Consider the following 288,358-nt stretch of genomic DNA (forward strand, 5'->3'; position numbering starts at 1 on the left):
TTTTCGCATCGCCGCAGTGTACACATTCGCAGCAGAAGCATTAGCATACAACTCTGAATCATGCCCTAGTCTGCAGAATTTAAAGACTAGACTAGACAAATAGACACATGCTTAGGAAAACCATGTTTCGGTAATTGTTTTATGATCATTTTAATTACTTTGTATCTTTTTTTCCATGTGGGCTACAGAATTACTTATTAAGGGAGTATTAATTCACAATCTCATGGGTGGCACTAATTGTAAATATACTCTTGGATTACATTTAAGACAGTAGAAGCAGACTTAAGTATTTCAAATAAAAACATAAAAAATACTGTTTCTCAGCAATGACTATTAACAGTAACATAAAATAGTTTCATATAGAAATGCTACACAAACACATGCAAATAAAATCATGTCCTACTTCAAGTTATTAGATAGTAACCTAAAATTGCCACTTGCATTACAAATTAGGAACATAAAAACATATTTAAAGATTTTAATAAAGACAAATAGGATAAAAAAAACTTAGAAAAAAAATTACTTAAAAAGGGTTTTTTTTTTTTTTTTAATAATAGACTGAGCATGCAGATTTATTATACTTTATGGCTCACAACTCATTGTTTTCCTAATGGTTATTATTTATTTCTTTAAAGAATGTGGCTACTTCACCATGCATTTTCACATCACCTGCAACAGGAAATTTGCATCATGTGGAAAAACCAAGCCACTAAATGGATCATTGTTGGAATTCATATTATTATAATTATTAATCACTGTTATTATTAACAGCTTTGGCTGCCCTGTACAACAGATGGCATAATTGCAGTGCACTAGGGACTTTTCACCTTTTGTTTCTTTGTTGAGAGCTAAACAATACTCTCAAAATCGTTTTGTTGTCAAGGCTTACATAGCATTCTGGGCAATTATTAAGTTACAGCTGAAAACTGCCAATATAGGAAAAACTGAGACATCACAGGGTATATAGAACTGGGGAGTATTTAGGTTTTACGTGGTATCTACAGTGAAAATTGCTCTCAAAGCTGAACCATGATGGGGTAGGATGTCATTCCTTCTTGTTGCATGAGCTTCATTCCAAAACTCTATGTGAACAAGGTTAGTTGTCCACTATTGTCGACGAAAACTTAATCATTCTAGTGTCTCATGTAAGAGGGACTTTCGTTATGGAGGCCAGACTCCATAGGACATTATAATGGACAATTACTATCCATTGGCACACGTGTAGCTTTGTGGCCAGTTTGGTTTAATTAACCTACATTTTAGCGCTGATACTAACAGCTCATTGATCTGGTAACTGGCTTATGTGTACTCTGTACAAATTATGCACCTAAAATATATGTTATATATTTCCAGTGCAGCCTGTTCATGTGTAGTTTTACCGAGTAATTTGATTTTGAAAGTATTTTTGGTATCATAATAAAAGTGGCAATGAACACCGGGCCTTATTCAGACCCGGACGCTATCAGCAGTGCGCTCGCTATTGCCGATGGTTGCTAATCTGCGCATGCATCGCAGTGCGCGTGCGCAAACTACACAGTGCGTTCGCAGATCCCTCGCTCGCACAGCAAAGCCAGCCCAGCAGAGTGAGGGACAGGAGAGGCCGTTTGTGGGTGGTACCAGGGGCAGTCCAGTAAAAACGGGGGAGTGGAGGTGCAAACGCAGGCGTGCCTGAGTGTTTCAATGCCGTTTTAGAGGCGTGCATAATTAACAGGCAGAGTCATAGTACACGTCACCAGCCATTTTTTTACTCTATTTTCCTCGCAATGCTTGCGGTAGAAAAAAGCTACCACAAGCACTGCGTTCACATCCGATAGTGATCGACGTACCAATGTTTCCACAATCTTCCAGAAGATAATGTGGGGCAGTGGACATCTCTGCATTCTCTAAGGGGAGTCTGCATACACAAAGCGAATGCTCGTACAGGTAAGATGGGTGTGCTTATGCCTTGCATAGTGATCGCTCCCGGCCGCGTCACTTTCAAATATTTGCATATGCATTGAGCGAGCGTACGCTCATAGCGACCGGGTCTGAATCAGGCCCACCAAACCTCCCTACAAACCTGGGATGAACATAATTGAAATCCGTAACCGAAAAGGTCCTAAAATTGCTTCTCTCAGCCTTAATTTTTATTAAGTGGGCAAAAGTAAATTAATAAGGGCAGAGCCGGCCCTAGCCAATTTTGGTGCCCTAGGCAAAATTTTGACTGGTGCCCCCTGCACCAATCCAGGTCCAGATAAACACAGGCAATTTGAAAAAGAGGGGCACTCACCAGAATAAATATAAACAGCTACAGGTTTTTATTGCTCACATATCCAGTTTGTCAAACTGGATATGGTAGAGAGAGAGAGGTAGGTAGGTGTGTGTGTGTGTGTGTGTGTGTGTGTGTGGTTTTTTTTACCCCCTGGCAGTGTAACCTCTCCCCTTACCCCCCCCTAGGATCAGCCACAGGGTGGTCCTACCTGGTGGCAGAGGGTCCTCTCTCTTCACTTCTTACTTTATTCCCCCTGTTCGCAATTTACATGCTGGGCTGCTCCGGCGGCGGACATCTTTGAAAAGGGCGCAATGACTCATGGGATTTGTAGTTTCTCTCTTACTGCTAAGTCTGAGCAGTAAAAAAAACCCTACAAATCCCATGTTACTCCACTTTCTTCTCTGGCCGGTCGGGTGCATGGGCTGACAGCTGACTCGTCTCAGCTGTCCAGTGCCCACCCCTAACTGTATATGGACAGCATGGTCAGGTCCTGGCTGGTACCCGCAGCTGACCTGGCCAGGCGCTGAGCTGCCGACCGGAGCTGAGCTCCGATTGCGTCAGCGCCAGGGACGCAGCGGCAGGTGGGTGAGCAGCGGCAGGCACGGGGCAGCAGCAGAGCCATTGGATGCCCCTGGACATTCCAGTCGCCCCTAGGCATTAGCTTATTATGCCTATGCCTAGGGCCGGCTCTGAATAAGGGCTAAATTTAAGAACAGTACTTAATACCAGGTGGCATATTTTGTTTATTATCACAGTAATACTAACAAATATACTGGAAGTATTTAACAAAAAAAACGTACCTGACTGACAAGGTGCTGCAGTGGCCTACCACTGCCGGTGATGGGTGCTGGTTAATGTGCATGTGAAATGGACATCTGTGAATGTCCATTGCACTTCAACCCAGTGGGGACTCAGCAAAGCCTGTACACATGGGCCCATCCTTCTTGTCAAAGTTACATGTGTTATATATATTTTACACCATAGGGTGGAACTTAGGGGCCTTTACAAACTTTTGCTATGGGGCCTTCAAATTCTTAGTTACGCACCTGCCTGTAAGTCATTGCTGAAATGTAAAAGACTTATGCTGTTTCTCCATTGCCAGCACAATAGCTAGGCTTACCACTGTTTGATAAATGCAAAACAGGTTCCATATCCTCTTTTAGTGAGTACTAAAGGGGTTATGGTTCATTCTTAAATGGAGCCCTAATTATATTATTGGGGCACAATTATTTTATGAATATATTAGGAGAGCCCAATTAATATGGTTATATTGAGTGGACAATGTTATTCTAACATTAATGTATGATTATATTAAGGACAGTATTATTTTATATATTTATTATGAGGACAATACTAATGGGGGCAACAATGTTCTATTTATAATGGGGCAATACATATACCAGTATGTACTAATGTCATTCAATCACCAATTAGTAAAAAAAAAAAAAAACTATTATGTATGTGTTTATATACATTTAAATAAATATCAATGGTACCATGACCCAAAAAGAGTAATGCTGGTGGTACACACATGTCTTTCAATCTCCCGACGAACAACTTATCACATAGTGCATCTGTCCATGTGTACAATGTCGTTCACAGACATATCGCATTGGCCCTGCAGCACAGCCGATGCAGATATATTGTTGATATATCTGGCTGTGTGTACGAGCGACCCACCGACCTGTACACTTGCTGCAGGAACAGCTGAAACTGACATCTCAACTGGGTGGGCAAATTTAAATACCCACCCAGTTTTGATGTCAGGCCAGATATATTGAGCCGCAGATTGGTAAGTTTGTATTGGCTTACCAATCAGCCTCTCGGTAGGCAGATCCGTGGGTCGATGGACAAGTCAGCCAGGTGTGTGCCAAGCTTAACAATGATTATCTCATGGATAACAACAACAAATACACAATATTAGAAAACATAAAACAAACCCATGGTCTAAAATTCACATTGAGGGTTATTTCATACTTACCTGTCACCCAAAAGATGTGCAGGGCTTGGACAGATAAAGGCTTAATATGTCCTGATTTGACTTTACTAAATGTTAGAAGGTAGGTGTTTAGGACTGATCAAAAATGACCATAAATGTTTGTCTGAAGTCATTGCTGCTCCCACTCACACTGTGCTGAGAAGACTCTAGTGCACACATCAGATTTAATATCAGTGCCGTCACTATAAGGGTGCAGGCCACACCAAGTGACACCATCCCAGGGGGTGACACCAAATAGCATAGCTGCTCTGCTACAGTATTTTGGTGTCAGCCCCTCGGATGGCATCACAGAGCGCACATCATCCATTCCACACTCCCTGTGTCTGGAGAAGCTTGGGGCTTTCCAGAGACTCCAATTGTCATCAATCTAATATAACATGTCATATATAATATGGGTCACGTTGTTCAAAATGTTCCTAATGCCGTTTAGACATTGTACCTGAAAGGAGCTGTCTACAAAGTTTATGGAAATGTGGAGATGTGGGAAATTGAAGTCTGATAATGGTGAGAAAAATGCTCTGCAAACTCCCCTCCCCACACCCACTCAAATAGGGAATGCAAGGTTTCTGTGCCTATGAATCTCAATTAAATAATCTTACCCAACAAAACGGAATCTTGTACCTGCCAAGCAATCGACAAGGAACAAATCTGATCCGCACCAGCTACTGCTATGAGAAAATGCATAATTAGCACTGCAGATGCTTTCACTGACACAAACTAAGACCTTCCCCATAAAGGGGAATCGGTATGAAATACCGGTTCGATACCCGGCAACGGCAGGCCGACAGAAGCAGAGTTCCCGGCAGCGGAAGCCTGACAGCGCTGGAAATCCCGATCGGCCCTAAGGTAAGTATAAACTAACCTAACCTAACCCCCTAACCCTCCTTAGGGGTGCCTAACCCTAACCTCCCCCCCAAGTGTCTAACCCTAATCCCCCCTCTAAGTGCCTAACCACCCCTTTCCCCGCTGCCTAACCTTAACCTCCCCCCCAAGTGTCTAACCCTAATCCCCCCTCTAAGTGCCTAACCCCCCCTTTCCCCGCTGCCTAACCCTAAGTACCCCCTGGGGGTGCCTAACCCTAACCTACCCTCCCCCTAGCCTAACCCTCCCGGGGGGGTGCCTAACCCTAAGACCCCCCTGGGTGCCCTAAACCTAACCCTCGCGGCTGTCCGCTCGTGGCGCCCGGCATCCCTTCGATCGGGATGCTGGGCGCCTGTCTCCCGGCGTCAGGAAAATGTCAGGCGTCTAGACGCTCTGCATTTCACCCTCGCCGGGATATGACAGTCGGGAACCCGGCTGTCGGTATTAAGGCAGCCGGTTTTCCGATTGCATCCCATAAAAACAGGTGTGTTTGTGCAAATCACATATACATTGCAGGAGGTGCATGTTTAGTGCAGTCACAGACAAGGTTCTTGGTTGTCTTGTGAAAAGTACATTTTATCATATTGAATAATATTTGCATTGTAATCTCAGCCTCATCTGGCTGGGAGCTGTAATGATGAGCTTTATCAACGTGGGTGGTTCTGTTCCTTGTATCCTGAGAGATACTAAAATTATACAATCATGGAATGCCTAGTGTAGAATTTCTTCTTTTCTAAATGTGAGATGTATAAACAGGAACATTAGTTGAAAACAAGTATATAGCAGCAATCATTGTTAGTAACATAACTTTCTATTTTTGTGGATTGTCATAAGACTATTCCAGCACTCTACAGAATGCCTATTATAGACCCGGAAGCCTTTGAAAACAACTACTGTAAAAGTGCCAGCACTCCCTGTCAGCTACTGATCTCATACATAGCTCTCTGACAATCATGCACAAAGCATGAAGTGGCTCAATCAATATGTAACAACAAATGCTTGAAAGGGATGGATTATCTAGAAAAGAAACATACAAAATTCCACAGCACACTGCTGTCAGCCAGTAAAGGACTAAATAAAACTGCCTCCAATGTATTAATAGGAAAGATGCAGAAGTCCTTGTTATAAACATTTGCAACTTACACTATAAACCATCTGCCATTTAACAGCTTTTCTGCACAACAGATCCTGCATCATGAATTACCTGCTACAAAATGTTTTGCTCACAAAACCCTCACCTAATTCAGCACATGTACAGTAACTCCAAAAGTAAATTAATATCTGGAACAATAGTGCGCCAGGCACTACATGTTGGAGGGACCTTATACACGTGCTGCCAACGTGCCAGGGTTCAGTTGTTAATTAGTTGGGGAAACTAAGATTTGTTATGCTGTGCAAAGCTGCCAATGTCTTTTAGATTGATGTGGCTTTGCTATTGAATGCTTCATTATGTTAAAGATTTCATGGTGAAGTGGTTTACAAAGATCCCAGCTGTCAGGATGCTTGATGACACAAACCCTGGCTGGTGTTTGATTCGGCTCCTGACCTGCTGCCTGTCACTTCCATGTGTCTCTTCTGTTATGTGGGCATCACATTATGCACTTCTAGGTTGCATCTTTGGGTTGTGACCATTTTGCAAAATGGTGCTGTTGCTAAGCTGACAGTGATGCAATATTTTGGACAACTGCACATGAGCGATGGCTTTGCACACTGTTTCTGCACACATACAATGGAAGTGACCAGCATTCATCACACATGCGCATATGTGTTGTGTTCATGCTCGTCCAAAATACGTGACCCACACTTCTATAAAAGATAGTGACAGGTCACCAGAAAGTAACCAATTTATCAACTTTTCCTTAATCCAGTGCCCCATGTTTCTTACATTGATTATTTGTGTATGAAGTGGCTTACCTTGTTTTCCATTCCATCTGACAAGTGACAAGTCAAGAGCTTGCCCTCTGCCTACCTTCCTAATTATTCTGCTTATAGACCTGCAAGCGCCAATATGTCCTGGTTTCCAGGAGGCGCTAGTACCTGTAGTACACCAGTAAAAAAATATTGTGAAAAAATCTATTAAAATAAAAACAGAGACCATCTCTTTTACCAATTAAGGATCATCTTCTTTCTTCCTGCCTTTAATCAATGAAAAAAAAACACAAAAACATAACAATGACAAATGGTCTCTTCTTGAGGAAGTGTGATGCAAATGACAGGACATGTGGCCTCTCAGCTACTATTCCGTTGGTCAGTGTGGGATAGCCTCTCTTTATTGGCTAGGGCAGAGGTTCCCAAACGCGGTCCTCAAGGCTCCCCAACAGTTCAGGTTTTAGAGATATCCATGGTTGAGCACAGGTGGTTAAATCAAATTGACTGAGGTACTAATTAAGCCACCTGTGCTCAACTATGGACATCTCTAATACCTGAACTGTTGGGGAGCCTTGAGGACTGCGTTTGGGAACCTCTGGGCTAGGTGTAAGATTCAGACTTGCATGGTATTGCACGGCCGTAGGGAAGCGGCTGTGCAATACCGTACAACTAATATGCTAATGCACAGGAGGCGTCTGACGTAACTAGACGCCTCCTGACCGCATCACAGATCCGAGTGCTGCATCCTAAAACACTGCATCTGATCTTCTGCGAAACCATCAGCAATCTGAGTAAATGCCCGCATACATCTGTGATGGATTGGGGCAATTCCCTGATCCCTAGATGTTAGGGTTGGGGCATCGGTGAAATCCAACAAGTTGGATTTCCCTGATTTGCATCTGTAAATCGGGGACTTTTAGAATGAAGAATTTCACTGATTCCAAGACGGATCGCCGATCATTGATAGCTGCCGATCTGCATTTCTGACTGGCGGATCGGCGGTTCCAGTCGCATTGGGAAATGGCCGCCTGATGTATAGGGACCTTAAACCTGAGGTTACTTTGATTGCACCTCGCAGCCATTGGGTTTGCGTACTACTCTGAACCAGGCCCTTTGTTGAGGATAACCCCAATGAGGTACTTTGCTATAATAAGCCAGTATATCCATACAGTTTATGGCTGAAAGGCCTTGCTGGGACCAGTTTTTGTTTAAGAAAAAAAAAAAAAAGAGGACTGCATTTGTCTTATGGACATAATTTCCATATGGAATTCAGGCTATAAGCACTGAAGTTATGTGCATGTCTTAAAAATGTATATAATTTCTAAATAAAATATCTTCATTAGGAGGTATTCACATATTTATTTTGAATAACATGGTTGGATGGTATAATATGTGCAGCTGCCAATATACTAGTGAATACAGTGCACCTTACACTTGCGCGTTTGGTGCAAATGTGGTCAACTCTAAAGGAGCCCCATGATGAATAAACACTTGGGGCCAAATGTAATAGAGTGGGAGTTTAGAAAATGTGAGAGAAAACAGATACATTTTTAAACTCAGCCCATGTAATAAAGTCACAGAATATGCAAACTTTCATGTTATTCAGACTCAAAAAACTCTCAAGATTAAGCTCTCATCCAGGTGTTTCCTGTTTTGAAAATACAACTCGATCAATGTATTAGTGTGAGAGTTTTGCTGCTAAACTCTCACATTTTCTAAACTCTCACCCTATTACATTTGGCCCATGCTGTTCATTGCAGAAATGCTACTAGATTTGGCCCAGGACACACAGACAGATTTTAAAAAAATGTTTTACCCTCAGAGCAAATTGGCAATTTTACCGGCTTTGCTCTTGTTACATTTGGCCCTTGGAGTTGGGAGGCAAATGCAGCCTATTACAGGTTGAGTCTCCCATATCCAAATATTCCGAAATACGGAATAATTTTGGCATGACTGAGATAATGAAACCATTGATTTTTGATGGATCAATGTACACAAACTTTGTCTAAGGCACAAATTATTACAAATATAGTATAAAATTACCTGCAGGCTGTGTGTATAAGGTGTATATGAAACATAAATGAATTTCATGTATGTACACGAACTTTGCTTGAGCCACAAAATTATTGAAAATATAGTATACAATTACCTGCAGGCTGTGTGTATAAGGTGTATATAACACATAAATACATTCTGTGTGTATATTGGGGTCGCATTCCCAAGATATTTCATTATGGTATGCAATTATTCCAAATTACGGAATATTCCGTTATCCAAAATACCCCTGGTCCCAAGCATTTTGGATATGGGAGACTCAACCTGTATCATCATTATCAATTTTATCTTTTGTTTATATGGGCACCACAACATGTCCTCTAACTGCAGCAGGATAATAAAGCTAAGAGGAGGAAGCAGTGTGTTCCCTGCATTATTACCCCTTACATAGCACCATAGTCACAGTGAGTGTGCCCCAGTGCAGAGTGCAAATAGAATTATCAGAGAACAGAACAGCAGCAGTCAACACAGGGAACAACCACCCTGAAACCACGTGAGTTCCCATCGGCTTGGCGCGGCCCCGCCCAGCAGCATCCTTACTCCTAGTCCCCGCCCTCGCCTGGTGACGTCACCTGACAACAGCCAATAAACGGCTGCCACACTCCGGCTCGGCCCGACCTCGGCTACTTCCGGCAGTTGCCTGGCGCTCTGGCTCTCCCCGGCTTCCCCTTCTCTCCTAGTCTCGGATCCGCCGCGCTGCTACTGAGAGCTCGGAGCTGCTCTTCCCCCGGCACTGACATGACGCGAGTACCCGTGTGCGGCCTCCTCCTCCTGGCCTTATCCGCCGCCGCCTGGGCTTCCGATGTCCTGGACCTCACGGACGATGACTTTGACAACGTCGTACCGCAGCACCAGCTCATGCTCGTCGAGTTCTTCGCTCCCTGGTGAGTAGCGCTCGGTGCTCCGTGACTGCCGGCTCCATAGGAGAGCGCTCCCTGACCCCGGGTGCAGCGCAGAGAGTGACCTCCAGTGCATTTAGCCGGGGCCCGGCCAGCGTGGGAGGCTGATGTGTAGTCATTGCAGCTGGGTGTGCATGGTGCTGCCTACTATAGCGCCGCATCTCATGGTGTCCTCTTGTGTCTGTTCTACACCTATAGGATACTGCTGTCATATTTAGCAACTATAAGGTTCTGCTGCAGCTATCTGCACCTGTGATACATAGAAAATATGTGTTTGTATATAGCTGCATTATGTATACCTGTGATGTGTGTGTGTGTATGTAGCTGCATTATGTATACCTGTGGGGTGTGTGTGTGTGTGTGTGTGTGTGTGTATGTAGCTGCATTATGTATACCTGTGATGTGTGTGTGTATGTATGTAGCTGCATTATGTATACCTGTGATGTGTGTGTGTATGTATGTAGCTGCATTATGTATACCTGTGATGTGTGTGTGTGTGTGTGTGTATGTATGTAGCTGCATTATGTATACCTGTGATGTGTGTGTGTGTGTGTGTATGTATGTAGCTGCATTATGTATACCTGTGATGTGTGTGTGTGTGTATGTATGTAGCTGCATTATGTATACCTGTGATGTGTGTGTATGTATGTAGCTGCATTATGTATACCTGTGATGTGTGTGTGTGTGTGTGTGTGTGTGTGTGTGTATGTATGTAGCTGCATTATGTATACCTGTGATGTGTGTGTGTGTGTGTGTGTGTGTGTGTATGTATGTAGCTGCATTATGTATACCTGTGATGTGTGTGTGTATGTATGTAGCTGCATTATGTATACCTGTGATGTGTGTGTGTGTGTATGTATGTAGCTGCATTATGTATACCTGTGATTGTGTGTGTGTGTGTGTGTGTGTGTATGTATGTAGCTGCATTATGTATACCTGTGATGTGTGTGTGTGTGTGTGTATGTATGTAGCTGCATTATGTATACCTGTGATGTGTGTGTGTATGTATGTAGCTGCATTATGTATACCTGTGATGTGTGTGTGTGTGTATGTATGTAGCTGCATTATGTATACCTGTGATGTGTGTGTGTGTGTATGTATGTAGCTGCATTATGTATACCTGTGATGTGTGTGTGTGTGTGTGTGTATGTATGTAGCTGCATTATGTTTACCTGTGATGTGTGTGTGTGTGTGTGTATGTATGTAGCTGCATTATGTATACCTGTGATGTGTGTGTGTGTGTGTGTGTGTGTATGTATGTAGCTGCATTATGTATACCTGTGATGTGTGTGTATGTATGTAGCTGCATTATGTATACCTGTGATGTGTGTGTGTATGTATGTATGTAGCTGCATTATGTATACCTGTGATGTGTGTGTGTATGTATGTAGCTGCATTATGTATACCTGTGGTACATGTAGTTATTGACCCCTCCAAGTATGACTTCGTATGGGGTATAGTTCAAAGTGTCAGTTCTGATGCATGGCAGTAGATATGACACCACTGTCCTGGTCAGACTTTGCCTCCCTTGCTCAGTGCTAGTGCAGTTTGAATATAGTGATTCTCCTTGTGCACACAGAGAACTGCATTTGGTGTAGCAATATCTGCAAGTTACTCTGTAGTGCTGCCTATGTATTTTGGTTTGTATTAATCCACTTGGAGGTGTGGCTTGCCAGGTTGGAGAAGTGTTTTTATGGACACTCAACCTCACCCCATATCACTAGTTTATGTTATCTGCCTTTTCCTGGCACCACTGATTCTTACCTTGTCAGATGCTACTCTCCTACTGTAGCAGACTTGCAAATATAAAATAAGTAGCTGGAATCTCTTTGGCTACTACAAATGGCAGGGCTCTACTGTAGGGTGATTGCCATATTTAGGTTGTATCATTACAGGTGGAAGTATAGTTTAGGTGTTTGTTTTTTAATCAGTGTTTTATTTAAACCTGCATTCGTTTTGTCTCATGATTGGGTTACTGACTGATAACTAAACTTTCATGTCTATGGTAACATGATGAAACCTATACTGAACATCTTTACCTTAATGACTCCCTGGACTTGTTTCATGTATACTAAATTGCAGTCTTGCTGAAACTCCTTTCATTTCTATAACCGAATGGTGAGGCTCACTGCTAATCATACTCTTTACCTGTTTATAAATGGTTTTTATTGGTATGTTTCACATTTGTCTAAAGATGCTTTGTCAGTGCCACAATGCTTCTTATTGTAGGGGCTTGTAGTTCTCCTGGGCCCTCCTCTCCTGTGCAGCATGTACTGAACTACCCTTCCCGTCTTCCCCAGCTCTGCTGTGCTCTGGGTGTCATGGGTGTGTTCTTGCTGTGGTGTCTGCTTCTCATTTGCTGTTAGGAACTTGGTGTTCTCATTCCATTGGCTCTGGTTACCTATATACTCTTCCCCTCTTGTATTAAGGATTTCCTCCTTCCACGCTTTCATTTTGTGTCCTTAAAGAGAAACTGGTTGTTGCAAAAAGACTGAATATATTTTAATTTCCTTGTTTTCACAATGTGGTCTTGAACAAAACAAACATGTCTGTCTAATAAATTAGTTGAATACGAAGGTTGCATTGATTGGTACATTAGTATTAAAGCTTTTCATTTCTATTCTTTAGCTCTAGGTTGTATTTTTAGGGATTGTTCATTTCTGCTCCCTTTGTATGCCATCAGAGGAGTGCCAGCTTTCTGTGGTGGTACTAATTGCTTTTCTTTGACATTCTGTAATGCAGGTGTGGCCACTGTAAGAAGCTTGCACCAGAGTATGAAGAAGCAGCCACAAAACTGAAGGGAACAGCCCCGTTGGCTAAGGTATGACCTGTGGCTGTCTCTTCCAGTCCATTAACACTACGGTCATGCTTGGTTTGGAACTTGGGTTGCCAAAGTATGACCTCCAAACAAAGTTTTATTAAGTAGTTGGTGTAATAGGGGTTAGGTTATTCACTCATACTGCAGAATGCAAATATGTAGAAGAAAATACAACCTGCAAACATCGTTGTGATGCTTGTCTTCATGCATTTGAACATTTAGGGGTCTATTTACTAAGCAATGTTAGGAGAGAGTGAAAAGTGATAAGGTGCCAGCCAATCAGCTCCCAATTGTCATTTTTCAAACACGGCCTGTGAGATGGTAGTTAGGAGCTGATTGGCTGGAAACACTGTTTAGTAAATAGACTCCTAAATCCTATTTTTTTTATTTATTTATTTTTCCGGGCAGTTAACCATCTTGTGTTCTGACTTTAAATATGTTAACAAGACATTATTGCCATCAGGTTGATTGTACAGCAAATTCCAAGACCTGCAACAAATTTGGTGTTAGCGGGTACCCTACCCTTAAAATCTTCAGGAACGGTGAAGATTCTGGAGCTTATGACGGGCCCAGGAGTGCTGGTAAGAACACCAGATAATTCAAAGTCTGTGTAGAAAGCAAACTCTTAAGGTGCGTACACACTGTACGATAAAAATGCACAATATTAACACTATCAATGATATCGTTAATTCCGTGCATTTTTTCGGTGCCTCCAACCCACGAACGACCTGCGATGTGCGGGCACGTATGGAAGATAAAGATATTGTCCATCGCCCATGCATGCCGGCCAACCTAGCTGATAACGACCAGGTTACTATAGGGACCTGCGATCGTTGCTCGCGGGTCGTTGGTGGTGTGCTGGATGAGCGATATCAATCATCCAGCACTCCGGGGAGGTACAGGTTGATTAGTCAGCTATATCGTTATCGCTGACTGATCGTACCGTGTGTACGCACCATTAGCCTCAAATTATACTTTGTATATGAAGCATGAATGTAAAATACAACCAGTCCCAAAATTGTCCCATAAGCCTGAACTCTATGGAACCGTGTTGGGCAGTTGTCCCAGTGCTATGTTCCTTATGTTTTAGTTCATATTCTTTTGTGCCCCATGATGGGTATAGGCTTATTCACATTTGCTGTTTTCTGTTTCTCTGATGGTAAAGCACCATAGTTTTCTGGCTTGTTTTATTGCCGAATACAATGTGGTGGTTTTATAAATGCTAATAATCCATTTAGGAAGTGGGTATGACCTTTGTCACCATAGCTGGAATTGCCAATACAGGCTGGTATTGTGGCGTTTCACCAGTTAGGACATGCTGTATTGGACATCACATGGTATGGATTCTGACAATGCAATGCTGTATTGTGTATAAACTGGCCTGATATATCCCATTTTACTGCAGTCTTTTATGCCAGCCTCACTGTAGACTCTAGGCTGCTATACACGTGTCTGCATAGCCAGCACGCTAGTTTGGCTGAGATTTGATGGAATTAAACTTATTTGCAGATATTTGGGTAACTTGGCTTTTCTGTTTAGTGTTAAACACTCTAGGGCACTGTATGTTACTGCAAAGCAACATTATATCGAGCCAATAGCCTTGCAAGGAAGGAAAACATTGACAAAATGTTATCTAGATAATTGGATGAACTCTTTAACGCTTTGGTGAATAATCAGTGGAGTACTTAAAATGTCTGGTCCTTCCCTTAGATGGAATTGTCAGTACTATTAAGAAACAGGCTGGACCTGCATCTGTGGATCTCCGATCTGTGGGGGAATTTGAGAAATTCATAGCTGATACCGATGCATCTGTTGTTGGTGAGTGAAATTTTCATTATGAGCTCTTGTTTTCTACTAGCACTTCATTTTATAGAGTTTCGATTGAAAGACATACTTGCGAATCAGTCCATGTTCTCTGTGTACAGGTTTCTTCCGTGATCTGTACGGCACAACTCATTCTGAGTATCTGAAGGCCGCCAACACCTTGAGGGAGAAGTACCGGTTTGCTCACACAGATGAATCTGAGCTGGTGAACAAATACGATTCCAATGGGGAGTAAGTATATGGTGTCCTTCACTGCTAGACGTGGTAGCATGAACTTAGAATGTAGTCAATCATGGTGGAAGTGTGGGACCGAGAATTAAAGTGTTCTGTGGTTTTTGTTTTAGGGGTGTTGTCGTGTTCCGTCCACTTCGTCTGGCAAGCAAATTTGAGGATAGCTCTGTTACATTCCCTGCTGATGAAAAAATCACTTCTCACAAAATTAAGACCTTTATCCAGGATAACTTGTGAGTAATGCTTCAAGCATATGTATATATTTCTGATATGCTATAAAGGTGCAGTGCTGCTGATCTTTATTCAGTGCCTGTCCATCCTGTAAAAGAGAATGTACACTGGCTGCTGTGCAATGATTTGGGTTGTGATCCTGGAAACAGTCCAACTGATTCTGCTAATATTTATCAATCCTGATGAGCAAAAGACTTGGGGCCATATTCAATTAGCCTGCGAAAATGGATGACGTCATTTTTGCCTGTTTCACTTATCCCCATATTCAATTACAAAGACTTCTCGCAGGTGCAAAAGGTCTTTGTTAAAAAACGGGGCTACACTGTTTAGGTGGCGAAAAAAGTGCAGAATTGGGGTGCAGAATAATAAATGGCCTGCAGCCTTTGGAATGTCCCATTAATGTAATCTGTAAAAAAAAAAAAAAGGTAAAGGTTCCTCAGGATACCCCAAAAAAGTACTTTAATTTTGGGTGCAAAAAAAATATTTGGTGACAAACGTATAAACTAGCAAAATTGATTTCAGAGGGGTTCCCAATTATGCGGCAGGTGTTTTCTAGAATGCAGGTGGATTTTTGAAGAATTAAAAAAAAAAAAAAAAAAAATCACTTAAGGGGCTTAAATATGCTTGCACCCATTTTCCTGTACCCCAAATTTGATGGGCATAGTTTAAAAAAAAAATATTTGGTGACAAACGTATAAACTAGCAAAATTGATTTCAGAGGGGTTCCCAATTATGCGGCAGGTGTTTTCTAGAATGCAGGTGGATTTTTGAAGAATTAAAAAAAAAAAAAAAAAAAATCACTTAAGGGGCTTAAATATGCTTGCACCCATTTTCCTGTACCCCAAATTTGATGGGCATAGTTTAAAAAAAAAAAAAGGATTAATGCTACTCTTCACAGGCGCAGCTATTTACAAACCCTGAATACCTTCAGCAGGCCTAATCAGGGGTACCCGTAGTGATCCCCCATGTCAGACCATCTTTTGGGGGGTGACAGGCTGATTTCCCCTAAACTGACAGGACTTTACGAAGCTTACCTTTCCGCCGGATCCTAATTGAATACGGGGATAAGCGGACACGCGCCCAATACTTTATCCCTAAAAAAATGGCAATGATGGCTAAAAGTCCGACCTTGGTCTTTTCGCCTCAAATCGAATATGGCCCTTAACTTTAAATCCCTGTTGTGGCTTAAAATCTAGGTTGTCTTTTTCTCTTTTAGAACAAAAAGCAAAGCAATAAGCTATTGGCTGTAGAAGACTAACAATATTATAACTTGATAATTCTACTACTAAATTATCCTGGTTTGCACTTATGATATATCGGGGTACTTTAGGCAAGGCCGCACAAATGTAACATACCTTCAATATACAAGGCCTGAATAGTAATGAGACTACCTGTTTTTCTGTCCCGTAAGTAGGCAACACTATGATGGTTATTGTGAAGCTCATACATTGATGTGTCTGAACCTGTGGTTGGACTGCCTTAGTCTGTTTGGTCACAGCGAGTGGAAGGTCTTCATAAGTTTCATCATGGCGGATGAGGATGATCTGTCAGAGATTACATCAGATGTGTGGCTGAATTTTGTGTCAAACTTGGAAAAAGCGTAAATGGAGGGCAGGGTGCTTTCTGCCCTTCAGAAATAGGACCGGGTGTGGCGCCCCACTGAAACAGCCTAGCGGGAACGACTGCCTAAGCGCGTTCTGGAGGACCATCCACTGTGGTTAGATGTCAATATTGCCAAAGCTGCGGAGATGTTGCAAAATGACAGGTTAACTTTGCGCAAGCGGACGGCTTCACTTAGCATCTCATTCTAATGCTTTCAGCATATTGTGACAAAGGGGTTGAAAATGCATAGCTTGTGTGCCAGGTGGGTACCCAGAAATCTCACAGAAGAGCAGAAGTGACGACGAGTTGAATCTTGTAAGAACACAATGTCAGAGGATACCCGATTTGCTGACAGATTGTGATCGGAATCCAAACAGTCCAGTGTATGAAAACGTATGAATTTTCCTATGATGAAAAATTCCATGTGATTCCTTTGGTGTGTAGATTCATGCTTCTGCTGTTCTTTGAGGTGCACGGTATGATCCTACAGCACTGGGTTCCCCTTGGATAGACCACTAATGGTGACTTCTATGCTAATGTCCTAAAGACCCATTTGCATGGAGCCATGAGGAAAAAAAGGATCACATTTGCTGAAGAAAGTGTTTTTTGCTCCAAGACCATGCCTGACCACATGTTGCTGCTATTTCATTGGCAGCACTGACTGATATTAATGGGACAGCGCTGGAACACCCTCCATATAGCCCAGACTTGGTGCCCTATGGTTTCTAGGCATTCCAAACCCTTAAACTGTGCAGAAGTTTTCAACAGATGAAGTGAAATATTCCACAGCTGCAACACGAACGGTGATGTCACAAATCAGTCTAGTGCACGTCGCATTGAAACGCTGCAAAAAATGTATTGAATGTGAAGGATGCTACTTTGAAAAGTGTTCAGATCCTGTGGAGTCGTCTGATTCTGAATAAAAAATCAGTCTCATTACTTTCAATCAGCCCTTGTACAATAGCTTCAGTTACATTTAGTGGTTAAACTTAAAACTAATCTTTCCCTTTATAATTCATGCAAAATATGATTCTACTAGTAAAGTTTCAGATTATCTAAAAGTGGTGTCTGATATGTATCTGACGAAAATAAGTGCCTGTTTGTCACACTTGTGCTCATGTGCTGAATTACCTATAAAGTTAATTTACTAAACTTAAAATCTATGAATGTCTCAACAGCCTACTTTCTGGAAAGCCCAGTTTGTGTATCACTAGTCTGTGCGGTTACATTTATAAATGACGGAGTTGTTAAGTGTCAGGCTCCATGTTAAATATGCTAGCAGAATTGCCTCTAGCACCTCCCTGCATACTGTTAATCACTGCTTTTTCTGATTTGGGCATTTTATAATATATATAGTCTAAAAAAAAAAAAGTGTCAAGAATAGTTTGACAAACTGATTCCTGCATTGCTTGAATGTTCTTGCTGCTTAAATCAATGCAAGATTGTTATAAGGCTGCTTACCTGAAATATCGAAAGATATGCCCAGCCTCTGACATTATTGGGGCCCTGGAAATTGTTGGTAATGCTACAGCTTGCAGTCCTGTTACACTATATGCTACTCAGCCCTGTGATTTATGTGCACAAATATGTAGATTTGTTTGGAAACTAAGGGTGTAGTAGCATGCCATTCTGCTTAGGTTTGTGTAGCTGTTAATTTGGTATAAAATCATACTGTACAGTCTACTTATTTGTGTCATGTATATATGTAAAACATCCCCCAGATGGTGTCTAAATGGTGTACTTCCTTTTCATGTCTAAACTTGGTAGGTCAAGTTTTTCCCTCTACTCTAAAACCAGAGTAACTCTCATTGGTCCCGGCAACACACCATCCTATTGGGGGGGATGTTCAATTAGCTGCTGGGGTTTACCCTGCGACGAATTGCCAGCCAAAACCCCTGCAGTGCAGGGAAAAGCTATTCAATAAAGTAACTTTTTTTTTTTTTTTTTTTTTTTGTGTCCTGCGCCAAAAAAAATCAGGACTCACGTGCGGAAACACTGATTTTGCATAAACATTGGGCTTTTCCCTGCGCGTGAGCCTGATTTGGTGGTTTTTACAGATTTTACCTTGCACCTCCATGAGCTGCAAGGTAAAGTCTGACTGCGGAGATTTGCAAGTGAGTAAACCCTGCTAATTGAATAGGTTTGGCAATTAGCTGCAGGGTTTAATTGAATATGCTCTCCAGCTCACTGCAGCAATGTCAACAAAAAATACTTAAATCCTACATGATAGAGATTCAGAGGTATTAGTTACATACATTTGCAAATGTATGAATAAGCGCCAGGCCATTGTCAAGGCTCCTCTATACTGGCGTCCCTAACATTAAGGGGTTCATGTCTGAGCATCAAGGTACCCAAAAAAATTCTGGCATCCCAACAAGGTTAGGATGCAGACTCCTGTTAAGTATCCTAACCCTCCTCCTAACACCACTACTTAATGTTTGGATGCCGGGTTTCTGACTGGTGTCATGATTATAACGCCGGCATACAGACAGCCAGGATTTAAACTACACCCGGAGGTATTAACTAGCCTGTTTTCCTCTCCCCTTGCCTGATAAGAGGGATAGAAATAAAATAATGATAGCAATTCTTCCATTTTGAGCACAACACTTCTGGTTCCCAGTAACTTGGGAGATTCAGGAGAAACCATAGAATTTACTTCCTTGACCACACCAGTTGCTTTGGTCTCAGTTCTTTAATCCATGTGTTCATTAACTAAACTAAATGGTATGGAAATTGTGTGTAAATTGCACAGTTGAGTCTCTAACCAAAATAATCTTGTATGCATGATGTCAAGCTAAAATAAATCTAGTGAAAGCTACCATTCCAAATATCCTTAATTTGAAATGTGGTCATAATGTACCAGAAATATGAAAAGCCCTGTCTGCTGGAGATTGGCAAAGGCAGCTCAGCTCTCTGATGGGACTCTTGTCCATTCTGCTGCCTTGTAGAAGGTAGTTTAGCCATACTTTCTCTAATGCTTAACATTTGGATATCTTTGACTGTTTTGAAGAGTTTGTTCTCCATCCAGCCACATAAAGCATTTGTTTATGTGGGTTATGTTTCTTTTATTTGTCCTTTTTTGTTTTATTTCATGGGTACATCCCTTTTGTAAGGGCTTCCATGGAGTACTGAAGTAGCTGACTAAAATGACATTGACCAGGGCTGTAGCTAGGGTAGTGTGGCCGGTGCCATCGCACAGGTCAGGGGGCGCTGTTTGGGCCTGTTTATTATCAATCTCACTTGTAGCCTCCTCTTTCATCCCCAGCATCTCCTGGCCTCTTATGTCTTCCCTGGCCCTTCGCCATGAATCCATGGCCCTTTTTTGGGTGCATTATGTCCCTTTGAAAAATGAGGGGGTGCCAATGCTCTTTCTGGCACAGGGCACCAAAAAGTCTAGTAACGGCTCTGACATTGACATTCCTTAACTTCTAAGAACTGCATGGCGTCCTGTGTTTCCCACTAGTGTTTCAGACAGCTTAGGAAGTCACTGAAAGACAGGCAGAAGAGCTGCATTATATACCTTCTGGGGGGCGTTTACAATCTTGATCTCTCTAGTAAGGAATGTTCCCAATTATGTGTAATATTGTGTCATTGCTACCCTAAACTGAATATATTTGACCTTGTTTTATAATATTTTTCTATAACTTTTTTTTTTCCCCCATGTAGATTTGGACTCTGCCCTCACATGACAGAAGACAACAGAGAATTGATACAAGGAAAGGATTTGCTTGTAGCCTATTATGATGTGGATTATGAGAAGAATCCCAAGGGCTCAAACTATTGGAGAAATAGGTAAACTGCATTTTCCATATCTGTAATGTGTAGGGCACAAGTCTCCCACATGCTCAGCTATTTATTGTGAGTGTAAGCAGGCGCTGCTTACAATTGTTCTGGCATCTAATGGGTTTTAAACTTCAATCTTTAAGTACTTGTTTCCTCCATATCCTGGGACTCCATAGATCCTGATTTGTAAAGTGCTGCATGACTGGGTTACAGTTGTGGTTAAGCTCTCCCCTCCTCCCAATAATGGTGTATTACGGGCAGTAAATAAAGTAGTAAGCCTTTTTTTTTGTTTTGTTTTTTCTTGTTCCCTGATAAGGATTGAGATTGTGTTTTTGGAACACGCTACTATTTACATACAGGGAATAGGCACATGTTGAGTAGATTACAAATGTTAGTCAGGTCAGATTGATAAATCTGTGCTAGTGTGGGAACCCTAGTGAAGGTAATTATCTATGAGCAAATGATTTGCCCATTTTAACCATTGAATTGCCAGGTAAAGGGAACCATTGTCTTCTCACTGGGAGCAGCATGGTTTGTTGCTAGTATGGAAAGCTCTAATCTTCTGATAGACGAGTGACTAACTATTGGGACAAGTGATACTGGTCACTCAATCGCATGTGATTGAGTTTTTAAAATGCTACTTCCAATCTTCACACCAGCAGTGGATGATCTGCGTCTAAGCTATAACATCTGTGACACTGTTCAGCTGTTTGTACCTTGAAGTAAAGCTACAGAGGGCTTTATGACCCATGAAAGGCTTGCCATAATATCCTTTTAATCCAGGAGACTAATTATGCAGGTTCTATGGCTGGCTAAATTCAAGCCTGGATATCATCTGGTTTTAATCAGCCACAGAACCTGTATAATTTATACTTCCGGATTAAAGGAATTTTATGGCAAGCCTACCCATGAATAATGTACAATTGTTGAATCTCTTTGGGGGAACAGATCTTGGTACACCATGCCTAAACGACTTGTACCTGGCACTTCATTTTTTTTTTTTTTCATTGAACCAGTTGGCAATACCTCACTGAAGTCTAAGGAGATTCTTGATAGTAACCAAGCATCACACACCCATGCCTCTGTCCCTTCAAAAAATAAATATCCTGCTATAAATCTAGAGGTTGAATGGAAAAATAAATGAGACTGTCTTTAGTAAAGCTTTGTTTGAACTCTTCAGATAGAGCAGGCATCTCTAGCTGGTTAGTCATCATTCTTTAAAGATGGATTTGATACTTTGGTGTACAGATGGTAATGGTTAAATGGTGTGGGCAGACAGAACTCTGACATTGAGACTTGTGGTATAATTGACCACCTATGTCAGGGGTGGGCAATATGCTGCCCTCCACATCGCAGCATGCCTTGTAACAGTTTTAGCCTGGCCAAATAGGGAAGCTGGCAGAGCATGCTGGGATGTGTAGTGCTACAACAGCTGGGGGGCTGCTTATTGCCCACCCTTGACTGATGTGATCCAACCATTTTCCAGACTGATTGCGCCCCTCTCTCTCCATGTCCCTTAAGTGCCAATTAGACATACCCTGTAGCCAGAGCATTTTACCTGACATGGAGAATATCTTCACAATGGTCCTTGGAGTACTACTCCCTATATGGGAGGCAACATAATGTGCAGGTAGGCACATCTGTGATGTATGCGCTTGGGACTGCACTGCTAGGGTGTAGATGGAAGGTATGTAATCATGGCCAGTCTGGATCAGTCTCTGGCCAGAGCTAGTGTTGCCGGATCTTTTTTTTTTTTCTCTCTGGTCTGTTACCTGCCCAAATCCCAGGTAACAGCTCTGAAGACATAGGTGTATGTGAGCAGAGAGCTTGCCATTGGTCATTGAAGATTTCAGCTGTGAGCTTATGAAGTCTACCTTTAATTCTGCTTTCAGAGTAATGATGGTTGCAAAGAAGTTCGTGGATGCTGGACAAAAGCTGAATTATGCTGTTGCAAACCGCAAAGCCTTTGCCCATGAAGTGACAGAGCTTGGTTTGGATTCCAGTGCTGGTGACATTCCTGTTGTTGGGATTAAAACTGCCAAGGGAGAGAAATATGTCATGCAAGAAGAGTTCTCGTAAGTATAAAGTTTCTACTCCTATTTTATTCCTCCCTGTGATTTCGGCCCCTACTTTCTCTTCATGTGTGTAAGGTGCACATGTCTTTTAAACTTAAATTATTTAAGTGTCTTTAAGGGTATTATCATAATTGCATATATACATATGATGGGTAGTGTTAGGGCTCAGATGGTCTTATTGTTAGTATTACAACTGCAACAAGTGCCTTAAATTCCAGTATTGTATTTCTGTCCCATCAGTCGTGATGGAAAAGCATTGGAGCGCTTCCTTCAAGAATACTTTGCTGGTAATGTAAAGAGGTACCTGAAGTCTGAACCTGTTCCACAAGACAATGATGGCCCAGTCAAGGTAAGAGCAATGTGTCCAGCACAGGAAGTGTTTATATAAACTTGTGATCTTTGAATAGTTGCAATAATATGTATCTTGAAGGTGACCTACTCTTGCTCCAGCACCTCCTTGCAGTTTTACCTTCTACCTAAGGCTGTAGTGGCCAGTTTCTAGATCCTGTGGAGGATATTCGATTACCTGTGATGTGCAGCTGGTTTTCCTGTGTGCACCTATTGTGTGAAATCTACACTGTTGGTAGTTGCATTGATGATACCTCCACCTTGTGGCAATCACAGCAAATTGAATACCCTCCAAGTGTTTCTTCATTTTGGCGTTTCAGATAAAGCGCAGTGTTCAATTAATTTCGCCCTGCTCTGCTAGTGTTGGGTGTCTTACTCCGATAATGCTGATTAGTCACAATAAAATGTGACTAGGACGCACCAGGAGCGTGTGCTACTTAAGTTGACATGTGACACTTTTTTATATGTGCATGTGGCTGAGTCTATATACCGAACGTGGCGTGGAAAAGCCTCAGCCGCTGCATCATAGCAATTCATATGCTGATTCAGAGACTCACTTGTGCATCTGTGTACGACAGTCACACATCAAACTAATCCGCACGGGTTTGTGTCCTAGTCCCATTGTGACTAAAATGTATTTTTGGCGAGAATGACATGACAACTGCTTGGTGCTAGTGTCACACAGGACCAACGAGGGGGCTGCTGCAAAGATGTGAGGACACCACTGTAGCTTCATAGTAGCACTGTTATAGCTGCATTCATATTCAGTCTCTATAGTGGGAAAAGGAGTATAAATGGGGGTATAAAAACACAGGTGTGAATAAAGGTGGGTGTACACCTATAGGAAGAAGTGATGTGGAGAAACCGAGAGGAGGAGGGGGGGTGGGGGGGAGAATCAAAACTATATTGGAATATAACCATACTTAGTGTGCCCCCTTCTATAGAGTAAGTTTTTCCTCTTTTAATACTTTTGTGGTTATGATTCTTGGGTGAATAACACGATTTCTGTGAAGACCATCTAGCTCATGTGCTTACACTCCCGCTGACCCCCTACCCTGAGACTCCAATGGTGTAAGAACTAAGCTCACTAACGCTGTGAGATCGGCTCACACAGTGCTAATAACTAATGTTGCTTCAGCCATGTTTAGAGACCCGGTGGTTACCAATAGGGAACAGACTTTGTAGATATGTACAGGCCTACAAACGTGTTGCAGTATCGGATACCTCTGTATGCTCTTATTTCTCATTAGGTTGTTGTAGCTGAAAACTTTGACGATCTCGTAAATGATGACAGCAAAGATGTTCTAATTGAGTTCTATGCTCCTTGGTGTGGACACTGTAAAAACTTGGAGCCTAAATACAAAGAGCTTGGAGAGAAGGTATGACCCAACTGTGTGACTGTTACTAAATAATGGTTGTGGGCTGCAGTTATCTGATCAGTGCAGTCCTATGTAAAGAGACCCACACACCTTCATATGACACAAGCAGTGTTCATGCTGACCTTTCTTTGTGTTTTTTTTTTTTCTTTAATTAGCTGGCTAATGATGGAAACATTGTAATTGCCAAGATGGATGCCACAGCCAATGATGTACCTTCCCCCTATGAAGTCAGAGGGTAAGTAACACATTACCTTACAGCTTGTGGGGTTTGTCTTTACATTCTGTGACCAAAGTAAATAACTTTCCCCTGTTACTGTCTGAGTATAAGAGGGGGGGAGGGAAGAGTCACTTAGCGGCGATAAAGTGAAAACTTGTCTCACGCAGTTTTCGCGCTTGTCGTGCAATAATTCCACTTATTGCGATGCTTGCTGCCTTTACCCGCAATAAGTGGAGGTGAAAAATGGGAGACCTGGCAGTACCCCAAAAAGGCAGTGTTATAGGATAACCGTATAGTAGAGTATTAGCGGCCCTAATAAGTTTATGGGGTTCTTAAATGCATAAAATGGCTATTTGACACAGTTAATCTAAAACAGGTAAATAGAAAGTAAGTGTCCTATTTAAATTTGGAAGGGGGGGGGTGCATAAAATGCCTAAAGTATATATTTGTCATTTAAACAACCCGCAAAATACGCCTCTTACAACCCACCAGCAATCGTAAAAATCTGTCCCATTCATAGAGCACACCCATATACCTATCCCCCTATCTCAATTGACCCATTTTTCTGCACTTTCACCCCAAAATGACATGTCATTATTGGCCAAATTAAGCTAATTAAAAAGTTTTGCCTAATTGATCATTAAGGAGGGTGTCCTAGCGATTCTGACCAGTCCTGACATTTTTAACTTAAAATAAGGCTTTTCACTTGCTCAGGAGGTGGTGAAAAGTTTGCTAAAATGCTATGGAAAATTTGCACCTGCAAAAACCGGGGGTAATAGTGGTGTGATGAGTATTGGCACGATAAGCCCTTTTTATTAAAAAAAAAAAAAAAAAAAGCCGCAAATTGATTTTATTAAACCTGTTTAACCCTGAATGCTGCAGAAGGTCACATGGGCTGTATTGCAGACTAATATCTCAATGTATGCCCACAATATCTGCAGGGTGACAGGCTGCCAGATAAAAGGTCTATTGGTCTGACAGGCATTATTCATCTGGCAACCTGTCACCCTGCAGTTATTGCGGGCATACACTGAGATCTGTGTATTGGGCATACACTGCCTGATGCGGCCGACATTTAACATACAAAAATATTGCATCGGGCGAGCGTGCTGGATAATCTGGCATGCCTGACAGATCGATATTTTACACTCAGTTGGCCGCGCACACAGTGCAATTATTGGAAATCTGCTGATATCTGGCAGATTGCCTTGATAATTGTGTAGTGTATGCCGGGCAGTAGTCATTATTATAATTTTTTTGTTTATCTATTACACAGGTTCTCAAATGCTTTCCTCAGGACCTCAAACAGTGCATGTTTTCCAGGTCTACTCACAGAATCACAAGTTAAATAATTAGCTCCACCTGTGAATATTTTAAAATGTTTGAGTAATGACTTTTCCTGTGCACCTGCTGGGTGACCTGGAAGATGTTACCTGTGTGGGGTCCTGAGGACCGAGTTTGAGAACCACTGATCTATTACATTGCTGCTTATTGGTATAGCAGTGGATGATCTATTAACACTTCTTTGTTCCAGATTTCCAACCATCTACTTTTCTCCAGCTGGAAACAAGCAAAGTCCAAAGAGATATGAGGTGAGTAATTCAGAATCTGTCGTTTACCAAACTTCTTGGATGTAGGTTACGGTTTTAAAGGAATGGTTAAACCTAGTGCAGTGTGATCACTGGGGTGTAGCTAGTGAATGATTTTCTCGTTGTGCCATGGCTTGTGAGAATTGTAGTGTGGGTGTTGACAGCACATACAATTACAGCTGTATGAGGGTGTAGTGCCTAACACATTAAAAATGTCTATCTGTGGATTCTTTCTTGAAACTACTGGATGCCAGTATCAATGTATTTTACATAGGCTTAAACTCCTAATTTCTTTGTATATGTTCAATGGCAGTAGAGGTTTATTGGCAGTGTCTCGGGAAATGTAACATTTGGCAATATCATAGCCACATATGGGACAAGCTAGGCCCTCAGTAATACAGTAGACTTATAATAAACTCACACCTGGCCAGAATGTACTACAGTTTTCAAAACCTGACTTCTGTATTTCGTTTGTCCCAGGGTGGCAGAGAGGTCAATGACTTCCTCAGCTACTTGAAGAAAGAGGCTACAAATCCTCCAATTGTTAAAGAAGATGAAAAACCCAAAAAGAAGAAGAAAGAAGAATTGTAAATGAGATTATCTTGTGACCGTGGTTGTTCCTGCATGGTGGGGTTGTCATCCTGACTTTACTGGGAACACAAGTTTGCTGGACACTGAAGCTATTCCTTTTATTTGTTTTTCTTCCCTTTACTGGAGGGGGATTGGCAGTTGATTAGAGATTTCTTAGATGCACTGTTGGAAACATCCAAGGACCTGTGAATATCTGAGGCTTGTTCAGGGGGGGGCACCACTTTTCCATCTTGGTTGGGAGGGAAAGGGAGGGGGGCTGTAAATTACTATTTTTGTTTTACTTTTTTTGTACATTTGAAACCAATTCGACAATAAACACCCCCTACCCTTACATGTGTCCGGCTGCTACTGTTGCTCTTTGGTTAAGTCATTTGTACCACAGCAAGTACTATAGTTCTAACGTGAAAAGGATAGAGGCTAGAAATTCAGATTGAAGGACTTGGTATATTACTGAATGGTTCTACCAAATATTAACTTTCATATGTAAATTTAAGGCTAATGATATGTGTAATCTTTTTAAGCTATACAGTGTAGTAATTGTCCTGTGTACTAGTATACCAGTGAAATTGGATGGAATCTGGTCTGCTAAACCAAAGCTGGGGGAGCACACTGGAGTGTTGGGCTAATTTGCCATTTCGTAACGTCAAAGCTCCTATGTGGCTTGGTGTACGAGTGATTGTGTTATTGCCGTTGCCAGGTTTTATGTGCTGCACATCAAACCTAGCGATGACACTAGTGACCTGTGGTATGCTAATGAAGAACAGAACAGTAATCGTTCCGCCCTTCATTACCACTTTATACTGTGTATGGGCAATCCCCACTCAAGGGCATTTGATGCGATTGGCATTTGCTCCAAAATCTGAACAGTGTACCAACCTTAAGGCTTCCAAAAAGCACTGGCTCCTGTTATATTGGATATCTCCCTAATACAAACACCTCTAAACTTTAGCCTAATACAAAGGTTCCGCAACAGTTCATCTTTTAGGGATATCCATGGCTGACCACAGGTGATTAAATCAAATTGACTGAGGCATATAATCACCTGTGGTCAACCATGGATATCTCTAAAACCTGAACTGGTGGGGAACCTTGAGGGCTGCGTTTGTGATCCTCTGGCCTAATAACACCCTACAGATTGGCTAGACTAAACAGTTGCCTTGCATTTCCTTAGCAATGTGTTGTCATTTTAATGGCAAGCAAAGCCACTATAAAACCTACTGCTAGCTGTGCATATTGGCACTTAATATACATTAAACAGTGCTTTATGCTTTGCTAGATGTGTCTAGTGCTTTCAGGTGTACTGTAGCAGTTTGCCATGCTTGGATGAAGGTGCATCTAACACTACTAGCCAAGTTAGTGGCAGCTTGGGCATGTTTCTGTGCAGTAATGTACTTTGTGGCTTAATACTCAGGTAATTCCAATCCTGTTGTCGCAGCGAGGGGTGGGTTATTACTCTACCCTTTGCTTGGTTCAGAAGCCCAATGGGTCTTATTGGCCTATCCTCAAAGTCTGAGCAAGCTTATCAAGGTGCCCAAGTTTCTTATGGAAACCCTATGCTCTGTCCTGGCTATGGAGCCTGGGGACTCTATGGTGTCTCGACATTCAGGACGCTTGCCTACATGTACCTATAGCACACTCTCATCAGCAATATCTCCAGTTTGCTGTCCTACAGCAACATTACCAATTTCAAGCACTGCCTTTTTGGGCTTTTTACAGCTACAGGGGTCTTTACCAAGATCATGGCAGTTATGGCGGCCCATCTTTGTCATCGGGATCAGACAGCTCCCATACTTGGATGATCTTTTGCTCTTGGCAAGCTCTCCAGAGGTCCTTAACCGCCATCCACAGGTAACCATTGCCTTTCTACAAACACACTTCTGGCTAATCAACTGGAAAAAGTTTTCCCTGACCCCCTTCTCAAAGAATGGTGCATCTGGGAGCCTTCCTGTATTCTCAGGCTCAGAATCTTCCTGACTGCAGACAAATTCTCCGCACTACAGCACAGAGTGTGCAGTTACTCCAGTTGCCGAGTGTCAATTCTCTCTGCGATGCAGACCTTGGGAGCCATGGTGTCCACCTTCGACATGGTGGAGTTCACTCAGTTCTACTCCAGGCTCCTACAACACCTGATCCTCCAGATGGAATGTGCTGCCCATCTGATCAGATACCAGGCGATGGGACTCTCTCCGGAGGTTCGTCTGTGCCTCTCTTGGTGGCTACAGACTTCCCACTTTGGATCCCGGAGTGGGTACTCCTCACCACGGACTGACCCTCAGGTTTTTAGGGCTTCTAGAATCCTTGGCTGCCTTTAAGTAAGACTGGATCTCTGACTCCGCCTGGCCTCTCTGAAAGTGCACGTCTCTGCTCTGTCCATCTGGTTCCAGCACAGAATTGCTCCACTGCCGGATGTTCACACCTTCCTGCAGGGTGTTACTTCCCTTTGTCCCTCCTGTGGCTTCGTGGGATTTGTCAGTGGTTCTCCACGGACTTCAGGAACCTCCATTTGAACCCCTGGACTCGGTAGATGTCAAATGGCTCACTGCGAACCCTTTTTTAATTCTGGCCTTAACGTCTGCCCATAGGGTATCTGATTTAGGGGCACTCTCCAGTCTCTCCCCATTTCTGATCTTTCATCAGAACAGGGCTGTTCTTAATGTGCCCTTGCTTCCTTCCCAAGGTGGTCTCTCGTTTCCACCTTTAATGAGGAAATTGTAGTTCCAGCCTTCCAATAACTAGACCTCTCGGCAAGTGAGGCCTCCTTGCATGTGGTCCGTGCTCTGAAGATCTACGTAGACCGTTCTGGTTCCATCAGGAAAACTGAATCCCTCTTTGTCTTATGTGGATTCCACAAGAATGCATGACTAGCTAACCGACTCTGGCCAGATGGCTTCACATGACTATCTCTCAGGCTTACGTGCAGGTTGGCCTTACTATGGCGGCTACAGTATCTGCTAATTCTACTCCCGATGTGGGTCCCTCGTGGGTAGCCCGTCGTGGAAAGTCTGCCGAACTACTATGCAAGGTGACAGTGGTCTTCTGTCTAAGCCTTTCTTAGGTTCTATGCATTTGATACATATGCCTCTCAGGATGCTTCCTTTGGACACCGGGTTCTCCTCTCCGCTCAGGAGCGTCCCCTCCCTTGAACTGCTTTGGGATATCCCCATTGTTGCCCTGTTGACCCTATGGACTTCAAAGAAAGAATTAACAAAGGTAAGTTTTACCATAACTCTCCTTATTTGTCTCCTAAATCTTATATGATTTACATATAACATTTAGATTAAAATAAGCTTACATTAAACCATGCGATAGTAGTATAGCAGCAGATGCAGGTGATAAGTGACAGTTCAATATCGGACAGTGACTTTTTCTATTCTAGAGTTAAGTGACATCACAGTTGTTTGATGTAGGCCAGTCACATTATTAGCCTCCCGTGGTGATAAATCATAGCCTCCCTGCTTTCAAACAGCAATACATTTATCTATGCAACTGTCGATCTTACATTATTTGCATACAACATTTAGGGGCTGACTTAATTGCATGTGATAATTAATGAGACCAAATTTTGCAATTCAATTCTATGTGCTTATTAATTTCCCTATTAGGCCGGGTTTAGTCATTTTTAATACGGCTAAACCTGTCTGTAAAGTCCTGGTCAGGGCACCCTAACCACGCGTTTCTTGCACATTTTTGCTTGCACCCTCCAGAGGGTGCGAGCAGAAATGCAGGCGGCTACTGCGTTCAGGCGGAGCAACAATTCAATTGCTACATTGGGCGTCTTAAAAAATAAATAAATAAAAAATTGCCGTCAACTAAACAATTAAATCGCCCCCTTAGAGTAAAAATTGCTTCCTTACACCATGAGATGTTATAGCAGCAGATATAGCTGAAAAGTGAACATTCTATATCAGGCAGTGACTTCTATTCCTGAGTTAGGTGACATCACAATGGCTGTTTGATGTAAGCCAGTCACATTATTAGCCTGCTATTGTAATAAATTGCAACCTGCCTGCAGTTTACTCTATCTGCCTATACATCGATTTGTCTATCCATCTTACATTATTTACATATAACATTTATTAAGCTGTAAGCCTTGGCTATAGTGGATACTATTAGAATGCTGAAAATGTGATCTGCACTTTTACATCCTGCACTTCTGTCTTCAGCTGTTACTGTTTGTGAATTGATGCCTTCTCTCCCAGTATTTACTGCTGTGTTGTATTTCAGACCAGTTTTAAAAATTTATAGGTGATTGACTACAACACCTAGTATTTATCTTATAGGTAATCTAAATTTGTGCATAACTATATGGGATATGTTCAGTATCCCGACGCTTAGAATACCGGCACCAGAATTCCGACACCGGCATACTGGAAATAAGTAGGGGGTGGGTTAGGCACTAGGGGGGAGGTAGGGTTAGGTTAATATACTCTCCTCTCCACATTGGGATTGTAACCTGGCTGGGATGCCGGCATCTGGATTTTGACCGCTGGCACCCTGTACCCAACCCATGCATACATGTGTTCTCGTACAGCTTTGCTGTAGTCATGCCAAACAGCCCCTTGGTGTGCCATGTCCTGGGAGACTGTCGCATATCCATTTTATCAGCTTTCTCCCCTGGTGCGTCCTAGTACATAACCTTGCGACTTAGATGCATTTTTGTCAAAAAAAAATAAAAATCTCCTAATGCTAGTGGAGCTGGATGGGATTTGGCGGCTCACTCACGCCTTGTGGCGTATTGAGGATAGATGTAGAAGTTCACATCTGTAGTATCTCCTTCAGATATTTTGTCTTTAGGTTCTAGATGGCTATGTGGTATACCTTTTTGTTTAAATTTTTTGCTAGCCATTCTAGTGGGTGTGTATTTGGGGTTGTTTGTATTTATTGGATATACTGCCTTGTCTCTTTATTTAAGGTTCATTATTAGGCTATAAGACTTGGCTATATTCTGGCCAGACCAAATTGCAATATATATAGCACCTATCCTCGTGTATCAATGCCTGTTTCCCTATAGATTGTAAGCTTGCAAGCAGGGCCCTCTTACCTCTATGTCTGTCTGTTATTACCCAGTTTTGTTCTATCAATGTTTCCAATTGTAAAGCGCAACGGAATATGCTGCGCTATATAAGAAACTGTTAATAAATAAATAAATAAATATAGTGCATAATAGAAGTATCGAATTTAAAAGTGCAGTTTACATTTTGAACATATTTTTGGCGTTAATCCCCAAAGGAAAACTGAAGGAAAAGATTCAAACATCACTAAACTACAGAAGGGCTGCTTTGTGGCAACAATTGTGAGTTCACTAAATGTCAACTACAAAAACTAGCATTCTGTATAAACTGGGCCATCTACACAGATCTTCCTGTTTGAACCTACCACTTCACTTGCAACTCTTTCTGGTTTACACAAACATCTGATTGCCTTTCTGCACCAATGTCATTATGTCCCTGAAAGTCCTGTCAAATTTATGATTGTGGTTTTTTGTTTTTTTGTTTTCATTTCTCCTCATTCCCATAACCTTTCATCTAACTTCTTACACACAACTTTAAAGCTTCATTTCTACATGTATTCCACTCAATCAAATTTGTCATTGTGCATACTCATTTATTAACACTGGGCCTGATTCAGACCCGCTCGCGTGCGCTGAGCGCTCGCAAGCTGGTCGATGTTGCCCAAGTGCGCATGCGCGAGACCCGAATAACGACGGCCAAGCCATCGTTATTGGTCTTGCACCAAAGGGGGCGTGCTGTCGATGGTGGTTGACAGCACCCCCCCTTGGTGGGTGTGCCGGGGGTGTGGCTGCCCAGACAGAGGCGTTCCCATGGGAACACCTACCGTCTGGGGCCGGCCCCACTGACATAACTAGTGATGTCAGTGCTTTTGGCTCTGATAGAACCAAAAGCACTCCAGGGCTTGCGGCAGCGAGACCCTACCGCAGGGTCTCGTCGCAAGCCCGATGGTCTTGACCATCGCGATCATCATTTTGGCCGCTCGCTATAGCTGTGGGTGGTCACTCACAGCTGTGCAAGCAACCAGGAGGCCACTCCAAAAGAGCAGGGACGGCCCTGATTCAGAGCTAGCGCTCTGTCAGAGTGTCAGGCTCTGAATCAGGGCCACTGTATGATCACCTGCACTTTAGCAAATCTACTGCACTGTCTTACAGCCTTTTGTTCCTTCCTCCAGTTTTCTCTTCCTACCTTCCTGACCACTCATTCTGTCTTTTCTCATGACTTTACTTCCATTAACAGTAGGTGTCCCCTAAGGTTCTGTTCTTGGACATGCCCTCTTCTCCCTCTATACTTTCTCTTTAGGTGAGCTCATCAGTGCTATTGGCTGCCAATAGTTCTATGCTGATACTCGGCTAGACCTTTTCTTCCCCTGACCTCTCCCCCTCTCTCCTCATTCGTGTATCTGTCTCTCTATCTCTTCCTGGATGTCCCAGCGCATTCTCATACTTGGTCATCTTCCCACCTTCCTGCATAAGCTCACTTCCCACAATTTCATTATGTATTAACGGCACAACCATCTCCTCTAGCCCCCAAGTGCGTTGTCTTGGTGTTATCTTTGACTCCTCCCTTATCTTCAAACCAGACCATTTCTCTCCCTGGATACTAAGGCCCTCATCCACTCACTGGTCCTCTCCGGATTGGAATACTGTAACCTCCTTCTATCTGGTATCCCTAACTCCCGCGCCTCTACTCCAATGTGTACTCAATGCTGCTGCCCGATTCCTCTTCCTCTCCAAATGTACTAAATCTGTCCTCTCCTACAAGCCCTACACTGGCTCCTCTTCCCTTTCAGGACCCAATTCAAACTTATCACACTTGCAAAGCCCTCACTCATTACTCTTCCAGTTACATCTCTGACATCTCCCTTCACACTCCCGTCCGCCCTCTTAGCTCTGCTAATGACTACCACCTCTCTTGCCAATTGATTACTTTTTCTCACGACTGCTTCCAAGATTTTGCATTTGCTGCTGCCTACCTCTGGAATTTTTTTTCCCTCTCCCTGTTACAATCTTTGCAAAACTTTGAGCGGGCTCTCAAGACCCACCCACTTCTATCTCTCATCCTAACACTCTGTCCTATTGTCACTATCCTACCCATGTGACACATAAATATATAGAAAAATAGACAGATGTAGTTGATGGTAAGGAGGCTACAATTTATCACCATAGAGGGCTAATAATGTGACTGGCTTACATAATAAACAGCCATTGTGATGTCACTCAACTCTGGAGTAGCAGTGACTGTCACTTATTGACTGCATCTGCTGCTACAACATCTCATGGTGTAAGGTAAGCTAAGTTTAAACTAAATGTTATCTGTAAACAATGTAATATAGTTAGATAGATGAATATATATATATATATATATATAAATAGATGTATAGACAAATAAATTGCTTTATTTAAAAGGAGGCTATGGCCCTCATTCAGAGCTGGACGCTCTGAGCAGAGCGCACGGTCTGAATGAGGGCCGTCCTCCTGGATGCTCGTATAGCTGTGGGTCACCACCCACAGCCTATACGAGCGTGCAGGTTGATGGCCGCGATGGTCTTGACCATCGCCACTGCGAGCCGGAGCCTGCGGTTGAGTTTATCAACCGCAAGGCCCGGAGTGATTTTGGCTTTATCAGAGCCAAAATCACTCCCACTGACATCACTAGTGATGTCATTGGGCCGGCTTCTGACGGTAGGCGTTCCCTTGGGAACGCCCCCGCCTTGGAGGCACGCCCACCAAAGGTGGCGTGCTGTCAATCAACATCAACAGCACGCCCCCTTTGATCAGACACAACGAGCGAAGGAAAGTCCTTCGCTCGTCGCGTCTGGCGCATGCGCGCGATGGAGCTCCCGCCGTTGTGCGCATGCGCAGTGCACACAATCGACCCACTTGCGAGCGGACAGCCGCTTGCGAGTGGGTCTGAATCAGGGCCTATGATTTTTCAAAACGGCATGCTAATAATATGACTGGCTTACATCATAAACAGCCATTGTGGTGGCACTTAACTCTGGAGTGCAAGTCACTGCCTGTTATAGCAGCAGATAGTCAATAAGTGACAGTTCTATAACCTCATGATGTAAATTAAGCTAATTTTAATCTAAATGTTAGATATATATCTAGATCTGTTTGAATGCAGGGAGGCTACAGCAGGCTAATAATGTGACCAGCTTACATCATAAACTGCCATTGTGATGTCACTTAACTCTACAACAGATCTCGCTGCCTGATATAGAACTGTCACTTATCAGCGATATCTGCTGCTATAAATCTCATGGTTTAAGGTAAGCTTTTAATCTAAATGTTATGTCAATAATGTAAGATGGATAAATAGATGTATGGATAGATGTGTTTGAAAGCAGGGAGGCTATGATTTATCACCTTAGTATGTTTATCATATGACTGGCTTCGATCATAAACAGTCTTTGGCATATACTTCACTGCCTTATATTGAAATGTCACTTATCGCCTGTATCTGCTGATATGTCATCTCATGGTGTAAGATGAGCTTATTTTAGCCTAAATTTCTACATCAGGGTCCATAGGGTATCCACAGGATACCTTGGGGTATAGGCGATGGCGGCAGACATCCAGGCACCACAGAGATAAAAACTTCTCCATTCTCCCAGGATGCACTGGGGTCACTCTCCTATACCCCTCCCCCGAGCCTCAGGCACTCAGTTTTCGTCGGTGCCTGGCCGAAGTCGGATGCACTGTACAGAGTGGGGGTCTGCAGGCTTCTGAAGTAGTTCAATGCAGCTGTGGCTGCACATCTAACGAGCAGACAACATGGACAGTCTGTACTGACGTCTATGTTGTCGCTCCTACATCCCGCTGGTACCAGAACGCTGGTACTGATCCCGGGATGCTGGTGCGTGACTGGGGTCACAGGTAGCGGTGGCCCCAGTTGCCCGGACTGTGGCCGGATTTACGGGGGTTCAGGTAAGCGGCAAGGTCCCGCGGTGGGTCCCAGCCGAATAGCACAGTCCTTAGTCCCCAGGCAGGGGGCTCCCTGGGGAGTGGCTGCAGTGTGGAACCAGGCTACTGATCCCTGCGCTTTCCGCTACCCCCTGGGACTGAGGACTGGACAGAAACAGTAAATGTCCAGCTTCCCAGGGGTTAAATGCATGCCAGGGGAGCGTGCTTTCCCTGCTAAGCAGCCTGCGCCTCCCCCGCTGCACACGGCCTCTCCACAAGGTGGTTAGGCATCTGCATGCGCTCCGCCCCCGGACCAGCCCTCCCTCTGCTCCTCGGTGGCCATTTTAATACATGTGGCAAACACTGCTGGAAGCTGTTAACACGGGCATCGTGGTCTGGGTCCCCCTGCATACCTCTCCTCCGGTGCAAGGTCAGTGTATGCAGCGCTGTTTCCTACCAGGCTGAGGTCTGGTTAGTTGATGAAGCGCAGATACTGCAGGGTTTTCAATATTCTGCATTGTATGTGACTTTGGGCTAGCGCTGCTGTCTGTTACTTTCACATACTGTCAGCTATTTTCCCTATCCCTGTTTTTCTTCTCTGCTAACAAGCCCTTGCGGTGCGGTGTTGAAGGGGGATTTATACCTCACTATACAACTTGTTGTGAAGTGCGGTGGTCACATACAGCTCCGGGTCACACACTCAGTATGTCTGACAGTGAGCATGATTTCCCCATTCCGCCTCTGTGTACTGTATGCAAGGTACCATTGGCAGAGGGTGATGGTAACTCTGATGGATTATGTAAGGCGTGCCTGTGGTTGGCACGGCCGATTTCTGTCACTACACCTGTGCAGGAGCTACCATGGGCCTGTTTTGCTGCGGCACTTACTATCCTGGTGGGCCAGTTAACGACGAACCCTGCGTGTCCCCAGATGGGGGTCTCACAGCAGTCTATGGTGTCGTCCCCTATGCAGGGGTTTCCTTAACAGTTAATCGTACCTCAGAGTTTCCCGTTGTCGCCCCCTCAGGTCATCCATGCGTGGGCTAATTCACTGTCTACCTCAGTACAACAGCTGTCAGAGGTGTTACAGGGCTAGTTGTCTGTGCGGGCGCAGAAGCGTCTCCTGCAACCTCATCAAGATCAGGATGCTGTGACGACCGATGATGGCTCATACGTGGGGTGCGCACGGCCTTGGTTATTAAGCATGGCGCTCCTCCTGTAGCTAAATCAAAATGCGTTTTTCAAGGATATTAAAAGTGATACTACAGTGTTTCCCCTATCTGATCAGCTAGTATATCATTTAGAGGAGGCGTGGAAAATGCCGGGTAAGCGTTACCAGCCCGCTAGACTGTTTGCGGTGGCATACCCTTTTGCAGATAATTATTTTGCAAAATGTAATAACCTGCCACAAGTGGATTTACACGTCTAGTGAAGAGTGCTACGTTGCCTATGCCCTCCTTAAAGGATCCAACGGATCACAGGGTAGAAATATTCCCTTGCAGGAGGCGTGTCCAGGCCGGCTTTGGCCATGTGCTGGGTGGCAAGAGCTATGGAGCACTGGGCTGATACCTTGGAGGCATCCCTGGACCCAGACTCGTTACCTGAACAGGTGGAGTTGGTGGGTAATTTAAGGGACTCAGCTACCTACATTAATGAGGCAGCTTTAGATATGGGCCTCATGGCGTCCAAGATCTCCTCTGCAGCAGTGGCGGCTCGTCGTATCCTGTGGCTGCGTTCTTGGAAGGTGGATGCTGATTCCAAAAAGGGCCTATAGAACGCACAACAGACCCAGGGTACAGTCCTTTCCTAGGAGGACTGCCGCCAAGAAACCTGCAAAGCCCAGGACGCAGGCCTGGAGTACCAGACGTCCCACTCCCAAGTCCAATGACAAACCTTCGACCTGACGGGACGGACCTCTCTTTGGGGGATCTCAAAGTGGGAGGCAGACTTCTGAAATTTGCCCAAAAAGCTGGTGTCTGACCACTTCCGACACATGGGTCGGAGAAGTGGTCTCTCAGGGGTACGCCCTCTCCTTCCGCAGGAGGCCTCCCCGCCGGTTTTTCACTACGGGCCTTCCGTCCAATCAGGACAAGGCCCAGGAACTCAAGTAGGTAATGCACTCGATGCTCCAGAATGGAGTTATAGTGCCAGTTCCTTTGTCTCAGAAGGGATTGGGGTATTACTCCAATCTTTTTCTGGTGCAGAAACTCAATGGGTCCTACCGGCCAATACTCAACCTCAAATCCCTCAACAAATTTCTGAGGGTTCCTCGGTTCAGGAGGGAGACCCTGCGTTCCATTATTTTAGCAGTGGAACCTGGGGATTTCATGGTGTCGCTGGATATTCAGGATGCTTACCTGCATATCCCTATTGTCCCAGCACACCAGTGCTTCCTCAGATTTGCAGTGGTCAAGGACCACTTCCAGTTTCAGGCTCTGCCCTTCGGTTTGGCTACAGCACCTCGGGTGTTCACCAAAGTTATGGCCGTTATGGCAGCTCACCTGCGGTTGCAGGGAGTCCACCTGTTACCTTATCTGGACGATCGCCTGTTAGTGGTGGAGTCCTCAGAGAAACTTCAGCGCCATCTGCAACTAACCGTCTCTGTATTGCAGTCTTGCGGCTGGCTGATAAATTGGAAGAAGTCCTCCCTGGTACCATCTCAGAGGATGCTCCATCTAGGAGCTCTGTTGGATTCCCAACATCAGAGGATCTTGGTGACAGGAGAAAAGATCTCTGCGTTACAGGCAAAGGTCTGTCTTTGCCTGCAGAGTCGCCGGGTGTCTATTCACTCTGCAATAAGGTTACTGGGACCCATGGTATACATGTTCGACATGGTGGAGGTTGCCAAGTTTTACTCGAGACCTCTGCAGAAGCTGATCCTCTCTAGATGGAATGGGTTGCCCCAAAGGATAAAGACAGACTATGGTGCTTTCCCCGGAGGTGCGATTATCTCTGGCCTGGTGGCTACAGATGGTTCACCTGAACAAGGGGCTTGGATCGCAGATCGCCCCTTTTGGATCGCAGACTGGGCCCTTCTGACGAAGAATGCCAGTCTCCGGGGCTGGGGAGCGGTGATGGGTCCACACTTCTTTCAGGGAAGGTGGACATCGGTAGAAGCTGCTCTTCCAATAAACATATTGGAACTGCGGGCAGTATTCGAGGCTCTCCAGCAAGCAAGACAGGTCTTGCAGGGAAAACCTTTGCAGGTACAGTCGGACAGCGCCACCAAGGTGGCATACATAAACCGCCAAGGAGGGACTCTCAGGCGGCTCTGACAGAGGTGTCCCGCATTCTAGTATGGGTGGAAAAGCATCTCACCGCAATATCAGCAGTGTTCATACCAGGAGTTCTCCACTGGGAAGCAGACTTTCTCAGCAGTCAAGAAGTGCATCCAGGAGATTGGTCTCTTCACCAGGAAGTGTCAGCTACTGGTGATCAAGTGAGGCCTTCCAGAGAGATCTCCATGGCCTCATGACACGACAACAAACTGCCGATGTTCGGGTCAAGATCAAGAGATGCAAAGGCTTGTCTAGTGGCTGCTCTGGCGGTCAAGTGGACCTTCCAGTATGCGTACCTCTTCCCTCCGTTCTCCCTTTTTCCTCGAGTGATACGCAAATTCATGCAAGAAGGCGGCATGCTACTGCTGATTGATCCAGCGTGGCCCAGGCGGCACTGGTACATGGATCTTCAGGGTCTCTCAGTGGACACTCCGCTGTTGCCTCAACGTCAGGACCTGCTGTCTCAGGGTCCTTGCCTTCATCTGGACCTGAGTCGGCTGTCTTTGACGGCGGGGCCATTGAGACTGCCCTCTTGAGGTCCAGAAGTTTCTCCAGGTCTGTGGTCAACACCATGCTGAGAGCTTGGAAGCCTTCATCTGCTAACATCTACCAGAGTGTGGCGCACTAGAGGTTATGCTCCTCAGGTGTTCAGATTGTCCAGGGTTCTGGCCTTCCTACAGGTGGGTTTAGACCCAGGGTCTTCACCTAGCTTCCCTGAAGGTACAGGTGTCTGCACTTTCAGTGTGGTTTCATCGTAGGATTGTTATGCTTCCTGATGTCCGCACCTTTTATACAAGGGGTGCTTCTTATTCAGCCTCCCTTTGTTCCACCTGTGGCACCATGGGATCTGGCTGTGGTCTTGAAGACTCTTCAAGGACCGCCATTTGAACCATTGGGCTCAGTGGATTTGAAATGGCTACCCATTCAGACTGTATTCCTTCTGCCTATTGCTTCGGCCAGAAGGGTTTCAGAATTGGGAGCTCTCTCATGCAGACCTCCATTTCTAATTTTTCATAGACACAGGGCTGTGCTGTGCACTCGTCCTGGGTTTCTTCCAAAGGTGCTATCTAGTTTCCATATCAACGCGGAAATTATTGTACCATAGTTTACTTCACTGGACCTTTCGGTTGGTGAGGCCACCTTGGCTGTGGTGCGGGCTTTGAAAATCTACGTGGACCGCACTTCTGTCTATAGGAAGTCAGACTCTTTGTTTGTCCTTTATGGTTTCCATAAAAGAGGTTGGCCTGCCACTAAACAAACATTGGCAGGATGGATTCGACTGGCTATCTCTGAAGCTTTTGCTCACGAGGGCCTTCCTGTTCCATCTTAAGGCTCATTCCACAAGGTCTGTGGGCCTTAGCTGTTCAGCTTTGCAAGGCGGCCACGTGGTCCTCTGTCCATACTTTTGTACGGTATTATGCTTTTGATACCTACGCCTCTCAGGATGCTTCCTTCGGGCGACGGATTCTCCTCTCAGCACAGGAGCGTCCCCACCCTTGAAGGATACTGCTTTTGGACATCCCCGAGGTATCCTGTGGATACCCTATGGACCCTGATGTAGAAAATATATGGTAAGAACTTTACTTTATCTCTATTTCTACGAAGTCCATAGGGTTCCACAGGACTCCCGCCCTGTCGCACCTGTACTGCAGATGGGCTGTGGTTCTGGTCACCGGTTTTTCCGTCTTCCTCTGGTGAGAATGTGATTCTTGTGTGTTCCAGACTTTCTTCTCTTTTATCCTCCTCCGGCCTATGGCTTGTGACGAAACAGTGCCTGAGTCTCGGGGGCGGGGTATAGGAGAGGGACCCCACCGCATCCTGGGAGGATGGAGAAGTTTTTAACTCTGTGGTGCCTGGATGTCTGCCGCCATCGCCTATACCCCAAGGTATCCTGTGGAACCCTATGGACTTCGTAGAAATAGAGATAACAAAGGTAAGTTCTTACCATATCTCATATTGTTAAATCACAACCTGCCTGCATTTTGTTTGTCATATATTACCTGACTAGGCTTATTATATGACTGGCTTATGTCATAAACAGCTTTGAGACGTCACTTAATGCTGGAATAGACGTCACTGCCTGATATAGATCCAGTGGCGTCATGAGGGGGGTGCGTGCTGCATCCGGGTCGACTGTGACACCAAAATGCCGGCTTCTTTGCAGTTCGATATTCTCCTGCAGCACCTGGCTCCTGTCATAGAAGAGGAGCAGAAAGTGCTGACAGCCCAACTTCGGCGATGCTGGGCTGCCCCCGGAGTGAAGTCATCGGGATCCCCTGTGAAACCATGCCCCTTTATTTATTTTTTTTGTCACATGCCCTTTTTGGGCGCGCAGGGATACTCAGTGTGCATTTGGTTTTACCAGTATATATATATATAATATATATATATATATATATATATATATATATATATTATAATATAATGTGTGTGTATATATGTATGTATATATATATTGCTGTGTTTGAAAGTAAGGAGGCTATGATTTATCACCACGCCAGACTAATAATGTGACTGGCTTATATAATAGCCATTGGCTTGCCAACTTTGAACGGGCTCTCAAGACCCACCCACTTCCATCTCTCATCCTAACACTCTGTCCCATGGTCACTATCCTACCCATGTGACAAATAGATATATAGAAAAATAGACAGATGTAGTTGATGGTAAGGAGGCTACAATTTATTACCATAGTGGGCTAATACTGTGACTGGCTTACATAATAAACAGCCATTGTGATGTCACTCAACTCTGGAGTAGCAGTCACTGATATAGAACTGTCACTTATCAACTGCATCTGCTGCTACAACATCTCATGGTGTAAGGTAAGCTAAGTTTAATCTAAATTTTATATGTAAAGTATGATAAAGATGTATAGATATATGTATATATAAATAGACAAATAGATTTATAGTTTACTGTACTTTTGTGGATGTTGCCTGAAAAATTAACCTGCTGGTATATTTACGTATGGATGTTAAACCTTTTGTGCAATCTATTATTTTGCATGCTTTAGCTTTAATTAGATATGATATATACTGTACTGCTATAAGTAATATGTAGATAATTGCATTACAACCCCCTTGGTAGCGTTGTTTTCATGGTGTAAATTAAGCTAATTTTCATCTAAATAAGATGGATATATGCATAGATAGATCTATAGATAAATAGATGTATACAGAGATAAATAGATTGCAGTGTTTGAAAGCAGGGAGGCTATGATATAACAGCACTGCAGGGTAATAATGCAACTGGTTATGTCATAATAGCCATTGTGACGTCACTTAACTCTGGAATAGACGTCACTGCCTCATATAGAACTATCACTTATCAGCTTTATCTACTGCTATAACATCTCATGGTGTAAAGTAAGCTTATTTTAATCTAAATCTTAGAAAATAATGTGAAATTGATAAATAGACAGATGTGGTAAATTGCAGGAAGGTTGCAATTTATCACCACAGTAGGCTAATAATGTGACAGGTGACATCACAATCACTGTTTATGATGTAAGCCAAACTGGAATAGAAGTCACTGCCTGATACTGTAAAACTATCAATTATCCGATGCATCTGCTGCAATAACATCTCATGGTGTAAAGTAAGCTTATTTTAATCTAAATGTTACATTATGTAAATATAAGATAGATGAATAATGGATGGCTTTCATGAGCCGGGAGTGGCTTAAACCAGAAGGCTGGGGGCTAGCTTGACTGGTGGTCACATGAACATTTGTTAACCTATTGGACAGCTAGGGGTGTGGTTTGTGCAGAGTTAATATTCTGTATTTCAGATTTTGGACCTCTTTCATGAAGAAAATGTTTCAAGGGAGGTGATTACAGTTGTGCTCACTTTTTTATTCAAGCAGACTTATTGTATTTGTCCTCTCCTTGCTTATTCTACCTTCTATTCACTCTTGTTGTTCTCTTGCGGTCTACTCTCAAGTTTTAATGATCAGTGCCTCTATCCCTCCTCACCCCCCTCCTCTCTAATAAACTGTCTTTATTTATTGTTCCCCTTGCAGCCACCATGCCCCATCCTCACTGCAACATGTGCCCCCCTGCCCACCTCCTCCCAGCACCTAGTGTAGCCGCTCAGGAGCCGGCAGTGGTTGCATTGGCCTGTTTCGATCTAACTCCTTCTGACCGGAGCTCTCCGGCAAGCTGGGTTGTGGGTCATGGTGGGCATGATGTGTCACACCACAGCCTGCTTGCGGCTGGAGTTGGGCCTGGCACTCTAATGGCCCAGTGTCATGTTAAAGCAGCCCCTGTGCCATCCCTGGGGTGGGGGGGCGCTTCCTCTTATTGTAGCTTCCTCTTATTTCATTCTCAGCATCTCCTGGCCTCTTCTACCTCTTCCCTGGCCCTTCCCCATGAGGCCATTCCCCTTTTTGGGAGCATTATGTCCCATTGAAAAATGAGGGGGATGCCAGTGGTCTTTCTGACACAGGGCACTGAAAAGTCTAGTTATGGCTCTGAAGACAGCCACGTGGTCTTCTGTCCACACTTTTCTTAGGTTCTATGCCTTTGATACTTTTGCCTCTCAGGATGCTTCCTTGAGGCGGCGAGTTCTCCTCCTTTCTGCTCAGGAGCATCCCCCACCCTATGATCCCTATGGACCCTGAAAAAGAAAAGAGTTATGGTAGACTTACCTAGATAATTCCTTTTCTTCGAGGTCCATAGGGACCACAGGGCAGCCACCCTGACCTGGCTGCATGGGTAAGTGTTTTTTTTTTTTTCGGGCACAGATTACCTCATTTTGTGTAAGAGTATTTCTGATGTACGATGGCACTTCCTTCTACTCTTTCTCCTGCCTTGAGGCTTGTTAACTAAACTGAAGTCTATGGCTAGGGGCGGGGTATATATGGAGGAGGACCCAAAGCATCCTGGGAGCTGAATCTTTTACTGTTTGGTGCCTGGTCTCCAATCATAATATCCCCATGGTATCCCTGTGGACCCTATGGACCTCAAAGAAAAGACTTGCCTAGATAACTCCTACCATAAATCTTATTTTTTAGCCTAAACATTACATGAAGATAAGATCAGATACATATGACTAGCAAAATGCAGACAGGTATATAATATAATATATATGACATAATATATGACTGGCTTACGTCATAAACAGTGTCTGTTAACAGACTGAACTGCTATGCTTCAAACTCTGCCCATAAGAGACTACAGTCTGCATTACACTGCCATGTATGATGACCAATGTTCAGTGGCACAAAGTTATAATACAGCACATCTTTTTTCCAGGGGAGTTCCTGTTTTGTACAAAAGATCTCACTGCATGATTGTGACCAGGGATTTAATGTTTGTAGTTGTACTCCAATATCTAATATTGAGCCATCTATGGGACATTGTGGCTGGAAATTGTTGCACACGTACAAGTGTTAATAGTGCAGCAGAAGGGCCGGTAAGGGCACTCAGGCCTGGCAGGTGCATTGTTTAAGTTTTGCTATTTGCATGCAGGACTTTCACCTTCTATTAATTAGCCTGATCTTGACAGGCTGTATGTTTATTATCTTTTGGACTCAAGACACTGTAATGCTTTCCACTTAGATTAACCACTGGCATGGCGTGGACACATCAGATGCGACCACACCAGACTGGGCTTTCCCTGACATGGTCTCATCTAATGTGACCAGTGAAGACATCGGCCTGCGGCACCCCCCACCTGGCAGCTCCAACCCTCGTACCATTATTTGCACATATCTATTGTATGATCTATGAAAAGTCGATCTCAGATATTTTTCTTTTTTAATTTGCTTTTTCTACTTAAATATCAGTGTAGTACATAATCATTTCATGGATGATTTTGATTATGGTGATTTATGGATCAAGAATATCGATATGGGGCCTCTGACTAAGGATTGTCATCGACTATGGATAGGTTGAAACCATCGATAGTGGGCACTGTCTCTGAACATTAATGGCTGCAAGATCGATTGTTTTCTAACGATGGTTTAAAACAATCGACCATTAATGGTACAACCATTAATGGCCATCACTACAGTATGCCATAATTGATATTTTTTTTTTTTTTTAAACTAAGTTGGATACATTTTAAATAGATGGATTTGACCTAATTCAATCATAAAAATACCTATAATTTTTTTCAAAAACTGCTCAGAAATTAGCCAGTTAAGAGGAAAATGTTGAAGTCTTAAAGGGGGGCATCCACTACATGATTTTAGCAGGTGATTGAGCGATAAGTACATCGTTATAGTTTAAAAATCGTTTATAAATTGTGCAGTGTTTGGTCGTTAACAATCAACGATGCGCGCTCCCGCTGGTCGTTTGATCGTCTCGTCAGTCGACTGAACATGCAGGTCAGTTTCACTTGATCTATTAAAAATAGTTTGCAATTCGTTCAGACTGACAGATAAAATTTCAAGGGTAAAAATCATGGGAAAATCGTTTAGAGATTGGACAGGAAGTAGATCGTCTAGTGGATGCCCCCCATTAAGTTTTTGAGTTGTGTGAAGTTGCAACTTCATACAGTATGCTGACTTTCACATGATGTAGCCTTAAGATTCTCTGGTGGGTATTTATCAAAGCTTAGATATAGATAGAATTGTGAGTGATTGAAAAATGTCAGGAGCTGATTTGTTGTTAAACACAACCTGTAAAATAGAAGTTAAAAGCTGATTGGTTAGTACTTCATCTCACAATTTTATCTAAACCGGTCATTAAAGTAGATGACCGAACATAATTCTGCTGTGTGTGTCTACATCTCAATCTCTAAATGCGAAACTGCACAGAAGATCAACACAAACTAAATTCAGGTTAAACAATATATTTTATTTTTTTTCTGGAGAATCTAGATATTGGGACAATCGTGAATAAAATGTGAAGTGACATGTGGATGTTACTCAATAAGCCTTTGACCTCTTTATGTGTAAACTCAACGAAGGTGATGTAACATCCATCTTTCGGCAATCCAGTGCAAATTGGGTTGAGGTGAGTAAATGTTTGTCTAGTTGCTCTGGGTTACAGCACATGGTACACATAGCATCAGGTGAAGTCACTCCTTTAGCTCAATAAGAATGCCACATTGATCTCGCTTACATTTCCTTTCTGTCAGTGTTTCAGTTACAGAACTGGATGTTCATGTGCTAACACTGCCCCCAAATATTTCCCATTGCACGTGTGTTCTGGTATTGTAAAAACTTTTACAAATCCCAAGCTCCACCCATCTGTCCTACAGCAATGGAAATTGGGTTTTGACAACCAACTGGTCAATGTATAAGCTGAAATAAAAAAAATAAAAAATCCGATAACAAGTAACATAGCATCTTATTTATACAGTACATTGCGTAACCTACACCTGTTCTCTTTAAGACAGAAATTGATGTGTTTGATCAAGGCAGTACAGTAGGTTGATGGCAATTTTTTCACATCTTGTCAGACTCCTCTTTCTGTCTAGGCTTATGGTGACCGGTAAGGTGGTGGCTGATGGTAGGGCTTCCTGTGGCATGGTTTGAATGTCTCTTCAAAAATCTCTTAAGTTGGTGTATTTTTTTCATATTCCAAGATCAATTGCTTGATGTGAGAGAGTTTGTGATGCAAGTATTCACAGCGTGTCTTCTCTTCCCTATAGCCGGGATACGTCTGCATGGAAAGAAGTGTATGTTATCTGGCACCTGTATGACTGGTTTATATTAATAACACTTAAGATGAGATATAGATTTACTATAGTGTGAAATTGAGGTGCACTAGTGTACCTTGTACCGTGTGTGCAGGGAGTGTGGTTGCTATGGGGCCTGCAGCACCTCCAGGGCCCGCCTCTCCATGCACCCAGCTCACCTCACACTGACAGAAGGATGCTGATCCGTCCTGCAAACTGCTTATTAGTCACAAGCACTTTTAACCCTGTGACTAGGAAGCCGTTTGCTGCAGTGCTCAGCATCGCCCTGTCAGGCCGACCAGCAGCAACTCCGGAACTCCCCTGATCCCCGGCTGATAGGACTCTCCTGACTGATGCTGTGAGGGGTCGTGTCTGTGCTGACATCCCAGGATCACGGCCAAGCTTCCTCCCAGCATCAGTGAGGAGACTGAGTGCCGGACTCAGCAGGTGAGTTGCGCAAGGGACGAGGACCCCCACTCAGCAGGAGAGAAGTGCAGTGCGGGTGATGTAGGGGTATATTTACTGAAAGTTGGTTTGGGTCGATGTTGTTGTGTTTCGGGGTCTAAATCACACATTTACTTTGACTTTTTTTTTTTTATAAAAACAATCGTGATTTAGACCCTGAAACTCAAAATCGATTTTTGGTAAATATACCCCCGAGGAGTCTGGAAGAGCGGTAGAAGAACATAGCACCAGACCTGAAGTTGTGTGTTATACAATTTTAACAATTACCATTTAAGATTGTCTATATCAATGCACCGCTAACAGTGCATGCTTTCCAGGTCCTCTAGTTGGTGCAAAGGTGTATGTCATTTTTGATACTGAGGAGATCTGTGAAACATGCAGCTCAAATAATATTATAATTATTCTATTGCTATTGTAGTCTGGGCCGCCATGAGGGGCATGACTGCCGCGCCTGGAGAGGGCGCGGGTGGCAGCGGTGCAGATATGCATCAGCAGCCAAGGAGAAACAGCGCTGCCGTCAGCACTTCAAATATGGCACCGGCCGCAAGTCAATCAGGAGCAGCTGCTCCTGCTTGGGTGCCAGTCCGCGAGTTTGAGTGACTTACGGCCAGCAATATCATTGAGTTGGTGCTGTTTCATATCTGTACTGCTGGCACCCGGGCCCCTGCTCTCTCTGAACCAGCTGAAGAAACCAGGTCTGTGCCCCTCCACCTAGTGCACCTAGTTTTTCCTGCCCTGTGCGCCCCCCCCAAAGGGGGCCCTGCCTATATTGTCAGTACCGAGCCCGACAATTTCTGGCAGCCCTGATTGTGGTCCTGGTATGGGCCAGAGAAGGGGGGTTTCCAGGCAACTAGAACACCCCCTCTCCCCACTGCATTTGCCTATGAAGTGGTATATTGTATTCTAAATTTAATGTTTTTATTTAGGTTTTACCAATAGGTAATGAAAAAAAAAGTATATTTGTAAAATAAACCTTGTGCAGAGCGTACCACAAACACCACATGCAGTCTATACACTTTAATCTGTAGAGATGTATTCTCACCTTTTTAAACTTCTTATATTCTGTCACAATCTTATTTGCAACCATCTAAGAAAGGGAAAAAAAGGACGCTGTTTACAGTTTCTGTCATGGTGTTTTAAACAATCTCTCATTAATAAAAAGCCAGATTGGAAACCAGCGCTATAAATATATAAATGCTATTACATAACCCTTCCCCTCTGCTAGTACTACACCCCACGTACCAATGTCTTTCCAAACAAACCAACCTCATAGAAGCTCCTACACATTGTTATCAAAATAGCACTACCACTACTGGGGGCACTTCATAAGGGGCATCACTACAATGGGCATTGTGTATAAGGGGCACTACTGCTGTGGGCATTGTGTATAAGGGGCACTACTGCTGTGGGCATTGTGTATAAGGGGCACAAATGTGGCATTGTGTAAAAGGGGCACTGCTGTGTGTCATACATGAATAAGGGACACTACTATATGGTGTAATGTGAATCAAGATTTGAATTGGGAATACTATTGTGACCACGCCCTCTTTTCAGACCATGCCCCTTTTTCCACTGTCCCTTTTTTTTTTAAAACAAAGCGCTGGGGGGGGGGGGGGGGGGGTGTGAGTTCCAGTTCCACCACTTCTCTAGGACCACTTTAAGCACTGGGCGCACACAGGCTTATTTATTATGGTTTTGTATTAAGTGCCATTTTTCCCGTATTTTCTAATTATTTTAACATTGATGAGCTATAGCATGGATTTGGGGCTATTATTGCTCTCTATCCAGGGAGGAACAGAACATCGTACATCTCAGAATCAGACGGATTCAGCCCTGCACACTGAGCATTTTCCAGGACTGAAGGGCTACATAATGGGGCTGTGCCTAGGGTTAATATTAAGAAAAATCACTTGGCAGAAGTCCCAATAGATGGACCATCACAGTTCAACTAGCTGAACAGATGGGTGTTACTGGAGTTCAAAATAATAAAGTAATTGGTTGCTATGCCAAAGGCCATGTTTTCCTATGTGACAGTTTTCATAAATGTTCCTGTACATTCCCAGATCTTATATTAGTGCCTTTTGCTTAAATTACCTAAATGTCCTAGAAAGAGCCATACTGTGATCTAGACCTTCTGCATATTTTACATCTTTCAATTGATTTTTATTAGTGCAGTTCGTTAACTCTATTAAATGCAGTTTTATACAAGTCTGTAATACCCACTTCTAACACTGGGGGCTCTTCCTTATTGCTCCCATAAAATATTTTAAAAACCTTCAGTTACTATATCTTTTCTATACTTTACTGAAACATCTGTATATCTCCTCCTGACACACAGGGTGAATTGCCCATTGAATGAACGGTTAAGGGAACTCTCTAATATTTAAAAGGATGGTATATGTAGAAGATAAAACAAAAAACTATTGAGACATGTGCCATCATTATTACTTTTATTGCACAGGTTCTCAAACACTGTCATCAGGCCCCCAAACAGTGCATGTTTTCCAGGTCTCCTCCCAGAATCACAAGTGAAATAGCTCCACCTGTGGAACTTTTAAAATGTGTCGGTGAGTAATGATTACACCTGTGCACCTGCTGGATGACCTGGAAAATATGAACTGTGTGGGGTCCTGAGGATGGAGTTTGAGAACCACTGCTTTATTGTATACTTTAAAAATACATTTTTGGTCTAAAAATTGAAGTAATAGAATTTTACAACAAAAAAACAGGAGAGGTGTAGAAATTTCCAGTGAATGAACCTACAATGAACAGACCATTCCAGTAAATGAATAATATGACTTTGGTTGGGTACACGCTTGTGATATTCAATCGAACAGCCGATATATATCTCCCAATGTGTACACAGCTTTACATCACTAAAACATCATTAACAGATCTAATCTAAGATTGTATGCATTAAATTTAAGATTACTGTATTAAACCTGAAAATCTTCATTCACTGGTAGTGTTCATGCATTGGCTGATTCACCGTATACCAATTAAAGTAATAGGCAAACGGAAACCACAGTAAAGTTTAAAATGTGAGGAGCTCGGATTCTATTTAAAAATAATGCAAGAAATTTCGGTTCAGCTGCAGTGAAAAGTTTGAAGCAGAACTTGTTCCCCGCCAGTTTATCTATTACAGCATAATATACCTTGTGTTCTACTGTTCCTTGCTGAAGCTTCTTCATTTTGGAGCCCAGTTGCATAAATCTCTCCAGCACTTTTCCAATCTTGGCATGAAGCTCCAAATACACTGTGTAATCAGAAGCAAAGTCCTCCTCGTACAATTTCTGCTGATCTTCCGATGTAATTGTGGAGTATTTACTAGACATTCCATAACAAGGGAAATTCAGACCATTAATGTAGTTACTACTTCTTCCATTTCTATGTATTTATTATTTTATCTGGTCTACTCTTAACCACAAAGTGGAACTACTGAAAGAAAAGAACTCATAAAGAACATAGGTATGTGAATTCCAAATTAGCCAGTAGGTGGCACAATTATCCTGCGTTTCTGACCAATCGTCTGCAGCACCATACACTGCAGGAGATCCTGTAACACAGCACTCTGCTTCTAGGAAGAAACTAACCCAATTATGTGGTATTACCAGTGGCGTCACAAGGGGGGTGCGGGCCGAGGGGTGACACCAAGGTGCAGACTCCCCCCTCAGTGACAGGAGCCGGGTGCTGCGCTGTATAATTAAGCGCAGCACTCTGCTCCTGACACTGTGAGGGAGCCGGCCGCCACTGCATGCACCCCCCTTCCCCCTGCCCCCCCAGTGATAACGGGACCACGGGGGTTAGGCCACGCCCCTTCCCACGAGGCCGCGCAAAACTCCTCACCCCCTCCCTGCACCAGTTGACACTGAGGGGAGTGACTGTATACAATCGGCCGCCGGGAGACAGGCGCCCGGCACCCCGATAGAAAGAATGCTGGGCGCCGCGAGCGGACAGTAGCAGCGGGGGGGGGGAGGGTTAGGTTTAGGTTTAGGGCACCCGGGGGGGGACTTAGGGTTAGGCACCCCTAGGGTTAGGCTAGGGGGAGGGAGGGTTAGGCACCCCCTGGGGAACAGGTTTAGGCAGCGGGGAAGGGGGGGTTAGGGTTAGGCACTTGGTGGGGGGGGGGAAGGTTAGGGTTAGTCACACCTAAGGAGAGTTAAGTTAGTTAGTACTTACCTATCCACGATCGGGATTTCCAGCGCTGTCGGGCTTCCGCTGCCAGGAACTCTGCTGTTGTCGGCCAGGCGCTTTCGGGAATCGAACCTCCGATTCCGGAGTGACACCACTGGGTATTACACAGATGCTAAAATAAGAAACCCTTTTGGATATTTGCCCTTAGCACTGTAACTTAACTCACTCGGCTCTTTCTGTACGCGTACTTTTCTTATATTGTATTTCCACAGCATAAGAGGTGTGACACAAATAAAACAAGGATACCTGCACAGATTCGTAATCAATTTAAATTCTTCTTCACTTCTATATTAATCTAAAACACAAATAATAGTTTATACAGGGAGGGGCACCCAGGAATCAAATACATACTTGCACAACAAAGAAAAAAAAAAAAGTATTCCTATATGGGGCACTCGTGAACTGTTAGTAACATAACACCATTATAATGTAACATAGGGACGTCATAGATTTAAATAAAAAATAAAAAAAAGGGTATCTGGTCTTTAGATCTACAGTAAAAAGGTAGACACCAAGTTAGATAGGCAATAGGTCGACAGGGACACGATGTTGACACACTAAAGGTTGACATGTAAGAAGGTTGGCAGGTACAAATGGTTGACACGTTTTGTTTGTTTAGGGTTAGGCACTTACCCCAACGGTTAGGGTTAGGCACCTACCCCGACCGTTATGGATAGGTACCAGGAGGGAGGGTTAGGGTGAAGATTAGGGCTAGAAAAAAAGTCGACCATTTTTGTGTTCACCTTTTAACCCTGTCAACTATTTGTAACTATCTACTTTCTTACATGTCAACATTTAGTGTCGACCTATTGACCCTGTCTAACTTGTGGTGTCTACCTAAACATTGTCTACCTTTTTACTGTAGACCTTTTGATCACCTGTTAAAAAGTAACTTTTATTATATTCTGTTAAAAAATTAGATCAGCAGTACGCCCCAGTGTGCAAGCTGTTATTTAATGCTGGACTGTATTTTGCTTTACTCTATCCCGCTATGCTGAGAGTGCATCTTGCTAGAGACAGCAACTCTTTGATTATCTACAGTCTGTAAAAAAAAGTTTGACTCTCTTCCTGGGGCCTAATAGACTCCTAACTGATTCAGTGGGCTTAGTGTCATGAGTACCAGTTTTATTTACTCTCCTTCATTGTATTTTTGATGATTTCTAGATATATGCCGCTGTTAAGGTTGTAGTTACATATATTTATGGTATGCTATGCTGGCCTAATTCAGTTGGCTGGCTGCAGAAGTCTTATTACCTTAATTCCTCTCCCCCCCCCCTCCCCTTTATTTTTTTCGTATCTTGGTTTTTTTTCTGATAATTGTAGACCATTTGGGTCTTCTATTTTGATTAAAAAATATAGAAACTGTTTAGAACTGCACTTGATAGAGTATTGTTCATATTGTTTTGTATATTGATGTTATCTTTGTTTTCTATTGTTTAGAAATAGGGATCCCCGTGCTTGCTGGGACATATGAGGTCACTGTATTTTTGCTACCATGGTTGATGGTGATCATAAAAATGAGAGTTGGCTGATTCTATAACTTGGCTATCTGCTTCCAATAAGGCACAGTGGAGTATTAAGTTGCTCCCATAGAGGGCTTGGTTACACAGGTAAAACTCTAAAGACTGATATCAGATAACTGTGCTCCAAGAATTGCATTGGAAGCTGGGGAATCCAAATGTGTTATTAGATACCTGGATAGGTGATTATAAAAATGGTATGTGTCAAAAAAAAAAAGTTATTATTTTTCATAAATCACGTTACTATAAAATATTGGATTCACAGACAGATGTAGGTGGGCGATATTTGTTCATTAAGCTAGTTAGATGGTGAATTGCTTACTATAGCCTCAATTTATGTACCTACAGGCTCCAATAATGCTTTCTTATTAATTATTCTTGCTTACAACACTGGCAGAAAAGAGATTGATTTTAGGGGTTGATTTTAATGCCACTATGTCCCAGACTCTGGATAGTTCTGGGTCATCTGTTGGGAAACAGGGTATTACACTGTCTGCATTGGCAATGCTGGTGAATTTATTAAATGAATAGTCCCCTAGAGGTATCAGCATGCAATGATGAGAGAATATACTTTTTATTCTTACCCACACCACACAACTAGAATAGACTATTGGCTGATCTCTACTCGCTTACTCCCAAGGATTCATGACTCCCATGTAGAAAGTATTGCTCTGCCTGATCATGCCGCTACTTGGTTTACCCTGTCCCTTCCTACAAGTTACATAATTTAATTGGTGATATCCTATGTACTTATATATCTCCTCAGACTTTAAATTGTACCTGGAACAACAATTTCTAAACCATACAGACAGTAACATAGAGCATAAGGAGGATACTCATTAATTTTGGTATATTTATTTATTTTTGGGCAGCCTCAAAGCCAGTATTAAGAGGGCACATTATTGAATATGTGACTAGTAAGCGGATGCATTTCAACCAAGTTTAGCATTGTTGGAATTTTTATGCGGCTTTGTCATGCTCTGATACAGAAGATACACGCAATACATATAAAGAAACCAAGCATCTTTATTATACCTTGTGTACTGAGAGTGCCCAGTATCTGCATTACCAAATACACTGATCTTTCAGATCGGGAAATAAAGCGGGTAATCTTCTGGCTAATGTAGCTAAAGGTTATAGGACTACTACTAACATATCAATTGCATCACCCTCTGGTGATTTACATAACACCTCTGAGATAGTTGTCTCTTTCCTTGAGTATTATAAAAATGTATAAGCCGCACCCATAGATAACCAAGCTCTTGGGATGCAGTTTGTCAGAGTGACGGGGTCCCCAGCATTAACAGATTCTGAACATGATACACTTACTGCTCTGATTACCGAACAAGAGGTATTGAAAACAATTCAGACTCTAGCTAATGGTAAAACTCTGGGCCCTGATGGATTAAGTGCTGAATATTATAAACTATTGTCCCCACATATATCACCACATTTGATAACCATAAATAATTCCTCCCCGCACCCTAAACCTAGCCCTCCCGGGGGGTGCCTAACCCTAACCTTCCCCGGGGGCTCCCTAGACCTAACGGGGGTGCCTAACCCTAACCTCCCCCCTAGTGCCTAACCCTAACCTTCCCCCGGGACTGCCTAGACCTAACCCTCACCTCCCCCCTAGTGCCTAACCCTAACCTTCCCCGGGGACTGCCTAGAACTAACCCTCCTGGGGGGGGGGGGGGGGGGTGCCTAGCCCTAACCTCCCTCCTAGTGCCTTAGCCTAACCCCCCCTAGCCTAACCCTAGCCCTCCCGGGGGGGTGCCTAACCCTAACCCCTCCTTCCCCTAGCCTAACCCTAACCTTCCCCGGGGGCTGCCTAAGCCTAACCCTCCCAGGGGGGGTGCCTAACACTATCCTCCCCCCTAGTACCTAACACTAACCCCCCTTCCCCTAGCCTAACTCTTAGCTCTGGGATGGCGGGGGTTAGGTTTAGGGACCCCCAGGGGGACTAAGTGTATACTTACCTGACAGAGAGGCCGATCGGTCCGGCGTCGGCACTAACATAGGCGTCAGTATTTCGAGGCCTATGTTAAATCTCTTGCTGGGATTATGCTGTCGGGTTGAGACTGGCAGATAACTACATCCCTGCTGGGTGCCTCAGGTTGGTGGTCCAGCACCAAATCAAATTATTTATGGTCAATGTAATGTAGATATGTGGACAAACAAAAGCGCAAACCTGTTCACCACCACATAACTGCACCTAAGGATGACCGGTAAGCACAATTTACTTCACTTTACTATCTACTACATTTTTTTCCTGAATTTCTCAATAACAAACTTTTGACTTAGGGGTGCCGTCAAAACTATGCTGATACTCTAGGGCGCCATGATTTAAAAAAATTGGGAACCACTGTCCTAGTATTAAGAAGGGGCTGACTATGCGACACTAATGTAGAATCTAACCAAAGGAAAATCTGCCAAAAGTGTCATAATATGAAAGCAGGGATAAACTGTATTTTATATAATTCATTGTGAAAGGCTGAGGGGTATATTTACTAAGGTGAGAGCTTTTAGAAATTGAGATGTTGCCCATAGAAACCAATCAGATTCTACTTATCATTTAACTAGCACATTCTAGAAGAATATAGCTAGAATGTGGGCAGTGGGCAACATCTCCACTTCTAAAAACTCTCACTTTAGTGAATTTACCCCTGATTCTTGTGTAGTGTGACAAATCACCAAAAATTGAACACTATAGGAATTGAGAAAAAAAATTATCACAGTCGTTTTCTACTTCACATTTACAATTTGCACCTAAGTTTATGAAATATTTGCTGACCTTATTTATTAGGAGAATATAATAAGTTACTTTTTAACTGTGACATCCCTATTTTACATTATAATGGTGTTATGTTGGACCTACTAATAGTTCACTAGTTCCCATTATAGGAATACTATTTCTCTTGCTAGTGCCAGCATAAAGGGGCCTATCCATTAGACGACGTTTTGAACGATCCAACCAAAACCAGGAGGTTTTGGTTGGAACGTTCAGAAAGTCGTCTAATGGATAGCTGGCAAGGACCAGCGATGGACGTGCACGCTGGGTCCTTGCCAACCCCGACTATCGTGCTCGTCAACCTGACTATGAACGCCAGGTTCCACATGATCACAGATAGGAGGTCGGTCTCCTGCACTGAATGACGTTCAGTGTGGGCACCGCCCCCGGCGACCTGAAGGACTGAACGCTAGACGTTCAGTTTTTCAAGTCGCCTAATTGATAGGCCCCTTAAGAGGTGTGTATAGTCAATCCACCATCCATTTTCTTAAACCGTTTTGTAACCATGTCAGCATTATGGTGCATACACATGGTACGATCTGTCCCCACCAAGACTTGAAAGATCTCTTTCAGTGAAGTCATCCTGCCACATCTCTGAACAGGCAAAGTTGACGATATCGTCTAAGTTGGCCTACATTCATGGACGATGAAAGATATCTTTATCGTCCATGCGGGAACGCGGATCGTTGGTCGTTATCAGGTTGGTGACTGCAGAAAAGTGAACAATATGAACGGTATCGTTCATGAAAGTGTGTACGCACCATTAGAATGTTAACATGGTTCAAACTGTCGACAGGTAACATGTCGACATCCTTTAGAATGTTGGCATATTCACAATGTTGACAACAAAACTGTCACCTTGTGAGATGTCGTCATGCTGAGAACAGTGTCCTATTTGTATGCCTCCTCAGCATGAATGGAGTTAAGCTGCTGGGAGTGTATATTGCGCCAGGAGACCTCTCTTTATACATACTGTACTTAACCTCGAAAATTACTTCTTGTCACCAGCCAAGGGGGTCTCCTAGCAGGGTTAATGAGCACAATCAGCAAGGGACACGGTGCAGTGTATGTACAGGGAACAGAACAGATCTATTTTTACACTCCAATTTTCCTTTTGCTAAAAATGTTTGATATTACCTTGGGCCACCGGATTATTTGTTTTACAAACTTTTACCTTACACTTCCCATGTCTTTTGAATTGAAACAATTAGCTCAATTGTTCAAGTACATTGTGCTACAAATCCAGACCCATCTTTGTTCTACACAGTAAGTTTGTTTGAAAAAGAAAAAATATAATAAGGCTAAATCAATGTTTACTTACTATTCTCACCGTAAGCATAAAAAGCAAAGTTATCTTAAAGGAAGCTTTGATAGATCAAATCATTGTTTTCTATATTCTAGTGGCACCAGATCACAAACCTAGATCCAGGTGTTGCCAAGTCCCTTGAATGCTGCAGGTCTGGATCTGTGTGTATATACAGTATATACCCACACACTACAGTAGATATATATGTATATGGTTTGGTGACTCTGTCCAGATGCTTACATGGCTTCATATATTTGAAAGAATACTGTTATACAGAATACAGCATACTGTTATGCTGTATATTTGAATGAATGAGGTTTACACTAGATGAATAAAGACCTTGGGCAAAATGTAATAGGGACAGAGTTTTGAAAATGTATAGAGCTATACTCACACAATTTTGTAATAGGGTGCGAGAACATGCAAACTTGCATGTTTCTCACACCCCTGAGACTCGCAATGGCAAAACAAGCATCCAGATGTTTTGCCATTGTGAGGATACAACTCTGCTAATGTAATAGAGTGCGAGATTTTAACTCGCATATTACTTACATAAAACTCCCATAAAAAATAGACCTGCTTCAGGCTAGCCAGTATAGCCTGAGCAGGTGAGAGTTACACAGAGGCATGCACAGATGAGTGAGATCCGTGCATGCTTCTGTGTTTACACACCTATAAAAGTGCTAAAATATAAAAAAACAGATGTGGGGTCCCCCCTGAAAGCACAACAGTACCGAGCTTTTGTGAGCCGGAGAGGGGGAACCCCTTTATTAGGGGTCCCTAACTCCCCAGGGATCCCCGGGGCTGCGTTGACTAGAGGTCAGGTGTTGAATGCTTTACACCCCCGCTAGAAAGAGTTCGGTGCTGGTTGTGGAAAATACAGGGGGGACCCCTACTCATTTTGTCCCCTGCATTTCCACAACCAGAACTGGCTCACTGAGCCTGGTGCTGGTTGATGCAAATACAAAAACCCAATGTTTTTTTCCCCTGTATTTTCACAGACCGGCTCAGAAAAACGCAGTGTTGGTTATGCTTTTAGGGGGGGATACCTCATACCATTTTTTTATTTTTTTTTAAATAAAATGTTACTATTTTTAATCAACACAGAAGCCTTCAAGGATCTCACTGATCTCTGTATAACTCGCACCTTGTAATGAAACTAGCTTTAAAAGGTGAAGGTTTACATACAAATAAACTCAAACGGACTTGCACAATGTAATAGCCTCGGTCTCACAAGTTCGCAGCCTATTACATTTGCCAAATTGTGGGACAAACTCACACCTTTAAATGTGCAAGAAGGTCAGAGTCTGTCCTGCGCAAATACTCAGACCCTATTACATTTTGCCCCTTATGTTTTGGTTTATACCTTGTGAGGTGGTCATATCGGTGACCCCCACATGTCCTGGTTGTCCAAGACTAATAGTTTTTCTGCCATGAAAGAAGTTTCTTATATTTCAGATGAATGCAATAAAACAAGAGGGAATATGCTTTAAAGGTTTAATCTAATTTCATTTCATGGAAGAGGCCTATTTAAATTTCAAACGTTTTGGAAGCCCACCTCAATTGCCAAAGTAGTTTTGTCTGCCAGCCTGGGTTACTAGGAGTTCTGATTTCCGCGGCAGTGTTTTTGCCACTGAATATCTTACATTTTGCTGGCCATTCAGTTTAGCAAATTGTGAATCCCCAACTGGGAGCTTTACAGCTATTGTAAGCCCATTTAAAGGCTAAGTCCGACAGACATACAGACAGACATAGTAGAGTAGAATATACCTCTCTATTATAAAAGTATAACTAATATTTCTGTCCCATAACTGATTACAAATGGTCTAGATAGTAAATTACAGATATGTCCACATGCATCTTTGCCGCTTGTGTAGCAAATCGCGCCACACATCCATAGGATTGCATGGTGTGAAAGCAGCACGCACAGTGGCGCATGCAGCCATGACAAATTGCATGGCGCGATGCGTGCGCATTTTTGCAGAGCAAGCGGCAAAAACAGTGAAGGAACGAATGTACACCACCAGCCAGTCCACTCCTGCTAGCACTGGGGAATTCACCAACCTCAAAAGTTATAAGCTCTGGGTGTTTGAAAACCTCAGTGATGTACAAATAATTATGCAGTGAAGGTCATGTTGTGTACAGCCATGGCCAAAAGTTTTGAGAATGGCACAAGTATTGGTTTCCACAAAGTTTGCTGCTTCAGTGTATTTAGACCTTTTTGACAGATGTTACTATGGTTTACCTGTGTTTTTGTGTCAATAAATGTGAAAACTTCTCTATCGAGACGAGTAAGAAGTTTATATCTCGCTGGGGAGTCTAACAGAAAGATACCTTTACAGGAACACGAAGGAGAATACAGATGTAAGTGTTACCTTATTTACACGTAAGCTGTCACTTTGTTACCAAATGGGATAAACAGGGCCGTAGCTAGGGTAGTGCAGCCAGTGCCATAGCACAGGGCACCACAGGTCAGGGGGCGCTGTTTGGGTCTGTCAAACTTCTGTTTATTATCATTCTCACTTGTAGCTTCCTCTTATTTCATCCCCAGCATCTCCTGGCCTCCTCTATCTCTTCCCTGGTCCTTCCCCATGAGGCCATTACCCTTTTTTGGGTGTATTATGTCCCTTTGAAAAAATGAGGGGGGCACCAATGCTCTTTCTGGCACAGGGCACCAAAAAGTCTAGTTACGGCTTTGGGGATAAAAACACTGATGTGAACGCGAGAGAGGATGATTATGTAAGTGATATGATTATCCGTTCTCACAAAAGCCGTTTGGAGAGTGGTTACTGCCATCTGGGATAGTCTTGCGGTATCAAGCTGGATTTTATTTTCATGAGCGCTGGTGTACTTGATTTTTCCTTTCTACATTTATACCTGGGGCTACCTTTTGGGTGTGTCCACATCCTAAAGTTTACCAGCTGTTAGCAGTCATAGTGCAGGTGTATCATTTTATTCATATTTTCACTCACAATTTTGCCTAAGAACACAGCCATGAATAAAGAATGGTACCAAAACATCCTCCAAGAGCAACAGTTTGGTGAGGAACAATGCCTTTTCCAGCATGATGGAGCACCTTGCCATAAGGCAAAAGTGATAGCTAAGTGGCTTGGGGAACAAAACATCAAAATTTTGGGTCCATAGCCAGGAAACTCCCCAGACCTTAAACACAGGTAAACCATAGTAACATCTGTCAAAAAGGTCTAATAACACTGAAGCCGCAAACTTTGTGAAAACCAATACTTGTGTCATTCTCAAAACTTTTGGCCATGGCTGTTTCTTCACTGTGCAAATGGTGTCATATGATAACCATGCCTAACCTGTCATAGAGCAGCAGCCATTATATGTGTAACATGAATAAATGTCTTACTATTACATGGGAACCTTACTTGAAATAATCAGGAGCTTCTTCAGATGCCAGTGCTGGGTCTGAAAGCTGGTCCTTTTCTAGAAAAGAGACATATGTCACTGAATGATGAAGACAAGCTTTTGTTATTTCTTTTTAAATGAAACATGCCAGAGATGTCTGAGTACAGCATAGAGAATCCATATTATTTTAGGGATACACAAACAGACAGACTATACTGTACCTTCTAGCAAGTACACTAGTCAGGGCCGCCATCTACCAGCTCAGGATGGTACACTGGAGCTTAGTACTAAGCATCCTACATGAGAAGAAAATGCAATCCAAATATGGATTTTCAACACAAAATATATATGTTGCACATATGAATATGTAGGAGTATTATAATAACAGGTTCTCAGTTGAAAAAAATCATATTAATAAAGTATACAATGTAAACAACCGTATCCCACATTACCCATTCCAGGAGGGACTTCCCTCTTAATTTATGATTGCCATAACCTGTGTTGAATCACATTTCTTATCAATGAACTAGTTCAACACAGGTGATGGCAATCATAAATTAAGAGGAAAGTCCAGAAGCAGAGCATTTTCTCCCTCCTGGAATGGGTCACATTGGGAGGTATGCTGTAATATAGATCAAATATCTGTCAATTAGTAATACACCATAGCACAGAGGTTCCCAAATGCGGTCCTCAGGGCACACCAATAGTTCAAGTTTTAGACATATCCATGGTTGAGCACAGGTTGTCAAATTGACTGGGGTACTAATTAAGTTACCTGTGGTCAAGCATGGATATCCTTAAAACTTGGACCGTTAGGGTGCCTTGAGGAACAAGTTTGGGAACCTCTACCATAGCACCAAAGTGTGATAAATAGACCATTCATTAGTGGCAGGTCTAATTAACTAATTGGAAGCATAATGGCAAACATTCACTGGGCAGGATGCTTGCCCAGCAACATCAGCGGAAGCTGTCCAGTTGATTACTATTATCAGAGCCGGCCCTAGCCAATTAGGTGCCCTAGGCAAAATTTTGACTGGTGCCCCCTACCGCTACACTATAATATATATATCTATATATATATTCAGTCAGGTGCATAAATATTGGGACATTGACAGAATTTTCATATTTTGTCCTCTATTCACCACCACAATGGCTTTGAAATGAAACAAAGAAGATGTGCTTTAACTGCTGACTTTCAGATTTAATTTGAGGGTAATTATATCCAAATCATGTGAACGGTGTAGGAATTACAACGGTTTCTATATGTGCCTCCCACTTTTTAAGGGGCCAAAAGTAATGGGACAAACTAAACAATCCTAAATCTAACTTTCACTTTTTAATACTTTGTTGCAAATCCTTTGCTGGCAATTACAGCCTGAAGTCTGGAACGCATAGACATCACCAGACACTGGGTTTCATCCTTGGTGATGCTCTGCCAGGCCTCTACTGCAAATGTCTTCAGTTCCTGCTTGTTCTTGGGGCATTTTCCCTTCAGTTTTGTCTTCATAAAGTGAAATGCATGCTCAATCGGATTCAGGTCAGGGGATTGACTTGGCCATTGCATAATATTCCACTTTTTAGCCTTAAAAAACTCTTCGGTTGCTTTTGCGGTATGCTTCGGGTCATTGTCCATCTGCACTGTGAAGCACTGTCCAATGAGTTCTGAAGCATTTGACTGAATATGAGCATATAATATTGCCCGAAACACTTCAGATTTAATTCTGCTGCTTTTGTCAGCTGTCACATCATCAATAAATACAAGGGATCCAGTTCCATTGGCAGCCATACAGGCCCATGCCATGCCACTACCACCACCATGCTTCACTGATGAGGTGGTATGTTTTGGATCATGAGCAGTTCCTTTCTCCATACTCTTCTCTTCCCATCACTCTGGTACAAGTTGATCTTTGTCTCATCTGTCCATAGGATGTTGTTCCAGAACTGTAATGGCTTTTTTTAGATGTTGTTTGGCAAACTCTAATCTGGTCTTCCTGTTTTTGAGGCTCACCAATGATTTACATTTTGTGGTGAACCCTCTATATTCACTCTTGTGAAGTCTTCTCTTGATTGTTGACTTTGACACATATACACCTACCTCCTGGAGAGTGTTCTTGATTTAGCCAACTGTTGTGAAGGGGTTTTTCTTCACCAGGGAAATAATTCTTCTGTCATCCACCACAGTTGTTTTCCGTGGTCTTCCGGGTCTTTTGGTGTTGCTGAGCTCTCCAGTGCGTTCTTTCTTTTTAAGAATGTTCCAAACAGTTGATTTGGCCACACCTAATGTTTTTGCTATCTCTCTGATGAGTTTGTTTTGATTTTTCAGCCTAATGATGGCTTGCTTCACTGATCGTGACAGCTCTTTGGATCTCATATTGATAGTCGACAGCAACTGATTCCAAATGCAAATGTCACACCTAGAATCAACTCCAGACCTTTTACCTGCTTAATTGATAATGAAATACTGAGGGAATAGCCCACACCTGTCCATGAAATAGCTTTTGAGTTGATAGTCCCATTACTTTTGGCCCCTTAAAAAGTGGGAGGCACATAGAAACCGTTGTAATTCCTACACTGTTCAACTGATTTGGATGTAATTATCCTCAAATTAAATCTGAAAGTCTGCAGTTAAAGCACATCTTGTTTGTTTCATTTCAAAGCCATTGTGGTGGTGAATAGAGCCCAAAATATGAAAATTCTGTCAATGTCCCAATAATTATGCACCTGACTGTATATGTACACACACACACACTCTCTATATATAGAGTGTCTTGCAAAAGTATTCACCCTCCTTGGCTTTTTACCTTTTTTGTTACATTACAACCTGTAACTTATTTTTTTTAATCTGAATTTTATGTGATGGATCTGCACAAAATAGCCTAATTTGGTGAAGTGAAATGAGAAAAAAAAAATATATATATTTTATATATATAAATATATATATATTCTTTAGAAATAAAATACATATGCACATGCCAATTTTCAGAAATCACCCCCTTCGCTATGAAGCCCCTCACAAGTTCTGGTGCAACCAATTATCTTAAGATGTCACATAATTAGTGAAATGAAGTCCACCTGTGTGAAATCTAAGTGTCTCGTGAGCTGTCAGTATAAACACACCTTTTCTGAAAGGCGCCAGTGGCTGCAACACCACTAAGCAAGAGGAATCACACCATGAAGACCAAGGAGCTCTCCAAACAAGTCAGGGACAAACTTGTTAAGAAGTACAATTCTGGGTTGGGTTATAAAAAAATATCCAAATCTTTGATGATCCCGCCGGAGCACCATCAAATGGAAAGAACATGGTACCACAACAAACCTGCCAAGAGAGGGCCGCCCATCAAAACTCACAGACCGGGCAAGGAGGGCATTAATCAGAGAGGCAGCACAGAGACCAAAGGTAACCCTGAAGGAGCTGCAGAGTTCCACAGCAGAGACTGGTGTATCTGTGCATGTGACCACAATAAGCCGTACACTCCATAGACCTGGGCTTTATGGAAGAGTGTCCAGAAAAAAGCCATTACTTAGTGAAAAAATAAGAAGGTACGATTTGAGTTTGAAAAAAGGCATGTGGGCGACTCCCCAAATGTATGGAGTAAGGTGCTCTGGTCAGATGAGACTAAAATGTAACTTTTCGGCCACCAAGGAAAATGCTATGTCTGGTGCAAACTCAACACATCCCATCACCCCAAGAACACCATCCCCACAGTGAAACATGGTGGTGGCAGCATCATGCTGTGGGGATGTTTTTCAGCAACAGTTTCTGGGAAACTGATTCGAGTCGAGGGAAAGATGGATGGTGCTAAATACAGGTATATTCTTAAGCAAAACCTGTTTCAGTCTGCCTGTGATTTGAGACTGGGACGGAGATTCATCTTCCAGCAAGACAATGACCCGAAGCATACTGCTAAAGCAACACTCAAGTGGTTTAAGGGGAAACATTTAAATGTGTTGGAATGACCTAGTCAAAGCCCAGATCTCAATCCAATTGAGAATCTGTGGTCAGACTTGAAGATTGCTGTTCCTGTTGGGAGGAAGCAGATCCTCATCAGCTCCGGTGGAGATTCGTGCCTATAGTATTGCGGTGTTCATTTAATGCATAGGAGTGCATGTGCTAAGTGTCATCTGAGGTGACTGCTGTGCCTGTGTCCATCCTGGCATGCACTGACTCCTCCTGTCCTGCTCTGACCCCTGCTGTCTGTCTCAGTCTACACTGATCCTCCTGTATGTCCAGGCTGTCTCCTGTCGCCTATATCTGGCTGCATAGAGCTCCCCGGTAATAGGGTCTATGCGTGGTCAGGGATTGCGGAGCGGCTTCAGAGGGATAAGTGGTGTGACCACGAGGGGAGGGGAGGGGGGGGGGGGGTTCTGTTGTACTTTCTGGCACCATTGTTTTATATGAAATGTGGTCCGTTATTACTGGAGGGTGGGGGGTGGAGAAGGGGAGCTGTGCAGAGCAGTGAGGTGGCCTCCATGTTACTATATCCATTCAACTTTGACCATTTTGTGGACTAGTATAGTGTGTATAACAGTTGTATAACACACAGAGTTGTGCTCCTCAATCACTCCTGTAATTTTTTTTGGGGGGGGGACGGTGGCCTGGCTCCTACACTTTCATCCTGGCTCCTAGATTTTAGAAAAATGTGTCAAGCCCTGGCTTAGTACATCTACTTCTAAGGGTTAACAGCTTTGTAGACAACCTCAACTTTTATGCAAGCATGTTAAAACTAACTCTAGCAAAGGAGGGAGCCCTGATCACGATCTTTTCAAACTCAAATGATGTAGGTCAGGCAAATTATCCAGCTCACAAGTCCAGGTAGGAATATGGAATATGCTTCTTTTTCACTCAAAATACAGGACATCAAAAAAATATCTACTCTGGCCTTGCTTACTCTGTTTCACAGTAGTCATCCTTCCCTACATTCAAAGACACCAGCCAAATGCCTCAGTCATGTGAAGAGTTAACCTCCTTCATGGAGAATTTCTGAACCCTGCTCTGGGATTAATTCTGATGAGGATTTTAGAAACGTTATGAAATAACATGCACATTTTTATCATCTACCCATCATGTGTAGACACAGCAACACTTTACATGCAACTACAATAAAACAGCTCACTGCAGGGTACAATTTAGTCTTCTAAAATAGATACATTGCAGGAAACATTGCTGGATGTGTTTTGCCATTTTAAAATGTAACTACACAAGCTGGACTGGATGCTTATAATACTGTTGTGTATGTTTGCCAAAGGCAAATAGTGTATATTTATAGTTTGTATGTATCTGTTGCTGGAAGCATTTTTGCATTCTTTGTCTATACTATGGATGTTTGTGAGTCGGCGGTAAATCTGACCTATCTGTAAGTAAATAAGCAGAGCATAATACTGGGCATCAGTGAGTACAGGTATATAATATACACCTATTTATTGCAATTCATGTAAGATATAGATCACTCTTCTTACTAGTACATCATGCAACTTTAACAATTCAGGAACTACCCTATCATCAAGTGTGGATACATGTAATATGGCAATATGTATGTATAGGTGTCATGTGTACCAGACTTCATCAAATAAGAAAAAAAAAAAAAATGCTATATAACAATAATAGCTAGAGTGTGTGTCAGCCATGATTTCCTGCATTTACTGGTATTAAGAGTGAGTGCTGTTTCAGGTTCGCGCCACAGCCTTAAGGAGTACCTGTCCATTATTGTGTATTATAATGATTAGTATAGAGCGGCGGGGATGGGGCAAGTTGTTGTGGTACAAGGAATTTATTGTTGAGTAAAAATAAAGCACACACATTTTACATTATAAATACAAACTAATATGCAATGTAAAGATACAGAGAGCGAAGTGGCAGAAATAAGATTTTTTTTTTTCATTACATACCGGCAGGCTAATCCAATTATCTTAAAAAGACTTATGGTGCATACACACGGGCAGATATGTCAGATGAACAATGTGCAAACGATTGAACGATTTTTGACTGTATTAAAATCGATGGAAATCGTCCAAATCTGACTGCAAACACATCAGATGTCCGACATCGTTATCTGACAATCGGGAACGCACATTGTTCATCTTTGCACACATGTCAGATTTTTCTTTCAGATATGAACGATTTTTAAAATCGTTATCGTTCAGATCTGAAGAAAAATCTGGCCGTGTGTATGCACCATAAGGGGTATATTTACTAAAGTGAGAGTTTTTAAATGTGGAGATGTTGCCCATAGCAATCAATTAGATTCTACTTAACATTTAACTAGCACCTTCTAGAAGATAATAGCTAGAATCTGATTGTTTGCTATGGGCAACAGCTCCACTTTTAAAAACTCTCACTTTAGTAAATATACCCCTAAAAGTCTACATATATCTTATGTACACGTAATAAAAATCTTCTACACCTAATTAATAAATACAAGTTTACTATGCTTACAAAAACAATGAAATAGCATAACTAAGGTGTAGCAATAACTTAACCTCTAGATTAATTTAGACATGTACAATGGTATCCTGATAAGTTTCATAATAACACAACTGTATATGTAACAGCCCAAATGTTGTAATATATCTGACAGTGTACCTACTTCCCTGCCAACGGTCCTATTACTAGCATGTTACATTCAGGGACATCCTTTGTACTTGTACTGACAAGGGTGTATCTAGGGGTCCGAGCACCCCTGGCAACGTAGTGGACTGGCGCCCCCCTCCACCCATAGTTTCTGAAAAATGACACTATACAATAAATAACATATTTTATATATATATATATATATATATATATAGACACACACACACATGGCGCCCCCCCCACGGCCATTTTCCCATCGTTTGCGCATGCGCAGTACAGGGAAAATGGCCACTGCGGCCATCTTCCCGGTGACCAGAGCATCCTTTAGAGACTCTGGGTGCACTCTAGTGCCCAGAGTCTATAACTCCGGCACTGGCCGCACACAGCTCAGTGCGCTGTCGGCCGCCGGACAGAGAGGAGGGGGCCCGTGTCAGAGACTGCACACAGGCCCCCTCCTCTGTAGAAACGCCCCTGCCACTAGGCACGTGCTTAGGGGCACCACTAGCTGGGGGCAGCATCAGAGCTTTCCAGTGCAAAAATTCTGCCACAGCGATTTGGACTACACTACATCCCCCATGATGCATCAGGGGGAATCTGAGGAGCGAGCGCATGTGCACAGGAGAGGCTCAAAGATTAGGTTCATATTGGGAAGAGTCTCGGGAGCTTTTGCATGTGCAATCCAGGAGCCCGGAAGAGGAAGCTCTTCACTCACAATAAAAACCTGCAAAAGACATAAAAAACAAACAGGTACATGAAGGGGCCAGAGATTTTTGCCAGAATCCTAGGGGCCAGATGCAGTTTAAGAAAGGAGAGGGCCCATGTGCATACTCAGTGTGGGCCCTCTCCTTTCTGTCAGAGTAGTAGATTCTGTCTTGGTGCAAGAATCTACTGTAGATGCGCAGATCACTGGGAAAATGGTTGCCGTGCCATTTTCCATGGGATTTTTGCTGGTCTGCAGAGCTGGGCCGCTGGCAGAAGCAGGACTCTGGAGACTGCAGAGAGATGAGTATAATATATATGGGTGCAGGTTGTGCGGTGTGGACCCCTCTTGACTTAGGGGGCCGTGTGCACTGCACATCCTGTACCCATTATAGATACCTCATTCTAGAGACTGCCTGACCCCTATATCCACCCATGTCTACATGACTTACTAAACATATGGTTGCCAGATCATGCCTTTAATAAGGGACACATGAATTATACAGGTTATGTGGCTGATTAAAATCAGGTGAAATGGAGACTTGGGGATACTGTATATTTACTAAAGTGTGTGTTTTTAGAAGTGGAGATGTTGCCCATAGCAACCAATCAGATTCTAGCTATTATCTTCTAGAAGGTGCAAGATATGGTAAGTAAAATCTGATTGGTTGCTATGGCAATAGCTCCACTTCTAAAAACCCGCACTTTAGTAAATATACCCTTTGAAATCAGCCAGCCACAGAATCTGTGTATTTCACATGTATCCCTTATTAATGGGATGAGTTGACAACCCTAGTTTACAAAAAAAAATTCTGAATAAATTGTGTAATTTTCAAATAAATACCATCCATACCTTCTGGAGATGTGAGGCATCTTTCCAGCAAGATAGCTTCTTCCTCCCAATCATCCTCCTCTTCTTCTTCACCGGATTCCTGGTTTCTTTTCTCTTCTTTATGCCAGTTAGACCCATTGTTCACCGGGGAAACTGGCCTTGTGGTGTCTCTAAGCTTCACATTATCAGTGTCTGACCCATCACAAGGCTTTGTCCTTCTGTGTGTTTCTCTGTGATGGCTTCTCTGCAATGTTCGGTGTATATTTTGTTTTTTGTGACTTTGTAGTGAGAAAACACTTTGGTCATCAGACATCGGGCACCGACTTTTGGCACTCTCAGAACCTGTCGGGTGCCTAGAGTTGACCTCTGTGTGAGATGGGGAGATACAGTGTCGTTCGGGCGGATGACCATCTGGCGATGAGGATTTTATTCTTTTGTAATTCTCGTTTTCTGTACCTGCTGGACGTTTCTGAAAGCAAACACATAAACCGATAGGTGAAGTGTCGAGAACTAAGGTGAACAGGTATAGATAATTTAACATATCATTGATGTTTTGCATTGAAATAGGCTCTAAATTTTATGTAGTGTTCCCATAAGTCTAAACAAAAAACCGGAAGTCTTCATGTTTTTTTTTTCCTGGGTACCAGATTTGTTAATTCAATTGTTACAATCCTCTGTCCTTGTTTAGGTAAAAATTTTATAATGGCAAAAACTTTGCCTATCCTATGAAAGTGTTACATATGTCTTGTCGACATTTATTATGTCAACAAGCAGGAATGTCGGCACCAGGATGCTGTCAAGTTTGACATACGCATTTCACAGGTGGCGGCAGTACAACTGTAAATATTTGGATTAATCATAATTTTTACAGTTGTACTGCCATCATGCCTGAAAAGCTTAAAGGAGCATTTCATATTTGTTGATCTCCCGGCAATGGCGTTCTGGGGTCGACCTAGGTTGATAAGGCCACTACATTCCCCGGTCAGGCATGTTTTAGGTTATGATTATTTTATTTTGTACTTTGGCTAAAGAGATAAAGAATGTTTACATTTTATCTGTTTTCACATTTATATTTGATTAGCTGTACTTATTAAATATGTAGCCACATGCTCCCATGATTATTCAGTTTTACAATCCAATTATGGGTAACAGAAGCAGCACAGCAAATGGAACAAAACTAAAATATCTACTAGGATTGAATTTGGCAAACATGCTACATGTTCTGCTTTATATAAACAAACAGCCGCTCCAATACCCAGATGGTATCCATAGAGAAACAAACATGAACATATCTCCAACTCTGGCTCTGATGCATGGATGGACTGAGACTGGGAGCATATTGCTCCTGAAGTGTGTGCACAGCAAACATGCGTACATTTGCACTGTATACGCAGAGTTATGCATATCTTGCGATGCACAGGCCCACTGGGTGTACACTTAGCTGCTACTAGTCCTCTTCATTATCATCTTTACTGGGTGCAAAAGATACGCCTGGAAGTAGGTGTATCTACGCTAACTTTCTTCTGCATAGTTCCCACTTCCGCCGACACTCCCTCACTCAACTTTCTGTATGTGTCTGACAAGCCAGTTACCCTTCTTCAGTCGTAAGTGTAAATGCGATGCAAATGCGTACAGCTCTACAACTCCCGTATTTGTGTACAGTCAGCTTGGTGCTTGTGCAGTGTGAATATACAGCGTTACTGTTGCTCTCTGCAAACAAGCCCCTCTATATTCTAAGTTTAAAAAGATAAATTTAAATGTGACAATTGTCAACTGCACATCCATTTTTGTGTTGCTGCATTTTTGCTAACCCAATTTTCCCAAATATATATTTACGAATACATTTGTATAGGCTGGCAAAGGAACCTGTGTGTTAAGCAATGGCTCATAGAACAGCCATGGCTTTCACACCCTTTATGAGTTCCTAAAACCAAGCTAATATTTCAGAGGACAGATTTCAGATATACTTTAATAGATGTGACATATGAAAAACACACACTATTAGAGGGTATGAATTGTAGACAGTGGATATACAGGTTTCGCCCCAATGTTGAAGCCAGCTATATGAAATGATCACTTACAGCATCAGGAGGCCTAACCCGGGAATTACAGTGAGAAGATGGTAGGCTATGCTGTGTTCTCTCTCGCTCAGCAGCTGTCTGGTAATTCTGGGATGAAGAAATATTTAGATGCTTCCTACAACATTTAAAGAAGAAAAAAAACTAATGTAAGGCCAATGAGAGTAGACAGCCACAAAACTCAGCAGACTGCAGCTTTAATGTATATGGAAGCAGCTGTGCAATATCATCCAGCAAATATTGAAATACTACAGCAGACACCTACAGGAATCAGATGCCTCCTAATTGCGATCCAAGTACAGTGTCCGTAGACTCTGCATCAGATCACTATGGTCTCGATGGCAACACCGGCCAGTCTGAGTAAGCTTCAGCTTGTGAGGCCGGGAAATCTGTGTCCATCGAGTTTATGCGCAAATCTGAATCAGACCCAATATGCGAACAGACTTTTTTTTCTATGCAACACTGTATCTATTTATATATCTATAAAAAATGAGAAGAATTGGCACTCACCAGGTAGCTGACAAGAAAATTGGTTTTTAATTACCCATCTTGAGGGAGAAAGTGCATAGAGCCATAAAGTGCAATAGTCATAGTCTACGTTTCGGTCCTATGTAGGACCTTCTTCAGGACATCACAGCAGACATGTTTCAGCTTGAAAACCAAAGACAGACTAAATACCACCACCACTAGCTGACATATATACCCACTTCCATTAGGTGGAGCTCCACCCAGGCAAAACACAATGTATGCTGGGACATAGTCACTGCATATTGTAAACAACTAAACAAACATATCCCAGTCGACACTAAGATGATTTCCTTATTAGCAATGAGTCCCACCGCCCATAGAGCGTCGAGAACAACTTCCACATGGAATTAAACAACAGATATAAGAGAAAGAAAACGGCGCTATTACCGGAAGTTCCATGCGTTCCACAGCAGTGGGACGCATACCTACAACCGGAAGTCGCGCACAAATCATTGTCGGGAGTTAGTCAGCGCTATAGTTACAAATAGCGCTGACATTCTCATGGGGCTGTCATTATAATAGTGTCAGAGTGCCCAAAATGGGATCAACGTCATCTGCACATTCAGCAGCAAAAGTTTATTGCTCTAATGCCTTCAATGGCACATAAGGACCCAAACAATAGAGGGCATGCAGCACAACATATCTCAATAACACCCCCTGCTGGTCTGGAGGATAATACACCTACACACCACAGGGAATAAATGTTCAAAAGTGGGTTCTCATTTAAAAAAATATTATTAGCAATGCGTTGGTGTAGGTATATATGTCAGCATAAAACCAAACATTAAAAAAAATATATATTACAAAAATAATAATCAACAATAAAAAGTCATATATAAAGAAATGACCCTAAACAACATTAAATAAGGAAAAGGAAAAATGGGGACTTCCATAAATATATAGAAGCCCTCATTTCAAAATACCATCATTACAAAAAACAACATCATTTCAAAAAAACATTAAGTGGATTGGATTCATTAAGTCCCTTTGGAACTAGAGTGTCTAACTCAAAATTCCATCTTGCTTCACGTTTACGTAAGGCAACATCCCGGTCACCACCTCTTCTCAAAGCAGGGATATGATCTATCATCATGCATTTCATACTAGACACTGAGTGCCCAAGTTGTAGAAAATGTAGTGCCACAGGTTTATCTGTTCTCTGTGTCTCTATCGCCATTCTGATGGATGAGCGATGATTCGCCATCCGTTCTCTGAAGGGTCTCTTCGTCATCCCGACATAATACAACCCACATGGGCAAACTAGGATGTAAATAATAAAGTCCATAAGACAATGTAATTTGTGTTTTATTTTTATCCTTCTGCCATTGTGCGGATGAGCGAAAGTAGCTCCAGTCAATAAAGACCGACAAGTTGTACAGTCTGGACATCTGAAACATCCCATCTTCCGATTGTGCAGCCAAGTGTTCGTTTTTACTTCTGGTGTCATAGTTGGTCGCATTAAAAGATTACGAAGATTGGGACCACGTCGATAGGCACAAACCAGCGGCTTCTTGCCCAATGCTCCTAATTCACGATCTGACGTGATTATGGGCCAATGTTTACAAATAACTTTATTGGCATGATTAGAAGTTGCATCAAAGGTGCTTGTAAATAGCATCCTTGTCGGGTCCAATCTGGAATTTTCTGTCAGACCTATCTGTGAGTGCCGTGTTCTTGCCTTAAATAAACATCTACGTAAAGTCATGTCTGAATAACCTCGTTCCAAAAATCGCTGGGTCATCCCCGCAATTTGTGTTTCTGCTTGGGAAACTGAGGAATTGTTCCTAAAGATACGTAAGTATTGAGAAATTGGTAGACTTTCTTTTAATTGACTTGGATGTTGACTCGTAGAGTAAAGTAAGGTATTGCGATCAGTGTCCTTCCTATAAAGGGTGGTGCCGAGAGTGTTGCCATCACGATATATCGTGACATCGTGCGGGGATGACCCAGCGATTTTTGGAACGAGGTTATTCAGACATGACTTTACGTAGATGTTTATTTAAGGCAAGAACACGGCACTCACAGATAGGTCTGACAGAAAATTCCAGATTGGACCCGACAAGGATGCTATTTACAAGCACCTTTGATGCAACTTCTAATCATGCCAATAAAGTTATTTGTAAACATTGGCCCATAATCACGTCAGATCGTGAATTAGGAGCATTGGGCAAGAAGCCGCCGGTTTGTGCCTATCGACGTGGTCCCAATCTTCGTAATCTTTTAATGCGACCAACTATGACACCAGAAGTAAAAACGAACACTTGGCTGCACAATCGGAAGATGGGATGTTTCAGATGTCCAGACTGTACAACTTGTCGGTCTTTATTGACTGGAGCTACTTTCGCTCATCCGCACAATGGCAGAAGGATAAAAATAAAACACAAATTACATTGTCTTATGGACTTTATTATTTACATCCTAGTTTGCCCATGTGGGTTGTATTATGTCGGGATGACGAAGAGACCCTTCAGAGAACGGATGGCGAATCATCGCTCATCCATCAGAATGGCGATAGAGACACAGAGAACAGATAAACCTGTGGCACTACATTTTCTACAACTTGGGCACTCAGTGTCTAGTATGAAATGCATGATGATAGATCATATCCCTGCTTTGAGAAGAGGTGGTGACCGGGATGTTGCCTTACGTAAACGTGAAGCAAGATGGATTTTTGAGTTAGACACTCTAGTTCCAAAGGGACTTAATGAATCCAATCCACTTAATGTTTTTTTTAAATGATGTTGTTTTTTGTAATGATGGTATTTTGAAATGAGGGCTTCTATATATTTATGGGAGTCCCCATTTTTCCTTTTCCTTATTTAATGTTGTTTAGGGTCATTTCTTTATATATGACTTTTTATTGTTGATTATTATTTTTGTAATATATTTTTTTTTCAATGTTTGGTTTTATGCTGACATATATACCTACACCAACGCATTGCTAATAATATTTTTTTAAATGAGAACCCACTTTTGAACATTTATTCCCTGTGGTGTGTAGGTGTATTATCCTCCAGACCAGCAGGGGGTGTTATTGAGATATGTTGTGCTGCATGCCCTCTATTGTTTGGGTCCTTATGTGCCATTGAAGGCATTAGAGCAATAAACTTTTGCTGCTGAATGTGCAGATGACGTTGATCCCATTTTGGGCACTCTGACACTATTATAATGACAGCCCCATGAGAATGTCAGCGCTATTTGTAACTATAGCGCTGACTAACTCCCGACAATGATTTGTGCGCGACTTCCGGTTGTAGGTATGCGTCCCACTGCTGTGGAACGCATGGAACTTCCGGTAATAGCGCCGTTTTCTTTCTCTTATATCTGTTGTTTAATTCCATGTGGAAGTTGTTCTCGACGCTCTATGGGCGGTGGGACTCATTGCTAATAAGGAAATCATCTTAGTGTCGACTGGGATATGTTTGTTTAGTTGTTTACAATATGCAGTGACTATGTCCCAGCATACATTGTGTTTTGCGTGGGTGGAGCTCCACCTAATGGAAGTGGGTATATATGTCAGCTAGTGGTGGTGGTATTTAGTCTGTCTTTGGTTTTCAAGCTGAAACATGTCTGCTGTGATGTCCTGAAGAAGGTCCTACATAGGACCGAAACGTAGACTATGACTATTGCACTTTATGGCTCTATACACTTTCTCCCTCAAGATGGGTAATTAAAAACCAATTTTCTTGTCAGCTACCTGGTGAGTGCCAATTCTTCTCATTTTTTATATTTCATGGGCTGTTTTGTCCTTAATTGAGCACCCCCAAGTTGATTCTGGTGCTGCAAGTGCGGACACTCTGTATGATTATTTATATATCTATATATTAACTGTTGGAATTCATTTTGAGGCTGTACTTTGGATACAAAAGGACCAATCTGTATATATTTGTTAACCTCCTTGTTAGGACCAATAAATATAGCCTTCTAGTGCCTTATTAGGGGTCTGCTTTGTGTATGTATGTATGTATGTATATATATATATATATATATATATTATATTATATTAATGTTTGAACCCATTACCCTGGCACCATAGTTCTGGAAGGAGTCACAGTCCTTTACAGCTTGGATAGCCCTAATGGGGACTGACATTTTTACAGGCCCGATTCACCAAGGCAACACCACGCCATGCGGACCTAGCTTACAAGGACCTTATGACAAGGGAAGAGAAATTGTCCTGATGCTGGATGTCACTATTGCAGGGAAGGGAAGTATGCTCTTTGTCTCCCTACATTATCTGCAACAATCCCAGACTATGGCCATGGTACTGGTTAAATAATTTAGGATGGGGAGGGGGAGGGGGTAACACTTTTTTGAGACTTACCTCTTATTTAATTTTAAAATGTCATTATATGCATTTACACAGTATTTTGAGTTGCATACACCTTAAAGTACACGCAATCAAGATGCACTTGTTAGGCTGCAAATTTGCAGTAGTGATTTTAAACCTACAGGCCCACACAGGTAGCGTATTTATAATGGGTGCAGTACCTATATTATCTAAAACTTACCTCTTCGAGGTCCTGCGTCGGGTCTCTCAGCACTGCTCAAAAATGCCAGAAAAGGGCTGCCGTGGGCATTTTTCCGGTGTTTTGTGCATGCGCTGTCAGGAAATTGCTGGGAAAATGGTGGCCGTGCTCTTTCCCCGGCGATCTGTGCATAAGCAGCAGACTCTGGGCACACTCTAGTGCCCAGAGTCTACTGATTCTGTGGTGGCCGGCCAGCCGCGTCAGTCGGCTGCCAGCCGCCGGTGTGAGAGGATCGGGCCTGTGACGGGGGATGCACACGGGCCCCCTCTTCTCTAATTAAAACAAATGTGAGCCAATCCCTATTGTGTGAGCAATCTGTTTCAAGTACCAAATTTTTATCTTTAAAATCCTAATGTAGTTTACAAAAACTCATGAAGAATGAAATAATTATTTTTCTTCTCATACTCGTGTATCCAACAGTATTTTAAATACAGGAAATAGTGTAAAGGTAGCACATAATGGGATGCAGTCATTAGGTCTACAATAACAATGTCCACGTTCATAATGGCAACACCACAATGTTGACAGTTATGATGTCAACATTATTAAGATGTCGACAGAAAGTTTCCACGCCCATTCTGAGTAGCTATAGAGTTACTCAGAACTGCGATAATCGAATGATCTACGACTGATGCTATGTCTTTGTACACAGATAGTTGGATTGGCAAAGTCGCAGGTGAGCGTCTCAAAACATTCCTCAGTGTCTGCGACATTTGCATATTTACGCACAACTGCTACATTCAAGATCGCAGCAGTGATGAAATTAGCGTACAACTCTAAATCAGGTCTTTGCTAGCAAATCATTAATTTAGTTTTAAGCAGTGTCTGATTAACCATTAGGCTGGTTGAGTAGCAGCTTAGGTATTCTGTACTTGTGGGGCACCACGCAGTTGGCAACTGGGGAATAAAATGATGACCTAGTTCATACCATGTAGTAGGCGGTGGCTGCACGGCTTAATGAAAAAAAGAAAAAACCTTTTGGTTTTCCAGCAGTCCAGAGGCGGTGTTGAGGGAAGTACTTGAAGTTAATACCAGATGTCTTTGGCAATGTGAGCATGTAACTTACTGCTCAATCATTTATATACATTGTGTTACAGCACCATCTGGATAGCCTGAAGATCTGTATCCTATTATCTTCAGAGTCTTCCTTGCTTTCCCAGAAGTCAACTTCTCCCTTACACTCCACAAATATCATTAGATGCCAAGATCAAATGTGTCAGCTGTATAATCATTGTTTCTTCACCGTTAGTGTTCATTCTAGCACCCTGCACCTGTCACAACCTGTGCAGTTCCTCTTTCCTGTCTGGGGTGTCTCTCTCGGCTCTGGTGCTTCTAGTACAATCAGCTGAAGCAACAAACTGCTGGGATACAGACTAAAGTGTGCTAGAAGCCCCAGAGCAGAGAGCAACACCCCAGACAGGGAAGATTAACTGCATGGGTTGTGACAGGTGCAGGGTGCTAGAATGCACACTAGAGCATACATATGCACTGTGTTCTGTGTTTTGCAGCATTACAGGGGGCACTACAAGTGTATTAGCTTAGGGCATCCGGAAGCCAAAATCAGGCCCTGCTAGTAGTGCATACTTAAAGAATTGTAAACACCATATATAAGTGATAGCGATCTAACATCTAAACAGGCTGCTATTATTATTAGCATTTATTAATATAGTGCCAGTATATCCCACAGGGCTTTACAAATGGGGAAAAAAAAAAAAAACAAGAATGGGTATTTAATAAATCAGACATACAGATAAGAGGGCCCTGCTTGCAACTGTACTGTCATAGGAAACTAGGGACCGAATTCAATTCAGTGCGATGTTGAATAGCCGCGGGAGGGAGCTCCTGCAGATATTCAATTCAATGTGCTGTAAGTGTTGCCGGGAATGGGTTAAGTCAGAGAATGAAAGTTCTCGCGACTTAACCTGGATGTTAAGGCGCGGTAACCGGCATTTTCTGACTAAAGGGCCGGGCGCACGACTGTTAGCGCTGCGCTAAGGCGGCAAACAGCTGCGTGCCCGGCACTTTTGTCGGATTTCTCCTCACATCCCCAGGGGGTGCGAGAGGAAATTCTTTAGCGGCCCAAACAGCGCGGTCTATTGAATAGCTTTGGGGGCTCCCTCCCACAGCTATTCAACATCGCACTGAATTGAATTTGGCCCTAAGAGTTTGATAGATAAAGTTAAGTGCCATATATTGGAATCTGATGCAGCCAGAGGAAGAACGTGCTAAGTGGGGCTATATGATACTATCACACAACAGCAGTTGGTTTAGGTTCCAGAAGGAGATAAATATACATTTATGAACTTTGTAGAGGGGGTAATCAGATACAATATTTTAGGGATGTTAATAAATTGGTCCAGAGACTTGATAGCCTTGCCTGAAGAGGTGTGTTTTTGTGGAACGTTTGGAAGCTTGGGGCAAGTCTTGTGGTGAGAGGGATGGAACGCCACACAGTGGGTGCAACCCAAAAAAATCCCATAACCACGAATAAGAGCAGGTTATGAGTGAGGGTAAGCGTCTCAGAACAATGAGGTGTATGTTTTTTAAATTACTTTTTATGTTATAAGAAGTATTTATATTACAACTGAGCAGAGCAGCAATATTTTGCGAGGAAAATTAGTCTAGCTGCTGGTAAGAAGACCAATGAGAAAGGGATTGCAATGGAAAAAGAGATTGGGAATGCATGTATTTTTTGCATGGTCTTGTGTGTATTCCGGAGATGTTTCTTTGATGTATATAAAAAGACTTGGATGCAGATTATATTTGGGGGACAAAGTCAAGGATGACACCCAAACATAACTCCGGAACTACTTTGGCCAAGATTCTATATAGTACAGTTGAGAGGGTGTACAGCTCAGTAATACACCATGGGCTAAATGTAATAGACTGCGATTCGGCGCCGCTGCAGGAATACAATCGAGTATGTCCGTATTTTTAAAGCAGCAAGCATGTTAAAGGCTATACCAGCTTGGTTTAGTCTTTAACATGCTTGCTGCTTTAAAAATACGGACATACTCGTATGGATTCCCACAGCGGCGCCGACTCGCAGTCTATTACATTTAGTCCTTTGTGCCTGAATCAGAGGAGGATATTGGTGCAGTAGCAGCTGTGAATTTATGCTAATGCCACAACCGATGGGCATTCTACGGATACACCCACCGGCTTTGGCTCTAATCCACTGTGGTTCAATACAGTCGCACCTTCGAGTGGACATCGACCGCATATTCGGACATTAGAGCAACCCTATTGTTGCACAGAATGTCCAACGGGACATGGACGCCAGTGCTGATGGAACTGTGTCTTTCGACGCAGACTCTTACACAGACACGTCCACCGATACACCGCCGACAAAAGTCACTCTCCCCCCCCCCCCAGGCACCGCCCAGGAATGCCTTTCGAAATTGCATGGATCTCCATTCAATTCTGATATGCGTCCGCCAGCGGGCACCCAATGTTCTAAATCCATCCACCTCTGAACCAGGCCCCATGTGTGAAATAGCATGTGTGTGCATATTGTGAAAGGGAAATACTTGGAAACAATTAAATTCAAACAGAAATACATTTATATATCAATTGACGTAACTTCTTCAAGCTCACTTAGAGCCAGACCTGTATAAGCATCAGGAAAAACAAAGAGGACAATTCCAGGGTATATGGTAATTTGTTCCAGAATAAATAAGGTGATTGTCCTTCGTACCTTGAGACAATGCCTGCCAGATGCTGCCTCTCCTCTGGGGTATACCCCATCCATTCCTTTTGTACCTGACTATAAAGTTCCTCTCTCAAGCTGTACTTGCCATCTTTGGGGTTTAAGCATCCTACCTGGAATATATACAATGATACCCATATTACAATACAACAGTGAACTTCACGCATGAGGCAGCAAGACAACCGCTTTACTTACACTCTTTATATAAACTAGAAAAAAAAATCTAAATTACAGATTTAATCTCTTTAAATGTCAGATGATAAAATTCTGAAACTATATACCTCGGTCCTAATGTCACAATGTTCTTATAATAAAGGTACTGGATGAACAGAAGGTCGCTATGCATGGATTAAATAACTGGAATTAAACCTTTGCAGAAAGACATGAACACAAAATAAAAATTAAAATAATATGAAACGCTGTCTGTTCTGGATTGAAATCAGGATACATGAAGAAGTTAATCACTAGGGTGTATCTGTCCAATGTGAGTTTTGCATATTGTCAAGTCTTCACAAGCTGCTGAGAAGCCATTCCCAAATCACCATCATTGTTTTGTGCTGACACCATTGTTTAGCCACATTGATGGGACCAATGTAGATCACACCTCATTTTTTTCTTAACTTTTTAAATTAGCCGCCCACTTTTAGAAAACACAGCCACTTCTGTTGGGCCTATTTATACAGTTAATAAAAATTGCCAAATTTCAGAGATTTTCACTGCAGGATTTAAAGCAGCAATTTTATTTAAGGCAAAACACACCTGGTTTTGCCTTAGACAAAATTGCTGCTTTAAATCTGAGGTAAAAACCCCTGAAAATCTGCGATTTTGAAACAATGCAGCTTTATAAATAAACCCCTTAAGACTTGTTCACACATATCCCATACATACTAGGCTGATTTCAGATCTGGTGACTGAAAAGGCCATAAAATATGAGGGTAAAAGCTAATCAATCCACTAGGCGACCACAAGGGCTTAATCACTGAGGACCATAAAGTAGCAATTAGAATTTACCTTGACTTTTAAGATAAGGACTACATCTGAACTTTGGCAAGAACCTTATGGGACTACCAGAACCCTTCCCAGCTGGCAAAATATAAAAGATTATAAATGTACCAGTAGCCAGTTTGTGTTCACATATTCTAGGCAGACACCATATGTACACTCCTGGGTTTGTCAAAAACTTTAGATCATTGCCTTTGCTCTCTGCACTGCTGGATTGCACATTTGGTGACAAGCAGTTGGTGTACAGCAACTCGAATATGACGTACAGTTCTGTGCTGTTCTCATTTGACAATTTTTTATAAAAAACTGAATGCTTGTGCCACATGTTGAAGTTTCCAGTCAATTAATAGTTGCTTGTCTGTTTTGCGTTGACCTGCGATTTAATGCCCGGATATCCCGACCATTGAAAATGTGCTTCTTCCCAATCTTTCCCTTTACTGATCAAGTTACTTTGCTCAAGTTCCACATGGACTTCACCATAGACACTGTTGCAACTTGAACTGTCTTCAGGCCACCGCTAATTAAAAGTCACTGAGGTCTCCACCAAGCTAGCCATAAAAGGAAACGATGTAAGGGCAACATTGAAATATATGATCATTACGGGTTGTTATTCTCCTAATTAATGCATATGCTCCTCCCAAGAGGAAGCCACCTTCTCCACCCCTTTATCTCATTCCAGCATTCAAGTTCCACAAGTAAATCTCACTGTAACCTTCCACTGCCATTTGTGCAAATGTCTGCAGTAAGGTGGTTAATGTAGGAGTGTCCTTTATGCAGTTAGCTGTGTAGTGAATTGAAAAAGGTTTCCATGGGAACCCAAGAGGAGCTATAAATGTCACTGAGGCAAAGAGTAACAGTTGGTCTGAGGTAAATGACTGGACAGAGAGGGTCCTGCTCAGTGTTTCCACTTTCAAATGTTTAGATTTCCTGGTGTCTGTCAGTTTTTGTCATGGTTTTCCAGGAAAAATTCCCTGGCACAATTTTTCTCAAAGTCCTGTGGTAATTACATAACAGGAAAGCTGACAAAACGAATTAAAGTAAACAAGAATTCTACCCTGAAAAAGGTAATTCCATCTGACCAGAAAAAATAATCCAATGGTGGAATCAGTATCCCTTAACATTGCCACAAACAGGGAAAAACCAAGTGGAAACACTGCTGCAAACCAGGAAAAACTGAAAAAAACCAAAACAAAAGTGGAAACACTGGTCCTGCCGGCATAGAACTCAGGGCTCTGTGGGCGGCACCGTCACTGCCCCAAAGACTTTGGCCCTCATTCAGAGCCGTACGCTCTGAGTAGAGCGCACGCTCTGAATGAGGGCCGCCCTCCATAATTATGGAGCGTCCTCCTGGACGCTCGTATAGCTGTGGGTCACCACCCACAGCCTATACGAGCGTGCAGTTTGATGGCCGCGATGGTCTTGACCATCGCGACCATCGCCACTGCGAGCCGGAGCCTGCGGTTGAGGTTTTCAACCGCAAGGCCCGGAGTGATTTTGGCTCTATCAGAGCCAAAATCACTCCCACTGACATCACTAGTGATGTCAGTGGGCCGGCTTCTGAGGGTAGGCGTTCCCTTGGGAACGCCTCCATCAGGGAGGCACGCCTCCGGCACGCCCACCAAAGGGGGCGTGCTGTCAATCAACATCGACAGCACGCCCCCTTTGATCAGACACAACGAGCGAAGGAAAGTCCTTCGCTCGTCGCGTCTGGCGCATGCGCACGACGGAGCTCCCTCCGTCGTGCGCATGCGCAGTGCACAACATCGACCCACTTGCGAGCGGACAGCCGCTTGCGAGTGGGTCTGAATCAGGCCCTTTGTTTCTGGCTAGCAGGGGGCCTGGAATGGCACCCTGCAGCCAGGATCACTGCTTCAGAACCACCTGAGCATACTTAATACGTTCCAGACAGGCAACCTGCAGTGTGTGCAGCTGACCTGGAGCAACCTCAGGACACTCTAAGGGCCTGATTCAGCAAGGATTGCTATTCTGCCAGTACGCACGCACTGCAGTTGCTAATATCAGCGGTGAAATGTAAATGTTGCAATCACAGCTTACCATAAGGAAGCCCACTTCCCCTTACACACATCCGTATACTTGGGCAACATAGCGAAAGAAATCGGTAACATCGAGTAACATCGGACCCATACGCAGTTAAGGCAGGAATTGCTAACTTCAGGTCATGCTATGAGGCCTCAGGCTGCGTATGGTATTGCAGTGGATAATTTATGCACCTCCCCTCTGCCAACGTAAGCCCAGAACCTTTGGAATCGTCCATCCCGCTGTTCAATGACTACTGCAGCTGCACTGTTTATAAATCTTGTCTATGTACTGCAATCTTCTTCTTTTTTCTTGTTCTGTTCATACTGTTCCTGTTTAGGTACACTATAAGGTGCTGCAGACCCCTTGTGGCGCCATATAAAGGATAATAATAAATATTAATTATATCAGTGTGACTGAGGCGTAGGGTATAAGTATGGAATAGCTAAGTGGAGTAATTAGTGAGTTTCTAGTAACGTACCGACCTAATTTATTTATTATAAGGGGAATTTATTATTTTTGTGAAGTATTGGAAAACAAGTACACAGGGCCGGCTCCAGGCATGCTCTGTGCGTGCGGTCGCACAGGGGCGCCGGAGTCCAGCTGCAGAAGATCCCCGCCCTCCACCCACCTGCTGCAGTTATTATTTTATGCTCAGGGGGGAGGGCGCAGTTAGGAAAGGCGAGGAGGGGGAGCACGGGACGGCGCTGGGTGCCGAGACACCAAGCACCGGCCCTGCAAGTACATATCCAAAAGGCTATTATTCCCTCTCAGCAAAGGTATACTTTCTAAATTATAGCTATAGTTATTGAAGAAATTGACTTGGTGAAGTGACTTTTATTATATATTTGTATGATAGCAGGATCCTGTTCTTACAATTATTTATTTGAATCACCATTCCGTGTGCTATATCACTATACAGTAAGATATTATATCCTATCCCATGTTTATGAAACTATTAAAACCCCAAAGGGTTATTATTTTCCTATCTCTGTGTCAGTGTATTGGTTACTGGTAAAGGTTGGGATCTAAGTCCAGTACACATTCATATTATAGTATAAGGCATAGGTTCTTAAACTCGGTCCTCGGGACCCCAACAGTGAATGTTTTCCAGGTCTCCTCACAGAATCACAAGTGAAATAATTAGCTCCACCTGTGGATCTTTTAAAATGTGTCAGTGAGTAATGACTACACTTGTGCACCTGCTGGGTGACCTGGAAAACGTGACCTGTGTGGGGTACTTAAGGCCGAGTTTGAGAACCACTGGTATAAGGGTTTTCCCGAGCAAACGTAAGATTCAGATGGATGCATCGCCAGTATATCAGCCGAGTTATCCAGTCTGACCCATTCACCCATCTGCGAATACAGTCAACAGGTTACACTCACAATCACGCATACATAAATACCTCATCCAGTGCAGAGAGTAGTTGTGTTTGATCCCTAGGAAAAGTGTTGGATCTTTCTAACCGCAGAATGAGGTCATGTTTTCTGTATGGTTTCAAGGCCAAAAGATGAACAAGCCATTCTTGAAGTGGTCTCTGCTCACCACTAACTCTGTTACATTTCTTGGCTGCCGGCGTTAAGAATACCGGTGGACGGTGACTGGACGGGGAACCATCTGAACTGCTCTCTAAGCTGTTCTTGTTTGCAATCTTGACATATTTACCTGGAAAAATAGCAAGCATTTAGTAATACATTCTATATAGAATCTACATGTTAGAGAAGTAATTATACTATCATTATTATTAATTAAAGAAATATCTTAAGAGAATATATTTCCAGTGCCGTAGAGAGGTACACTTGGGGGGCGTGGCCATGCGCTGTGAGCCAGAGGCAAATCTAGAAGAGGAGCTCTTACTCAGGCCCGTAACTAGGGTAGTGTGACCAGTGCCCTGGCACAGGGCACCGCAGGGCAGGGGGCGCTGTTTGGTTTTTAATTGATAAAGAGCTCAAGTAAGCTTGAAATGCACTGGCCTTATTGAACTGTGGGCCTGATTCAGAGCCGGACGCTCTGCCCAGAGCGCTCGCTCTGAATCAGTGCCCTCCTACCTGAAAATGGAGCGGCCTCCTGGCCGCTCGCATAGCTGTGGGTGACCACTCACAGCATATGCGAGTGGCCAAAAAGATGGTCGCGATGGTCAAGACCATCGCGACCATCAGGCTTGCGACGAGACCCTGCCGTAGGATCTCGGTGACCGCAAGCCCTGGAGTGATTTTGGCTCTATCAGAGTAAAAATAACTCCCACTGACATCACTAGTGATGTCAGTGGGGCCGGACCCAGATGGTAGGCGTTCCCATGGGAACTACTCCGTCTGGCAGCCACGCCCACCAAAGGGGGCGTGCTGTCAGTCACCATCGACAGCACGCCCCCTTTTGTGCAAGACCCGAAGCGACAGCTTGGCTGTCGCTGTCTGGGTCTCGCGCATGCGCACGACGGAGCTCCCTCCGTCGTGCGCATGCGCATTGGGGTAACATCGACCCGCTTGCGAGCGTCCTGCGCTCACGAGCGGGTCTGAATGACCCCCTGTGTCTGCAGTTATCTCTTGGAGGGACTTACACTTACTCGATTCTGGACTGCCTTTGGAGGTCATGCAGGGTATACCGGACATACTCTGCATCCACCACGTACAGCTCTTCCTCTCCAGCTGGGTAGGGGCTCTTTCATCTACTGCCTTACATATACTCTATATGAGCTAAATACTTTTTTATCATTTTTACCTGCACTATTTCCTATGGCATATATTTTGCTCAATATTATGGTATATACCACACCTTGTATATTGTCATGCTATACTTTTAGCTAAATATAAGTGCATATTGTGTTGCCATATTTTCTTATTCACATGCTTTTCTTATGCTCCATGAGAGCCTATTATATCAAAAATTGTACAGTATATATTTTTTTAAACAATAAATGTGTTATTTTCTATATGCTGATTGTTTAGTCTCCACCTACTGAGCGCCAAGACGTCAGGGAGAGAATGCTGCTAGGCCCATCTGATTATGTGTAATTCACAATCAGATCTAGGGAATATCTTTCTCTGACTGCATCTCAGCTGGCTGCCCTATGCACGGAGCGAGCAGCTGGACACTCCATGTAGATTTCCCCTTGCCAAATTCGCCCCTGCTCGAAGGCCCCTAGAATTGTAGGGCCCTGGGCAGCTGCCCAGTGTGCCCATACGATAAGATGGCCCTGGCTACAGATTGTAATTAAAAGTATCTTGTGAATTTTACATGCATGAAAGCAAATTTTAGAAGAGGTTTTAATTTCTTCACCCATCTAAAAAAAAATAAATGCAATAAGCAACTATCTAACAACTAATTTTGGAATGTCCGTTATAACTAATTAAAGACTAAATGCAACACATATAGCACTACAACAGCACCCAAATGTGAATTGTACCACCTTTTGGATTTGTGTATGAGAGGCTGGATTACCTGAGAATATCTCGTAAATCATGCTCTCTGTCACTGAACACTCTCACTTTTCACTCTTTCACCAGCATGTTACAACCCAACCCAGCCAAAGCTTTCACTGATCCTTCTCAAGTCTATTCTATTCTTCCTACATGGGAACTATTCAGACCAGCCAAACCCGTTCTTTGTGCTTGTGTTGTCCCTCCTCCTATTTATACTGCACCCTGTATCAGTAATACATTATAATAACACCTATGTTTTTCAGCGTGTTTATCAACGAAAGAAAGTTTTCTCTTTTTTTTTTTCGTATGAGGTTTTAAATACTGTCACAACATGGCTTCAAAACAACAGTGGTATATGATTTCATTATTCATTAACAGTTTCTTATATAGCGCAGCATATTCCGTTGCGCTTTACAATTGGAAACATTGATAGAACAAAACTGGGTAATAACAGACAGATATATAGGTAGGTAGGCCCTGCTTGCAAGCTTACAATCTATAGGGAAACAGGCATTGATACACGAGGATAGGTGCTATATATATTGCAATTTTGGTCCAGCCAGAATGCAGAGTATTTTGGTGGGCTGCACGATCCAGTCACACCGGAATGTCGGCCAAATGTCATGAGGATGTGATAGAAAGACAATGTGTGAGGTTATGTGAGGACTGTGAAATGGGATGTAATTGGACATGGTAATTAGGTGAAAGGGGATGTAATTAGACATACAGTATCATGTTCCTGATAGGTGGTTTTTAGTGCAGGATAATACATACAGATAGCGGAAGATTTACTTGTCCTTCTAAAAAGGAGGTGTTGCCCGTAGCAACCAATTATATTGTAACTATCATTTACGATTTTGTACTAAATAAATGATAGTTAGAATTTGATTAGGTGAATTGGGCAACATTTCCACTTTTCTTTTAAGTTTTAGTAAATCTACCCCATAATCTATATTTCAAGAGGAGTTATCATAAAGAGTTTCTCTGCCACAATGCTAAATATACAGAATAAATTATTAATCAGTCATCATTATAGACAATTGCTATTATTTATGAACCATTATTCACTTAGAAAATGTGGGATATGTAATACAAAATAAACAAATTTAGCATTTGGATTGGTAAACCCATGGCTTTCGCCATATGGTCTGTTTATTGCCACAAGTCCTGTTAATCCATTTGGTAGAATACTGGAATGTAGGTTGGGTTACTACAACAGGGGTAGGTCATGTGTAGCACTATAGCTGCTATGGAACTACACATCCCATCATGCCATGCCACAGTTTTGCTGTTAAGGCCTGCAAAGTGCCACATATTGCATAGCCCCGGATTACTAAATCGGCCATGTAAATCTTGTCACATATGAATTGCCCATGTTGCATGGTTGCAGGGGGCTGAGGTGAGAAAACTTAGGACTCCTTGAGCGGGACACATCAAGAAACGCAGCATCCCGCCACTGATCACATGCATATCTGCGTTTAGTAACGCCATATACATGAAGATTTAAGGAAAAGACAGTTTCTCTGATAAAAGCTGTTCTTTGCAGTTTGAGGACCTCTGGGTTTATGACCTGGTAGTCCCTCTTTGCATACACGGCCGCGGGGGACCTGGGAGGGATCCTATTGGATCCTTCTCGGAGAAGTTTCCGAAAAGAGGCCTAAAGGCTGCTTTTATTAGGCAATGGCATCTATTGATGGCATTGTCTGTCGGGAACAAGCTCAGGAAAGTTTCACTTTCCGGAGCTCGATGCATATGGGGAATGCAGTCAAACCTCAGAAAACTGCATTGAGGACAGTGCATCCCGCCCTGTCAGGACTCTGCCTGGGATCGGCTGTTACTTACCGCAACGCCGGCTTCCCCTCACTAGCGAGAGCAGTGACACGTCAGGTGCAGTGGTAGGTGACTTGCTGAGTATTCTTCCCGGGATCCAGGTGACTTCCACGCAATTCTCTATATCGGAATTCCTGCAGCGGTGGTCATGGGCGCAGCCATCTTGGCTGAATCACCTGATAGATCCTTATCCAGTGGTAGCTGTGTCAGTTCTCAGCTGACCTGCTCATGGACAGCTACCTGGGGATATAAACAGGCCTCCAGGTAACAGGAAGTTGCCTGATCAACTTCACTCTTTTCTTGATGTTGCTGTTGCTTCGTTCCAGGCTTCCCGTGTAATCTTCCAGTGATTCTTCCCAGCATTATTTCCCAGTGTGTACTCAGAGCATCACCTGAGTACTGAGTCCTAGTGGCCTATTCCAGTGTTCATCCTGCGTTGGATATCTATTCTGTTCTCAGAGCGTCATACGGTACAGATTCCCAGAGCACTACTCCAGTGTTCGCCCTACGTCAGGATCCCCAGTGAGTTCCCCTCCTAAGTATCCAGTTCATCTCCTGTGTTCAAGTATTCAGTGTAACTCCGGTGTTCAAGTATCCTGTTCATCTCCTGTGTTCAAGTATTCAGTTCAACATCCGAGTACAATACAAGTGTGGATCTTCATTCTCCTTCAGTGTCAGCAGCATATCTTCATTCTCCTCATGTCAGCAGCATATCCTCACGTTCTTCCAGTGTTAGCTGCACAACCTACTCCTCAGTGGATTCCCTTTCTCTGGTCTCCCACAGTACCACTTCAGGAAGCATTACCATTGTGCTTTCTCTGTACTATTGGTACAGAGATTATACTACCAGTGGGCCATAGCGGTGTGTCTTTCTCCATTCCCACTCGCATCGGATCCCTGAAAAATGGGACCGCAACCTGCCTGCCGAGTGCAGCTGAAACCTATATTCAGCTTGGAGGGTTCACTGGTGAACACCTCCCAGCAGGTTAGACTCCGCACCCATGGTCGGGTCTCGTCAACATCCAATGCTTGTGGATGGGGAGAATGAACATACAGGCCCCTCGCCCCATGACGCCAAGTGTGACACACCCCATATAACTTCATAAGCTCAATGTGGAGGCTATTTTACAAACCAGAGTCCATTATGGTGGCAATTGTACAAAACTGAACCACTTCTGTTGGTTAATATCGTGTATACCCAATGTATATCTGTCTTCCTTGTTTACCTTATTTGTCCCTGTTATGTTATATACCAAAGTTTGTGTTGTGATATGCTAACTATTAACTCATATGCATGGAATTGTTTGAGCTTGCCTTATATGTCTGTTTGCATCTCACGTCTGCTATTATGATTCACTGCATATGCCCCAACATTCTGAGATAGGAATGGACATCAGAAGCCAATTGTTAGCAACCATAACGATCTGAAGGAACTCAGGAAATACTTTTTTCCATTGAATTGCAGGCTTTTGATGGTTGTTAGCCATCAGACACCTGGAGGTGGTGTCCACAGATCAGCTAGTATGTGCATGCGTGAAGCTCCCACTACGTCTGACCATGCACACAGTATAGCCATTGCATGATTTGATTTCGAAGGCCAGCAACCATTCAATGCCGAGCTTCCAATGTCCATTCCTATACTGAGGTCTCCAACATGGGGTGGATCAATGGCAGAAATATGCAGGATGCCTCCCAACCCTCACAAATCGGGATGAAACTGAAGTGGGAGGATTCTATAGAGAGAGTTGAAGGTTAGTGGTACAGTGGAGAAGTTGAGTTGGGGTGTATCTCATGACAATGCCAGAAATGTATGGAGGAGAAGCATTGGTGATGGCCTTTGAGATGAGGGTGAGCATATTGAACTGAATTCTGGAGGCAAAAAGGGAGCCAATATAATGATATAAGGCCCCCACACACGGTGCGATTTTTTAAACAATTTGGGCGTTTTCCACCGATTGGAATGACAAATCATTTAGAAAGTGCCGTGTGTGGGCATGAATAACGATGCCGATGCGCGCTGTCGCTGATCGTGGTCGCTGATCAATTGAACCTGCAGAAAGATATTGACCTATCTTTCACGATTTGGCACACATCGTTTCGGGTGTGTGCACGATGAACAATGCGATGGACGATATGTTGTCACTTTTCCTACCCACTCCCCTCCTTCATTTTGTACCAGCCAACAGAGAGACAGAAGATGCATCATGAGGTTGTTTGCTACAAACAATATGTCGTTAACGACTGATCTATATCGTTTGTACAATCGTTCCGTGTGTAGGCACAATAGCGTTTGTGTTCAGGAGTTCAAGGGAAAGCGCAAACGAGTTTGGATTGTTTGCAAATCGCACCGTGTGTGGGGGCCTTTACAGTGTTAGGCAGTATTATTAATCTAGCCAGAGCATTCCAGATGGGTTGTAGAGAGGAAAGGTGGGTGAAGGGAAGGCCAGTGAGGAGAAAGTTACAATAGTCAAGGCAGGAATTAATAAGCAGGTGGCAAAGGCAAAGAGACAACAAAATAGGAAAGAGGGTGAGACTAGAGGGCCAAGAACTGAGCCATGGGGAACATCAATAGAGAGGGGAAAAAGAGGAGAGCAACAATCAGAAGGAAAGAAACTGGAGAAGCAACCACATATTGGCCGATCAATTTATCAGCCAATATATCCTGTTCCCGTCGGCCAGTGTGTACAGACGATATGTCTGTGAACAATGTCGTTCACAGACATATCGCATTGGCTGTGCTACACAGCCAATGAACAGATATGTCTGCAGACGTATCTGTCCATCGGCAAGTGTGTATGGGCGATCAGCTGATCGCCCGTACACAGGGGTGCAGAGAGGGGGGGGGGGGCCGCGAGCGGGTATTACTTACCCGGGTCCGGCACAGCTCCCCATCCACAGCACCCCAGCACACGCTGCTGTGTGCTGGGCTGCACTGGGAGACTGTCCGAGGCTGCTAAAGCAGCAGCCCGAGCAGTCTCCTATGCCAAAGGGGGGAGCGATCATGGTGATCGCGCCCCCCATTGGCTGTGCACCGGGCTGAGGGGCATGCAGCGCCCCCCCTCCCCGGCGCCGCAAATGTTTTTGTTTTTTTTCCGAAGAGGCCGTGGCCACGTCTTCTGCGATTAAGTCACGCCCCCTATCCGCCCCCCCGGAACCCGCTGCAACATGCAGATGATTGTCATTCAGATTGGTCCTTCAGTGGCGCTTGGAGATGACATCATCTCCAAGCGTCCACTTCAACGCCGGAAAAGCCGGGTCTATGCAGACCCTGCTCCGGTGTGAACGGCGCCGACTTGGGAATATCCTGGGTCGGCGACGGGGAAATTCCGGGTCTGACCTGTTCCAAATCCGGGTCAGACCTGGAATTTAAGTGTAAAAGTGGTATTATATATGTTCACCAATTTTAAATGGATAAGGAAAGAATTGGATAAGAGTCCCAAATATCAGCTGCAACCTCATTGATATAACAGAGATTGCTGCTATTTGCTGGTCCCTCCATTCGCATCCTCCTCTACAGTATCACAATGACCAGGGTTTCAGCTAGGGCTGTGACATGGACCATGGAGCACAGAGAAAACCGGATGCGTGGATCAGCCACACAGAGCCCTGGTGAGGTGATTCACCTCCAACCTGGTAGTGCTGCTTTAAGGGAAGCTATTTGTCACCCAGAAACTCTGTTGATGATAGATATTTGATTCAAACATATTGTGTTGCTAAGCTTTCAAAATGATTTTTGTTCATGCATAAACGAATATTGATAAAGACAAACATGCTAATTGGCCCTGAATAGAGTAATTAGGGAGCAAGTGGAGGTGGGAGCAGTCTGAGCCAGCTAGAGGCTTGTTAGCTAATTCTCAGAAAGCAGGTGCAGTCAGCTAAACCCCCAATGTCGCTCAGGTGAAACGCCCCTCTGAGGATGGGAGAGACAGAGCGAGCTTTAACCCTGCACAACAAGGCGCAGACTGAACACTGGAAGAAAATACTGCAAGCCAACTAGTCATATATATATATATATATATATATATATATATATATATATATATAATAATAACAAATGTCAGGCGGCAATGGTCGACGTTTCGAGGTGATCCACCCCTTCCTCAGGACAACATAATGATATATATATGCGCGAGTGTGTGTGTGTATATATATATATATATATAACTAAATAATCTGCATAGACGGAATGTCAAAAACGAAAATCTGAACTGGTAATAACACATCAACATAACAAATACAAATATACTAAAATCTGTCAATTAACTGGAACAAAAAGTTGCAGTGTATAAACAGCTGACATCCATGGGTTAAACTAGAACGGTCAATAGATGGTTTTCTGTGTTATATAAAATGAGGGGGGCTTATTTATTAAAACTCCAGTTATCAAACGATTACTGTTATTTTATAGCCACTTATCTCTGAGGTAAAAATATGTTTTGCTGTATTTTAATACTATTTTATCACCACTGTAGTAGTGGAATGATATTCATCTGTCATGCTGAATATTATCTGGAGTGGGTGCACTGCGTTAAGCTGGCCACACATTAGACCAACTTACATCCAACCAGCCAACTAGTTGATTGGTTGGAATAAAAATCTGGTAAGGTATGAAAGCAAATGACAACCAGCAATTTGCTCCCAAATGCTGGAAAATGGACAAAAATTGTTCTTTGAACAAATTGTTTAGATCAAACATTTAACAAACTTTTCTGAACGACCATTTTCATCTGTTTTCTGGCATTTAGGAGCAAATTGCTGATCATCATTTACTCCCATTCCTTACCAGATTTTCATTCCAACCAATCAGCTAGTTGGATGAAAGTTGGTCTAGTGTGTGGCCAGCTTTAAACTCTGAGACCTCCACTCTGGGCTACTGAGTAAGGGATTAGCAAATATAATGAATGATGTGCCAGATTTGAGCTACCAAAATGCTAGTACTTCATTAACATGCTGCCCCATGAAAAAGAAAGGGGAAGCCTTCGCTGGCAGTAACCCCTTGGTATAAAAGCCCTATTGCCAGTGAAAACACCCGTTTCGCTCTCTGACAAATTGCCCACTAAATGTTCATTGATTTTACTTTTAGGTATTCTGTATGACGGTTCTCCTGTCAATTAATGAAAGTCTTCACTATTATCAATAATGACAAGGACACTTGCAGGCTTTTCTGTTTAAAGCAAGATCTGTTTTTTTTCCATAAGGTAGAATTCTACATATTTTCACACTATTTATTAAAAGTTCTATATTTATATTCATCCCTCTTAAAAAAATAGTTGTAACAAAAGTAATATGATGGAGAAAAATTATTTTATATCTCAGGTGTTGCACGGATCATATCATTTATTGTATTGTTTGCTCTGAATTCTCAAATAAACTGGCCCTATCTGGGTGTTGTGAAACCCACTGGTGCATTTGAAATGACGCATAAAAGAGTGTGTGCTCCACCCTCTCAATTATGGGTGGGAGCGTATAGGGTAAATTGATTGTGTTTCGATAACAAAGGTGGGAGGATGCATCACTCGGCCTTCAGACTATACACATCCATCACTTAATAAAAAGCTTCAGCTAAACACCCCGTTCTCAGAACAAGGTTCTAGGAAATGCTTTGCATCTGCAGTGTTAAATCCTACATGTATCTATATTCATCATAGCTTGCAGCTAATCTACTGCAACTCACCATATGAAGTTTTGGCTACGCTGAATAAGGCCCTCATTCAGAGCCGCTCGCTAGCGGCAGTACGCTCGTTCCGAGCGATGTTCGCACATCTGCGCATGCGTACGGTTTTTAGTACGCATGCGCGAACCAGTCAGTGCGGACGAAAATCGTTTGTACGCTATATAGCGAGTGCCTGCTATTTTGAGTGACAGAATGAGGCGTATGTGGGTGGTAACAGGGGAAGGTGCTTAAAAACGGGGAGTGGAATTCGAATGCAGGCGTGCTTAAAGGTCAAAACGGGCGTTTTAAGGGAGTGCATAATTAATACAGCAGCGTCATTGACCACGTCACTTGGTTTTTTTAAACTCAGAACTGCTCGCAAAATAGCGGTTGAAAAAACCAACCACAAGAATAGCGAGCAGTTCATACGCTGGTCGATGTACTCGATTAATCTAATAAATAGCGGACATGACGTATGGTGCGAGCGGCCAGGGGGCGTTTTTATCAAATAAACGAGCTAATGTTTTGCTCGCTCGTTCAGACTTAGAGGTGTGAACAGACTGCAATTTGCGAACGGATCATTTGAATAGCCACCCCTTGTTTTTGAACAAACGACTGCAAATAGCGAACGGCTCTGAATCAGGCCCTAACAGCAAAACTTTTGCAGAAGGTGAAGGTTCTGTTAATCTGGTCACCCACAGTGTATACAAGCAGCATTTGTCTCCATTGGTCACAATACAGTAAATGAATAATCAGTTATAAGGATGAACGCACTACAGGGCGTTCTAATTATTACTATTATTATCATTTTTTATATAGTGTCACTAATTACACAGTGCTGATCTAATCTTACACGAGCATATAGAGGGGTCTATGTACTAAGCCTTGGAGAGAGACAAAATGGACGAAGATAAAACACCAACCAATCAGCTCCTAACTGTCATGTTACAGGCTGTATTTGAAAAATGATAGTCAGGAGCTGATTGGTTGGTACTTTATCTCCATCCACTATATCTCCAAGGCTTAGATAGACCCCATTTTGAAACCAAGAGCAGATATTAATGTAATATGGTGCATTTGCCATATGTGTAAACCTCTGCTAAGACTAAGCTCCCAGGTTTACAATAGGCAGGATGATAGGCCCGTCATCAAGGCAGCATGATGATGACCAGTCGCCCAGCTGGCTACATTGTCGGCCATAAATCATAAGTATTACATTTGTATTTATATTATCCTCAAAAAAAATTATGTCATTTTTATGTATTTTCTGAAAGACTAGGGCTAATAGTGTAGGCAGTGTACACGCCCACATGGCACTATCACACCCACACAGCACTGGGCTCAGCTCCTCTGCTTCTCACAATAGTCCCTTGATCATTTTCAGCTCCAAGCCAATAAGGGTCTAAACAGGGCCGGCTCCAAAGCCGCGCGCGACTGAAAATGGGGGCGTGGCCTAATTACCAAGGTCACGCCCCAATGTGCCGTTATTAGGAGACGTGTCCGTAGCCAAATAACGTCAGGCTGGGGAGAGCCTCACTAGCTGGGCTTCCCCCACCCCTCTCCCATCACTGAATGGATGCCAGGCTCATGCTCGCAGCATCCATTCAGAGTCTCCAGGGTCCGGCACTGCCGTGGCGGTGGGGGGTCCCCAACCTCCCGTTTTGACCACCCGCGGGCCACTTCGGCCCACGGGTGGAACAGCGGGACAGTACTGTCCCACTGAAATTGGGATGTTGGGGAGGAGTGCGCCCTCTATGGGTTGCGCCCCTGTGCGACTGCTCAGGTCGAACACCCCTAGAGCCGGCCCTGGGTCTTAATCCGGCCCTGACAACTGCCATTATGCTCATGGTTGACATGTTTCCAGGCTTGCTAGCATAAATTCAGCTAGAGATGCACATATAAAATTCAACTTGCAAATAGAGGAGATCATTTCCAAAGAGCAAAACCTCTGATGCTCAGTGCAAATCGCACAATGTGCCTCGATTTGCGCAAGTGCACCCAGTGTTCTGAATAATACTATAACGTTATGGAGCAATACAGCAGCGCTTGGTCCATAACATTATAGTAGGCTCTCACAGGTGGAGGCAAAGAGCAGGGTGGAGTGATACACTTCCCAGAAGTGGAGCACAGATGGGCACCTTATGGTCGCTGGGTGAACAGCTGGAAAACCATAATACAGAGCGTCTGTTTCATTTTGTTTTAACAAAATGCAAATTAGTGCAGAGTAACTTCAGGGTCATTTCTACATTGTAAGAACTAGTGCACAGTGTGGTGCAAGTCATATTGTAGTGCAAGTACCTTACTGGTTATGTAACTAAATGATTAATATTATTTCCTCAGTAACTTATTTGTGCAGAATCTATAAACATGCACAAGAAGAGAGGAAAATCCTGCTGTAGTCTTCACAGCACACCTGTGTATAATTCAATGGGAAACCTATACAGAACACTAATATGCACCAATAGTGAAATGCTATAACTCCTAGTAGTGGGATAATAAAAACTTGATACAAATGACACAAAATACACCAGTGCCAACATAAAACATTTTAAGCAACAATGCCTCTAGCCTCCTATCAAACTCATCTTAAATAGCATTTAAATCCATTACTGGACATTAATATACATTATACTGTATTACCCAGTATGAATTACTGTATGTGTTTAAGCTCAAGTAAGTAAAGTGTTTATATGTAATGAGACTTGTTGGGCATATTTGTCCCATGCCTTTGCTGAATGTAGACATATGTACATAAATATCTGTTTCCTCCCTATCTTATAACCCTTGCTGACGCCTGAGACCGATGGTCGGGTTGTGAACTTGAGCAATCATCAGTAAACTGTGCATGCATCTAAGTCGCACTGCATTACCGTAGGTACATTACCATATTGTCTTGCTTTTTACTCGCAGTGTGATTGACAGTCAGGTAGCATTTGGGCGAGGTAGCGGGGAGTGGTGTCAGACATGTTGCAACTGTTTCAGGGGGGAAGGGGGACATGTCACACCATGTGTCTGCGATCCCATATGCCAGAAATATGGTTCTAGCGTCTCACTTCCCAAGGCCATTCTGCAGGACCATAGGCTTACTAAGGACTGCAATAATCAAATGTCTTTGTACGCAGATGTTTGGCTTTGGAAAGCTGCAGGTGGGTGGTTTAATACATCTCCCGATGTCTGCGACTTTTGCATATAATCGCATAGCATCTATGTACATGTTCGCAGTAGCGAGGCATTAGCATACTACTCTGTCCTCTGCACTAGGAAACTGAAATGTTCTGTAGAGAGTGGTGGACGGACCCTCACACAGAAACGTGGCTGGTGATTCATGCTTGTGGCTAATCTTTGGCCAGAACTATACCTGCTGTTCCTATGACTCATGCACAGTAGCTGGTACAATTACATCCAATAAATGAAGCTAATACAAATATGAATTTCAGCCCCGCAGCTCAGAATTCACTTCTACACATACTTCTGTGTGATGTTCCAGGTTTGATCTCAATGGCAGTCCTACTCCATGTTTCCTTCTCTACCTGGGACATGCGGTCATGTGTTAGCTGGTAGGATTCATCAGTGGCACATACAGTGATCTTATCCTGTATAGTTCCAACGCAGCTCAGCTGCTTCTCTCCAGTCCTACAGTAGACATTAGAGAAAGAATGTTGCCCTGTTAGAGCACAATAACAACTTTTCACTTTTCATTAAAGCAGTAATTCCATGACATTTTTATTTTTAACTATTGTGGCCGACTGTACAAAAAAAATGTTGCTAGGTTTGTTTCTTTAATAAGAATGTAGTGTCTGTCTGTTTGTTCCAAGTTGGCGCAAAAACTACTGAACTGATTTTCATGCAAACTGCATGAAATTGTAGTGGAAACTCTGGGCCTGATTCAGAGCCGCACGCTCTTTAAGAGCGCTCGCTCTGAATCAGGGTGTTTTTTTTTTTTCCGGCCTCCTGGCCGTTCGCTAAGCTGTGGGTGACCACCCACAGCTTTTGCAAGCGGCCAGGTGATGGTGGCGATGGTCACGACCATCGGGCTTGCGATGAGACCCTTGTGGTAGGGTCTCGTCCATCGCAAGCCCAAGTGGACTTCCTGCTCTAATAGAGCAGGAAGTCCACCTACTGACATCACTAGTGATGTCAGTAGGGCCACCCACAAACGGAAGGCGTTCCCTCGGGAACGCTTACGTTTGTCCAGCCACCCCCTCTGCCCGCCTCCAAAATGGGGCGAGCTGTCAATCACAATCGACAGCCGCCCCATTTTGGTGCGAGACCCGTAGCGACGGAGCGTCCGTTGCTGGCCGGGTTTCGCGCATGCCCGAGACGGCGCATGCGCAGGGGACAAACATCGACCCGCTTGCAAGCGCATAGCGCTTGCGGGTGGGTCTGAATCAGCCCCTCTGTCAGATCTGTCAGCTGAACGATTGAACGATTTTACCAACGATTTGAACAATTGAACAATTTCAGACAGTATTAAAATGAATGAAATCGTCAAAATCTGACTGCAAGCACATCTGTCAGATATCGTTATCTGACATGCGGGAACGCGCATCGTTCATCGTTGCAGGCCCACATGCCAGATTTTCTTTCAGATACGAACGATTTTTTAAAATAGTTATCATTCATATCTGACAACAAATCTGACCGTGTGTATGCACCATTAGAGATAACCTGCAACTTTGTTTCATCTCGATCTATCAAGTTAAAGGATTGTTGTATTACATTTGGAGGTATGTAAAACAAAAGACATTGAGCAATATTCTAAAACCAGTACATTCAATAAAACGTCATTGATCTTGGGCAAAATTGTGTACATTATTGTCTAATTGTGTTTATAGAGTACCTACTTTTAAAGATTTATTCAGAGGTGGACACAATGCCGTCGTATGCTCAGCTGAGTTATTATTTGCTACTACAAAAAGTCCTGAAAACCCACATACCTTCCCCTGAGTGTATGCAGAAACCTGCTGTTGTCTACGAAGTCCCTGGCATCAGAACTGGCGAGGCAAGTTCCTGGACATTGACTGGGAGGTGGTCTGAAGTGAACCCAATAAAAGGCTGTCTCATGGGCACGTTATGGGAGAGTCACAGGCCTGTCAGTGAAAGCAGCTGCGTCCTCAGGTACACAGCTGTCGCCACAGAGACCAAGTTCAGAACAATTTCAAAAAGAGACACTGTGTCTGCCATAGGCTGGGGTAAGTGTGGGTGGTGAACGTGATGATGCACCGATGGAGTGTTTCTAACCACTGACAGAGTCACACTGCCCATGGACATTGAAAGTGGGCATCTCAGGGCTTTCACTGTCTGGTGCACGCTAGTAGGTGGAAGTAAGTGGAAGGCTGCAACTAGCATTTGCATATTATCACCGTTGCGACTCAGCAAAGAGTTGCAGTCGCGACTGCAATAGCGTGTACCTCTGAATCAGGCCCTTAGTGTTCTGCACAGCTGCTAGTAGTGGTACATTTTTTTATACCATTGAAAAAGTCCATGGTTACATAATACACAGTTGAGTCACATAATTATGACCACCAGCTAATAGCCAGAGTAACCGCCATGTGCAGTACAGACAGTAGCTAGACGGGCTGGGAGTATCCAAAGAGCAAACACAACGATCGAGGTGGTCCCACAGATGCTCAGTTGGGTTCAATAGCGAGTAATTAGGGGGCCAGGGAAGTTTTGGTCATGCTCGTCCAACCACTATCGGAGACATTTTTAGCCGCGTGACATGTCGCATTGTCTTGCTGGAAGATCCCATCCGCCTCAGGTAAGACAATCAGCATGTATGGGTGTAAGTGCTGTGCAAGGATGGATTCATAACCAAATCTGTTGAGGGTGCCTTCCACATGGATGAGTGGGCCCATAGAAAGCCATGAAAACATTCCCCAGACCATAACGCTGCCACTACCAGCTTGTGTTCTTCCAGCAATGGTTGCAGGGAGCTTGTTCTCTGATGTTTCTCGTCTGACATGCCAAAGTCCATCCGTTCAATGAAGCAGACTCATCGGAGAAGGCCACCCTTCGCCAATCAGCGGAGGTCCAATTCTGACACAGGTGTAAAAATTGAAGCGTTTTACACTCATGCACCTTCGTTAGCATAGGTGCAGTAACCATCTGTTTGCTTCGGAGCCCCATACACAGCAGGGTTCGCTGAACTGTCATTTTCAACACACCTCTGGTAGCCCCCAGGTTCATATTGATGGTGAGCTGCTGTAATGTAGCGTGTCGGTCGGCCCTCACGCACCTTTGTAGCCGACGTTCACCTCTCACATCAATGGTGCTCCGCAATTTCCACTTCGGTTGTTCGCAATGGTGCCATTTGTCCAGTCACGATACACTTTCACCACAGCAGCATGCGAACAGTTCACAAACTGCGCTGTTTCAGAAATACTATCACCCTTGGTCCGAAAGCCAATAATCATACATTTTTGCAACACTGATCAATCGCCCCTTTTACCCATGACAGCAACAAGTGATATGTGTGCAGACTGTCTATTGCACACCTTATATACCCACCAAGCCAGCGCACGGCACGTGACTTTATTCATGTTCTACGCGCTGCCGACGTCAAATGTAGGAGGTGGTCATAACAATGTGACTCGACTGTGTAAATTATAGCACAGTCCAGTTTAAGGCCCACTCACTTTTAAAGTCACATGGCAATACGCACAGAGATGGAAATAAAGACAGAAAAGGCAAATGGATTTAAAATATTTCATTTTTTTTAGAAGAAAAAAAAAATACGCCCTACATCTGATATGTGCTTGTTCTCCCTCTGTGCTGGTTTTATAAAATGTTGCTCCTTGGAATAATTCAGCCTTCGGATTGACAGTACAGCAAGTAATGCTCATCATGTCCTTCATTCGATTCAATTAAGTCATGGACAATGCTGAAAATACGCATCTAAAAACGGGTTGGCTATGAAATCCCGGCTGTCGGGATGCCGCTGGTTAGAATACAGACAGCGGCATCCAGACACCCATGGGAACGCATAGTAAGTATTTTCCCAACCCCTACCCTAACCCTCACCCCCCCGTGCCTAACCCTAACCTCCCCCCTCTAGTGCCTACGTCTAACCTCCCCCTCCCCGGTGCCTAATCCTAACTCTGCTACCTAACCCCCGGGATGCCGATGGTCTTAATACTGGTGCCGGGATCCCGACCTGTCGGAATTTCCGCGCCAGTATTTGGACCGTCGGCATCTCGCACGCCGGAATGTCGACTACATCATCTAAAAACATGCATTTACTAGATTGTGTAGGTGTACTCACATTAATATACAGTACAATGATGCTACAACTGCACACAGCTGTGGTACTATTCTGCGGGTCACATACCTACAAACATGTATTTTTTATATCAACTTAAAACTGTTGTTTGTATTGAAGACAAAATAACTATTTTTAATAAACTTTGCTGGCGCTACAATAGTAAAAGAATATACAATAACTGCAAGGCAGCCATAGCAAACAAAAGCAAAACAAATATTATTTCATTATGAATTGATTGAGCCAGCCTGACACAAAATGTCCTTTTCCAAACCTAACTAGTAACCAGATTTTCACTAACTTTTTTAGAGACGCTCTTAAACTGCGTACACACCTGAACAATGGTGCGACCCAGTGATGCGACGAGCGATGTAACAATACATTGTACACGCCATACTTACAGCACAATCTGACGTACAATAGTGCAATGTATCATTACATGCGGCATGTAACTACACTGCAACGTTCATTGCATCGTCCCATCTGAGGAGCAGCACAGCAGATAGGACAATGTGATGAACGACAGATGCTGCTTCAAAACGATATATCGTGCGATGGATCGTATAGTGTGTACCCAACTTTACTGATTTTGTGCTTTTCCTGGCAAATGACTTTAGATTATTTCTGTAAGACAAAATGGGTCTGATTCTGTTGAGAGCAAAGCAAAATAAAAAGCAAGCAAAGGCCCCATACATCTGCGATGGATTGTCACGATGTAGCGATGGGATCGGAAACGCTGATCCGCCGGTCAGAAATGTCGACCAGCGGCCATCGATGTTCCGCGATCAGTCGCATGATCGGTGAAATTCTACATGTTAAACTTCACCGATCTGCCGATCACGATCATTTTTTGTTCGTGATCGCCATATCTGTGAAAACCAACATGTTGGATTTCAGCGAACCTGCGATGCCGGGTTGCAGGATTGATACTTCACGACGATCTGTCGCAGATGTATGGGGGCCTTAACTTTGCACCTCGCTAAAACCATGCTGCACTGCCGATAGGGGAGATTTATAATGTACAGAGAGATTTAGATTTGACAGGGGGCTGTCCAAATTCAAATCTAAATTGCAGTGTAAAAATAAAGCTGTCCAGATTTTGTGGACTACATGCAATATCAGCCAGTATTTACCCTGCATGTGTAAATAAAATAATAATAATAATAAAACTGTATTTGCAGCTCTCGCACTGCAGCATGGTTTGTCCAGGTACAAAGTTACTTGCTTTTTTTTTTTTGCGGTTTTCTACAACAGGCTAGAAAGGAAAGCAAATAATGCTTTGTAGCTGTGGGTTACAGCACATTTTTACACAATAACTAGTGCAGTGATTTTTAAAAATATCTCCCAGTATATTTAGGTGTTTGTGATCTACACAACAAACTCCCTCTTGGGATATTCTATACCACTATTAATGCAGAATTAAGTACAGCTGTCAACTAAGAACAAAACTGGAACATTTTAAAGGGCAATTTTCATTAAATGCCTTAAGTTTTGAGGATATTTTTATTTTAGTGGCTTTCTCTAGCATTGTACTGTACTGTACAGTGGCGGGCTGGGCCGGGGGGCAGGGTGCCATGTGCCCCCCGGGCTGCAGCATCATGCGGGCCGCGGGCAGTCTGTGTCACTGTGACACAGACTGCACCGCGCGTGTAGCGCTGACCGGACGGAGTTCGGTCAGCCAGTGGCGTATCTAGGGCAGGGCGAGCGGGGTGCTTGCCCTGGGTGCCGTGGGACCGGTGGCGCGGGGGGGGGGGGGGGGCGCCGCCGGCCACGGTCCGGCCCGCCCTAGTTAGCCACCAATGTAGCGCCAACCGCAATGAGTACGGTCAGCGGTACACATTTACACAGGACCGGTGCTAGGCTTCCAGCGCCGGTCCTGTGCTGCACACCTGAGCCCATTCCCTCCCCCTGAGCGCTTGCCCAATAGTGCCAGGAGGCGGGCTCAGGCTGTGCATAAAACACGCATCGCCGCCAGCACTGGTGGCGATGCGTGTGTTAAACAGCAGCCATTGACTGCTGCAGCACCCACTGCAAGAGCCGGACTTCCGTCCGGCTCCTGCAGTGGGTAATGGGACAGACGTCATGAGGTCGTGACGTCTGTCCCATTATGCTGAGCGTGCCAGGCCGGGAGGAATGGCGGGCAGCGGCGGCGGGAGCGGCGGCGCGGACTGGAGGAGCAGCAGCAGCGTGGATTCAGGTAAGTATGTTTTTATATATATATATTTTTAAAAACCTGTCAGCACTACTGGGGGCACAACAGGGGTGGCTACCACTGGGGGGACCTCTACTGGGGAGGGGGCACAACGGGGGGGTGGCTACTACTGGGGGCACCATTATGAGGACCTCTACTGGGGGGGGCTATTACTGGGGGCACCATTATTAGGAGGACCTCTACTGGGGGGACCATTATTGGGAGGACCTCTACTGGGGGGGGCTATTGCAGGGGGCACTTAATCGGGAGGGGGAACCTCAACTGGGGACCACTACTTGGGGGGGGAACAACTACTGGGGGCATTATAAAAGGGGCCTACTACTAGGGGCACTGCACTGGGAGGAGCACAACTGGGGGCAATAACAGGAAGGACCACTACAGGGACCACTGGATAGGGTGGGTCACTATTGGGAGCCTGCATCAGGGGGACCACTACTGGGGGCACTGCATAAGGGGGAACACTACATAAGGCACTGCATTTGGGGGGACCACTACTGGGGGCACTGAGTAAGGGGAACTAATTGGGGGCTGTATAAGGGGCACTACTATGGGCCTGCATAAGAGGGACCACAACTGCATACTGGGGGTACTGTATAAGGGGTACTACTGGGGTTAAGGTGCATATGGATAGGAATGTTCAGCGTGAAAATAAAGGGATGTGTCATGTTGACACGCCCCATTTTTAAGTGACCACGCCCACGCCCAAGGCGCGCGCACTTATCGAGTTGTTGGGGGGGGGCTCCCTTTTCAAATTTGCCCTGGGCTCCAAATACCCTAGTTACGCCACTGCGGTCAGTGCTACACAGTTACAAACACACTGCCGCCGATGCAGTCAGCTGTGTGCTTGTTTTGATCAGCAGCCAATGAGTGTCTGTCAGACTCTCATTAGCTGCTGCTGCGCCCACTGCCGGAGCCGCTCCATCTTCCGGCTCCTGCAGTAGGTAATGGGAGAGGCGTCAAGATGTCATGACGTCTCTCCCATAATGCAGAGCGGCCTGGGAGTACAGACGGAGGAGCAGACGGCGACGGCGGGAGCAGGGATTCAGGTAAGTGTTTTTTTTGTTTTCTTTTATTACGTGTGTCTACTGGGGGCACTAAAGGGGGGGACTACTACTACTGGGGGCAATACAAGAGGGGGGGACTACTACTAATGGGGGCACTACAAAGGGGGGCTACTACTACTGGGGGTACTACAAGGGGGGGACTACTACTACTGGGGGCACTACAAAGGGGGAACCACTACTGGGGGTACTACAAGAGGGAGGGACTACTACTGGGGGCACTACAAGGGGGAGATCACTACTGGGGGCACTACAAGAGGGAGGGACTACTACTGGGGGCACTACAAGGGGGAGATCACTACTGGGGGCATTACAAGGGGGGAGGTGACTACAGGGGGGCACTACAAGGTTGAGACCACTACTGGGGGCACTACAAGGGGGGGGGACTACTACTACTGGGGGCACTACAAGGGGGGAACCACTACTGGAGGTGCTGCAAGGGGGGGACTACTACTACTAGGGGCACTACAAGGGGGGAACCACTACTGGAGGCACTACAATGGGGGGACTCCTACTACTGGGGGCAATACAAGGTGGGGGCTACTACTACTGGGGGCAATACAAAGGGGGGACTACTACTACTGGGGGCACTACAAGGGGGGGACTACTACTACTGGGGGCACTACCAAGGGGGGAGACTACTACTACTGGGGGCACTACAAGGGGGAGATCACTACTGGGGGCACTTCAAGAGGGAGGGACTACTACTCGGGGCACTACAAGGGGGATATCACTACTGATGGCACTACAAGTGGGGGAGATGACTACAGGGGGGGCACTACAAGGGGGAGACCACTACTGGGGGCACTACAAGGGGGCACTACAAGGGGGGGGACCACTACTGGAGGCACTGCAAGGGGGGACTACTACTACTAGGGGCACTACAAGGGGGGAACCACTACTGGAGGCACTACAATGGGGGGACTCCTACTACTGGGGGCAATACAAGGTGGGGGCTACTACTACTGGGGGCACTACAAGGGGGGGACTACTACTACTGGGGGCAATACAAGGGGGGGCTACTACTACTGGGGGCACTACAAGGGGGGAACCACTACTGGGGGTACTACAAGAGGGAGGGACTACTACTGGGGGCACTACAAGGGGGAGATCACTACTGGGGGCACTACAAGAGGGAGGGACTACTACTGGGGGCACTACAAGGGGGAGATCACTACTGGGGGCATTACAAGGGGGGAGGTGACTACAGGGGGGCACTACAAGGTTGAGACCACTACTGGGGGCACTACAAGGGGGGGGACTACTACTACTGGGGGCACTACAAGGGGGGAACCACTACTGGAGGTGCTGTAAGGGGGGGACTACTACTACTAGGGGCACTACAAGGGGGGAACCACTACTGGAGGCACTACAACGGGGGGACTCCTACTACTGGGGGCAATACAAGGTGGGGGCTACTACTACTGGGGGCAATACAAGGGGGGGACTACTACTACTGGGGGCACTACAAGGGGGGGACTACTACTACTGGGGGCACTACCAAGGGGGGAGACTACTACTACTGGGGGCACTACAAGGGGGAGATCACTACTGGGGGCACTTCAAGAGGGAGGGACTACTACTCGGGGCACTACAAGGGGGATATCACTACTGATGGCACTACAAGTGGGGGAGGTGACTACAGGGGGGGCACTACAAGGGGGAGACCACTACTGGGGGCACTACAAGGGGGGACTACTACTACTGGGGGCACTACAAGGGGGGGACCACTACTGGAGGCACTGCAAGGGGGGACTACTACTACTAGGGGCACTACAAGGGGGGAACCACTACTGGAGGCACTACAATGGGGGGACTCCTACTACTGGGGGCAATACAAGGTGGGGGCTACTACTACTGGGGGCACTACAAGGGGGGGACTACTACTACTGGGGGCAATACAAGGGGGGGCTACTACTACTGGGGGCACTACAAGGGGGGAACCACTACTGGAGACACTGCAAGGGGGGGACTACTACTACTGGGGGCACTACAAGGGGTGGACTACTACTACTGGGGGCACTACAAGGGGGGACTACTACTACTACTAGGGGCACTACAAGGGGAGGGGACAACTAAGGGCAATGCATAGGGGGGAGGGGACTACTACTAGGGGCACTACATAGTGGGGAGGGAACTACCACTGGGGGCACTGCATCGAGGGACCACTGCTGGGGGCTCTATAAAAAGGGCAATACTGGGGGTACTGCATAGGGGGGAGACTACAACTGGGACCACTATTTTAGGGGCACTGCATAAGGGTTACCACTATTGGGGGCACTGCATGGGGGTACTATATAAGGGGCACTATATAAGGGGCTTACTACTGGGGGCACTGCACAGGGGGAACCACTACTGGAGGCACTGTATAAGGGGCACTGCATAGTGGGGATCACTACTGGGGCACTACTGGAGGCCTGCATAAGGGGGTCCTGTCCTGGGACACAGGGGGGCACTGCATATGGGCACCACGACGGGTCTGCCCCTAATCTTTATTTTTACTTTACATTAATCCCATATGGACACGCCTCCTCCCTGGAACACTTGAGAGGGGGTGAGGGGGGCGCCATAGCACGCACGTTCTTCGGGCACCCTAGCAACACGCTACTCCTCTGCCAGGGCCACCTGCATGCATTTGCCCCCCAGGCTAAAAGTTGCCAGCCAGCCCCTGGTACTCTATATAATTTCCCCTGCAAAGTCCGTATGTGCTTTAGAGAATGTAAACATTGATTTGTGAAATGTGTTATTAATGATTGTTAAAATGCAAGTAAAAACACATTTAAGCTTCACTAAGTTTATATATATGCTTACCATACTATCTCTTTAAAATGGGACAATCATGGATTACACAAGTTCTGTGGCTGGCTGACTTCATCCCTGCATTTCACCTGCTGTTAACCAGCCACAGAACCTGTGTAATTCATGAATGCCCCAGTTTAAAGGGGATAGTATGGTAGGTATATAAACATTTGATATCTTTTTGATAGGGATGCAGTCAGAATCCCGACGACTGGGAATCTGGCGTTCAGAATACAGACGCCGGGATCCTGACGCTTAGCAGAATACTGGCGCCGGGATCCAGAAGGTAAGTAGTGGGGTTAGTGGAAGGGTTAGGGGTTAGGTTTAGGCTGCGGGGGGGAGGTGAGGTTTAGGCTGCGGGGGGGAGGTGAGGTTTAGGTTGCAGGGAAGGAAGGTTTAGGCCATAGGGGGAGGTTAGGTTCAGGCTGCGGGGAGGGGGGGTTAGGTTTTGGCCCTAGAGGTGAAGTTAGGTTTAGGATGCGGGAAGGTACGGTTACGTTTAGGCACTTGGGGGGGGGGGGGAGGTTAGGTTTAGGCTGCGGGGAGGGAGGGTTAGGTTTAAGCACTAGGGGTGGAAGTTAGGTTTAGGTTGCAGGGAGGGAGGGTTAGATTTAAGCACTATGGGGGGAGGTTAGGTTTAGGCTGCGGGGAGGGAGGGTTAGGTTTAGGCACTAGGGGGAAGGTTAGGTTTAGGCTGCGAGGAGGTAGGGTTAGGGTTTAGGCACTAGGGGGGGGAGGTTAGGTTTAGGCTGCGGGGAGGGAGGGTTAGGTTTAGACACTAAGGGGGGAGGTTAGGGTTAGGCTGTGGGGAGGTAGGGTTAGGGTTAGGCTTACTTACCTCTAGGCATTGGGATTGTAACCTGGTTGGGATGCCAGCAATGGGATCCCGAGCACCGGCATCCCGTACCCATCCAGTTTGATATGCATTAACAGCTGTGTTTATCCTGTTTTCTTTTAAATATGCATTTGATGAAAGTTGTTTACTAGTTTATGCCAAACGCATGTGTACATGATTCTTAGCTGCATCCTAGTGAGTTTACAATGTACTCCCATTGAGAGTAATATAACCTTTATACTGTGTGGATGGAAGCTTGTCAGATGCACCAAAATGGAACAAGCATTCAAAATAATGCCCTGCAGTGCAACGCATGGACGACAAGAGAGGGGCATCATCACACATCAGTTAAGTTTAGTAACGTCTGGGACCCCATCTTGTCAGGCTTCTCATTTATGAAAGAGATACTGCATATCCACCCTGGAAGTGGAACTAGATCGACCATGTGCCCTCTGTTCCCTTGGGATACTCAGGACTTGCAACAGAGACGACCATACACCTTAGCAGTATTCCCCTAAGCAGAAGCCACCAGCAAGTTAGCTGTGCCGCCCAGCCTGATCCACACTATGATATTAACATAGGACCAGGGTTCCCACATCATGATTGACTGAAGAGTTTGTGAAACCAGTGATCTAGTCTACCAGTATGCACTGGCCACCATCTACCTAGCTCTTCTGTACCCAAAAGATTCCAGCTTGGGAACCAGGTGAGGTATAAGAACCATTGCCCAGAGGACAATGAAGACTTCATGATGGCAGTGCCTGGTGATTACAATTTCAGCTGGACTGTTAGCTGAGCAGAAGCTGGAAGTATAAAAACTCTGCGTGGACATCTTGTGTGGTTTCATACACAGATGAATAATCTCTCACATTACAGGCCATACTCTGACGTATAATCTGTACCTAGTATGGGGCTAGTGTAAATTTCGATGGTGCAAACAATGGAATCTGAGCGTCTAAATGCATTTACAGTGGGTGTTTCAGTCCTTGCACATTCAGACACACGGATGTATTATTATTATTATCATAATTTATTTATATGGCGCCACAAGTGTTCCGCAGTGCCTTACAAAGTACATAAACAATTCGGTAGACCAGTGACTTACAGTACAATACAATACAGGATGAGGACAAGGATAATATACATTGATACATTAGCTACCGTAACGCCCAGATAAGCATCAGAGCATAATCAGACAAGTGTTAGGTGCCCTATTGGAGAGTAAGAAGTAGATGAAAGTAAAGTAAGGGGAAGCACAAGAGGGTAGAGGGCCCTGCTAGTAAGAGCTTACATTCTAAAGGGGAGGGGCAGACAAACAGGTGTGACAGATGGGGTAGACAGGGAGGGAGGAAGAAGCAGCAGCAAGTTAGGAGGACAGCTGGAAGTCTTTGATGAAGTAGTGGGCCTTGAGTGTCCGTTTGAAGGATTGTAGAGAGGTGGAGAGTCTGATGGGAAGAGGGAGAGAGTTCCAACGGTGGGGAGCAGTGCGGACAAAATCTTGGAGGCGGGAGTGGGAGAAAGTAATCAGTTGGCATGAGAGGCGGCGTGCATTAGTTGAACGAAGAGGACGGACAGGAGAGTGAAGGGAGATGAGGTCAGAGATGTTAATTGGAGAGGAATGGGTGAGAGCTAACCAGAGAAGGGCTTATAGCGGCATTTGCATAAAGCTGCAAAAAGCGAGGCCGGCATTAGATGCACACACAAACACTGCAGCATCTGACTTAGAATCAGGCCCATAGTGAGGTATGAGAAGTATTATACAGAGGACAACAAGAGACTTTTAAATGGTATTAGCAGGCCATTATGGTCGCCGCTGGACTGTCACTGTATTAAAGAAATGTAAACTCTGTAGTGATTTCTTTTGTCAATCTAAAGGAGAGCCTGAGGACTAACATGATGTGACACCTGATATGGACCGTTGCTTACCTGGTGGTAAGGCTAACAAGGATTCAGATCAGGTAATGAGCAATTAATGATCCAAGATCTGCATTGCTGGCTTATGTCTCATAGTGGGGTAACCTTTTTTAAAGTATGATTGTCAGGTTGTTATTGTTAACTATATATATTCATGTATAATCCATTTAAGTTCCTAGATGTAAGGATCTTAGAGGCAACACTGTGCCAGCAACAAGGGAATAATGCTATGTTTGCGTTGCTCTGGTGCGGCATAGGACCTATTTCGAGGCACTTACCACTGGTCTGCACATGTGAATTGCCAGAGATTCATCCTGGTATAGCACATAAAAACATAAATATGTTTGGCCTTCTTTGGCAAAATGATTTTCATCTCTTGAAAAAAAACTCCATTTCAATGTCAGTGGGTATCATCATCTGTGGGTTTCTGCTTACCTCTTATTATCCACACATCGCACCTGATTTTGAGGTTCACGTATAAACGAACATGGTAGCATATAGCAATTTTATGGCAGACTGAGCATGTGCTGCAACAAATATACACATTCAGGGCCAGTGCACAGGGAGGGATGCCCTTGGGGTAGCACCAGCCTTACTCACCCTCCGCTGCTACCCATCTCCTGCTGGTTAGTTGTCTGGAGACGGTGAAAAGTGTCTGTGACCCAGAAGCCCCTCTGGCGTCCTTTTGCACATGCGCAGAAGGATGCCCAAAAATTTTGGATCCCTCCCAGGGGCCGTCACAAATAGAAGCCTATAGGCTTTGTGAAGCCTATAGGCTTCTATTGGGCAACATCATCTGAAGATGGCGTTGCCCATCGCATCCAAGCTTGGTGCATATGAGAAATGTGGTCAAACCCCCAAAAACAGCATTTTCAGGGGTTTGACAGCATTTCTGACATTGCTGCATCTCACCCATTGTGTCTGTACATGCGCGAGCCAGTAAAGCTGTACAGGCAAAGTAAACAATTTGTGCATTTTCTGTCTGCAGGCATGTGCAGACAGACTGTGAAGATCAGGTCAGACATACTAAGCCTTGGAGAGAGCTCCTAACTGACATTTTTCAAAGAGGGGTCTATTTACTAAGCTTTGAATGGGGATAAAGTGTATGGAGATAAAGTATCAGCCAATCAGCTCCTAACTGCCATGTCACAGGCTGTTTGAAAAATGACAGTTAGGAGCTGGTTGGTTGGTACTTTATCTTCATTCAAGGCTCAGTAAATAGACCCCACAGCCTGTAAAATGACAGGAGCTCATTGGTTCAGTACTTTATCTCTCTCCAAGGCTTAGTTCATCTACCCCCTTTGCATGGACTCCATGTAAACATAACATCATCTTGAAACTTTTCTCATCTTTATAAATTGTAGATTTGGTCAGTCCCAATGATGGCTATAGGGGCTGACCTATAATACAACAATTATACTATTTTTCTTCTGTCATACAGTATACCAGCGGTTTTCAACGGTTGTGCCGTAGCACAATAGTATGCTGCGGGCGATGGTGAAGTGTGCCGCGGTGGTCATAGCCGCCGGGCACATTATACAGTACTGAAGCCCGGGCTGCCGCTGAGTTCCTGAGGCCCGGGCCGTCACTTGCCTAGACGCGACGGCACGACATTACAGGTCACGCACGCCGCGTTACTTGCCAGCCCGCTCTGCGCCAGCCCTTCCCGCCTGCCTTGCACCAGTGACCGAGCCAGCCCTTCCTACCCGCCCTGCGCCAGTAGCCTAGCCAGCCCTTCCCGCCCGCGGCCAGCCAGCCAGCCCGCCCTGTGGGGTGAGCCAATCTACTTTTTTTTTTTTTCAGTTGGGGAGCAATGTGTTTTTTTTTCTCTGTGGGGGCCAATGTGATTTTCTTTGTGGAGAGCAATGTGGGTTTTTTCTCTGTGGGGGCCAATGTGATTTTCTTTGTGGGGAGCAATGTGGGTTTTTTCTCTGTGGGGGCCAATGTGATTTTCTTTGTGGGGAGCAATGTGGGTTTTTTCTCTGTGGGGGCCAATGTGATTTTCTTTGTGGGGAGCAATGTGGGTTTTTTCTCTGTGGGGGCCAATGTGATTTTCTTTGTGGGGAGCAATGTGGGTTTTTTACTCTGTGGGGGCCAATGTGATTTTCTTTGTGGGGAGCAATGTGGGTTTTTTTCTCTGTGGGGGCCAATGTGATTTTCTTTGTGGGGAGCAATGTGGGTTTTTTACTCTGTGGGGGCCAATGTGATTTTCTTTGTGGGGAGCAATGTGGGTTTTTTTCTCTGTGAGGGCCAATGTGATTTTCTTTGTGGGGAGCAATGTGGGTTTTTTTCTCTGTGGGGGCCAATGTGATTTTTCTTTGTGGGGAGCAATGTGGGTTTTTTCTCTGTGAGGGCCAATGTGATTTCCTTTGTGGGGAGCAATGTGGTTTTTTTTTTCTGTGGGGGCCAGCAAATTTGATTGTTTTATTCCTGCGGGGGCCAATGTAGTGTTTTTTCATGGGTCGCACATGCCGCCTCGCCGAATGGTGTGCCTTGGCAATTTTAAAATCTTGTGCAGTGTGCCTTGATTTGAAATAGGTTGAAAATCACTGCAGTATACTGAGAAACTAAAATATTGCTGTCTGCAGCTAAAAGCCATAGCAGAGAATTTGGTTAGTTTCCAACATAGACCCATGTAGCACAGACACAAAACCAGTATTTTTATTTGTTGCATGTTCAACTCTAAAAAGCTCATTAGGTCCTAATAAAGTAAGCAGTAGCCACAGTACTAGTTACTCCACATAAGCAGTTCATTATTATGTGTATAATTGGCAAATCTGTCACAATCATCACTGTTATATTCCTCCAGAGGACACAGCAAACCCTTACTGTAAAATGGGGTGAAAGTGAATTATTCTCACCACGAAGTACTCTGTCTAATGCACTCAAAACTTGACTGAGGTTTATCTTTAATCTCTCTGGAGAGGTAGAAGGCAAAGACACGGACTCTGTCATCTGAACCAGATATGGGACAGGGAATCTTGATGTTCTGTTGGTTACAAGAAATTAGTTTGTTAATACCGCTGAAGATTAAAGAGCACCAGATATTTCAAAGTATAGCCGTCAGCGTGCTTTAGAGGTTTGCATGACTACCTTGTGGACTATATAATATTCAGGATTTTTTTAAATTTGACATTTTCAAATAGCTTTATTGTTAACATACTGTATACATCACATTAGTATATTAAGTAAATACTTTAGGCATCAGCATAAATCAGTGATGAACAGAACAAAAATAAGATAAAATAAAGAAATACTCTACAATTCATAAAACAAGCACTGATATTCAAACGGTAGAGTTTGAAACAAGATGTAGCGTGCGTTCCTTATTCAAGAAGGGAAGGAGTTAGTGGAGACTAGTATCTTTCCCATACATAACATATTGGTAAATAATGGTAACATGTATGTAACCTATGCTCATAAACATCTGTTAATATAATCTAATATATTCAATTGTTCTACTATGTAGGATTTTGAACTAGTGCTATATATCCATTAGGTCATCAGTCTTAGTTGCATTAATATAATATAATTCTATTAAACAGTATTATTTGTACTAACTGTATTAGGAACAGTGCAGTAAATTGGGAAGTTTCTTACCAAAGTGAAAGTTTGTCTGAAATCACGTCCTGGATTATAATTAATATAAACCGAGTGATTGGGCATATCCGCCAGGCATAATACAAATTTGCACCTCTTTCAGAACAGCCAGGAAAGCAATTAGGGTCACAAAGCTTGCAAAGCTAATGAGAACGTTAATCTTATAGTACATATCTCAAAGATATGAAACATGGGTGCTCCAGGAGTTGCTATTGAACCACATGAAAGAGTATAACTGGGAGTTTTGTCAACAACAGTAGCTAAACTATGCCTGATGTGGGTCAGCCTGTTACCAGTGCAGTGAATCTTAGGGTAGAAGGGTTGTTTGGTAGTTATAGGTCGGTTAGGTTGCCAAGTCTGAGGCCTCTTCCATCAAAAAATTCCCTCCCTCCCTTGTGTGTGTTGTTGACTTTTAGGTTTTGGCACAAAAGGACAGCAGTCAGTGGTCATTTTGTCACAGTATTTCTTAAGGTGCTCTCCCCTCCAATATACGTGTTAGGCTGATTCTACCTTACTGGGTTCAACAGCACCACAACTCTGGGTAGGCCTTTACTGTGTAATTGGAAGGTGCAGTTGGATACCAAGTTTGCACCCATTATTGGGTCGCTGGGCTGGCAGTTGGCCGCCATCATAGGAATATTGAAAGTTGGTTTCAGCAAGTGGCTTTATTGTTAGCTGTCCGTTCTTTCTTTGCCTCCATACAGGTTTATACATATATGTTCTCATACACCTAGCGTCCATACACCACATGGCGTGAGATGCTTGGCTCGACTGGTAGGTGTAACTTTTCTTTCAATTTTGTGTCTTATTCGCTTCACAGGAGCAGCAAAACACCATTCAAAGGGCCTGATTCAGATCCGCACGCAAATGCCATCGCAGCTGCGATTTTTCATGGATCGTAATTTCGAAAATATGCTAATGACCACCGTCCAGTACTTAGAGATTATTATATCATCCTTTATTGCTATGGCGCCACAAAGGGTTCTCAGCGCCTTACACAGTACATAAATGAGCACACAAGAAAAACAGTTATTAGCAGTAAAAAAACAATGCAGGACAAGGACATGGTTTATAAACATAGCTGCATAACACAAGCAGCAGGGAGTCAGCAGCCAGGTGTTAGGTGCCAACTGGGGAGTTAGAAGTACATGATAGTATAAAGGCTCATACACACGGGACAATGGGCCTGATTCAGAGCCGTTCGCTATTTGCGGTCGTTCGTTCAAAAACAAGGGGTGGCTATTCAAATGATCCGTTCGCAAATTGCAGTCTGTTCACACCTCTAAGTCTGAACGAGCGAGCAAAACATACGCTCGTTTATTTGTTAAAAACGCCCCCTGGCCGCTCGCACCATACGTCATGTCCGCTATTTATTAGATTAATCGAGTACATCGACCAGCGTATGAACTGCTCGCTATTCTTGTGGTTGGTTTTTGCTACCACAATTTTGCGAACAGTTCTGGCTTAAAAAAAACCCAGTGACGTGGTCAATGACGCTGCTGTTTTAAATATGCACACCCATAAAACGCCCGTTTTGACCTTTAAGCACGCCTGCGTTCTGATTTCCACTCCCCGTTTTCAAGCACCTTCCCCTGTTACCACCCACATACGCCTCATCCTGTCACTCAAATTATCAGGCATTCGCTATTTTGCGAGCACATGAATTTCGGCCGCACTGACTGGTTCGCGCATGCGTATAACGATCCGTACGCATGCGCAGATGTGCGAACATCGCTCGGAACGAGCGTACTGCCGCTAGCGAGTGGCTCTGAATGAGGGCCAATGTGCTGTATGAACGATATTAGTGAAAGAATTCCCTTGAACTTTCCGCAGCGCAGGACAAACGATATTGGGTGTACACACTGAAAGATATCTTTATATATCTTTAAAGATATCTTTCAGTGAAGTCATCCTGTCACATCTCTGAACAAGCAATTCTTGATGATATCGTCAAATTGGACTGCATGTACGGATGACAAAGACATTGTTAACGACCCGTGGGAGCGCATATCGTAGGTTGTTCACTGCATACACACTGAACAATATGAGCGATATATATCGTTGAACGATATCGTTATCGTCCCCAAAAATCGTCTAGTGTGTATGCGGCTTAAGTAGGGGAAGGAGAAGCATGTGAAGGACGAGGGCCCTGTTCACGAGAACTTACATTCTAAAGGGGAGGGGCAGACAGACGGGTGATACAGATGGGGTAGATAGTGAGGAAGGAGCATGGAGCAGTGGGTTAGGATAGATGCTGCGGAATGTGTGTGTTTTAAGATGACCATATGTTATGGCAAAATTCAGTTCTTAGTTCATCTATCTCTAAAAAAATATATATATAATTTATTTATGTGTCATTTACATAAGAAATGTACAAAATAAAGTTGCTGCACTTTAATTTTAGTCTGTTATATTATAACATCTAAATACATCCAAGCTAAAAATGCAGATATTATGGGACTGTTCCACCATCCTAATAGTGAATACTTTGTCCCAGCTGCTGGGTGCTATACCATGCTCCTATGAGTGGGTGCTTCTCACATGCTAGACCCTCCCCCCCTCCACAAAGAGGTGCTGTGGCCAAAACCATCCGGGGGGGCCCAATATGTTGCTGTACCCGGGCCCAGGATTCTCTTTCCAGCCCTGGAGGTAACAGGCAGAGATAGGAGGGAATGGGTTTAGTGGTGGGGTAGCAAGGCCATGGAGGGAGGGAGGTGGTTGAGAGTGGAGGAACAGGAAAGGTAGGAGAAAGACGTAGAGGGTTGGAAAGCAGACTGAGGAGAGAAGAAAGGGGGGGACAGCAAGTGGAGGAGACTAGAGTGGAAAGATAGCGTTGGAAAAAGTAGGTAAAGTAGAGGATTATGTGGGCACTGAATAAGGGGGGTGGTCAAGGGCGTATCTATAATTGGTGCAGGGTGTGTGGTGCACATGGCCCCCTGGGTCCAGGGGGGCCCACACCGCACACCATGCATCCATAAACTCTTTATACTTACCTGTCCGTTGTCTTCAGTAGTGCTACTCTGCAGCGTCGGACCGGCGGCGGACATTATTTTCCCAGTGACTCGCACAAGCGTAATACTGTTGTCTCCAGGAAAACCATTTTTGCCAGAATCTACTGAAGCACCACCCACCACAGCGAGTCTGCACACAGGTCCCCTCCTCTCTTAAAACGTCCCTGGGGGTGGTTGAAGTACAGGTCTGCATGCTGTTGACGAGGTAAAAAGTTAGATGAAAACTGGAGTGTAGGCAGTGTGATATAGAGACAGTGGGCCTGATTCAGCAAGGATCGCAATTGCAAAGCTGCATGTAGGTAGCTCAGGCCTGGCGACAGGGGGGGACTAAGGGGACACCCATACCGGGCCCCATGGATTAGAGGGGCCCCGGCGATTAGGAACAGAATAAACGTCAGGCCCTGCTGCTACGGTTATGACTAGAATAGAGGGCTGCAGGGGACCTGTGACCTCACACCCACATGACCCAGCATGAAAGGGGGAGGGGCGGGGATGCTAATGGGGAGCCAAAAGTGTCCCCTCGCGGGCTCGCTACGCTAGCCACAAAGATTTATTCCCCCTCTATGCCCTCATGGATGGTAACGCAGGAGCGGTCCAGCCTCCTGCAGCGGTCACGTGGTTGATACGTCACAGAGGTCCTTTAGCCACATAGGATCTAGCATCAACCCTGCTGCTACCCCAGTCTTGTTGATGAGCTGCTGCCCCCTGCTGTTGCTGGGATTCCCACAGCTGGTTGCTGGTGCTGATGACAGGAGGAGACCCCGTGAGCAGTGCTGTGATTAGCTGTCACTGCGGTTGCCGGGACAGAGAGGGAAGAGCCATGCTGCCTACAGATGAAGAAGGGTGAACCCTGTACCCTAGAGGGAACCCCCGCTGACAGATGTGCTCATCATGAGGATGAACCCACTCAAAAGACTCCTGGCACGGAGGACCCTGAGCTTGTGGGAAGCCCCGCAGCAGGAGAATCCAAAGAGGACCCTCCGCTGAGGAGAGCTGCTACGCTGTTACAGTAGTCCTGCCGAAGCCCCGCCCACTGACAACCTTCCCCCCCTACTCTTCTTTTCCTGGGTCCCTCCTGCTTCCTTCCTGTTCCTACGCACTAAAGACACTCCCGACCCCCCCCCCCACTCGCGGCACCTCCGGACCCCCACTCGCGACACCTCCACCCCCCACTCGTGGCATTCCTGACTCCCCCCTCGCGGCACCCTTGACCCCCCCCCCAGCCCCACACTCCTTTTCCGCCTCCTCAGTGGTCCAGTAGAAGATTAAGCGACAAGGGCCCTCATTCAGAGCCACTCGCTAGCGGCAGTACGCTCGTTCCGAGCGATGTTCGCACATCTGCGCATGCGTACGGTTTTTAGTACGCATGCGCGAACCAGTCAGTGTGGCCGAAAATCGTTGGTACGCAATATAGCGAGGGCCTGCTATTTTGAGTGACAGAATGAGGCGTATGTGGGTGGTAACAGGGGAAGGTGCTTGAAAACGGGGAGTGGAGATCCGAACGCAGGCGTGCTTAAAGGTCAAAACGGGCGTTTTAAGGGAGTGCATAATTAATACAGCAGCGTCATTGACCACGTCACTTGGTTTTTTTTAACTCAGAACTGCTCGCAAAATAGCGGTTGAAAACACCAACCACAAGAATAGCGAGCAGTTCATACGCTGTACGATGTACTCGATTAATCTAATAAATAGCGGACATGACGTATGGTGCGTGCGGCCAGGGGGCGTTTTTATCAAATAAACGAGCGTATGTTTTGCTCGCTCGTTCAGACTTAGAGGTGGGAACAGACTGCAATTTGCGAACGGATCATTTGAATAGCCACCCCTTGTTTTTGAACGAACGACCACAAATAGCGAACGGCTCTGAATCAGGCCCAAAGCCAAGACCCAGCATGAAGGTAAGTGACTGTTATTGTAATTTTTAACATGTGTGTATGTATGTATGTATATATATATATATATATATACATACATACATACACTGTGTATATATATATATATATATATATACACACACTGTATATAATATGTGTGTGTGTATATATACTGTATATGTATATATGTGTCTCTCTCTCTCTCTCTATATATATATATACATATATATACTGTATATGTGTATGCATACATTTCTCTATCTGTATTAATTGTGTGTGTGGACCTGGCATGTGTGTTTGGAGGAGGGGTCAAGGAGGGGTAGGGGGGGGGTTGGGGGCCCCCGAGATAAAAGTGTACCGGGCCCCAAGATTCCTGTTGCCGGCCCTGAGGTAGCTCTGCAATTGCGAACCTTGCAATAATGCAAATGCAGCAGGAGGTGAGTGACACCCCATGCTGCATTTGCGATCCCAGCACTGCGACGGAGGTCGCAGGCTGGGATCACCATTGATGGTCGTGATGGTGGTTGGCGCAGGGCCTCAGCTTACTCAGGCTGGCCGGCTTGAGAGCCCAGGACATCGCTTTGATCTAGGCAGATCCTGGGCTAACCACTCCCGGAAAAGGAGGCATACACTCCCCCGTTTCCAGAAATGGCAGCCGACCCCGCACCGCCCCTTAAATGCCTCTGCCTGTCAATTAGACAGAGGCATTCAAGGGTTTGTGTGCGACTACGCAGGACCCATTCTGCACACTCACAGAATGGGTCTTACACGCGCACAGATTCCTGATAATCGGGAAACTGCAATCAACAGTGCACTGCTGAATCAGGCCCAGTGTAGATAAATGTAGTTAAATGTTCACAAATACAGGTAAAGAACAGTGCTGCTAATGTATGAGCACAGCTACAAAAGTGAAATATAAAGAGTAGTATGTGAGTGGTGGGTGCAGGAATTAGTTACTAAAATAAATCATGTTTAAAGTGGATAGATGCCCACTGAAGGCATCTCACATCCACCGATCACATTCAAGACCAGAAACATTGGAACATCGAATGCCATCAGCCTTCTGAGTAAGACTAAGCTGCCACAGACACAGCGGGTCTCCAGACATGCAGAGGGCTCTCCTGCTGAATACTCTGTATGTGTATGATAAAAAAAAAAAAAAATCACTGCACGTGCGCAGTGCAGCTTTCACGTGCAATGGCTAACAATCGCTCAAACTGCTTAAATATCACCACTGCGTGCGGATCTGAATCAGGCCCAAAGTGTACAAGAGATGCTGAGCTGCACCTTTAACTGCACAGGGCTTTTAAACACTTAGGGCTCTATTTACTACAATCCGCATTTGTAATGCAGATTGTAGTGTGATATTACCGACTGAATTCGCATTGCAGGGATTTACTACAAGTCCCTTGCAGGGACAGAGCTTGCGAGAAAGCTCTGTCCCTGCGAATCCCCTCGGCACTGGAGTCACAAAATTTTCGCAAAAAAATACCTTGACTAGTGCCTCACGCATGCGCCAACCGACTGCCACTGCTACCCCCCCTGGCACTAAGCCCCGCCCCCCACGATCGCGGACCCCCCGCAACCCCCCCCTCCCTTAATAGCATTTACCTGCAATCATCGGTGCTCCGGTGATGTCTTCCATGCCTTCGGTCAGCTGATATCCCATACTGCACTGGGACCCGATCACCTGGTGACCGGGCCGCAGTGCAGCATGGGAGACCAGCCGACCGGAGGGGAGTCATCACAGGAGCCCCGACCACCGGTCCCTGGAGTCAGGTAAGTGATTTTTTTTTTTTTTACCGTTATCAGCGTGTGGTCTGTTTAGACCACACAGCTGATCACTGGGGCCGGTTCCGGGCTCTGCTCTGCCTTTTAGAGCAAAGTAGGAGCCCAGTAACCGGGGGAGACCCTGGATAACGCCACCTCCAGGTGGCGTTATTATCACAGGGCTTTCCCCGGTATTTTTTCACATTTTATTTTTAGTAACTCTGGTCGGATCACATTTCCCATTACAATTATGGGAAATGCAATCTGCTTACTTAAAATAAGTGATACTTAGGGGTTGGAGTAGAATTTTAAGAATTCTCCTCCAATTGCCCTATAGTAACTGTAGGTGAAACTAAAATAATGTGAAAAGGGTGTGAAAACACCCTTTTTCACTCTATTTTAGTAAAAATAATGTTAATAAATAGAGCCCTTACAAAGTCACAATGGAGCTTGGCGTGAGAAAAAGCTGCAGTCCCTACATCGTAGCACTACGTATACACAGTATTCACATACTCATTCACACAGATATACAAGTGTTACACATCAAATTGATCAGTGCAATAATCTAGTTTTGTCGCTTTCAGTTCTTCTATTCATGTGAATAAGATGCACAATTAGGGCGAGATAGACGCCCAGAGCGTCCGAGTCGCCGGGGACTGGCTCTCTGAGATGGGTTGTTTGGCGCGACTTAACCCACAGTGTATGAGGACACATCTGTATAAAGATTATATTCTTTATGCCAATTAATGGGTCTTGTGTTTTCATTAATAAAGTGAAGTTAAAGTTTTTCACTATTTGAACTGCACTGGGGTCACACACTGTCAGCAGCCGTTAGGGAGTTTAACCATTGAGCAAAATTAGAGAAACACAAGACATCTGCAGCCAGACTGTCTATTTATATCTTGCTGCCATCTGTTTAAAACGCACAGAAAATAAGCATTAAACAGAAAAGTGTTGTATGTAGTTACTTTTTACTTTTCTAACCCTGCAGTGGCAGATGCCATTATTTTCAAAATGATGAAATGCCTGACAGCTGCTGGCATGAGGGAGCGGCTATAAGGAAAAGAGACAGCAGATGTATAAAATGGGAAAACAACTGAAAAAAGTGTCTATTAGAGATTGTTAATGTGATATATAGGTAGTAATTTATGTAAGTATAATATTACAGTGTATGGTATTATGCATGGCCAGCTCTACCATTAGGCAGCTTTAGGCATCTGCCTAGGGCGCTGGGATCTGGGGGGCACCACAGAGGTGGCCTATCACAATATTAAGGATGTCTCTGAAACAATCTTGTTGTAATAAATGCAGATGGCGGCTGTGGAACTTCTAGGACGCCGCCTCCTCACCTGAGGGTCTGGAAAGTGGGTCTTGGTGGTGTTGGGAGAAAGTGTGGGGGGGGGGGCAGTTCAGTAGGCTGAATTTATGCCTAGGGTGCAGAGAAACCTTGCACCGGCCCTGGTATTTTGGTAGAAGGACAAGTCTTGTATAAGATAAAAGTAAAAAGAATGCCATATTAACAGAGTGGATAAGTCCCATATGCTAGTAGCACCTTGCCTGACTTTCACAAAAGATCTGTCCTAACAAAAGAATCAGCTCCTTAAGCAGGATACAGCGTAAAGATGTGTACCCAGTGCGATATCGCGAGCGGCGGGACCCGGCATCGGCAAGTGCATACACACTTGCCGATGCCGGCAGTGATGGAGCGACGACTGGGGCCATGCTGCATTAGGCATTAATGGGTGGTATTAAGCCACCATATGGATGTTACATTTCCTTTCACACTTTGAAAACAACCAAGAATTTAGGCATAGCGGGGAGGGTATGCCTGGGACGCGGGATGTTGTCAAAACTGGGACAGTCTCAGGCAAACCAGGATAGTTTGTCACCCAAACAGATGACTAAAGACTTATTTGATAAGCAAAAAAAATATAGAAAAATATGTCTTATGATGATATCAATAAGACATATTAAACACCAGAGCCTGATTGATATAACATAGTCATGCTCAAAATGTGACTGAGAAAAGAGGTAGTAAAAAAAAAGAGGCAATTTTTCAAAATAGCAAATAATGTATGATTTCATTATTAGCATAGAATTCAACCTTTACAAAGTCTGATTGATTTTGGATGGAGCAGTACTGTATAATATAAATCAGGCTCTAAGGTTTGGTGGCTACCGAGTGGATCGGATTCTTTGATAAAATGAACCTGCTGTGCGACTGTTGAAAAGTCTATGAATCTCCTTAAGGGGCTTATCCAGATGCTGCCCTGGATAACCAACAATTAGGCAACAAAACCACTGGGGCCCTCAATCTGTAAACAGATGGGCCCTAGGGAGATCACAATTAGAATGGTGAGAGTCTTGGGAGGAGATCACACGGATGAGAAAATCATAGGTTGCAAATTCAGATCTTTTCATAATCTTGTCATAGTCTGTTGCATCAAATTCCATCCATTCCGTTTCAATGTATTGACAGCCATTAACAACTGGCACACTAATATATGACACACTAATCAGAGTCAGCCCTAACCAGTTTGATGCCCTAGGCAAGATTTTGGCCCCCTAGCGCCATCGCTAATTCTGCCTGTGACCTCTCCTCTCCCAGCACAGCACCAATCAACTAGCAGGTCAGATCACAGCAACAGCCAGCAACATCCATCACCCCTCACCCATTGCAATACTCATCCACAGAGCTGTAACTAAACATTTTGGTACCCTGTGCCAGCAAGAGCATTGGCGCCCCCACCCCCAGCCTGCTGGACTCCACAAAGGTCCATGGGAGGCAGAGCTGCAGTGGCTCCAGCGGCGATTTTAGTTCCTGCCGCTGCTCCCACTGTATCTGCTCCCCGGTCCTGCTGCTGCCGGCTGTATGAGCTGCCGCCCAATCAGAGCTGAGCTGAGAGCTCAGATCGCAGTAGGACAACAAGAGCAGAGGTGCAGTCCGCCTGTCCCGGTTCCCACCATTGCCCGTTGTCAAGCTGAGCTGGCCCTAGGCTTGGAATGCATGCCCCTAGTTTGTCTATGCCTAGGGCCGGCTCTGACACTAATAAATATACATATATATATATATATTACATACACACAGATACATGGCACTCCTTCACACAGTGTCAGATGCCCAAACCTTGCTCCAGTGCCCTCCAGGAGGACAGCACCCCCACTTAATACTGCACAGAATATCACAGGCGGCACTCGGAGACTGGTGACAAAAACGTAATACCCTCAACAGATGGACTTTTAATCGGTCAACGTTTCGGGGTATTGTACCCCTTCCTCAGGACAACATAATTGTCCTGAGGAAGGGGTACAATATCCCAAAACGTTGACCGATTAAAAGTCCCTCTGTTGAGGGTATTACATTTTCGTCACCAGTCTCCGAGTACAGCCTGTGATTTTCTGTGCAGTATATATATATATATATATATATATATATATATATTATATGGCACACTAATATATGACACACTAATGTTACAAAACAGGCATTCAACAAAATTGTTTCTGTTCTGTAATATCAAGACCTGATATTAAATGTTTTGATCACCCAGTCATCCCCTCCTCCCTTATCACAGTGCTATCTGTCACGCACCATCTGTTTGCTTGATAAGCTAGATTCTTCCAAGAAACTTTCTTAATAATTATATTAACTAATACACTTTCTTATTTTTTATTATGTACTGCTCCTATCTACTACATTGTGTGACTATGTAGGAGCCATGTAATGTGGATCAATAGTAACATGCAATTTAATATTTCAAGCTCCATAATTAGACTGATAAATTGTACACAATATGTTTGTACAGCTGAAAGTGCGCTCATAAAAAAAATGCAAGCACATTTATTTTGCAGTTTATTGCATGATGGCAAATAGAGGAAGTTGTGTGTTAAGTGAACACAACGGAAGATAAATTTACAAATGCATCACTGGTCATCATACTTGATGCAAGCTGACAGAATCCAACATCATATACCTATATTTGATATTTACCTTCTTCTCAAACCTTAAATGACTGTAGTGCTCAGTACTACACCTCTACCCACAGTAAGTCAGATTTTATGTATATAAAAGTATCTAAAACATAACTAGATGCTATGTAACATAGCTTGTGATCTAGAAAGAATAATAATAATGTTAACAAGAAAATACAGTATCTGAATTTGATGTTTCTTTTATTCAGAAAATGAGAGACGAAAAAGTGAATAACTGATGCAGCTCCATGATTAACAGGTCTATTTACTAATATGTAGCAACATCAAAGATTTTCTATTGCCCTATTATTACAGTGAAAGGAAAAAAACAGTTATAGCCGCAATTTACTAAGAAAATATAACTGGGGTAGCCAGGTAATACTCCCCGACGATACTGGCTGACAGTGGTAAGCGTCCTCTTACCTTTTTGCCAGCAAGTTTAGGGAGCTTGTGCACATGCATGGCGGACTGGAAGTCTGGACTTGGACTTCCAGTTCCAATTTCATTAAATAAAATTAAAAATAGGAATACAATAATAATAATCAAATTTTTTTTTTTTTTGTAGATAGAATGCTTGATTTAAATAAGGCTGTCTGCCCCTGCTATCGATGTCTTTCAGTACCAACGTGATCCTTCTTAAATATAGCAGGTTTTCACTGGAGAGTAATTTGTTGGCAGGGTGTACTCCCAGTAATAAATAGGGCCCTATATCATATACACAGATATGTGCATTAAGTGTGTCCTCTTGTAGTTACTGTGAGTAGCACTACTGATCAATATAATGAGAACGTCCACTCTATACCGGGGGCACTATGGGAAAATAAACATACTCCTTTAAAATGATCATTATAAGTCACTGAGCTCCAGAGAAAACAAACAAAGTTCCAAATAGTCTGGATGCTAGAACCTACAACACTATACAAGGTTATCAACATCAACTATCTGTCTCTGAAATATTCAGCTGGACAGTGGATAATTTTATCTGTTTATCATAATGTGGCTTTTTTGTCAAATGTTTTTGCATAATTTTGACAGTCCATGCTGCGCATACATACCAATAATGGGGACGCATATATATAGTCCTGTGTATCATTGACTTGGTGGGGTGGCCAAGCGTAGGTCGAGTACAGTAAGGATTAGTTCCTGAATTACACATGGATGCCTCTCAGATAAGCCTTATTCATTAAGCGGCTCATTCTAATGCAGGAAAGAGGATTCCCATTGGATTTTTAAATGGAAAAACAATAGATGTGGAAGTGTTTGTATTTAACTACATTTTATATGGAAAATGCCATTTTCAAATGTATAAGCTATTCACTCTGTGCAATTGAATAGATATTTATTTTTTTATATTATGAACAAATAGGGTAATTAATGTACTGCAAACACTGTCAAGTAGCATCTTTATGCTATTGTGGGTTTAAAGGCCCCTACATACTAGACGATATTGTGAGCGATTTGGCCAATTCCAACGCAGCGGAACGTCAAATCGTTCATATCGTCCAGTGTGTACAGCTATGGCTAAAAGTTTTGAGAATGACACAAGTATTGGTTTTCACAAAGTTTGCAGCTTCAGTGTTTTTAGATTTTTTTGTCAGATGTTACTATGTTGTACTGAAGTAAAATTACAAGCATTTCATAAGTGTCAAAGGCTTTTATTGACAATTACATTAAGTTTATGCAAAGAGTCAATATTTGCAGTGTTGACCCTTCTTTTTCAAGACCTCTGCAATTCGCCCTGGCATGCTGTCAATCAACTTCTGGGCCACATACTGACTGATGGCCGCCCATCCTTGCCTAATCAATGCTGTCAGAATTTGTGGGGTTTTGTTTGACCACCCGCCTCTTGAGGATTGACCACAAGTTCTCAATGGGATTAAGGTCTGGGGAGTTTCCTGGCCATGGACCCAAAATTTCGATGTTTTGTTCCCTGAGCCACTTAATTATCACTTTTACCTTATGGCAAGGTGTTCCATCATGCTGGAAAAGGCATTGTTCATCATCAAACTGTTCTTGGATGGTTGGGAGAAGTTGCTTTTGGAGGATGTTTTGGTACCATTCTTTATTCATGGTTGTGTTCTTAGGCAAATAGTGAGTGAGCCCGGTCCCTTGGCTGAGCAGCAACCCCACACATGAATGGTCTCAGGATGCTTTACTGTTGGCATGACACAGGACTGATGGTAGCACTCACCTTTCCTTCTCCGGACAAGCGTTTTTCCAGATGCCCCAAACAATCTGAAAGGGATTCATCAGAGAAAATAACTTTACCCCAGTCCTCAGCAGTCCAATCCATGTAGTTTTTGAAAAAAATCAGTCTGTCCCTGATGTTTTCCTGGAGAGAAGTGGCTTCTTTGCCGCCTATCTTAACACCAGGCCATCCTCCAAAAGTCTTCGTCCTGTGTCATGCCAACAGTAAAGCATCCTACGTCTTTTGTCCCCCAAATTTTCACAATCAGGACTGGTTCTGTAAAGTCCGGGGCTGGTAGGTCTTTTAGATGGGGATCCCACAAAAATTTTTTTATTTTTTGTACTTTGCTCTTTACACACAGATGCATGCACGGATCTCACTGATCTGTGCTTGCATCTGTGTCAATAGTACAGCCACCTATTTAAATTTTTAGGATATCTTTAAGATGGTCGTTCGGTGTTTGGTACAGCAAACGATATATCATTAACGATCTATCGATTTGGAAATGATGCACAATATATAATTTGGTCGTTGGTAAAATTGCACAGTGTGTATGCACTATATTGTTAGTCCAGGAGTTCCAGGGAGTTCAGGGGAAATCGTTAACGACATTGCATTGTTTGCAAATAGTTTAGTGTGTACCCAGCTTTAGTATATACACTTGTATGCCTGGTGAAAACGGTACTATTTTTGAGGTTCTTGGCATCGGGAGGCAATCAGGAAGCCGACTGCCTAAATACCGGCAGCCGGCTTCCCGACTGTCTCATCCCGGCATGGGTGAAATGCCGGGCGTCTAGATATAGACGCCCGCATTTCCCCGACGCCGGGAGACGATCGTAGTGATGCCGGGTGCCGCGAGCGGACAGCCGCGGGGGGGGGGGTTAGGTTTAGGGCTCCCGGGGGGGACTTAGGGTTAGGCACCCCCCGGCAGGGTTAGGCTAGGAGGAGGGAGGGTTAGACACCCCCGGGGGGGACTTAGGGTTAGGCACCCCCCCGGGGGACTTAGGTTTAGGCAGCGGGGAAGGGGGTGGTTAGGGTTAGGTACTTGGGGGGGGAAGTTAGGGTTAGGCACCCCTATGGAGGGTTAGGGTTAGGGGGGTTAGGTTAGTGGATACTTACCTATCCACGATCGGGATTTCCAGCGCTGTCGGGCTTCCGCTGCGTCACACTCTCCTTCTGTCGGGCTGCCGCTGACGGGAATCGAACCGCCGGCCATGCGGCCGACGGTATTTCATACCAATTCCTTGGCATGTATCTGACTCCAAGATATGAAGGTAAATATACTTTATTTATAGGTGTCTTTTCCCCATGTACAGTTTGTGCGCAAAAACATCCATTACTAAATGGGCCCCAATTTGTACTCAAGACTAGTGCATTATAATGGATACATCATTATCTGCTACTTTCCGGTAATGTAATTTATGTTTCCATTGGGGCACCAAGAGTCACTTGTGAGGCCTCAGCAAACCAGTGAATAAAAGCCTTTTACATCTATTATGCTATAATAATATTTTTAAAATTACTCAAAGTCATGAATACTGAAAGAAGAAAAACGAACATGGTTTATCTATTTCCATACACTTGTTTATTCAAATGACTGTATTTTACATGTGTGGATAGATAATCCCAATTGCCATCAGCAATGTTTCCATGCAAAAAAATCAAACAAACAAATGAGTGTAGGTGATGCCTGCAGACTGGAGATGGTTAATCTCTCAGTCAGAACCTACAACATGTCAGAGCTGCCGCAGATGCAAGCGGCTCTGTGTGCAGGCCTCCACAGGTCCCAAGCTTGAGGCTCTTTCACCATCCTGAGCATTATATCAAGCTTTCAAGTCGAGACTTGCACTCCTGGAAGACAGGAGTACGTGATGGGTCCTGAAATGCAGGTCTAAGTACGGGTGCTTGACTCAATTACCTTTTTCCCCATCAGACTTGTGATTGACACAGAATACACTCAGCTTCTTAAGTAGCTTTACTGCAAAGTGGCTGACTGTGCTCGGATCCCCATCTCACAGAGCCCTCTGACAGCTTACACGCAGCCTGCACACCTTATGGAACCTTTTACACACATTTACAAAAGATGTCTACACACCTAGTGAATCAAGCTTTATACCACATAAAACTAATCTTCAGAATTTATCTGTCTCCGTCAACTACTGGTCCTCTAAAGTATTGCTAAACTTGCTGTGCTGTGACCACTGTGGCTCTTACTTAAGCCTCACTAATCAGATTGAGATGTCATTCAACATTATCTTTTACAATCCAAAGTTGCACATTCCCACTAGTGCTTCAGTAAAAAACCCTGTAAATTGCAAAAACAGATGAAGTATGCAAAACATTGTAGTTTCCCTGACCCTATATACGACAGATCAGGTGCTCCCATGCTGGCTTCCATTGTGCAGCTACAGTCTTACATGATAGATATAAAAGTATAATATACCATGCACCAGTATGATTAAATGCATACATATTTTAGAGCAGATAGATGTATATCGCCAACAATCCCAGCATGCCGTCTGTTACTGGGTAACTGTATTGTATTCTCATAATTTCTTTAAAGTGTCAGATCTACACAACAACACTTCACAAGGGGCTTATGGTATTCCTATTTCCCATGTCACTCACGTCATGCAATGCATTCTGTTCTGTACCAGACTTTTTATCCCTTTAGTACATCTACATATTGTCGTTTTAGTTTATTTTTCTGAATCAGGGCAGAACATACAAGGTTGCTAATTAGTTCTTCTTTAAAAGAACATGCTTTAGGGGGAGATTAATCAAAGCTTGCAGAGAGATAAAGTAGAGAGAGAACGTACCAACCAATCAGTTTCTACAGTACCTGTCATTCTACAGGCTGTGTTTGAAAAATGACAGACAGGGCTCAATCCTATTACAGTAGGTGAGTTTTTTTTTAGAGAAATTGTATTTTTTTTGTGCCCACCCCCCCTAAATAGGTGAAAAGGTAGGGAAAAATCTTTATGTTAAGGTAAAAATGTAGTGACAGAGTGCAGAACCTCTGGTACACCTGACCCTTCCCAATCAATATCACTTGGAGAGGCTTTAAAAATTTTAAATAGCATAATTTGCCCAGTTAAGGCATGCCCGTTTTCAGGTAATATTCTTTAAAAAGCACAATAATGGGTTACATGATGTGGGACAGGTATGTGAAGGTGTAAATGATGTGGAACAGGTATGTGGAGGTGTAAATTATGTGGTACAGATATGTGAAGGTGTAAATGATGAGGGACAGGTACGTGAAGGTGTACATGATATGGGACAGGTACGTGGAGGTGTAAATGATGTGGGACAGGTATGTGAAGGTGTAAATGATGAGGGACAGGAATGTGGAAGTGTAATTGATGTGGGACAGGTATGTGAAGGTGTAAATAATGTAGGACAGATATGGGAAGGTGTAAATGATATGGGACATGTACGTGGAGGTGTAAATGATGTGGGACAGGTATGTGGAGGTGTAAATGATGTGGGACAGGTACGTGGAGGTGTAAATGATGTGAGACAGGTATGTGGAGGTGTAAATGATATGGGAGAGGTATGTGGAGGTTTAAATGATGTGGGACAGGTATGTGGAGATGTAAATGATGTGGGGCAGGTATGTGAAGGTGTAAATGATGTAGGACAGGTATGTGGAGGTGTAAATGATGAGGGACAGGTATGTGGAGGTGTAAATTATGTAGGACAGGTATGTGGAGGTGTATATGATGTGGGACAGGTATGTGGAGGTGTAAATAATGTAGGATAGGTACGTGGAGGTGTAAATGATGTGGGACAGGTATGTGGAGGTGTATATGATGTGGGACTCGTATGTGGAGGTGTAAATGATGAGGGACAGGTATGTGGAGATGTAAATGATGTAGGACAGGAATGTGAAGGTGTAAATGATGTGGGACAGGTATGGTGAGGTGTAAATTATGTGGGACAGGTATGAGGAGGTGTAAATGAGGACAGGTATGTGAAGGTGTAAATGATGAGGGACATTTATACGGAAGTGTTGTATTTATGGGAAAGGGGGTTTTGAACTTGCAGATAAGAGGTAAAAGTGTTTATTCCAACTTCTTACAACACAAAACACTGAAAAACTATTAATACAGACATTTTTCTGTAACCCAAAATGCTGGAAAGACTTTATTTTGATGAAAAACCCTTACTATAATTTTTCAGCCATCAATAAAAAGTCAGACATTTGACACCAAAACCTCCAGTACTTTCCCTATGGCCACTACCAGAGTTCTATATGGTCCTGTTATCTCAGTTGTCACTTTCATGGGGTCCAAGATGGTTTACACACTTTTCATGCACTTCTCCCAAGTGGCAATCTGTAGAAACGTTACACACCCTCGCCACAACTACTGAGAATTGCCATTTCTAATTGGATCTCGCCTATCTCTGGTGCACAAACTCATGCTATGTATGCGTGTTTCATGAAACAAACTTGCATTCTTAAACTCGTACCTAGTAGGATTGAACCCTTAGAAGCTGATTGGTTGGTACTTTGTCTCCCTGTTTTCTTACTCCAAGCTTTGATAAATCTTCCCCTCAGTCTGTTGATTAGGGATTTGACAAGTAAAATGTCTTTACCCACTTTGAGATGTCTTTTATTTACATGTTGATACTATATAGATTATTGCAAATCTTTTCGTGTAGTACTCTAGGGGGTATATTTACTACAGTGTGAGTTTTTAGAAGTGAAGATGTTGCCCATAGCAACCAACCAGATTCTAGCTATTATCTTCTAGAAGGTGCTAGTTAAATGTTAAGTAGAACCTATTTGGTTGCTATGGGCAACATCTCCATTTCTAGAAACTCTCACTTTAGTAAATATATCCCTAGCCCTTCCCTATATTAGAAACAGTATATGCTTTGTATGTGAGGACATCCCATAACACATATATTGTTTATATGGGGGCTGCAAAACCTCTCAGATTTACCACGCTAAACACTTGGTAACTCCATCTCCAGATAGCGTTATGCATTGGCGTAGCTATAGTGGGTGCAGCGGGTGCCATTGCTATGGGTCCCAGGGGCTTAGGGGGCCCCTGACTCAGGTCATATATTGTCTACCAAGGTCCCAGAATTGCCTGTTAAGCAATTGTTAGCCTGTTGCCCGGCCTTAAAAGGGGAACTCGTCAGGACTCATATAGTTGACGGTTTCTATCTCTCCCACTCAGTAAAGCACCACACTGATATGATCCTTCCCTCATGCTCTCGTTTCACCCTCACAGGCACAGCTGAGCTAATCAGTGAGCTCCACACTGTCATATAATAGGATTCTTCTTCATTTAAGGTGAGCTGGGGATGTAGTGAGTAATGTGCCATAATATGTACTGAGAACACAGGAGCTCATTCAGACCCGCTCACTAAGATGCATACTCTCGCTGCTGCCGACGGTATGCAGTGTGTATGCATTGTGTGCATGCGCATACCTTAGCGAAACTTCACAATGCATTCGCTCGCTGCGCATAGACAGCCCAGCAGAGTGAGTGACAGGGGAAGACGTTTGTAGGTGGTAACAGGGGCTGGCCATTAAAAATGGGGGAGTGGAGGTGCAAACGCAGGCGTGCCTGAGCATCTCAACGGCCTTTTAGAGGTGTGCATAATTAAAAGCATCATAGTACACATCACCTGGCTTGTTTTTACACTGAAGTGCTCGCAGTGCTTGCGGCAGGGTATGGTCAACCTCAAGCGCTGCGATAGCTGCGGTAGCATCCGATGTACCGATGGTTGCATACACTTCCTGGACATGACGTGCACAAGTGGGCGTCTTAAAACAGGCTGGTGGGTGTCTGTATACACTATGTGATCGCTCTCTAAGAAATACTGGGCGTGCTAATGCATTGCTGTGCGATAGCACTGCCTACGCAATTTCCATATACATCGTGGGAGCGATCGCATTTAGCGAGCGGCTCTGAATTAGGCCCACTGTTTGGCATAACGTGTACTGGCAGCAGCATTACGGTGTGGCATATTGTGAAATGGCGGCATTACCATGTGGCATAATATGATTTGGGGGCACTGTGGGTATTGATAATAACTATGGGACATAAAATTAACTAGGTCACTACTATAGGGCATAAAATTAACTAGGGCACTAGTATGGGGGCATAAAATGAGCAACGGATGTATAGAGAGATGTCTCTTTTGAAGCATTGGGATGGGGGCCTCTCCAAAATGTTGCTATGGGACCTCAAAGTTTTGTCCACGCCTCTGGCATTCTCCTATAGTATCCTATGAGCTACATTTCATATAAATTACCCGGAGATGGTTCAGAAGGCCAATGGCCTCCTCACATGAGTGGTCAGTAGACCATGCATGCACAGGAATCCCGATAGATGAGCGAAGAAACCACTAATGCGGTCACTTCACTGCGAACACATCACAGGGATGGGCTTCTTGCGGAGCTCCTGTCCCTGTGGGTGTATATTGATACATTCAGACCCTATTTAATTATTTAATGCAGCGAAAAGCCCAGGAACACCCAATACAATTTCCAAACACCTTTGTCTGTGTGCCTGAAATTGCAACTGCGACTCTGTACGGATACAATCAGGACGCATGCGCAGTGCGACTTAGATGTTTGAGCAGTCGTAAAAATCACTCCACTGCGTCCGACATTGGCAGTGCGTACACCTTTTGCATCAGGCCCAGAGTCTTCTCACCCTCCTATCATAGGCATGCTATAATAGTAAGCGCTATGTGGGCTAGCAGCACAGGGGTCCCTGTGTGAAAGGAAAACAGTGCTTTAAAGTGCTTCAACACACTTATCTGTACAGTTATATGATTTATGAAATAATGAGGATTAAATTACTATACATAATTTTAAATAATGTGCCAGATTGCTACTAATGCAATTTTTCCCTATTGCACACTGACTGGAGATGTAGCAGCCATTGCAGTGGACATGACTTTATAATGATGCATATGAGACCCCACTACAATTTTGATATGGGGCACAGACATTTCTAAGTTCTGCCCCTGCCAGATTGGATTTTCTCATTTTACTATGGGCCTGATTCAGACCCGCTCGCAAGCGGGTCGATGGTGGCCCAGTGCGCACACGTGGCGCGTGAGCCCCCAAGCGTGTGAGAATTTCACTCACTCCGGGGCTCGCAACAAAACCGGGCGGCTGTCGATGTTGATCGACAGCTCGCCCCGTTTTGTAGGGGGTGTGGCTGCACAAACGGAGGCGTTCCGATGATGCTGGGCTACTCCTGAAGTGAGTCATCGGGATTCACCATGAGCCACGCCCCTTTATTTTAGGTCACACCCCCTTTTCGGATGCAGATGGGCTTGCAGCGCGCAGGGATAGTCAGAGTGCACACCAGATGTCACCAGGCCCCTCTGTCCCCAGGTGCCATGGGCAGAAACCACAGGAAGCCCCACCAGCCTCGTGATGTCTCCTGTCTCCTCCAGCAACTTGCAGTCGCTGGCCACCTGCTCCAGTGAGAAGTTGAGGGTTGGCAGCTGCAACATGGTTCTTCTGGGACTCAGGAGCCACTGCTGCCACTGGCCAGGAGCAGGGAGCTCTGGGCCTGATCCAGAGCCGGACGCTATTTGCGGACGGTCGTTCTAAAAACGGGGCTGGATATTTAAATTGAGCGCTTGCTCTTTGCGGTGTGTTGACGCCTCTATGTCTGAGCGAGCGTCTGAAAAATGCGCTCGCTATTTTGTAAAGACGCCCCTTTGCCGTTCGCATCACACGTCATCTCCGATATTTATTAGATTAATCGGGAACATCGAAAGGCATCTGAACTGCTCGCAGTGCTTGTGGTAGGATTTTCTTACCGCTATCACTGCGAGCAGTTCAGGCTAAAAGACAACCAAGTGACGTGGTCGATGACGCTCCTTTAATAACTATGCACTCCCATTAAACGCCCTTTTGACAGTTAGGCACGCCTGTGTTCGATCTCCACTCCCCCGTTTTCAAGCACCTTCCCCTGTTACCACCCACAAATGGTACATTCTGTCAATCAAATTAGCAGCCCATTGCTGTTTTACGAGCGCATGACTTCCGACCGCAATGACTGTTTTGCGCATGCGCATTACGACCCATACGCATGTGCAGTTGTGCGAACATCGCTCAGAGCGAACGAGCGGCCACTTACGAGCGGCTCTGAATCAGGCCCTCTGTCCATTGAAGATGAGCAGGGAGCCAGGCACACCGCTTGCATAACATGCATCGCAGTGGGCGCCCGGTAATGGTGATTGCAGAGGTGTCTGGCAAGCATGACGGGCTGGGTCTGTGATTGTGCTGCCCCCATGGCACTGTGCCTTACAGTCCTGACCTTAGCCTATAAGAATCACCCTGATTCTCATTGGCTGCTGCTGTCACATGTGACAGCAGACAAAGACATGACAGCCGTGGCTTCAACCAGCAGCGGCTTCAGCTCAGCTAACCAATAAAAATCAGCCAGATTCTTATTGGCTGCTGCTGGCTAATGCTGGACGTCCACCGTGATCTGCCGGTTTAGTGTCCATGGTCAACCACTAGATAGTAATCGATGCTTTGGACACCAGTGCAATATATAAATGATAGCTAAAATCTGATTGCTTGCTGTAGGTGACACCTACAATTTAAATTTTTAGAAGCTTTAGTAAATCTACTCCTAGGAGCCTTATAATGGCGGTAACCAGTATGGGGGAAACCGCGTACCTGTGTTTTCCCAACATGGAATTTTGGCAAAAAACATGTTGGTTCTTGAAAAAGTGGACTGGGACAAGTCCAGTTTAATGTTTGAGACGCCATTCAGGATGGTGCCATGCAAGAGACAGCCACTGATCATGGCACCAGTGTGAGTTTGTGAAAGGTCACTATAAACAGTGCAGGTTCTTCTTTATTACGCCTGTGCAGAAGATCTGCAATAGTGGATTCGCATGAACTATCTTCTGGATATAGCAAGTGAATATATTATTTATTGATCTTGTTTTGCAGTAGCACAATTTATCAGACAGCATTTAAAAGAAAAAAAAAAGTCTCTTGTAGCGTGTTATCGCTGCAGGATTTTAATGGAACCGAGCATTTGTAACTTAGCAATGTGAACTTGTGTTATTTAAAGCAGGACTAGAGTCCTAGTAGACTTGCATCACTTGTGTACCCAGGAGGTAAATGTAGTCTAGTCACATATGAAGATAAATATTAGATTTGAAACTCTACACGCTGATTACTGCAGGGGATAGACTAACAAGTACATGCAGATGTCTCTGCATCTCTCCCATTGTAACATGGGCACTGTGTGCTTGCACTCTCCTAAACTCGCTCAAATTTCAAACACACACATATGCAGTAATATACTGTAGGTGTAAAGTACCTGAAAAGGAACATAGGAGACATAAGGTAGAAATACCTCTTAAACCTGGAGGACAGCGTTAACATGAATGAGTACCATTTATTCCAGTCTAAATGAAAAGTATACTTACTAAGAATACACCCTGCTGTATTTATCCCATACACTTGTTTTTATTTCTCAGTAGAATATAAGTTTTTTTAAAAATTAACATCATTTAACTTTTTAAGAGTTGTGCAGATCCGCATACACTTGTTTGTGATCCTCAGGAACATAACAAAAATCAAATTAAACAAGTTTGCACAAATGTAATACTTTAACAAACACACAGGATCAGCTGCAAACAGTGATTCAAGGCTTCTTAAATGTAGTGTTCTGTCTCTTCTGTGAGTGAGGAATGCTCGGGGCACACAGTAATGAAGGATACTGGTAATGGAGCATGTAAGGTAAGTGTCCCTGTGATATAACACCTAGGTCCGAGATCTGGGCCAGATTGGACTGTTCTCAGCAGGCATGGTTACTGAAACAGAACAGGAAATAGCTGATGCAGGCATAAATCTTATTCAAGCCCTACCATTGCCTTGTAATCTTAACTTCACGTCTTTAGAAGGTGTCATTTTAGCAGATGTACAAGTCCACCACAGAGCAGATAAGTCTCATTTATGACCATACACCATGCTGTGGCATTTGGGGCCTATTTATCAATTACTATTTGTGGGATATCCCCTCAAAAACTATTTTCAGGGGGTACCTGCAAATAATAAGTAACACCCGAATTTATCTACAGGGGCCCACAGCAGATATCATAGATATCTGCCAAGCTCCCCAGATTTTGTTTGCAAAAGCAGCCCCCATAGAAACCTATGGGGGCTGCTTTTCTGATGAATTGACCAAGCTGAAGATGACGCTAGCCATTGTAACCTATAGGCTACATATCGCAAAAACTACCAGAAAAGGGATCTGTAAGATTCCTTTCCCTGCACTCACTACTAGCAGACTGTACATGTGCAGTAGTATGGCGGCCACCGGAATTTTCAAATAAAATTATCGCTAATGCGATCAATTTACTTTTACACATCACAAGGTCAGAATCCTATTGGTGCCCCTGTCCCTGCGGACTCAGTATGATATACCGCCTGCTGCATGAAGAGCCCGAAGCTAAGAAAAGGTAAGTACACCTAAATCTATTCTACCCCCTAACCCTCCCTTAGGGGTGTCTAACCCTAACCTCCCCTCTAACTGCCTAAATCTGACCCCCCTTCCCCGCAGCCTAAACCTAAGTCTCCCGGGGCGTGCCTAACCCTAACCTCACCCCAGGGGTACCTAACCCTAACCCCCCCTTCACCTAGCCTAGCCTTAACCCTCCCAGGGGGCTGCCTAACCCTAAGTCCCCCCCGGAAGCCCCCTAACCTAACCCTCCCCCCCACAGCTGTCCGCGCCCGGAGCCCGGCTTAAATTCGATCGGTATGCCGGGTGTTGGGCTCCCGGCGTAGGTCTAATGACAGGCGTCGGGATTTTGACGCCTGTCATTAGTACCTTGCCGGGATTTGACAGTCGGGAAGCCGGCGGTCGGCATTGCGACTGTCATCTTCCTTACTGCATCCCGTCCCTGCATGTGTACAATATACATGAACTTTAATTTCTTACTGCAGTGAAAAGTAGCGATAAGAAATTTTAATTATTGGGTCTAGAACCCGATAATTTGTAAATATGCCCTTGGCGTGAAGCAAGTATCTAAAAACAAACTACAATATAATTATGATAAAGATAAAGAACATTTGAGTGTTTACGATGCTGGTGCATATACATACAAGTGTAAGTGAATTATGTACTGGTGGCAAAAGACACAATGGATGTTATGGACACAAAAGTGGAAGAGGGCAGCAAGCTATAGATACACATAGGTAAGAGGCTCATAGATGGGGCGCCAGAGGCATAAACAACATGGGTGCAGGATGTGTAGTGCACAGAGGTACATTCTTTGGGGTCCCACACCAGCCACTTAACTTATGCGAACACCTTGTACCTAGGGTTATGAGGGCATGGGTAGAGGGCCAGCCCTGGCACTGGGGTCCTCCTGGTTGCTGGCCAATCCTCAGGTGTCAGTCACCATATTAAATGTGGCTAAAAAGCAGTGGAGCAGCCTCTTACTGACTTGCTAAGCTTTCTCTTTCAGCCTAGGCTAAAAGATTGCTTCACCTCCCTGATGATTCAGTTGTCTCCCCTACTGTTCTCAGGAGACTATTTGTGTAGTTTGGGGGCTGGTGGGGTCTATTAACGGAAAGTGAGTTCTATTCATGTACTGTAACAGTAGGTGGGGCTATTTAATGAATATTGGGTCTCTTATTACAAGTGAGGGCTAGCATAATGTGGTCTTAATGGGGGTAATATTTGATTGTAGAGGCTGAGCATACAATATGGGATCCTGTATATTTATTAATGTGGGAGTTATTGATTTAATGTATGTGTAATTTGAGATAGGCGGTCTACAGTGTTCAGTAGTTACTCAATTTCAAATAGGTGAATAGTATATTTCTCTATTCCAAACAGTGGGCCTCATGCAGAGTTGTACGCAAACCCAATAGAAGTCAGTGGCTGCATCTTTGGATGCAGCTTCGATGGCCCTGGCAGCATGGATTACCTGGACATCCTGAGTAACCTGAGGGTTACTCAGATGTCCGGTGGTCACGCAGTTGATCCGATGGCTACATCTTTGAATGCAGAATCGGATTAAAGTGGCATCGTTCTACTGCGGCTTTTGAATATTGTAGCACAGCCGCTGTGTACAAAGATGCAACAGTTGTGCTACAGCGTACAACTCGCAATCAGGCCAAGACTCCAAACATTACAGAATCCTGCCAGTAGCAACAGAGGGGATGTACTAAGGACACCGGCGGGCGCTATCCCGCCCAACGATATCCCGACACTGACATCCCGACATGGGACTAAAGATAGGCGTCGAAATCTTGACGCCTATCATTAGCCCCCCTACAAAATCCTGACACCCGGCATACCGAACGAAGGTTGGACGGGTGTCTTAGCGTTTAGCTGTGGGGGCGGAGAGTTAGCTTTAGGGCCCCACGACGGGACTTAGGGATAGGCACCCCCTGGGAGATTTAGGTTTAGGGTGCGGGGAGGGGGAGGGGGTTAGGTTTAAGCATTAATGGGGAGAGGTTAGGGTTAGGCACTAGGGGGGAGGTTAGGGTTAGGCACCACAGAGGGAGGGTTAGGGTAGGGAGGGGGTTAGGGTACTTACCTGCTGCAGTCGGGATTTCAATCCGTCGGGCTACCGCTGTCGGTATTTGATCTGGCGGCTAAACAGCTGCCGGCATTACATACTGATTCCACAACAGAGTCTAAGACACCAGAGCTGCTAGAACATGTAGGAAAAAGCAACACTGGGCCTGATTCAGAGCCGCTCGTAAGCGGCCGCTCGTTCGCTCCGAGCGATGTTCGCACATCTGCGCATGCGTATGGGTTTTTTACGGATCGTTATACGCATGCGCGAACCAGTCAGTGCGGCCGAAAATAGTGTGCTCGCAAAATAGCGAATGCCTGCTAATTTGAGTGACATGATGAGGCGTTTGTGGGTGGTAACAGGGGAAGGTGCTTGAAAACGGGGAGTGGAGATCCGAACGCAGGCGCGCCAAAAGGTCAAAACGGGCATTTTAAGGGTGTGCATAATTAACAAAGCAGCGTCATCGACCACGTCAGTTGGGTGTCTTTTAGCCAGAACTGATCGCATGATTGCGGTAGGAAAATGCAACCACAAGAATAGCGAGCAGTTCATTCGCCTTTCGATGTACTCAATTAATCTAATAAATAACGGAGATGACGTATGATGCGAGCGGCCAGGGGGCGTTTTTTACAAAAAAAGTCTGCATGTTTTGTTCGCTCGTTCAGACATAGAGGCGTCAACAGACCGCAAAGAGCGAACGGTCAATTTAAATAGCCAGCCCCTTTTTCTGGACGAGCGAGCACAAATAGCGTCCGGCTCTGAATCAGGCCCACAGTCTGCAGCTTTCCTGATTCTGGTAGGCAGGTCCTTATTTTGTCCTGCGTTTATAATGCTTGTCCTGGTGTGGTGTATGGTGGAAAAGGGATCAGAGTGCTTCACTCTATTACACTGCTCATAGTGTTGCTCCATGATGTGATCGGGCTGTGCAAAATACCGGTAACATAGGTCTACTTAAGTTACTAAGCTTTGGATAGAGATAAAGTGAACGGTTTTAATGTAATCAGCCATTAAGCCAATCAGCTCCTAACTGCCATGTCGCAGGCTGTGTTTGAAAAATGACAATTAGGAGCTGATTGGTAGGCACGTTATCTCCGTCCACTTTATCTCCATCCAAGGCTTAGCAAATAGACCCCTTAATCCAGTGGCGTCAGAAGGGGGGTGCGGGCCGCACCCGGGTGTCACCCGCCGAGGGGTGACACCAAGGTGCAGGCTCCCCCTCGGTGACAGGAGGCGGGTGCTGCACTGTAACATCATGTGCAGCACTCGGCTCCTGTCACAGAGAGGGAGCCTGCACTGCCCGCACCTCCGGCACCCCCCATTGATAACTAAGTACTGGCGGTCTCGGGACGCGAAGCCACGCCCCCGTTCCCAAGGCCACGCCTCCTCCATCGAGGCCACGCCCCTTTTCGGCGGAGTGCGCAGCTCCGCCGCGCTCAAGGCATCCCTCCCCGCACCGGGTGTCACCGCAGGGAGGGACGCCACTGCCTTAATCAGATGGAGTCAACCAGCACTCTGCACAGAGTGCCTGATTCAGCAAGGGACGCAAGGGAGAGAACGCACGCACTTGGCCGTTGTTTTCGCACTGTGCTTGCATTGCACTGCGTGTGCGCGAACTAGCCATTGCGATCGGGTAAGGGTACGCAGACTACATGCAGGGTACGCAGACCATTCCGATATTGAATGACAGGAAGTGCCGTTAATGGGTGGTGGCGGTTGGGCGAACGCAGGTGTGCCTGTGCGTTGGGACGCCGTTATAGGGGCGTGCATAATTAAGGCAGTGCGGCGGCATATGCAGCCAGACGACTCGATGTACACAGGAAGTGGCCAAAATCCTGCGCCAGGTCAGGTCATTCTCTATTGTGCGTCCGGGTCCGAAGGTTCTTGATGTTACCGATGTTTGTGCTATCCTGCGTACAGAATAGAGCATTGAGTAAAGGGAGATGGGCGGCACTACGTATTGCTGGGTGTCTGCATCCCTGTGCTGCGGTTGCCGTGCGTATGCATTGATTAGCATATACACGCAGCGGCCGAGTGCGTGCGTTCTCTGTGAATCAGGCCCAGAGTTCCTTCCCACATGGAGCAACAAAGATGGGAGCTGCCAGGAAGACCAGAACTATGCTCTACTGGACACCGCAGAAAATAGGAACCTGTGGGATGTGGCATATGTGACAAGGGGACAATGGTGTGAGGATAATATTCCACATTTCTCCCTTGTCACAAAAGAGGGGGAAAGCATTACATTAATATAACACTACACTTTCAACAACTAAGCATTCTAGCTCATTATTATATCTGTCTATGAATTTGATCTTGTTGCACGGTACCTGAGACACGATGTCGCCATAGAACTGAATAACCAGATCATTTTGAATGTCATTGGCTTTTGTTACCCCACATAGACCAAAAGAGGTCATCCTCTGACTGTATTTACCAACATGCCTGATATTGATCCTGTTGCCCACATGTGCTGTAATATTGTGCAAACAGGCTCAAGGTATCTAATATTTAGTTATTACCAGGAATCATTTCCCGTCAGTAAGAATAATGAATTGCTGCTTACTTAAAATGTTTCTGAGTATCCAGTGATTCATCAGTTTAATATAAACTGTTTGCCAGGAAAGTTTATTTCACCCCTGACCAGAGAGATTATTTAGTATGCGATAGTCTCAATGACCTTCCTTTTTGTTAAACCCAAGGTTGGGTATTGTGGCCTTAAAGAGGTTGCATGTTGCCTTTGTACAGGACATGTTCTAGTTTCTGCTGGTAGGGTGACAATGTTATAAACAAAACTGAACATAACTATAGCTTTCACTTTAAAAGAAATATATATTCACTTAAAAACAAGACAAGAACATAGGCATATGTAATAAGGTACAGTGTGTTGGCACAACCATACATTTCCCTCAAAACACAAGTGTGTGCCTCAGATGTGCTTTGTAGCAGGAAAAACACAGTGGTACAAATAATGTGATAGGCAACAGGTAAACTGGAGCCCAAATGCATTGCAACGATGCTGCCCAGAAATATAGCTCAAACACTGTTTTAAATATTCCATAATAAAATTCCTTTCACACATCTCTCACTAATCAAGGTTCACTTCATGGAGTGCAAGCACGGCCTCCGCAGAGTATGAAGATGCCCGACTTCTGCCTGCAGTCAAATTTGCTGTTTGCCTATTCTGCTTACTGGGCTTCATCCAGATTAATTACAGGGAAAGTAGTTGTTTTGTTGGAGTGGGATTGTATTACCGGTGGCTGTTTAGCCGCTGGTTCAAATCCCGACAAGGAGAGACAGACAGGATGAAATCCCGACAAGCTGAGGTAAGTACTCTAACCCTCCCCTCTCCCCCCCTAATCCGCCTTTAGGGGTGCCTATCCCTAACCTCCCCCCCTAGTGTCTAACCCCCCCTGTTGGTGCCTAAACCTAACCCCCCATCCCTGCTCCCTACACCTAACCCTCTTGTGGGGTGTCTAACCCTAACCCCCCTTCTCCTAGCCTAGCCCTAACCCTCCCCAGGGGGTGCCTAACCCTGTCCCCCCTGGGTGCCCTAAACCCAACCCAACCCCCCCTCCCGCGGCTAGAACGGGCACCTGTGCTTGCCCCGTACAGCATTACGGCGTCGGGATTATGACAAGCACCGATATCTTGACGCCTGTCATAACTCCTTAGCCGGCGTCGGGATTGTGATATATAACTACATCCAGTTTTGTTGACACTTGCCATGTACACAGGTAAAATGTGGACAGCATAATGCAGATGGAATAATGCAGACAGTCAAAGTGTCGGTAAAATATACCAATGATCTAACTTGTATCAGGCATTGTCAATGTACATTTACTATTGGACTCAAGCAATATGTATGTACTAACCCCGCTACATAACCCTAACCTCACCCTAACACCTTCGGGATGCCGGTGGTTGGGATACTGGTGCAGTAATCCCGACCTGTCGGGATTTCGGCGCCGGTATTCAGCATCGGCTTCCCACACGGCGGGATTCAGACTACATCCCTGTAAAGACAGGCTCTTTTCTTGACTCTATGGACCATTGCTCTGAGTGGTATTCTGCCACATGGAAATGATTCCATTAAACCTACTAGGAACACACATTCATATCTGCCAATAAAACATGATAGTCCTGAGCTTTGATCCAGAAGAAACATCAACTCCTAACGTCGTGTTGAGTAATATAGTTTGGTTTGGATGCTCGGTCATCAAGACAAGGATATGCAGCTTTAGTATTGTCTGGCCCACCCAGTCCCACCTTATTATTATGTGTTGCTTTATTTCCAGTCACTTGCTGTGTGCAGGCAGGATTCTAACACTTGCTGGTCCACCCAGGCTGCAGGCAGCTTGGCGATGTCACAGGGGAAAGATAGGTACTGCTTAGTGCTGTTGTCACGCAACAATGCATTATACAATGTGTCATTTTGTGCTACAGTCATTGCATATAGGGCTGTGATAAACTACAACTGGGATTCATAGGAAGTGGGTATTTCAGAGGTCATGGTAAAACCACAGTGACACAATTCGTGGACATCACAGTTTCATTACAGATATTATTTGATCACAGGTATTATCATATTAAGACTTTCTGACCCTGGATGTGAAAAAGCCTGAAAGTACAAAATTAGTATCCAATGCAAATGCAGGGAGCAGCCATGAATGCACAAAAAGAGCTCACAGAAGATGAATTATCTCTGTAGAAAGGTGGGCACAGCAAGGGAAAGCAATTGGGGAATTCCTCAAATCTAAACCTCCCTCTACATTAGCTTTCATAATGCAATATATCTTAGCCTAAATGTCTCTTTAATTATAATAGCAATCAACAGCTAGAGCCTCTTTTAAATTTGTATTACAATTTGAAATTAACACCTTTTAACTTCAATTAAGTTGTAAACAATATGTTTCTATAATATTACTAACCAAATGGTAGCATAGTGTAAATAATATCTCATAATTAAATCCCAATACAAAGCTTTGTGGAAACAAACAATTCCAGGGACACAAGTCAACAGCTGGTCAGGTATCACACCTTAACCCTAACTGGCCAGACACAATACAATACACAATAAATTTGATTAAGTATATTTATACCCATAGTGCTAGAAGCACAAGCACAGTACACACCAGTGATGGACAATAGGTGGTCCTAGAGCGGCAACCTGTGGAATACAGGTCCTTCCTGCTCTAGGGGAGAATTTACGAAGAAGCAGCTTCTGTAAGCCGCTGCTTCCTGGCGGATTGCAAGTGAGTATTTTAAACGACACCAAGAGTCAGTGTTAAGCACGCAGAGCTTTAAACTGACTGCGGGTGCCGTTTTAAATATAGACCCGCAACCCACCGGGAAGCAGCAGCTTACAGAAGCCACTGCTTTGTAAATTCTCCCCTTTGTTATAACTTGTAACACTAGTTTAAAATACCTGCTGATTTGTTATTCCAGACACATGTCCCTTTCTTTGTATTGAACTTTGTATTGTTTTAAGTTTTTAGTCAGCCCAATACAGCCCATGAAGTGTAGTACAGTAGTTTGCCTATCACTGGTATCCACACTAAGAATACCTACTAAGAACTGGTACTGAGAATTGCAATAAACATGTAAAATAGCAATATACACTAATAACCAAGAACATTCATAGGAACATTAACATCTACAACTGGGCCTTTTCCCAAAATCTACAGTATATGAACAAACAGCCACATAAACATATGTTTTTTTTATTTGCAATGCAATTAAGTTACTTAATTAAGATACTTTAACAATTAATAAATGAAGGGAAGAGACCATTATTAACATTATTTATAATTAACAGTTACAGCATGCCAGGTCCCCGGCGACTGGTCCGCGCCGAGTATCTTTTTTGCTGAAACTGTGCATAAATGAAACAACTGGGAGCGACAAAAGTACATTGCTAGCTTGCTCTGATCAATTTGATGCACAAAATTTGTATATCTCTGTGCAATTGCGTCTGAATCTGCAGCGTCTGCAGCGGCCGCAGTTTTTTTTCAATCCAAGTTCCGTTGTGCTTCATCTGCGACTTTGTGTATTTTTAAAACTAATTTCTGTGTGGTTAAAGTTGCAGCCCAGCGTCTCTGTTGCACTTCCGAGTGGTATTTTTGTCAGAATACAATAAACCTACCAGTATGTTTTTGGATTGTGGGATGAAACCATAGCACATGGGGGAAACCAACACAAAAATAGACAGAACATACAAACGCCATACAAATAGGGTCTTGGTCAGGGCCGGCGCTTCCACTAGGCAAGCTTAGGCAGCTTCCTAGGGGCGCCGGCCACTAGAGGGCGCCCGGCCCTCCGACCACCCCCCCTCCCCATTTGCCGGGTGCCCACTGAGATTGTGTTACCAGCGGGCACCCGGCTCTTTCTCTACCCCTACCCCCCCGGCGCCGGAGGATGGAGCTCACTCCTGAGCTCCGTCTTCCGGGTCCCGAAGTGCACTATGGGAGTGACGTCATGACGTCACTCCCATAGTTCCAAGGAGCGGGCACCAGGGACGGACGGCACTGGAGTGGGGTTTAAGGTAAGTGTTGTTTTTTTTTTAATGTGTGCGCACGTGGGGGGGCTTATTACTGGGGCTGCACTACAGGGGGCACTACAGGGGGCATTACAGGGGCCGCACTACAGGGGGGCATTACAGGGGCCGCACTACAGGGGGGCATTACAGGGGCCCTTACTACTGGGGGCACTACAGGGGCCCTTACTACTGGGGGCACTACAGGGGCCCTTACTACTGGGGGCACTACAGGGGCCCTTACTACTGGGGGCACTACTACAGGGGGTATTACTACTGCTGGGGACACTGTGTAAGGGGCACCATTACAGTGGGCATTGCATAATGGGCATCATTACAAGTTCGCATTTAGTGTTTTTGGGGAACTACTACTGTGGGCATTGTGTAAGACCTATGTTAGGGGCACCCCCTTGAAAATTTTGCTATGGGGTCCAAAAAGTTATAGTTATGCCCCTGATAGTGTGTGTGTGTGTATATATATATATATATATATATATATATACACATATATATATATATATGTGTGTGTGTGTATATATACATACTTCTGCCTGCGCCCCCTTCTTCGTACTCATTTAAAGCTTTGGTGAAAATTACTTTGCACAGGTGGAGTGGAGGATAAGTTTTGTGTATATATATATATATATATATATATATATATATATACACATACACACGCACAGTCAGGTGCATAAATATTGGGACACTGACAGTATTTTCATATTTTGGCCTCTATTCACCACCACAATGGCTTTGAAATGAAACAAACAAGATGTGCTTTAACTGCAGACTTTCAGATTTAATTTGAGGGTAATTACATCCAAATCAGGTGAACGGTGTAGGAATTACAACGGTTTCTATATGTGCCTCCCACTTTTTAATATACACACATATAATATTATATAAATATGTGATATACACATATACATACACACATATACACACATAATTTTTTCTTTTAACACACAACTTATCCACCACTCCACCTGTGCAAAGTAATTTTCACCTGAGAGGCTAAATGAGTACAGGGGGGGCACATGCAGAAGTTTTGCCTTGGGTGCCTAGAAGTCTAGCACCGGCCCTGGTCTTGGTGTCAATAGAACCCAAGACCACAGTGCTGTGAGACTGTAATGTTACCCACTATCCATACATGCTGCCCAGTTGCTGCATTCCGATAAAACAACATCAAGAAAATGTCTAAAGATCGAAGTATAACATTTTGGTAATGCAAAATGACTGTCTACTTACAAAATTCAATAACTGAACGAGTAAAAAAAAACTGTATGAGAGTGTTTCTCCCAATAGGGCCAGAATTGTGCAGCTCTTCACATATAAATGGGCTGTGTTCTTTAACTAGTGCGCCTACAACTTCAAGGGTAAATTTACGAAAGATTGGTAATGGATTCATTTGAAAAACTACGGGTATCGTATTGCAGTCTAAAAAAACAGAATTTACTATTCCCTGAAATTCGACGTCTATACCAGTAGGATTTCAAAACCCTATACAGCGGCAGATCCAAATGCAATCCTGCCGTCAATTTGATCTGTACAAGCTTAGTTACTGTAAAAAGTGTTAAAATGGTTAAAAATGGAAAAAAATTTTAGGAAGAAGTTATTTGGAGCAAGGGAGAGAGGAAGACTTTTCTTGCAATTCTACTTTAGGGCCTGATTCAAACACAATTCTGATAATTTCGCAGTTGGCCAATGTTTTGTCTACTGCACATACATCTGAGTCGCATTGCACATGTGCTGCGATGGTCTTCGTTTCAAGGGCATGTTGCAGCCAGAAACTGCATCCTTGTATGCAGCAGTCTCGGCTGCTTAGTTACGACAGTCCAATGGTGCAACCAATTTTTGTCCAATGGTGCTTCTTTATACAAAAGTCGTGGAACTAAGAAGCCAGCAGTGGACGTCTCTGTACAAAATTCAGCGGCTGTGACATTTGCATATTCTCAGATCCATGGCGTAGAACAGGGATGAGGAACCTCTGGCCGGTGGGCCATATAAGGCCCGCGGAATGATTTGGTCTGGCCCTCTGAGCTTTTTTTGCTAGCCTCATGGCACCCTGCAGCCAGAATCTATGCAGCAGTGCCGTCTGGAGCATCCTTAGGACACTTCAGACGGTCACACCGCTGCCCTTACAGCTCTCCTCTGGATACACCGGGCAGTGCAGTAATCACCAGCAATTGTGACCCCGCCCCCATGTAATGTCACGTAGAAAGATGCAGCAGTGACTTCTGAATCAGACCCTTAAACATTACCACTCCAGTATAATTGCCAATTGTCTCTAATTTTTCTGAACAATTTCAAGTTTTAGAGATTTGTCTCTGAAAATGTCCCTGATTTTTACAACTGAAAAACTAAACAAAAACATTGCTATTATTCTCCAAGTAAAATTAGATGCAATATTTTCGTATTCGCCAGGCTTCAGAAGTAACATGATTGAAAGGAGTATTCAAAATGTAAAAAAATAAGCTTATAATATTCTTTAAATTGATAATGAAGTACTTACTGCTCCAAGGTCTGCTGGGACGATATTGCATGTTACTTGCATGGAATCACTGGCTCAGCTGTAAATTGTCCCCGTAAACTATTTTAAAATTTTGGCAAGTAGGCTACAGTGAGAACTGTCCGAACCGCAGTGATTAATTTGCTCACACTTGGCAAGTACTGCGGAAGCAGAGGACTAATAATGATCTGTATTAAGATACTGTCTGTCCAAGATATGGGATTAGAAGCATTTCATTGTCAAGTTAGTTAGTGCAGACGTTACCTTTTCTTTTAAATTTGTTAGTCATAAGGTAATATTTACTTGGTATTTTTTCATAAGAGATAGTTAACTAGACTCCTTCACACAGCTGTAGTATTCATTATCTACTGCTTGTCACAGGCTGTGAGAGGTCACTTGGGCTAATATCAGCCTCAAGGCTCCAGGTGTCTGTAAAGTTTCAGTGCTTTCTAGGGGAAAGAGTTCTGAGAACTCGACAGAGTTGGTCAGGCTGGGTACATATTAACTAAACCCACACAGCTTGTACGGAAACACTGTGATAATTGCAGATGGAGGCAACGGTCCATGAAATGTATGATTTTTACACTTCCTTTTTTGTTATATACACTAATGCATTTTTTAAATTGTTCAAAGTTTGCATTTTTTAACTTGCGTTTAGTGGCATTAAATTCGACCCCCACATACGTTATATGGGTATCTTAATGTAATGTTAATGTAAATAAAAGAGCTACTTACTTTTGAATATACAGTATGCTTTTATTATTATAACTTGCTTATGTGCAAAATTCTCTAATAGCCTGTGCATTACTAAGCTAAATAATATATCTGAAACTGATATACAATGCAGAGCTCTAAGCTACTTTTGACTTTACAAGGAAAAACCCTGTTAGAACACCACAACTCGGCAGTACTGTCTTCATTGCTGTATCGTGACAACCTTTTGCTCAGCGACCGGGACACTAGTTATGTCCTGCACAGCTGAAGCTAGTTGACCATTACTGTGCAGCTTACCTACAGTACCATTGGTTGTCTGAGATTTAAATGACAGGGAGGAAGTAGCTTGCTTGCCGGTGATACCTTCTGCTCCAGTACTGTTTTCCTGCTCAAAGATATTGTTTTATTCATGGGTGTAGCAATAGCAATAGTGGGTGCAGGAAGAGAGCCATGGTTATGGGGCCCAGAGGCCAGGTCATAAAGCTATCTACAAAGTTCATATGCCTGCTAGCAATTTGGTCCAGACCATTTCCCAGACTGAAAAGGGGGACCCATCCGCACTCATATAGGTGGCAGTCTCTGTCTTTCCCTCTCAGTACAGTTCCACACTGATATGATCTATCTCCTGCCTGTGCTCCCATTTCACCATTATAGACACAGATGAGTTGATCAGTGAGTCTCCTTGATTATAGCCTTTGTGAATTGAGCTTGAGAAAGGGGAATGGGGTTATGAGATCTGGAATGTTCCTATAGTTAAAAAGATCTCCACTCAATAGTTGAATTTCTTAAATTAGTAAGTATTCACCTCAGATAGGAGCTGGTTGGTCTCCACCTCCTCCTCCACGGTCTTTACACTCACTGTAAACTGCAATATTCTCATCCTTGAAGGCCTGGCAGACTTGGGGCTGCCGTGTAAGATTCTAAAGCTGCCAAATGGATGGCACTGGCAAATAAGGTGAGATGAGTTGAGATAAGAGATCAATGGGATATAGGCCCTGATTCAGAGCCGGAGGCTCTGACAGAGTGCTCGCTCTGAATCAGGGCCGTCCTTCTCTTTTTTTAGAGCGGCCTCCTGGCCGCTCGCATAGCTGTGGGTGACCACCCACAGCTATAGCGAGCGGCCAAAAAGATGGTCGCGATGGTCAAGACCATCGCCACCATCGGGCTTGCGACGAGACCCTTGTGGTAGGGTCTCATTGCCGCAAGCCCAAGAGTGCTTTTGGCTCTGACCGAGCCAAAAGCACTCCCACTGACATCACATGTGATGTCAGTGGGGCCGGCCCTAGACGGTAGGCGTTCCCATGGGAACGCCTCCATCTGGGCAGCCACGCCCCTGGCCCGCCCATCAAAGGGGGCGTGCTGTCACTCAACATCGACAGCGCTCCCCCTTTGTAGAGCGACCTGGCTATCCGGGTCTCGTACATGCACACGACGGAGCCGTCTCCGTCGTGCGCATGCGCACTGGGCCAACATAGACCTGCTTGCGAGCACTCAGCGCTCGCGAGTGGGTCTGAATCAGGCCCATAATCTCTTGCCACGTAGGATAAGCCTGGGGTGACATTACATTTTCAGTGATGTTATAATGGTAAGAGCTGGAGTGTGTGTATTGGATGTTACAGAACACTGTGGGCACTGTAATGTGGCACAATCTGAACTGGGGTACTGTAATGTAATATGCACTGGAGGGCACTAATGTTACAAAATATGAGCTGGGACACCATAGTTTGGCACAAAATGAACTGGAGGCACTATAGTGACATAATATGAACTAGGGGCACTGTAATGTGGTATATGTGGGTACTATAGTGTCAAATAATATGAACTTGGGGCACTGGAATGTGGCATAATATGAACTTGAGACATGGTAATGTGGCATAATATTAACAAGGGGCACTGTAATGTGGCATTAATATGAACTGGGGGCACTGTAATGTTGTACAAATGTTGTACAGTATGAACAGTGTGGCATAATGTGAACTGGGGACACTACAATGTGGCAGAATATGAATTGGGGCACTTCAATGTGGCATAACGTAAACGGGAAACACTGGCATAATGTGAACTGGGGGCACAGTGACATAATGTGTACTGGTAGAACTACATTATGGCATATGTACTGGGGACACTAAGTATATAGATGTCAATCTACTGCACCAGAATTTCAATGATGATTATATCATCTAAACCACAGGTTCTCAAACTCGGTCCTCAGGACCCCAAACAGTGCATGTTTTCCAGGTCTCCTCACAGATTCATAAGTTAAATGATTAGCTCCATCAGTGGAACTTTTAAAATGTGTCAGAGAGTAATGAATACACCTGTGAACCTGCTGGGTGACCTGGAAAACGTAACCTGTGTGGGGTCCTGAGGACCGATTTTGAGAACCTCTGATCTAAACAGACCCCTTATATGATGAGAGTGAATGTGTATTCCTCCATAATATGTAGGGGGTGCTACCACCGACCATTAAATGACTAGTAAACACAAAGAAAAGAGAAAGATTGTCTTTAGTGGTGCACTATAACGAAAATTAAAACATAACATTTATTGTTTATATTATAAACATGACTCAATTAAAAACCAGTAAAATAAACTTATAGATAATAGTGTGGAAGTGAAAATATGTGGTTAAAAAAATGCTAAGCACACTATACTATGCACTCTATAATGAAGAAAGTGAGATATGTTTTTAAAAGATGCTATGCACTCTATACTTGCTCCTATTGTTACTTATAGGATTGCAATAAAGTATATATTCCAACAATAGGTGGTATTCTGTGTGTTTTATTTCCTTGATTACTTGATACAAGTTGCTAGTATTGTATCTAAATAGTTGCTGCTCGTAAATGTACCAAGATACCTGTAAACAGATACTCAAGAGTGGCCCTATCATCCTCTAATACTATGATACTGCTAGTTTCTCTGTATGGCAGATGTATAATTAGCCAAGAGACAACATTTTTATTAGGTTTTATTCCATATGTCCATAATATATGCAGGGTTGGCCTCATTCATATACGTTATAACAAATTTTATGAGGCCAATTATATTTTTAAAGATGTTAGTACAGTATCATGCTGTTTTCATGGCTCGTATGTAATTAGCCACACTTATTTCTAATATGTATAACACTCTGTATATAACATAGTTGGAGGAGTTCAGAATCTATCTCAGAACTTCTTAGAATTTCTGATGTGGAGCGTAAACAGATAATTTGTTATATAATTTGTTATATTAGAAGTCAGGTTGGAGCTGTGAAGTATTTATTTCAATTAAGGTCAATTAATACCTATTCGGCAAGTCTGCCATGAAGTGTTCCCATGTGCATTCAAACATCAAGCCTTGCTATGTTAAATCATTTCAGATAATACTGGAATAATTTTCCCTTATTGTTTCATACACTTGTATACATTCACATACTAGAGAGATTACATATGCTAAGGCTAAGCCCACCTTCTGTCTATAAAACCGATATGAATACATTTAAATCACAAGGTCAGAGCAAGTACAACAGTGCACATTGAGATACATGTTTCGCTGCTGACCGCTTGGGGGCACAACAATATGGTATAATATGGGCTGAAGGAACTGTGTGGTATAATGTAACTAGGGCACTACTACTGAACTCAAATTAGAGCTCTTCTCTGGGGCATAAATTAACTAGGGCACAACTATGGGTCATACTTAGCGTTCCGACTAGGCTGTTTTAGTGGGGCGATTTCAACAGCACAGAATGTGCCCTGCCCTTTTGACGGCACCCATCTAAAACAACATGGCGGGTGCCGTCCCCACCTGTGGGCCACAGTGTCCCGCGGGTGGGAAAAAAAGCGATGCAGTGATCACCGCCGGGGAATGCCTGGCGCTAGTCCTAGAGTGGACACTAATACCAATACCTAGGGCACTACTATGGGGCATAACATTAACTAGGGTACTGCTATGGGGCATAAAATTAAATGCTGCAACGAGGAGCATTGAGTTACAGGCCTCTTCAAAATGTTGTATTGCTCTGCAGCGCCGTAACTAGCACTCCCAGCGCCCGGTGCAGGCCACACCCCCTCAGAGTGACATCACAATGAGGGGGCGGGGCCACAATCGCCGGTGATTACAGCAATGCCCGGAACGGCAGCTGTGTGACCGTTGGAAGCGTCCAAAGGACTCTCCAGGCGGCACTGCTGCAGAGATTTTGGCAGCAGGATACCATTCTAGGTCCCCTGCTAGCCAGAGGAGGGACCCGTGGGTAAGCGTCGGTGCCTCCCACAGAGTGCTGCTCTCTGTTTGTCTGCACTGCTCGCAAACACCTAGTTACGGCCCTGTAGCTCTGCTCCTGTGTTTAAGCATCCGCAGCTGTAGTGGTATTAGCGTACATCTCTGAATCAGGCCCGCAAATTAAGACCTGACCTACAGCTTGGACACTTCTACTTTAGATGACAACTAATCTCATTTATCAGTATCCTTAAGAAAAAAAAACAAAACATGATATAGAGTAACCAGAAATAGATTTGCAACAAAGCATACAAAAAACTTGCTCACTGAATCCATAACTAAAGCTAGGTACACACTATACAATATACACGGATCTGAACAATATATATCATATGAATCGTGCAGTGTGTACGCCCGATTGCGCTTACGCTACAGTCATTCATCGCATCGTCCCATCCGCAGTGCTGCACAGCAGATGGGACAATGTGGTGAACGACCAGGTGCTGTTACATGCAGCATATAACGACACATTACGCCATCGTAGACCAGATCATGCGGTGTGTACGGCTAGCGCAATGTATCGTAACATCGCATATCGCCATCTTTCCTGCAAGATGCACATTACAGACAGCCAAGGTGTCAGCATTTACACATTTCTGTTAATCGGATGAAATGACAAAGGTTACTCACCCCTTGGTTTCCTTGGAAAGTGATCACAGGCTGTGGCAATGAGGCACCGGATCCCTTTATGAAAGAAAAAACAGAAACAACTGAACATGACTGTCACCATGCTGCCAATTTACCGCTAAAGTGTAATAAAAATAAAATACAGATTTATTCCATGAAGACAGATACAGAGCCAGCAAGACAATGTTCTATAAGGCAATGCTACTGTGTAAACTCACATAGGGTCATTTATCTAGGTAAATCACTACAGACATACATAATCATGACATGTTATGATAATCATACATTCTGATTTTGCAAGGTACAGGACAGAAGTAATCCCATGTGCCATTCATGTTTTTAAATCTTTAAGGTACTAATAAAAAATTATTTATTACATTTAATTTATATAGCTACCTAATCTTTTTCTAATTGTGCACATGATGTATATTTGTGGGTGTGTTATTTTTTTTGCCAGATGTGAAATCTGACAGTGGTCCATCATAGTGCTTTTTCTAAGGATGACACAGGTCTGGTCGTGTCACATGCTCACATCATAGCCCAAGTTAATGGTATTTGAAATATTTCACATTTCAATGTTTATTTTCCATAATTGAAACTTCTCATTAGGTTTACAGAGAATACGAGGCGCTATAGCTACATATGCCACTGATAGTGTGTGTCTGTTTGCAGCAATTCAATGATAATCACCTAGAATTGGATCTAGTGGAGGCTCCAGGGGTGGGCCTGCAGCGCAGTCTAAAATTCAAATAGGGCAGCCACACCAACTTTTGTCCCAACTGCTGCCAAACATCGCCAGCCGGGACTCACTGGCAGTTGGTGTAGCTCCCCTATTTGAATTTTGGACTGTGCTGCAGCCCCACCTCTGGATCATCTAACACAGGTTGAAAACCTCCCTACTTATTACCAAGTGCTTCTGAATATATGTAAATATTTACTAAGTAGCCCCTGTATATGTGTACAGTGCCTCTGCTGTTTATGTACAGTTGTCACAATAACAGCAGGGGATTCAAGAACACTGAGATCATTTAGAACATCCTAAATGTCTACTGCACTGTGCAGAACTTGCCTTAGGCCTGCTGTGCTCCTCAATGAGGTTACAGAGCAAGGTGGCAGGGCAGAGTACTAGGAGCACCTGTGATGCCTCGTTTTGCTGACCAGTGCAGAAACAATATTTCCCTTTGCCAAGCCAGATTATTAAAATAAGTTAGAGACCTGCAGGCTCCTTTGGGGTTGCAAATCCATAGTTGCTTTTGCATGAGCACCTGGTATGAAATCTGGGAGGACCAACCAATCCCTCTTGACAAAGACTCACATGGCTAGGTGCCTCACTATCTTACTGGGGTCTTTATTGGCCTCTGTACTCGATTATGCTTATCTAGACTATTTATGATTATAAATTACTGCTATACATGATAAGATATTGGTTCATCCATGATGTAATTTCGCTGACCTTCTTTTCATAGTACTAAACAAGTGCTATGTATTCCTTGCTGATCCATTGATGCCTTGCCTTGTACCTACTACTTGTTTCTCTGCCAATCAAGCAAAAGATATTAAAATAAATAAATAAAAAGTATTTAGAGATTGGGTATTTTAAGGGATGTTCCCTAATGGACAAAGGGGTACACGGCCATTTCTACTCTGCCAAAATAATTTTGAACCACCTTACAGCTGGAGGTATTTGGGTTTTCTATAATATATTTAATGAGACCCATGTTGCACTTCATACCAAATTAGCAATTTAATAATAAATACAGCCTTCATATCCCTTCCTCTCATGAGAAAAACAGTTAAGCATATTTTATTTATTAAATGAGATTTTACTTGTGACTGTTACGGTTACCTAGGGAACCCTGTGTAAACCCCTAGAACTCAATGGACAAGATCTTCCGCCACTAACAACTGCCCGCTGTTATCTTAGAAATAATTACATTCACCGGTACTTAGGCGGCCGCCTGGACTTACACCCGGGGTAGTAGAGGTTTACACAGAGCCCCCAGGAAGACCGGAGTAAATGTGACAGCTAAAGGGCCGGTGATCTAAGCACAGTAAGTCCAGCCAATGGAGCAGGTAGAGAGCTGGAGATGTGGCTGAGTGCTGGTGGTGTGGCTAAAGAGCTAGTGGTGAGATGAGGCTTCGGAAGCCAAAAGGTGCGGCTGAGTGCCGGTAGTGTGGCTTGAGAGCTGGTAATGCGATGCGGCTTTGAGAGCCAGAAGTGTGGCTGAGTGCCGGTGGTCTGACTTGGTGCAGCCTGAGAGCCAGGAAGGCAACGTGGAAGCTGGAAAGAGGGAATCCACTTGACATAACAGGTTCTGGAACACTCATAGACCATGCAGCTAGGCTGAGAGGTAATCACAGATAACGCTGAGTCTAGCAACAGGAACCGGAAGGGCACATACGGAGACGCTACAGCCGGCAAAGCCATGAGGACACTGCTTGGTATAAATTGGATGAGGAACCCAGCAGCTTAATGGACAATCATCCTATGTTCCCAGTAACCCGTGACATCGTCCAGCGTCCAGGTTGCCTAGAAACCAGTAGTGCAGTTTGCACACGGGAGGCAGAAGTAGTGGACAGTGACAAGTCACGCCGGCGACTTGTAACAGTGACGTAGTACTTGTGAGGTTTACAGTTTTGTACAATGAGCCTCCTGTTGATAAGGCATCTCCGAAAGTGTGGGTAGGCCTGCACCCTGATGTGTAATGGATACCCCGTACAGATAAAAAAAAGATGACACATTCTCCTTCTTTAATTATAAAGGAAATAAACCAATAGAAATGTCTGATTTAGCAGCTTATATGAAGAACAGCTTCCAGATGTGTGGAGGAAGAGATGAAAACTAAATATTTATTTACGTATACCTTTTCCATATGCATTAACAAGGCCTATCAATATTATTGAATATGTTTATAACTTCTGTTGGTGTTGCGGCTGTCATACACTCCATAACACTGTCAGCTTAAGCGCTAAATGCTTTTTGTTGTTTCTCTGTGGTTTCTAGACCATATAGGCAATCAGCGCAATTCGGAAATGAACTCTGGAGCGTTGCAGTTTTACAAGGTAAATGACTTTAAATCCGAAGACTTCTTATTTCGCCACAGCAAGAAAGAAACAAATACATTTTTATGAGTCATTAATTAGATGCTATTCCTAGAGCAGAAACAAAAAAAAATTTGGATACTATGACGTATAGCAATACAGTCTGATTATAAGGGAAGCAAATAGAGTTCTCATAAAATGTTCCTGAGAATAAACCATTATTAATATGCAGCATTTTCTTCCATAGGAAACAATGCCTTGATAATGATCAATAAACCTTTGCAATATTACAGGCTGCCCCAGATACACCATATGCACAGCAGTGCACCAGGAATGTTCTTGAGCAATCTCAGTTTCCCCGAATGACTGGCAGGTACAGTAGGAAGGCACAGTTTGTGGGTAGAGGTGGATCAGCCAGCAATCCCAGTCAGCTACTCCACACTATGTAATTATCAGGTTTCTCAGTCTGATTTTTAATTACAATTGAATTGTTGTTTTATTGTATCTTAATAAGTGTATTCCAGACAGAATAATTAGATTGTCAGATAAGTAAAAAGAAGCTCATTGTGTATATGTTGCTGCTGTCTTCATGTTGTGGTGGTTGAATATTGTCTTACAGTTCGCTAAGGAATTGCTGTTGAAATAAATCTGTCAAAGGCCAAAAAAAGCCCCTTGATGCAGCACAAGACCAGCAATGCTTAGGAAGACAGTGTAATATTTGTCATATCATAATAATGGGTGTGGTATAGAAGATTGACAGTGTCTAAAAAAAACCACTCAATAGATCGACAACAGATGGTAGACAGACAATAGGTCGACAGGGACAAAAGAACGACTGGTACAAATGGTTGACAAGCCTCCCTGAAATAGTAGCAATCTCCCTGACTCCCTGAAAAGCCTAGCAATCTCCCTGACTACACCTTACCCTGATTATGTAGCTGTTATATACATGGAGAAAAAAAATAATCCTAGATATATACATTCAAATGGGTTCATAAGTGCCCTTTCCCTGCATTGGTTATAAGGCACAATGATCCCTATGGCTACATGTATTTTAATATAAGGTTTCTCGTTGCCACTTATATGGAACCCCTTGTAAAACACAATACATGAGAAAGCCCTGAATGCCTTCAGTGTGTTTTAATCAACAAATAGATCTTACTAACTGATTTGGGGCTCATTTACATTTGGATGTAAGTCAATTTTATGGCACACCTCTCAGATGTAGCAGTACACATCCACTTTATCACCAGACTCATAGATGTTGCTTTCACAATCTTCCTAATAAGCTTTTTCAAAAGTAGGCAAGCATGGCATATGGTCAACAGTGCACATGGTTGACACGTACAAATGGTCAACAGGGACAAATGGTCAACACACATACGGTCGACACATTTTTTTTTACATTTAAGTCTAATCTTCACCCTAACCCTAAATCTCCTCCTAGTGCCTAACCCCAACCCTCCCCCAAGTGCGTAAACCTAACCCTAGCCTAATCCTAACTCTTCCCCTAGTGCCTAACCCTAACCCCCTAGCAAGTGCCTAACCCTTACAATGTTTAAAAAACATGTCGATCATTTGTGTGTTGACCATTTGTCCCTGTCAACCTTTTGTCAGATTACCTTTTGTACTTGGCGATCTGTACCTGACGACCTATTGCCTGTCGACCATCTGGTGTCAACCTATTGAGTATCTATCTAGACACTGTCGATCTTTAGTCAGATACCCATAATAATACAACTGGCTTCATAACAGCTGAGTCGACTGGTTATTACTGCTGCAGCTATAATATAGGAAAAACAGCCTTGTATTGCATGACTCTATTCACATAAAAGCCATCGTGGACCAATTCTCATTTATCAAATAGGCAACCTCATGTAACTGTAAAACTGTATATATACAGACAATGGGAATATGTGCTCTTGTTTATGATGGTGTAATCCACGCTGCAAACAGTCCTGGGCAAGTCCTTTTTTTAATAAAAAAAAATAACTAATTTTTCAGAGAATTAAATACATTAGCAATTTTGTAACCCCAACCAGTTGCAATGTTGTTCTCGCTATCCAGCTGCTTTTGTTAATTTAGTCTCGGCTCTTTCTTTTATTATGTTATATGGATGACTCACACAAACTGCCACTAAGAACATGCCATATTGCGCTGATGGTCGCTTGCAACAGGGAGGCGGATGCTACAGAGGGCTCTCAGGGAACAATAGGGACCACATACGTACTGGATAATAGTACAGATACCACACCTTTCTATCAGTGTTCATATCTGTATGTATAAAAAAAATAGGTATGAAAAAAGTTTGTGCTCTGACCCTGATTACCAGGGCTGTCTCTACCTATAGGCTAAATGGGCAGTTGCCCAAGGGTCCCAGGATTCCAAGCACCCCTACCCCCAATCGCATAGCTGCCACCACTGATAGTTCTGCATGGGGAGGAGGCAGAAACGGGTACCGGCTCAGGGGGGGGAACTAGCTGCGGTGCAGCCGGTGTATAGCAACGGGTCCGGCTGTTGTGCGGGGGCCCATAGCCGCCGCTGCACCCCCGCTAGTGTCCCCCGGGCCCCAAATGTAGGGCAGCATTCTGCCCTACACAGTTTACAAACACACAGCCAACAGCGGTAGCTGTGTGTTGGTTATAGCAGCCAATGAGAGTCAGACAGACTCTCATTGGCTGCTGCGTCGTCCACGGAGGGAGCCGGCTGGTGCTCACTCACGAGCTTCGCCTTCCGGCTCCCTCTACAGCGGGTGATGGGAGAGACATCATGACGACTCTCCCATTCCATAGTGCAGAGCGAGAGCGGGCCCGGAGGGGTGGACAGAGGCGGTCGTCGGCAGGAGCGGGGATCAGGTAAGTTGCTTTTTTGTGTGTGTGTGTGTGTGTGTGTGTAAGGGGGCACGGGGACTCACAGAGCATAAGGGAGGGGCGCTACTAGGGGCACTGTATGGGGATGGTGGCCGCTACTGGGGGCATTGTATAGGGGCAGGCGCTACTAGGGGCACTGTATAGGGGGGGAGCTACTGGGGACACTGAATGGGGGGAGGGACTACTACTGGGGGCACTGCATAGGGGGGCTACTACTGGGGGCAATGCATAGGGGGACTACTAATAGGGCACTGCATAGTGGGACTACTACTGGGGGCACTGCATAGGGGGACTACTACTGGGGGCACTGCATAGGGGGACTACTACTGGGGGCACTGCATAGGGGGACTACTACTGGTGCACTGCATAGGGGGACTACTACTGGGGCACTGCATAGGAGGATTACTACTGGGGGCAATGCATAGGGGGGACTACTACTGGGGCCACTGCATAGGGGGGACTACTACTGGGGCCACTGCATAGGGGGGACTACTACTGGGGCCACTGCATAGGGGGGACTACTACTGGGGCCACTGCATAGGGGGGACTACTACTGGGGCCACTGCATAGGGGGGACTACTACTGGGGCCACTGCATAGGGGGGACTACTACTGGGGCCACTGCATAGGGGGGACTACTACTGGGGCCACTGCATAGGGGGGACTACTACTGGGGCCACTGCATAGGGGGGACTACTACTGGGGCCACTGCATAGGGGGGACTACTACTGGGGCCACTGCATAGGGGGGACTACTACTGGGGCCACTGCATAGGGGGGACTACTACTGGGGCCACTGCATAGGGGGGACTACTACTGGGGCCACTGCATAGGGGGGACTACTACTGGGGCCACTGCATAGGGAGGACTACTCCTGGGGCCACTGCATAGGGAGGACTACTCCTGGGGCCACTGCATAGGGAGGACTACTCCTGGGGCCACTGCATAGGGAGGACTACTCCTGGGGCCACTGCATAGGGAGGACTACTACTGGGGCCACTGCATAGGGGGGACTACTAATGGGGCCACTGCATAGGGGGGACTACTAATGGGGCCACTGCATAGGGGGGACTACTAATGGGGCCACTGCATAGGGGGGACTACTAATGGGGGCAATGCATATGGGGGGACTACTACTGGGGCAATGCATAGGGGGGACTACTACTGGGGGCAATGCATAGGGGGGACTTCTACTGGGGGCACTGTGTAGGGGGACCACTTCTGGGGGCACTGTATAGGGGGAGGTGCTACTAGGGGCACTGTATAGGGGGAGGCGCTTCTGGGGGCACTAAATGGGGAGGGTGGCCACTACTGAGGGCACTGTATGGGGGGGACTACTACTAGGTGCAATGCATAGGGGGGACTACTACTGGAGACACTGCATAGGGGGATTACTACTGGGGGCAATACAAAAGGGGGACTACTACTGGGGGCACTGCATAGGGGGGAACCACTTCTGGGGGCACTGTATAGGAAATTTGTTGTACTGTACATGTTCAGACTGTGACATGTTCTTTTCCTGTAAATTACTTTCTTTTCTGCTGATAGCCAACACCCCCCCTCCCCCGGCACAGCTCCACCAATAGCATCCCATCCCCTGAAAGAGGATTGTTTAATAGGGGCCAGTGGCGTAACTAGGGTATTTGGAGCCCAGGGCAAATTTGAAAAGGGAGGCCCCCCCCCTGATGTGCGCACGCGGCAAAAAATGGGCGTGGTCACTTAAAAATGGGGCGTGTCAACATGGCACACCTCTTTATTTTCACACTGAACATTCCTATCCATATGCACCTTAACCCCAGTAGTACCTCTTATACAGTACCCCCAGTATCCCCAGTAGTGGTCCCCCTTATACAGCCCCCAATTAGTTCCCCTTACTCAGTACCCCCAGTAGTGGCCCCCCCAAATGCAGTGCCCCATGCAGTGCCCTTTATATAGTGCCCCCAGTAGTAGTCCCCCCATGCAGTGCCCTTTATATAGTGCCCCCAGCAGTAGTCCCCCCCATGCAGTTTTCTCAGTAGTGGTCTCCTTATGCAGGCACCCAGTAGTGATCCCCCCCTATCCAGTGCCCCCTGTAGTGGCCCTTCCTATTATTGCCCCCAGTAGTGGTCCCCCCAGTGCAGTGCCTCTAGTAGTAGGCCCCTTTTATAATGCCCCCAGTGGTAGTCCCCCCCCCAAGTAGTAGTCCCCAGTAGAGGTTCCCCCTCCCGATTAAGTGCCCCCAGTAGTAGCCCCCCCAGTAGAGGTCCTGCCAATAATGGTGCCCCCAGTAGTAGCCACCCCTCCCCCGTTGTGCCCCCACCCCCAGTAGAGGTCCCCCCAGTAGTAGCCACCCCTCCCCCGTTGTGCCCCCACCCCCAGTAGAGGTCCCCCCAGTAGTAGCCACCCCCCTCCCCCGTTGTGCCCCCAGTAGTGCAGATAGGTTTAAAAAATATATATAAAAATATACTTACCCGAATCCACGCTGCTGCTGCTCTGGTCCGCGACACCGCTCCCGCCGCCACCGCCCGCCAGTCCTCCCGGGCTGGCGCGCTCAGCATTATGGGACAGACGTCATGATGTCATGACGTCTGTCCCATTACCCACTGCAGGAGCCGGACGGAAGCCCGGCTCTTGCAGTGGGTGCTGCAGCAGTCAATGAGAGTCTATCTGGCTCTCATTGGCTGCTGTTTAACACGCGCATCGCCGCCAGCGCTGACGGCGATGCGTGTGTTATGCACAGCCTGAGCCCGCCTCCTAGCGCTATTGGGCAAGCGCTCAGGGGGAGGGAATGGGCTCAGCTGTGCAGCACAGGACCGGCGCTGGAAGCCTAGCGCCGGTCCTGTGTAAATGTGTAGCGCTGACCTCACTCATTGCGGTTGGCACTACACTGGCTAACTACTGCGTGCGGGCCGGTACCGTGGCCGGCGCCGCCCCCCCTTGCCGGCGGTCCCACGGCGCCCAGGGCACGCACCCCGCTCGCCCTGCCCTAGTTACGCCACTGATAGGGGCCTCAGTGCATTGATTTGCCCAGGGGCCCACACTGCTGTTAAGACAGCCCTACTTATTACTATTTAATTATTTGGCAACATTATTATAGCATTTATTTTGGAAGGAGCACTGGTGTGTCCCCATGTCATAACAACAGACAATGAACTTTTTAATGCTATATCCTAAGAATATGCTTGTGAACTTAAGTGCCTACAACTGGATAAAATTGTGAGAGATAAAGTATGGACCAATCAGCTTCTAACTTACATTTTACAGGCTATGGGCCGAATTCAATTAGCCGCGAAAAGTACCATCATGGCGAAAAGCGGAATGAATTTGCCTCATTCGCCTGTTTTGACGTGATGTTTACTCCATGCGCGTCACCGCTTTTCGTCTTATTCTATTGTAAAACAGGCAAAAACATGGAAACATGTTTTACCAAGCGAAACTAGCGAAAGGACATCTTTTTTGAAAGAAATAAGTCTGTACCCCATAAACAGTTTCAGTGACCCTGGGAATCAATATACAATAGCAGCAGTAGGGCATATTTAGTGAACCTATTTTGAGGCAAAGGGCTGTTATATGCATACAGTATGTATGGAAAAATGATAGAAAGCAATGTTTTTTCGGAAAAATAGGTACCGTAATTAATTTGGGGTACATGAAAATGGGTACTAGTATATCTTGATGTCTCTAAAATAAAGATTTAAAAAAACTTAAAAATACACCTGCTGTAGCGTCCTGCAATCTAAAAAAAATACATGTCTCATCCATATAGCCCCCCAACAATACCAGGCCCTCCACTTTTTACCCATATTCCATCACTATTTATATTTTTACATGTCATTTTTTTTTAAGTTGTTTTAGGGGGGGGTGTCCAAAGAGTTCTAGATCAAATCCCCACATTTGCACCCCAAAAACTTTTTTGCCTATTTTCCCATGTAAAGTTTTTGTGTAGGCGGAAAACGTTCTGGAACTGAATACGGAGAAAAGTAGAAAATCGTAAAAATGCGAAAAGCGTAAATCGGCGAAAACTTTACTCCAAATGGCACTTCTTGCGGCTAATTGTGTTTGAAAAATGACAATTTGGATCTGATTGGTTGGTACTTAAACTCTCACAATTTTATCTCTCTCCAAGCTTTGATAAAACCACTCTAAGCAATAAAACAATACATACAGTATTAGTCTGACCAACTGCGCTGAAGTCATTCACCATTCACTATTCACTATTTTATAGAATTACACAGATGATGTTTAGCACAATCACACAGAATTGTTACCCCATTTGTGCTATGGTAAGATTGAGCAGCTAAAACATCATGTGAATTTTTATTTAATTCTATGTACAAGTATAAGCAGATAAAGCTCCTTGGTGTGTTTTCTTCAGCTGGGTACACACTGAGACGATGTTGTTATAATTTGGCCGATTTGGCCAAATGAAAGTGACATATCGTGCCTATCGTCAGTGCGTATGCACGATATACGAGCTCTGGAGGTCACATGCAATGTCGTCAGGTTTGATGTGCTGCACATCAAACCTGACAATATCCCTTGTATCTCCATGCATGTTAATGAAGGACGGAACGAGTGATCTCACATGGGCAGTTGTATGTGGCCTGCTCCAGTGTGAGCTCCCCTAGCAGCCTGGTGATCCTATCACCCGAGGAGAGAACCACCAATGTGTTTACATAGAAATCCTTAAGTAGAGAAAAAAACGGTTTACATACGTCTTATATAACCCCCCTGAAAATGATCTTATTGTTCCATACTGACCAACTGCACAGTGAGTCCTGCATTTCAGCATGGATGCAAAACACATGTATTATTCTGTAGGCCCTATAAGTTAATATTTATTAACTAAAGCTGGGTACACACTGGCTGACATATCGGCCGTTCAATTGAACGCCCGATATATTGTGTGTGTGTCGCCAGTGTGCACAGACGATATGTCTGAGAATGACGATGTTCACAAACATATCGCGTCAGTTATGCTGCAGAGCCGATGCCCAATATATCCGCCCGCACACTTGCTGCACGGACTGGCGGTGATTGACAGCTCAACTGGGCGGGCGCATGTGAATGCTCGCCCATTTGTGATGTCAGTCATGACGGATCGGTCAGACTGTATGAATATATGAATATATATATGTTGTGCACGGTCTGCAGATATATCTCTCAGGTGTGTACCCAGATGCAAAGTATGTTACATTTATGTTCAGCAAACACAACACTATGGAAGCTGTAGTGCCCCAGGGTCTTTTGATGTACTGTTTGTGATAGGCAATGAATGGTTGCCAACTACATCCTGGCCTGGGAAGGTATTGCACGCTGTCATTAGGTACACATGAGATAATATTTATGGGTTGATAAACATGAGAATAGTTTGCACAAGTCAGATGGACTAAATGTCCTTCAAGATCCCTTATCAGGTAGTGTATCTGTCTGTGCACAAAAGAGCTAGTGCTGTATTATTCTATTTTGAAGCTGTTTTATTTAAAGTACAAAATATTGTACTTTAAACCAGCAGGACCTGCAGAGTAGTGGGGTCCCATGATGTGGGCTGCAGGCTTAAATGCATTGATCAATCCATGAACCAAAACCCCATCATTTATTTATATATTATTGTGAGTGATTTAACAATGGTGAGTGCTGAGTTTTCTGTTTTTATTTATTTAAGCAATTTGGTCACAAGCCACTTGCACCCCATGCCTGGGAATGGCGAGTGCAGGACTGCACCCCAAATCTGGGAGTGGCGAGTGCATTGGATTTTTGACTATATATATATATATATATATATATATATATATATAAAAACATATATTATATATGCTGTGCGTGATGAGGTATGTGCAGACTACCGAAAAGACTGCCTGCGGGGACTTCGCAGGGACATTGTGTAAATGCAACTGCTGTCCCTGAGAAGATTATTGCTGAAAAGTGGGGGAAACTATAGTGGAAAATGAAAATAATAATTGTGTCGATGTTGAGCGCATATATTCGTTGCTGAATAGTCCCATATTTCTCTTTCAGTGATATATCATATGCTATTTGCACCCCGATCCCTCTCCCCTCCATTTTCTTCTCACTATTGTTTTGCAATATAAATTAAGAAAATGAACAAATAATAAAATAAACTTGCTGGGATTACCAAGCAGCAATATTACACAAAGGATCTATCAGAAAATGTAAATCCCCCAGAGTAATTCTATAGTAAAATGCATGTTTACATGTTATTGTCCCATATGACTTTTTATACAAGACAGCTATAATTAAAGTTTCCCTATTCAGAGCTGCCTGTAGTGAAATGGCATCAAATTAAGTAAGTATACTCACAAGCAAGGCGTGAGGAGAAAGAGTCCGTGGAATAGAAATTCTGTTCCAAAATCTGCTGATAGGGGAAAATATGGCACCATACAACATAAAATGCATGTAAAGGTACCAACAATTTAATAACTGAGAGAAACCTAAAATTAAATGTAAGATTTTTATCTTTTCGCTTTTTTCCTTTTAGTAAAAAATGTAAAAAGAACTGAACTTTATTACTCTCTGCTGATAGTGAAAAAAGCTAAACTTTAGGTGTATGCACATTTTGGCTCTCCTAAGTGCAGTGCACACTTATTTTTATTTTAAAATTCAAATTTCAGGTCAGTTCAGTTTTTTTCCCCAGAGTCCTTCTCCCCATTCCCTGATTACTATTGCATTCCGTCTATATTAATGATAACTACAAACAGCTCTGAATTTTTTGAAACTTTAATTATGACCACGTTGTCATATCATATGGTTTAAGCTAAATGCACCATAATACAAATAAGCTGAGAGAAATGATAATTTGGCTCAAGAACATCACTCTTGGTGCAAGTATCCACTAGGCTATTGTTCATTAGCCAGTAGTTATCACCACAAAGCAAATATATGATCTCTGGATTTATGAAAATGGGAAATCTGTTTGAATGAGCAATACATTTTGGAGATCATAATATAAAGGTATTAAATCAGTGTTGCAAATAGAGTATTGCTCAACTACTAAACAGTTATACTATATATAACAAACCAATACTGTGTTTGGGAGTACTTCCTCACTGTTGTCTTTTAAAAAGACAAAAAACAGTAGAGTAGAGCAGGAGTAGGCTACCTGTGGCCGTCCAGCTGCTGTGGAACTACATATCGCAGCATGCTCTGCTGCAGTTTTGTTGTTAGGGCATGTTAAACCTGTCCAGTCTTGAGAAAGTCCCGGCATTCCCGGGACGAAACGCGTTGTTCCAGATACATTGCAGTTGCCGTATCAGTCACTTGTTGTTCCAGATACGTTGCAGTTGCCGGTGCCTATTCAAGAGCCTGACACCAAATAGCCGGGAACGGCAAGTATAGTGGTCGCACTTATACTGCCTCCTTCTACTGTCAGATTCCCAGCACGGACATTACCATCCGGTCTGCGTGAACGTTACCAGCAGCAGCTGATCATTGCAGCAAACAGCGTGTCCTCCTTCCTGTCCACCATAGGCCATCTGTTCCTGCACGGAGGAAAGCACCCGGTCCACAGACTCCCTTAGCGTGGCCACGCGAATACAGTGGACCGTGTATACTAATAGGTGCTACATTCTATCTGCTCATTTGGATTGAGGTTACAAGTAATTATATTATTTAAGCTGTGGAGACAGTGAGATTATAACTGGGACGCCAGTTAAACTATTAACAACTGCCAACTATACAAATTGGCTTGTTTATTCATCTATACTAAGAGAACATTGGAATTGCAACATATTCGTTACTATGTTTTCTAAACAGACACTGAATAGCTAAATTACGGATTCCTTGGTATTAACCCAGCATCTCAATGAGACTTGGACTTTTGATTTTGTTTTTTATATACAGCAACAGAGTTCTTTTTACAGTGTCCTACATTTGCCTGTATGTGTATTTTGTCATATTTGAGATATTGTTCTTATGAATTAGGCTACTATATTAAATAACTGGTTATTTGTTTTTAAATATTTTTTTACATTCATATGCAGTGATCGCAAAATACGCCTATAGCGCGTTTTTACCGCTACACGAACTTTGGGACCCGTTTTTTTAAACTGAGCGGGTCCTGTAGGATGTGCTGTTTGTACTGTGTAGCGCTGCAGCATCCAATCACCGCTGACAGCTTCTCAACCAATCGCCGCCGGCACATTCTCCTCACTACAGCTCCCAGAATCCCCATTGCTTGCGGCTCCCCCTCCCTCTGTGTCCGCGTTCTGCAGAGTGCCGGCCGCTCCTCTCAGGGTCTCAGTTAGACAGACTCTGTCACTCTTCCTCCTATGCCCCACTGTGCTCCCGGCTCACTCAGCCACACTCTGGTCCCTCGCCCACACACTCTGCTGCCACCTCCGCAGCCACTCTACTTTCACTGTGCCGCAGTGGGAATCTCGGACCTGAGGAAGGGGGAGAGGTGTCTGTGGGGAAGTCGGACCCAGGCGGGGAAATTGTTGGCTGTGGGCGGGAGAGGTATCGGCTGCGGTGCAGAACACTTCAGGCCTGTTGGTGCTGCAGAAACAGGTGAACACGGTACTGATGGAGAAGAGCGACCTGAAAGGTGAGGACCCCTGTCCCTGGTGTTACTCACTGGCCGGCTGTGTGGCCCTTCCCCTAGTATTATTATTGGCCGGCTGTGCGCCCCCCCCCCCACTAATTCTGACTGTGTAACTGTGCATGCCTTCACTATCCCCAACTGTGTAGCTATATTTCCCATTTACCCTGACTGCTGTGTTCAGCTCCCACCTTACTCCCAGCACTGCCAGTCCCTAACCTCCTCCTTACCCCCAAGCACTGCCTGTCCCTAACCTCCTCCTTACCCCCAGCATTGCATCCCTAACCTCCTCCTTACCCCCAGCACTGCCTGTGCCTAACCTCCTCCTTACCCCCAGCACTGCCTGTGCCTAACCTCCTCCTTACCCCCAGCACTGCCTGTCCCTGACCTCCTCCTTACCCCCAGCACTGCCTGTCCCTGACCTCCTCCTTACCCCAGCACTGCCTGTCCCTGACCTCCTCCTTACCCCCAGCACTGCCTGTGCCTAACCTCCTCCTTACCCCAGCACTGCCTGTGCCTAACCTCCTCCTTGACCCCAGCACTGCCTGTGCCTAACCTCCTCCTTGACCCCAGCACTGCCTGTGCCTAACCTCCTCCTTACCCCAGCACTGTCTGTGCCTATCCTCCTCCTTACCCCCAGCACTGCCTATGCCTAACCACCTCCTTACCCCCAGCACTGCCTGTCCCTAACCTCCTCCTTACCCCCAGCACTGCCTGTCCCTAACCTCCTCCTTACCCCCAGCACTGCCTGTCCCTAACCTACTGCTTACCCCCAGCACTGCCTGTCCCTAACCTCCTCCTTACCCCCAGCACTGCCTGTCCCTATCCTCCTCCTTACCCCCAGCACTGCCTGTCCCTAACCTCCTCCTTACCCCCAAGCAGCCTGTCCCTGACCTCCTCCTTACCCCAGCACTGCCTGTCCCTGACCTCCTCCTTACCCCCAGCACTGCCTGTGCCTAACCTCCTCCTTAACCCCAGCACTGCCTGTCCCTAACCTCCTCCTTTACCCCAGCACTGCCTGTGCCTAACCTCCTCCTTAACCCCAGCACTGCCTGTGCCTAACCTCCTCCTTACCCCCAGCACTGCCTGTCCCTAACCTCCTCCTTAACCCCAGCAATGCCTGTGCCTAACCTCCTCCTTAACCCCAGCACTGCCTGTGCCTAACCTCCTCCTTACCCCCAACACTGCCTGTCCCTAACCTCCTCCTTGCCCCCAATACTGCCCCTGCTATCTACTCCTGTACCCTCCCTACACCCAGCAGTCCCTAACCTCCTTGCCACCAGTACTGCCCCAGCTATCTACACTTGCCCCCTCCCTACACCCAGCACTGCCTGTCCCTAACCTCCTCCTTGCCCCAGTACTGCCACAGCTGCTATTTATCCTTACCTCCTCCCTACCCTTAGTACTGCCTGCCCCTAACCTCTTCCTTACCCCAGTACTGCCCCAGCTGCAATCTACCCTTGCCCCCTTACTACCCCCACCACTACCTAGCACTGTCACAACTATGGTCTGCACTAATCCCTCTCTGCCCGCCCTAACTCCCTATCTAGCCCCAGCTCTACCACAACTTCTCCATGCCTTTACCCCCAGCTCTACCTCTACTGCTGATTGCCCTTAAACCCTCTATCCCAACTGCTAACTGCCCCAGTTCTGTCCAAACTGCTGCCTGCCCTCACCCCCCATAATATGTAATGGGGCTCAAAAACAGTGGAGTAGGACCCCAATTTTTGAAAATGAAGGGTCCCTGGGACCCACAATTTTTTTCGCTTGCCGCGATGACTGCATATGTTTATTAAACCTATCTATTGGTGTACTCATAAGCAAGCCTCCTGTGACTGAATAGAAAGCAAACCTCAATATATCTATTTAAATTGTATGGAATGCAATTTATATATCACCATGCTCAGTAATTATTGTTTTTAGATGCTAAACCTGTGGCAGCGCATGCTGGGATGTGTAGTTCCATAGTAGGTGGAGTGCCACAGGTTGCCTACCCCTGGTGTAGAGAACTTAAATAAAAAAAATAAAAAACACACTTTCCTACCAATGTAGGTTGGCACCTTGGTTGTAATTGCATATTTAATGCATAATTTTACCTGGTCAATGCTTTATAGAGAGTGCCATCCTATACACCCTGTAACATAGGCTTCCAAGTAGTAACTTTTATTTTGATCTAAACAGTGAGTTTTTTTCTCTCTTCCATTGTGCTATAACAACAATATAGTCTGTCAGTAACCATTAATATCAGAAGACATCCTTGGGCCTCTGATTCCATATGCACTCGTCTCTCCGCTTCAGCATGCTGTACACAGAGACATTGTGATAGTTGCTAGGACCCTGCAGGCAGAATCCTGGGTTGCACACGTCATAGAAATAAACCACGCAATTACTCTCTCATTCATCATTCTGTCTGCAAGAGCAGGGTATAAGCAGTTAATGCCTGGCAAGTGAATAACAGACATGTGGAAACTGTGATATTATAAAAGGCTACCACAGATTACAGATTATCCATGCTCGGTGAAAAGTACGCTTTAAAACAACTTGATGTAAAACCACAAAGCAATAAAACTTACAATGTAGATAATCATTAGAAGACATATTTTAGTCACAGCCAATGGGGTAAGTTATCAGTATTGATATGTGCATTGAATCCAGAGGAATTGCAATATGAAATATGTGTCCATACTTGACATCATGCAAAAGACAACATTCAGGATGAGTTTTTGGGGGTGTGAGTGAATTGTGTGTTTAACATGTTACATAGAATTAGTATATTACAGCTACTTTAATTAGATACCCACTGAATGTGTGCATAATATGGCTTTATTACACTCTGTAAAGAACTGCAGATACATATCTCCCGTGTGTGTGTGTACGTACATAATCATTATTATAAAAAAAAAATTATTTTCTCTGCAGACTCCCTAATGCTGGGTACACACTAGGCCGTATATTGTCCAGTCCTGCGGATCGGAGGGACATATAGGGTACATCGTCTAGTGTGTACCCATGAAATGCGCGCTCCCACGGGTCCCTAGCAACATCGCCCGTCGGCACTCCTGCAGGAAGATGGGGAATGGTTGCTAACGACACGTCCCTCCCCCCCATCGGACCTGGCATCAGCAAGTGTGTATGACGACGATGTCACGCTGGGTATACATCGTCTAATGTGTAACCAGCTTATCTCCCACAACATGATATGACCACTAGATATGAAAATGATTCTTTTACACTCTATGCAGACAAGGAACACTATAGTGACCCAACACGATATGACCAATGAACATTATCATAGTAAGGTTATACTGTGCTTTAAATGCAGACTTGCAGTTGATTTATCAATTATCAAAGCTTGGAGAGAGATAAAGTGGAGAGGGATAACGTACCAACCAATCAGCTCCTAACTGTCATTTTATAGGCTGTGTTTGAAAAATGACAAGAGCTGATTAGTTGGTACTTTATCTCTCTCCACTTTACCTTTCTCCAAGCTTTGATAAATCTCCCTTAAAGGATGATTACAGATACTGAAATTACACCCAGACCAACTATTTAAGTTATTGGGAGGAACAAGCACAGAGAACATGGGAATGTCTCTGGAAACCAGGTACAGTTGCTAACTCTAAATCACCTTTGTTTTTGTTTTGATTGTATTTTTGTAATAATTCACATGGTCACTGGATAGTTTTCCACATTAAGCTGGCCACAAACATTAATACTGCGCCAATATCAAGTAACTGACCCTACATAACAGTGCTGTGGCCTCAAAATGACTGTAATGAGATAATTATCGGGCACACTGAAAAATACGTTTGGAATATAACAGTTATCAGTCTGTAGGCCACATTTAACAACGATGCATAATCCCTTTAGAACTCGCTAAAGGGGTAATGTCATCCTTTCAGTATTTAACACACAGCGGTAATCTTCGTCACTGCATCGTGTGATGCGGTCCCTATTACCAGAAATGGGGACCTGGCAGCAGCCTTTCCGGCTTCAGTGATGCCTTCCAGGCACTGCCGGATCCCCACCGGGTGGACGTGTCATGCGCATGCACATGACATAGAAATTTGTCCCTGGCAGCAACAGGCTACAAGCAACAGTAAAGACGCACCTGAGGAGGGAGATCGTCACTGGACCTCATCTGACCTCGCTAAAGGGGTAAGTAATGATGAATACCAGTGGCATATTTGTTAGTATTACTGCAATACTAAATGAAATATGCCGCTGGTATTTAGATTAATTGATAAATGGGGCCCTGTGTTTGGTCTTCTTCAGCTTCGCCACGAACAGGTCACAATGAAACCAGATGTAATCCAGTAATGAACTTTCTGATCTGATCTGTCACAAATGAGTCTAAACTGAACAATGATCCTGTATCTCGACTATCATGTTTAACAGGAAAATCCCTTTATCACCACCTGTAATCTTCTCGCTCCTTCTTCTGTTCTTAAGGGGCCTATGCACAAGGAGACCTGCAAGACTGAACGACTAGCGATCAGACTTCAGGTCGCCGAGGTGTGGTTCCCACACAGAAGGGCGTTCACTGAACGTCATTCATTGCAGGAATGACGTTCCTATCTCTGAACATGCAGAACCTGATGATCGTCATCAGGTTGACGGCATGCTCAATAGATAGTCGTGGTCGGCAAGGACCCAGCGTGCACGCACATCACTCGTCCTTGCCGGCTATCCATTACAGGACTTTCTGTACAATGCGACCAAAACCTCCTGGTTTTGGTCGGATTGTGCAAAATGTTGTGTAATGGATAGGCGCCTTTACACTACCTTCACTACCATTGCAAAGTCCTAACATGTAGGTCATGTTGTTTTGCAGCTTCAGAAAGACTGCCATCGAGTGGGATGTAGTTATCATCCCATTGGTTAAGATGCAGGTGCTCAGAATACCAGCACTAGAATCGTGACAGCAGTCGGAATCCCGGCACTGGACCGCTGGCATCCCGATGGTAAGTATTAGGGTTAGTGGGTTTAGGTTTAGTCACTAGGGGGAGGATTAGGCTGCAGGAGGGAGGGTAAGGCTGTGGGAAAGGGTGGGTTAGGGGTTAGGGTTAGTACACTTGCCTACTTGGGTCGGGGTTCTGACTGTCTGGATACTGCTGTCGGTATTCTGACCGCCATATCCCGACCACCGGGATCCCGTACCCAACCCCATTGAGCTAATCCTACCATCTTAAGCCAACAGTAGGACTTCCCACATGCACAATTTGCTGTTACCTTTCACCACTTTACTGCCATCTTAGATGGATTCTGCAGTTAAATAAAAATCACCCCAACAAGTTTGTGACTCTAACCCCTGCTATTATTAATTCATTAATTACATACTGTAACACAGGCTATTGAAATGAGGACTCCAGACAGACAGGTACGTGGTAAAGCAGTGACTTTTTAATGGTAGCAGACACTGCACCTTAGCATACATGAGTTTAGTCCTGCACACATACAAGCGCATAACATAAAATAAACAAACATAAAAGTCTCAGCACTCCTTGTGCTAATCAGTCAGCAGTGGCTTGCAGCCACAATTTGGGCATGCTCTCCCAGCATAGCCATTGGACGCAGGCACTACAACACTGTGTCCCTACTTCCTGGCTGCTACTCAGCATCAGGGCAACGAGAATCAGGTGTGTGAGAGTTTTAAACCCTTCCTGTACTCCAGTGATTATTCCAGCTGGGTCTGTGTAATTATGAAAACCTGGAATTCCACACCTCTACTGCTACTGCAGAGCACACAGGTTGCACTCCAGCCTCCATTGGAGGGAGCTGATTCCACCGGAATGTGGGCAATTCATGTGAGAGACAATCACTCTCACTACAGTACTTAATTAATTTTAAGTCACTTTTACCTATACTGGAATACAGCAATATCAAGCATGGTAGTGTAGTTTAACAGGAATGCAGACCTATATTTCCATAAGAATGTTCTTGAATGTACTATAATAAGTTAATAACACATTATAGCAAAAACTAATACCATAGTGAGCCATCACATAAAATCTGTTCATATGATGGATGGACAAGAGACTTGTGTTTATCCTTGAAATTTTAAACAACAATCATGTTAAAAAGAAGATACAGGGCATATCTAATAAGAATGCATGTTCTTATGGTCCCTTAGGGACTAAATGAATGCCACTGTTGTGGTGGAGGATGGGGGTTAGGCAAAGCCAGGATGTATATGTTACATGGACTGGAAAGGACAATCCCATTGGACTTATGCGAGTAATAAAAAGGTAAAAGAGGGTATTATAGGAGCATTTTATTTCAATAAAATACTTTTACATTTGGTGTGTGTGTCTTGTCTTTATGTAATATGTTTTCTTTACAGGTGCCCTGCTGGTTCCCTCAGGCCTTGGATGACAGGTCATTCGGCATTTTGGCACTTGTGGTTCTCTAAATGCCAGCATGCCCTGCAGCCAGTGGTGTCACAAGGAGGGTGTGGGCTAGGTGTCACCGACCAAGGGGTGACACCAAAGTGCCAACTCCCCCTCAGTGACAGGAGCCAGGTGCTGCACTGAAGCATTACGTGCAGCACTCTGCTCCTGACACAGTGAGGGAGCCGGCACTGCAAATACACTGGTACCGAGGGGTAGTCTGCACCTCCGGGACCCCCCCGGAGAGACTAAAACGGGGGTTCGAGACGCATGGCCACACCCCTATCACATGACCACGCCCCTTACCACAAGGCCACACCCTTTTTGCGGGGCGGTACTTCACCGCGCACACTACACTACTCAGCGCACCGAGTGTCACCTAGTGGAGGGACGCCACTGCTTCCTGAGACCTGTAGTGCACTAGTAAATAAACATAATAATTATATTCTTTGCAATAAATAATACCTCACACTCACTGCTATCTGGGTGTGGGAAAGAGCTCTAGTGCTATCAGAATGGTGTAGGTTCTTTCTTGGGGGTTGGGAGGTGGTACATTTTTTGGCTGGCACGATCCACCTAGGAAGTACAGCATTTGTAGTTATCTCAGAGGCACCTATTTTGTTTGGTGACTTTTTTGGGTGCTTTTATGACAAGTTGCAAACTCGCTAGCTATTACATCAGGTGACTTGTATCTTTCACATTGGAAAAATTGGATGAGCCTCATTCTGGCGGATTTCTGCGACTTTAAGGCCATTCTCATTCTATTATAGCTATAAAATTGCCTGGAATTGCACAGTTTTCACACAATCAGAGGCTATTATAGTCCCCCAGTGTCTGAAAGTAGCGATATAGTTAATTATACAAACAATATTTCTTATATTATCAATGTAAACATTTAAATATTACTTACACAATGGCTTTGCTGCTCTTATCTCTTTCTTATCAGTGTAATGGAATAAATGAGATATGAATGAAAGAGCTAGAATTCTGAGTTGAAGTTTAGGTGGGAAAACAACACAGTCCATTGTTCTAAGCTCAGTAAATGGTGGAGTCAGCCAATATGGTGGATGAGCATATATTCGATAATAGCACCCAGTGCTCAACCTGTTTGTGTGATTATGGTATCAATCCGTATATGTGCTTTTTGTACCAAATCAAGATATCAATAATGATGCACACTAATAAGGTTAAAAAACTATTAGTTAATAAAATGTACTAATGAAAATTATATATCTACAATAATTAGCGTTTTCCAGTAGTTGCAATAGTGCTAATGATCTAAATTACTGTACCTAGTAGTAGAATAGTTTTATTATAATATATATATATATACATATACACACACACACACATATATATATATATATATATATATTGTTTCTAAGAGTGCCCCCGCAAGTACTCTTTTTCCTCTGTGTTTGCTTTTAAAGTATGTCTAGCGGTCTGAATAGTGCTCTGTGGGATGTCAAAAATCTTTAAAATCATCTTACATCCTTCCATTAATAGATCATTGCCAATAAAAGTCTTGGATTTGCTATTAGAAAAAATTGACAATAGATATGAATACTTCTAAAATTGGTCACACATTTTAGGGGTATATTTACTAATGTGCGGGTTTTTAGAAGTGGAGTTGTTGCCCATACCAGCAATTTAGATTCAACTTATTTATCTAGCAGCACCTTCTAGAAGATAATACCTAGTATCTGATTAGTTGCTATGGGCAACATCTCCACTTCTAAAAATCTGCACTTTAGTAAATTTACTCCTTAGGGATTAACATTCCAACCAGACAACTAGTTGGAATGAAAATCTGGTGATGTATGGGAGAAAGCGATAATTGGCTATTCTCCGGACATTGGACGAAAACGGTCAGACTAGTTGGTTAAAGCTACTTGAACGGCCGTTTCTACCTGTTTTCCAGATGAATGATAATTTTGCTTTTGTTGGAATGATAATCTTTAGATGTGTAGATGTTTCTCCAGCTTGTTTATATTACAGCATTGTGACTGCACCGTACAACTCCACAGCATCTGAAGTGATGCATGTACAACATTATTTTGTACTGATTACAGCAAGTCAAGCTCCATTAAGTTATCATTACCATCATGTTAGATGTATAACATAACCATGTGATTTTCTTTATCATATATGTAGCTGGTTTACCGCCATCACAGAGAAGGAGGTATAAACGACCCTCTGCAGTCCTCAAACCAGCAGATAACTAACGCTATGACTAGTCCAGCAAACTGGAGCAGACATTTTTCTAGGGAACACATTTCTACATGTTGTTTCTGCACCACAAGATGAATGGGGTGACCGTGAGCAAGGCTGATGGGGTGTACCAGTTTTCATGTCAGGTTATAAACGATCATAATACAGTATATGGGATAATGTGTAATAATAAGTATATTAGAAGTCACCAATGAGTTCCATGAACATAAATGTTTTTCTACCCATCACAAAAAGGGTAATGTTACTATCCATAATAATTTACAATAGGTGGTGCATTATTCTTTATTTGTTATATAATACACAGATTTTCCTTATAGACTAGGAAGTGAGAACTCACTGGTGATAAATTACGACATCAGAGCTAAATGATCATATTGGGTATTAACATCACACACACTATGGCAAGATACAGAGTTGGTCACAAATTGGACGTACTTTACATTAACAAAAGCCATACATAAAATAGAATATTTACGCCCATATGCTGAGTTGACACATGCATGAAAGTCAGCATCAGTAGTATATGCGTCTGGTTTATGCTTGGCACACATCACTTATAACTAGGGGTGAGCGGGTTCGGATTTCTGAAATCCGAACCCCCCCGAGCCCCCCCGATCCGAGTCCGATCCGAGTCAGGCTCGACTTTTCCCCGCCTGACTCGGATTCTGAAATCGAGGCAAAACGTCATCTTCCCGCCTTCCGAGTCTCGCGGGTTTTGGATCCTATATAAGGTACCCACGTCGGCGCCATTTTCTCACTCGGCTGTGGACAGTGAAGAGGGAGGGTGGGAGTTAGGGCTGTGTAGTGTAGTGTAGTGCTGCTGTTGTCCACTACTTCAAAGTCCATAGGGGCTGGCTGTGTTGTGCTGTGCTGCTGTTGTTAATAGGGGCTGTGTCCACTACTTCAAAGTCCATAGGGGCTGGCTGGACTGTGTTGTGCAGTCAGTTCTCCATAGGGGCTGTGTCCACTCCAAAGTCCTGTGCAGTGTCCCAGTCCTAAAGAGGTGCTGTAGTGTTGTCCAGGGGGTGCTCTGTCCATCAGGGGTGCTCCCCCCAAGTGCTAAAAATATAATATATTTTCTGTGTTTGTGAATTGTGTGCGCAGTAGCCGCACATGCATCAACAAAGTAGTGCCAAGCGTGCGCCTGTGTCATAAGTAAAGGGCCGGCTGGCTTGACCGTTAAAGGGTGCTGTAACCCCCGAAAGTACACTCCAGTCCAAACCAAAAAAAAAAATAATTTTCTGTGTTTGTGAATTGTGTGCGCAGTAGCCGCACGTGCATCAACAAAGTAGTGCCAAGCGTGCGCCTGTGTCATAAGTAAAGGGCCGGCTGGCTTGACCGTTAAGGGTGCTGTAACCCCCGAAAGTACACTCCAGTCCAAACCAAAAAAAAAAATATTTTCTGTGTTTGTGAATTGTGTGCGCAGTAGCCACACGTGCATCAACAAAGTAGTGCCAAGCGTGCGCCTGTGTCATAAGTAAAGGGCCGGCTGGCTTGACCGTTAAGGGTGCTGTAACCCCCGAAAGTACACTCCAGTCCAAACCAAAAAAAAAATTATTTTCTGTGTTTGTGAATTGTGTGCGCAGTAGCCGCACGTGCATCAACAAAGTAGTGCCAAGCGTGCGCCTGTGTCATAAGTAAAGGGCCGGCTGGCTTGACCGTTAAAGGGTGCTGTAACCCCCAAAGTACACTCCAGTCCAAACCAAAAAAAAAATTATTTTCTGTGTTTGTGAATTGTGTGCGCAGTAGCCGCACGTGCATCAACAAAGTAGTGCCAAGCGTGCGCCTGTGTCATAAGTAAAGGGCCAGCTGGCTTGACCGTTAAAGGGTGCTGTAACCCCCAAAGTACACTCCAGTCCAAACCAAAAAAAAATTTATTTTCTGTGTTTGTGAATTGTGTGCGCAGTAGCCGCACGTGCATCAACAAAGTAGTGCCAAGCGTGCGCCTGTGTCATAAGTAAAGGGCCGGCTGGCTTGACCGTTAAAGGGTTCTGTAACCCCCAAAGTACACTCCAAACCAAAAAAATATATATTTTCTGTGTTTGTGACTTGTGTGCACTGTGGCTGCACGTGCATCAACAAAGGAGCAGCGCCAAGCGTGCGCCTGTGTCCCATAAGTAAAGAGCCGGCTGGCTCATTTCTTAAAGGGTGGTGTAACCCACAAAGTGTACTACTCTCCAGCAAAAATAAAAAAATATTTTCTGTGTTTGTGTGCGCTTTAGCCGCACGTATATATATCAATATAACATAAATGGAGGACCAAACTTTCTCTGATAAAAATAAAATAGGGAAAGATCAAGAACACTTCCTACTAGTGCTGTTGCTGCTGCTGGGAGTTGTTCATCATCCCAGAGAGGAAGTAGGAACATCACTACTTTTACTAAACAATTGACCCTCCAACAGTCCCTAGCGATGAGGATGAAGTACGACAGCAGTCATCCTGAAGCAAAACGTATAACTGAGGCCTTGACTGCTATGTTGGTGTTAGACGTGCGTCCGGTATCCGACATTAGTGCAGTGGGATTTAGACAATTGATGGAGGTAGTGTGTCCTCGGTTCCAAATCCCGTCTAGATTCCACCTGCATCCTCAAAGCAGCAGCGACAAGCGTGCGTCTGTCTGTTAAAGGGTGGTGACACCCTCAAAGTGTGCTACACAAACAATTAAAATATTGTTCTTTTTTTTTCTGTCTTTGTGAATTGTGTGGGCTGTAGCCGCACTTGCATCCTCAAAGCAGCAGCGACAAGCGTGCGTCTGTCTGTTAGAGGGTGGTGTAACCCTCAAAGTGTGCTCCACAAACAATAAAAATATTCTTTTTTTTTTTCTGTCTTTGTGAATTGTGTGGGCTGTAGCCGCACTTGAATCCTCAAAGCAGCAGCGACAAGCGTGCGTCTGTCTGTTAAAGGATTACATCGGTGACAGCATCCAAGTAGGCATGTCAGACAGTCCGTACCTGTACTGGCAGGAAAAAGAAGCAATTTGGAGGTCCCTGTACAAACTGGCTCTATTTTACCTGAGTTGCCCCCCCTCCAGTGTGTACTCCGAAAGAGTGTTTAGTGCAGCCGGGAACCTTGTTAGCGAAATGCATAGGAGGTTGCTTCCACAAAATGTGGAGAAGATGATGTTCATAAAATGAATGATCAACTCTTCCAGGGAGACCAGCCTCCAGAACGTACAGAGGGACCTGTGGTTCCAGCAGGGACGAATTAATACTCTGTGAGGATGAGGATGTACATAACACTGAAGAGGGTGAGGAATCTGTGGATGAGGAGGATGAGGACGACTTCTTGCCTCCGTAGAGCCAGTTTGTGCAGGGACAGATTAATTGCCAGCTTGTTTTGTGGGGGCCCAAACGAACCAATCATTTCAGCCACAGTTGTGTGGCAGACCCTGGCGCTGAAATGATTGGTTTGTTAAAGTGTGCATGTCCTGTTTATACAACATAAGGGTGGGTGGGAGGGCCCAAGGACAATTCCATCTTGCACCTCTTTTTTTTCTTTGCATTATGTACAGTTTGGGGCCTAGTTTTTCAATGCCATCCTGTCTGCCACTGCAGTTTCACGCCTAGATGGGTCACGTGTTTGTGCCGCCCACTCGTGTCGCTTAGCATAGTCATCCAGCTACCTCGGTGCAACCTTTTGGACATAAAAACACTATTGTGAGGTGTGAGGTATTCAGAATAGACTGGAAATGAGTGGAAATTAAGGTTATTGAGGTTAATAATAGCATAGGAGCAGAAAAACCTACAAATTCTGTGATTTTAGCTGTTTTTATGCTTTTTTTCAAAAAAATACAGATCCAAAACACAAAACCCAGAACCCAAAACACGGAAGGGTGGTTTTGGCAAAACCAATCCAGATCCAAAACACGAAGAAAGATCCAGATCCAAAACCAAAACACAAAACACGAAAAGTGGCCGGTGCACACCCCTACTTATAACCCACTTGCACCTGTATATTAAAACAACTATTTCATATGCAATAAATACATTCACTATTATGCATCAATTAAACTTCAAACACCTCATCATACCTCCCAACATGTCCCTCTCCAGGTGGGACACAATGCTCTGGTTCTGGACTTCCCTGGTGAGAGGTGGGGCTGCAGCACAGTTCAAAATTCAAATAGGGGAGTCACACCAACTGTCATTTCACACACTGCCAAACATCACTGGCTGGGACTCCCTGGCAGTTGGTCTGACTCCCCTATTTGAACTTTGGACTGTGCTGCAGCCCCACCTCTGGAGCCGCCACCAATCATAAATTAACAGGGAAGTCCAGGACCAGAGCATTGTGTCCCTCCTGGAGAGGGTCATGTTGGGAGGTATGCCTCAACATAAAACACACACACACACACACACATACACACGCTACTGCAATAAGCAAACAATAAAATACATGTCTAGTGATAAAACTAAAAACTACACATTATGGCATCTGAGTTAAAATAGATAAGATGCCTCATTTGATATTTACAGTGTCAAATGTGTGATAAGACAACATAGATTATCATAAAGCTGTCTACAGTGGCATCAATTACCACAGTGAAACATGGCTGTAATGGCTAAAGATACACCTGATTTTGTGCCCTAGGGGAGGTGGCTTCCATATTCATCACATGATCATTTCTTGCTAGTTTTCATTTTGTTTTGCTTTTTGTTGTTTTTTTTTTTTTTACACACAGCATCCTAAGGCTGCATGTATTTCTTGTGAACTGAATTTTACGGTGCCATACATGAATATCAACTACTAGGAATGTTTGCTTTTAGTTAGTTACACTAATACATATCAACTAGTGGAATTTATGGGCTCTACGCCTGTTTCAGAAGTAAAAGCAAGTGGTATCTGGTGACCTCGGTAGGAGCGAATCTGAGAAGGTATGCAATAGTAATTAGTAATGAGACACCAGCTCCAGCTTCTAAGATCTGCCGACCGCCCACACATTTGCTGCAAAAGCCGCCAGGGAGAGGGGAGCGCCCCCCCCCAGCTAGATAGATAGATCTTTAGATGGCAGGTCAGTGTGTATGAACAACCATCATCTGCCGATCTGCAGATATATCTTTCAGGTGTGTCCCCAGCTTTAGGGTACTTAAAATGTCCACTTCTACTAAGCTGCCGAGGCCAGTGAATCTGCGTTGGATGATGCAGTCACTGGTTTCGGCACCCCTCAAAAATGCAGCGACATGCCCCCGTTTTCTGAAACGCTTCCCCCTTACTGTCCCCAAACAGCTGCAGACTGTCAATCAACCAAATCTGTCCCTATGTTCATTTATTGCATTTTTAGTATTTATACTACAATATTAGTAGTTGATAGTGCTTTCATTATTAAAGGGCTGACAAGGGGAGTAAGGTGGCAATTGACCTCCCAGCTGCATGGGCGAGGGCTGGCACTGTGAGAATGGCTGGCTTCCTCTGGAGCTGCATATAACACTGAACAGCCATTTCACATGAAACCCAACCTACAGTATGTCGTTGCCTGGCTGTTTATGGAGCCTCAATTGCCTTATGTGACATAGCAAGTATATTGAAAGCCTTAAGAAGAGCGTATATGACATGAATTGTGACTTGTAATGAGTTGCTACATTTATACTCCCTCCCATAATACCCTATACTTAGCAAGAGGTGCTGCTTGACTATGGGCTACCTTGCTGATCATCCCCTAAAACATATGTCAAGAATTGTAGTAAAGCTGGGATGTCATAGGTTACCTAAAACTCCTCTAAGTAATAATAACAATCATTTTATTTATTTAAAACTATTCTCCAATTCTACTGAAGGAGCTTATAGTGCAACGACTAGTAGTAGAGCGAGCCACCATATGCATGTGAATTAAGTTCCTTAAATATCAATAATATGATGGGTGCTATGTAAAAGTATTCAACCCCTAAAAAGACAACAGATTTATTTGTATTACATATGACATTTACAGAGATTATTCCAGACAGTAATGTTTACATTTATTACAAACCAGTATGCTCTTAAAGTAAAACTAAAGTAATTCATTACGGGTCTGAATCAGAGTTGTAAACTATGCCGATGTTTTCGCAAATGAGTCTGAGTTACACTGCGTCAAAGTACATTACCATAGTTGCACACTGCAAATCTTTATTCGGAATGTGATTGACATGCAGGGAGCACTTGGGGAGGCAACAGGGATTGTCTGTACATACGCAGGTGTGTCATAACCATTTTGGGGGCATATGACATCCTGTGTCTATGATCCCATATGCACAAAACTTGGCTTCGGGTCTCAGTTACGGCGGCCAATCTGAGTGACCATAGACTCACTCAGGGAGTCGACGTTTGCCTGATCTGTGATCTGATGCTGCGTATGTGTACGCAGTTGCGGACAGCTACGATGGGTCAGGTTTGCGTCTCAGTACAAGTCCTGGCCGCTGTTGCATTAACATTTTCACACATCCACAGCTGCGAAAATCTTATCTGTGGTAGCATCAGCGTACAGCTCTGAATCAGGCCCCTATTTGTCTGCAGGTATTATAGAATAAAAAAAAGATGCTGCTTAAATAAGTATTCAAGTATTGCAGAGTAGTACTTGGTAGGACCACATTTTTCTGCGATAATAGACTTAATTCTGTTGGGGTAAGTTCTACCAGGATTGCACACTGTGAGTGATTTATGCCCATTCTTCCCATCGGATTTGTTCCAGACTGTTCAGGTTGGTTAAATGACACTTGTGGACTTTCAATTTTCAAACAGTGCCACAGATTCTCAGTTGGATGAAGATCTGGGGGCTTATGTCATAGGGTGCGACATGCAGCCGCTGTGGGAACTCCTGCGATTCTTCCATTATTTTTAAAGCGGCAATCATTTTAAAGGCAAAACCAAGCTAGTTTTGCCTTTAAAATGATTGCCACTTTAAAAATACTGGAAGATTTTCAGGAGCACCCGCAGCAGCTGCAAGTTGCACCCTATTACATAAGCCCCTTGGACTTTTATTTGACCGTTGCAGAACATTGACCATTTTTTTTGTTCTGCTAAAAAGTGAACTCTCTCCCAAGCTTTAGGTTTCTAGCAGACTGAACCAGGTTGCTTTGAAGCATCCCCACAACATGATGTTGCCATCCCCATTTTTTATTGATGATGATTTTGGGATGGTGTTTGCTGAGGAATATGCAGTATTAGGTTTGCGCTACAATGTGCACATACCCCCATGTTGTGGTTTTAAGTCATTGAGTTTTGGATTTGTGTTTCGTTAAAAATATTGACAAAAACAGTTAAAATCATGTAATTTGGACCCATTTTTGTTCCTACATTACTATTATCATCAACAACCTTAATTTCCAGTCAATATTGTTTGTAATGGCTAAACTAAGTGATAGAGCAGCGCAACAAACACATGGCAGTTTAAAAGACTATAGCATATCTATGAAACATAGTGGCGCAGCACTGGCAGGCAGGATGACAGTTTAAAAAACTATACTACCCTATAGAATGTTTTCAGTAATCAAGAACTAATCATGACAGCATGCTATGTGTCTCCATGCTATAGCATTACTCCGTGGCTGGTTCAGCCTGTTGCTGGCTATTGGGAAATATAGGGAGCCCATTTTTAACACATGATGAAGCATACACAGATCATACTGATCTGTGCCGTGCTTTTAGCCTATCCACAAAGGCGGAGCTCCTTCAGGGAGGAATAGGAAGTAGAAGGAATATGACGGAGGGATTTATATGCAATCCAAAACCTGCGAGATCCTACATCTCCTGGAAAACCAAATTTGCTGAGAAGAACCCCAAATTTTGGTTCTATTGGATTTCTCCAACTCTGAATGGCTCATCTCCAGTTTGCGCCACCCACAGCATTTTGAAATAGGGCCAAAAAGCTACATTTTTGTGTCATCTCACCACAAAACCTAATCCTACATTTTAGCTAAATCACTGGTGTTTTCTGGCAAGCTACATGTGTGCTTTGATGTGGTTTTTCTTCAGCAATGGCTTGTTTCTAGGCACCCTCCCATACAGGCTAGTAATATCAGAGCTCTTGATATGGTTGACAGGTGCACCTTTACTCCAGTATCAGTTGGCCTTTCTGTGGCTTTCCTCACAAGTCTCCTTCTTGCTCTGATGCTGAGTATTGGAGATGTTAAGGGACGTCTTGTCTATGCAGTGTCTGGGTGATAAGATGCAGCTTCCATTTCCTTACAATTGACCCAGCAATACACACTGAGACATTTAAGCACTTGGATATTATTTTGTAGACTTTTCCTATCATGTGGATTTCTATAACAATTTTAAAATTAAATCTGGTAATTCATTTTCACACTGCTCCCTCAGATTCACAGTATGACCAATGTTATTAGAATTATCAAAAAAATCAAACCTCCTTTAATGATTCACAGACACTGTAGAGTAGGGGTGGGCAATAAGCGGGCCCCCAGCTGTTGTTAGAACTACATATCCCAGCATGCCCTGCCACAGATTTGCTATTTGGCCATGCTAAAACTGTTGCAAAGCATGCTGAGATTTGTAGTTCAACAACAACTGGAAGGTAGAGGCTAATTAAAAGTCAACTGTTAGGGCAATGTCTTTCATCGGTCTAAACTTGGATCTTCCACAGCACAGAGGTTGAATAATTCTGCAAGTGTCTTTTTTTTCAGGTTTTTTTTTTTTTTTTTTTAACTAATAATCTGCAGACAGACAAATAATGATTTATGAGTTTGAAATGCACTTAAAGATCCTACTGGTTCACAATAAAAATACTGTCTGGAACAATGTGTGTGTCATTTGCAATAATTTTGCAGTTTCTGCAATGGTGCAGAAAGAAAAGCTACAATTAAATCAAGCTAACCACAAAAACATCATCATGCTACATAACAATATCTACTTCATTGTTCTATAGCCTTACTAAACATACCTAAAAGTATCTACCTAAAAGTAGATAAAGTACTTGTAAAACACAATACAGTGACATAGTGGGCATATGAACAAGCTAGTGCCAAGAGTGATTTGCACTTATAAAGACCAGCTGCCAATTGGGATTAACCCAATTTATGCCAGAAGCGAGCCAAACATGGTTTTTATGTGGAACCAATATGTAAGGAAATGCAGAGAGGAACCTAGAGGTGTTTGATGGTCGTGAATACAATCAGGTGAATACAGTCGTGTAGGCAGGGGCAGAACTATGGGAGACAACGGAGGCGCCTGCCGCCGGGCTCCAGCTCTGAAGGGGACACCTTCTGCATTGTCCACAACATATTCTCCCCACTTAGGGCTGTAACTGTGCACCCAGAGTGTAATGTCATGGCTACCTAATACAAGGCACCCCTTCCCAGCTCCTAAGAAGCCACCATACACTAGTGGAGAGCTCCATGTCAGACCATCAGCTGCTGCCTTCATCTATCTGTGGCCTGTCTGCATGCAAATTTCACAGTGTCAATTGCACACTGTGATGGGGGGGGGCACCAATTTAGAACTTGCCTCCGGGCGTCTGGTATGAACTTACGCCACTGCGTGTAGGTAATAAGACAGACTGATTCGCAATTGAATAGACATTAGAAGTAGTTTGCCACTCGTGATAATATTGCTCCAATTCTAATATTTGTATTGTAAGCACCTCTGAATTTCAATGAAACTAAGCACAATATATACTACATGTCAATAAAATAACACAAAAATGTTACAAGGATAATGTCACATTAAGGTTGAAGGTGACTGCAATACAAATAAGATGGGGCAACAGAAAGGTGGTGGGCACAGCACAGGTGTTGCGACTGTAAAAAGCAGAGAACATATGCTGGCAGGTGAGAGAGTGCAGATAGAAACAGATAACATATCGCAACTAGACCCCTTCACGGGAGCAGAACAGATGGTAGTGGGATTGCACCCATATGGCAGGGGTAAAGTGCATGGTACAGTTATGGAGAGAAAAACTGATTATATATCTATATAATATGAAAGTGGACATAGATATTGATGAGAGAAGATCATGGGGCATAAAATTGCATTTTGTAGGACAACATATACTTTTTAAACAAAAAGGGATGACTTATTTATTATAGCATATCACAGTGAGTGAATGGGCGTAAATAAATTGGTGAGAGACGATTATAATAAGGGGATGACATGAAGCCCAAAGGTCACACAATAATATTGCTGGAGACAATAGTAAAGACAGAGGAGAGTAGCAGGGGCAGAGGAGAGGGCACATGTGAGAGGGGGCACAGAAGCAGGTAATAACACTACTTTGGCACAGGTGTTCCCAGCAGCAGGAGACTGGCAGCTCCCGGGAGCTCACTTACTTGTCCCCTCTGAAAGTCCCGCAGACAGCGGAGAGCTGAGTCCGTCAGCTTCAGGTGGAAGAGGCTGAGGCGGGGGCTCTTGCGAGGTTCGGTGCGATAAGACAGGGTCCCACACAGCTCTTCCCCGGGCCGAGACATGGCGAGCACTGACAGCCAGCTGCGGGTGCTGGGGGACCGGGGAGAGCAGCCTGGGGGAGGCGTGGAGGGAGGCGGGGAATGGGAGAGAAGGAGTGGAACAGAGAGACTGTGACGGAGAGAGAGAGACACACACATATATGACATGAGAGAAACAACAGTGTGTCATGGACGGACAGACACCAGGGAATAGAGTTATAGGGTATTATACCTGAAACTTTATTTGCATTTGTATTATCTTGTTTCATTTTGTGGTATCTCTGTGTGTGACAGTTTCACTACTAAACAACTGTTTCCCTGATGTCATTTTAGAATCGAGACATCTTTCTACACCTGCCAGGATTGCCTCATATGCTTCTATATAAATCTCTCTCTCTCTCTCTCCCTCTCTCATTTATCTACCTATAATATATACAGTATATATATATATATATATATATATATATATATATATCGTTGAGTGAGATAAAGTACTAACCAATCAGCTCATAACTCATTTTTTCAAACACAGCCTGTAAAGTGACAGAAGCTGATTGGTTGGTACTTTATCTCTCTCCAAGGCTTGATACATCTCCCCCATCTGACGTAACGTTAATAGGAAGACATTTCATGGTCTTTCCCTAAGTGCATTGCAGTACCAAACAGGGTTTCAACTCAGTTCTGCTGATTATCACATGGTCACTAAGAAGTCCATAAACAGTTGGTCATACACGCAGGGGCATCTTTATAATGGGTGCAAGGTGTGCGGTGCACACGGGGCCCTGGGTCCAGGGTGGCCCACACCGCGCACCCATAGTAATGATACTCCCCTTTCCACCGATTCCGGTGTCCTGCTCTGCATTGCCGGACCGGTGCTGCAGAGCAGCAAAAACATAACAGAAAATGGCTGTGGCCATTTTCCCTGTGACTCGGGCATGCGCAGAAGAGGTGTCCCCGGGAAAAAGGGGTGGGCGCCATTTTCAAGGAGACCCACGCATGAGCAGTAGATTCTGACATGAAGCCAGAATCTACTGCGCTAACGGAGGAGGGGGCCCAAACGGAGGCTGCACATGGGCCCCCTCCTCTCCTAAAATGCCCATGCAAACACGTCTTTGTTTTGTATAAAATATACATTTCCATATTGCACATGCACACAAAAAAAGAGAGTGGTCTATGTACAGTACTAAGCCCTGAAGAGAGATATTGTGGATGGATATAAAGTACCAATCAATCAGCTCCTAAATGTCACTTTACAGGCTGTGGTTGAAAAATGACAGCTAGGAGTTGATTGGTTGGTACTTTATCTCTCTCCAAGGCTTAGTATGTAGACCCCTTACACCAGTGATTCCCAACCTTAGTCCTCAAGGCACACCAACAGTCCTGGTTTTAGTGATACCCATGCTTCAGCACAGATGGTTAAATCAAAGTAACTGAGGTACTAATTAAGTCACCTGTACTCAAGTATGGCTATCCTTAAAACCTGGACTGTTAGTGTGCCTTGAGGACCGTGGTTGGGAACCCCTGCCTTACACTTATATTCTTATGTAGATTTGGTTGACTCTTGCCCCTATGACTCCTTAAGCTTATGCCGGGTACACACGAGATGATAATACCTGCTATGTCGCTGACGATACGTGCCCCTGCGCGTCATCGGCGAGATCGCAGGTCCGACGGGCGACATCGTTAGCGAGGGCCATGCTATCGAATGCAGCATGGCCGACGTTGCGGGCTTCAGCAAGTGTGTACGCACTTGCTGATGCCGGCACCCCGCCGGGTCCCGCTGCTTACGAGGTCGGTACACACTAGACCTCGTCTAGTGTGTACCGGCCTTTAGATAGGCGGAGTAGGGAAGTGATGTGTAAGTCTAGTACAGTAAAGCTGGGTACACACTAGGCTGACCCAATTGGTAAGTTTATGTACATTTACAAATTGTCTTCCCGATATATCGGGCCTGATGTCACAACTGGGCGGGCATTTAAATTTGCCTACCCAGTTGAGCTGTCAGGTCCCTGCAGCATGTGTGATACACTGTGAGATATATCACAGTGTATGGCCACGATATCTGCAGTCCTCCCCTGAGGAAGAAACATTTCCCCATTCCTCCCCTGCGATAGAAAAGGGGAAATGTTGGGCGGAGCGCATACACTGCCAGATGCGACCTATCAATTATAGAATCTTTGGGACATGCTGGGCGATTTCAGCATGTCCGACCAATTGATAATTACTGCTCAGTCGAGCCTATACACTGTTCAATTATCAGCTCTATCAGTGGATTATTGACTGATCAGGGACCCATAGCAAAATTTTCACAGGCCCCCTAGGTCTGCAGCCCCCCCTCGGTCCACGCTCACCCCCCTGCACCCTCCTCACTCCCCTCTTCTTGACTTACCTGCTCCGTGGTCGCGCTGCGCAGGACAGGTGCACTCTCCCCGTCAGCTCCTTCTCTCTTTCCTCATTCACTGATGCTGGGAGGAAGTGGCCACGCCTCCTCCCAGTACCAGTCAATGAGGAGAACCGGAGGTGGAGCCGACCGGGAGGACGCGACCACGAAGCAGGCTACCGGTAAGTCAAGGAGAGGAGAGAGAGGTGGGGCATGGTGGGTGTGGGAGGGGAGAGTGTGGGGCCGCGGACCAAGGCCTGGCACCATAGGGGGAGGGCCGGGTTGGTCCGGGCCCCATAGCAGCCGCACCGCCTGCACCTACGGTAGTTACGCCTATGATCAGGGATCATATAGCCGGTTGATTTTATAGTTCAAAATGAATGTGATCTGAATATTCTATAATATGATTACTTTGAAACTATTTTTCCAAAATTAAGATCTTATGGTGACACTCAAAATTTCAGCAATTCAAAACCATATTGCTTTCAGTGTTTTCTTGTAAAATATATTTTACCTTTGTAACAAGGTGAATGAATCTAACTAATTATTCTAAAGGGCCAGATTCAATTAGACATGAAAAGCCGCGGCTTGGCGATAGACTTTCGTAGGTGCGAACTTTTTGCACAAAAATGTGTATCATGCAATCCTATTGTCGAAGTTTTTGCACGTGCGAATTCTCCATAGACAAAAACCGGCAAACTGTGTACACCATCTCAGAGCAGGTGAAAAGTTGTGCAAAATCCCTATTTTTTGCTTTAAAATGTGGGGACTTGTTTCAGAACCCCTTTGATACCCCCCTTCCCCCCACAATGATGAATTAGGCAAAACAAAATTATTAATTTGCTTAATATGGGCAATAATGACTTGTCAATTTTGGGGTGAAAAAAATAAAAGTAGTGGAAAATTGGTTTAAATGAGTGGGTCGGGTATTTTGGGGGGCTCTATGGATGGGACATGTGTTTTAAACATTGCAGGTGGCTGTACTTGGTGTATTTTTAACATTTGTTAATAGTGCACTTTTTGGACTCAAAAATATACTTGCAGCCATGTACCCCTAATTTATCTGCAGCAATTATTTTCTCCCAAAAAAAAAAAAGAAGCTTTTCATCGTTTTTCCACACTTATACAAATTTGTATAAAACATCCATTTGACACTATTTAAGAACCCCAAATACTTTCATTAGGGCCACTAATACACTTCTAAATTGATTACCTGTGTCAGTTACCTATTTTAAGGGACAGATTTCCTCAAATTCACCTGTTCTTTTCGTACTGTACTGTACTGTTACTCCACAAACAGTTTTCGTGCAGATGTGTTTTTGCGTCTTTTGTAATGGGATAGTGTGAAAAATGGGAGCGCGCATAGACAAAAGATGTGAACATACCACACCAAAACACACAAATTGTGAGAAAACTTCTGTCATTCAGTGTTTGCTTTATTGCATTTAATTGAATTCCCCCCTAAATTGTTTGTTTCTTGTCTAATGTACTTGTCTTCTGTGCAAGAAGACAAGTACATTAGAGTCTTTAGTTTGAGAAATAGATGCCTCACAAGTCCTCAACTGGCAGCTTCATTAAATGGTACCCGCAAAACGCCAGTGTCAACGTCTACAATGAAGAGGCGACTCCGGGATGCTGGCCTTCTAGGCAGAGTGGCAAAGAAAAAGCCATATCTGAGACTGGCCAGTAAAAGGAAAAGATTAATATGGGCAAAACAACAGACATTGGACAGAGGAAGGTTGGAAAAAAGTGTTATGGACAGACGAATCGAAGTTTGAGGTGTTTGGATCACACAGAAGAACATTTGTGAGACAAAGAACAAGTGAAAAGATGCTGGAAGAGTGCCTGACGCCATCTGTCAAGCATGGTAGAGGTAATGTGATGGTCTGGTGCTGCTTTGGTGCTGGTAAAGTGGGAGATTTGTACAAGGTAAAAGGGATTTTGAATAAGGAAGGCTATCACTCCATTTTGCAACGCCATGCCATACCCTGTGGACAGCACTTGATTGGAGCCAATTTCCTCCTCCAACAGGACAATGGCCTAAAGCACACCTCCAAATTATGCAAGAACTATTTAGGGAAGAAGCAGGCAGCTGGTATTTTGTCTGTAATGGAATGGCCAGCGCAGTCACCAGATCTCAACCCCATTGAGCTGTTGTGGGAGCAGCTTGACCGTATGGTAAGCAAGAAGTGCCCATCAAACCAATCCAACTTGTGGGAGGTGCTTCAGGAAGCGTGGGGTGACATTTCTTCAGATTACCTCAACAAATTTTAAGCTAGAATGCTAAAGGTCTGCAATGCTGTAATTGCTGCAAAAGGAGCATTCTTTTAGGCCACGCCCCCTATTACCCGGGCCCGTCACGGCTCTCAGCGGGCCTGACCAGGAGGTCCCTCCTAGCTAGGTGGCTGCTAGAAGATCATCTTCCAGCAGCCTCCCACTGAGCTTTTCTAACTGGTCGTATCTGATACGACCATGCCAAGCAAGTGGTTAAGCAATTGGTTATAGGAAATGATAATATCATAATGAACCTAACACCATTTGTATTTAGGGCCCGATTCAGACCCGCTTGCTAGGAAGGGTTCGCATGCAGACTGCCGATGTTTGCATTGTGCGCATGTGTACGCATCGCAGTGCACGTGCGCGAGCCAGTCCGAGCGAACGGGAAGCGTTCACTCACTGTGCATACACAGCCCGGCTGAATGAGTGACAGGACTAGCCGTTTGTGGGTGGTGATAGGAGTAAGGCAATGAAAATGGGGGAGTGGCGGTGTGAACGCAGGCGTGCCCGAGTGTCTTATCGCCGTTTCAGAGGCCTTATTTCCAGCTCATTGTGCATCACTTATTGCAGCTACAGAGGCCTCCGCCAATCATTAAGAGCTTAATTAGGAATATGGCATCAAGAGCACAGTAACCGTATGTGGTAACACAAAACATCCAATAAAATGTTAGATGAGCTATATTTGGTATCTGATTGTGATGTTTTTGCTATAATATCAAATAGGTTATAGGGTTATCCCGTCTGCCTCTGATAAGTATAAGGTTACTGTATGGAGTGAAACAGAGCCACCTACTGGCCAAATGGATAATATACTTATGTGTAAAGGTTCAGTAGATGTAAATAAGGAATTCTGGGAATAGGAAAGCAGAGATCCTTACGGGCATATTCAGCAATATTATTTTTACTAAAATAATATGAAAACAGGTGCTTTTATACCCTTTTCACATTATTTAAGTATCACTTAAAAAACTACTCCAAGCTCTTAAATTCGCATTATTTTACTAAGCAGATCACATTTCCCATACTTGTAATGGGAAACGTTATCTGTCTCAGATTTACTAAACTAAAATTGTAGAAAAAATAACATGGGAAGCCCTGTGATAATAATAACACCACCTGGAGATGGCGTTATTATGGCCTCGCACTTTTTCACCGACTCCTCCTCTGCTCTAACAGGCAGCGCAGAGCTGGGAGCCGGCGTCTGTGATCAGCATTGTGTGTATAAATAGACCACAAGCTGATCACTGTAAAAAAATAATATGTAAAGAAAAAAAAAACACCTGCATCCAGGGGACTGGTGATTGGTGAGCTCCCCTGTGCCTCCGGGATCCTGCTGTGTGACCTCTACATCTGACTTGTGCTGTAAACCGGCATCTCAGCTTACAGCACAAGTCAGATTCCGGGGTCACAAAGCAGCTCACCAGCTCACTGATCACCATGCCAGTGTCAGCCTAGTTTGGGAGAGGAGGGGTGAACGTGCGGGGGAGGGGGAGATTCATTCGGGTGGGGGGGGGGGGGTAGCCGGCAGGGCATCTACGGGCACAGGCTCAGGGTAGTTTTTGTGAAAAACACCCTGAGAACTGTCGCTGCATGCAATATTTATTATAGCCTTGCGATGTATTCAAATATCGCAATGCAAATTTAGGTGAATTTATCACATCCCGGATTGTGATAAATATGCCCCTTAATGAGCTCTATTCCTATAAGCGATGTGGTATTGGGACGTTATTGTGAGGTATTTCAGTTCTGGGCCCTGTTAATGCACAGAGGGGCGTGACAGGGAACTTATGGGTAGATGTATGATCAGGTGGTTAACGATTGTTAAATGCTTGGCCCTGCTTCGACCATTATTGTGGTGTACAAGGGTCAAATACAGCCTGGATATATGACAATCTCATTTGTCGAAGAGGGAGATTGGTAACTCACCTGTCTGGCGTATTGCACTCTCCCTCTCTCTGTCGGCTTCTGTGACCGGCGGTTGTAGATAGATGATGCATGGGCCAGGTCTTTTCTCCCAGTGGCACCCTCTGCTGTTTGAAAACAGAAAAAACTTTATTATTTTTTGTATGCACAATCCGACAGGGCTGTGTGAGTGCGGCAACAATAGCTGTCAAAATCGACAGCTGGAGTTGTTCGATCGGTTAGTGCCACTCATCGTTTATAACTTGCCACACCAGATCGGCGACCGATCATGGTATAGCGGCGCCAATTATGACATGGGCGCATAGCGTCCTTATCATTCTGATCACTTCCCTGCTTTATAACATGCAGGGAAGCAGTAACTCCAGCACACAACATGCGCAGTTACCAAAATTGTGATAAGGAACAGCAGGCAACGACGGGTTAAATTGTACTCACATGAAAAAGGAGGTCCAATAGCAAGAAGATGGGCGGAGATCCAGGACAAATAAAAGACATGACATGAGAAGGAATCATTCTCTTTGTTCTCAATAAATCATCTTGTGAAGGCCCCTCCTTAGCAATCGATGGTGGTGCACAAGTCTTATATGAACGGTTGCCTAGCGAGGGGTTTTATGACCTGTGGGATTGGAGGAACCCAATCCGTAGGGCTGTAGGTGGGTGCAGCGGTGCCCACCATAGAATGGGGTGGGTAGGGTTTCCCACCCCTGAGGAACAAATTTGAATAGAATGTTTGCAATTTGTGGAAGTTATATGTAAAACGGACCTATGGTGTGTTGTGTGGTTATTTACTATGGCCTAGATATCTGAAGTACAGTATAAGGGTTTAGCGAATGGTTTAAAGAAAGTCATTATACTTAAGCAGCTTATCAAAAGACACTAAATTAATATATACAATAAGAAAAGAAAGCACTCTTGAAGGGTTGAAATTATTATTATTATTATTATTATTATTGTTTATTTATATGGCGCCTCAAGTGTTCCGCAGCGCCTTACAAAGTACATAAAAAAATAGATTGATTTACAGTGACTTACAGTACAGTACAATACAATACATTACAGGACAATACATAGCATACATTGCTACATTCGCGACCATAACACCCAGATAAGCAACCAAGTGTTAGGTGCCCTGGTATAGAGTAAGAAATAGATGAAGGTAGAGTAAGGAGAAGCACAAGAGGGTAGAGGGCCCTGCTCATAGGAGCTTACATTCTAAGGGGGATAAACCTGATGTTTACTTACAAAATAGCAAGGTTTTGGATCAATTGTTGTCCTTTCTCAAACTCACTGTTAAGCTTGAGAAAGGGCCACATCAGGTCTGAAACATTGCTGTTTTTCAAATAAACATCTGGGTTTATTTCACTTGAGTGCCATCTTTTCTGAATATTGTAACCATTTCCTGTTGCCATCCTGGCTAGCTTATTTATATGGTGAGACCCTGCCTTTTTTATTTCTTTTGAGTGAGTTCTTTTTTTTAATCACTTACTTGGTAAAATCACTTACAATTACTTGACGATTCTGACTGGGTCCTGAGGACATAAGGAGACATAGTTGACTGATAGTGATTAAAGATTTAAAGTTATGTGATATAATGACAGTATTATAAGGGTTGGATATGGGATTCCGGCGCTCGGGATCCCGGCAGTCAGAATCCCAACGCCGGCATCGTGATAGAGTTAGGAAACTGACACCTGTTGGACAGTACCCTACCCCTACCGCTGACCCTCCCTCCCAGCTGCCTAAACCCAACCTCCCCACTAGTGCCTAAACGTAACTCCCCACCTCACACCTTAAACCTAACCCTCCCCCCTTAGTGCCTAACCCTCCCCCTAGTGCCTAACCCTAAACCTAACTCCAGTACTTACCGTCAGGATGACGACACTGGGATTCTGACAGGTGTTGGGATTCCAGGCTGGCATTCTAAGCGCCGGCATCCCTTCTGTCGGTATTATGACCGCATCCCGTATTATATATGTATAATGCTGGCATCAGAGTTACATTACAAAGATTTGCTTGGATTGTTTATTATTTGTTTAATGGTAAAATGGTAAAATCACACCCAAATTAATTTAGTTATCTAAACTTTGTATGGTTGCAGGCATACAGTCTGCTCCAGTATGAAGACTGGTATCATCTGCTCCTGTACAGATACTCATACATTCAGCTGAATATCACTAATGCCTACATCGAGGATTCAATATTTTGCTAAAATGATTTCGGCATTCATTTAGATAAGTCTGCAAGCACACGCTGAAGCAGAAATGTCCCTCTAACTACTCAGTCTTCATTACTTTAATCTCATTTAAAAGAACTTGTCTTTCAACATGAAATGTAATGTATACATATGGGAACAGAGTGAGACACTTTCCTGTGTCAGGCCAGCATTCAGCAGGGAATCACTCCATCCACTCAGTGAGAGGGAGCAAACGTCGCACCCTCTCTCATCAGTCACTTCCATCTTGAACCAAAAGACCACGAGTAAGCCTGTAAGTGCAGCCGCAAATGCTTAAAATACACCTAACTCATATTCACTGTGATATCGCAGTTTTACAATTTTGTAAATTATCCTTATTGTGTTCTGAACAAGAATAAGCCTTCAGAAATCATCCTCTTCCTTCTTCCTATAATACACTGCAGCAGGCCATATGTTGTACTGATTAGGACATGCAATAAACCCAACATGGAGCATCAGGCATACAGATAATGTCCTGAAACAGAAGGCTAGCCAAGCCATTTACACACTTTAATCTGATCTGTTATATAACACAGCGCATCCAGTTTACATTTCTGAAATAATATTTAAATACATTCAAATTTCTTAACTATGTCTGGAAGAAGGGCACACAGGTGGTAGCAGGTATCTTCTCATTCCCAAGTACTGGAAGAGGGGCACACAGGTGGTGACAGGCATCTTTCCATTCCCAAGTACTGAAAAAGGGGGCACACAGGTGGTAGCAGGCATCTTCCCTTCCTGAGTACTGGAAGAGGGGAACAAAGGCGGTAGCAGGCATGTTCCCATTCCCAAGTATTAAAAAAGGGGGCACACAGGTGGTAGCAGGCATCTTCCTATTCCTGAGTACTGAAAGAGGGGGCACACAAGTGGTGACAGGCATCTTCCCATTCCCAAGTACTGAAAGAGGGGACACACAGGTGGTGACAGGCATGTTCCCATTCCCGAGTACTGGAAGAGGGGCACACAGGAGGTGACAGGCATCTTCCCACTCCCAAGAACTGGAAGAGGGGGCACACAGATGGTGACAGGTATCTTCCCATTCCCAAGTACTGAAAGAGGGGCACACAAGTGGTGACAGGCATCTTCCCATTCCCAAGTACTGGAAGAGGGGGCACACAGGTGGTGACAGGCATCTTCCCATTCCCGAGTACTGGAAGAGGGGCACACAGGAGGTGACAGGCATCTTCCCACTCCCAAGAACTGGAAGAGGGGGCACACAGATGGTGACAGGTATCTTCCCATTCCCAAGTACTGGAAGAGGGGCACACAGGTGGTAGCAGGCATCTTCCCATTCCCAAGTACTGGAAGATCACTGTCGACCTTTCGTACTCAACCCATAATAACCAGCTGTATAAGTAAAACATACTATTTTATACAATTTTCACCGTCGTAGTGGGTTTTCTATGATACAGTGACTATGGTGTGGCTAAAAGATTGATGTTATTTAAATAATGAAGAACTGGAGTAATTTTTGTCTAAATAGCACAAAGGAAAGTCTGCATGTGATTAAATGCAACAAGGTATCTAGTAACAGTGTATGAAAGTAATTAGTGTATTAATAATACCATGCTTATACGCTCCTATTTTTCCTGCTTCAGTCTGTGGATATTTTTATTTGTTTTTTTTTAATTCAAAACATTGAACTATTTCAAACTATAAACTTATTTCAAAAGATGTACACTTTATTATATATCGTAGTTGTCAGGAAAATAACAGTAAATTGTGAACTAGTGAGAGGAAATGAAAACATCTATGAATATGCTCACAAACAAATCCTTGGAGAGAGGTTACAAACTGGCGCCATACTTGATAATGTCCTGAAAGAGGAAATATCTCCGGTCAATAGACAGCCCGATAATGGATATGAGGAGTACCCATTTTGAGAATTTACATTCTATATTCCCAACAGTTATGAAGACAAACAACTTGTCCCCAAAATGTTTACAAACAGCTTGTCCTCACTTTAGCAAGTGGATGGATAACTCTCCTCCCTCATAATAGGCCTACATGATTTTATATACTGTACATAGCAGCACCACCACGTTACCAGATCCAGGAGTTTACAGTCTATTCAATTAAGTGCAAGATTCCATCATAACCTGATCATAACCTGATGTGTGCTGCAGGTAATCAGAGGAGGAAAACTTACTTGTTTGTTTGCAAATCCTTTCCTGCCTAGATAACTCACACTGTATTAGGGCGGCAGATCCTAATTGAATCTCCCCATATTGGACATACAGCTACTTCTGATAATATTTTAAAATTTTAAACTGTTTAAATAAGGGACATCTCATCTTTTGTCTGATTTTATGTGCTGGTGTGTTTATCAATCTCTGTCTGCTTTATTTTCTTACTGTGCAGAACTGTACAATATGCTGCTATCCTTTTATGATTAAAATGTAATAATAATTAGCTCAAACCCTCACTGAGGTTTGTAAACACAGAAGATTTGAGTATGTTGTAATCAAATAACCAAACTAAACATAATCCATACAGCCTGCAGGATTACCGTAGAACATTGTGTGTACAAAAGACGTCAGTTTCTCCTGGTGTCACTTTGAATATAAGTGACTCAGTAGATGGAGACAAGGTAGGATATGAGCACAGGGGAAGTCAGGACTTGTTTGTAGTGTAGGATGATAATGAATTTCCATAAATAATTGCAGTTTTGTGTTGTACAATTAAGCTGTTCTTCCCAGGTTGAACAGATGTTTAGGAAATGCAGCTAGCGAACAGGTTAAATACTATATTTTAAGGTGTGATAATTTATTAGTTTAAGGGTGTGATAATTTGTTACAGATGTCAACGGAATCGGCATGTATGACCGCCGGACGTCAGGCCGGCTGTTGAAATCCCGACACCGGCAGAACGATGGGTGAAGTTCCCAACAGCGGAGGTAAGTAGGCTATCCCTACCCCTTCCCCCCTAACGCTCCCTTAGGGGTGCCTAACCCTATCCTCCCCCCTAGTGCCAAATCCTAACCTCTCCCCAGGGGTGCCTAAACCTAACACCCCCTCCCCGCACCCTAAACCTAACCCTCTTGGGGGGGGGTGCCTAGCCATAACCTCCCCCCAGAGGTGCCTAACCCCCCCATCCCTAGCCTAACCCTAACCCTCCCGGGGGGGGGGTGCCTCAGCATAAGTCCCCCCGGGAGTCCCTAAACCTAACCCCCCCTACTGTGGCTAAGAGGTCCCGACGCCCGTCTTACCTTCGTTCGGTATGCCGGGCGTCGGGATTTCAGCGGGTGAATAATGATAGGTGTCGGGATTTCGACGCCTATCATTAGTCCCATGCCAGGATTTGACAGTCGGGAAGCCGACCGCCGGCTTCCTGACTATATACCGTCTGGAATACCCCAAGCTAAGAGATGTTGATTAATTCATTGGTCATACATAGGAATACTATCCTTAAAATTGTGTACATGTTCTATTCATATAAATTTATATACGTACATACTATATATATGAAGATGAGAGGTTATTCCCCACTGTGTTAAGGCAGTATAAAGTCTGATTTCTAGTTCAGACAAGCAACTACACAAAGATACTGGCCCTGATTCAGAGCCGGATGCTCTGAAAGAGCGCTCGCTCTGAGTCTGGGCGTTTTTTTTTTTTTTTGGAGTGGCCGCCTGGCCGCTCGCATAGCTGTGGGTGACCACCCACAGCTATTGCGAGTGGCCAGGATGATGGTCACGATGGTCAAGACCATCGGGCTTGCGACGAGACCCCTGTGGTAGGGTCTCGTGGCCGCAAGCCCCAGAGAGCTTCTGGCTCTAATAGAGCTGGAAGCTCTCATCACTGGTGATGTCAGTGGGGCCGTCCACAAATGGCAGGCATTCGCATGGGAACGCCTCCGTTTGTGAAGCCACCCCCCCGCGACGCCTACAAAATGGGGCGAGCTGTCGATCAACATCGACAGCCGCCCCTTTTGTAGTGAGCCACGAAGCGAGTGCTTCTTGTGCTCGCTCCGGGGCTTGCGCACGTGCGCGTGTGCGCACTCGGCCACCATCGACCCGCTTGCGAGCACTATGCGCTTGCGAGCGGGCTTGAATCAGGCCCACAGTTCCATGTACTGTACAGAATGGTGCAGTACAAAGTTGTAATGGTCACTCACAATTGCTGTGATAATGAACTAGTTCTAAAGTCAACTAGGCTACTTGTAAGGCAAAAGCTCTATCCACTTGACCAAGAAATTAGCAAACTATTAAAATTGGTAATGGACACTGTGGAGCACCTGGAAAGCTGAATCTGGACTCCTCAGAACATCTAGGGGTATATTTACTAAAGTGCGGGCTTTTAGAAGTGGAGATGTTACCCATAGCAACCAATCTAGAATATTATAGCTAGAATCTAATTGGTTGCTATGGGCAACATCTCAAATGTAAAAAAAAAAAATACGCACTTTAGTAACTAAACCACCTAAACTCCATCCAGACACTTGGGCCCTCATTCAGAGGCGGTCGGAGGATGCAAGCGGTCGCTCAGAAACTGGGCGGCCGCTTGCATCCTGATCGGCCGCCTCTGTTTCGGTCGTTAGGCTGTGGGTTTACACCCACAGCTCTAACGACCGCCAGGGTGATGGTCGCGATGGTCATAGACCATCGCGACCATCGGGGCTTACGACGAGACCCTAGGGTAGGGTCTCACTTGTCGTAAGCCCCGGAGAGCTTCTGGCTCTGTCAGAGGCGGAAGCTCTCCACTGACATCACTAGTGATGTCAGTGGGGCCTCCCCCAAACGGCAGGCGTTCCCATGGGAACGCCTCCGTTTGGGCTGCCACCCCCCCGGCCCGCTTTCCAAATGGGGCAAGCTGTCAATCAACATCGACAGCTCGCCCCCTTTGGAAAGAGACCCGCTACGACTGGCGCTGTCACATGCGCACTGGACAAACATCGAGGCGGCCGTGTGGTCGTAGACCGTATGGCTGCCTCTGAATGAAGCCCTTGGACCTTTTCTAAAAGCCCTCTGGTCACCTAGATGGAATCAGGACATCTGCATCAGATCTGGACTCACTCTGGACACTGACGCTCTCTCTCCAAAGATGGACTTCTTACTAGCAGACAGTTTTCCTGTTTTCATTAGGGTAGTCTTCTCTATGGCAGCCTTTACCTTTATTTTACAAAATAAAATATCCAGAGCAAAAAGTGTTAAGCCGCGTATCCACTTGCCAATTAAACAGAGCGATTGAACGATAATGACATTGTTATCGTTCAATCGCTCATTAATCGCGCATGAAAATGTCGGAAATGACCAGCGATGTGCACTCCCGCTGGTCGTTTCCGACATCAATCATCACCTGAACATGCCGGTCAATCTGCTGATAACGACAGATTGGGCATGTTCGGGGATGAGGGAGGGTGCCTACACTGAACGACATATCGTTCAGTGTAGGCACTACAGGGGATGAGGAACGATTGTACGATTACAATGTTGTAGTTATATTGGTGTATAATTTGAACAGAAGCCACATAACCACATAGTAACCATCCTATTTAAAAAGATGTTTGTAGGCTAATGTAACGTGGACTTCACATTTAATTCATGTACCATTGCAGACTGTACAAAGATTAAAATAGTGTTTAGCAGCTGCACAGCTGAATATTTCTGTAAGACTAACACAATAACATGTATGATACAGACAGTTTACTTCAAGAGAAAAACACACTTTTCCCACAAGCACCCCCTTACGAAATTTTTTTCTTTTCTCAATGTCCAGCAGTGATGCCTCTCTATCTTCTCAGCTAAAGCCCACACATCTCATCTCCTGTCTCCCTTGGTAACCGGGCCTGTGCACATCACCCACGTAATGCCCAATGTGCGTTCACCTTTATTGTGATACAAAATTAACCACTGCATCTCCCTCAATAATTAGTATCACTGCCATGTGTCCACCCCAGTGTTGCCTGGCACCCAAAACTTTGTATTACAATCACTGTAGAAGTTTACAATAGTGTGAGAAAATGCAGCATTTCCACCACTGGTTTAGTAATATCAAACATGTTCTTGGTGTATTACAAAATAAAAGCAGAGGTTCTCCATTATTTATCATTGTCACATGCAGCCTGGTCCCCACGAGCGGGCAGATCCACCACCTCACACAAGATCACCAAACATATCTTATGAAATACTTTATTATTATTATTAACCTTTATTTATATGGCACCACAAGTGATCCGCAGCGCCTTACATAGTACATAGAACTAATAAGTGAGCAAGAAACAAGTAACTTACAGTACATTACAGTGCAGGACAAGGACACGACTTAGCGTATATACATTGCTGCAATAGCGATTAAAGCACTCACAATAAGCAGCCGGGAGTTGGCAGTCACGTGTTAGGTGCCCTTATGGGGAGTAAGGAGTAGAAGAAAATGTAAAGAGAAGCACATGAGGGAAGAGGTCCCTGCTCGTGAGAGCTTACATTCTAAAGGAGAGGGACAGGCAGACAGGCGTGACACAGAAGGGGAAGATAGGGAGGAAAGAGCATGAAGTGGGTTAGGATGAGAGCTGGAAGGCCTTGATGAAGTAGTGGGTCTTGAGAGCCCGTGTGAAGATTTGTAGAGAGGTGGAGAGTCTGATAGGGAGAACGAGAACATTCCAAAGGTAGGGAGCAGCATGGGCAAAATCTTGGATGCGAGAGTGGGAGGAAGTAATCAGTTAGCAAGAGAGGCAGCATGCATTTGTTGAGCAAAGTGGACGGGCGGGAGTGTGAAGGGAGAGAAGGTCAAAAATGTATATGGGGACAGGATTTGGTGAGGGCTTTGTAGGCGAGTGTAAGAACCTTCAATTGGCATCTGAAGGGGAAGGGGAGCCAGTGTAGGGCTTGAAGGAGAGGGGAAGCAGATGTAGAACGTCTGGAGAGGAAGATGAGCCGAGCAGCAGCATTGAGAACCAATTGTAGTGGAGAGAGGTGAGGAACTGGGAGGCCAGCTAGGAGAAGGTTACAGTAGTCCAATCTGGAGATGACCAGTGAGTGGATGAGGGTTTTAGTGGCATCCTGGGTGAGGAAGGGTCTAATCCTGGAGATATTTTTCAGGAGGAAATGGCACTGTGCTGTTGAGAACATGTCAGTGCTCTGATTGGTTACAGATTGTGCTATCCCATTCCACTTAATAAAGTTAGGATAAATAGAGTTAAAAAAAAGTAATCTAGTTAAATCTAAATATAAGAGAGAAAGTGTAAAAAGAAGGAGGAGGGGATGTAGAGAAGATGGGTGAAACGGTCAGGTTCTGTCATCTTTACTAGTAAAAGCTAGAAATTAATATAACTCACTGCTTGACTGGTAGAACGTATAGGACGGGTGTATTTAATTTAGCTTACACTGAACGTTCGTCTGAGGTACTCATTGGCAACCCAGTAAATAGGTGTCCATGGACAGGCAGTTTAATAGCAATAAAATACATGTACTGCAGATGCATCTGTAGAGGTGTATGGTAACTAGTGGCAGGGGGGTATTTCCCTATTGACCAGGATGGCACTCGCCAGGAGCGCCTGCCGGTTGGGGGGCGCTGGCACCACCCGGCAGTGCCACCCGCGGCCAGCAGTGGCGGAACCCCCCCTGACGGAACAAATTGCTTTCTTAGAGACGGAGACAACTGTCTCCGTCTCTCCTCCGGCCACACGCCACCCACCATAATTAAAGCTGCCCGGCCAATGCCTGTTTAGCTGACAGCGCTTCCGCGTCATACCACCTGACGCGGAAGCACTGACAGCTGAACCGGCAGGGTCTGAGCAGCGTGCCTGTGCTGCAGTAACAGAGGGAGCATGTCCTCGTGGGAGAAGGTGGATCACGGCAGCCCGGCACCTAGGAGGAAGTCCAAGCAGCAGAGCCCACGTGTGTGTAAGTATGCTGTGTGTGTGTGTGTGTTTGTTTGTAAGTATGCTTTGTGAATGTTATGTGTGTTGTACTGAATGTTGTGTGTGTATGAACAGTGTTTGTGTGTATATATATATATATATATATATATATATATGTATATATATATACACACACACACACGTGCTTTTTCCTCCTTATTAATAATACTTGCCTCTGCCACTATAAGGTGCTTGTCCTTGTCATATATATATATATATATATATATATATATATATACACATGTACCCTCAACTTATGCATATACATATATTGAACTGGAGGCTGGGCCTATATGTAATATATATATATATATATATACACATAGATAGATAGTAGCTGGGGCTATTTGTAAAATTAGAAAAGGGGGCACTCACTAACTGTCAATATCGATTCTAAATAAAGTTCAAACACCATGTAATAGAAGTTACACTTAGTACACTTACCCTCACAAACAGCCGCTAGGACAGTGGAGGAGAGGAGCTGCAGCTTACAGCACAGCTTGAAGTTGTGTGCGGTCTGTGTGCCCGGCGGTGATCCTGTTGTTCCTCGGTGGATGGTTCTCAGTGGCAGTACTCCAGGGACAAGAAGGGGTGGTGCAGCGTCATGTGCAGTGACGCCATTCTGCATTATGCGTCAGCTACGGACCAGGTGACGGGGCAGTCGGCTTTAACTTTGGGGGCGGAGCTTTCATAGAATACACGGCGGCACACGGGCCGGGCTGGCCAGGTGCGGCCGCTGGGGGGGAGGATACGGGTGATCACTTTATTGTTTCCTATTATCCGCGGACCGCGGCAGATGCCATTTTGTCACTGAGCCCTCTCAATCTCGGGGCTCCTTTGGAGCTCGGGGCCTGGCATGGGTGTACACCCCTGTCGCCGGGCATGGCCCTGTGTGGGGGCCCTCTGTGTGTGGGGGCCCCTGGATGACCGCCCCTGTCGCCCCTCCCTTAATCCGGCCCTGCCAGCCCCAGTCAGGATCCCGACGGTTCGGGCTTCCAGCGTCGGTATTTAGTCCGCCGGCATTACCTCCGGCGGCATTACATACCGATTCAGGTAGGAAACATACTTTCAAGCACTACAGTAAAGGAGTTTGTTTTAAGTTTACTCTCTTGGGAATCTGGTTCAGTTTGTATCTCAAATGCAGCAGAAATAAGGAAAGATATCCCCTCTAGTCCCACAACACATCAATACTATGATGGGACAGCGCTTGTTCAGTAATGTCAAACATAGGACATAGGGGTAGATTCCACACAAAAGAGCAAGCTTTTTGCCCCCTGCAGGTAACAGAGCTTGTACTAGCCATTTTAATATCTGACAAGCCGGGGAAAATTATTTATGCATGACTCAACTAGATGTCATTTAGGAGTCCTCAAGTTAATGGTCTAGCCCATAGTTTCCCAATCTCTGCCCTCAAAGCACGCTCAATAGCCCAAGTTCTAAGGATTGCCATACTTGAGCACAGGTGACTTACAGTAATTAGTGCCTTAGTTATTTTCATTTAAACTAGCCAGCATCAAGTAGTTAAACACCTTATAGTTGTCAACAGTGTATTAGAAAATGCCCCTAATGCAAGCAGTTTTCAGGGGATTAGGTGAAAGCCGGACCGGACTAGATTCCAGAACGCCGGACTGGGACAGTTCCCTGCAGCGACCTCTGCTGCTGAGGAACTGTCAGCTATATAATGCGCGTCCCCGACACCCTGTCAGTGACAGGCAGGGACCGATGATCGATCATTACAGTGGCTCCCTGGCGGACCAGATGCCAGGACGCCAGAACGGAACACCTCTGCTGTAATGCGCTGTCTGTCCAAGGGAGCCGCCTGTAATCTCTCCCTCCCCTCCGGTGACAGGCTGTCACTACACAACCCTCAGACACAGCTTCTTAGCAGCAGAGCTGGTACGTTCCGGCGTTCCGGCATCTGGTCCGGCAGGTAGCCACTATAATGAACGCTCCCTGCCTGTCACTGACACACCCCCTGGACGGAGACTCGGGGATGTGCATTATACAGCTGAAAGCTCCTCAGCAGCAGAGGTCGCTGCAGAGAGCTGTCCCAGTCCGGCGTTCCGGAATCTTGTCCAGTCCGGCTTTCACCGATACCCGTTTTCAGTACTCCATTTGAACGGTATCAGTATAAGGTACTTTCATTTGGGTTGTACAGCTTCTCTTCCGTCTACAAGAGGGCATGACAATATTGTTGTGTCCTCATAGAGCTTATGCAGCTGCATATTTGGGCCACACTGTAATATGCAATAAAGCAGACTGTTATCACAGGAAAATTACTTTGGGAGAACTTACTCCCATTTGCAACACATATCATGTGTGCATTCGCATTGTACATGATACAGATATGGGCGCACGCAAGAACATGTGTTACAGAGTCATACACAAAGTACTATGGTACAAAAATGCGTTGAGCTTATGAGAACTGGAGGGGAACATTTTGCTTGTGGTGTGTTCAATGGAGGAGATACTGGAGCACTGACCGTTTAACGCTATCAACTCCATGATTATACTGGGTGAAAAAGCAATAACGTTCATTGACTGCTGTTTAAACAACTGAGAGAAATACTTTATTTCACAGTGCTGTTTTCAGCTGCCCTGATAGAAGGATCGAGGCCGGCGATTATGTACCCCCATTGAATGACACACTGACTGAGGTCCCGGCTCGGACACAAGATCACTACCGCCCACTGGCTGCAGTTTGGAAGCGGCTCTTTCATCTGGATAAGAGCAGTCACTTCCAGCCGCTCTCATAGCAGGATTGCAGCTGCCAGTGTGTACCCCCCGCTAGTTGGCGTGCAGACTGAGGTCCCGGTTCCGACACGCAATCGCAGACGCCACCTAAACAGGCTGTCACTTGCTGCACATGGGACCTATGCTCCCTTGCCGTTGACCATACCCTGAGACGGCTCTTCCACCTGGATAACCGTTATTTATTCTATCATTACTGTTTATAACTTTACCTGAACTTGGGGACGCCCAGTTCAGTTGAACTATTGAGACTTTATATATAGGAGCTGATGCTTTGAACTTACTGTGTGGCTGCTATTTGCCTGTAAAACACTCTCTATAAAAAGGATTGAATAAGCCCAGGGACGGCTCTAGGGGTGTTCGACCTGAGCGGTCAAACAGGTGCGCCATCCATAGATGGTGCACCCCTCACTAGCATCCTGATTTCAGTGGTCCATGGGTGGTCGAATTGCGGGGTTGGGTACCCCCACAGCTGTTCTGCAGTGCCGGGACCCCGGCACCGCCGGCACGGTTCCGTGAGAATGAGGCTCCTCCCAGCCTGATGTTATTTGGAGGCGTGCCGTGCAGGCACGCCCCTCAGATGATGTCACATAAGGAGGCATGGCCTATGGATGGTAATTAGGCCACACACCCAATATCGGTCGCACGCGGCTATGCCGCACCCGATAATGAGTGCACGGCCCTCGGCCGGCACAGGGTGCTATTAGCCCTGGAGCCGGCCCTGAATAAGCTTAATATGTTATGATTACATGAGGATCCCTATCTACTGGGAACACAGTGACCCAGATACGTTATCTGAGCACCCACTTTCCTTTCCGAGCCTACTCTGATGCAATAACTTTTATTGAGCTCCCTTTAATATTTTTTCTTTGTATATTTTTTCCTATTATATTTATATTTTTTATCTATAATCCTGATGCTTTCTTACCTATTGGTTTATTGTCCGGCACAACTTACTTATAGGTTTGTTATTGTATCTATTTCATTTGTCTATATTGTGTACATTTCTACATTAAAGAGATGTTATAAATAAATTGACTTAAACTTTATATGAGTATATATTGTTTTAAACATATATGGTAAGACAACAGAGCAGTCTTGTTTATTGAATTGTATGTGTTTGGGATAAAGGGCCTGATTCAGACCCACTCGCGAGCGCTATGCCGTCGCAAGCGGGTCGATGGCCTGGTCGATGGCCGGGCAATGCGTGCGCGAGCCCTGGAGCAAGCGAGAAATCACTCGCTCCGGCGCTCGCATCCAAAAGGGGGCGGCTGTCGATGTTGATTGACAGCTCGCCCCGTTTGGTAGGCGTGTCGGGGGGGTTGGCTGGCCAAACGGAGGTGTTTGCCGTTTGGGGGTGGCCCCACTGACATCATGAGTGATGTCAGTGGTGAGCTTCCGGCTAGAGCCGGAAGCTCACTGGGGCTTGCGACGGACAAAACCCTACCACAAGGGTCTCGTCGCAAGCCCGATGGTTGCGACTATCATCTGGCAGCTTAGCGAGTGACCAGGAGGCCGAACAAAAAAAACATGTGGCTGCCCTGATCGCTTTTTGCTCTGAATCAGGCCCAGAGTGCACAAATCCCTTTTGTTTAAGACAGCTGCAGTGTCCTGCCCTGGAAAGCACATTACCCCACTTTCTTCCTCTTCTTTCATACACATTTTGATCACATTGTGATGTGGGTACACACAAATCTGGGCTATGCAGAGCTAGATACAAGTGTAAATATACCTGCTTGGAGACGCATCTTTTACACCTGGTAAATAGCAGGTGATAGTAATAGTAGTAAACCAGGTGCATATGCTACACACTCAGAGACGGTCGCATGTCTAGATGCATACAATTTCATATATGCGATGATACATGCATTTTTCCATGCACATTTCTTTTGCACAATGTACATCCTATTCAGTGATGTGCTGCCGGTCTCAATCCTGACATCGGAATCCCGGCAAAGGGATTCAAGATAGGCGTCAAAATACAGACGCCTATATTTATCCCGACACCGAAGACGCCAACCCGAACGAAGGTAAGTCCGGGGCGCCCTTAACATTAGCCGTGCGGGGGGAGGGTTAGGATTAGGGAGTCTAGCGGGGTTGGATTTTGGGGGGGGGATTAGGGATAGGCACCCCTAGGGTGGAGGGTTAGGCACCCCCAGGGAGAGATTAGGTTTAGGGAGTGGTAAGAGGGGGTTAGGGTTAGGCACCCCCAGGGGAAGGTTAGGGTTAGGCACTAGGGGGGAGGATAGGGTTAGGCACCACTAAGGGAGGGTTAGGGATGGGGGGGTGGGCAGGAGAGGGTTAGGGTACTTACCTGCCCCAGTCAGGATCTTCATCCTGTCGGGCATCCGCTATCGGGATTTGAACCGGCCGCTGGTATTTCAATCCCATTCCTATTCAACTCTGCATCAGGCTCCTAATTATATTTAATATATCAATGAGTTTTTGCACATAAGATTTTATAAAGCAGGTTTGTGCTATTGAATAAGCCTAATTATGTTTTATGTATTCTGTGCAGAGATCAAACCTTCTGTACATGTTTATATCTCTATATCAGTGGAAGATTCCACGCTCTTCATGGTGGTTGAAGAGTAAATATACAGTATAGAATAACTATAGACAGAAATATGTGCATTTTATTACTCACCTATTTTCACAAGCTAGCAATGTTTATATGTCAGAGTTGTCTAGACCCGACTGATCAGGATGTGTCTGACATCTAACTGCCTAATCCCAAATCCCTGTATTCCTTTATAGTGGCAGAGGACAAGGCAGATTAATGTACCATCCCCCAGCAATGCGCATCCAAACAGTTTCGACCAGCTGTTCCACTTAAATGCTATTCAGCATGGAATGAGCAGAGCCGTAACAGGCCTTCACCTAGGCATCATCCATTAGGAAAAGTATAAACTGTACACGTGGATATGGGGCCATACTCTCTGGCCATACAATACAGTAAACAGATGATGGACTATCATAGACATATATGAACTATTCTATGCATTAGAGATGCGTAAAATTTTCAAATGTTAAGTGAAATAGATCCTCATTTTGCATCTGGCCATGAACTTTGGCATGTTTCACCGTCATAATGTAGCCATAAGTGATCCTGGTCCTATCCCAAGTATACTGATCTCTACTGCCTTACCTCTTCTTTCTGTAATGCCTGTTCATACAGACGCTTAGTTTAGTGCACCTCAGCTTTGTGTAATAGTCTTTACATAAATCCCAATCTTTCCCTAGCACAGTGGTTCCCAAACTGTGCGTCGTGGCACCCTGGGGTGCCTCAGGACACTTGCAGGGGTGCCTCATGTATCAGGAGTAACCAAAATGGAGTTTTCAAGCCATTTTGATGTTCAGTGCTTTCAGTCGGTTTTGCATCATATACAGATTGTGACAAAGTCCAGTACATGTCAATATGTTTTAGAATGCTAACCAGTTTGCTATTGCAAATGTTTAGTTATGTGACCAAACATAGTTAATCCAAATAAACATGTTACCTACAAACTAATCTAAATAAACACCATAAATGTTGTCATTGAGATGAATTAAAATATTCATAATTGAGGCAACAGTACCCACTACTGTTTATTAATATTTATCTACTTTATTCTATTTATTCTTCTATTTATTTTCTACTCAGGAGTTTCTCTCTCAGAAACAGCCTTATTAAGCTGTAATGTGTCAGTATAGAATTAGCCTTATTCCTGGAACAGCACTGACTGCAGATGTGCTAGGATGTTTGAACATAGGCCCTCATTCAGAGCCGTTCGCTATTTGCGGTCGTTCGTTCAAAAACAAGGGGTGGCTATTCAAATGATCCGTTCGCAAATTGCAGTCTGTTCACGCCTCTAACTCTGAACGAGCGAGCAAAACATACGCTCGTTTATTTGTTAAAAACGCCCCCTGGACGCTCGCACCATACGTCATGTCCGCTATTTATTAGATTAATCGAATACATCGACCAGCGTATGAACTGCTCGCTATTCTTGTGGTTGGTGTTTGCTACCACAAATTTGCGAGCAGTTCTGGCTATAAAATAACCCAGTGACATGGTCAATGACGCTGCTGTATTAATTATGCACACCCATAATACGCCCGTTTTGACCTTTAAGCACGCCTGCGTTCGGATCTCCACTCCCCATTTTCAAGCACCTTCCCCTGTTACCACCCACATACGCCTCATTCTGTCACTCAAAATAGCAGGCACTCGCTATATAGCGTACAAACGATTTTTGGCCGCACTGACTGGTTCGCGCATGCGTACTAAAAACCGTACGCATGCGCAGATGTGCAAACATCGCTCGGAACGAGCGTACTGCCGCTAACGAGCGGCTCTGAATGAGGGCCATAATCCAGTCTCTAGCTGCTGAGAGAAGGGCTCCTGGATTTGCTGATGTGATTGCTGTATCTACTGAATTAATCTACAACTAAGCTAAGTACAATAAATTTACACTTTTATATTCAATTTGTTTAAGTATCATTTCTGGGAATCCACCAATCTGGGATCTCTTAGTTTGAAGTGAACCCACCTAAAACATCTGGCAAGCCAGCTAGGAGATCCCGTTTGGACCCCCAGAAAGTGTTATATACTGTATTGTGTAACAAAATGTGTAAACGATTATTCAGTAAGAAAAAGAGGGCAAGTTTTTCTTCATGGCTGACTAGATCCGGACCCTGGGCTGACATGATGGAAACTGCCTGTAAATACATGCAACCAATCAGAACTGTAACACCTTTAGAAGATTTAACAAAAGTTGATTTAAGTATGTATTCTGAAAATGAGAGTCGAGCTGCGGCTGCAATTGTAAATCTCGCTGCACAGGCTGTCTGTGAGCTGGTCTCACAGATGCAGGAAATGACAGTAGAGTGAAATTCTTTAAGGGAACAGAATGCTGTACTGAGAACTTGTGTACGGTCCCAGGAACAGTGTACAAGTGAATTACAGACTCAGGCCCTGATTCAGACCCGGAAGCTCTTTCAGAACGCTAGCTCTGAATCAGGCCATTTATTTTTTTTTGGTATCCTGGCCGCTCGCATAGCTGTGGGTGACCACCCACAGCTTATGCGAGTGGCCAGGTGATGGTCGTGATCATCGCGGCTTGCGATGAGACCCTTGTGGTAGGGTCTCGTTCCCACAAGCCCCAGTGAGCTTTCGGCTCTAATAGAACCGGAAGCTCACCACTGACATCACTCGTGATGTCAGTGGGACCGCCCCCAAATGACAGGTGTTCCTTTAGGAACGCCTCCGTTTGGCCAGCCACCCCCCCTGCCCGCATCTAAAACGGGGCGAGCTGTCGATCAACATCGACAGCCATCCCTTTTGGATGCGAACGCTGGAGCGAGTGATTTCTCGCTCGCTCCGTGGCTCGCGCACCTCATGTGCGCACTGCCCAGCCATCGACCCGCTTGTGAGCGCATAGCGCTTTTGAGAGGGTCTGAATCAGGCCCTCAGTTTGAACAATATATGACAAACAAAGTGAACCGTAAGAAACAGCAAGGTACAAAAATCAGACATGATGCTGCACAAATATGTACATTGATTACGGCTCAGAATTGGGAACAGCTAGACAGTGATTCTGAGGTAGAATATGAGGAAGATGTAACGGGGCAACTGCGCCCTGTTAGGCATACTACCTGTACATCCATACAGGAGAGTAGATAGCAGCAGCAACAGGTCCTAGCAGATGGGATAGCTATGGACTCAAATAATCAACATTCCATGTTACCAGCGGTAGGAAATGATGGGACAACAGCTACAACAGGACCAGGAGGGGTACAACTGTTTGTGAGGAATCATACAAGGGACGAGACAAGGGGTACGGGAGCAGGAAACCACTGCTTCAGAGACAGAGCAAGCTTCCGTGACAATGGAAGATTGGAAACAGAGAGATCTAATTGACATGTCCCGCCAGAGCCGGATTTATACTTCATGCGGCCCTAGGCAAATTACTGGTATGGGCCCCCTCACCCGTCCATGCACAAAAAAATGGTAAGGGTTAAGTTACCGCCTTACCAAAGAAGGCTTTCATTGCCATATTGGAGACAAAACAATTCAAAACCTTTATATATTAAAAATACTTTCTTCGAGGAATAAATATTTTTAAGTGACTTTGATCTGCTAGAAGAACAGGTATTATGGCAATACAAGTACTGCCATCATACTTGTGCAGTTCATATGGGAAAGCTTCGCTGACGAAAACTGGCAAATTTTACTGCCGCCAGGGTTTTCACCAGCGACAGTAATGTTATAGGGAAAACTAATTTAAACAAAAGATTGTGCTTACCTGCCATGTTCAGGTTTCTCCATGCCACTTTTGATCATCAGCCAGCAGGATTCCATTACCTTCAGCAGAAGAGAAGGAAGGTGAGAGGCGAAGAAGGGACAAGTGGAAGAGGAAAGTGGGTGGCTGGAAGAGCAGCAGGGCAAGAGGAAAAGTGTTGTGAAGGTCACAGCGGAAAGGTGGGTAGTTGGGGTACAGGAAAAAAAATTGATTGTGGGGGATAAATGATAGAATTAGGTGGGCGGATAGATATAATAGGAGAAGTAATGGAAGACACAAGCAAAGGAAAAATGAAACACAAAGGCCAGGCACACACAAAGATGATACAGAGACATATGGAGGCCTGGGGGGACATGGAGACATACACACCTGTGACTGGGGGGGGGGACATGGAGACATACACACCTGTCACTGCGGGGGGCATGGAGACATACACACCTATCACTGGGGGGACATGGAGACATACACACCTGTGACTGGGGGGGGGTATGGAGACATACACACCTGTGACTGGGGGGGCATGGAGACATACACACCTGTGGCTGGGGGGGAAACATGGAGACATACACACCTGTGGCTGGGGGGGGAAACATGGAGGCATACACACCTGTTACTGAGGGGGAAACATGGAGACATACACACCGTGACTGGGGGGGGGGGGCATGGAGACATACACACCTGTGACTGGGGGGCCATGGAGACATACACACCTATGACTGGGGGGGGCATGGAGACATACACACCTGTGGCTGAGGGGGCAAACATGGAGACATACATACCTGTGACTGGGGGGACATGGAGACAGACACACCTGTGACTGGGGGGGACATGGAGACATACACACCTGTGACTGGGGGGGGGGTGGCATGGAGACATACACACCTGTGACTGAGGAGGAAACATGGAGACATACACACCTGTGACTGAGGAGGAAACATGGAGACATACACACCTGTGACTGGGGGGGAGGCATGGAGAAATACACACCTGTGATTGAGGTGGGAAACATGGAGACATACACACCTGTGACTGGGGTGGGCATGGAGACATACACACCTGTGACTGGGGGGGGGAGATGGAGACATACACAACTGTGACTGTGGGGGGGGGAGACATGGAGACATACACACTGGTCCCTGGGGGGAGGTGGACATGAAGAAATTCATACTGGTGACTGTGGGGGTGACATGAAGAGATACACAATTGTGACCGGTGGGGGAGTGAGTATACATACAGTATACACTGGTGTCTGGGGTGAGGGGAACATGGAGACACACACACTGGCATGAGGGGGGACATGGAGACATACACACTGGGGGTGGAGGAAGCGGGACATGGAGACATACACTGTGTGTCTCCATCCCCCCCTTCCCCCACCTCCAGTGTGTATGATACACACTGAAGGTGGGGGAGGGTGCGTGGAGACATAACCATTGGTAACTTGGAGGGGGGGCATGGAGGCATATGCATTGGGGGCCTGAGGGGAGACATCCATACTGAGGTCTGAGGGGGGGACATGGTTATGTACACATATGTGACTGAAGTAGACAGACACACATAGTAAACTAAAGAGAACAGGGCAGAGGTGCTCTGATAGGAAATACAGAGAGGAGGAGGAGCACAGGTCAGATGGCATCACACTTACTGTAGAGTGTGGCATCTGTGGGTCTTGAATAGTGGAACCCCATCATCTTCTGTTGTCCCTCTGTCCTGTGGTCAGGAATAAAGGTGTTGGGCAGTGGCACATACAATACATTACTGTGCCGGCACCCGCCCCCAACTCCGCATCATTGCTGGTGGCTCCACCCGCACCATGCCCCCTGGAGGCTAATGGTTGCCTGCTTCAGTGGCCAGCCAGTGATTCACGCACACCTGCTCACCCATACATTACTGTGCCAGCACCCACCCCCAACTCCACATAATCGCTGGCAGCTCCACCCACACCACACCCCCTGGAGGCTTAATGGCAGCCTGCTTCAGTGGACAGCCGGTGATCCCCACACACTCGCTCACCCAGCTGCCATACGGTGGCCCCACCAGCAGGTGGAGGGGGTAATAATATCTGTTTAATAATAAAACACTTTTTTTTTTACATACAGTATCTTGCTGGTCGGGAGAGGCGGGCCCCCTAGGACCCACCGGGCCCTAGGCATCTGCCTCTGTTGCCTTGTGGTAAATCCGGCCCTGTGTCCCGCAGATTGAGACAGGGGGCTAATGAATCCCTTCTAGAATGGGTATTAAGACTATGGGAGGAGGAAGGAGATTCCCATCCGAAATGGGAACTTTGTCAATAGATCCCCGGGTGCATTTGTAGTTGCAGATGTAGTAGGGATGGTGTTTGGACTCTACTGTTTAGAGTACAAGCAGCCATATGTAAAGTGGTTAAAACCCCAATGTCTTTGATGCCTACCACCCCATGGCATAACACCACAGAAGATATTCATAGATTGCATTTACTGGGATGTGTGAGAGGGCTGGTGAAAGTGGTGGCCACGGATGGTACAGGCGCTACTCTGACCCCCTGGGATGGTTCTGATTTGTGTGTGTTGGATGAAGAGATGTGTGATGTGTTTGTAAAGTCAGCACCCACAAATATGAAAGGCCCACTATATTTAGCGGTGGGTGCCTCAGCTGGTATGACTGTGTGGCAATTGAGCCAAATGTTAGGTCAATTGGGGCATTTACGTACAGGTGTACCATGACACAGACAGCTGACACAAAAGGGACCCCAGGCCAAGAGTAATAATCACAAAGTATCCCGCAAACAGATGTTTTTTGAGTTATTGAATGCGGGTACCCTAAGAAAAGAAATAGATGGGGTTGGGACTGATGTCTTGTTAAAAATGTGGTTAGCATTGAAGAAGAAGGGTGATAACTCAACACTCATCAAACAGATAGCAAAGAGTGATGTAGACGAGGAAATAGCAGAGCAAGTTATTCCAACCGCTCCTCCCCTATGCCATCACCCTATGCTGAGGTAAGGGCAGAGCTAGACTCATTTTTGAGGACACACCCTCCAACAGATACTCAAAAAATGGGAGGGTGGCTTGTACCACAGCCTTTATGACTGACAGACGAGTCTCTGGATTCACAGGCACGGAGATCACAGCCTGTGAAATACCAGATATGTACATTACAACCCAGAGAAAAACGCCCTTATGTGTTATGCACAATTTCATGGGATAATGGGGCTACTGTTACACGCTGTACAGCTCTGTTAGATACTGGAGCTGAAGTCTCATTGTTCCACAGAACACAAGTCCCAGCTAGCGCCACTACATGGGTAGCTGTAGAAGGCCTGGGGGGTACACAAACATGGGCAGCGCAATGTCACTGGAAGATGTGGCTAGGCAAAGGGCCTTGGTTCCATTCAGAGGTGTTGGTGTCTGACCTGTCAGTCAATATCATAGGTATGGATATTTTGAAGGGACAGTCCATAGACACTCCCTCGGGTACCTATGTGTTTGGTTGTGCCATAAGGACATGCACCCTCTTGCCAGTGAAAAGTGTAGTGAGGGGTAAGGCAAGATGGGACCCTGTGTATATCCCTGTCCCTGACAACCCTGTGCACATGAAACAATACCGCATACCAGGTGGCCACAAAGAAATTAAAGAGACATTGGCAGCCTATGTGGAGGCAGGAATATTCAGACCGGCCATCAGCTCATTTAATGCCCCTGTGTTCCAAGTGAAGAAACTGATGGATCATAGAGAATGACTGTGGATTATCGGGCTTTAACTGAAGCAACACAGCCTTTAACTGCAGCAGTTCTTGATATGGTCTTAATTGTAGAGAGGATTCAAGATACTTCTTCTGAATGGCATGCAGTAATTGATCTGGCTAATGCATTCTTTTCTATTGCTATTGATCCACGCAGTCAAGACCAGTTTGCCTATTCCTGGGACGGGAGACAGTATGCTCCTACAGTGTTTCCTCAAGGGTGGAAACACAGTCCGTTCATATGCCACAGTCTTGTGTCAGATATACCACTACATTGATGACATCATGTCTGGGGCAACCGCAGAGGAGGTAACTAAAGATCTACACAAATTGACCACCTACATAGAAGATTGAGGGTGGGCAATTAACCAGAACAAAGTACAAGGTCCTGCCAAAACTGTAAAGTTTCTAGGCATGATGCGGACTGGTCCACAGAGGAAAATTCCAGAGCCTATGTTAGATGCTATTGCTCATCTATAGACTCCCACCACAATGAAAGAAGCTCATCAAGTGCTGGGTAGACTGGGATATTAGAGATCTTTTGTGCCACATCTGGGATTCATTCTCAGACCAATCTACAGTGTAAGCAGAAAGAAGTCTGAGTTTGTATGGACCAATGAACAAGACAACGCAATTCAAGCTGCAAAACGCCCTGGGCCCCATACAGCAAGATCAGCCACTTTATCTGGATGTAACTGACAACTCATGGAATGTCTTGGGGTCTATGGCAGAAGAGCGTGAACTGTGGGGAGAAGAAAATTCCCATAGGGTTCTGGGCTAAACAATATGCCCCTGTACAATACAGATACACGCCTTTGGAGAAGACTGTGTTAGCGGCTTATACTGCTTTGCAGCATGAGGAGACTACAACCAAAAGTTAGCCAGTCACCATCAGCACAGAGCTACCAGTGGCTGGTTGGTTGAGACAAGAGGGGCTAGCCATCGCCAACATGGTGGCCCAAAAGTCAACTCTGATGAAGTGGAAATGTTATCTGCAGGAGCTGAGTGGTATCAGCAGCCAAGAGCCATCACAAGTAGCGACCCACATTGTGGGATTGATGAATTTCAAGACTACAGAGGTAGAACTACCATCTTTACAGATTGAAGATTCCAGCCAGCATGTAGAGCTGAGAGCAGCGGTCATGATCCTAGAAGAGCAACCTGTGGACCAGCAAACCACTCTGAAGATGTTGGAAGACCTACAAAGACATTATGGTGTAGTTCATGACTGGGCTCAGGAGAAGGCAGTGTATTGGGTGTACAATTTATCCATTACCCTCAGGCAGCAGGCCTAATAAAATGCATGGATAACCTACTGAAGGACCAGATTCGGAAAAAGACACCCACATATACTTTGAGGGGATGGGATAAGGTCCTTGGGGAGGTAGTGTGCAGTTTGAATGAAAGAGCTGATGGGGAAGACACGTTACCCTTTGAGAAAATGTTGACACAAGTACCACCAAGACTCCCACATGAGGTTATATGGGTGAAAAAAGAGTCTAGAAAAATCTAGTTCTCAGTTTGATTGTGAAGGCAAGTTGTGTCTACACTTTCCAAGAAGTACCATGTGAATTGGAAGCAGACACTGGAATTGTACACGTGAAACTAATCCTATTTTCCCGCACATAGGTTGTATCCAAGAACTACATAGTGCACACCACCGAGATGCCATATTTCAATCTGCTGGGCCCAAGACCTGATCATGAGCATCTAATGTGGTGATTGTGGAAGTGATTCTTACAGTGTGGATGACTGTACAGGAGACTGACCTATCTCAACATGTAAATTATACCACTACTGGAGCAAAGAAAATAAGGTCTCTACATGGAATGACTGATGACTGGAACAATTATGCATAAAAACGTGGACACCTGGATCAAGCTCATAATGACTCACTGTATGATCTAGATGGTACAGGATGGCTATCCTGGCTAGATCCAGCTAATTGGTTCTCTGGGATCAAAGGGTGGTTCATGGGAATCTTACATTTAATAGGATATGTTTTGATGTTTTTAGCAATATATTTGGTGATTAAATGTGGTACATGGTTATTAAGTAAATATTGTTCTAGTATAGAAAATGTTAAATCGTATCCTGTTAAGATGATAACTGATACAGGAGAAACTTGGAAGGTATATGGTGCAATATCACCTGAGAGCAAGGGTGGAGTGTATCAGGAGTAACCAAAATGGAGTTTACAAGCCATTTTGATGTTCAGTGCTCTCAGTTGGTTTTGCATCATATACAGATTGTGACAAAGTCCAGTACATGTCAATATGTTTTTTGAATGCTAACCAGTTTGCTATTGCAAATTAGTTATGTGACCAAACATAGTTAATCCAAATAAAAATAAACATTATGTTACCTTCAAACTAATCTAAATAAACACCATAATGGTTGTCATTGAGATGAATTCCAATATTCATAACTGAGGCAACAGTTATTAATAATTATGTATGTTTCTAAAAATGACCTTTATACATGTTAAAATACCTACTCAGGAGTTTTTCTCTCAGAAACAGCCTATATAAGCTGTAATGTGTCAGTATAGAATTAGCCTTATTCCTGGAACAACACTGACTGCAGAAGCGCTGAGACATTTGAAGTCCTGGATTTGCTGATGTGATTGCTGTATCTACTGAATTAGTCGACAACTGTGGCTAAGTATTATAATAAATTTATACATTTATATTCAATTTGTTTAAGTATCATTTCTGGGAATCCATCCATCTGGGATATCTTAGTTTGAACCCACCTGAAACACCTCAGGTTGGTGGTCCAGCATCAAATCAAATTATTTATGGTCAATGTAATTTAAATATGTGGACAAACAGAAGTGCAAACCTGTCCACCACCACATAACTGAACCAAAGGATGACAGGTCAGCACAATTTACTTCACTTTACTACTTTACTTAATTTTTTTCTTAATTTCTCAATAACAAACTTAAACTTAGGGGTGGTGTGAAAACAGTGCTGATACTCTAGGGCGCTGTGATTCAGATAAGTTTGGGAACCACTGCCCTAGCAGCATAAAAAGAACCTGAATGTGTTGTGCTTATAAAACAGCAAACTGACCTTAAGCATAGCAATCATGGTCTACTAAAGGGATCTTCTAGCAAATGCAGGACAGATAGTGAAAAAAATACTTTTGCTAAATTAAGGGTGAAAGGATATTTATCATAGTCTGCAAGTCAAACAATTTAGCAATAACAGTAACATAGCTCTACAGCAACTTCTTGGAGTCCCTTTCATAGATGATGAAATTACAGTTTGTGGCGCACTGCTGAAGGGGGTGTGGCCACTGCATGTTGGAGGCAGGTTTGGCTGCTCCTCAGGAGGTGTGCCTAGGGAATTAAATGTGCTATGCAGTTTCCCTTACTCCACATCATGCCACCACCGAAGCACATCATGGCCACACCATCCGTATCATGCCACTCTCAAGTCACATCATGGCCACACCAGCCACATAACACAACTCCCAGTAAGTCCCGTGGATAATTGGAATCCCTCCACCCATAATGTTGACACCAGAATGTCAACATTGACAAAACACCCCATGGGTTGCTATTAAAAGCTTTGCCTTTTTACATTTTGGACTTAAACACACTAGAAAGCTTAGCAAATTAACTCTTTTTTCATTGACCCAATTGGAACCAATACAGAGGGCACAGCAGAGCATTCCAATAACTAAAATAAACTGTTCCTGGAAAACATACTTTAAATGGCAGCATTTCTGAGCAATAGGTTGACATAAACATTTGCTACATCTTCATGATTTTTTTGTTACTGCTATTATAGCTGTAATAAAATCTGATCACTGCTTATTGCAAAAAAATAATACATTAAAAAAGCAGATACCCCTATTTTACTTCCATTGGTAGGGTGTAGGCTGAAAATATGGGAACATAAGCTCTTTTAGGCCCATTTCCTGAGTCAGAGCCCACAAAATCATATAGGGACAATCAGTTTGAGAAATTAATCTACAATCAGCCAATCAGAAGCAGCAAGTTAGTCATCATCAGTATGTATTTGTACCTGCACTCAGGCATCTAAAAGTTACAGAGCTACTGCCGTATCTGCCTCTCCGTGTATCATCTTCGAATATCAAAAACATTCCCTTACTGTAATCTATCTGCGACTGCACGCCCCTTCCCTCCAATTCTATCTCAGCTCGCCTTAGGTGGAGAAAGTGTCTGATCTGTATACAGACTATTACGTACACTTTCTGTGGGCTGTACAATTTAGTGTATTTTACGCTCAGCAAATAGGCTTACACTCAATAAGTCCCTTAATGCTTTTGTAAAACTTCTCCCATAAAAGATCCATTTACTGAATATTGTGGACAACGTAACTAAATCTCAGTATAGCTCTAGATGTAAACTCCGTGTCTGCCCTCAGTCAAGAGACTTAAGATCTTCACAGGATTGGAAATAGAATGAGAGAGAGGCTTATGTTAAGCATTCAGTTAATAGCAGTAATTGAATTACAGACATTTAGAAGACTCAAGGTTGCGGTCTAAGGCATCAACCTTTCATAGCTTGTGTTTCCGTCCCTTTTTACTTTATATTCTGGGGGCAGCGCTCAGCCTAGACCAAAAAATGATGTGACAAGTTAAGGAGATAGACAAGTTTATTGCATAACCATAATTTAACTAATATAAATGTCAGTAAAAGTAGAACTAGTTAAGGAGGTGATGACAGGCTTGCCACAAGACATTTCCCTACCTGGGGATATTCCAGACCCTACGGAGCATGAGACATGGGACAGATCACCAGAGCTGGAGGTTAATAGAAATATTATTACCATACCCACTGTGATTGTGCAGCAGACGGATCCACAAACCGATGGAAACAGGGAGAACAAAACATTACTACAGCGTACACCTAGTTTTGGAAAAACTGTCAAATTTCTTTTGCCCCCCATTACCATTGAGGACAATGTGCCCCAAGAGGAGGAGATGCAGTTCTATCAGGCGATAGAAGATGTTCTTGGATGTAAAGGTTACAATTTTGAAGATATATTTTCTGCTGACCAGTGGAAAGACCTTACAGGTATGTTGATAATTTGACAAAATGCAACCTTACACTACGCTACTGCTACTGCATAATGTAGAGAATATTTTTGTTCACCACTTTAAAATGGTTGTGTGAGCAGAATAACGATATGATTTAATTCTATGTTTAATTATAGATGAATTAACAGATTATTTTTGCTAAATTTACAAAACAACAGGTCTTTTAAGCTCTGAAATAGAAAAATAACAGTGCTCACTTTTAATTAAAGGAAAGTACTAATTTAATAAAGCATGCAATATATATTTGACAATGAATAATAATAATAATAATAATAATAATAATAATAATAAGAGAATATATAAATATATAAGATATACATCAGTCTCTTATAGGTACTTGGAGGCTTAAATTGTAATCCAATAGTATTGAGCGTGTAAAGTTTTGAGTGTCAGTCCAGACTCATAATTACCAAATCCAATGCCCAGTTTAATTGAGGGGTCCTAATTAGCAGTGCTGATAGGCTTCCGCAAGAGTTTGGTCCCCTGGGCAGAGGTTCGGCAGTCCGTTGGTGTAAACTGAGTAGGCACGCTGGTAAAACGTATGTTGTCACTCCTTTGGTGGATGGATAGAAGAAAGCAACCAATCCTGATGCATTTTGCTGTGTTGTACCCACAGCTTTATCAAGCTTTACCTTTGATAAAGCTGTGGGTACAACACAGCGAAACGCGGCAGAATTGGTTGCTTTCTTCTACTATCCATCCACCAAAGGAGTGCCAACATATGGTTTACCAGCGTGCCGACTCAGTCACACCAACGGACTGCCGAACCTCTGCCCACGGGACCAAACTCTTGCGGAAGCCTATCAGCACTGCTAATTAGGACCCCTCAATTAAACTGGACATTGGATTTGGTAATTATGAGTCTGGACTGATACTCAAAACTTTACACGCTCAATACTATTGGATTACAATTTAAGCCTCAAAGCACCTATAAGAGACTGATGTGATTGGTGGATTGGACTGTTTTTATGTATATCTTATATATTTATATATTCTCTTTTTATTATTATTATTCATTGTCAAATATACATTGCATGCTTTATTAAATTAGTACTTTCCTTTAATTAAAAGTGAGCGCTGTTATTTTTCTATTTCTGTACTACTCCCTGAGGACTGACTATCCTCTTTTATACAGTTGTTACTTATATTTGTTCATTTGTTACTTTTGTGCCCCGTTCAGCGCTTCTACAGTGTAATTACTGTGTTTCTTTTAAGCTCTGGTTCTACAGTTTAAAATTAATATAAGCATTTTGTGTTGCTATCTAGCGTATCTCCAATGTGTTATTTTTGTTAGGTATATGAAATAGATGGCGAGTCACCCAGTTGGCGCCTATTTTTTGTTTTGCAGCCCCTCACTATGGCTATGTCACTGGTGGGTCAGTCCTCATAGTAGGGAACTTTCCCAACGTCAAGATAGTTATGAGTTTTGGTTTTCACTCGTGGCTGCTTTTCGCATGAGCAGGTGGGCATGCAGCAATTATGGAGTTTTTATTACTAGCAGAGAAGGGGATTAGGGGCAGACTAATGCTTCAGAGATCCACAGGGGATGTGGCACTACTCAATTTAATGAAGAAATTCACACACACAATTGAATTAACAAATCTTGCCACAATGTTCTTTTCCTGGTTATCAGTCAGGACGTGCGTATAGTAACCTCATGGCAATGTACACATGGTGACCTCATGAGAATATACACTTGGTGACCTTATGGCAGCATATATATGGTGACCTCATGGTAGCATACACATTGTGACATTATAGCAGAATACACATGGTGACATCTTGGCAGCATACACATAGTAACCTTATGGTAGCATACACATGGTAACCTCATGGCAGCAAATACATGGTGACCTTATGGCAGCATGCACATGATGATCTCATGGCAGCATACACATGGTGACCTCATGGCAGCATACACATGGAGACCTCATGGCAGCATACACATGGTCACCTCATGGAGGTATACACATGGTGACCTCATGGCAGCATACACATGGTGACCTCCTGGCAGCATACACGGCGCCATTTTCACTCCGGCTGAGGAGAGTGTACAGAACAGACATGCTCTGTTCTTCTCTGCTGTTCAAGGGTGCAGTGTTGTAGTTGTTCAAGGGTGCAGTGTTGCCTGGCTGGGGCTGCAGTACATAAAGTAGGGGCTGCTGCTGTGTCACTGGTGTCCTGTCAATCAAGGGGCTAGGGCTGGAGTTCATAAAGGGGTGCTGTGTCGTCCAGGGGTGCTCGACCCTAGTGTAAAAAAATAAAAATTAAAATGAATAATTATCATTCCACAAAAAATAATAAATAAAAAAGGTATTTTTTTCATTATTTTTTTTCTGTGTGCTAGCTATGCTATTATTGTTCGGTGACACTGCTGGCCAGACCGCATTTTATCATCCACATATTTGTGACTCTGCAGTTGGTCCATCCGCACTCCGCAGGGGTGCTTTGTTGTCCATAAAGGGGTGCTGCGTTGTTCATCAAGGGGCTGCTGCCTCGTTCAGGGGTGCTCTTTCCCAGTGTAAAAAAATTATTGTTTGGTGACACTGCTGGCCAGACCGCAGATTATCATCCACATATTTGTGACTCTGCAGGTGGTCCGTCCGTACTCCGCAGGGGTGCTTTGTTGTCCATAAAGGTGTGCTATGTTGTTTATCAAGGGCCTGCTGCCTCGTCCAGGGGTGCTCCTGCCAAGTGTAAAAAAAAAAAAAATTAGCATTCTGCAGAAAATTATTATTTATTTTTTTTCTGGGTTTTTTTGTGTGTGCTAGCTACACTATTATTGTTCGGTGACACTGCTGGCCAGACCGCAGTTGTCATCCACTTATTGTTATACTATACATCGTAGTGCAGTGTGTTATTCTTATTCATAAAAAATATTGTGACACTGTAAGTGGTAGCGAAGTGTGTTATTCTTTTCTAACTCATAAAAAAATCTTGTGACACTGTAAGTGGTAGCGCAGTGTGTTATTCTTTTCTTATTCATAAAAAATCTTGTGACACTAAGTGGTAGCGCATTGTTTTACTCATACAAAATCTTGTGATACTGTAAGTGGTAGTGCAGTGTGTTTTTATTTCCTTATTCATAACAAATAATGTGAAACTGTAGGTCATTGATACCGCAGTAATATTTAAAATTGGTACAAATTGAGTGTGCTGTACCCCACTTCATTCGTGTTTGTTGATATGGAGATCAGTTGAGAGGAGAGCAGCAACCACATGGTGCTGCTGCCAGTGCCACCAGTCATGACGATACTACTCCGTCTACATCATCTATTAAAGCCGAGTCTCAAGGGCATACAGGGCTTATGTCAGGGCATCTAAAATCAAAGAACCAATCTTTTACAGTGGTAAAGAAGAAAACATCAAAGGGAAAGTTAGCTGTAGAAAGACATAAAATTGGCAATATGCCTTTCACCACATGAAGTGGCAAGGAAAGGCTAAGGCCTTGGCCTTTATTTATGACTGGTGGTTCTGCCTCTTATGATGATGTAGGCCCTTCTCCCTGTAGACAGTTACAAAAATGAAAATCGTTAAGGCACAGGAACCAACTGTGCACTCAGAAATGTCACAGATCCCTGAGAGTCTAAGTGTGTTTGCGGATGCCATGTGTGAGCCTGACCTTTCCAATACTGTACTCGAAGAGGAGCCTCCTTCCACCACTTTTGCATCATCTGCAAATGTGGGGATGAACAGCACAAGTCAACATGCTGACATAGAATTTGAGGATGCTTCTGTGGAAGTACACCAGGATGAGGATGCTAATAAGGATGTTGATGATGAGCATGTTGTTGATGAGGATGATGTTTTTGTTAATCAGGTCCCAGTGGAAACAGTTGTTGCCCATGATAAGGAAAAGCCCATTGTCATGCCTGGGCATAAAATAAAAAAAATCCACTTCTTATGTGTGGAATCATTTCTACCCAAATCCAGACAACAAATGTCAAGCCAATTGCACCCATTGTCATGCCAGAGTAAGTAGAGGTAGGGACCCTACCCATCTAGGAACCTCCTCCCTGTTACATTATGTACAGCGCATCAATCAAAAGTGTTTGCAAAATCTCAGAAACTTTAGCTAAAAAAGTAACAACAAGCAGTCCAACGTCAGATAGCTCCCTTCTCTCTGCTAGATCTAAGTACCTGGCATCTTCACCACCAACACCTTCATCAACAATATCCTCATTCGTAATCAGAAGTAGTCCTGCATCCAATTTGATAAGGCTAAATCAGTCCTCCGCTATCCTGGATTCCTCAGAAGAATCCTTTAGCGCTACGCCTGCTGCTGCTGGGAGTGGATATTAATCCCAGAATGGGACCAGGAAGACTACTAGTTGTAGTTCTAAAAAACCAATTGACTGTTAAACAATCCTTTGCAAGGGGAGCAAGTATGACATCAGTCACCCAGTTGCACAGTCGATCACTGACACCATAACATCTATGCTGGTATTAGATGTGCATCCGATATCTGCCATTAGTGCAGTGGGTTTTAGACAGTTAATTGAGGTCCTTTGTCCCCGCTACAAAATCCCATCTAGGTTCCACTTCACTAGAAAAGCAATTCCCAGCCTGTACAGGGCCGCTAAGTGTCCTCCAAATGCCATTGTAGCCACTGTCCACTTAACCACAGATATGTGAACAAGTGGAACAGGGCAAACACAAGATTACATGATTGTAACAGCCCACTGGGTGGGTGTATTGCCTTCAGCGGCACCAACAGCACCAGCAGCATCTAAGAAACAGCAGCTCATTCAGAGGCAGGCTACTCTGTGTATCACCGGCTGCACTGAGGCATACCACTTACAACCTCTTAGAAAAACTCAGGGAAGTCATTGCAACATGGCTTACCCCGCTTGGACTCTCCTCTTGAATGTGCTTACTGATAACGCCACTAATATTGTAAGAGCATTATAGCAGGGCGAATTTCAACATGTCCCATGTTTTGCTCACACAACTTGGTGATGCAAATATATTTTAAAAATGACAAGGCCGTGCAGGAGATGCTCTCTGTGGCCCACAAAATTTCTGGACATTTTCATCATTCGGCAGGTGCATGTGGCAGATTGCAGCGCCTGCAACAAATGTTGAATTTGCCCTGTCACCAGCTGAAGCAAGAAGTAGTTACAAGGTGGAACTCCACCCTTTATATGGTTTAGTGGATGGAGGAACAGCAAAAAGCCATCCAAAGCTACACAACAAACTATGACATAGGAAGAGGAAGGCAAATGTACCTTACTCAAGCTCAGTGGAAAATACTTTTCGTGTTGTGCAAAAGTGCTGAAACCCTTTGAAGTAGTCACCTGTGAAGTGAGTTCAGACACTGCCAGCTTGAGACAGGTAATTCCATTAATTAGACTGTTGGAAAAGCAGCTTGATAAACTGAAGGAGGAGCTGAAACAAAGCGATTCCGCTAAGTATGTCGGACTTGTAGATCAAGGCCTTTATTTGCTTCACCAGGATCCAAGGGTTGTCAGGATCTTACAATCGGATCAATACATTTTGGCGACCGTGCTGGATCCTAGATTTAAGTCATACGTCCTGTCTTTCTTCCCAGTGGACAGAGATCTGAAGAGATGCAAAGAGCTGTTGGTAAGGAAATTGTCAGCTCAAACGGCACATGATGCAGTGATTGTTGCTCCTCCAGTTTTTTCAGCAAGTGCGGCTGCCAGGAAAAAATGAAACTTTCCCAAAAAAAGACCCACTGGTGATGCAGATGAGTCAACGCAACCAAGTTTTGACATCTGGTCAGGTCTAAAACAATTGCCTACAATTAATGAGACCTCTATCATGACTCCATCTGATATGGTCACCACTCAAAGAATGGTTGAGGACTATTTTAATGATAGCGTCCAAATAGACATGTCAGACAGTCCGTTTCAATACTGGCAGGAAAAAAAAGGCAATTTGGAGGCCCTTGCACAAACTGGCTTTGCTTTAATTGAGCTTCCCACCCTCCAGTGTGTACTCAGAAAGAGATTTCAGCATAGCCGGGAACCTTGTCAGCGATCGACGTAGGAGACTACTTCCTCAAAATGTGGAAAAGATGATGTTCATCAAAATGAACTACAACTTTCAAGAGGAAGACCTTTACCGCCAATTACATCCAAAAATTACAGGGGCAACTGAGGCTGTAATGGTGGATTTCAGCGGGGACAAATTAATATTGTATGAAGATGATGTACACACTGATGAAGGTGAGGAAGTGGATGATGATGGTGACAACATCTTGCCTCTGTAAAACCAGTTTGTGCACGGAGAGATCATTGCCAGCAATGTCAGCTTCCCATTGGTATCTTGTTTTGTGGGGTCCCAAACAAATCAATCGCTTTAGACACAATTTGCAGCCCCTGTCGCTGAAGTGATTGGTTTGTTAAACTGTGCATGTCCTGTTTACTATATACAACATAAGGGCAGGTGGAAGGACCCAAGGACAACTCCATCTTGCACCTCTTTTCTTTGCATTGTGTGCTGTTTGGGGCATTGCTGCCTGACATTTTAAATTTTATAGTTTATTAAACTGCCATCCTGTCTGCCACTGCAGTGCCACTCTGTGCCATGTTGGAAGCTGAACTGCCACAGGTTTGTGCTGCCCACTGCTGTCGCTTAGCTTATTCAGCCAGCTAGCTTGATGCAACCTTTTGGCCTAAACTGGACAAAATCAATATTATGAGCAGTGAAATGACTGGAAATAAATGTTATTGAGGTTAATAATCCTGTAGGAACAAAAACAGTTGTAATGCTGTAGGAACAAAAACAGTCATTTCCAGTCAATTGACTGGAAATTACTGGAAATAAATGTTATTAAGGTTAATAATGCTGTAGGAACAAAACAGGCCCAAATTATGTGACTTCAGCTGTTTTTATGATTTTTTTAGAAAAAATACAGATCCAAAACTAAAACATGCAAAGGTGGTTTTGTAAAACCAAATCCAGATCCAAAACCTTAAAGGAGCTACAGATCCAAAGCCAAAATACGGGGGTCAGCGCACATCCCTAGTTCTAAATGTTTGGGGTAAATTTTGTTTGCCAAGTCAGGATCAGGGATGCTACATGAAATGAAGAGGACATAACATTTGAAATTAGGTGAGCAATAAATGGGTAAGTGAGGAAATTTGTGGGCAAGTTTGCTTTTTCAATAAAAGTTTTTTACTGTATTTTTTTTTTTTTTTTTTACAAGTAAACTATAAGTCCCAAAGAGCCCAGGTACCAGGCGAGAGGCATTTGTATATCATTTTTTCTGATGCATTTTCAGCTATATTAAACTGTTACCCTATTACATCCTTAGGCTATAAAAAGTGCAGTTGCCCAGGGTGCAAGGAGAGGGGGCAACATGATTGGTACCCCGACGGCATCCTTTTTAAGGCACCACACTACATAGAAAGGTAGGGCCCAGCATCCATTTTCTTGCACCCAGTGCTTATTCTGTGACATCATGATGTCACATGCGGTGGGGGATGGAAGCTTAGGGCACCTCTGCTCTCAGCTAAAAATCAAAATAGGATGCTAACAGACAAGGGCGTATTTAGAGAGGAGGTGACCCGTGTTCACTCACCATCCAAGGTCCCTTCCTCTCTCTCCAGCAGCCGCGGCATACTGACAGGTTCAGTAGTCTCCGGGCACTAGTCTGTGAGTACCCTACTGTGCATGCGCAGAACCACACGTGCACGCATGGGGGGTTTCCGAGTACCTAGAAACCCCCCCCCCCCCGGCCACCAATTTTTTTCAGCTGGTCAGAAGTTAAAGAGGGCCGGAGCGCGGCGGTACTGTGTTCCGCCACCTCTGGCCCACCCTACCTGGCCACAGCAGTCTGAGACTGCTGCAGCTAATGTGACAACCAGTGCGGCGGCCGTTCCACCTGCCCAGCCAGGATGGGGAGGAAGTCTAGCAGCAGCTCCCGACCCCTCCCGACCTCTGCCTCCCATGCGCGACGTAGCGTGATGATGTTACGCTGCGCGCACTCCACACTCACCCGCATGGTTGATGTGAGTCTTTCCTGCATGTATCAGAAGAGCTGGCTGAGGCTGGAGGAGCTGTCAGCGCCAGAGCAGAAGGATGCTGAAACGGTAATGTCTAAACCTTGACTCTGACGTCAAGGTAGGCTGCTTAAAAATAGGCTAGAAGGGCACAGGAGGCTGCAAGGAACACCAGAGGCAGGGGGGACACAAGAGGCTGCAAGGGACACCAGAGGCAGGGGGGACACAAGAGGCAGGGGGGACACCAGAGGCAGGGGGGGACACAAGAGGCAGGGGGGGGGACACAAGAGGCTGCAAGGGACACAGGAGGCAGGGGGGACACGAGGCTGCAAGGGACACAGGAGGCAGGGGACACAAGAGGCTGCAAGGGACACAGGAGGCAGGGGGGACACAAGAGGCTGCAAGGGACACAGGAGGCAGGGGGGGACACAAGAGGCTGCAAGGGACACAGGAGGCAGGGGGGACACAGGAGGCATGGGGACACAAGAGGCTGCAAGGGACACCAGAGGCAGGGGGGACACCAGAGGCAGGGGGGGACACAAGAGGCAGAGGGGACACATGAGGTAGGGGGGGACACAAGAGGCTGCAAGGGACACAGGAGGCAGGGGGGACATGAGTCTGCAAGGGACACAGGAGGCAGGGGGGACACAAGGCTGCAAGGGACACAGGAGGCAGGGGGACACAAGAGGCTGCAAGGGACACAGGAGGCAGAGGGGGACACAAGAGGCTGCAATGGACACAGGAGACGGGGGACATAGGAGGCATGGGGACACAAAAGGCTGCAAGGGATACAGGAGGCAGGGGGGACACAGGAGGCTGCAAGGGACACATGAGGCAGGGGGGACACAAGAGGCTGCAAGGGACACAGGAGGCATGGGGGACACAGGAGGCATGGGGACACAAGAGGCTGCAAGGGACACATGAGGCAGGGGGGACACAAGAGGCTGCAAGGGACACAGGAGGCAGGGGGGACACAAGAGGCTGCAAGGAATACAGGAGGCTGGTAAGGACGGGGCTGGGACACGGGGAGGGGTGGCAGGAGAGACAAGTGACACAGGTAGCAAGAGTTTGGAGTGACACGTAGCAGTGGAGAAACATGCGGCACAATGCTGGAAAGATAGGTGGCAGGAGGCTGGAAGTGACATGAGGCAGAAAATGGTGGTAGTCAATGGCCTCCATAACCGTAGAATGGAACTGTGACAAACTGACATTTAAAGTACCGTTAAATTACTTTACATTTAGTTCAAATGTTAAATTTGCACTGGTAGTATAAATTTAGTCCGTACATACTAGTAAACATTGTGCATAAGCAAGATTTATGCCCAGATGCCTTGCTTTATTAATATTATTAACAATATTATTTATTGTTATTTATATTAAAACACTTCAAGTACACAATAAAGTATATGTTGCAGGCTTATTCTGGTTACACTTTTTTTGTCATTGGTTCTGTAACAAATTATTTGGAAACCCCCCTTTCAAAATCCTGCGTTTGCCACTGAGAACGCCAGGAAAGTGGCTGCTGTGGCCATTTTCCAGGAGTTCTGTGTAGCGCCTCTCCAGCCGGCATGGGATTTCGGAGAGGTAAGTATTAAAAAGTATGGGTGCAGGGTGAGCAGCTTTCTTGCTCACCCACAGCATATACTTTTAAAAAATTATTATTCTGTTTAACCTTTTTTGTATACCCATCTCCATTGTTATTGGATACCTACCTGAATTTCTTCCATAAGAGGGAATAAACAATTGCAATGCGAATGTAGTCGAAAATATCACACTACAGCCGTATTTTAAATGCAGATTGTAGTAAATAGGAGCCTATGTATTTGATATCCTTCTGTTCCTTGTCAACCAACAATTCAGATGAAGTCCAATAGTAGCAAGAAAATCTATACAAATGTTCAAATCGAAAAATTCATGTTTTTTTGTGAGTTTCCTCTTTCACTACTGGGGTTATATTTACAGTACTGTCGGTTTTATATTTTTGGTGGTTTTCTGGAGGTTTATCTGCAGTATTAGATCCCGCTGATTTGCTAAAGCCCAAACCGACAGAAAGCTGCTGAGAATCCAGACTTTAGAATACAATAGAACAACGGAGAACTATCAATGTTTTTTTCCATTACAAGTATAGAAACCCCAGCGGCAGCTTTAGAAACCAATGAAAATACGCCTACAAACCCCCCAGAAATGAGATAGCTCAGAAAGCACGCTGATTGAATCACAATACACTTTCAGGGCCTGATATAGAACTGCATGTAAAGCCAAAGTTCACGTAGTTGTGCGATTATTTGCAACTGCGCATGCACGAACATCTCTGAAAAGCCCTTCAAAAAAGCTTTCGGTCGTTATCAGAAAGGTGGCGGTAAAGTGCTGGGCATTTGTGAGCGCTGTGACTGGGAAGTAGCTACTAGTTTGGAACTGTGTGAGGAGAAAGAGAGCAGGAAAGGGGAACCTGTGTGGAGGAGAGACAGGAATCGGGGTGCCGCAAATGTGGGAGGATTTTGGAGCTGTGTAAGGGGAGACAAAGAGAGGGGAACAGGTGGGGGGGGGGGGTTGGGAGGGCTGCAGGTGGGTGGGGGAGCAAAAAAGGGGAACCGAGGGTGGAGAGGGGAGGAAAGAAGATGTTAGGGAGTAACAGGAAGGAGAGGGATGGATCTGTAGCGATGTAAACCGGAGACTGGTCCCTGAGGAGGGGTCAGCCAAAGTAAACAAGCCACTCACTGTCAGGGCCAGCATGTAATAGGGCATGTGTGGACACTGGGCCTGATTCAGAGCCGCTCGTAAGCGGCCGCTCGTTCACTCCAAGCGATGTTCGCACATCTGCGCATGCGTATGGGTCGTAATGCGCATGCGCAAACCAGTCATTGTGGTCGAAAATCGAGCGCTCGCAAAATAGCGAGTGCCTGCTAATTTGACAGGATGAGGCGTTTGTGGGTGGTAATAGGGGAAGGTGCTTGAAAACGGGGAGTGGTGATCCGAACGCAGGCGTGCCAAACGGTCAAAACGGGCGTTTTAAGGGTGTGCATAATTAACAAAGCAGCGTCATCGACCACGTCACTTGGTTGTTTCTTAGCCTGCACTGTTCGCATGATTGCGGTAGGATAAACCTACCACAAGCACTGCGAGCAGTTCAGATGCCTTTCAATGTACTCGATTAATCAAATAAATAGCAGAGATGACGTAGGATGCGAGCGGCTAGGGGGCGTCTTTACAAAATAGCGAGCGCATGTTTCGTTCGCTCGCTCAGACATAGAGGCGTCAACAGACCGCAGAGAGCGAGCGCTCAATTTAAATAGCCGGCCCCTTTTTCTGAACAAGCGAGCGCAAATAGCGTCCGGCTCTGAATCAGGCCCACAGTGAGCTCCAGTGCCCAGACTGCCTCTGCCTATGAATAATTAACAAGGGAGAGGCGTCCTGCCCCTCTGCTCCAGTGCCCCAACCCACTCTATGCCCCTGCATGGTGGGAGGGGAGAGCCGGGGAAGGAGCTGGGCGCACTGCTAGTAACAGTGTAGTGGACGCCCAGCAAATGGAGATTGTGGCGGCGACTGGTTCTGTGGTGGCATCCTGCGCTCAGTGCACTTATTACAGCACCCCCAATCCTCCCCTCCCCCACACGGGTTCCCCTTTCCTGCTCTCTCTCCCCCCTCACACAGCTCCAAACTCCTCCCCCATTCACTCCCTCCCCCAACCAGGTTACCCTTTCCTGCTCTCTCCCCTCACACAGCTCCAAACACCCCCCCATTCGCATCACCTCCGACCACTCCATCCCCCACACAGGTTCCCCTTTCTTGCTCTCTCGCTCCTAACAGCTCCAAACTACTCCCCATCCACAGGACCCCCCCTCCCCCACACAGGTTCCCCTTTCCTGCTCTCTCTCTGCTCGCAGGTCCAAACTCCCCTCCCATCCACAGCACCCATCCCATAGTGCCTAAAGCGCAAAGGAGCTGTTGGGCAGCATCTGGTTTTGCAGGCAGGGAAGGCAGACGACCAGGACCAACATTCAGTGAGTGAAAGTGAGAGATTGGCAGTTGGGTTAGTGCTGTCACTGTGACTCGCCCTAGGGAAAGGGGGCATTACTGTGTGGCATAATGTGTAAGGGGCACTACTGTATGGAATAATGTGTAAGGGGCATTACTGTATAGAATTAGGTGTAAGAAGCATTACTGTGTGGCATAGTATGTAAGGGGCACTACTGTGTGGAATAATGTATAAGGGGCACTACTATATGGCATAATGTGTAGTGGGAATTACTTTGTGGCATAATGTGTAAGGGGTGCTACTGTGTGGCATAATGTGTAAAGGTCACAACTGTGTGGCCTAATGTGAATAAGGGACACTACTGTGTGGTGTAATGTGAATAAGGTTGCATTATTGTATGGTGTAATTTGAATTTGAGCACTTATGTGGGTCACACTCCTTCCCACAAGACCATGCCACTTTATTGTGCAAGCACTGTCCTTATTTAAAATATGGGGAGGGGGGACCAATGCTCTTTCTGACACAGGGCACCAAAATGTCAAGTTATGGCTCTATGCACAGTGGTGCTTTTCAGTCAGGGTCGGAGGTCACGTCTATGATGCACCTCCATCTCCATCTCCAATTGGAGAGGCAGTGCAGAGTACATTCCCCTTTCAACAAAAAAACAATATACTGTAACATATTTTACTTTACTAACCACTAACGGTCAAAGCAGACGAAAGAACAGGAGTTGTCTTGTATGTGGCACACTAATTATCATTTTTTTTTAAAGTATAAAATATAAACTTTATTTATTCTGAGTAGTTTATTCGGAATAAATAAAGGTTATATTTTATACTTTTAAAAAAAGGATAATTAGTACGCCACATACAAGACAACTCCTGTTCTTTCTTCTGCTTTGAATATTCTTATAAGTGGTTAGGCAGCACCCCTGATACAATACTTAATTAATACATTGTGATTAAGAATCTACATTAAGTATATATGGGGTTCTCTGAATAATACACACAGATACAGAATAATGTGATGACTGGTGCAGTAGTTACATCTTTTTGAATTATCCACTAAATGACATGAAAGCCTTGTCTTCTCTTATACAACAAAGTTTAGCAAGTATGTGGAAGAAAAACAATACTACCAGGAATCATGATGGAAATCCAGTGGGCAGGAGGTTGCACCTTGTGATTAAATGTATGTCTGTCAATTATATTAATATTTCCCTTCCTCTGTTTTTATTGTCTGCGCTCAGATGACAAACTGTTGAGAAAGAAAATTCTGAAGCCAGGATTCGGTGAAGCCTCAAAACCCCTTCCTGGTCAAGAGGTGACTGTCTACCTCATGGGGATTTTGGAAGGTGGTATTCTGGTGGAGAAAGATCCAAATCTTTCCTTTGTCCTGGATGAAGGGGACGTTATACAGGTCAGGAAACCAAAGCTAACTGGCTTTATAATGTAAAGTATTCTATATATCACACATGCCAGACTGGATGTTTTGTAAGCTGCATACTGCTCTCCCCCTCCCACTTTACAGGGCTCAACCACATTTTTATGGTAATTATAAATATATATATATATATATATTTTTTTTATTTCTTTTTTATTACCAGGTATTTATATAGTACACACATATTACGCAGCACTTTACAGCCATTCACATCAGTCCCTGCCCCAGTAGAGTTTACAATCTACATTCCCTACCACATGCTCTTTCTCTTTATATATAAAGAGAAAGAGCTCTCAGCACAGGGGTGCTGAGAGCCGTGGCAGGCAAAGGTTGAAGGGGGCCTCATCGATGGAATGCCCCCTTAGGATAAAAAATAGTTTTTAATAAATCATTTTTGCAGCGCCACAGGGAGGGAAGCGCTGTGAGCACCTCAGACTAGCGGAAAGTCAGGAGGGGGCACGATCAGTCTGATCGCTCCCCCCCACAGGCATAGATAGGAGACTGGTGAGCAGCTGCTAGCAGTCTCCCACTACAGCCCAGCACACAGCAGCGTGTTCTGGGCTGCTGTGAGGTAGGAGGGATCAAGGGGGGCTCAGGCCTAGGTAATTAGTACCCGCCCCCCCCCTCGGCGCCCCTGTCTATATATATGTACAGTATATGTATGTATATATATATATATATACATACATACATACAATACAATAAAATAAGATTTGAGGGTGCTAAATATGTGCAAAATTAAAAACTGTATCTTTGACACTCAATCAGAAATTCTCTTAATGAGGTGAAATGTCTGTCTTTGATATGTTCTGGTTCCTATACATGGGTTAAAGTGGGCCGGGACGGGGTGGAACTGTGTTTCGTCACTTCTATTTGGAGACAGAACCAGTTCCACCTCCTCCGGCCCACCCCAGCACGGTGCCACAGGGAGGCACCATTTGCCGGATGCCCGCTGACATTTTGCCACCAGCGGTTGCTCGGCTCCTTCCCCACAGCACCAGCCGGAGCCTGAAGTCCACTCCTGAGCTCTGGCTTCCGGCTCCCGCACTGTGCACTATGGGAGAGACGTGATGACGTCTCTCCCATAGTTCCGAGGAGCAGTCTGTCGGGCGGCCGTGGACGCAGAAGCAGGGGTTAAGGTAAGTATTGCGATGGTTTTTTTGTGTGTAAGCGGCACTACTACAGGGGGCATTACTATTGGGGGCATTACTACAGGAGGCATTACTATTGGGGGCACTACTACTGGGGGCATTACTACTGGGGGCACTACTACAGGGGGCATTACTATTGGGGCACTACTGCAGGGAGCATTACTACTGGAGGCATTACTATTGGGGGCACTACTACAGGGGGTATTACTATTGGAGGCACTACTACAGGGAGCATTACTATTGGGGGCACTACTACAGGGGACCCTACTACTGGGGGCATTGCATAGGGGGCACCACTTCTGTGGGCACTGCATAAGGGGCACTACCACTGTGGGCACTGCATAAGGGGCACTACCACTGTGGGCACTCTATAAGGGGCACCTCTCCTGGGGGCACTGCAAAAGGGGCACTACCACTGGGGGCACTGCAAAAGGGGCACTACCACTGTGGGCACTGCATAAGGGGAAATGCCACAACTGGGGGCACTGCATAAGGGGCACCACTACAGTGGGCATTGCATAAGGGGCACTACTGCTGTGGGAATTGTATAAGGGGCACTACTACTGTCGGCATTATGTGTATTAGGGCCACTACTACTGTGGGCATTGTGTATAGGGGGCACTACTGTATGTCATAACTTGACACATATAGATATATATATATATATATATATATATATATCTTCTTGTTTAATCCGTTAATTAAGATTCAAGGGCACTCATCGGATTCAGATGCAAGTCTTGTAATTTTATTATGCCATAGTCATAACCTTGTTTGAAATCATCTCCAATGCCTCATCAGTGCTGACAGTTCGGATCTAGAAGATCCTTTTTCAAGACCTACTTCTGCATCACAGCTAGTATATAGGGTTATAGCAAACAACAGATCAATCCAACAGCCATTAAACAAGAATATATATAGGCTGTCTGGAAGGACTGATCTATGAGGTGTACCACATGGTGGTTGTGACGTACATGCAGATGAGAGTGCAGAACATCCTAACTATATATAGATATTTAGGGTTTTATATAACATTGTAGATACAATATATCAGTTATGTGAATTGTTTTTACAGAATTTTCTTTAACCACCAAACATACATCTATCTAGCACAAGTAACTGGAATTGTTGTTGGCAAAAATTAAAGTATATAATTATAGTATTACAATATATATCTTATAGAGTGCATAATATTCTCATATATATATATATATATATATATATATATATATATATAATAGAGTATATAGGCCCCTTGCTAAGGAAAGGGCTCTATCAGTTGCCTAAATTCTAGATTTTAGATCTGCAGGGGGAGACATATTGATGCATTTGGTCACTGGGAATGTTTAAATGTTTAAACAGTTTTATTGCTCTGGGGCCTATTCATTATCAGGGGTCCGGTGGCCCCTGATAATTAAGTATCCAACTTGCTGTGAGTAGCATGTGCACAAAGAAGCCGGTGTCCGGCGGAAGGAGCTGAACAGTGGTGGAGGGATGGAATCAGCGCCATCTGAAGATGGATAAGATTTCCGCTGTCAAGCTCTGAAAATGTTGTGTATTCGGAGCTTGATGAATTTAGGTCCCCATACTATTGTAGGGCGAGACAGCGAGACAGATCTGGACTGAAAGGTAAGCAGGAGATATTCGCGATATCTCCTGTTTTACCTTTATAATGAATGGCCGCCATACTTAATTTCCACCTACTTTTGTAGAAATTAAGGGATAATGAATCCTTTGTGAGCCAAGGAAAGAATTGGACAGACTGAATCAAAGATGGACGCTAATGTCACCGCTGCTGCAGATTTGTATGCAGTGGTTGTGTGAAAATTTGCAAATGTCGTAGCCGTCAGGATTTGAATTGAGGCGCCATCCAATATCTTTGCAAATCCAAACGTACAAAGACACAGCATCTATTGCAGATCAGTCAATTATTGACGTTGTGAATAATCCTATGGTTACTCAGAATGGCCGCCGGAACCGAGACACCAGAGCAGTTGCAACTGCGTGCGAGATCACAGTCGCAGTCTGCGTCACCCCCCTAAAATGGTTGCGACACACCTGCTTTTTCGCCGCCACTTCTCCATTACCTCCCCCAAATGTTCTCTCACTATCAATCACACTAAGGTCAAATCCTCGCTGCGACCGCCATTATTATAAAAACTTGATGCATGCATGGCGCAACTTAGACGCATGTGCAGATCACCGATAGTCGTTCAACTGCGTTAACAATGGCATTGTGTCCATCTCTGAACCAGGCCCTAAGCAAAAGTCACACCAAATGTGTATGCATTTGTACTACTAACTACGCACATTTTTGGGCAATATTGAGTACAGTTAAGAGTTATTCATGTAATATGGCCCATCTTCCCTATCTCTAATATTATAATTTTACAATTTCTAGCAAGTGCATTAATGTAACTTTTCATTCTATGTATCCTACCAATGTGATGTTTTCCTTCTCTTGTTCTGTGTGTGTACGCAGGCTCTAGAGCTGGGTGTCCGCTCAATGCAGCTGGGAGAAGTGGCTTTTCTACTGACAAATGGCCTTTATGCTTTTGGTCTTCTGGGAAGGTATTTACACAGCAACATAGCAGAATTTAAATACTACAGAATTTAAATAATAATTCCATATTAAAAGGGGAAGTATATACGAAACCAAAAAATTCTGGCCCCACGTGTTTTGGTTTCTTAATCATTGTCGGCCGGAATTGTTGGAGGGGTCCGTCCGTTTCGGCCCATGACAGCTGCTAAGGGGGACATTGTCCCACTTTGCAGTGCTGCTGAGAGGGTAACATATCCTCCTGTGCAGACGTCACCGCATCGTCCCAACCCCCTCTGTGGTCATGGAAACTTTTTTCCCTTTTCTTTTCCGGGGGCATGGCCACGCCTCCCCAGGATTTGGCTATGCCCCATCAGCACCCGGCCCATGGCAGCTCTCTGCACTCCTGGCGTTTTAGAAAATGCAAAAAATAGATATTTTTTTAATTTAAAAAACTTTTACTGCACGATATGAAAACTTAGCTAAAAGTGTAGTTACTTATTAAAGAAGGAAAGTTGAAATCAGGTCACCATAGTAATAACCTCTTAGAAAACAATCATTCCTAAACAGTTCTGGAGTGATAACATTTCACATTTCTGTCATTCACTCCCCAATCCAAACACCACAAACCATCACTAAATGACAGTATGAATAATAGCCCAGAATAGTCCCTTGTGATTCTGTGATAGAAAATCAATCTAAAATGTTTTATTACATGTATCCCAATATATCACAGCAACTCATTGCAGATGCTGATATTGGGCCTGATTCATTAAGGATCGCAACTGTGAATGCAATAGCGATTACGCACGCAGTTCTACTGCGGTAGTATGCTAATCTGTTGCGATCGCTATGCCGTTGCAGCACTACACAAGGACGCCCACTTTACCTTACACACATCCGTAATGTTTAGCAAGACTGCGAAACCATCGGTACAATCGCAGCCTCACACACACTTGCACAAGCTCTGATCTTACTCGGGAATTGCTAACCTCATCGCATGCTATAAGTCTTCAGGCTACGTAAGGTATCGCAGTGTATAACTTATGCATGCCCATGCAATGGCGTTCAAATGCTCTGGCACGCCTGCGTTTCCCCAACCACCCCCCCCCTCACCAACCACAAACGGCATTTCCTGTCAATCACTCTGCAATAGGTCTACGAAGTCACTGCGATCGCAGTCCCGGTCATAGTGGCGAGTTCACGCATGCGCACTGCGATGCATACGGATGCACAGATCGCGACAATCGGCCGATTGCGTGCATATTAGCAACTGCGATCCTAGCTGACTCAGGCCTATTGTCAGGTCTTTTGACAGAACAGCACTCAGCAGCAGCTGCATAATTAGAAATAACGAAAGTGTTTCCCTTTATTCATTTCCTGTAGTTTATATGGAACTTTGGGTTGAAATAAAATGTCTTTATTACCAGTTATCTTATATAGCACACACATATTATGCAGCGCTTAGGGAACATTTGATCAGTCTCTGGGCCTGACTCAGACCCGGTCGCAATCGATGAGCGCTCGCAACCGGGTCGATGGTGGCCCACAGCGCATGTGCGAGACCCGGCTACCGACGGGCAATCCGTCGCTCCGGATCTCGCACCAAAGGGGGCGAGCTGTCGATGTTGAGTGAGAGCTCTCCCCCTTTGGTGGGCAGGCCGGGGGGGGTGGCTGCCCAAACGGAGGTGTTCGCACGAGTGATGTCAGTGGAGAGATTCCGGCTCTGTTAGAGCCGAAATATCTCTGGGGCTTGCGGTCTTGACCATCGCGACCATCATCATGGCCACTAGCAATAGCTGTGGGTGGTCACCCACAGCTATGCGAGCGGCCAAGAGGCCGATCCCCAAAAAAAAGCCCCGCCCTGATTCAGAGCGAGCGCTCTGTCAGAGCGAGCGGCTCTGAATCAGGCCCTCTGCCCACTTATAAAGGCATGCTATAGCTATTTTTATGTCCAATTAACCTACTAGTAGGTTTTTGGATTGTGTGAGGAAACCCCCACAAACACAGGGATAATATACAAACTTCACACACTTAGGGCTCTGATGGAAATCGAACCCAAGACTTCAGTGCTGAGAGGCAGTAATGCTAACCACTAGCGGCGGCTGCTGCTTTGGCTGGCCTGGGCCTCTGTATTTGTCTGCTTGCACAGGATCATGATCCCGTGCATACAGGGAGTGTGGCAACGTAAATTGTCTAGGGGTCTATCTGAGATTCAGAGCATTGTGAAGCAGGAGTCAGGGCTAATATTATGTGGTTCACCACAAAACGCATCATTGCGCATCTGGACCATCCACTTTATTGGGGAAGTTGCCAAATGTGTGAGGCTGGCCTAGTGTCTTAGGAGTCTGGGAGAGAAGGCAAGCATGGCTTGTGCATGACTATAGCTGTACCATATAATGTATAGGCTGTAGTTCCTCTCAAGATTTCAGCCAGGGTATTGTATATAAATGTCTTGTGTGGACAGACAAAATCCTGTGCTGTGACCTACAAACACCTTTATATATCATCATTGATAACAGTCCTGTGTATCTCTGCCACTTTGGTTGACAAGATCTGATACAATGCCACAAAATACGTGTATGACAACTAGAAATAGAAAAGGGAAAAATTAAATAACTGCTTACAGTGTCTACACCTGTCATTTCCTCATACTCTGAATCTAAATGGGGCTTGATTAATAGACCCCTTAAAATTTAGCAATTCTGCCATATTGTGAATGTGTTTTACCAACTAATCTCTCCAAACCACCCACTGTACTGCCAGGTTCTGTGCATGTTTGCAAATGCCTCACAAATGTATCAAATCCTATAACCAGACGTAAGAAATATTGTCACAAAAGTACAGGTTTTTAGAGTTGCACTGTGCTCTGGTATCTGTCATAGATTACTCACAGTAAAGGTCAATTACAAATCCCAAAATATATTCCCTTGCACATGAAATGAGTGTACTTAAGGTCTGATTCAGCTTAGGATGGAATTGCAAAGCTGCACGCAAGCAGCTTTGCAATTCCGTCCTTGCAATTATGGTGATGCATCATGAAGCAGCACGCCCCCTGCATGCATTACTTATCCGAGCTGCATTGCATCGCATAATCTGTGGGAACATCGGCCGGCTAAGTAACCCATGGGGTCATGCAAACCGGCCGATGAGAGAAAGAGGCCGGGAATATACGGGTCAGGCGTCTGCGCAGATTCCCTACCATCGGGAATCTGTGTTCAGCAATGCACTGGCGTGCACTCCTGAATCAGGCCTTTAGAACAGTGCTTAAGGATTAATAGCGAGTTTTAGCATGCAGCACATGTGCAGATGCCAAATTAGGCATTTTTGTATATCTCCACCCTATTCTGAGTCAGACGGATCTGGGCAGCAACAATGTAAGCACGGAACTGCTCTGTCTTGTGTGTGGGAGTGACATGAGAAGGTAGCCTGAGTTCCGTGCTATTCTAAGTTGTGCATACGGGGAAGGGAAGCCTGTTTCTGACGCATCTAGCGCAAGTGCTGATACTAATGATGACGGTTGCGGCTGTGGAAGGAAGAACTGGGTGTAGCGGCTTCCCGCTTGAAGTGGTGGCAAGGATCCCTGCATTAGCCCCACAGAAACTGGCATTAGCATAAGGTGGTAAATCAGACATCCACCCCTACCCGCAAATCATCTCCTACATGTGTTCGATCCTTTAATCACAACCCATGAGAAACAATTTGATGACCTGATTGTTTTGTACATCTCTTGTGTTTTAAGATATGACTCCACTGTAACACGGTAGTCAGGGAAGCTCTGGTGTGCCTTTTGTTTGGATGCGATTTATTGCTCCTCAACAAATAACAGCAATCTTAGTTAACTAAAGAGCTGAGTTGTTTTACAAGACAGAATAATACTGAGTTATTATATTTATGTGCAAAGTTTTTATTGTTCTTATTCTCATGGCAGGGACCCAGACATCCCATCCGATGCCTCTCTAATGTATAAAGTGACTTTAATCAGAGTCAGAGACAAGCCCAGCCTGGGTGCTCTCACCACTGCTGACCGTATTAGCCTTGGGAACCAGAAACGGGAATGTGGAAATTTTCACTTTGAGCGCGAAGAATATCGAAGTGCCATGCACTCATACAGCCAAGCGCTGAGCATCCTGACCCCAAGCATTGCAGGTAAGAGGAGCTAAGACCACACAATATACTTCACTATTACAAGTTACTTCTATCACACAATACAGGCCAAACATAGTGCAGTTAAAGGGACTAATGGGCCTTATTTACAAAGACCCTTTTACTTAAATCATATGTGTCTCGACTCTAGGAAAGTTGGCCCCCTGTGATGAATCATACTCTGCGGGTTGAGACCGTGGTAGCAGGAATTGGAGGTTTTATATAATTATTTCTCCTATGAGGAAAAGCTATTAGAGTTCAAGTAGATTTTAAGAATACGAGGTTTATTGAACGAACAGAGGACTGTTGGGAATGATGGGTTGAATCAGAACTAATAATCCAGAACAAGAACGTGAGCCTTGAGAATCTGTGACGAGAAGGCAGCAGCGTAGTAGGAGTAGGACGATTGGTAAAGTGTATGAACTTCACGACAAGCAGGACACTAGTCAGATGACACTGAATTATCCTCAATAGACAGATACAGGAATCCTTAGACCGAGTCACCGGGGTTCGCCCAGTAAGACGAGATGGGGATCCTAGGTCAGAGGTATAGAGGTATATCCAACTAGACTGTGATGACTTTGGCTTGTGATGAGTGTCGGTCTTGAGTACACAAAGATGCATCGAACTCCAGGTGTTGTACACTGAGATGCCTCACGGAGATAAGGATGGAATACGTAGGTTTGCATCTATAGATGCTCCGGGTTTGTACCCCGAGTAGCGTCTTGAGACCATAGAGCAGGATACGGAGATATATCGGAAGTCCAAAGCTAAATGGTAACAGGAGCCAAGTACTGTGACTTCAGAAGACATTGTACAGGCACTGAATGAGCATCCAAGAAGGGTTTATATATGCAGTGCCTGTTGCTGATTGGTAACTGACTCCCAGCTGACCAGAGATCCAGAATGACTAGTGGACCCAGGCTACAGCAAGAAGGCAGCGCCCATGAACTGAAGACTCCGACGGCAACATAGAGGATGCCATCACACTACACGAGGGATGCCAGTCAGTGTGGAGGAGAAGACCCACGCCCTGAGTCTGGAGCGTTGCCGCAAAAATGACCGGCGGCTGCCCAGACCCATGCACCAGAGACCGGAAGTGAGTAGTGCAGGCGACTGGGCTCTGCGTCGGGACCCGGCAGCAGTGTTCCTTACAGTAACCCCCCTTTTAAGGGTGGCCTCCAAACGCCCCTTAGGCTTCAGTGGAAATCTCAAATGGAAGTTGTGCACCAGTCTGGAAGCATGTACGTCTGCCGCTTTAATCCAGGACCTCTCTTCAGGACCATATCCCTTCCAATCCACTAGATATTGTAATTGACCTTGGTACCAACGAGAATCTAAAATCTTTACAATCTCAAACTCCAGTCCTCGGGCAGTCTGCACAGGTGGAGCCGTGGGAATCTCGGCATTAAAACGATTAAGTATTAATGGTTTGAGCAGAGATACATGGAAAGCGTATGGAATTTGGAGATTAGGAGGAAGATGTAACCTACATGCCACAGGGTTAATGACCTGTTTGATCCGGAATGGCCCAATGAACGGAGGAGCTAATTTTATGGTAGGCACTCTGAGTCTCAAATTCTTTTTGAGAGCCACACACAGTCACCAGGGGAGAACTTGGGCACAGCAGAGCGCTTCCTGTCCGCAAAGACTTTGTAGTTATGGGATACCTTCTTAAGGGATAGCTGATGCTGATAGCGGATTTGCGCTAAATGTTGCAAAGCAGAACTGGCAGCGGGAACCTCCACGGTGGGTGAAGACTGGAACTCAGGGATACGTGGATGTAACCCATAGTTGGCGAAGAAAGGACACCCTTGTAGATTATGGAAATTTTGGGCAAATTCCGCCCATGGTATCAAGTCTGCCCAGTCATCTTGAGAAGAGGACAAATATATTCTGAGGAAGGTTTACAGGTCTTGATTTACCCTCTCAGTTTGACCATTCGACTGTGGGTGGTAGGCAGAGGAAAACTGTAACTTAATCTGCATAGCAGAACACAGAGCTCTCCAGAAACGGGCCACGAACTGGACCCCACGATCGGCCACTATTTCTTGAGGCAGTCCGTGCAAACGAAAGATGTCCTGAATGAACAATCGTGCCAATGTGGCATCAGTAGGGAGACGAGGCAGAGAGACAAAGTGGGCCATTTTAGTGAAACGGTCCACTATCACCCAAATTACAGTAAATCCTTTGGACTCTGGTAAATCAGTGATAAAGTCCATCGACAGAAGGGACCATGGTTTGACTAGAATTGAGAGAGGATGGAGTAATCCTGCAGGAGACTGCCGTGAATGTTTATGTTGAACACATTTGGGACAGGATCGTATAAACTCTTGTATCCACAGGATATGAGCTTCCCCTCCGGTGACATCTGGGACAAACTGCTCCCACTCCATACACCGATGCAGCCACCTCTAGGACAAAGGATTTTTCAATGTCGGGTTGTAAAAGAATGGGTGCAGAGGAGAAGGCTTGCTTGAGGGTTTGGAATGCTGAGAGAGCTTCTAGAGACCAATCGGCCGCATTGGCTCCCTTTCCGGTCATGGCAGTGATGGGCGCTACAATGGTTGAAAAAGACCTGATAAATTTCCTGTACTAGTTTGCAAAGCCTAAGAACCTCTGGATAGTCTTCAACGAAGTGGGCAACAGCCAATCCTGGATAGCCTTGAGTTTCTCGGTATACATCCGCAACTCTGAACCGGAGATCACATATCCAAGAAATGCTATGGTAGGAACCTCGAAGACACACTTTGACAACTTCCCAAAGAGATGGTTAGCATGTAATCGGAGCAAGACTTCCCTCACATGTTGTCGGTGGGTACTGAGATCACTAGAAAAGATGAGAATATAGTCCAGATAAACAATAACAAACTGGTACAAAACATCCCGGAAGATCTTGTTGATAAACCCTTGAAATACCGCTGGAGTATTACTGAGACCGAAAAGCATCAGTAAATATACGATACGAGCACCTTTAACCCGGTCGAAGAGTTCCGTGATGAGAGGCAGGGGATATTTGTTCTCGATGGTGATATCGTTAAGACCTCGATAATCGATGCATGGTCGTAATCCAAAAAAAACCTAGTACCGGCGGGAGACGAAGAAGACCGGATAAATCCCTTCTGTAGGTTTTCTTGGATATATTGGGACATTGACTGGGTCTCTGGAATTGACAGAGGGTATGTATGACCCCGAGGAGACACTTTTCCAGGCATCAGGTCAATAAGACAATCCCAAGGCCGGTGAGGTGGCAGCTTATCGGCCGCTTGTTCCGAAAACACTTGGCCTCAAGATTCTTTACTGTTGGCATGAAACAGGACTGATGGTAGCACTCACCTTTACTTCTCCGGACAAACGTTTTTCCAAATGCCCCAAACAATCTGAAAGGGGATTCATCAGAGAAAATAACTTTACCCCAGTCCCTAGCAGTCCAATTCCTGTACCTTTTGCAGAATATCAGTCTGTCCCTGATGTTTTTCCTGGAGAGAAGTGGATTCTTTGCTGCCCTTCTTGACACCAGGCCATCCTCCAAAAGTCTTCGTCCTGTGTCATGCCAACAGTAAAGCGTCCTGAGACCATCATGTGTGGGTTGCTTCTCAAACAAGGCAGTGGGATCACCCACAATTTTGCCTAAGAACACAGCCATGACTAAAGAATGGTACCAAAACAAGAGCAACTACTCCCAACCATCCAAGAACAGTTTGGTAACGAACAATGCCTTTTCCAGCATGATGGAGCACCTTGCCATAAGGCAAAAGTGATAACTAAGTGGCTCGGGGAACAAAACATCGAAATTTTGAGTCCATGACCTTAATCCCATTGAGAACTTGTGGTCATTCCTCAAGAGGCGGGTGGACAAACAAAAACCCACAAATTCTGACAAACTCCAAGCATTGATTAGGCAAGAATGGGTGGCCATCAGTCAGTGTGTGGCCCAGAAGTTGATTGACAGCATGCCAGGGCAAATTGCAGAGGTCTTAAAAAAGAAGGGTCAACACTGCAAATATTGACTCTTTGCATAAACTTAATGTAATTGTCAATAAAAACCTTTGACACTTATGAAATGCTTGAAATTTTACTTCAGTATACCATAGTAACATCTGACAAAAAAACACTGAAGCAGCAAACTTTGTGAAAACCAATACTTGTGTCTTTCTCAAAACTTTTGGCCATAGCTTGTTTATTACTAGCTGAAGTATCCTGCTTTGCCTGGGTTTAAAGTATTACGTTTTATTATGTGATGTCGTCCAAATCCATCCAGTGGAAGGCCCAGAACAGGCTCCCTTGGTCAAAGCCCTACCCAGCGTACATCAACAGGAGATCTGACCGGGACCCTAACCCCCCTAAAACCTGGCCAGGATCCAACTGGATCACCTCGAGTTGGTTTCATCCCAATTGGTGCAGGGATGTCCGAATGCATAAACGGACAGACAAACAAACAGACAAATTAATTTTATGGGATGCAGTCAGGTTACTGGCAGGCGCTATCCCATCCACCGATATCCCGACACCGCAAGCCCGACAGGGGACTAAGGATAGGCGTCGAAAATCCTGACGCATATCATTATCCCCACTATGAAATCCTGTCAACCAGCATACTGAACGTAGGTAAGCCGGGTGTTTTAGGTTCTAGCCGCAGGGGGGAGGGTTAGGTTTAGGGACCCCCGGGGGGACTTAGGGTTAGGCACCCCCCCGGGAGGGATAGATTTAGGGTGCGGGGAGAGGGGTTTAGGCACTAATGGGGGGAGGTTATGGTTAGGCACTAGGGGGGAGGTAGGGTTAGGCACCACTAAGGGAGGGTTAGAGTAGGGAGAGGGGAGGGTTAGTGTGCTTACTAGTCCCAGTCGGGATTTGGCTCCTTCTGTCTTTTGGTGTCAGTATATGATCCGGCGGCTATTCAGCCGTGGACATTACATACCGATTCCAAATTTTATATATAAGATTAACCAAAATTAGACAAACCCTTTACACTCTTACAGTAAGATTAACTTGTTCAATGAAGCCTATACCTCTTATCATATTCACCATATTTACTCAATCCTACCTTAGAACTAACGTATGCCTTCCCCACCTACAGCTAACATTGTTACTTCTCCTTTTTTTATGTAAAATGGCCCCTGCACCCTATGGATTATAAACTTATTTGGGCAGGGTCACCTTTACCTTCTGTTTCATTTCAAAGTATGGGTAGTTTATTCTCCCATGATTAAGGGCTCTATTTATTAACAATATTTTTACTAAAATAAAGTGAAAAAGGGTGTTTTCACACCTTTTTCACATTATTTTAGTTTCACCTACAGTTACTAAAGGGCAATTGGAATAGAATTCATAAAAGTCTACTCCAACCCCTAAGTATCACTTATTTTTAGTAATCAGATCGCATTTCCCATAATTGTAATGGGAAATGTGATCCGACCAGAGTTACTAAAAATAAATTGTGAAAAAAAACCGGGGAAAGCCCTGTGATAATAACGACACCTGGAGGTGGCGTTATGCAGGGTCTCCCCCGGTTACTGGACTCCTGCCCTGCTCTAACAGGCAGAGCAGAGCCCGGAGTCGGCCCCAGTTATCAGCTGTGTGGTCCAAACAGACCACAAGCTGATACACTGTAAAAAAATAAAAATAAAAAAATAAAATAAAATGTACTTACCTGACTCCAGGGACCGGTGGTCGGGGCTCGGGGTGATATCCTCCCTCTGGTCAGCTGGTCTCCCATGCTGCACTGCGGCCCAGTCATCAGGTGATCGGGTCCCAGTGCAGTATGAGATATCACCTGACCGGAGGACATGGAAGACATCACCGGAGCCCGGATCATGCAGGTAACTGTAATTAAGGAAGAGGGGGGGGTCGCGGGGGGCAGTGCTTAATGATGGGGGTGGGGCTTAGCGCCGGGGGGTAGCAGCGACGGTCGGTCGGCACATGCGTGGGGCACTGGTCACGGTATTTTTTTGCGAAAATACCGTGACTAGTGTGCGGAGGGGATTCGCAGGGACAGAGCTTTCTCGCAAGCTCTGTCCCTGCAAGGGATTTGTAGTAAATCCCTGTGATTTTGCCTGAATTCACAATGCGAATTCAGTCGGTAATATCACACTACAATCTGCATTACCAATGCCTATTGTATTAAATCGAGCCCTTAGACACCTTTTTTAGTATTGGAGCTACTTAACAAAGGCAATATTATATATATCTCCAATGTTCAGATAAGTACCAAAGCCCCTATTAATTGTCAAAGAGGGCTGCAGTCTTAACCCATTTATCAAGCTCTGAAAAGCAAGCTTATGACGGCGACTGTGGCTCTGATAAGAGCATGTAATGGCAAAGATTATATGGCAATTGACTCACCAATAGCTAAAATTATCTTTAGCTATTTTTCACTGTTCCTGTAAGCAGCATTTATAATTAGGAATATGTTATGTTTAGGATAATTAGGTTTATTATGACTGTCCCCTTAAGGTGCAGGTGCACTTGTTATGTAGCTCTGCAACACATCAAACATTCTATCTGCGTCACAGGGTTCAGGATGGCTGGCCACATATTCGTAATTGCATTAGCAAAGATTTTCAAAGCACAAAACGCACGCCAGGCGTAGGTAACCTAATCATGAAGTTTAGAAGTCCTTCATCTCTTTTACTGCTGACAAAATCCATATATCCTATAGACACCCTGGAGATACACTCTGTGTACAATGTTTTGTGTGCTGGCATTCCAAAATGGAACATTATGTCTGGTTATGTTGTCATGGTACCATACAGCGGGATGTATAGACACTCATCATCTAGCTAATGACTCACCATTATCTGTATTACTCAGAACCACTGAGCTCAGAGGAAGAAGAGGAGATTCGCGAGCATCGAATTAAATGTCTGAATAACCTGGCAGCCACCCAACTGAAGCTTCATCACTTTGATGACGTCATTAATTCCTGCAATGCAGTCCTAGAGATGGATCTACACAATGCAAAGGCACTTTATAGGAAAGGCAGGGTAATGTCACCTTAACTTTTTATATATGACTAAAATAAACCGTACATTGTGATGTTGCTTTTCGCCTTTTAATAATGAGTCATTGCAGGTCAACTAGAGCGACAGGAAAAGTACAAAGCACAAGCCCTGTTATTATAATTAAGTTTAAAATAGACTATTAGCACAAGTGACTAACAGCCTGGGTTGAATTTACCTTGGTTGCCTATATAATATATATGTATATTTTGATAGATATAGTTTTTATTGATCGTAAACCCACAAAGAGGCTGATTCTGAGTCGCACACAAACGCGCCATCTGTATCTTATGCTAATGCCACGGCCAATTTAATTAATAATGAGACCACTTGCAGTGTCTTGCAGCGATGCAGTTCTGTCGACGCACCATCGGACGCATCATAGAAACTTGCACCAGCCCTATGGAAGGTCCAGTTTATCTGTCTGACCATGGCTTCCTGTGTGAACAATTAAGCATCTTTTAATGCAGCTGATTGCCAGCATCTGCTTAGTCGCCCCTCCTGTTACCTGCCATAGAAGCACACTGAATTCAGCAGTCCGATTCTTTCTGCGTCTCTGAGCGCTAATAATTGAGATGCACGCTGTGTGTGACTGAAACACGTGCGCAGACTAAAAACATCTGCCAACTGTGTGTGGCATTGACTGCGTGCGGCATTGACTGCGTGCGACTCAGGATCAGCCCAAAGTGAGGGATCTTATTTAACTCACTAAGAAATACAGGCCAATAAACATAAAATGCTGGCCAGAGATTCTTTACATTAGGGGTATATTTACTTATAACTGCATAGAAAATGTGTTTGTGCAATGTTGTCATGAAATTGCTTGTATTTAACAATGTTGGGGCACTGAGACAGGACTCCAGAAAAAGCTCTGTCCCAGCGAATGCCTACAAGACCGCTGTTACTTTGCTCCTGCGTTCGGAATTGGCGTCCATGCATCAGTGGAGCCAACAGAGAGAGATCTGGAGGGATCCCTCTCCAGCAAACTTTGTGAAAACGTATGCAAATAGGCAGTAACTAAGGATGCTTTGTAGAACAATAGTCTCAGATGCCACTATGTTTGTCTATCTATCAGGTGCTATCGGAAAGAGGAGACTATGAAGAAGCCATGTCTGTCCTAAAACAAGCTCTTAAATTGGAGCCCACAACAAAGGTAAGCCACAGGACATGGAATGAGAATGCAACTTAGGGCTCGATCCAATTAGGTGCGAATTGCAAGTAGCGAGTTTGTTTCTTTAAACCCGCACACTGCGCTCCCGACAATTCTCCAATCCAATTAAAAATGGCTATTCGTACTACTCGCAGCGGAGGGGTGTGAATTGATTGCCAAATGAGATTTGCGAGAAATGCATGAAAATGTGGGAAGACCATCCTGGAACCCCCCAATATGGATAATTTCGTTAGCAGGACTGTATAGACGGCTGTTTGTGGCTATTAGGAAGTTACTGTAGGTTTTGAAATGGTGTCAAATGGCTGATTTGTGTTTTCATTTTTTTGAAATGCAAGAAAATGATAAAAACAAACTTTTTTCGTTTAATTTTAAACGAATTAAACGAAAAATGCAAAAAAAAAAGTAGGAAAAAGGGTGATTTCGGGGTACTTAGTGGGCACCTTGAAAAATGGGAAAAAAAATTATAAATCCAATTATTTTTCAACTAAAAAATTATTGTAATTAAATTTGGAGTGCCTAAACTAACAAAAAAGTTGATTTTGGGGTAATTTGAGGATTTTTTTTTTTTAACCTCAAAAAATTACGTAGTTATTGGACTAAATAAGCTAATTAGAAACTTCCAATTGCCTAATTGGTCATTAGGGGAGGGGGGTGTCCGAGGGGTTTAGCATGGTGTCCCCACATTTTAACCTTAAAATATTTTCCTTTCCATCTCTCATCATCATGGAGGAGCGAGTGGAAACTTGCGAATTCAGGGTCTGATTCAGAGCCACTCGCTGCTGGCGAGCACTCGCTCTGAATCAGGGCGTTTTTTTCTTTTTTACCTCCTCCAGCTTGCTCGCAAAGCTGTGGGTGATCACCCACAGCTTGTGCGAGCGGCCTGGAGATGGTCGCGATTATCGCGACCATCAGGCTTGCAACGAGACCCTGTGGTAGGGTCTCGGCTCCCGCAAGCCCGAGTGGACTTCCTGCTCTAATAGAGCAGGAAGTCCACTACTGACATCACGAGAGATGTCAGTAGGGCCGCCCACAAACGCCAGGCGTTCCTTTGGGAACGCCTGCGTTTGCTCAACCACCCCCCCTACCCGCCTACAAAACGGGGCGAGCTGTCAATCAACATCGACAGCCGGCCCGTCTTGTAGTGAGCCCCGGAGCGTCTTTAGTCGCTCGCTGGGGCTCGCGCACACCGGACGCGGTGCATGCACAGGGGGGAAAACATCGACCCGCTTACGAGCGCTGTGCGCTTGCGAGCGGGTCTGAATCAGGCCCTCAGTCTGCTGATCAGTGCGAGTTGCTAACTGGATTGCAAAATTAATACGCTATGCGAATTCGAAGTGAAAATCGCAACTCACATCTCGTAATTCGCACCTAATAGGATTGACCCCTTAGAATGTTTATGATTATACAGTAGTTTGGGATATGCAAATATAACAGCAAATAAAAAACAAACAAAAAAATAAATACTGATATGAAAACTATGGATTAGCGCTGTTATTAGATGATGTCAAGTGCGAGGTGAGCAAACAGTTGCACGGGATGATGTGCAGATCTGTCTAACAGGAAGCGTTGAGTGTTGGAAATTTCCTGGGCATGATTCAGAGAAGTATGTTACGCCCATGTTTGCGCAGCTGAGTAATAATCGGCAAGCTGCACATGCCTCTGAGTCGCACCGCACATGCTTTGCGAAGACACTATTGGGAATTTCAATACATATCCTGGCGGCTGCGATATTTTCATATTCTCGAACAGCCGCGTACAAATTCACAGCAGCAACAGTATTAGCATACATCTCTGATTCAGGCCCCAATGAATACATTATATTGAATTTGCAATATGAGTATTACATTGAGATGCAAGCAGTGCTGTCCCTGATAACCGATAAGGGGCCTGATTCAGAGATGGTGGCAATGCTGATGTTTATGCAGTTAAGCGATGCTTTACTACTGTGTATGCGTGAAAGTCCAAAAATCCTTTGCTGCGAACGCGCAAAACCAAATGCCCTATACCATTGCAACTGCATACGGCAAGGCTAACACCTGGGCATTTCAGGGTGGAGACTGGGAGGTGACCTTAAGTGATCGCAAAAAGGGGCCGTTTCATGGGTGTGTTATGGTAGTGTCATAGACGTGTCTGGGAACGCTGCTGCGTTCTCGATCGCAAATCCAAAGCTTTAGAGGTCATTTTTTTTGTTTTTTGTAAATCTGTTTTATTACATTTTTTACATACATCGGTTTAATTTATATATATATAAGCAAAATCAAACTGTACAGCAATATACCATAAGTTCAAGAAGATATCTGTAGTTAAACTATCAGAGCATTAGGCTGTAGACATAACCAATATACAATATTTAGCGTTATCCAAAGGATGTAAACAGATAAGAGGGAAAACAAGGGAGGGAGGGGGAGGGGGATCCTGTCTGACCATTAGCTCACATTTTTACTGTACCTCTCTGCAGTCAACATCTCCATACTCGTACATTTGCCTATTATGTAAATTGCCACGCACTCTGGCAAAAACCGGTAAACCCATCCACTTGATTTAAGAAGGGGTGGGGGGAGAAGGCATACTCATCCGCCTATGGAGAGGAGGTAGATAGTCTTCTATTTAAAGACCACACAGTAGTTTCAAATATTTTCATTATATCAGACTGTAATGAACTATTTAAGTGTTGGATAAAAATTCCCCATTTACTATAAAATCTCTCTATTACCTTTTCTATATCTGGGAAGGTAGATCGTCTATCAAAATATAGAATCTCCAACAGATTTGTTTGAACTACTGATAGTAAGGGGGCCACCAGTTTTAACCACACTCGCAGAATCAATTTCTTTGCCACCGTCAGTATAACAGTAAGGAAAGGAAACACCTCCGATTTGTTATGATTTTGTAACAAAGGCATCCATATATCAATGTTACAAAAGAGCATAGGTATGATATGCATAGGCAACCGTAGCTGCATTATTTCATTTATGTAATTCAGGATTTTATTCCAAGAGCATTTCATTTTTCCACGAGTAGAGCCTAGGCTACAAAATGTCGATGGTGCGAGCAATGTTGCCTTGATGTTGGAGTGTTAACAATCTCCATCACACATGCACAGCCCAGGGAGGCTGAAAGTGGGCGTCTCACCACTCGTACACTCCATTGCATGGTAGAGCACAAAGGAAAGGATGAGATTAGAATTTGCATATTATATTGACCATGGACCAATTTGCTGCTCTCACATTGGAGCTCCAGCACCTGGAACCATGAATAGAGGGGACCTACATGATTTGCATTGTGGCACATCGCTAAAGGAAACCCCAGAATCACTAATATGGAACTGGAATTGTTCAAATAGCTGGCCATACTCCATTTTAGGGCTTATGCCCAACTGGACAATGCTAAACTACTGAGTGGACAGCTATATTTAAATATCACAATCTCCACAGTGACTATGTTTATTACTATCAGCTGATTATAAGAAGGAACTTCTTTTAGTGGTGCAATTTTCATTTATTAAAATTTGCAACGTTTAACTTTCCATCCGCATAGCACTTTGTTGCTGTTTAAAGATATACCCTCAATAAGCACTGTCACCATTAGCGGTATTTTTCTGTTGTTGGAAAGTGACTTAGGGTGAAACAGCCAGAGAATGAGCACTACCAATGAATGAACATTTTCAGGACAGGTTTATACAGTTTAATGCAAACAATTGAGATTAGATCTATTGACTATGTTTTACTGATGTAAGTCATAATATTAATTTACTGGACTTGTCTATTCATTTGTTAGCATTGTGCAATTCACTGGTAACTTGTACACCTCTCCTGTTTTTTTGTTTTTAAAATTCTAACTATTACTTCAATCTTTAAAATAAACATGTATTTTAAAAATATATATAGTAAAAATGATGGCACAAGTCTCAAAATAGTTTTTACGTTGTATCTTCTACGGCTCCATTTGTTCTCTGCACTCTTTAAAAGATATGATACATCTCCCTCTTAGAGAGCCAGTATGCACCCTTCCTCTCCCCTCATTTGGTATGGGTAGTTATTCAGCAGCATATGTGGTATTACCACTCTGGCTGTAAAGTAGGAACAAATGTAGACTTTTAAAATCTGTGGGGGGGGGGGGGGGGGGGGAGTGTTCTAATTGCTCAAAATCACATTGAACAAAAAATTAAGCTATAAGCCTGTAACAGGCGTCTGTGCAGTCTTATCAGGGTAAGTTACAAAGTTTTGCCTGTTGCCATTGTTAGTGCACAATTTTGGTGGAGAGACTAAAAGATTATTTTTATTTTTGTTTGGCTGATTTTATGTTATTTACCTCTTTATTATATTCATAAACAGCCAACAACAGGCAGTTCCCTAGCGCAGTCAGCTGTTATAATCATCCGCTATTTGCACTGGCCCCAACCATTGTCAATAATAATATGGTTTCTTAAGCATATCTACATCTTTTTCCCGGCCTGCAAGCGCTCACATTTGTGAGAAGACCCCTTGCCCCCCCTGTACCGACTCTCTGGCCATAAGGATTTCTATTTGTTAGATCATGCTGGTCGGCCAGTAAGCGTTTGCATGCATTAGTCTTCTGGGCATGCGCAGTGAAAATTCATGCAACATATCATACTGTACTTGCAGACTTTCCCATAATGGGCGGAAGGCTCCCGAAAAATCGGGTGATGCTCCCGGCCTCACCCACTTCCACCCGCACCACCACATTTACCTGGGTAGTCCGGAGGGGGACGATGACGCGATTCGTGCAGAAATCAAGTCATCGTAGCCCCGCCCCCTGCTTTACAACACTGGAAATCTTGGCACTGTATAGCAGGTGTGGGCCCGGGGTGATGCGATCGCGTCACCACTACCCCTCACAGCCCACCATTGCCGCCTGCAGCGCCGACCTGGCTTCCCCCTCCCGGAGATGGCAGTCAGATAGTCAGCATGTATGCAACATATGCTAACGCCAATTAGTGTAGAACTTACATAACATCAGCTCCTGTGCTGTTATTATGTATCCTACATGTGGGGGGACACTCACCCACATAGACATGAGGTGAGAGACAGCTACAGTCTGGTGGGTGACCAGAATGTACTACAGTGGTAGGTATAAGGGAGAAATACACAACCACCACCCATCAGGCAAACAGGGGGTTACACATGAATCAAGGACAATGATTACATAGGACGCGCGTGTTCTCCTAATTCTCATTTCTGCCAGTGGAAGAATAGTCGAATGAAACTAGAGACCAGCCTAACTGTCATTCTATTTCACTTAGAGTTTCCTTATAAACTAGTTCAGACACAGCTTATATCCTGGGATATTAATTTACACTCGATGGAAAATAACACAATAGCCAAAATTAACAAAACATTTCCACTGGCACTGTATATGAAAAGAACAAAAGTTATAAGAGTGAGGTAAGCCTGAAATACAGGAACCTTTTACGTCATTCTTCGTTAGCAGATTATTGCTCTTATTGTTTGTGAGTAGTATGACAGTATTGGGTCCTATACTAAACCCAAAGCTTAGAGTTATTTAATGTAGCAGTCACCTTGAATAGTGGATTTTGAGCATAAGAGCTGGGAACGGAGTTTCTGACACTCACAGAACAATCTCCAGGACAGATTAGTGCTCATACGTAGCTGGAAACTTTGAAAACAAGTCCAATATATTTCACAATATACAATATGATGTCTTCAAATCAAAAACATGTCAAACGTACTGTAACAGCAAGACAGGTCTTTTATAATAACATTATAATGTACAATAAACGTAATATACATATAAAAAATACCACATAGGTGACTTCAAGGCCACACCCAATTATGCATTTTAGGGGGATGGATGTGTCACATGGTAAAGGCATGAAACGTGATAAAACAAATGTGTTATAATAATCAGGGCTGTAACTAGGGTAGTGCGACCAGTGCCTTGGCACAGGGCACTGCAGGGCAGGGGGCGCTGTTTGAGCCTGTCAATTTTCCTGTTTATTATCATTCTGACTTGTAAGTTCCTCTTATTTTATCCCCAGCATCTCCTGGCCTCCCCTATCTCCTCCCTGGTTCTTCTCCATGAAGCCATGGCCCTTTTTCAGATCTTACAGTATGTCCCAACTTAAAAAATGGGCGGGGCACCAATGCTCTCTCTGGCACAGGGCACCAAAAAGTCTAGTTACAGCTCTGATAATAATAATCAGTGAGTATAGATCCTTGAAAATGAATTTGCATTTCTAAGCAGAAAATCAACCTGGTTTTCAACAATTGTCTCTGATCATTAAACTTTGAATATTTTTGGCGATGGTGTCTTCCATGAATGGCAACATCTAACCAGCAGCATATTATGGGGTCTGGGTGCCCCTGGCAAAGTGAAAGACTTTCTGAGTTGTGTCACAATGTCATGGCGTTGTGAGCACTGCATTTCTGGGTCAACACTTCATGGAGGCTCTGTGACTGAGCACAGAGCCAGGAGCTCAGACCAAAAGAACAAGGCTGGGGTAACCATTCAGCCGTCTCCGGTGGTCGATGTCTTCCAATAGTTTAAAATGCGTAAGTGGCTGAAGCTTGACTGGTGCCATTGGTGAGTTCCATCCCTGTCAACAGGTAGTTACAGCCCTGCATCTAACAGCAGTAAAGCTAACAAAGAAATGGACACTGTTGTGGCATCGGGCACAAGCGGCCCATGTTATCAGTCTGTGCATGCATCCAAGGCATACTGTGCATGCATCCTGATGATTATCGCCAGGGGACACAGAATACATTTAGTTGTAGAGAGGGGCAATTTTAGTGGGTGCTCTGGGGAGTTAACAGGAGAGTCTAGCCAGACACGGGCATTTCTCGGTCAGCGACTGCTACTCTTTCCACAGTTGCACTGATCCCAGAAGGACATTTTGCAACTCCAATGGGGGCGGTGCAATGTTCAATGGTGCAATCTGATGCGTTTCCAATGGTGCAACTTTTTACTTAAAGCAGCTGCAGTCGGTGGGCGTCTCTGTACAAATTTCATCAGACCTGGTTTTAGCATAAAGCCGCAGTAGCACTGTGTAAAAAGTCGCAGTCATATCGGCGTTAGCGTTCACCTCTGAATCAGGCCCAAAGGCTCATCCACTAATCTCAGAATATGCTAATATGCCATCCAATTTGTTTTGTGTAAATGCAGCTATTTGTCTGCAGTCTCCTATTCTGCTTATGGAATCTGATCCCATTGAAACACTGGGCCTGATTCAAACCCGCTCGCGAGTGCTATGCGCTCGCAAGTGGGTCGATGGTGGCCCAGTGCGCATGCGCACGACGGAGCCGGCTCCATCATGCGCATGCGCGAGACCTGGATAGTGATGGGCAATCCGTCGCTCCGGGTCTCATACCAAAGGGGGCGTGCTGTCGATGGTGAGTTAATAGGCTGATGCGCTGCTGTCTCTAGCGGGTAGCGCCAGAGGGGGGAGTTAACACTCCCCCTCTCCGGCCGATGAGATGTTCTTACATCTCATAGGTAGTGCTTCCTACTTCGCCTCGGTAAAGAGGAGAAGCAGGGAACGTTATAGCGGCACTTAACGTGCTGCTTTCATACATCTACCCCAATATACTGTAGTTCAAGGGCCATGTGTGCAGTATTTAAACTTCCAAAAGGGCTATATGCAGGGCCAAAGCAAGTTTTTCTCTGTGCCCTAGGCACAGCCTAAGCCTACCCGCCCCTACTCCCACAATACCTTCACACAGTCAACTTTTGTAAAAAAATAAAATATATAATTCCTCTTACCTCCTTTTGGCTGGTTTGCAAGGCTGCAGTCCAGAAATATTGATGTCGAACGTTGTCCAAGCTCTGCTGCTGTCTGGGGAAAACTTGTTACATCTCAAAACTAAGCAAAAAAAACAACAACCAATACTACAATAATCCAGGAACAGCCACTAACTCAATGATTTGTTGGGGCCTGATTTATCAAGTAACATTTTTTCAAGATCTTCAGTTTGCTTTGTTTTCATTGGTGACTTGCAAATTGGTGATTTTATTTATTTATTTAAGGCAAAACTCTTGGGAAACCATTGGGAAAAAACCCTGTATTTTATAAAACCACCAGTTTATAACTCAGAGAAAAACAAATCACAGACAAAACAGTTATTTTGAAGAGTTGCTGCTTGATAAATCAGACCACCTTTCTACGCATTATACTGTATGTATTTTAAATCAGAGAAAAATAATGCAAAACCATAGCAGCTTTTTCCACACATGCTCTCTACCAACCAGCTTGTCCCTTATATGCTCCACTGTCCATCAGCTTAACTGTCACCCCCCCTGAATGTCAGCTTTACTTTCACATGAACCCCTGCCTACAAGCTTTTCTCTCATAATCCCCATTCACACTACCTTTCCACACATGCCCCTTTGCCTGTCAGTTTTTCACTTACATGACCACTGCTGCTGAGCAACTTTTCCCTCACATGCCACTCTGCCCACCAGTTTTTCTCACATGCCATGCTACCCACCAGCTTTTCTCACATGCCTCTGCCCACAATAATCTCTCACATGCCACCACATGTCCACTAGATTTTCTCTGAAATGCCCCTTACTGCCCGCCAGCATTTATCACACATGCCCCTCTGCCCCAAGCTTTCTTTTCATATGCCTCTATGCCTACCAGCCATAACTAGGGATGTGTGAGCAATGTTGTCGCACAGAGAGCAGGGCCCTGGGGTGGCACCATCTCTATCCCATGGCACTTGCATGTGGCTTGCAGGGGGTATGGAATGGCACCCTGCAGACTAGCATTACTGAAAAGCTGCTAGGAGCATCCAAGGCACGGCTGGATTAAGAATTGTGGGAGCCCCAGGGCAATATATTTGTCAGAGGAGTACCTACCAAAAAAACAACATTATGCCACATAGTAGCCCCCTATGTGGCATAATGTTGTTTTTTTGGTAGGTACTCCTCTAACAGCAGGGGGGGGGGGTGAGGCGATTCACGCTGGATTGCTTCATTTTGATCCCCCCCGCTTCACAATGACGGTAATCTCTGCAATGTGTAGCAGGGGCGGAGCCATAATGATGCGCCCCCGCTCCCGCACTCAACAACGTCCACGCCCACTAGCGATGCCGGTCTGGCTGCCCCCTCCCCGGAAGGGACAGCCAGAAAGTCATCAACCCTGAGCAGAAGTACGTATTTTATATTGTATTCAGTAATATACAGACAACTAATGCAGGGAAGACCATCAAATAAACTACTACAATAAACAACATAAGACATAATAAGAGCATAAATTAATGTTTTTGCAGTGCCTTGTGTAAGGTATGTGCATATTTTGGATAAGTTTCTTAAATGTATGTAACATGATTTGGATACAGATTGACTATGGGGAGCAAAGGACAATACTGAGTGAATAATGAGTGACGACTGACACCTAGCAAGCTACGCCTCCTTACAAAAAACAAAACATCTGCTGGGCGCCCTCAGCCAGGTTGCACATCCAGTGAGGGGCGATAGCAATCCTCCCTCCGTGAGGTGACTGCTGCAGTGCTTAGCGACAGCAGCCTCCCTGCACTCACTGCAGTCCATTGTGTTCTCGACGCTGCTGCCACTGACAGGTCATGGGGGGGGGGAGCGGGGGCACGGCCTCCAGCAAGCCTTGGCCCGGGTAATCAGTACCCACTCCCCCCTAACTGCGAATTTGCACTTAGGGCTCTATTTACTACAATCCACATATTTAATGCAGATTGTAGTGTGATATTAACGACTGAATTCGCATTGCGAATTCAGGCAATATCACAGGGATTTATTACAAATTCCTTGCAGGGACAGAGCCTGCGATAAAGCTCTGTCCCTGCGAATCCCCTTCGGAGCCTTATCGCTGTATTTTCGCAAAACACACCGTGACTAAGTGCTCGCGCATGCGCCGACCGGTCGCCGCTGCTACCCTCCCCGGCGCTAAGCCCCGCCCCCGGTGATCGCGGACCCCCCGTGACCCCCCTCCCTTAATTACACTTACCTGCATTATCCGGGCCTCCGGTGATGTTCTCCATGCCTCCGGTCAGGTGATCTCCCATACTGCACTGGGACCCGAACACCTGATGACCGGGCAGCAGTGCACTATGGGAGACCAGCTGACCTGAGGGGAGTCATCACCGGAGGCCCGATCACCGGTCCCTGGAGTCAAGTAAGTAAATTTTTTTTTACTATTTTTTTTTTCTTTTTTTTTTACAGTGATCAGCTTGCGGTCTGTTTAGACCACACAGCTGATTACTGGGACCGACTGCCGGTTCTGCTCTCCCAGTTAGAGCGGAGCAGGAGTCCGGTAACCGGGGGAGACCCTGGATAACGCCACCTCCAAGTTTTCCCGATATTTTTTCACATTTTATTTTTAGTAACTCTGGTCAGATCACATTTCCCATTACAGTTATGGGAAATGCGATCTGCTTTACTAAAAATAAGTGATAATTAGGGGTTGGGGTAGAAGTTTACGAATTCTACTCCAATTGCCCTGTAATAACTATAGGTGATACTAAATTGTGAAAAGGGTGTGAAAACACCCTTTTTAACTTTATTTTAGTCAAACTAATGTTAATAAATAGAGCCCTATGTCTTTAAATTGCAATCCATTTCCAAACACACATTTACATTTTTTTTATGAGCAGCCCCCAGGGCAGGTGAAAAGGTAAAATCTTTATTGCGAAAAGGTAAAATCTTTATTTTAAGATAAAAATGTCTGATTCAGACCCGGTCGTAACGCTGAATGCGAATATATGGTAATCATGGCTACGCACGGAAATCACAACCAAATGCAACACACAACCAGCATAAGTCAATTCCGCTCACCTCTCTCTATGTACAGGCAGAGCAGTCCACAAGTTAGCGGAAGCATCGGTCACCGCGCAAACCATCGAACCCATACGCACACTAGTGGTTGACATGACCCTGCCGCAGAAGTTGAGGGATGGCCGGCTGCGTGCGGCACAGCAGTGGCTAATTTGTGCACACCCCTGAAACGCCGTTGAAACACACTGACAAGCCTGCGTTTATCCAACCACTCCCCCGTCATCCCCCACAAACGGCACCTCTTGTCAATCACTCTGCTTTGGGTCTGCGTGTCTTCTGCTTACGCAGTTCCCATCGCTGTTGAAGGTTTGAGCAGTATGCAAACATCAGCTGCCTACGTGCGAACACAGTCTTGTGGCCGGGTCTGAATCAGGCCCACAGCACAGAACCTCTGGAACACCCCTTCCAATGAATAATCATACACTTTGGGGGATTTATATAGCATAATTTGGCCAAAAAAGACATGTCAGTTTTCAGGGGAATTTCTCTGAAAAGCTCAATAATGGGTTAAATTATGTAGGGCAGGTATGTGGAGGTGTAAATGATGTGGGACAGGTATGTGAAGGTGTAAATGATGTGGGACAGGTATGTGGAGGTGTAAATGATGCGGGACAGGTATGTGGAGGTGTAAATGATGCGGGACAGGTATGTGGAGGTGTAAATGATGTGGGACAGGTATGTGAAGGTGTAAATGATGTGGGACAGGTATGTGGAGGTGTAAATGATACGGGACAGGTATGTGGAGGTGTAAATGATGTGGGACAGGTATGTGAAGCTGTACATGATGTGGGACAGGTATGCAGAGGTGTAAATGATGTGGGACAGGTATGCAGAGGTGTAAATGATGTGGGACAGGTATGCAGAGGTGTAAATTATGTAGGACAGGTATGTGGAGGTGTAAATGATGTGGGACAGGTATGTGGAGGTGTAAATGATGTGGGACAGGTATGTGGAGCTGTGAATGATGTAGGACAGGTATGTGAAGGTGTAAATGATGTAGGACAGGTATGTGAAGGTGTAAATTATGTGGGACAGGTATGTGGAGGTGTAAATGATGTAGGACAGGTATGTGGAGGTGTAAATGATGTAGGACAGATATGTGGAGGTGTAAATGATGTGGGATAGGCATGTGGAGGTGTAAATGATGTGGACAGGTATGTGGAGGTGTAAATGATGTGGGACAGGGATGTGGAGGTGTAAATGATGTGGGACAGGTATGTGGAGGTGTAAATGATGTAGGACAGGTATGTGAAGGTGTAAATGATGTAGGACAGGTATGTGGAGGTGTAAATGATGTGGGACAGGTATGTGAAGGTGTAATTGATATGGGACAGGTATGTGAAGGTGTAAATGATGTTGGACAGGTATGTGGAGGTGTAAATGATGTAGGATAGGTATGTGAAGGTGTAAATTATGTAGGACAGGTATGTGGAGGTGTAAATGATGTGGGACAGGTATGTGAAGGTGTAATTGATATGGGACAGGTATGTGGGGTGTAAATGATGTAGGACAGGTATGTGGAGGTGTAAATGATGTAGGACAGGTATGTGGAGGTGTAAATGATGTGGGACATGTATGTAGAGGTGTAAATGATGTGGGACAGGTATGCAGAGGTGTAAATGATGTGGGACAGGTATGCAGAGGTGTAAATTATGTAGGACAGGTATGTGGAGGTGTAAATGATGTGGGACAGGTATGTGGAGGTGTAAATGATGTGGGACAGGTATGTGGAGCTGTGAATGATGTAGGACAGGTATGTGAAGGTGTAAATGATGTAGGACAGGTATGTGAAGGTGTAAATTATGTGGGACAGGTATGTGGAGGTGTAAATGATGTAGGACAGGTATGTGGAGGGGTAAATGATGTAGGACAGATATGTGGAGGTGTAAATGATGTGGGATAGGCATGTGGAGGTGTAAATGATGTGGGACAGGTATGTGGAGGTGTAAATGATGTGGGACAGGGATGTGGAGGTGTAAATGATGTGGGACAGGTATGTGGAGGTGTAAATGATGTAGGACAGGGATGTGAAGGTGTAAATGATGTTGGACAGGTATGTGGAGGTGTAAATGATGTAGGACAGGTATGTGAAGGTGTAAATTATGTAGGACAGGTATGTGGAGGTGTAAATGATGTGGGACAGGTATGTGAAGGTGTAATTGATATGGGACAGGTATGTGAAGGTGTAAATGATGTTGGACAGGTATGTGGAGGTGTAAATGATGTAGGACAGGTATGTGAAGGTGTAAATTATGTAGGACAGGTATGTGGAGGTGTATGATGTGGGACAGGTATGTGAAGGTGTAATTGATATGGGACAGGTATGTGGGGTGTAAATTATGTAGGACAGGTATGTGGAGGTGTAAATGATGTAGGACAGGTATGTGAAGGTGTAAATGATGTAGGACAGGTATGTGGAGGTGTAAATGATGTAGGACAGGTATGTGAAGGTGTAAATTATGTAGGACAGGTATGTGGAGATGTAAATGATGTGGGACAGGTATGTGAAGGTGTAAATGATGTGGGACAGGTACTGTATGTGGAGGTGTTGCTTTGATGGGAGACGGCTCCAACTAGAAAGAAAAACAGAAAGGGGAGTATCCAGTTTTCATGCACTTCTCCCAGGTCGCATTTTGTAGAAGAGTCGCCCAACCTCGCCGCGACTACCACGAATTGGTATTTTAATTGGATCTCGCATTTTTCAGGTGCGCACATTTGTGCGATTTATGTGAGTTTCATGAAACAAACACGCATTTGCAAACTCGCACCTAATTGAATTGGATTGAGCCCTTAGGCCCTCATTCAGAGCCGTACGCTCTGAGCGGAGCGCACGCTCTGAATGAGGGCCGGCCTCCATGAAAATGGAGTGTCCTCCTGGACGCTCGTATAGCTGTGGGTCACCACCCACAGGCTATACGAGCGTGCATTTTGATGGCCGCGATGGTCGTGACCATCGCGACCATCGAAACTGCGAGCCGGAGCCTGCGGTTGAGGTTTTCAACCGCAAGCTCCGGAGTGATTTTGGCTCTATCAGAGCCAAAATCACTCCCACTGACATCACTAGTGATGTCAGTGGGCCGGCTTCTGACGGGAGGCGTTCCCGTGGGAACGCCCCCGTCAGGGAGGCACGCCCCCGGCACGCCTACCAAAGGGGGCGTGCTGTCAATCAACATCGACAGCACGCCCCCTTTGATCAGACACAACGAGCGAAGGACTTTCCTTCGCTCATCGCGTCTGGCGCATGCGCACGACGGAGCTCCCTCCGTCGTGCGCATGCTCAGTCCAGAACATCGACCCACTTGCGAGCGGACAGCCACTCGCGAGTGGGTCTGAATCAGGCCCTTAGTGTCCTGCTCACGGTCCTCCTTTCTATGACATCTCATGTGAGTGGGGAGAGCGCGAAGGGGCCTACCCCGGTGCTCACAAGTGCACTACAATGGCCCTGGTTATAACATTCTACTTTTGTGCATTGAAAAACAATGTGAGACTTGGCCATTCTAATTCTTTTTATTCTGTTGCCAAGTCAGTGATAGTTTTTGTGACACTGTTAGGATGACTAATATAATGACTTAAGCTAACAGAATGACTTGTTTCCACCCAGGCAATTCATGCAGAGCTTTCCAAGCTGGTAAGAAGACAAAAAGGACAGCCTGAAATCACTAAATCCCCAGGGAGACCTAAACCCAAAGCTCATCTGAAGCTTAGAGATGACTTAAATCCGCTTATTAATCGCAGCACAAAGCAGAGGGTAAGTTATGTGTCTCCCTTATCAAATCCTAACTAGCCTTTCATTCTGTTTTGTTTTTTTGTTTACCTTGTTTGTACATATTTCAAATGGAAAATGCACATAAAGTACAAATAAAACGTATTATTCAACTGATAATAAAATTATGAGGGCTGATTGAAAAGTAATGAGACTGATTTTTTCTTTTATTCAGAATCAGATGACTCCACAGGATCTGAACATATTTATTTTTCAAAGTAGCGTCCTTCACATTCAATAAATTTTTTGCAGCATTTCAACAACGATTCAAAGACGTGCAGTAGACTGTTGGTGACATCACTTTTAGTGTTGCAGATATGGTATTTTTCACTTCATCTATTGAGAACTTCTTTCCACGCAGTTGTTTTTTTCAGGGTTGGGAATGGCCAGAAATCACAGGGCGCTAAATCCAGGCTATATGGGGGTGTTCCAGTGCTGTCCCATTAACTTCAGTCAGTGCTGCCAATGCAACAGCAGCAACATGTGGTCAGACATTGTCGTTAAGCAAAAACCACAGTTTCTTCAGCAAATGTGGTCTTTTCTTCCTCATGGCTCCACGCAAATGGGTTTTCAGGACGTTTACATAATAGTCACCATTAATTGTCTGTCCACGGGGAACCCAGTGCTGTAGGATCATACCGTGTGCAGCAGAACAGCAGAAGCATGACTTTACACACCGAAGGTATCACATAGAATTTTTTGGGCAGAGGCAAATTTGCGTGTTTCCATACACTGGACTGTTGTTTGGATTCCGGATCATAATGACGAATCCACGATTCGTTACACATCACAATCGATGTCAGGAAATCGGGTATCCTCTCTGACATTCGAATGGGATTCTTGCATGATTCAACTCGTCGTCGCATCTGCTCTTCTGTGAGATTTCTGGGTACCCACCTGGCACACACGCGATGCATTTCCTTTGTCACAATATGCTGAACCCCTTCAAATTAGATGCCAAGTGAAGCTAAAAGTTTGCATAAAGTTACCCTTCTGTCATTTTGCAACATCTCCGCAGTTTTGGCAATGGTGATATCTGTAACCGCAGTGGATGGTCTCCCAGAACGTGTTTCGTCAGTCACTCGCGTATTACCCTCTTGGAAGTGCTTCCACCACCGAAATACTGCAGCATGGCTAATTGTTTCTCCACCGTATGTTTACCATAACATTTCATGAGTTTCATTTCTGCTTTTTCTAAGTTTAATACAAAATTCAATAATACATCTCTGACATAAACTCACAGACACGTCTTCCTCATTCACCATGATGAAACGTACGAAGATCTTCCACTCGCTGTGACCAAACAAAAAAGACTAGGGCAGTCCAACCGCAGGTTCAGACACATCGATGTATGATCTTCACAATAACCAGCATAGTGTTGCCATGTCTACCTATGGGACAGAAAAACAGGGGCAGTCTCATTACTTTTCAATCAGCCCTCGTATTTGCACACTTCTGGTTATAGAAAAAAAAAATTAGTATGAAACTTGTTTCTAACTTTCTAGTTCTGTTCAAGGCCATAACTGGGGTTTGCAAGCAGTACCGCTGCCCAGGGTACGTGGCCGAGAGGGCAGCGCTGTTGCTGCCCTGGAGGAACCTATTTGGCTTGCAGTTTGCATGGATGGCCTTAGGACATGTCCGGCATTTGTCTTCCAGGTCCCAGCCCCCTCTTCATGATGTCAATGCATCACATGGACAAGACATACTCTGCCGGAAAGGCCAGGAGGCGCGCCAATCACGGGTGCCGGTCCTGGCCGCTCAGAAGAGTATTTGAATCTCCTGGAGCTTACTGCGTACACCCGGCATCGCTCACTTCCCAAATGAAGTGCTGTCTGAGAGGACGGTGATGCAATTCTTGGGACCACAATAATGCAATTGTGCCACCTTGCCTCCTTCTATGCCACGTCATGTGCCGACATGGCTGCCGCCTCCCAGAGGGTTCAGCCAAAAAGTCAGCAAGTATGACATGGGCATGGGGAGGTGCCTGTACCGATCCAGGGTGTAATAGTGTCCTGCTATGGTATTGGTTCCTTGTTACAGTTTTTATGTACGAGTGTATTGTATTAAATGATTATAAAAAAACAGTGGTATCAATAGGATGGTGCGGACCGCACCAGGAATTACCCTATGAGGGGGTGACTCCAAAATGCTGGCTCCTCCTTAGTGACCGGAAGCCGGGCCCTGCACCGTGATGTTAGTGTGCAGCGCTCAGCTCCTGGACACTGCGGAGGAGCCAGCAGTGCAGGGAGAGTCTCTGGGCAGCCCAGCATCTCCAGGAGTGGTGGACAACCCCCCCAGAGTGATGAAACTATTGGTGTACTACAATACCACGCCCCTTAACAGTGAGGCCACGCCTCCTTTTTGGCAGAGCACACAAAGCCTAGCCGCACTGGTCACCAACCTCAGTGAAACCACTGATAAAATAATAAAGGTCTACACATCCATAGTCACTGTAACAGACAACAGCAATGACAATTGGTAGCTTTAAGGGTGCTGCACATGGGACATTTCACGCTGGCATTTTGCTGCTTGATTTTATCACAGATGATAAAGACACAATGCTTTTACAGCTCACAGCTTGTAATAAGTGTTTATAATGCTCTTTGTAAGTGTCGGGTCAAGTATAATGAATTTCAGTTTGAACATTTTTTAGGTAGATGAATGGACATGTCCTTTAGGTATGGAATACTGGGAATAGAAAGAAGGGAGCCATTTATAGACTAGGAATTGTCTTTTTTGACAGTATTTACGTAATTATGCCAAATGAAAGCTGGAAGCAGAAGATTACCACAAAGCAGTAGAAAGTAGTGAAAATGTAATAGCAGTCTGCCATAAAATACCTTATACAAAACAATCAATGTAGATTCGTAAGTGAACATAAGATAATATTGATAGAATTAAACTCACCTAAAAATACAACATTGGCAGAACATGTTAAAAACAAATAAAATTGCACTATACAAGACACGAGTTGCGTTTATCATAGAGTTTCAGGGATGTTTCTATGCCAGTGCTGGACCTGTTTGAAAATATTGAAGGGTCATACTCAAATATTTCTTGCAAAATATGAAGAGGAATTGTATCCCAGTATATTGCATCACATTTTCTAAAAAAAAAAAAAAAAGTAATGGCATAGTAATTATAGTGTACAGTAACGTTGTCACGTGCCTACTTTTGTACTATTTTGTACCTGGTTGCACAATGGATTTGTAATATAAGATGGTGGTATCTGCTGGGGTGCAAAAATGTGCAAATGCCAATGGGAAAGTTGGGCAGTCTTGCCGAGTACAAATTTGATGCACTGGCACCTCTTCTTTTGCACAAGCATGTAAACTAATTTTATTTTACCATTGGTAGTATTTTTTCCTGAGTTTAGTGTCTAATTTGCATCGTAGCCGCATACAAAGTCACTTACAGTGTACTAGGCACTTAGGGGCATATTCTTTATGTTAATTATCAGGGATCTGGAGACACCCAATAATAAACATTTTGACTTGCGGCGAGCGCCTGGTCAGTTCATCATTGCTCTGGCATGTAGACAGTTGATCTGAAAATCAGCTGTTTCCACAAATGTTTTCACTGCTACTGTACTTTCGTAACAGTGAAAACTAGCACTGCTGAGTCTGACTCAACAGTGCTAGTGCGTCTGTGTGAACTAGGGTTCACACAGGCGCACAAAACCATGCTGTCCATTGGAAAAGGGTGGAGGGATCTGAAAGGATCCCTCTTTGCAACCCGGGACTTCTTCCAATAGTAGTGTATAGGGAGGCCAGGCCATTTCATGAGTGAAAGGTAAACAGATGTCTGTTATATTTCCTGCATTACCTTTATGATAAATGGCCCCAATTCGTAATTTGTACAAAAGTAGGTGACATTTAAAATTTTCACCTACTTCTGCAGAAATGAAGTAATGATGAATATCACTTAGGATTAGTATTTTTGGCTCACAGGAATTGGTATAAAGTCGTAGATTTAGCACAGTTATTCGTGAAGCGATGCATAGCGCAGCTCACTCGTTTCGATCTTTTGCATTTGGTGGAATGCAGGGCTCACAAAGTGAGTGACAGGTAGTTAGTGTTTGAGGGAGGTAAGGGGGGGTGGCTAAGTAAACGATATTTAAACAGCATTTCATGGGTGTGCATAAATTAGCCATTGCGATATCCTCTTAGTGTGTCAAGAGAGATGCAGTGCTCGAGACAGGTCAGACTTCACTCAGAAGCTGCGTGGCTGGCCGATCTGCGTTGATATTCCCGATGTTTATGCTGATGCACATCGGATGGATGTGAAAGGCAGCAGTAAGCGTCCCTATGCTCTGGTAAGCTTTGGTAGACATTAGCATATTTTCGCAACTGCGATTCGTGAGAGACAGTTTGCAATTGTATTAGCGGAAATCTCTGAATTACGCCCCTAGTACGACGTGTACAGGTGTAATCATTAAAAGATGTAGGGCATTTATGCCTACCTGACACATTCAAAGTCATCTTAAAAGGGTGCTCAATAATGAGAACCACATTATGCACTATGGAATGATGCCGCTCTCCAAAAAAGACTGAAAAAGCTATTTCTTACACCGCCACCTCTGTCTATTCAAGTACATATGGCCATGTGTGTTTTGTAGGTATATGTACCATTTCAAATGGTCCACCTGGTGTTGCCTTGGTGTCACATAGAGGCCCATTAATCATTTAATATTTGTGGTGTATTACCCTATAACACCTGTTTTCAGGGGATACCCGCAAATATTAAGTATCCCCTGAATGTATTATTGAGGGATCGCAGCAGGATGCACGGCATAGGAGTGAAAAGATCGCTGATGCATTCACTTCACTCCCGTGCAGCCTGTAATGCGATCATGGGCGCTAATATCGTATCCAGATTAATAAATGGGCCCCATACGGAGATAAACAGCACATCCAGATTACAGATAGTGTATACAAACAGCAGTTACTGGACTTCCAGAAATGTGAAAATATCCTAACATTTAGGGGCCTATTCATTAAACCTAAAAATTCTCTGGAGATAATTAGCTTTAGAACTCTCAAGGAGTTCTAGCTAATTACAGGTGGAATTCATCATTCCACCTCTCCATAAGTATCTATTCTGAAAAGCTGTCATTTTTGCGATGACAGCTTTTCGGGAAATAGATACTTTTCCCTGCCTACACTACCTTATCGCATCTGGAAACAGTGCTGCGCATGCGCTGTTACATCTGTAAAACCAGCGCATGCGCAGCACTGCCTACAGATGCGGTAAGTTTGTGTGAAAATGTCCTTAAAAACGTTATTTTAGTGTTGATGAATAGGCCCCTGTATGTGGTACAATAAGTATATTGACATTTCCTTCCTTAACAATAAACAACAATGATAAAAGTACACTCTATATAGCATTACAAAATGGAGTTCTCAGTATTGCCCTGCATTTCTTTTTTAATTCATGGTAACAAGCAAATTCATTCCTACTGTGTTTTAAACTTGTTTTTAATTCTTATACATATTCAACACAATTTATTATTAATTTTTATTTTATTTTTTTGCTGCTATTGAAATTGTTTTCTTTGTTATAAAACAGTTTAATTGGTTTGTATTTTCAGTGGTAAATAATATGCATTATGACATTAAGGGGATGTGGGAAGTCTCTAACTAATACTGGGCATACATTGTCAGATAAAATGTCAGACTGACAGACATTTTATCTGACAGCCTACAAAACCCATCAGATATCAAGAGCCGTCCTAACAGCGGGATGTAGTTGGGATACCTACAGCCGGGATGCTGGCTCTTGAAATTCCGGCGCCGGAATCCCCACTTCCGGGAAGAAGACCAGTGCCGGAAACCGACAGTAGTGGAGTTGCCGACGCTGGAATCCAGATCGTAAGTATAGCGTGGCGGATTACTTGTTATCCTCGAGGGGGGGGGGAGGGCTATGTTTAGGCTCCATGGGCGGGGGGCTTTTAGGGTTAGGCTATGGACGGGGGGGGGATAGGTTTAGGCACCACTGGGGGGGTGAGTTAGGCTTAGGAATTAAGGGGTAGCGTTAGGTTCAAGCACCAAGGGGGGAGGGTTAAGTGTAGGCACTAACGGAGAGGGTCAGGGTGCCGAGTAGGGAGGGTTAGGGTGCAGAAAAGGAGGGTTAGAGGGATGAAGGGAGAGGGTTAGGATACTTACCTAACCCCTGTCGGGATACCAAGCATCGGGATGCCGCTGTCGGTATTTGGATATTGATATTTTAACAGCAGTGTAGGCCCTGGGCAAAGCAATGCACTGGGGCCCCAGCCCACCCATTCACGGGGATAAAAAAAATGTTGGACGTGAATCTATGGCAGGGCTTGACAAAAGTGTAGGAGCCAGACCCCCCCTTCCCCCGGGGCAGCATTACTGAGCACCTACGCCCCAGGCAACCAACCCCCATGGCCACACCACTAACGGGGTACCCTAGGTAAACCACCCTCCCACAGCCACATTATTGAGCAGCTAACTCGCCTCTCCAGGCAACCAACCCCCAGAAAGACCACCCCTCCGCAGCCAAAAAACCCTGGGCAAGCAAAGCCACCGCCGGCAGTGGCCGAACTAGAGAGTGGTGGGCCCAGATGCAAGAGTTGCTTTGGGCACCCCTATACAGTTCCCTCAGTAGTGGTCCCCCTATGCAATGCCCCCAGTAGTAGTCCCCCCTATGCAGTTCCCCCAGTATTAGTCCCCCCCCTCTGCACTGCCCCCAGTAGTAGTCCTCCTATGCACTGCCCCCAATAGTAGTCCCCACTATGCATTGCCCTTAGTAGCGCCCCCCTATACAGTGCTCTAGTAACACCCCCAACGTAACATGGCGACCTGGCCCCCGGGTTTTGTCGAGCCCTGATCTATGGACTTAACCAAGGTGACACAAAACTTGCTTTTTAATAAGAAACCCTCCCAATGCGCTCAAGCCCATATAGTTATTTATTTTATTTTTTTGATTGAAGCATCAAGTGTCAAATATACAAACACTATAATAAATATAAGAGTAAGTCATACTTTCCTATACTCCCGGAAGTCGCAGGAGGATCCCGATTTTACGGGTAGCCCCCCCATACTCCCGGAGTGTAGGCAGATCTCCCGCATCCTGCCCATTTCCTAGTAATGGGGAATTTGCGGATCTGTGAGGAGGGGGTCAGGCTAAACGACGCGATTTGCGGACATGCAATTCACTGACTTTTCCAGGAAAGGGGCAGACCTAATTTCATCAACAGTCCGGCCCGCCCCCCGAACCGGCCTGTAGCAGCAGTTCTCCAGGCTGTTCCTGGAGAGAATTTATGGAAAGGGCCTCATTCAGTACAGATCGTAACTGCGATCATGGGCGCGATTATGCACGCAGTCTCACTGCAATGAAATGCTAATCCACTGCGATCGCTATGCCATCGCAGCACAACATAAGGATGCCCACCTTACCTTACACACAGACCCGCTTGCAAGCACTTGAGCGCTCGCGAGCGGGTCGATGGTGTGCCCTGCGCATGCATAGCGGCCGCACTGCGCGTGCGCAAGCCCCGGAGCGAGAGAGAAAATCTCACTACAAAAGGGGCGGCTGTCGATGTTGATCGACAGCTCGCCCCATTTTGTAGGTATGGCCGGAGGGTGGCTTCACAAACGGAGGCGTTCCCAAGCGAACGCCTGCCGTTTGTGGGCGGCCCCACTGACATCACCAGTGATGTCAGTGAGAGAGCTTCCGGCTTTATTAGAGCCAGAAGCTCTCTGGGGCTTGCGGCCACGAGACTCTACCACAAGGGTCTCGTCGCAAGCCCTATGGTCGCGATGGTCTTGACCATCGCGACCATCATCCTGGCTGCTCGCAATAGCTGTGGGAGGTCACCCACAGCTATGCGAGCGCCCAGGAGGCCGCACAAAATAAAAAAAGCCCAGATTCAGAGCGAGCACTCTCTGAATCAGGGCCTGAATCCCTCTTAATAAAAGTAAATTTGGGAACGCATAGGGGTAGAAAGCGTATCTATATAACTTTCCCACATAAGGAAGAATTTTTCCATTTTAAGATTCTTATCCAAGGTGACCTCAACCCAACTCATTCTGAACAAATAATGGACCTCATTCAGAGTCGGTCGTTGCGGCCGCTCGGTCGTAAGGTAAAAGGGGCCGGATATGCAAATGAACCGCTCGCAAGTTGCGTCGTCAAGATGGGATCGTTAGCTGGACGAGCGAGGGGAGGATGCGGATGTAAGACTAAAAATACGCCCCCTTCTCGTTCGCATTACACGTCATCTCCCGGCATATAAGGATTAATCAAGACCATCGAGAACCATCGGAGCTGTTCGTAGAGCTTAAGGTTGACCATACCCTCTCTTAAGCACTACAATCAAGTCAGTGTAAAAGCCTCCTATGTCACATGTGCCATGGCACTACTTAGTTAATTATGCACTCCCATAAAATGCCGTTTGCATAGTCAGGCCACCTGCGTTCGGATCTCCACTCCCCCGTTCACAAGCACCTTCCCCTGTTACCACCCACAAACGCCTCATCCTGTCACTCAAACTAACGACCTGGCTGTGTTCAAGCAGAGAGCAATTTCTGATCGTAATAGCTAGTTTGCGCACACGCATTGCGAATTTTACGCATACGCAGTTTAGCGGACATCGGTGGCGTACGACCGAGCGGCCGCAACGACCGACTCTGAAAGAGGTCCAATGTACCTTAGCTTTGAAAAGCGAAAGTGAGGGTGGAACGACAGTGGCAAATGCAGGATTTTGAAAGGGGGGTTTCCAAATACCGAATACAGAACAAAAACATCTAACCACAATAAATATTACATATACAGGTTGAGTCTCCCATATCCAAATATTGCGAAATACGGAATATCCCAAAATACGGAATAATTTTGGCATGATGGAGATAATGAAACCTTTGATTTTTGATGGTTCAATGTACACAAACTTTGTCTAAGGCACAAATTATTAAAAATAGTGTATACAATTACCTTCAGTATAAGGTGTATATAACACATAAATGCATTGTGTGTGTATATCGGGGTCCCATTCCCAAGATATTTCATTATGATATGCAAATATTCCAAAATATGGAATATTCGGTTATCCAAAATAACCCTGGTCCCAAGCATTTTGGATATGGGAGACTCAACCTGTATATATATTGTAACACGGGGTATTGAAATGAGGAATCCAGACAGGCAGGTACTCGGTAAAGCAATGTCTATTATTGGCACTAGACACTGCACCTTAGCATACGTGAGTTTAGGCCTGCACACATACAGACACGTAACAGAAAATAAACAAACAAACAAACATAAAAGTCCCAGCACCCCTTGTGCTAATCAGTCATCAGTGACTTAAGGTGCCCATACACCTGCGACGGATCGTCGCGATGCGATCAGAAATTTCCCATCACCCACCATCGATGTTCAGCGATCCGTCGCCGGCTCGCTGACATTTGACATGTTAAATGTCCCCGATTTGACGATCGCGATATATTTTTGATCGCAAACGTCAAATCACCAAAATCCAACATGTTGGATTTCTGTGATCCTGAAATGCCGGGTTGCAGCATCGCAGGATCGCGGCAATCCGTTGCAGATGTATGGGGCCCAATACAGCCACAATTTGGGCATGCTCTCCCAGCATAGCCCTTAGACCCTGGCACTACAACACTGAGGGCCTGATTCAGACCCGCTCGCGAGCGCTTGCAAGCGGGTCGATGTTGGGCCAGTGCGCATACGCACGACGGACCTAACTCCGTCGTGCGCATGCGCAAGACCCGGATAGCGATGGCAAGCCGTCGCTATGGGTCTCGCTACAAAGGGGGCGTGCTGTCGATGGTGAGTGAAAGCACGCCCCCTTTGGTGGGCATGCCGGGGGCGTGGCTGGCCAGACAGAGGCGTTCCCATGGGAACGCCTACCGTCTGGGGCCAGCCCCACTGACATCACAAGTGACGTCAGTGGGAGTGCTTGTGGCTCTGATAGAGCCAAAAGAACTCAAGGGCTTGCGGCAGACGAGACCCTACCACAAGGGTCTCGTCGCAAGCCCGATGGCCGCCCGCTATAGCTGTGGATGGTCACCCACAGCCAGGAGGCCGCTCTAAAATCAGGAAGGATGGTCCTGATTCAGAGCGAGCGCTCTGTCAGTGCGTCCGGCTCTGAATCAGGGCCTGTGGCCCTGATTCAGAGCCGGACGCACTGACAGAGCGCTCGCTCTGAATCAGGGCCTTCCCTCTGAATTTTAGAGCGGTCTCCTGGCCACTCGCATAGCTGTGGGTGACCACTCACTCACCATCGACAGCACGCCCCTTTTGTAGTGAGACCTATAGCGACGGCTTGGCCGTCGCTATCCGGGTCTCGCGCATGCGCATGACGGAGCCAGCTCCCTCATGCGCATGCGCACTTGGCCAACATTGACCCGCTTGTGAGCGCTCAGCGCTCGCGAGCGGGTCTGACTTAGGCCCTGTGACCCTACTTCCTGGCTGCTACTCAGCATCAGGACAACAAGCATCAGATGTATGAGAGTTTTAAACCCTCCCTGTGCTCCAGTGATTATTCCAGCTGGATCTGTGTACAGTAAATGTGAAAAGCTGGAATTCCACACCTCCACTGCTAATGCAGAACGCACAGGTTTCACTCCAGCCTCCCTTGGGGGGAGCTGATTCCACCAGAATGTGGGCAATTCAGGTGAGAGACAACCCCTCTCACCACAATATATATATATATATATATATATATATATATATATATATATGTATTTGATGGACAGGTAGGCATTACACACACATACACAGACACTCACTACACACACACTGACACATACACACACCTCTCACTTAAAAACATGAACGCAGGCAAACAAGTACATCATCATTTAGAGAACACCCCAACGGCAACTCCCAACCCCCTCTGCCACTGGGCAACCCCCACATGTAATACCTTCACCTGGGGCTCCAGGAGAGGGCGTCAGGAATACAGTCAGTCTGAGTCACCCGGCGGCAGCTCAGCTTCTTGCAATGCACCATCAGAACTGCCTAGGAGGAGCTACGCGCTGCAGCTTCCCCTACATTCAGCCAGCTGAGCCCCAGTCCGTGTAAGAGCAGGCACAGTTGCCTGAACTCCAGCTGCTCCTTCTTTTTATATATTAAAAAAAATATATTGTTTAGCTGTGCGGCGATGAAGCGGCAGCCAGGGGGTTTATCTAGGTACTCAGAAACCCCCCTGCGTGGGCCTATGAAGGGGGTGTACCCAGGTCTGCAGGATAGCCTTACAAGCCGCTGCACCTATTGCCAGTAAGAGGCATCTACCACTTTGAGTAACCCGGTTACTAGGGGGGAAGTATTCCAAACAAGGCCCACTCTGGTCTGAAAGGAACATAGTTTACCAAATTATCAATAGTTGGCATGAATCTGGAGCCAAAAACCACAAATCATGGGACATGCCCAAAGGCAATGATATAGGTCTGCCAGCTCAGCTCCACACTTGTAACAATTTGAATTTGACGAGGCTCCTATCAAGAACTTCCTATGTGGAGATAAGTAGGCCCTATGCATTTTATTTAAAAACATTGCGGTGTAGGAGGAATAAGTTAATAGTGTGCAGGCTTTACCATGGGATCGAAGTAAATCATCCACTGATAAATTAGGTTATCTAGAAAGCCAAGGAGCAAGGTTTATAAGAGAATTATGCCCATATGGTTATTAACCTAGCCACAATCACATCAGAATACATTCATTTTACTTTTTTTAAGGGAATTTCCATTTAGGATCTCATAGTGGGGTAATGGCACAAAGTCAAGGTGAGACACACAGTGCAAGTATTTCGGGGGAGCACTAACCTACTCTTGTTGCCAATGCCTATGAGTGCTCGACGTACATGGAGCCCTTGTTCTTTCTATCTCTATTTATTTTATTTATTACCAGTTATTTATATAGCACACACATATTCCGCAGCGCTGTACATAGAATATTCGGCCATTCACATCCGTCCCTGCCCCAGTGGAGCTTACACTCTATACTCTCTACCACATGCTCACATACACACTAGGGGTAATTTTTGTTAGAAACCAATTAACCTACCGGTATATTTTTGGAGTGTGAGAGGAAACCGGAGCACCCGGAGGAAACCCACGCAAGCACAGGGAGAATATACTAACTCCACACAGTTGGGGCCGTAGTGGGTATCGAACCAACGACCTTAGTGCTGTGAGGCATCTCTACTACCCTGCTTTTCCCCTGGGGTTTCCCAGTAATCTAAACATTTATAAAAATCATCAAAATTTTAATAAATATGCAAACATAACTGAAACAGGCTGCTGCTGCTCCCCTGCATGGCTGCTGCTCTCCACTCCACCCTGACTGTTGCCCCCTGGAGTGTCCAGCTCGTGTCTCTTCTGCAGGCAGCTCCAGAGTGGAGATATTATAAGTCGGTAAGTATGTCTATTATCTCACTCTTAGGTTCAGTTATGTGGTGATTGACAGGGATGCGATTCTTTCTGTCCACATATTTTTTTTTACATGTTTTGCATAATTTAGCCCCACCCCCTCCATACGGAGCTACGATTTCCAGCATTTATGTTGCGATTCCCGGCAATTATCTCCCCATCCTGCCCACTTCACTAGGAAGTGAGTGGGATGTGAGAGATCTGGATACTCTTCTGTGGGTGCTGGGGGCTAACCGAAAATTCAGGAGCCTCCCGCAGCGAAAGGGAGAGAAGGTAAGTATTATATTAGCCAGTGGTTCCCAAACTGTGTGCAGCGGCACCCTGGGGTGCCTCGGGATTCTTTCAGGGGTGCCTCAGGTTGGTTGTCCAGCACCAAATGAAATTATTTATGGTCAATGAAATGTAAATATGTAGACGAACAGAAGCGCAAACCTGTCCACCACTATATAACTGACCCTAAGGATGACAGGTCAGCACAATTGACTTCACTTTAGTAATTTTTTTTTTTAATTCTCAATAAATTTGGGCTTAGGAGTGCTGTGAAAACAATGCTGATACTCTATGGCGCCGTGAATAAAAAAAGTTTGGGAACCTCTGATATAAGCACAATTTGCTACATTTTATTTTTGCCAAAATTATCATTAATAAACTTTTGGCCCAGGGGTGCCATGGAAAAAATGCTGATACACTAGGGCACTGTGATACAGCAAAGTTTGGGAACCGCTGGACTATACAATTATAGCAGAACATTACAAAGAGATAAATGTGTGTATGTGGGCAGAACTCCAAGAAGCACTTTATTATTATTGCTGCGTATTGTTATTTTTCTTATCCAGGTCATACTATAAATCACCTATGCTCCACTTTTGTTGGAGCAAACCAATAAATTAAATTTAGAATGACAACCAGTTGAAGTGGGACGTTCTAGCCCTGAAAATAGTATAATTCCATGAAAATATGTATATGCTGCAGGTTTATATCACTTGCAGGTCAGATTCTGTTTTCTAGTTTCCACTGTTGGCTGTAAGCAGCATACAGAAACCAATTTCCACATGTTTGGTAAGAGAAGGCTGCAGTACTGAGTTACATCTTTCCTTGCAATGGAATGGGTATGATTCCCGTCAGCGGCAGCCCAACAAAAGCAGAGTTAGAAGCAGCGGAAGCCCGACAGCGCTGGAAACCCGATCGTGGATAGGTGAGTATATACTACTAACCTAACCCTCCTTAGGGGTGCCTAACCCTAACTTCCCCCCCAAGTGCCTAACCCTAATCCCCCCTCTAAGTGCCTAACCCTAACCACCCCCTTCCCTGTTGCCTAAACCTAAGCCCCCCGGGGGTGCCTAACCCTAACCCTCCCTCCCCATAGCCTAACCCTCCCGGGGGGGTGCCTAACCCTAAGTCCCCCCCGGGAGCCCTAAACCTAACCCCCCCCGCGGCGCCCGGCATCACTACGATCAGGATGCCGGGCGCTGGTCTCCCGGCGTCGGGGAAATGCGGGCGTCTACATCTAGACACCCGGCATTTCACCCTTGCCGGGAAATGACAGTTGGGAAGCCGGCTGCCGGTATTTAGGCAGTCGGCTTCCCGATTGCTTCCCCCTTGCAACAGCTAACTTTGTAGATGCAGCAGACATTTTTCTTTCTTCTAGAATTATCATGGTGTCTGACCTCTGGCTTTTCTGTGTCCTCAGGTGACCTACAGGGTCCTGCTGATTGGATCGTTGGCAACAGCATTACTAAGTCTACTGGCAGCTTTTATCATAATGCAGGACACCTGAATATTAATGCTCATAAAACAATATTCAATTCTATTTATTCTTAAAGCCTGCAAACAAGACATACGTGGTGCATAATAGTCAAGCTCCGCAAAAATTCTTGCTGATCACCTCTGACATTTCAGACTGATCGATCTGATGTGAGGACCCTAATTAGAGCTTATGTACTCCTCTGCGGACAAAAGTTTGATATTTATGGTGTAAAACACATAAACAAGGCGTTGTAACTAAAGTTCATGGTAGATAATTTTTTATTTATTTGATGATGAAGATGCTGTTTTTACAAAGAATCTGGGCATCATATCAGCATTTATTGCACATTGACTTTTCAATTCCTACGGTTGAAGAACAAGATGTGTAGAAACTGTGAGCTCTTTTGATAACCATGCGCTGGAACACTGTCATAACTCTCCATCCACTTTATACTACATTGACAGAAGAGAAAAAGTATTTCAGAGAACTGCTCATGTGGCTCAACTTGTTTGCACGATTTGGACTGAACTCAAAATGGAATTCTTTTGTATCCGGATCAGATTATTAATAATGCTAACCAGGGGTTGGAAAGGTAATCTTGTAGGAGGGCCATCTTTCATGCTAATTTATCCTGGGAATTTTATATTGCTTTTGTACAGTGAGGAAAGTGTTAGAGAGCAAATACTAATGACAGCAATATAGTACATAGCATTACCTTTAATCATTTTACTGTACTCGTATTGTAATGTTAGAGTGTTTTGTTAGCTTTTTAAAATCCAGATTTCTAAGCACTGCCATTGGTCTATGCCAGAGGTTCCTAAATGCAGTCCTCAAGGCTCCCCAACAGTTCAGGTTTTAGGAGATATCCATGGTTGAGCACAGGTGGTTAAATCTAATTAACTCACCTGTGCTCAACCATGGATATCGCTAAATCCTGAACAGAGGACCGCGTTTGGGAACCTCTGGTCTATGCTCCAATACATAAGCTGATAAAAACAAACTTTCTGTGACAAAACAGTTTGATCCTCAGTGATACTGTGCTTGATACCATTCCCTCGCTCTTGGTGAAACATTCCATCAGTAGTATGGTCTTGCCTTCAATGTACTATGCAGTTCCTGAGTCAGCTGGAAGTGACATGTATTATTTCTATATGTTTCTAGATTTATATTTTCAATCATTACAATAATGTAATTGTAGTTATTATTTAATATAAAGTATTATATTTGGACTCAGAGGACCACTGGATGTATTTTATATAAAGAAAAAACAACAACAACCTTCCCTTCACTATAACATTAGGTTATGGTCTGTTCCAGTCCTGAAGCCCCTTTGGATATGTTCATTCACATACACTGTCAAGTTTGATGTGCTCCGAAAAGAACACTGAGAGTCATATTTTTATACAAGTGTAAAGATCATTGGAAAGCTAAATGATAACCTATATTTCAGACAAAGGTGTGGAGTCCCATGTCTGACAGCCCCAAGTTTTAAGGAGCTACCCAGTGCTATTGGCATCTGTAACCAGTGGCGCAGCAAGGCAGAAAGCTGGTACGGATTACAGGGCCCAAGTCTCTGTAAGGGCTGGGAGTGCAGCAGAGGCATAACCACAACCCCTGTGATGCCAGGACCACCGCACACATATGTACTGAATGCGGGGTCGTAGCTGCACCCCTTGCTATGCTCACACTCCCCCAGCGGCAGCCCTGTCTGTAACTGTATCTTATTCTCACTTGCCATCACCTTCACTGGCAAACTGTAAAGAGCAACATTTGTACTCAACTTTTCCATGCCGTAATGATTTTACAGGTGCATGGTAGTGTGATTTTAGTGCCCAAACCCCCAGTGGTTCTATAGAGGAGGGGAGGAGAACAGTACTACAAACACAGGTATAATGATGAACAAGTTCTTCTAACCAAGCACAGTGTTCACACTCGCACAATTCAGAATATGAGTATTCTGATCTTGTAGGAAGCAGGGACCTGTTCACTTGTGTGATAAAGTTAATGATCTCAGGGCTGCATGTGTCAGGTACTGGCAGGAAGTTACAGATAGAGCTATAGATAGTAGCATGCACATGTGAGGACTGATGAGTTGTATGCAAAGTGACTGTAGTTGCCGGCAGCAGGGAAAATTGACTTACTAACTTATGCTAATGTGAGATTCCATTCAAGTACTGCAGGGGTTCCTGCTTGTGCATTGATTTTATGCCGGTCTTCTCTTCCCTATACACAAGACTCAGAATCGCAGAGCTTATGATACATGCCCAGAGCACTTCAGTAAAACTCCCTAGACACTGCCACAAGTCAGGGTAGTTATGTGCGAACTCATTGTCAAAGCCAAAATGTGTAAATTCGCTTCTGCGATGTATGTAACACCCGCCATTTATATCCGTGCTTAGAGATCAGTCCGACTCAGAATCAGGCACGTAGTGTGCACCCCCCCTTAGGCACCCTAACCCACTTCCCGACATTCCCGCTCATGTACCTGTTGGCTTTATGGATCAGCATCAGCAGTGATGTCAGCGGTTGCTCCACGCCATCAGCCAGCTGCACCAGGAAGAGGTAAGTGGTGTGTATCATGGGGCATGGCTATGTCATGCATACCCCTCGTGAAAATCCTGCGCATGCCTATGGTGCAAGGAGCAGCATACCCCGACCCTGACAGCATGAATTATCTATTACACTGATGCAAAACTATATAGCACAGCGTTCATACTTGTGATAAGAACTTACAGACAGACCATATATTTATTTAACATATACAGAATATTATATTTAATAATTTTATACCTTGTTCAGATAGACAATATGAACAGAAATTGTATATGATGAAACAAAGGTGGCACAACTAATCCTGTTTAATCGTAATAAATAACGTGCTTCAAATCCATTCTGCATCGTGAAGGATGTCTGGAAACATAATAAAGCACAATATGATGAAAGTCATACTTATCTTAAAATTTAAATAAAATATGCATAATACCACTTTCCTTGTGACTCCTCCAGCCCATGTATGCCTCCTGCAATTTAAGCAGCAGGTTTGCGCAATACAGAACCATGGGCTTATTTCCTATCTTGTCTCTGTTACTATTAGAATGGTTTTGGAACATCCCTATCAATGCACCCATCTGTTTATTTAGAGTTCACTTTAAAGGTGCAAAACAAAAGTACATGGTTTGTTCTATGGCACCTTCAAGAACGTCCTTTTGTGTGGAAAAAAAGGCTAAACAGCAAATGTCCAAATAAATTGTAATCTTCGCCCACTGAAGCTCAATGAAATCTCCTTAAAAATGTCAATCTTGTGTTTGCATGTGGGACTAATACCAAGTGCATAAGTATGTCTAGCCCATAATCAGCAGGAATCATCCCAAACCTATTTGCTCTCACAATCAGGAGATGCTAAATTTTGCACCAATATATCTTGACCCACTAACAGCACAATGCAAAGCAACATTTGTTCTGCCCTTCACCATTTTCAGAAACTACCCTTATAGGGTTAAAACTTGCTCTATAAATTGAAACATACATATAAGACTGTTAGGAGGTGTATCTTTTACACTTGGTAGAGGGCAGTACACTCTAATGATGATGACTTGGTGTAAAACAAGTGCATATCCTGCTGATGCAGAACCAGACATCTCACATCATGAGATGTGTCCGGCTCTGCACTTAGTTATAAATATGCCATTTTTGCGTGAATTTCGTAATTCATGGCCATTTTGCAAACAATTTTGCATCACCCCCTCTGTGTCTAATTTAGAAACCACATCAAACAGTTGGAGAGCATTGAATGATGCCCTTTGGTGGTGATGCTGGCATTGATTTGAGCAGGTATGCTTAGATTTCCGTCAAAACACATGGGGGAGAGGTATATTTGAGTGACATCAGCATAGAGGTGTTACTGCATACCGAAGGAGCTGATGAGGCTTCCAAGGGAAGAGGTATAAAAGTAAAAGAGGAGCGGGTTCAAATACAGACCCTTGGGAGACACCAACAGGTAGGAAGAAAGAAAGGTGGGATCAAAAGTAGAGACAAAAAAGGAATGGTTAGTGGAAAAAGAATCACACCATAAGAGGACAGACTCATGGGAGACTGATGGAATGGAGGGGTTGCAGAAGAAGTGGGTGATTAACAGTATAAAGGGCTGCAGACAAAAGAGAATTATACCCCTTATACACTGAAATGAAAATACTGGGCTTTTGCATGTGAACGCGCATCAACCCGGGATTTTTGATGATCCCCCGGAGCACCATCAAATCCATCATCATCAAATGGAAAGAACGTGGTACCACAACAAACCTGCCAAGAGAGGGCCGCCCACCAAAACTCTCAGCCCGGCAAGGAGGGCATTAATCAGAGAGGCAGCACAGAGACCAAATGTAACCCTGAAGGAGCTGCAGAGTTCCACAGCAGAGACTGGTTTATCTGTGCATGTGACCACAATAAGCCGTACACTCTATAGAGCTGGGCTTTATGGAAGAGTGGCCAGAAAAAAGCCATTACTTAGTGATAAAAATAAGAAGACACGATTTGAGTTTGCCAAAGGGCATGTGGGCGACTCCCCAAATGTATGGAGGAAGGTGCTCTGGTCAGATGAGACTAAAATTTAACTTTTCAGCCACCAAGGAAAACGCTATGTCTGGGGCAAACCCAACACATCCCATCACCCCAAGAACACCATCCCCACAGTGACACATGGTGGTGGCAGCATCATGCCGTGGGGATGTTTTTCAGCAGCAGGGACTGGGAAACTCATTCGAGTCGAGGGAAAGATGGATGGTGCTAAATACAGGGATATTCTTGAGCAAAACCCTGTTTCAGTCTGCCTGTGATTTGAGACTGAGACGGAGATTCATCTTCCAGCAGGACAATGACCCGAAGCATACTGCTAAAGCAACACTCCAGTGGTTTAAGGGGAAACATTTAAATGTGTTGGAATGGCCTAGTCAAAGCCCAGATCTCAATCCAATTGGGGTAAGATGTGGCAAGCTCATAGAGACTTATTCAAAGCGACTTGCAGCTGTAATTGCCGAAAAAGGTGGCTCGACAAAGTACTGACTTTAGGGGGGTGAATAGTTATGCACGCTGAAGTTTTCTGTTATGTTGTCCTAAATGTTGTTTGATTCACAATATAAACAAAACACAACTTCACAGTTGTAGGCATGTTCTGTGAATGAAATGATGCACACCTTCAAACTATCTTTTTTAATTCCAGGTTGTGAGGCAATAAAACATGAAAAATGCAAAGGGGGTGAATAATTTTGCAAGGCACTGTATGTCACATATACATTACAAACAAACTTACCTTGCAGCAGATCTGATCAGTACAGGACCTAGCAGGCTGGTTCCATGTAATTAGGCCCCGCCCCTCCCCCTCACTGCAAAATGAATCAATTGGGAGGGGCCAACTGACTTGAATCTAATGGGATCACATCATATTGGCTCTGCCTCCTCCATATTGACACGCGAATCGTGGCAATTTGCCGCGAGGGGCGGGGCTTAAGAACATGGTGCCTGCACTCCAGTCTGTCAGGGGGGGGGGGATTTCTGGGTACTCAGAACCCTCCCTGCGTGTTCAACTGAAGCCCCTGTAAAAAGAGAAGTTGCGATGGTCGCAATGTTCCGATGGTGGTGATCCAATGTTCCGATGTTTGATAAAAAAATAAAAACTATATATATATATATATTTTTTTACAATTTTTTATATTTAACATTTTTTTTTTAAATGAAATCATTTTGGATAAGTTGAAATTCATGTTCTTCACCTAATTCACTCATAAAAATATTGTCAATTTCTGAGCGTTTTTTAGAAAGAAAAAATTGTCAGTTAAGTGTATTACACTCTCATTATTTATGCCCTCTGGGGCCCCCTAAATAAATATATATATCATTATACCCTGTCTCACATATAGGGGTATTGCAAAACATTTGCACTGACAACGTTCTTTTAGTTCTTCACATGTACCATCATTTACCAGCGACAGCACAGAAGATCCACGACAACGCCACAAGGGGGAGATAACTTCTTGGCTTCCAATGTCCCATCCCTACTTCCCAGCATCCTCCTTTCCTGCTGCTGCTGCTCCCCAGATGTTCCAGAGTCATTTCGCGTGTCCTCGTGCGGCCGCGCGTGTGTACGTCACGGAGCCCGCGCTGTCCCTTCCATTGGTTGGTTTCGAGAAAAAGGTCCCGCCCTCGGGATAAAGGGGGCGGGCCGTGTGTGGAATACACTAGGTGACTAGAAATAGTTCTGTGGGATTTTTTTGGTCGCCTTAGGTCATGTGATGTTTGGCAGCCAATCCGCGCTTGGCAAACGGTGAACCGTAGCAAACTGAGGAGGAAGTTGGTGCCTTCACAGGGGAGCGAGTGACGGGAGACCGGAGCGATGACCCGTGAGTATACCGGGGGGCGGAGGGGCGCCACTCAGCGGGTAAAGACTCCATGTACGCTGCAGACGGAGGGCTGAGATCGGGGAGGGCCGCCTTGTGGACTGGAGGCTGCTGTCTCGGGTGCCACGTCAGCCAGGGCCTCGGCTACCCGGGGACGCCTGGAGGGACCGTGACGCCCCGTACCCTGACTCATTGGCCATAACCGATGGCCCAGGAGAGACCTCCGCCAGCGTCATTACTGCTCCGCTCTATATACGGAGGTGTAGCGGCTCCCCCTGCCCTAGTAATGGCAGTAACCCTGGGGAATGGGGAGCTGGCTGCTATCACTGTGTAGTGGTTATAGCACAGCTGGGCAGCGGCACATACTAACTATGTTTTAGTTTATCCTTATTAGTTTTTGGAGTGCAAGTCCCTCCTTGGTTACCTATACACTGAGCATGGGCTGTACGTAAATATCTGCACCTGTACTTGCACTTTTTGAATTTGGTCTGCATACAGATTGTAAACCATGCCCGGGCTGTCCAAGGAATGGTGCCGCATTGTAACCTATTAAGAGCCTCTTATCGTTGTTTACCTGCCGTGTTATGCAGCTCTGTACGAAGCCGGGTACACACAACAAGAGATCTTTAACGACGTGGCTGATTCCGACACATCGGGATGACAAATCGTTAAAAAATGTGTGGTGTGTATGCACTATGGTGCATACACACGGTCAGACTTGCTAGATGAACGATTTTCCAACGATTTCATGAACGATTTCTGACAGCATTTAAATGAGTGAAATAGTCCAAATCTGACCGCAAACCCAGTCGATGATAGTCGATGCATGCCCTACATGTCAAAGATATATGAACGATTTTCACAATCATTATCGTTCATATCTGATAAGAAATCGGACCGTGTGTACGCAGCATTAGATCAGGCAGTGCGGCTGACTATCCCATGCAGCACTATGTTGGGAAGGTGGAGGCATATTGGGTGGTCGGGCACCGGATCACCCTGTGTGTATGGACCGCCTGATATGTCGGCAGCCGGGTCGTGTGTCGCGTCGCTGGGTACACACATCGTTTAGTGTGTACCCAGCCTAAATTCCCTATCCCACACTTTCAGGGGTCTGTTTTGTTAGAAACAAAATGGCTATCATTATATTTTGGAGTGTTGGAGCAAACACAGGTTATACAAACTCCACGCAGACATGGCTGTGGTCGGGAATTGCCAATCTCCTTGCTGTGAGGCAGCAATGCTAAATAGTGTGCCACCAAAATATTCTGTGGGCAATATGCATAAAGTGATTTGTGCTATCCAGGATCTACAAATTAACATGTGCCCCCAGAATATACCATTGCCTTAGTTGTACACCAGCAAATACTCCTCACATGCCAATCTATGCCATCAAGGAATGCTGGAATTGTTGATGCTACTATTTTTTAATTGCACATTAGTCAATACATACTAGCCACAGCACTTACACAGTGGTGGCAGATGCCATCATATGCCCCCAGAAAATACCAGCCAGTACCTGACCATCTGCCTGCCTGTTAATACATTTAACTCACATTGGCAACAGGCCCAGACTTGATGCATCCATCAATAGTGTACATCCTTGTAAATGTAGTAGGCCTTGGCGTTAACTCTAGGTATCCCACACGTATAGTTAGAGGGCTCTTGTTATAGCTGCAGCACCATTATGGAATTCTTCCCTTCAGGAATATACAGCGGGGTACATAGAATGGGAAGCTTTGCGACAATGGTCTGACTTCGTCCAAGGCAAATATTTATATGATAAAGCAAGCCAACATAGGGGGATGCAATTGGGAAGCTGGCTGACATTATACCCACAGCCGGCTTCCCGACTGTCATATCCTGGCGAGGGTGAAACGCCCGGAGTCTAGATGTAGACGCCGCTCATTTCCCTGACGCCCGGAATCCCGATCGAAGGGATGCTGGGCGCCGCGAGCGGACAGCCGTGGGGGGGAGGGTTAGGTTTAGGGCTCTCGGGGGGCACTTAGGGATAGGAATCCCCTGGGAGGTTAGGGTTAGGCTAGGGGATGGGAGGGTTAGGCACCCCCGGGGGGGGGGGGGTTAGGCACCCCCCGGGGGACTTAGGTTTAGGCAGCGGGAGAGGGGGGGGGTTAGGTTTGGGCACTTAGAAGGGGGATTAGGTTTAGGGACTTGGGGGGGGGGGGGGAGGTTAGGGTTAGGCACCCCAAAGGGAGAGTTAGGGGGGTAGGTTAGGTTAGTTATTACTTGCCTAGGGACGATCTGGATTTCCAGGGCTGCCGGGAATCGGCCGGCGGTATTTCATACCGATTCCTAACATAGGATGCTTACACCAAAATGACTGAGATACGAAATGTCACTTGTGCTCAAGCATGGTTATCCTTAAAACATGGTGTGTTAAGTCTTGAGGACCAAGTTTGAGAAGCACTGTTCGTTCTAGGTCACACTTTATAAAGAAAGCTGTCGCAGTCCGTATCCTATTTATGCCCAAACACACTGACGCTTTTTAGTAGTGGGATTTGTATACTTAATTAGAACAACCATTGAAACATTGAGGCATTAAAAGTGAAATTGACGCTAACGCAATAATTCTGCAGGCGGAAATCAGCGTGAACTTGCCCGGGCAAAGAACCTGAAGAAGGGTCAGAAAAACGATAAAAAGCAGGATGATGGATTATCGGCTGCTGCGAGAAAAGAGAGGTATTTACATAACTTTGTGCAGAGTAATTTTTTGGGATTCTGCAATATACCCACATAGTTTATAGTGTAAGACAGTTGACAGCTCTTTGAACTGCTATAGTTGTCAAACACATGTCTTTATAGTATGATTCCCCAGACTAGATAGAACAGCAACTGTACTGGATTTGTCCCCAGTTGGAGACATTATCCAGGGAACTGTGCAAGTACTAACTGCTTAAAATAATTTGATGGAATATCATTTTGTAAGGCAGAAGTTCTTTGGAGTCTGTGGAATCCTATAGACAAATGTAAGTAGTAGTAGTATATGTAGCACCAAACCAGCTATTAGGCATATATAATAGTTTCCATAGGTACCTTTTTTTATGCTTATTTTAATGGAAAGGATTATTATTATTATTTATTAAGCTTCTTATATAGCGCAGTAAATTCCGTTGCGCTTTACAATTTGAATTAACATTTCACTGGGTTTTAAAAGACAATACAGTGCCTTGCATTGGGTATAATGTCAGCCAGCTTCCCAATTGCATCCCCCTATGTTGGCTTGCTTTATCGTATAAATATTTGCCTT

The 288,358-nt window shown here is 44.5% G+C and overlaps 4 protein-coding genes across 4 annotated transcripts in view; 3 read left to right on the forward strand and 1 right to left on the reverse strand.

Moving 5' to 3' along the window:
* Positions 1 to 9,638: 9,638 nt before the first annotated feature.
* Positions 9,639 to 26,953, forward strand: PDIA3 (protein disulfide isomerase family A member 3). Its single transcript, XM_088472890.1, has 13 exons — positions 9,639 to 9,919; positions 12,677 to 12,755; positions 13,216 to 13,333; positions 14,463 to 14,570; positions 14,678 to 14,807; positions 14,921 to 15,040; positions 20,307 to 20,432; positions 22,316 to 22,498; positions 22,739 to 22,847; positions 24,097 to 24,225; positions 24,381 to 24,460; positions 25,977 to 26,034; positions 26,512 to 26,953. The coding sequence occupies exons 1-13, from the start codon at positions 9,774 to 9,776 to the stop codon at positions 26,620 to 26,622; spliced, it is 1,497 nt and encodes a 498-aa protein (XP_088329016.1). The 5' UTR covers positions 9,639 to 9,773; the 3' UTR covers positions 26,623 to 26,953.
* Positions 26,954 to 45,609: 18,656 nt separating this feature from the next.
* On the reverse strand, positions 45,610 to 186,205 carry ELL3 (elongation factor for RNA polymerase II 3). The gene is made up of 12 exons (XM_088472892.1): positions 185,981 to 186,205; positions 152,660 to 152,713; positions 111,921 to 112,048; positions 96,447 to 96,610; positions 83,481 to 83,740; positions 79,024 to 79,148; positions 70,273 to 70,387; positions 68,213 to 68,660; positions 60,113 to 60,170; positions 50,068 to 50,239; positions 47,955 to 47,999; positions 45,610 to 46,431 (listed from the first exon to the last, which is right to left on the reverse strand). Exons 1-12 carry the CDS (start codon positions 186,116 to 186,118, stop codon positions 46,324 to 46,326), a joined length of 1,815 nt encoding a protein of 604 aa, XP_088329018.1. The 5' UTR covers positions 186,119 to 186,205; the 3' UTR covers positions 45,610 to 46,323.
* A 33,969-nt stretch (positions 186,206 to 220,174) lies between these two features.
* Positions 220,175 to 279,580, forward strand: LOC148523666 (peptidyl-prolyl cis-trans isomerase FKBP8-like). The gene is made up of 8 exons (XM_088473007.1): positions 220,175 to 220,570; positions 233,789 to 233,958; positions 237,616 to 237,704; positions 241,604 to 241,821; positions 248,629 to 248,801; positions 249,892 to 249,969; positions 264,377 to 264,523; positions 278,645 to 279,580. Exons 1-8 carry the CDS (start codon positions 220,180 to 220,182, stop codon positions 278,729 to 278,731), a joined length of 1,353 nt encoding a protein of 450 aa, XP_088329133.1. The 5' UTR covers positions 220,175 to 220,179; the 3' UTR covers positions 278,732 to 279,580.
* A 5,338-nt stretch (positions 279,581 to 284,918) lies between these two features.
* The window catches only part of SERF2 (small EDRK-rich factor 2), an 11,304-nt gene continuing 7,864 nt past the window's right edge, over positions 284,919 to 288,358 (forward strand). Inside the window, exons 1-2 of the mRNA XM_088472893.1 lie at positions 284,919 to 285,093; positions 287,688 to 287,790. Of these exons, the coding sequence (XP_088329019.1) occupies positions 285,087 to 285,093; positions 287,688 to 287,790 (110 nt within the window). The 5' untranslated portion in view covers positions 284,919 to 285,086. The remainder of the gene's footprint in view (positions 285,094 to 287,687; positions 287,791 to 288,358) is intronic.

The sequence above is a fragment of the Taudactylus pleione genome, unplaced genomic scaffold, assembly GCF_031769625.1.
Source record: "Taudactylus pleione unplaced genomic scaffold, aTauple2 ptg000129l, whole genome shotgun sequence".
In the NCBI taxonomy this organism is placed as follows: Eukaryota; Metazoa; Chordata; class Amphibia; order Anura; family Myobatrachidae; genus Taudactylus; species Taudactylus pleione.

Excerpts from the sequence above, each read along its gene's own strand:
- ELL3 (XM_088472892.1), bottom strand. The coding sequence starts at position 186,118 with ATGTCTCGGCCCGGGGAAGAGCTGTGTGGGACCCTGTCTTATCGCACC. Across the intron at positions 152,714-185,980 it reads GGGACTTTCAGAGGGGACAA|GGATCCGGTGCCTCATTGCC; the intron begins GTAAGTGAGCTC and ends TCTTTCATAAAG. Across the intron at positions 112,049-152,659 it reads CTTTCCAAGGAAACCAAGGG|AACATCAAGATTCCCTGTCC; the intron begins GTGAGTAACCTT and ends TGTAACCAACAG.
- PDIA3 (XM_088472890.1), top strand. The coding sequence starts at position 9,774 with ATGACGCGAGTACCCGTGTGCGGCCTCCTCCTCCTGGCCTTATCCGCC. Across the intron at positions 9,920-12,676 it reads GTCGAGTTCTTCGCTCCCTG|GTGTGGCCACTGTAAGAAGC; the intron begins GTGAGTAGCGCT and ends TCTGTAATGCAG. Across the intron at positions 13,334-14,462 it reads TGACGGGCCCAGGAGTGCTG|ATGGAATTGTCAGTACTATT; the intron begins GTAAGAACACCA and ends TCCTTCCCTTAG.
- LOC148523666 (XM_088473007.1), top strand. The coding sequence starts at position 220,180 with ATGTCAGTAAAAGTAGAACTAGTTAAGGAGGTGATGACAGGCTTGCCA. Across the intron at positions 237,705-241,603 it reads GCTTTTGGTCTTCTGGGAAG|GGACCCAGACATCCCATCCG; the intron begins GTATTTACACAG and ends TTCTCATGGCAG. Across the intron at positions 249,970-264,376 it reads AATTGGAGCCCACAACAAAG|GCAATTCATGCAGAGCTTTC; the intron begins GTAAGCCACAGG and ends GTTTCCACCCAG.